The sequence below is a fragment of the Athene noctua genome, chromosome 2 (assembly GCF_965140245.1).
Source record: "Athene noctua chromosome 2, bAthNoc1.hap1.1, whole genome shotgun sequence".
In the NCBI taxonomy this organism is placed as follows: Eukaryota; Metazoa; Chordata; class Aves; order Strigiformes; family Strigidae; genus Athene; species Athene noctua.
The window spans coordinates 154,412,811-154,701,168 of NC_134038.1; the positions used below are offsets into that span (position 1 = coordinate 154,412,811).

The 288,358-nt window shown below is 40.1% G+C and overlaps 1 protein-coding gene across 15 annotated transcripts; it reads left to right on the forward strand.

The window, feature by feature from the left end:
- The first annotated feature begins 76,987 nt into the window (after positions 1-76,987).
- Positions 76,988-220,472, forward strand: ARPP21 (cAMP regulated phosphoprotein 21). Of its 15 annotated transcripts, XM_074900770.1 has the most exons (22): positions 77,626-78,106; positions 112,337-112,505; positions 114,225-114,430; positions 114,804-114,845; positions 115,237-115,278; positions 116,189-116,278; positions 120,369-120,513; positions 121,747-121,825; positions 123,133-123,192; positions 124,087-124,227; positions 140,350-140,458; positions 142,274-142,375; positions 148,857-148,894; positions 150,924-150,983; positions 153,534-153,766; positions 164,844-165,074; positions 169,348-169,517; positions 171,085-171,189; positions 173,614-173,871; positions 181,458-181,584; positions 218,324-218,475; positions 219,656-220,472. In XM_074900770.1, the coding sequence occupies exons 3-22, from the start codon at positions 114,263-114,265 to the stop codon at positions 219,911-219,913; spliced, it is 2,610 nt and encodes an 869-aa protein (XP_074756871.1). In that variant the 5' UTR covers positions 77,626-78,106; positions 112,337-112,505; positions 114,225-114,262; the 3' UTR covers positions 219,914-220,472. The 15 variants fall into 15 exon arrangements, with proteins under 15 accessions (XP_074756866.1, XP_074756871.1, XP_074756865.1 ...); XM_074900765.1 differs by lacking the exons at positions 77,626-78,106; positions 114,804-114,845 and adding an exon at positions 76,988-77,617 and having other exon boundaries at positions 173,572-173,871; XM_074900764.1 differs by lacking the exon at positions 114,804-114,845 and having other exon boundaries at positions 173,572-173,871.
- The last annotated feature ends 67,886 nt before the right edge of the window (positions 220,473-288,358 follow it).

Sequence of the window (288,358 nt, forward strand, 5' to 3'; positions counted from 1 at the left end):
CTGTTGTTCAATCATGTAATTTTCTCCTTTGGCAGATTTTCAAAGTTTTCAAAATATCGATTGTTCTGTAATTTTAGTCCCCACAGCTGTGGCATAGAGTTAATTTCCTTATGAGTGAAGCCCAATCTGCATAATCGAGATCTGAAACAATGGTATGTTTTCTGCTTTTTCTGCTGAATGTCTGCCTAAAGCAATTCTTGTCCTACCATAAACTACTTCCAGGAATATAGAGCATAATGTGCAACAGAGAAGTTTCACGCAAAAAATAATATAGTGAACGATTTAACGTTCCTGCAAACTGATTGAATGCGTAAATGTGTGTACTTCTAGTGCCACTGGATGAATAGTTTCTAGTGTTCCCATTTCCTAGAGCGCTGTTCTTTACACATAGATTTCTCTTCTGATTGAAATCCCATGCACCCTTCATTTCCCACAGATGCCCCAAGGAAGACTCCCACTTTCCCAGAGTTGAGGAAAGAATTATATTTATCCAGGTGCCCATGTAAAGTCTCTCTTAGAATATATCAAAAAAATGACAGGCTAGAGAGCTGTCAGGTGCATGCTGCAGTGAGCCTCTGCGAGGTCTCAAACACCTCAGTTGGTGAAAGCAAAGTAGTAACAAAGCAAGAAAAAATGGTGACAATAAAAGTACTTGGATAATAAATATTCCTGCATACGTGAGTTGCTGTGCAACATCAGTGGGGACCAGCAAGATGAAAAGCGATGAAAAAGCAAGAGCAAGCTTCTGGAGTGCTGGTGATGGCTGGGCAGTGTCTTTTGAAGCAGAGGTCCAGGAATCAAATGGCTTCCTGTGCTCAAGGCAATGGGTTCTGCTGACTTAAAGATTTCATGCCAAGGTTGTCTTTCTGTTGTGAGGGTCTAATCACCTTCAACCAACGAGCTCACCAGCAGTTCAATATAGGTTCCTTTTCAGGGTAAAGAGAGAAGATACTTTGCAGATAGGTTTTGTTCACTATTTGTCAAAATTGAGATCTGTGCCTGTGAGACACATTGAATTTAGGAATATTTTAAGACCTCTTGTCTTAAAAAATAGATGACTGAGCTTCCTCTCATTTATGTCTGCCTAGTGTCACACATCTAATGACATCTGCAAGGATGACTGGGGTTATTTAGCAGTATCCTCAATCACCACTTTGAACAGCTCCCCACAGCCTTTTGTTTTATCTTTAAATACTAGAGGTATTTAATAGAAAAGATACTTGGGTTTCTCTTTCAGGCTGAGATTTGCCTGGCAATATTTAGGATAGAATACATTTGTTGTAACCTGTGTCAGGGAGCAGCTGCTCAGTGATGGCCATGTGCCCATCGTGCCTTTCATTGCTGCCCTGGGATGGATGGCTCAGCCTGTGAGAACCTGGCAGCTAAGGAGCCAAGTGGGTCCTGGTTTTTAAGATAGTCATGAATAGAGAAGTTCATCGCAGATCCCACTTAGCCATGTTTTAAAGGACCTCTATGACTCGTTCAGCCCTTGCTGAATACCATTATCAAGAATTCTAGTTTAGGCAATATATGAATGGTGGTAGATATGTGTATATATGTGCATATATGTCTGTGTATGCATACATATATTCATATATACGCGAAATCCTTGACAGATGTGAGCAGTAGGTGTCATAGATGGTTGTAGCACTTTGAAGAGAGAGCATTACAAGTTGTGATAAACCACGTGGCTGATCTGAATTTCAATTCCACAACAAGCCGCAGCAGTCAAACTGCCTTTTTCAAAGCTGTGGATTAAGAGGAACAAACTGCATCTAATTCACACCGTGCATGGCAAGATAAATCTCCAAAGCAGAAGAGGACCAAAGAGCTCGTTCCTATATGGGAGAATTACTGGTTCTTTCAGGGAAAAAAACAAACAAACAAACAAAACTTGAAAAATATAAGTAATCTCTTGGTTATGAAATACAAGTCAGAGGTAGTTTGCACCCTGGTTACCTGAGCAGAGGATGTTTGAAAACTGAATGTGAGCTCACACTGGTCTTGCAGAGCACCTGTGCTACTCTTCCCGCACACCAACAGCTTCCACTCTGGAAAGGAGAAGGTATTTGTGTTCAGGAGGTGCTGAATTTAACATTAAAATATGCATTTAGAAGCCTGAGCACTTTACAGAATCAAAGTTTTATCTTTCCTACTGTACAGTGGGGGAAATTAAGGAACAAAGAATATGCCCTTTTTAAGGTCACAAGAGTGAGCAGCTTCTTCCTTATCACGATGCTTTACATTCTGGATTATTACTTCTTTGCAAAATACAGTTGGTTCAGAGACATCCTGACACCCTGGCCCAGTTTCTTCTATTTGTTGTTAATTGTTGAATTATTTTACTAAGAAACAGATATGTTTTGTTTGTTCTTTCACAAAGATTGAGACATGCTTATTTAATTTAAGAAACCAAGCAAAACAACCTTCTAACTATTATTACCTTTTTAAATGGACATTAAATCTCAGGATCTCTTTTTAGTTTTCAGTTGTGCATATTTTTCTTAGTCTAACCACTGCAAAATATTCAACTTACTTTTGTCAAAGTTTAGGCTGTTGCTTGATGAAGCTGTGCAGCTCCCTTTTCAAGTTGTTTTAATATATTATTTTAATTGCCCTAAATAATTGAACTGCTTTGCACATGGAAATACTATTTCGTTGTTTTATTTCTGTGCAGAGTTTTTTAAAATTTATATTATAACTGAGATACAGAAGCAACTAGATAAAACAGTGTTAGTTACAGACTGTAAAAGTTGAAGTCTGTCTCTTCTTTCCAAGACTAATGTGGTTGCAGCACTAATTATTAATTTCAGATTGCTGGTGAATTTAAATATTGAGTGTCACTATTTTATCTATGTCTCCTGCTGTTCTCTGCTGTCCCACTTCTTGAGACAGCAAGAGGAATCTGATAGTGCCGCCATCTTCAGGGGCATGATGTGTTTTGCTCAGGGAGATGCCTTAGCTGTTCCTGTGAACAAACATGCAAACAAATGCAGCTAAAGGACTTGGGAATGACTTTGCCACTCAGGAAAACATTGTCTATCCTGCTTACGCTATTTTTTTCAAGGCTGTAACTCTAAATGGTCTTTTAAGGTTCTCTATCTCTTATCATCACTCTGTGATTATATTGACTGTATCTGTCACGTTCACAGGCAACACTAAAGGGCTTAGCATCTCCTGAAAGGCCAGGAAACCTTCTGGAGGCTTTACTTCTGATGGAGAATTGATGTAAAAATGCAATGCTTGGAAAAGAAAGCAAAGCCTGTTTTGTTGTAACAGCAAGGAAGGGATTGCTGTACACCTTCTTTCACTAAGAAATGCCATTTGATGAGTTCACGCCAGGATTCCTGCCTGCTGCGCTAACCCTCTGACACAGGCACGGGAGCTATATGACAGTGTCTGTAACCTCATCTGCAGAAACCTAGGCCCTCACTGAACGTCTATATACCTCCTGGTCTTTATATGTGGTTTCTCAGCATTGGGTATACATGAGAAAAATTTACCAATACATAGGGACGCACTGCATTTATAGTTAAGAATGAATTTTTGAAGCCTGAGGGAATGTGTGTGTAAAACTGGGTATAGAGGACATGAACTCCTGCTTATGTCACTGAGAAGTCTTGGCATGTGGGGAAAGGAGGTGAACTGTGGTGGGACCCATTGGGTCAACCAGAGAAACTGAGCTTAGCTGTGATTCTTAAACTAATACTCATGACTTTTAGATGCTAAACAGACTTGCCACTGCATAGGGCATTGCTGATTTAAAAGAAGAGTATGGCAAAGCTTTAGACCTATCTAGCTAAAGGCTGACCCTGAGCAGCGTTTCTTGGCATCTATGAGCGGCATGCTTTTTGGAAGCGATGTGTTCCAGATGTCACTGCACATCTAGGAAGGAGAGTGCAGCAGGGCTGGATGCCTTCCCTGCCAGCCCTGGAGCAGAGTTTTGTCTTCAGAGTATAACCTCGAAGCGCATAGAGAATCTTAAGCTACAGACATGGGTACAAAAACCTGTTAAATGGGGATTGTACAGTAGGTTGTGGTGTTATGTTCAGATCCCTAAGCATAAGTCCCTAGCTCAGGAGTGTGTTCCCTGTTGAAGAGCCTGCCCTGGTGCTTGCTGGGTCACAGAACCTCCTCTCCAGTGCCTCCTGGCCCTGCCTGCACTGGCCACCCACGGCACCAGGAGGAGGCAGCCTGAGAAGGAGAACCCAAGCACTATGAGCTCTGCCTTCACTCCTTCCTTGCCCCATGAGCCAGGCGCAACACCGCTGGGCAGAGTGCACCAACTCTCTGGAGAACAGCATGGGACATGCAGGTGTGGTCTCCTCACTGTCATCCATGTGGGCCCTCTCCATCCGTTTTTCAACCCCAGACACTCCCTTTCCTCATTAGGTCTCTCGTCTCTGTTTTCACCTAGCTTTTTCTCACCCACAAGGTTTTAGGGGTTGGTTAAGAGGGATAGAGACCCCCGAGGAGCCATGGTAAAAGAGCTGTGCAGATTGCCAGCATAAAGCCTTTGGTTTAATTGAAATCACAGCTAAATCACAAGTTGTGCTTTCTGTGTGAGCATGAATTTTTCTTCTTTCCTCCTTTCTCAGCTCCTACCTGTGATACAGGATGCTTGACTCCTCTGCTTTTCAGCACTGCTGTAGGACCATCAGGACTCTTTATTATCCATAACCTTCCCCCTCCCCACCACACACATGCCAGGGAGACTCAGGCCACTGTTATACCACTGGGGTTGGAGCTGTGTTGTTTCCCTCATCCTTCACTGCCTGGCCAGCTGCAAAGGCATATTAACAGTTCCTGCAGCCTTTGACTGCAGCAGGATGGGCAGAGGTACTGGCGGAGTTTGCTTTCAGCTCTCGGGGCTGAAGTGGTTGACAGATGTTTGGAGGATTTCTTGTCTCTGGACCAGTGCTTCGTCTGTTCTGAGTTATTCAAAACACAAACAGTGGGTTGGCAGGAGTGAAATATGCTCAGAACTGGGACGTCAAAACAGAAATATATTTTTAAAAAGACGTGTCAAAAAAAAAAAAAAAAAAAAAAAGGTGTTCATGTAGTTTATAGAAAGATTATTTAAATAGTTGAGACTTTCTTCTTTTAACCCCTTGGGCTCCCACCTGACATGCTATTCTGCTATATCTATAGCAGTTTTCATGCTTAAATGTTATCAAGGGCATTTTGGGTCCTGGGTCCTTTCTCTGCTGACGGTCGGTTTGGCCACATTTCTGAGGTGTTTAATTTGGGACTATCCTGTCAAGTGTACTGTTGTAAAATTGTAGTGAGATCCCACAAATGCTGTGAGTGATACTGTTGAACAGACTGGTGGAGGGGGCATTTAGCGAGAAACAAAATTTCTCATAAAATCAGAGAGGATCCAGGGAGAGATAGGGAGAAGAGGATCGCAGAAGTAAAAGAAGGCTTGGATTTAGAGAAGAGAGACAGTTCTACATATTTTAAAATCATAATCAGTACAGGAAGAAGAGTTTCCAGGGTCCTGTAGCAGATACAGCTTGCCTGCAGCCTCCTTTGCCTGCCTGTGCCTAGTAAGGTGGGGTGGTAGGAGATACAAAAATGAATCAGCACAAGAACCCTCTGGAAGGGGCTGTGCTCCATTGGCTGAGCTACTTATGGCCAGTTGCACATAGAAGAGTACGTATTCCTCTGTGAGGTCATTAGAAAATAATTCTAATAAAATTCAAGGGAAAACATGGGAAGCAAGTGTTTAAATAAGCAGTGGGAAAAAAGTCCCAAACCAGAGAATAAATGTGAAATTATTTTGATAGTGTTTATGCTGCCTGTTCTTTTTTGAGTGTGATGATCATTTGGGAAAAAAAAAAAAAACAACCAGCCAAACAAACAAAAAACAACCCAAAACCCCAACATTCCCAGAATGGTGAAAATTGTCATGTCCTATCCAAATTGTATTTGGTCAGCATAAGAGCCGTTTCTATTAGAATAACAGTAGCATAGGATAGGATATAATCCCATTATTGCTCTGCACTAATAAATCAGGAGAGTGCTGCTTTCCTGGCTTTCACCAGTTGCAGAAACAATTATTTCTTCAGCTATTGACATTGTTCATGTGTGTATGATTCACAGCATTTTCTGTTCTGGTTATAATCCTTGTCATCAGGACGGAATCATGCAATAATATTACCTGATCTCATGATAGTCTTTGATTTGCAAAGTAATCTGTTGCTATGCTTTGAGAACACTTGGTGACAGTGGATTCTTGCTGTGTTGTCACTTCTTATTGTCATGACAATGTGCTTGGTAGGAACACATTTATTTTTTTTTGAAACTTTCTGTTCTCATTGCATATAGTACTGATGCTCTGGTATTTTCCATTTTTGTTGAGATCTGATGTGAAACTGAAGGCTTCAAATGTACATGCATGGTAGATTTATGAATTCTAGTTTGGAGCTTGCAGCAGTTTTATTACCTTTATAACAGTCTGGACCATGACTGAGTGCCTGCTCCTTTTTCTTTCCAATAGATGGATAGCTGTGTGACCAGGGCCCAAGTTAAAAGCAATGGGACTGCTTTTCATTTTGCATTAGCTAACTTGGCTGACTTCAGCCCAGATGAACTTGACTGATATTAATGTCAAAGAAGAATTGAGCAAAATCTGCCTTCATTCAGTGGATATTTTACATATTTCTTTTACATCTTTTTTTTATGTTAATAGAAGCAAATTTTGTGAATTCTTACCATCCATAGAGCACATAGCCAGGGAAGATACTACTTTTTTTTTCTGAAGTGAAAGTGGTGGTATTTGCTCATGTTAGATTCATACTGAATGTCAGTTTTGATCTGTTTGTGTGCATTTGGGGGTGGACAATACTTAAACATTCATACTTAAAACACTTTGCAAACTATTGTAGCTGAGGGCAGAGCTATGCCTACCCAGGTAGCGTAAGAATTGGTGAGCGGGTGTGTTGAGGGCAAGTACAGAAAAAGATAAAAAAAGCAAACCTGGGTGATCAGTATTTCACATACTTGTATCCAAACAATGATATGGCTTTATTCTTGCTAAGCCCCAGGTTTAAGGTGTAATTGCTTTCTGTCATTGGAGGTATTCTGACTTGGTGTGTTGTAAACCCAGTGGAGAGATGGTCTGTAACTGGCTGTGTTGCCAGTCTGCTGGGTGATTCTAGAAGCATCCTGCTGCCTCTGGCTGTTCCTGCTTCTGTTGAGGCAGATTCAACATGCTGAAGCCTTGATCTGAGTCTGAATATGGAATATGAAACCATAATTCTGGGCATGGACCTTTAACATGAGAAGTTAGAAGACATGTTTACTGGGAGAGGACACTTAGAGCCCAGATACATAACCCCTGCTCTGCCACGGAGCTGGAAACTGGGGGTGATTTTAATTTGTCTTGGTGGCCAGCAGTACCCAGCTGAAATGTCACACTTAAAAAGCATTCTGATTTTTTTGTTCCCTCTTCATTCATCTTTCTTTTAGGAACACTTTATTTTATATTGATTTTGTTATTAGTGGATCTGCTCAGAGGCAGTGCACCTGTTACATATATTGAGAACCTGACTCCTGACTTTAGCAGGAGCAAGTGACAATGTTTTAAATTAAGCTGTCCTCCCTGAAACTATCCTTCTTTCCTTTATCTCCCCACCCAGCCATAAATAACCAGGCAGCAGAAGGCAGGTAGTGTTATAAATTGTCAGGCTACACAATTGCCTCATGTTCTGCATTCTGTTCTCTTTCCCCACTATCATCCATTTTAAACTAAAAGTTCATCCATTTCTGCCTCTGCCATGAAAGGATGTCAAATAAATTGATATTATAGTGTTTAAAAAGTATTAAAGAATACCAGTATATACCAATATATTGATAATGATCAGCAACCAAGAAACCTACTACTAACTGGACAGTGGTGGTTTATTGCTGGCATTTAAAGATCAAGGAGAGTGATTATCACTCATAGTCTTTCATTTAATAAGGTGAGTGCTGTTTTTACTCCCTGTAGTAGCCTATGACCTATTAGCCCTCTGTTTCCCTTATACAGTAGGTATTCTAATAAAGAGCTCGCTATTTACTTCCTAAAAGTCAGTATATCATCTATCCTGGGTCTTCATTGTGGTTCTACTAAACAGTTGCAGGCAGGAATTGTAATGAGATATGGTCCTCTTGCTTTCCTAAACACTCAGCCAGAAAGGCTCAGCACAGTATCTGCCAGGCTGTCGAGGCGGCTGGCAGGAGCAGCATCTTTGGCCGGCCTCATCTTGCTTTTGGGTTCATGCTCCCTCTCCTTTTTTTTTTTTATCATGGCATTTCAGACTGCCTTACTCTATTCCACTCCTCCTTGGCTGGCACTTTGCTATATTTCCAGAGGTGCTATAACAAGTGTAACCTGTTTTACATTGCAGTTACTTTCTTAAACACAGCTTCACTGTCATGTAATGTAGATGGGCTAGGCTTGAGTTGCAGAAATGTGTTCATGCCTGTACCTAGGGCTTGTTCCCTACACTAGGGCTGTGAGGCGAGTGTGACCTCCCAGGGTCACTGCTTCCCACAGCACTCCAGACTGCCACGTACACATAAAAAGGACAATCCCAATTCCTCATACCAGCCCTAAGTTTCATCTTTTATGTATTAAAAAATGTGAAGGTGTGCTTCAGTGCAACTCACAGACTTCTTGAGACAGAACAACATTTACCTCTCTCGAAAAACTTTCCACACTTTTACTGTCCAGACTATGACTGGCATCTTTCATTCATTTCGCAGTAAGTGTAAGAAGACAAAAAGGGGGTCAGAACCTGCTGCCAACTGTTCACTGTTTGCCTTAAACTGCCCCTTTCCCTGATGCTGCAAATGCACAGCTTGTAGGGGAAGGGGACCTAAGGTGGATGGAGGGGTTTGGTTGGTTGGTTGGTTATCTTTTGGGGCTTTTTTGGTGGGCTGTTTTCGGTGTTGTGTTTTGGTGTGTTTTTTTTGGTTTTTTTTGTTTGTTTTTTTTGTTTGTTTGTTTGTTTGTTTTTTTAAATCACTAATAGCTTCTAAAATGTCTAGTCATGCATTAGGAAACAAAAACTGCTTATCTATGATGCCAGTTTCCTCATAGATTTGTCTGAATGTTGCCCATTTTGGATAACCTTAGGCATTATGCAGAACCCCACAGACCGTATCCTGCTATCAGTTTTAGAGCTGAACACTCCTCCAGTTGCCATTGAAATTTAGATGGAGGGGGGTGGTTCACATAAAAAGTGATGACACAATATGGTCCATGATCCTGTTTTAACAAATCAGGCTGACTTGCCAGATGGGTTTCTACTGTTGAAAGCAGACAATGCAACACTTGTTGTGTCTGATTTTTAGAACTCTGGGGATGGAGACTAAAAGTGCTATCATTGAAAGTAATCTGGCATTGGTCAACTTCCCTTCCCTTTTCTCTCTTCTGAAATTCTTTAGAACTGTTTTTTTTGACAGTGAGCATTTTTGCATAAATATTTTGTTATACAAACTTGAGAATGGAAAAAGACATTAAAAAAAGGGGAAAAAAATTAAAAGTGCTAAGCTTTCAAGATATCTTTCATGTCGCACTTTTTATGCAGTGCCAATCTCAAAAAAATTATACAGAGCTTTAGAGAAAGAAAGCTGCAATACGGTGCTGCTGCGTTACAAACTAATAACATCTGAGAGAGAGCATGATCAGTTGGGCAGCATGACACTCTTCATGTTTCTCCTTTTTCTTGTGGTTTCAGTGGTTAAATCATCGCCTTCAGAAGTGACTTTCACAGAAATAGTCACTAATAAAATCAGCTTCAGCAGGAGAATGACAATAAACTTTATTATATTTGTGCTGCCAACTTCCAGGAGAATACAGGACTATCTAAATAGATGCTTTGATTCCATGTAAGGAATCACTGGCCATGAGATATGAATACCAGTATGACAGCAATGATGTATTCCAGGCTGGAGACTAATCAGGAGATTAATATGTATTTGTCCAGGTCAATGTTAGTCTTGCTAGTTAAGCCTACTATGACAGATACAGATGGAGGTAGGGCAACTAGCTGTTATCCCGTATAACAAATCAGTCTATAAATAAACATGTGACAGAATAAGTGCCATGAGTTGGGGAAACTGTTTTTTTGAGAGAGACAAGGATGTCTTATTCTATCCAAAACTGGAGGCAGTCATGCTAAGGAGTGGGAGACGATTGTGATATATCAGAAACAGAGGTTGGAGTTAGTAATAATCTTTCTTTGCTCTGTTTCTTGTTTGCAAGTAGGAAGGTTTCTAAGAGGGGAACTCAGTGGTAAAATGTGAGTTGGCCCTGGTAAGTGATGCTAAGGGTGGATCTGGCAGTAGCATGGGATGAGCCTCACACATAATTTGGGGGTGGAAGGGGAGCTGTGAGTGAAATATAATTATGGCTTGCCTGGCTGGTAATGCTGCCTTGAAGTTGCTCTCCTCCCTGTATTGTGAAGACATTTTCAGTGCAGCTGGAACTGCTGTTGCTAACCAACACACGAATGTGAACACTAAGAATATAAAACCACTGGCATTTTTAAAGAGAAAATGTAAAGGCTCTTCATCTGGAAGATATTTGTACTTGCTAATAGCTTCTGACAGTGATAAGCTTGTGGGTAGTATCATTTCACAAATGAAAAGTTAAAATTCCACAGGATTCCTCCAAACATGAACCCAGGCTGGTTTTAAGGTTCCTGGCACAGAAGAGGTCTAGCCTAGCCCGCCTTGCCATCCAAAGATGGAATTGTTCAATTCTTTGCAGATCTTCCTTTTGTGCTGGTTAGGAATGAGGAGGAAAAAATAAAAATTGGAAGTGGTTATATTTCAGGAAAATACATCTTATAAATAGAGGAATTGCTGTACTAGCCATAATGATGCATCTAGTCAAGCATCCTTAATAAGCTCCTGACGCTCTGCTTCATTTGTGCCAGACGGCAGGCCAACACAGGCATTGGAAATAAAAGTTGCCCTTCAAAGCTAGACCCCTGACAACTGAAATTTCACCTGCGTGTTCTGCCAAATGATCGTGCTCTGTGGGAGCCCACCTCTTCAGAGGAACTGACTTCTTGCTACCCTGCTAGTCTTCAGTGTCACCTCTCCCCTCATGACTTACAGAAACTCATTCTGTGTTACCAAAAGAGGAATGAAGGAGACTGTTGCAGTATATGGGCATCTGAAGAGCAATTGGAGAGATATGTATTCCTTTTTTCGGTGTTGTTTTCAAGTCCACATTCTTTTAAGAAGAGATGGAAAAGTCTTGAGGTTCACCCAATCATCCTTGAAACCATTCAAATATGTTTTTCTGAGAGTCTGAGAATTAACTAGGATTGAACTAGGTTTGTCTTGAAGTATTTTTTAACTCAGAATAGCTTCTTTTTGCACATGTTCCCTTGTGTCAAGCAGAACAACGTATTTGGAAAAGCAACCAGAACACAGATAAATGTACTCATATAAGAATGGTATGATCCTGTTTCCTACTAGGCCTATTTCAGATGTACCTTTTCTTGTTCATCGCTAATCGTTCATGCCTCATTACTTGATCCTTTGGCTTTGCTTGGCAGCTTGTGTTGGTCAAGGGTTGAGGCCAGCAGCTCGTGTTGAGCTCCTGTGCCACACTTGTGCCTCCTACTCCCTCTGCTTATCTCTGCTGCCTCTTCTTCTCCTCAGCTGGTGCAATCCAACACACTTCCTCCTCCTCCTGGCAGGACTGCAGCACTCACTAAATCAAGATCTAAACAGCAATCTGGAATAGCATCACAGCGCCTGTAGTGAGTTAAACCAAGTGGTCTTTCCCCAAACCTCTGCTGCAACAGCCTGCTTGCCTGTTTTCTGGGCGAGCTGCTTTGTGAACGGGCCAGTGCAGAGCTGCCAGGCTGGATGGGAGCCATCCTTGGGGTGCGGGGGGCATGGGAATGGCCACTTAGGCACCTGCAAGGGGGCTAGGGGTGTTTTGGGCTCTGCTCATTAGGACTTTTTAATTCTCCCTCTTGCTTCAGCTAGCCTCTTACATCTCTCAAGGGCATTTTTAGGCAGCAATCTAATGCTGAGCTGCCATCTGATATTTTTTATTATTTATTTCTAATTTTTTCTTTTGGGGAGCAGTCTTTTCTGTTTGGGGTGAAAATAAGCTGTGCTTGAGCATTGCTTCACATCTCTAAAAATAAAAGTTGGCTTTCTTAAGTGCAAAGCACACTCTCTCTCTTTCTGCCTCTCCATCTCCCCCTGTTTCCCTCTTTCTGCTTGCTGCTTTCTGCTGAAGAGACTGGGAGGGGGGCATTCTTGGCAACTAGTGAAGATGGATCCTAAGTGGTGCACAAGCGCACACATAGCAATTTGGCACACAGCAGGGGCTGGGGGCGGGAAGCATTTTGGATTTGTCAGCTCATCGGCACAGCTAGGTTCTTGTCAAACAGCAGAAGTTGCACAAGTCCCTGGTGGCTGAGATGCAATCGGTGAAGCTGTGTTGGCTTGGAAAAGCAAAGATGTGAGGCCACAGGATCATTTCTCCCCCCATACTGCATCACAATTTACAAATCGGGTTGCAATCCAGTGTTATCTCCTTGACACCCATTCTCTTTCTTGTCTTGTGTGCCCCAATTTTATGTCAGTTTAGATATCCATTCTCTGCCTGTGCATCTTCATTTCCCTGCCTTCACATATCAGCAATTCTGTTAATCGTGATAATGTGATATTAATTTCTAGGAAATTTTAGAGACCATATTGTGCAGCACAAGCTCGTGCCTGGAAAACTTTTTGTCAAGCACAGGGATTTCCAAAAAGTGGTACATGTACCATGGGAGTTACGCAAGCTGCTGTGAAGCAGTACCCAATACAGGGCTGAACGAGGAGTTGCTTTGCCAATAATGCTGCTGCCATTGACACAGCGTTGATGACCTGTCAAAAAGTATATAGAAATTCAAAGTGTATTGTGTTCTTGGTCTAGGATTTGAATATACTCTGCATAGCAAGACATGAATTCCCTCTGATGAGATGCCTTACACTTTCCTGAACTCCTTTTCTGACTTAAAATATTTTTTTTCACTGTATTTTTGCATGAGTTGTCTTTTCTATTTGGTCTTGCAAGCAAAAAGTGTTGGAGTTTTTTACCTCTGTGTTATTTGGGAGATGTGCTTTCATGTGCAGGTAAAATATACAGTGTAGTTCTGAATATACTTGTCTTCCTTCCATGACTCTGTCAGTTGTTTCAATTCATGCTATATAAATTTCTTTCTCAGTAGCAGGCCTGTGTAACTGTGTGATTAGGTTCTTGCCTTGACCACTGTTGTAGGAGATGTAGAATCCTAAAGAAGGTAGCATGAGGATGCTGACAGATGCTTGCTTTTGTGTGTTCACAACTACTACCCCTAGTGCAGCACTGCACTCTGATAGAACAAGGGACTTCTCCTCTGTGAGTAGGTGCAGCAAAGTCCTGAGGAGCCATTTTAGAAACCATTAAGCCAATCTGTCACATAAGGCTTGGCCTGGAATTAATTTTTTGCTAACCTGATGATCAATCCAGCCTTCCCCAGAGTGGTAGAGATGGCATAATTACAGACTTCTGTAGGAACAGAGATAGGACATTCTGGAAATCTCGCTTCAGGACTTGAGCAGTTCAGAGGAGCTACTGCTCAACCTTATCTCCCACAACACAGCCCTGTACATCACACACACCATTCTGCACACTGGATGGAGAACTGTGTCTATTGCTATTTTTCAGATTAACTGATATTCTTTAAAAACTGGTACAGAACAAAAAATCAATTACTATTAGTAACCAAAGATGAGAATAGATCTGTGTACAGCAAAACATTCAAATTTTTGTTTGAGTAATTAACAGGTGGCTGACAGAGATCAAAAATAAGCCTCTAGTCTAGTGATTAAGTCATCTGCAAGTTAAAGTTCTGTTGTGGAAAAATGTGAATACTCCCTTGTATATACAGACTGGCTGGAAACTCATGTATTGCTTTTGTTTTATTTATAATAATTTATTCTATTAAAATAGCAACAGTTTGAAATTACAGACATCTCCCTCAGAGTGCTTTGTGGATGTAGCTTGGTGGGTAGGGTCTTTTCTTGGGTTCAGTTCCCTTTAGACAAGGAAGAGAAACTAACTTATTTTTTTCATATACTTGGTTACAGATCTAACCACCAGGTGTTTTGGGGGAAAAAAAAAAAAAAAAAAAAAGGATAGATACATAAACTGACCTTGATTATCTTAATCTTCAGTGTAAACTACAGCCCCAGCTGTTCAGTACTGCTGCGATGAAGTACAACCCACTACACCAAGTTACAGATATTTGGAACAGTTGTAGTGAAAACTGGAGGCACCTCCACAACAAGGCAGAAGCCAAGTATGGCTGTTGAGTGTCCAAGTCTTCTGGATCTGATCGTATCTGGTTTTGTCCTCTTCTATCCTTGGGTATATGTTTCAAAGTATAGGGGTTGGAGGGGGACTAAAAAATGCTTTCTTCTCATTATTGTAATATTGATTCTTGTGACAGTGCATAGCAAACTAGGTTGACAACATCATGGGAGACCATACACTCACCAGAAAATCTGAGATACCATAAAAAAATCCAACATATATGTGAGAACTCAATAGTAGGGTAACATTACGCAGGCATGTTCAGGTTCAACACTAGCCTCATGCCAGAGTCTGAGCAGTGTGTTTCGTGTCGTAAGTGCTTGCGCAATATTGAGTAATGATACCAGCTGTGCTCAGGTTCTTGAATTACAGCTAGATGGTGGCCATAAGGGGACACGCTGTGCCTGCAGGAATGGTTGGCTTGCTGCTAGACTGAAAAGCAGAGGGCTGGAAGCTGAGACTGAAAAAGAAAGAAGTAGTTTCCTGAATCTCTCTGTTGTTTATTAATAACTCCCTTGGAGGTCATGGCTTTGCATGTCAAATTTTTGTTCTGATATGCTCACCTTCGAATGGTGTATGCTGGCATATTGTCCCATATATAATACAAGTTTAAATCAGACAGCTAAATCCCAATACACTCAGAGATTTGATAGTCTCTCACCTGCACTCAAGCTTTGCAGCTAGATTTGGTCTTCACTTGATCTTGAATTATTTGTGATGAGAAGTATAGCTAGGGACACACATTTCCTGAAATGGATGCAACCCACGCCTCAGCCACAAACATCCCTTGCTAAACCCATGTCTGGTGCTTTCCTCCTTTAAGGAAAGCTGTAATTTTCTTCTTTAGTAAGCTTAATGCCATTGACAGAAACCAAACAAAGCAAAGTTATTTGTTTATATAGGTGGCTGCATGTGGTTACTTAACAGATTGTGTCACATCAGGACAAAGCAGGCTTCCCATTTTCCAGTTTGCTATGTATTATAAGAGTTGGAAGAAGAGGATCTGAAGTCACATTCCTCAAGAGAAATGTTACTTTCTCTAGTGGGCTGGCTTACGTAATTTCATCGCCTGGTATCTTTTCTCTGAAAGGCTGTAAAATAGAAAGGGAATTTTGCAACTATACCAATAATGCTATTTGAAAGATTTAAATGTTAATTATTTGTGTTTAAGATTTAGGGTAAAGATAGTTCTGGCTAAATGAAAACTTTTTTAAAAACAGAATGACTGAAAGCGTTAGTCAGGAAATGAGTAGAGAATATTTGCTATTGCAATCTGCGGAAGCCCATCTTGATTTGGTCAGGTAACAACACAGCTAGTAGGGAAGGAGAGAACCTGCCCAGATCTTGGCCTGTTCTATATATTACTAGTGAAAGACAGACTGGGATGTGGAAATTAGTCAAGTTTCTTTTCCCTGGGGTTCACAGAGGTTACTCAGAGGATGCAAGGGGAATGTAGGGATTCAGCTGTGTCACATTTTCTCTCTAATTTAGCTGTCTAGGGAGCCTCCCACATTTTACAGTAGTGGAAACATCCAGTTTCATTTTATCTTTCTCAGACTGCTGCAGCTTTCTTCTTCAGAAGCCAGGGTCCTCTACACTTACTTTTGGTGTTTGTCCCTTTAATTCTCCTACAGTTTCACAAATGCTTCTGCTGTATTTTTAAATTTTAGCTTATAATCACATTTTTTTTAAAAGGCACCATCTGTCCCTGACATGGTTTAAAATAACAATCGAGCCAGCATGAAGCCAGCAGTGAGACTTCTCACACCTTTCACAACACAGTATGAGAGTTTCCCCACCTATATTTCTCCACAAACACTGCCGCTATTGTGTCCTGTTCCCTCCAGGTAGGTCTTGCAGAAAGCAGGGCCTTGCAGCTCTTGCTTTCCATCCCTTTCATCTTGAACATAGTCATTTTACTGAAACAAAATGGATGCATCAAAGAAGTTACAGCCAGGACTGTGGAAGATCTGCTGTAAACTGCTTGGTCGGAGAATTAGGAGTTGGAGCTCACGTCCGTATTTAAGCTGCCCTCTGGTGCTTATCGCTGCTGCAGTGCATGACTTCATCGTATCCCCTGGTGCCTGGAGACACCTGCAATATCCAGAGAACAGAGGAGATAAAAGTGCTGCAAAAATTCCTTAAAGAAGAAAAAAAAGGCCCAGTTCTGTGGGTGTTCTATTTTAAGCAGGACATTATCATGCTATGTTACCGTTGCAGGTTATGCTGGGTGGGAAGATTTTCTTGATTTTGGATTTTATAAGTCACTTATAGCACGAGCTTATTTTACCTTTTTGCTGTATGCAGCAGCACTGTCTGTCACTGTGCTTTCCCAGTAGCCACAAACCAAAGCATGCCACTCAGTAGTGCAATCGTGCAACCGTCACCCTCGGCACAGCTGAGGCTCAGCCTGACGTTTCTGGTCTGGCTGTTGGAAGACCTGAGGTTGTCAGTGCCAAAGTAGCAGAGACAGTAAATACAAATATATCCATTCTTATTGGCAGCCCACATTTTAGAAGGACCAAAACCACTGCTGGAGAGAAAAGCAGGCTAATGTGATGAACAGGAAAGGACTGCAGAGGGCTTTGGGACTTCCATGCAGGTTATCCATCTGGTGGGATATGCATGCTTTTAGTTTTTGTTTTCCTTTTAACCAAAGGCCGAGCTGGACAGTTATTTCCCTACAAGCTGCTCTGTGCCTGGATCATGCTCCCATCCCCACCATGCTTCCCTGGTGCTGGCGACACGGGTGGCTAATATTAGCTGCGCAGCTGATTGTCCCGGTCGGTGCCCTGCGACAGGTGTGGGACGGCCGCCGTGCTGGAATCCCGCCCGGACCGATGCTGGCGCTGGCACTGGCCTTCCCATTATATCAGGAAGGGCTGTGTCCTGTCGCCACGATGCCCCGGCCCCCGCGGCTGGCCCCAGCTGTCTGTGGGACGTGGAGAGGGGCAGTAGGTGCCCAGCAAGGCTGCTGCGGGGAGAAGCAAACCGTGACTACTCCACAGTGGAAAGCTGCTGGATGGGACTACTCCTGCTGTGTGAATGGGGTAAGGAGAAGGTCTCAGCAGAGCCCCGGGCTGGCAGTTTCATGGCACTGCCCTTAGAGTAGGGAAACACACACAAAGAAATACTAAAAATCAAATATAAGCACTGTGAAATTAGCAGATATGGGTTGTATTTGCTCATGTGTTGGCCGTAGTTTCTTTACAGTGCAGCACTTTGAGTTTGCATTCATTTTAATCGGTGTTCTCTAATTTTAGAATGCTCCTGTGCAAAGTTACTTTCAATTCCAGTAGTGATTAGATGGTGATGACGTGTTTTAATAATAAACATGGGAGAGATATAGAAAAAGAAATCAAATGTGCTGACTACACTTGTGGGGAGGGGAAGAAATGCTATTGCTCTGCTCTAAAAGTATCTGATCTGTCTGCTCAGGGGTAGTATCTTAAGGTCTCCCACCTCCTTTCTATTTTGGATTTTTCTTTTTTTTTCTTTTTTTTTTCTAAACTGTATTAGCTTCTTTTGGTAAGAACAACAAAATGTCTAGGTGGTGTTTACTTAGCATAAAGGCTGAAGAGAGGAAGGGGGAGCTGGAAGGCTTGTAATGCTTCACAGGGTCATTTCTAGTATCCTGTTGCCTTTATGTGACCCCTCTCCGTCGACTGTGTGAGGAGAGACAGGGCCATCAGGCAGATCAGAAGAGATCTGTGCCGCAGTGTGACTTCTGCTGAACAACGTGTGTGTGCGCTCATGTGGTGTCTACGTGCTTGCTCTCGGACAGAGAGAGAGGCAGGTTTGCTTAGGGAGTCGAGCAGGCTCTGTCTGCAGTGTGACAGTCTGCTGTGTGCTGGAAGCCAGATGCTGCTGCTCCTTCTAAATTAAAGAAAAAACCCAAAAATTAAAAAGACTTGTCTCTGAAATTCAGTGATTTCTGCTCTGAATTGGCTCACTACCACGGGCAGAAGGTCAGCCCCAGCAGTGCTCCTGGAGAGTTACATTGATGCAAAAGGCACTGAAACCAGTGGGAGGCTTTGGATTGGCACTATCCTCACTATTCCATCTATGGCTAGCAGTGAAACAGTTTTTTTGGAAGCTGTGGTATAAATAAGGACTATCTGGGCCATATAAATACAATATGGAACTGATGAGAAAGGTCCAGCTTCACAAGTGTCAGGTGTCTCCAGGTGCAGTCTAGGCCTAAGTTTCTTCCAGGAGAGGTTTTCAGCTGAGGCCAAAAAAATTTGAACATGATCTTGATAAGAAAGAGAGAAAATGCCCTTTCTCAATGCTGCATGTGGCAATTGCCTGTGGGGTCGTGCCTCAAAGCTCACCGGAGGCTCTTTGCTGCAGGAACCATAATGTCTTGGGGGGTTGCGAGATCCTTCCCAGGCGGGTACCTCTGTCTGAGGACACTGTGCTACAGTAACGCTATTACTGTCCTGCTGCTCATGACCTCTCCTCAGCCAGCACTGTGCTCAGGACTTGACGTGGTTGTTTGGCAATGAGGACGCTATGTAAACTATGATAATCCCATACATCTCGTAATGCCTTGACTCATGCTTCCAGCCAAAGCTTTCTCCAGCTCCCTCTCTGCTTCCTACCACCCACCCACCCACCCCAGTTTCTATTCCTCTTATTTTAATACATGAAGCAGAATTTGCTGCACCTCAAACCAGTGCTTCAGCCATGCCTGAGCAGGAGCTCCCATGCAGGGATGGGGCAGCACTAGCGGTTCGGGTTTTGCTGAAGGGAGATGTGCAAAGGCACAAGGAAAATACAGGGCCATCTCCCTTTGAAAGTCACTTATTTGCGACTTTCAAAGTGCCTCTCTAAGCAGCTCACAGAGAAGTAATTTGCAAATTTGATGCCAGTTTTTAAATACAAGATGAAAGTGGATTTCACTGCCACTGAACTCTGCAGCTAGGAGTCCCTCAGGAGAGGTGCAGCAGTCTGCGTCCCTGGAGAGCCAGATCTGTCGCCTTGCAAAGGATCTTGCATCCAGGTAGGAAAACATAAATGAGCATGTGGATCTTCAGAAGTGCTGGGTATAGGACAGCACATTAATAAAAAGGTTTTTGGTTTTTTTTTTTAACCATTATGAGAAAATGCCCAGGGTTAACAAAAGCTTGAGAAGAATAAAATGTTTCTCCCACTTCGTACACAAATCACTGATCTTGGATAGAAGTTAGAGGGCATATCCAAGCAAGTTTTACAATTGACCTTTCATAACCAAGCAGTTCATGAGGTCATTGCTGTATCTGCACAATTATTATTTTTTTTTTAAATTAAAATTATTTATCAGTTTCATAGGAAACTGACATGGGTTTATGGGCTCCTGTATTACATTATGTAGTACATCATACTCATAACTTATCCTCCCCTCATTCTAGTAATTTCCTGGGCATTTAGCTTGTAATGTCACCACAAAATATTATGAGAAAATCCAGTTACATTTCTAAGCAGTATGGGAATCCCCACGGTTATTGTAAACACATTACCTGTTCAAAATTATTTTAATTTGGTGTTAAGGAAATAAAAGAATGTACTCTAATGACATACACTTCTAGCTAATGAGGAAGACAATCCCTTTTGCTTCTTCAACTATTACAAACATCTGCTTTTTCCTATGCCTAGGAGTACCTATACATGTATGCATTTGAAAGTATGATTTCTATAACATAAAAAAGCATGGGCTAGCTACTCATAAAATCAACCCTGTTAGGATCCCAACACCACTGCTGGTGAAGCTGGTAATAACCAAGCATCCAAGCAAGGTATCCCTCAGTCATATATTGACAATCCTGCACTTCTGTGAATTTGTAAAGGAACACTTCTTTCTGGCATAGAAAATCTGATGATGGCCTGTTCCCTCCTCACTAAGGTCTAGAGACAAAGAGCAAGGGAGAAAGGCTGTTTAGCAGAGAGACTGAGAAGAGAAGACTAGGACAGATTTCCTACCAGATGCTCCCCAGAGCAAAGGCAATTTCCAGACAAGTTTGTTTACAGCTACAGTTGTGTATTGTTTACAAATTCTCACCTCCTAAATAACAAAAGAGGGAGGGAAAATTATTTGAAACACAGAAAAAGAATGCATGAGCAATCCTACTGGAGGCTCTAGAGGTACTTAAATGGCCTGTGTTACCCATCCTTTGGGGAGGTCTGAGGAGGACATACCCAGGTGGAGCTGAGTCTGTTGCTGTCCAGGTGCCTCTTGTTCTTGCCTCACTTGTTATCGACAAACTTTACCGGCAAACTAGGGCAATGTTAACATATTACCACTATAAATTACTACATTTTAGATGTCTTTCACTTGAATCTAGATCTGTCTTAGATCTATCTACTGCTGGACTTCCCTTGTTACTTTTTTGGCAAGTTCAGCCATCTCTCCCTTGCTGCTACGCTGGCAACTGCACCTCTGCTTATACTCCCACCTTGTCCCTGAAGTGATTAAGAAAGGTTAGGTAAAAATCTATGTGTCCCAGTCTTTAGGCTAAAGGTTTCTGTATATGTGCATGGAGGGGAGGGCGGGAAGGCAGCACAATTATTTACAGGGAAGGAAACCTCCATCCATTTCTTCTTAAACAAAGGAGGAGGTGAGATGTTCACAAAACAGGCAGGTTGACATCTCTTATATTAAGTGGGAAGGGTCATGAAGAAGGTGCCCCACTGAACCCTTAGCAACACGTTTGTAGCTCCAGGCAGGTCAAGTGGTAATGGAAGAGAGATGAAATGGAAAACAGGAGCAGCCCAGGCCCCTGGCATCCACACTGGCCGATCCCCATGCAGTGCAAAGGCCCAGTGCGGGAGCAGGGTAGGTGACTACTGGTGATGGATGATATTGAGACCTCAGAGAGAAATGGTATAATAAATGGTTGGTCTGACACGGTAGGAAATGTTTGCGTATAAGTGACAGGTAATAAATAAGATTGTGTTGCTATAGATCCTCCAGGCAGTGCTGGAGAAAAAATATTTTCTGATTTTCTTTCTCTAAAGAAAAAAGGTAGGGAGGCAGGGACTCTTATTTGTAATAGCTAGGCATGAATAAAACTGTGTTTGCTGCATACAGTCAAGGTAATCTAAGGCTGATCCAGATCCAAGTCAAGTACTGCTGCAGCTGTAGGTTCTCAGTTGTCATAGCTAAAGTTACAAAACAACTTCCCTTGCGGCTTGTCTAATGTCACTGTCTGGAGCTGAGGCCCCACCACTGTATCCATGGTTAAAACACTGTCTTTTCTTGCACTTGTTATCAGGGCTGCCACGAATATGGGGACAATCAGTTTGCCCCAGGCACTGACTCATTATATGTGATATATGGTAATACATAGAGGGCCACAGACTCAACTTCTGCCCTGGAGTTTCCAAGTGTTCCTGTTTATAATCTTCTGTAGTATTGTACTTCCCCCCCCCCCCCCCCCAGTTTACTATTAATTTTCCTCTCTTGTTCATTTTTATTTGAATACCAGAAAACAGACCTCTGTTGCTGCTGCTGCAATGGTCAGTTAGGTAAGCTCTCCATGCTAGTTTTTGCTGGATAGATAAATATTACCTGGATGCAGTATTTCCAAATTAATAAAGACTTCTATTAAGAAATCTATTAATTGATTTTGCAATCTGGAATGGATCGTTCAGGAATGGGGTAGTATCTCTTTTTAAAAAAAAAAAAAAAGTAGTGGGAAGAATTCACTGGCTATTTAATGTTTTGAGGTAGCTTCAGAAGTCTTACCCACAACTCCCTGAAATCAGTGAAACACTGTCCCCTCCTTTTTATTTTCTGTATAAACACCTAAGAAATGCATAAGAAATTTCATACGGAAACTTTTTTTTCCTCAGTATGTGTCTGAGGGTTAGTGAGTAGCCAGGGAATGAGAGCCCTAAAATTATCTGCCTAGCCTCAACATTTAAGGTCTTATACAGTGCATTTCAGAATACTTTGTGGGGGGTTTTTTTGGTTGCTTTTCCCCCCCTCAAGAATCCCACTCTATGCAACAACAGCTATCCTGCTGTCCATGTTTAAAGGACAGCTATCCTGCAGGAAAAACAAAATCCCAAAAAGTTCCCTCTTACACAACTGAGCTCTAGTTTCCAAAGATTACACAGCTAAACCTGTGAGGTTTTTGTGAGCTGCTGATAATTAGGATAGATGGTGTTAGTGAATAATAGAAGAGCAATTAATGTCCCCTCCCAGCTGGGGTGCTGGTGTCTACAGTGCACCTACTAGTACTGTCCGAGAGAGTTAGTGTTTATAAAATCAGCCCTGATGTTAAGTGGCATAGTTCATGTGTTTTCATACGTTTGTATTTTTAGAAGCTTTGTCATTTCAGTGTCTTCTTGTGCACCTGGTTGCATATCTCCCATATTCTCATCCCTGATAAGGGTTTCTGGGACTTAAGACTTGGCAGGGTGGGAGGACTATTTTGGAACAGGCATGTAGTGACCTATGATTTGACTTACAATATTAAGCAATAGCCCAACAGTTGCTGTATAGACCTACTGAGTACCAGCATTTGGAAAGTGAGGTCTGCAAAACAAAACAAAGCATTTTTTCCTGAACCTGTCCCGTAACTATGGCAGCTCAATGTGACTAGATAGATTCTTGCTGTTTCCTGTGCTTCTGCAGTACACTAAGCCAAAGCTAACTGGATTTTAGGATTACTTGCTGTTCAGTACAGCATTGGCATCACAGGATTATAATGCAGGACTTTCCAACCACTGGAGTATACAATATTAAATCCTGCAATACAGTTTCTGTAGTATTGCATTGCATCCCTTCCTCATTAATCCATTGTTCACTAAACTCTGTATTTTTAAGGATCAAATAATTGTTCTGGCTAAATATGGCTAAATCTCGTTAGTAAGCAAGACTACCCAGTTTTACATAGGAGAAAAATAGGGGTGGAGGAAATATGTGCATGGGGAGTAGATAATTTTATAAACCACATATTGGTTCCAACACATATTTATCTTAATTATAAGAATCTGTCTGAGAGATAAAGTTTCCCTAGAAGACAGATAACCAATAGCAGTGTTTTTATCTGGTTTGCTACGGTTCTTTTTATTTGCAGATTTTACATGCTTTACAGAGTGGTTGTGAATACAGTTATCCCCACTTCACAGATGAGGGATCCAATTTCTTGAAGATCAGAGAAGAAGTTAGAAGGGAGCACCAGGTCTGCTGCTACCTATGCTATGTCCTCTTTGACTTTCTGAAGAATATTTTTTACAGCCACCCATGACATTGCTCTCCATTGCAGGCTCCAAGCAGCACACGTGTATCTGGGGGTTGAATTTCAGCCCTATTGCTCTCCTTTTGCTGATGGTGCAGTAATGAGCTGAACCAACAACACACTATTCCCAGGGCTGCATGGACATGCCAATGAATAAGTAAAGCTTATTTGTCACGACAAGGTGATACTTTTATACTATGTCAGATCTTATGCTGTTAAACAAGAAAATCTCTACTGATTCTCATTTCACTTAGGAAAAAAAAATATTGAGAAGGAAAAGAAATCAATATTTTCAAATTGGGAATGTATGTTTATCAGGTTTCTGAGAGAGTCTGGAGGCTAAATACAAAGTCTCACATAACAATTAAGTTTGAAGAATTTTGCCTTGAAATGAAAATCCTTTCCCTTTTCACACTTCTAGATACTGGGAGTATAAGAGCAGTGTCAAGCCAGTAAGTTGGAGAAGGGCAGAGAGCTGAGCTGGTTATTACCTCCCCAACTGTTTGTCAAGCCCTCAAAAACACCCTGAATTTGAAGCCCCACTGGTTGTGCAAGAAGACATGTGGAGGGGCAAGAGCAAAAAACAATGTTTTGGGTGGCACTGGTTATTTCTGATGGTGATGTTAGCAGGAGACAAGGCCAAGAGTTTCAGGCCCCATCTTGCTGAGATGCGTGAACAGACGTGAAGAGCATCTTTGGCTTCAGTGTGGCCCAGGCAATCCAATCATAGTCTCAATGTCCTTTGGTAAGCCAGACTGCCAAAAGGTGGGAAGTGTAGATCAGATGATTTTTTAGAGAAAGATGTATCTGAGTAAGCTCATGCTAGAAGTTGTCTGTCAGGAAGCTGCTTGGGCTCCCTCTGTGGAGGTTTGAGCTGTGTTTGGTTGCAGGAGAGAGCAGCTCTTAGTGTGGACCCTCCTTCTCCTTTGCTAGTATGTGGGATAAACAAAGGACCTAAGAAACTGCAGTATTTCAAACATGTGCTGTTAGAGCCTGAACTGAAATCCCAGGATCATATAACATATTTGGTTTATTAATATTTCTATTACTATTTTTACTCTCGTGAAAAAATTTATATCAGGGGGTCCATATGTTTGACAATTTGTAGAAGAGATTGGCATGTCTGTTTTATATGATGGGGAAACAGGGAGGGCTCCTGCTTTCCCAGGCAGGATGGTCACTGAGGCAGCCTGCTTTAAGTCTTGGCCTGACTCCTTGTAAAACCTTCTTCTGCATTGCAAGAAGGCTTCAGTGAACATCACAGCTGAGACAGGGATGGTTTTGGATGGCAGGTTATGGTAAAAAATCTTCCATCCAGAGATTTCACAATCAACACTAGCCAGAGTAGACACCCTCTTGCCTGGCCCCAGAAGAGGGGGGGTAAATCAGTCTTAAATGAGCAATTTTATTGACAAATAACTCAGTCTGTGATGTGTGAAAGATCTAGTGTATTTCACTGAGAGAAAACCGATCTGTGCCATGGTATCCAGATGATTCACCACATAGAAAAAATCAGAAAATGCCTTGTGACAAATGGTCAAATTCAGCACAGAGTTGATCCCGTTGGTGTCCTAAGTGTTGCCCTCCAGATCATTAACTAAGGTCAGAGGCATCTCTGCACTGCTCGGATTCAGAGCCATCAGCTCCACAGTTCATCCCAATTTTTCTGTTTCCTATGCAGAGTGAGGAGGTGGGAGATTACATGTTCATCTAGCTTGGGATCCTGGGAACAGCAGGGATTCTGGGAATGAAATAGGGCTTAAGTACCAAAACCTCCTCTTCCTCCTACACCTCCTTGCCTTCAGGCGTTGAGAAGTTTAAGAGGGGCTTCCTGAATGGTGTGCCATCCCTACCATCCTGCTTTTCAGACATGTCCCTCATGAATTTGTCTAGTCCCCTTTTAGGCTTATTTTATACTTTTTGGCCTCTGCAGCATCCTGTGGCAGTGAGTCACAACTTAATTACACCTTGTGCGAATAGGTTCAATGCTGCACTGGAACTGGCAATTAGTACTTGCAGTGGCGATGCAAAGAGACATTTTCCATGTGAAATATTCTTTTCATCAGTGCTACCCCATGAGGGGAGCTGCCTGTGGAAACTCGCAGGAGATAACGGTTTCGAGGGGGAAAGGAGCCAGTGCCAGCCATCATGTCACCGATGAGCAAGAAGAGATAGTTAGGTACTGTCAGCGTGGTGCCGCACACCTTGTGCTACCTGACATTGGAACAATTATAAAACCCGCGCTGCTCGCTGAACCCCAACCGCTTATTTGGTTCATTGTGGCCATGGAAACACCTGACCTATTTACACCTTCAGCGGAGAGAGGTGGGAAAAGGCAAAAGGGGATTAGAATTTGGATTTTGGAGACTTTTAATTAAGATGATGTATGTGAATGAGTGTGCATGTGTGCTTGTGAGGGAGAGCCAGAGGAACACAGCCCGAGCAGGCCAGGCCTTCCTGCATCAGCACAGCTGCGACATCAGGTACTCCTTGGGCAAACATGATTTACCCACAGCCTGTGTTTTGCATACGTTAAGATAACATTTATCTTCTCGCCCACTATTTCCAAAGGTTTGTCCACCACTTTCTCAGGTCTTATGGGAATTCATTCTCCTGTCACTTTGACAGCAAACTACTTCACACTCTGTCTGCAGTTGTTGTCCCTGAAAAGGCTCTCATACACGGGAATCAGCTTGCTCTATCCAGGAAAGAACAGAGAGGACTCTCATTCTGCACAAGGCTTGCCCGTGCATTTTATAACTCTCATCTGCTCCTTGCCCATCTCTCAGTACATCCAGTAAGATGGGAACAAGCAACATGAAGTCATTTGGTCACATCAAATGGAGCAGGAGATTTCACTTCATTGCAGCTGGGGCTTTTACTTAGGCTGCAGATTCTCATGACAGGATAATGCTGTGTAAGTTAGCAGAGCATGGGCACAGCAGATGTCAGGCTGAGCTTCCAAATTCTGTTCTTCTGAGGGCACATATTAATATAAATAGGCAAACTGGGTTTTAGAATAGCAGTTACCTGAAATGGAGCCCTAGCTAAAAGAAAAGGAGATCTGCTGGAGAGAGCAAGATATTAAAACTCTAGGTGTAAAGGAGACCTCTGCAGATACAGTATAATCATGGTGCATATTAAGAATGAAAGGATCTCCAAGACTTTAAAGATCTGTTGGGAAATCTTGAGGAAGAAAGGACGTTTGCGTTTGATATTACTGAGAGAGAGTCTTTAATATCCCCAAAGCATCTGATTAATAACCATAGCATCAGACCTCAGGAATGCAAATTTGGTAGCTCTTTAAGATGAAAGCTCCCCCTCTGCATGCTTTTTTTAAAAAAAAAAAAAAAAAAAATTATTTTTATTGCATGTTTCAAAACCATTCATGTTCTGGCAGGTAACAGTTTTTTATCTTGAAAGTCAGGTTTGACTGAGGAACAAACTGTGCAAATTCTGTTCTTAAACACCAAAATTAGAGAGAAAATACCATCTGTCTCCTCTCCAGCCTACTCTCCCTGGTCCCAGTAATGCCTTCCAGAGGAAAAACAGTTATGAAGCTACTAACATGACACACAAGCAATGCACCATAATGCAAGGGTTTGTGTGTGCAGCTGGACCATGCTTCTCCCCAGAGGAGGCAGGTGGAGGGCCTGTTCCCAGCTGGATGGGAAGACATTCACACTGCTCTGTGCTTCTGGGCCCCTGCCTGGGCTTGGTGGGACTCCTCTTCCACAGCAAAGGCTTTCAGGTGGCATTCCCGAGAGCTTTCTCCTCACCCTGCTACAGCAATCAAATTGACTGAGCTTTCACAGCAGTTGTGACTCATTTCAGGAAGAAATCCACTTGAGTGCTCATTATCACTTCAGTATCATTTACATTTTTCCCAGTTGAAGTGAATATTTTGTCGTGACAGGGCACAGGCTGTTTCCTTTGCCCTGGGAAGCCCGTGCAGACTTTCTACCTGGTACCTCCTGCCAGAAGCTCTGCATCTGGCTGTCTTTTGTTTCTGACTTCTTTTTTTTTTTAATCCTTCTTGTTCTTAATGGCTGTCTGGGTTTTGAAGACTAGTTACACAACACTATTTTTTCCCTCCTCCAGCATCACTGAGAAAATTTCAAGGCTGCAGAGGAGTGGGAGGAGAGACTGATGTGCTGAGCCACCTTTGTCCATCCACTTGTGACTGGGGTATAATAGGTACAGTTGATTTGAGACTGCCAAGAGTTTGTTGCCAAATGGAATTTTTCATAAACTGATTATTGCAAAGTGCTCTTGGCAGAGTAAAGTTTAACACCTTTCTATCAAGCTCAGCCCAGCACAGCTCATAAGAGCGATACTGTAATAATAATCCCCTTCTGGATCCTTGGCCAGGATTTTGGATTTACCAATAAACTGTTTCCACCCCCAATCCCTCACCCATGAGTAAACCCACTTAAGGTTTTTTCATAGCTATTATTGGTGCAGGCATAGGAAGACTTCTTCTCTGCTGGTGTAAAGCAGCCTACATCCATTGATTTCAATGCTCTGAGTTACTTCAGTACTGTGGGGGTGATCATATGATTCAGATGCAGTTGATAAAGTTGATGGTAATCTAGCCTCAATAACTTAATCTTAGTATTTTCCTCCAAAGAGAGCTATTTAGCCAGGGAAAAGGGCTGTCTGAACTATTCAGTTTATCTGACAATTTCTGCCCTGTGTTTTCTACTTGCAAAATACTAATCCAAAAAATTTTTGGTTTATAAGTCCTTTATTCTGAATTTTGTGTCAGTAGGTTATAAAATAGATATGTAAATTTGTTTCCTCAAGATGCAATGTTGTCCTTGTTGCCTGATGACTATCACGCTACAAGCAGAGAAAGACCACTTCCAAGGAAGCAGGACAGCATTCTACCCACAGGCAAGTACCTTTGCTCATTCAGAGACACGTGCTAAATGGACAGAGTCCCCGGAATATACCTAACTTGCACGAGCATTCAAGAAAGGGAAAACAGAAAATGGATTGAAGTTGAAGAAAAGCTGCTATTTGCAATTAGCTGAAATCACATTTAGAGCTCAAAATATACACACCGAGAGTATTTGACAAGCTACGTACCTTCAGTGTAGCTACTGAGGCTGTGCCCAGTCAGACACTGTGGAGGACCTGGTTCGCAGTGTTGCCTTGGTGTGAACTCCAGCTGGATAGTCCATGGGGTGAGCAGGGATCCCATCGTGCAAACACATCTGCTTGGCAAACCTGGCAGAACAGATGCCAGGGGTAAGCAGTGCTTTAAAAAAAAAAAAAAAAAAAAATCATGATTTTAAATCCCCCACCCATCAGATCACCTTTCTAGCAGGCGCTCCTAGCTTAAAATAAATAGTACCTTAGCAATAGCAACAGGGGGAGAGCGTGTCCTTATTTATTATTCTATTTGCCTTGCCTTTCCTTCACATCTATACCATTAAAACATGGCATGGCTTCACACATGCCACTGACACAGATGCAGTAGAAAGCCCACACTACTCCAAAGGGCAGACATTTATGAAAGTGCCAAGGAGCAGAACAAAGGCACAACGAGCTGCTGGGTCCACCACCAGCAAGCACTTGTGTGGAATAATCCATACAGTCTACTGGGCACACATGGACAATGTGGTCACAATTTAAAACGATGCCATCTGTTTAGGAAATTTGAATGTTTTTGATCTGCCCCTGAGATGAAAAAAGAAGTAGGAATACTGGGGCTTTGATTCTGTTTGGTGGTGCAAACAAGCAAGACGTTTCCAAATGTCTAAGCAGATCGTCTTCTGCTTGGGAGAGGGTGACTCTGCTGGTCCATGGAGCAAGCAGGAGAACTGGTTTCACGTTTATAAGAATTGTGAATTAATTAAGGCAACGTCAATAATTATAACTCAAATGTTTCCACTATAATTTTTTACAAACACTACATAACTTGAAAAATTTTGTGGACCAAAAATCTGCAAAAGCGAGGGGGAAAAAACCCTGTGTGAGGTCAAGTCAAGAATTCTTTTTGTTTCCATTTGGGTCCAGGAAATTTTTTTTGCTGTCCATTATCATCCATTTTGAAATGAAAAGTCATTTTGATTTGAAAAATGAACCTTTGTAATTAAAAGTGAATTTCAGTGAGATGTTTTAAATGATGTTGGATGTTCAATGAAAATTACCTAAGCCCAATGCCAAATCCTCTCAAAAAATGCTTCATCGAGTACTTTCAGCCAGCTCTTCTCAGCACATAGACATTATCTATAGCAGTAGGAGTTCTGGTGTTAAAACAGAAAGTGGATATAATGAAAAACTCGTTTCAGTCAGATAATTCATAAATATTAAGGATAGTCATTTGACACGAGAAATGATATTGAAAATCACTATGTGGTAGGAGAGGAAAAATGGCAGCTGTGAATGTGCTATAGCTAAGTGGCCAAAGGCTTTAGCAATAATAATCCATGTATTCATTGTTTTAACAAAAAACCCTATGTTTTATTTTGTTTTTAGCATTTCAGATGTTGAACATATGCCAGTAATGAAGAGTTAAACAAACAAGAATGCCAGAATAATTAACCACTGATGTTTATCTGTCATTCTAGGGCCAAAAATATCACCAAAGATAGGTGAATGTAGGCTTCCTCTTCTGGGAGATGGAAAACAACAACAACAACAACAAAAAATCAAAAGCAAGCAATATAGTTTACAAAACCATGAAAAAAAGGTTAATTTTATTCTAGAAAAAAGTTTAGGGTTTTTTTCTGATTTTCTCTTTTAAACAACTAATGAGGAGAGGGAAGGATAATCTGCAGTTGCAAAGATTGACAATTTCACCAAAAAAAAGTATTTAAAAGCTCTTTCATTTATTCAAAAAATGTAAACTGCTTCTAAACAGCAGTATATGAAGATGGCCCAGAATAACCAAGCCTTCTGTTGCTTCTCTGCAGAAACACTTGTATCTGCAATGTAGCTTTAGAGAGATGCGTCTGTGCATCCGCCTCTTTGCATCAGGAGTCTGTTTCTTTTGGTGAAAGCCTGTGCGAGGAAGATTATGGCACGTTGTGCTTCTTATCATACCTCCCTCTTAACCCTTGCATGCATATATATAGATAAAATGCATTTTGGATCAGCCTCCAGAAGGAGGGTGGCTTTTAAGGTGCAGATATCAGTATCTGCCCTGCCTGGTACCTACACGCTATGTGGTTCTTGCACTGAAGGAGAAGGTAACGTCAAAGACTAAGATGCTCTTTCTCTTCATCCACCAACCTCCTTACAATGAGTGCTTTGCCAGAGCAGAGGACAAGAGGTTTGTGAAAGGGAGTGCAGCTGAATGGTTTCTATAACCTGATATTCACCCTCAACACTTTCTTCCAGCCTTCTCCCTGTCCCCCCACTGTCACCAGCAGGACCAGGGACACAGTGCCTGTCCGGAATTGCCCAGGCACAGGTCAGGTGAAGCAGGGACCATAACATTTTGGGTTTTCCCACTCTGCCTCCACTAGGTCTGGAAGAGAAGACAGACAGTGACTTGGTTCTTCAGGTTCATTCTGGTCTTTTCACCTTTGTTAACACAGATATCAGAATCTGGGGAAAAATTCTCCACATTTATTTCAGAGAAAAAAAGCTGAAGTGCTTTTATTCTGAACTGAGAACAAAAATTCTCTTGACTTTCTCAAGGCACAGAATTCCAAAAATTCACTTATCGTCTTATTTTACTGGCTTTTCAGTTCTGCATTTATTTTCTGTATTCTTCTCTGGTATGTCAATAGCACACCGTGCTGGTTTTCATCTTTCATTTGGTCTTTTTTGCAATAGCTGAAATACTTATTTTAATTGATTCTTTTTTAAACCTTAAGAGCAGCTGTTACTTCGTGTTGACTAGCACATCTTGACATTGCTTGTAGATCACAGTTTCTTTTTTACATTATAGCTGAAAGTGTTTTCCACTTAGCTTAATCTTTTCTATAGGTATCTATTTAGACAACATACATTTGGATTTATAAAAAAAAAAAAAAGAGGGCTATTTTAATTTGTGTGGCATTATTCTGCTAAACCATATAATCCAGCATCAAACATTTCTTTAGACGCTTGCCTTGCCTAGTTTCATTCAAAGCATTCCTCTGCTTGGAGGCATCAGGCAGACCCCTTGGGCAATTTGTTTCCAGTTGAGAGATATTAATGTTTCTGTGTGATAAAGCGTTGTTTTCCTCAGTTTCATCTTTCTGTGGCATTAAGATTGTAAACGCAACAAGTGTTGATGAACGAGGCACTTGCAGAGCCAAACAGCAAACCCACATCAGTGAAGGCAGTGACGTGATGTAGAGAGTCATCTTTTGATCCATTAATATATACTTCCTGTGTACATATAGGTTGCTGTACAGTGCAGTCTCATTTACTAGCTGGCTATATGACAAATGCAGTGCCTGTGTCACCTCTGATCTATGTCTATGGAAAAAGAGCTTTTAAAACCATGATCTTGTATATACACTGCCCAGTTTGCTGCCAGAGGATGTTGCATATATATGTATGGTATCATTATCTGGTAAACAAATTGTTTTTGCAGTTTGGCCAGCATCATTAGTTAATTAGACCCTGGCTGTTTAGGCACTTGGAACAAGCAATGGGAATTTAAATTCTTCTGATAAAAGGATTTATTTATAATGAGTCTCACCCCATAATGAGTTCCAACCAGGGGAGACTGACCATCAGTGAATGACTCACAGCATTACCATAAAGATCAGAGTCACATATTCAATTTTATAAGACTTTCATACACTCATTGAGAGCATGGATTCTAGAAACAAATCTTTTGGCTCCCGTTTTCCCATCATGTTAAATTTGATACAGTCCTCCTATGCCTGAGAGTAAACAGGCAGGACACAGCAGACTATTTATTTTATTTCATTTTTTTTTTTTTATTGCTCTTCCTCTCTACAGTTTCAGGAGGAAAAGAAGCTGAGTTTTTAATATTGTGAGAATGCTCAGCCCTTTTCAGCTGGGAGATGTCAGAAGCAGCTGCAGACCTAAATGAAAGGAGCTCATCTCTGAAAATTTGCTATGCTGTAATAAATGCAGGGTTCTGCTGGTGAGCTGCTGATGGCCCTTTAATGTCTTTATACTTCAGCAGTACTCAGAGGCACTGTGGTTCCTCCTTCTCCCTCCCCAGCCTGGCAGCTCCCTTCTCCCTCTCCCTGCCCACCCAGGCTCAGGATTTCACCACGTGAAGTCGAGAGTTCACTGTAATATTCAAGGGCTACGCTGAGTTTGAAGAAAAGGGCCGTGACTGATTTTATCATCCAGCCAGCAGCCTCCCTTCAGCTCAGATTGATGTTCTCCTTTAGTGGCACATTTGCTTTAAACATTTGGCCCCCTGAGTCACGATCGTATACTGCTTGTTGTTGGTATGCAACATGGGGGTTGTAATCTATTTATTTTATTTAAGTAGCATATGCTATGCAAGGGAGAATGCGTTTTCCCAGTATCTTTGTGACGTATTTTCCCAATTAGAGGTACACAGTATGTCAGGATGAAACCCAAGAATTACCTTCCAGCCCTCAGGTCTCTGCTCTTTTTGCGCTAATCTGCGAGCGTCGGGATCTGCCAGTCTGGAGGCTGGCAAAGTGTTAAGAGCATGACAGATTCCCAGCAATCACATTTATAGCTGGGGATGTGAGGATAGCGTATGCAGAGATCAGTAAATGGATCTTGGAGTTTGAAGGAGGCTCTGGGAAACCGTCTGGATGTAGTGTAACCTGCAGTTTAGAAACCTTAGAAAGCCTTTTCTCCCTGAAGTTTGAGAGATGTTGAGTCTAGTCATGCCGTACTTCATCATAGGGTACGTGAGGCATAGTATTGTGGGCTGGTAGGTAAGACCCCAAGGAAAGGGGGGAGCATGATTGACGGGCAAACCAAATGCTGTCTGGAGCAGCTCTGGGTAATGTGGAAGAACTGAGGCTACCAGACTATTGTAATGGCCAGGAGAGCCACTTTGAGGCAAATAGGCATATGCAGGCAGATGATAAAACCACGGGTTAGTTTGGATTATTTGGAGATTATCACAGTTGAAAGGCAAGAGTACCCAGTTCACTGCTGAGTAACAATAGGACTAAACTCAGCATAAAACCCAAAATCTCTCTGACAGAGGAGGAAAGAGACCAATTGCTGGGATCCTTCTCAGTCTAACAGAATACAGGGCACTGATGAAAATATGGTTAGAAAAAGAGCTGTATGGGGTTCATGAGACTGTAACGAATGTGGCACTTGGAGCCCTGCGGGAGACACTGAAGCTGGCAGGGCTGCCGTCATGAGCTGTCACTGTATTCACTAAAGCTCAGTGGTTAAAGGCAACAGTCCCAGTTGCAGCAGGATACTGGTCGTTTGGTTTCAGGGACAGCAAAGGATATGGTACCAAAAGCAACTGTAGATTTACAGCAGCCTCCATCAATTGACCTGACTCGAGAGGGCGTGAGTGGGAGCACGCATGGAGGGAAGGAACCCCACATGAAGGCATGCAGGCTACAGTAAAAAAAGAAGTATCAGATGACCTGATAGTGATAAAACTTATTTTCCTAAGGCAAGTAATACTATGATAGCCTCTGACCCTGCAAGTCAGCCCATGCCTGCATGTGAGAGCAAGCACCAACTGCTGAAGACAGAAGTAGCCTCTGGAGTCTGGAACAAAGGTCGTAAGTGGTGGAAAGGCTGCCCAAGTACCCAGGGTCAGCATGTGTAAGGTAGTCCCTACCTCACGGAAAAAGATCTCCTGGCAAAAACCTCATTTTATTTTAAAAGCTCAGAGTCCTTACCTGAGCTTACCCAGCACTCAGCTGGCAGGTGTAGTGCTATAAAGAAAAGAATTGGCAATCATTATTATAATGAATCTTCAGTTTTTCCATAGCTTGGAATATTGCAGTAAAACACCACCAAAAACTGAGTTCTCTGACTGACATGATAAGTATTAACATTGAGAAATCATTTTCTATCTTAAATTTTCCTCACATATTTTATTTCAGGTGCTGTTTTTTATATCAGTTCAATTTTTTTCAGACATAAATAGTCCCTTATCTAAGACTTTATCTGTCCATTTTCTTCTGAAGTTGCTCATTTGTTCTTCTTCTATTGTAGGAAACCTGTTTGTAGCTAGGATATGCCAAGAAAATAAAATGGCCCTTTTGCTCCTTTTTCCCAGCATGCTACCCAGATGTCCCAAAAATCTCATTGCTCTCTTCAAGGCAGAGAGAGATAAATAGAAAGAGACTAAAAGTACCTTTATATGGGGCAGTTTGCCATTTGGCACAAGCCTCAGTCTGAGTCAATGTTTAATTGTGTTTGCTGATCATAGTTCTGGCCTGGATATTTTAAAATAGATGTTATCTATAAAAAAAAAAAAAAAGGGGGGGGGGAGGATAACAGAGGAAAATCCACACTGTAAGATGACTGGATGCTTTTAAAATGTTATTTTTCTTTTTAAAATGAAGAGTCTGTGAAGTTGAAAACATCCACATTATGTTAAATGCAAGTAGAGACTTTGGAGTGCCAGTTTACCAAGTATGTGTAAAATCCAGATGTAATTCATCCCTGATGTTGCAGCTGCAATCAATTCATTCCAAGATCTATAAAGAAATCTTTAATTCGCTGGTTTGACAAAGACCGGCAAACAGCCAGGTTGTATTAGATGTGCCAAGCATTGTAGGCTGTGGTTACTTTTTGCCTAAAGTGCCCTAAGTGACCTCATTGTTGTCAAGTATTTTCTATGGTGTTGTAGTATGTGTGAGCGGCCAGCATAGTTCATTCAGCCTAAAATATCATAGCCATTAGATAATGGTGACAAGTTTGGGGTGGGTTTTTCTTCCCCTTTTTTGGGGGCTCTTTTGTACTCAGCCTGTGGTCTTGCAATGTGAAATTCCCCTGCTAACCATGTTGTGAGAATGGGGTATATGTCTGTAAATTGGAAGCTGATCTATAGAAAAAAGAAATCTTTCTGGGGTCTCTTTCTTTATATAGCTTATGAAAGGAGTAATGCAGCATTACTCAACCTGGATGGAAAGCAGCCTGCAAGTGGAGAACCACAGCGGAGTGCAGAAGAGGCAGGCATGGAGGGTGATGCTCCCACCTCCGTGCTGCCTGCGGAGCAGGCACAACTCTCCCAAAAGTTTGGCAGGTGAAGCATGGTTCCCAGCAGCCTCAAGTTTCTTACTGGAGCAGTTTGTCCACTCCCCCATCAGGGGTCCCGTGCAGGTGTATCACACTTGAACAGAACAAGAATCCAACTCTTTGCGGCTAAACTGTTTCCAGGTGCAGACGGTGAACTCCACATTTGGCTCCTCATGCTCCACCTTCCCCAGAGCAGCCTGCAGAAGCTGTGGCAACCCTGCCAAAGAATTAACAGTTAAGAAAAAACAAAAACAAAACCAAAAACAACCTGTCTGTTTTTTGTAGCTTGTTTTCTTTCATAATTAATGAAGATTGTTAAAAAAAAAAAAAAAAAGAAAATTACCCTGAAAAACCCACCCTGACCACCATTGGGAATTTGGCTGGCGTTTGACATGATTGTGGTCAGGGATGGGGGCAGAACATCAGGCTCCGTGTCATGCCTGTGGGTTTGATAGGACAGCTTTTCCCTGCAAGAGTGATTCCTGGTTTTGTTTTCTTATTTTCAAACTTACTCTCCAAAGGAAGTATGAGAAATAGAATAGATCACATATAAAATACCCAGGTGGTGTGTTGCTGGTTTAGGTCTTTCATCCTTAAATTGACAAGAACGTTGTGAGTTTCATAAAACCTGAAGGACACATCTGTGTTCCTCCGGCGGTGCAATAATAAAATCAGCAAAGGCTTATGCTACTGCGTGGATACATCGCTCACAATAAACATTTGAAAGGCATTACATCTCTGCTGTAAATGAGGCTGTCAAAGAGGGCCACTTTCAACAAATCATACTAAATTATGGCATGTGAAAAGTATTGCAGATTAGCTACTCTTAGTTCATTCAGCATTTAATGGCCAGTCTTGAATGGCAGGCGAGAAGAGGGAGGCTGATGGTATTCAGTGATGTATTAGCTATGTAAATACAGGGGAGATGTCATGAACCCAATTTTGCTGCTGCCTGCCCTGCACCTTTGAAATGTAAGGGAGCTTCAGTGCGTCTCCAAGGAGGTTGGCAGCAAGTGCTGGAGCAGACTCATGGTGGCACATTGTGCTACACACTGTGCTCCCTCTTTGTGGAGACATGTTCAGCATTTTCCTTTCCCCTGATCTCATTGAAGCCATTCGGGCTGAAAATGTCTTTTGCTCTTTGTGTATCTGTGCGACAACCAGAGTATATGCCTCTTCAGTCTCGGCGTTAGCAGCTGACTAGCAGCCACCCACCCCTGCCTGCGCTACCTACCTCTGCCCACCTCTGCCCCTCGCCGCTCTGCCACCAGCTCTCCTTGCAGCCTTGGTCAAATCTGTTCCCTCGCTCTGGTTGCAGTATGTACCGAGTGGCACTCCCAATGCTTCTTTCCATTTGTGTGTGGATCAGACGGCTGAAAACCTCAACAGAAAGGAATTGTTGGTATTTGTAGAGTAATTATTAGTATTTATAGTGCCTCTGGCAAACTCTGCCTTTTTAAAGGAAGTGCCAATAATTAGATATGGTGTTTTAATTAAAGGGAGCAATCTGTAATTAACAAAGGGATGCTGTATTTTATATCTGATTTTTATTATTTTTATTAATCAGCAGTACTTCACAGATGTTATATTTTCATTACTTGTAATGCTCTTTTGCATATTTTTTTCCACTTCAAGGTGGAATAATTGAATGAAATATTTTTATCATGTTTTAAGACACAGTCAACCTGACGGGGAGACTGTTCATGTCATATTGGTGCTTGCGGCAGTGTTGTACTAGTTACTTCGGATGCTCTTGAGAGGAAGTAAATTTCAGTTCTTGGGCTTTAAGGTTCAGTGCTTTGCTGCTTCTGTGATATAAGTTACCTGCTGAACTTAAGGCATGTGTGCTATAAAGAAACTTAGTTGACTATCAGATTTCTTCTCCTCACATAAGTGGTTATTTCTATTAACAGAGTGTTTAGACATCATTGTACAATAATTAATCTAATGAAAATATCTCATGTAATTGACCACAGAAAAAATATTTTTCAGTTGTTCGTTTCATTTAGTTTTGTGGTGAACTCAGATAGTTTGCATGACGGCAATTGTATATCCCAAATGACCAATTTGAATGTGAAATATATTTTATGCTTGTAAATGGTTGTTCTTCATGTGGTTTTATTTTAGTCTGGATAGCTGAAATTGGTATTAAAACCTGGTAAGGACCTAGTGATGATACCTGAGCAGCTTTCAAAGAGCCTGTATTTTTCTATATTTTGCTTTGGAGATGTATGTATTCAATTGCAAGTGTTTAGCTCAGAATGACCATGGGCATTAATTTCCTATAAGCTGTATGTGACCATTCATCTGTTTGTGCATACTTAGAGACAGCAAGAGACACAGTCTTGGGGATTGTATGCTACATAAATAGGTTGCTTTGCTGCAAAAGCTGGCAGAAAAATTCTTGAACAGCTTCACACTGTTGGCATTAGCAGTTAACACTCCTCTTGTATATGACAAGGCATGTGAAAGAGGTGTATGGCCACCCAAGCTCACTGTGAAAAGCAGAGTAAAATGGTTCAGAGCTGTCAGTACTACAAGATTTATATTCATTCCTGGCTGTTATGTCCTGTACGCACTGTGCAACCTCTAAGCTGATAGCCCCCAGATTTTAATTTTCAGGCTAAGTCCCTCGACACTTTTGCAGTCCTCACAGCTTTGGTGGTAGAGCTGTTCCTGCAAAGTGTAGCCTGATGGGGAGGTTGTAGCTGCAGATTTAGTCTGAATGTTAATGGGATGTGGAATTGATGTAGGTGGGAAGAGGGAGGAAGATACTTTCTTTCCAACCAGAGATGCCTCTAGCCTTGTGAAATTGGTGTGATCCCACCAGTCTCCAGCTTAAAAGGCTCCTGCTGGAGCTCGCAGAAACATAGCCTGAGCCGTGGAGTGAGAGGCACACGGACACACACTGTGTATCCATCCAGGCTTCGCAGTGGGGGCCAAAAAGCCTTTAGCTTTTTTCTTCCGTCTCTCTCTCCTCTTCTTTCTTTCCTCCTTCTCACAGCTCTACATCTGAATGTAACTGCTATTGTTTGTTTTCAAATCATTTGGGAAACTTTTAAAACAAAAAAGAGGTTAGAATAGTATTTTGCATCATCCTTAATTTCCTTATTTATCCTTAAAGATATTTTTTGAAAGAGTAGCCAGGATATAGGATGCCCACATTGACTATAAACTGAACCTTCTTATATATCCTAGTCACCTTCCCTCCTACCTCCCCTCCTACCTAGTGATTCAAAATAAGAGAGACCTTTCTTGAGGGGAGTGCTTACCTGTGCTTAATTAGAAATTTAACTATAGCCTTAAATGCTTTCTCAAATAGGAATCAAGTGAATCACAGCCTTGTGAAAATCCCTGGCAGGGAAACATTACTTCTGAGCCTTCCAGATGGTTAACCATGCCCTTGTTTTGAGCTTCGCTGAAGAGTGCATGAAAAGACTCACAGCTAGAAATACTAGGCACTTGCATTTATTTATATATTTTATTTTGGCTATACTCCTGTGCATGCAGGTTCATGATTCTCTTGAAATGAGAGTTAGTGAATGTTGGCATTTACTAAAAAGGAAATGCTTTATTGAGTCAATATGTGTATAAGCTAATGCAGATTTCTAGGGTAGCAGAGAGAATGTCCAGGAGGTCCCTCTTGCTTATTGTTGCTGAAGGGAAGAATAGAAAGGTAGAGGGAAGAGAGCAACAGATAGAAAGAAAAAAAAAAAAAAAGAAAAAAGAAAAAAAAGAAAGAATTAAGAGGCTAATAACAATGAGAGCTTACTGCCCAGGCTATGTCTCTTGCTGTGTTTGAATGATTATTCTTTGTAGACAGCTTTGCATGGCACTATTTTTAGAATCTCTTTAATAATTGAGCTGTAGCAATTGTGCTCAGCAGTTAGAGCAGGCAGGGAAAATAGCATCTCAAAGAAACCATGCACCAGGGTAATAATTTAAATCAAACTCCATTATACTGCACTCCCCTTTCCCCCCTCCCCTCCCCCGGAAAGGTGAAATGCTGTAGAACACTGAACACAGGGGGAAAATGAAAATTGGGCAAGTTTACAGCACATAATAAAATCCATCAAGAGAGTTTATGTTTTAGAGGTGGAGCACAGGAAGAGGAAATCTGGTCAGCTGTTAACAAATTACTGTTACTAGGTGGTTTACAAGGGGAGCGCCTCAACTTCCCACCATCAGCAGTGAATTAGGAGAGAGCAGCCTGCCTCTACCTTGCAACAAGAGAATTGTCACAGAGGAAAAATATTTGTCAAACCACACCGAAACAAGAACAAAGCAGCAGTCCAGCGAAATACAGGAAGCTCCAGTGGTACTGTCACTGTCTGATGCATTTGGATGTTGCCTGGCTGTACAATCAAGTCTAATGCAGTCACTGGCACGGAGCTGAGTGCCTCCTGCTCTGCTCCCACCAACTGCATCAGACAGGCAGGTTTGCCCGTACCAATTGCAACATACTTCCCTAACATCCCTCCTTATAAGCAGCAAACCTGGGACTCTCACAGGAAACACGAAGTGTGGACAGTAAATCCAGGATAAATGAATCACTGTCTAACATCTCTTGAAAATACAGCAGCTACTATGGCAATCTGTAGATTAATACCACACTATTTTGACTTCTAGTGAACCCTATCCATCGTAATACTGTTATTTAACACACTCTATTGTAATAATATTTTTATTAATGATATGTCCAAGCCTGATAACATGGTTAAGTCTTCTTCAAGGACTTCAGGCATTTATTTTGCAGTTCCAAGCTGGTTGTCTTGTCTTATATTAATATGTTTCATTACTACACAGACAGAAAACACTTTGAAACAGAAAGAGAATATGAAGTATTATGATTAGCACTAAGTAGTGACTGGTTTTAAAGATATAAAAATAGGAAAATTTCAGTTATTGTCTTACAATATAATATTACAACACAGTAATAATTAGAATCCATTTCTGAACAAAACCTTGGGAACTTGTAACAAACTCAGAATTTCAAAAATACAAATTTTACAAGCTCCTGTTCTCTAGAACTTTAATATAAAACTTTTTCACTAAAAAAACTGAAATGAAGATAATGAGAATTTCTTATCAACCAAAGAGTCTGAGTGTTGAACTGGTCTGCTCAGGATATCTGAAAACGGTGTAAGCTTGAAAATACACAATGATCCACTGGAAGTGGCAGCAGGACCTTTATAGATGATGACTATAGAGAAGATGTACTTGTCTCATAGGAAGTTTGATTTTCCTATCAGCATGTGGAAGATTCTCCTCAGTGTTCCTTTATTCAAACTTTTTGAAAATACTAGAATTTATGCTTTAATTTCAACTCAGATTCTTCTCTCATCACACCTTCTTCTTCCATTTCTGGGACAGTTTGTATAAAATAATAACATTGACAGTGTGATATGAGAAATACTCTTATGATAAGAAGCTGATGTCAAAGTTATTGGCTTCCCTTCAATTTTCAACAAGTCTTCTGTCAGGGTGAAAAGCCTCTTTTTCAAAAACTTTTCAAAAATTATCTCTAAGTCATAAAGGTCCACTAAAAATATTAGAAATATAATCATACGGCATTAGCCTTCTCTCCTGTTCTGACTTAATTTGGAAAGGAGTTCCATCTTTGAAATTCAAGAAGAGTATTAGAATAAATTTACTTCTATTTGTTGCCTTTGTTAGTTAGGCTTTTATTTCCTTTTTTTTTTTTTTTTTAAATATTGTGCACTTTTTGCCCCACTTGTAGTAAGACATTTTTTAAAGATACTTGCTTGCAGCTAAATTTTAAGCTCCTTGGTTTTGACCAAACTGGAGTTGTTGTATCCTAGTTCATGAATTGTATGTTGACCTGGTTCCCAGAATATTTTGTTTAATTTGGGAGATGTCAAGAAAAACAAAAAGTAAGGAAGGCTATCTCTCAGGATAACTTGTTCCTCAGGAGAAGTGTAAACGACATCTAAATTGTTAGCGCTGAAGTGTCTATTGCCTGTCTGCAGGCAAACTAATTTGAAAAGTAAAAAGAAGAATGTCACATTCATAAAGAATAAAGTAATCCTAGCAGATTTGTGGAAGGGGTTGTGTCAAGAACCGGTAGTTTGGAGACTAGGCTGAGACTGTGATCACTGGATTCAACCAGTATAGGCTTAGCCTTGGGCTAGCACAAAGCGGGAGGAGGCACTGAAGTAAGATCAATGTATACTTTAAGACAAGTTGCATGTTTTCCAGATATCTGTAACTGTCTGGTTGCTTTGACACTACAATGTGACCAAAGGACTCTGTTAAGCCTGTGATCCATACTTTTCTGACATGTCATCATGGGAAAATTAGCCTGAGAAACCGTAAGTCCTGCACCCTGGTGGTTTCTGGAGACTGGATGTGAGCAAGACGACGTGTAGAAAATGTCTAGGACATGTCTGCTGCAGTCTGGAGGATCCATGCAGAGAAAGTGCATGAGAGGTGTGGGCTGTACTTGATGGGTGTCCAAGAGGTCTAGTCCCTGGGCTGAGACCCATGATCAGTGACAGCAGACATGGTGGAACAGCATGGGGGAAAGGTAGCAATGCACGGGGCCAGTACTCTGATCTCCTTCCTGAGAAGAGATTGGGGTTAGACTACAGCATGCCCACCCTTGCAAAATATGGACTAATTTCTAACTTTTTTTAAAATTTAAAAGTACACTATGCTTTCCAACAGCACCTGTACTAACTCAGAAATAGAAAGATTGAGTCTAAAGTGTTCAGTATTACAGCACATTCATTAGTCCCTGAAGAGCAGAATGGCTTTGCTCTGGATTTCTTCTTTTATCCTTCATCTGCTTGCCTCATCCCCAAACTGCCCTCTCTGTCCTCTCTAGTGCTCCCAGCTGGCAAGGAAGAGGTGTGTTTGAGGCTAGCTGAGAGCGTGGCATGCACTGCTTGGCCCCTTGCCCACTACCCAAAAGAACAGACAACAGATGACCCTTACTTGTGTTTTCCTCAGTAAGAGCAGTGGCTTGTGCTCTGCCTACCTGCACTTGGCTATGAAACTGTAGGACCCTAAAAGTTTGAGAGCTCTGTCCCAGTGGCCAGGAGGAATTTGTCAGTTCTGTGGGGACTGGAGGGAAGAAAGGGAATGACACTAGGCAGCGTGCAGGCAACACAATCACATGATCAAATCAGTCTCAAAAGCACAGTGAAAGATAAATCTGGCCTTCACTTTTAAAATAAAACTTTTAAAACTTGTTAATGTCACATATAACAGAGTATTTATAGCACTCTAAATGTTAAGCAGAGGGAAATATCATTGCTAGACAGTGGGCTTTTATATGAATTTTTAAAATGTTCAACTTTTCTTTAGAGACTTATGAGCTGATAAGGAAAAGTTACCAAAGTAGTAACTGAGGGATAGAGAACTATGAATAGGCAGTGAAAAATTAATTGTATTGTTTTCCTTTCAGCCTCGTATTTGATTTTATGCTTACTGAATGTTGGCTTCTATTTATTGTGGAGCTTAAGTGCTTCAGTTATATCTAAATATAAGATATATATTTTTTAAAAAAACAGTACCATGAATTCCTTGGCACAGAAATTTCATTGTTTATGGTTTACAGGTTGGCTGATATGCAAAGAATATGTGTGAGTAACACCTCTCTGCAGAAAGATAGAAATATACATATATCATTATACTTGCAGGCATTCAGCAGAATGGCAATTTTCAACTTCACAGACTTTCCTAAAGCTCAGCTGCATGAGCCAATTGGACCCATGAAATTGAAAATGAGCTCAGATTGGTTTGGAGGGATTAGAGCTACAAAGAGCATCCACAGAATGGTGAACTTGGCCTCTCTGAATTATCCGGATCCAACCTCAGAAATTCTAGTTGGAAACTTCATTTGATGGAATTTGCAGCATGCTGGAGAGAGTCAAGTGGACCTGTGGTCCCAGGGACGGCTTTGTGGCTTAAATGTTGTGAGCTCTTAGCTCAAGCCTGACTCCTCCAAAGCTTGAACAGATCTATTTAGTATTTGAGGGTATTTAGGTGGATTATATGTCAGCTGGAAAGCCCATGAGTCCTCACTGCTCATGTAAGCTTGTAACTCTATTTTTGTTCCTCTTAACCTTCTTTTTCTGAATTATGAGTGATGGGAATTAGTGTTTAATTTATTAATTTTGTTTTCAGTGGAGGGAGAAATTAACATTTAACACTTACTTTCTCCTAACCTTTTTTAAAAAGAAAGAAACAGCTAATAGTCAAACTCCTTCATGATTGATCTTGTTATCATCTCCAGTGTTCTCTGTGTGAATACAAAGACATCTTCCACCATAGATTTGTAAAATAATAGCAGTAATTCCTGCTTTTTGCTACATCCCAGTGTCCCAGCTGTATTAAAATTAAAGTGAGAAAATATCTTCAGTAAGAAATATGGTGGCTGAAATGCCTCTGTCTTGGTGACAGAAATAAAAGCTTCCCGCTGCTGGGAAGGCACCCATTGCCTCTTACAGCATATGACATTCTAATCACTTCAGTGTTCAGCCATTAAGGTGTAATGAACTTCTTAATGTCCATTTGTTTACGGAGACAACTGACAGAGGGATCATTTATCTGGTCTTCAGTGTATTTTTTCAAACATGAAAGCCTACCACTCTTCCTACTGAGATCTTTTCATTGTGCAACTAGCAAAGGATACTGTTCTAGAGAGAAAAAGAGCCTTTACAGATTTTAGGATAACTTGATGCACCAGTTAGTTTTTAAATTGGGGCTGCCAGCAATTGTATCAGAGCAGAACTCTAGTCGCAGCCTCATTGCACCATCTGTGCATTTGATAAAAGACATGTTCATTTCGGGATATGCTGAAAGGGAGATAGGTAAGAAATTAAAGACTCCCATATTCATGAATACTAGACTGCAGTGCAATGGTGTCTTTGTACATAATTTCTACACTCAATCTTGTCATCAGTAGTTTTATTTTTATTACAAAGATTATTACAAATATTAAGAATTATCAATTAAAAATATAATAATCTTTTTCACATCTGAATATCTATCTTTCTGAAGAGGCTGATGCTTCCCCCCCTCCGGAAGCTTGGGAGAACCTCCTGTTTCCATAACAGCATCTTTCTGCCATTGTTTTTAATCAGATTGTCTTTAGCCAATATGCAATCATGATCCTCACTTAAGATTCCTATTACAAAATGACCATTGCTTTCTGTGTTATTCTAGAGAGACTGAAATTATTGCTAGTCTGATTTTTAGTAGTCCCATAGCGAAAAATAAACCTTTGGAAATTGAGATTAATGGAGAGAAAATGACTGTTTCGTCCTATCCAGGTAGACACAGCAGAAGGCATCTGAGTTTTAATTGTATAGGAAATATAAAGTTTATTTACTTGTTACGTTATCAAAATTGCTTGCGACAAGGCAACAGACAATTGTGAGATGCTAAATTTACTGAAGGATCTATTTCAAATTATATTTTAATTTATAAGTAATTAATAAATTCACTTGTAAACATATGGAAATATTGATTATGTTCTGAAAGTGTAAATGCATCAATATTTGGAACCTGAGCAGTGTTCTTCATACACAACAATGGGCATACATGGCTGAGGTGCAAAGTGAGTCCAAACTTATCAAGGGGACATACACATAATCTATACATATAAAAATATATTTGCAGAGTACATACAAATGGATATTCTGGTGCTTTATATGTATTCATTCCTCTGTTCTAAAATGATTCTTTGAAATATGAACGTTTTATAGGAGTAGTAAGTAATTTAAGACTTTGTATTACATTTGGGCAAATATGTACTTCTTGCTAATTTATTTTCATTAGATAGATATATAAATGCACTTACAGCAAACTTACATGGCTTTCAGGAAGCAAAAATTGCCTCATGTTGAAGAAATTTTATGGTACCATTAAGGCTGACCCTAGGTAACTGGTTAGGAAGGTTTTATGCTATCACTGCACCATTCAAGGTAAAGTGCTAACCCGGCATTGTTACAGCTTCTGAAGTTAAATGGAGTTCCAGATAGGTCTTTGCAGTTACTCTACAGCTGTTATTCATTAATATGTAATGGTCAGGTCTTGTATGCTTTACTATCATTACTTCAAACAGAACAAAAATAAGGGGTTTAAGAGCACTATAAATTTCCAGCATTGACATATTATAGTGCTAATATACCGTGAGACAGATTTTCAAAAATATTTGATGTTCAGGATAAATTCTCAAATGAGCTAGATCCCAGATCTGCATTTCAGTCAGACAGCAAAGCTGCAGGGGAAGATCTTGCGCCAGTCGCTGTTTTGGGGAGAAAACCAGTTAATTTGACTGGAGTCAGGATGCCGCCCCACAGTGACCCACCCACTCCCTGGGGAGGAAGGAGGAACGTGTAATCATGTAGCACAAAGGCTGCTGAAGTTTCTGATAAAATTATAAGCAACTGCTCACAACCTTCAAGACTGAAAAGCAAAGCTTGACCATTAAGTATTAAAGATAATAGTAAAGTATTAAGGAGCAATTACTTCCTAATTCAGCAAATTCATGAAGTTTTCAGAATTATTAGACCTAACTGGCTTTTTGAAACAAATATATCTCTAGACAGTGCTTGAGATAGATCTGTATATTGATGCAGATCATGAATATATGGCAAGATGGAAGCAAGGCTTGTAGAAAGACCTCTAGATCCCCACACTAGATTGTTGTCCATACACAATATTCATGCAATAGAAAGGGGGTGTGTGCTTATGTTTGCATTGTCTTTATTTGATGACTAACAGAAAAAAAAAAAAAAAAAGCAGAAATCAACTTTTAGTACCTGCAACACCTTCTCTAGTACAACCCTCATAACACCAGCCTAAAACTGTCACAGCATTTCTTCAGAAACTATATTTCTTGTACCGTGAGGAAGACAACCCCGAAAGTTGATGTGTGGCCACTGTCATCCACTCAGATACTGAGGTAGGTAGAGCAGGTAGCACAGCCAGACACTACCCTTTAAAAAACAACAGCACCTAAATAAAACCCTCAGTTATTAATAATCTGCCTAGCCCTCTGCGGTTCTCTGGAAAGAAATGTTGCAAAGTGTATGCTTAGGGCAAAATTTCATCCAATGCCATCCAGCTGCTTCTAAGAAAAAAGCTAGGCAAAAAAATTGGCTGTTTTTCCCTTACTAAACCCAAGCAAACAGAAGAACCACTCTGACAGACTTTCCTGAAAAGCCCCATTTTCCCAAAGATCTGAATCAGATCTTTGAAAACAGTAGTTGTTCTGGAGATGTGCATTTTTGCTCTTCTCATGAGCATCCCCTCAAATTACAAGTTTTCTAAGTACTGCTCAGACATGTGCAGTAGAGGTTTCTTTTAATTCTAGTAGCTAATTTTCCTCATGTTTTCGCATTTTGTAAACTAAATCCTCTAAAATTAGCTGTCCAAAGCTGCAGCTATACACTGAGTTTAAGCAGACAGTTTTGGCACTGCTGTGGATCTGTTAAGGATATACCAGTGGACTATTGATTATCTGCCCCTCTCAGTCTTTTTGGGTCATAAGATGCTGCACAGAGGTTTTGGCTCACACTGTTAATATCTGAAACTATCTGACATGCACAGAACATATATGCCACATTTCTCATAAGTGTCTTTTACAAGTCATGGCTTTCTCAAGAACATGGTATGTGTGTTTTATCAGCTCTTTAGCATGTGTTGCTGCCTATAACATGTTTAATTATCTGCACAGATTTTCAGTTGGACTTCATTTCCCTAAAATTGTTGATCAGTCAAGTCACTGACAACCAAACAGCTGTGTTTACTTCTGTTGGTACTTTGTTTGACCAATTTGCTTTGATCCCTCTAACTAAGAAAAAGCCATTTTGATTCTGGTTTTGGCTCAGAAAAAAAAATAGTTTGGCGTATACAGACCTCTATCCTAACTAGAGCTCTGTCCTCCAGGAATATTTCAAATGATGAAGAAGGTCGGTCTCAGTCCCCTTCCCACTCAAAAAGGTGTTATGGGAGCTGGGGGTGACTCTCTGGATCACTAGCAGTGACAGAAGGGGAGCCACTGGGGGTGCAGTCTGGGCGAACAGAAATCAGTCTAACGCAGGAAAAGCTGAAAAAGAGATATGGAGAGAAAGGGAAAAGATCAGGAATAACTATATAAATGGCACTGGTCTGTGTACTCTAAGGGGTGTCAGGGTAAAATCACTACTCTTGGGATTTGAGGAAGATTAGGATACTAGGAAGAGGAATGGATCTGTGATAAGTCTTAGGTTTGGAGGCTGTGATTAGTTATGCAGGGAGAATGATCATGGGTCTAGGAGTCCAGATGAATGAGAAGCAAGTCAAGGTTACAATAAGGACCTTTTAACAAAGCATCACACTTGAATTCATACAAATGTCCTATTTTCAAAACCTGAAGGGGTTCTTCAAGGACCTTGTATGCAAGCTTTGCTTTTAGAAACTTCTGTGAAGTTCCCCCCATGCCAGCAAAGTATGTGTTTAATTCCCTTTTAGTGTTGTTTCACCTGAGCAATACTAAACTACTAGATCTCCACTAGGACATGACAGAATTAGTTTTGCCTGTGTCGCTTTAATTAGCCTCTCCCTGCTCTGCACATAAATAATTTACTCTTTGCAAAATAGACCTTAACAGCATGATCAATTTTTTCCCTCTGGACTCATGCTTCTTTCATTGCAAAAAAATAGCTCTGATACAGTGATAAATACATACTGTGCCGCAAAGAGTACTGTTTATCTACAGATCCCCCGCCTCACCTGTTGCAGACATTAGGGATTGTATAGAAGAGCTGAAATGGAGAAAGAAAATTATCATAGTAAAATGCTTTCCTCAAGGCTTTTTTCTTGCTTCTGCCATGTTGTTCTGATGCAATATTTGTTAAGACAAAGGCAGAGAAGCTTTTACAAGTCCCGTTTGAATAGTAACACAAACTGTTGCCTTAAAACAGAAAATGTAGTCCCCTTAACTGAGATTCAGTTACTGACCATGTGAAAGCTACAGCACCGTTTCACTGGTTGCTTCTGTAATGGATCCCATGAGTCTTTTCTACATTACACTGAATGGGAGTCATAGTGCTCATGTGGTCACCTACTCCTTCTCAGCTGAAGACTTAGTAACTTCCATGTAAGCTGCAGTAACTGGGAGTTGAGGGACAGTCTTTCAAATTCCACTGCAGCAGTATCTCACTGAAACCAGTGTTTCAACTGGGAGTGAAAGGTCTTCTTTTTAACAGAAACCCAAGGGTCTCATCTCTATGAGCATTTGAGGACTCACAGCATCAAATTAAATCAGTGGGAGATCTGCTTTGGACATAAAAGATGCCATTGAATGCTAAGTACATTTAAACTATCTAAGAAAGTTGAATGCTTCTTTAGCCTCTGTTTTTAAAATCTGAGCCTCAATTCGTGTGATTCAAAATGGAGTTAGTATCACTTTTTAATCCCACAGACTTCTGAAAACAAAAGTTAGTATTTCTAAAACTGTTTGAATGCTATAGTGGTATGTGCCAAAGAAAAGTCTGTAAGCAAATTGCAAGGAGTAAAGTACAAAGCTGAACCATTGATGAGAAATGAAAGACCGAACAGCTTCTCATAAAGTAAGCACCATCCATTCACTGTGTTGTACAGTACAAGGAATCTGCAAGGCAGGACTGTGGGACCATGTGATTAAAAACTCTCTGCTAATGCATTCTCATAAAGGGAGTAAACTGAAGTTGCACAGGCCATTTGAAGCTGCTCAAGAAAGGAGGTTAGGAGTAGCCTTGATAGTGAAGTAATCAATATAATGTAGTTGAGCATGCTATTTATAATACTCTGCAGTTTATCACATAGCTGTCATCACTGGACATGCAGACTTACATGTAATTGCAGAAAACTTTTCCATAAGATCGTTTCTTTCCTTTTAAGAATGACAGTGATTTGTCTTGTTTATTGGTTTTTGCTAATTGTGACTCTTCATGGGTAGTTTTTAATATGTGCTTCTTCTCAGCATCACTCAAAATAATAAATAGAATTCACTGTTGTATTTGGAAAAGTAAGAAGTAGTACAGATTTACCCTTTATGTTAAGCATGAATACCAGAATCTGCTCCATCTCTGCTGTAGGCTGTTTTGTAATAAACTGTTTTACTTACAAGTAGTCTTGCTGCCCATGATAAAATTGCATAATCATGCTGCATTGTGATCTGTGACTTATACCTCTGACTCTTTCTTTTCCTGACTTTTTCCTTCTCTGAACTGCACTTTTGGCAAACATTCTATACTTGCATTTAGTCACTTGGATGTGCTGAGCAGCTGGTGCTAATGATTAGAAAGTATGAAGTAGTTTATCCAGCGAGTGGGTTTGTTCATGTGATTTTTTGGAGTTCAGTTTGTGGGGTAACACAAAGGAATGCGAAGTACACAAGGGGAAAGAAAATTTTACAACATCAAATACAAGCATAGAAAGGAGCAGATGTGCAAAAGTGGAGATTCTCCCTTGCCTCCTGTGTCAAGTCAGAGTTAAGGAGAGAGTCTTGAATGGTCTTTTACTGGCTAGAGTACAGCAGAAAAGATTAATAAATTTATGAAGTGCTTAAACTTGCCTCCCAGCCTAAACTCAAAATCTTGTTTTTCTCCTTTGAACTATGAAGGCTTCTACTTTTATTAAACAACAGAAAGCATATTGGTACTCATAATGTTGGGTTCTTATAACCAGATATGTCCAGATTATTCATTTTATTGAGTAATCTAAAGTTTTTGGTTTTTCAGGGAAACAGTAAACCAAATACAATATAAAACAGCAAACAAAGTTATTCTGATTTTTTTTTCTGGAGGTTCTGAATCCTCTCTTCCTTTTACACAGCTCTAATTTCTTTTGTGAGAATTGTGTCAGAACTTAATATAAAGGCTAGGAGCATTACAGTTTTGTTTGTCATCTAGGGAGACAAGAAAAGCAGGGATTGATATGCCAGAAGTGATAATGGCCTCTCCCTTTTGGTGGAAGAGCCTTGAGTAATATTGTCCGGCAAGTGAGATATAACATTCTCTTAATTCCTAGTCAGAATCATCCGAGTATTTTCTACCACTGGGTCTAGTGGTAACAGGGTAAAATAAACAAGGCACCAGGAAACAGCAGGCACTATATGGGTATTGTTGGTAAACCAAAACTTCCTTTAGGTGTTTTTTTTCCCCCTAATAATTGTCGTTTTCTCATGGTATAGAAAGTCATCTCTGGTCATATGAAGAATGTTTGAGAAGCCAAGTCAAAGAAAATCAGAGCCAGGGTTTTACAATTAAATTTGTTGTCAACTGCAAACACTTAAGAGAAAAAAGGGTCTCACAAGAAATGTATTTTAAAAAAGTACTTTTTTAAAAAATTAAATGGTTTTCTTTTCAGTTATCAAGTCTTCTGAGAAACTGTTTCTTTGCATAAGACCTTATAGTGTAGAAGGCTTAGGCACATGACATACTCTTTGATGATGTAGTATTGCCCACAGTACAATTGTTCATTAATATGGTTGCACTTTATGTTTTAAGAGTTCATTGTAATCCTAGAATCACAGAATCACAGAATATCTGATGTTGGAAGGGACCCATAAGGATCATCAAGTCCAACTCCCTGCTACTCACACAGCTACCTAAAGCTAAACCATATGACTAAGAGCATCATCCAGATGCTCCTGGAACTCTCTAGTACACATTTACCTTGGGGCTTTGGAAGAATGCATGCAAAAGACTAAAAGTGACCAGTTTACAAGGTACACTGAACCTTCTTAATTTCCTTCTAGGGAATTTTTGTATCTTAATGATATTAAGATTAGTAAAGTAAAAAAAAAAAAAAAAAAAAACAACAAAAAACACCCCCCCCCCCCCCCCCCCAAACTAAAACCACAAACCACAGTTATTTTTCTGTTATAGTTAAATCTCTGAACAATTTAGACAAGACCTACTTTCAGTGAACCTGAATTGTTCAACATCATAACAGGATCCAGCATTTTTCATCAGGGGGTTGTATACTTTCATAGGCAAGCCTAGTTTGAATATGGTCTTTCACCCCTTCTATGAGAGACACCACATGTGATGGAAGCAGTGCTGTTTAACAGTGGGAATTGCATAACGCAAAGGATGTAACAGTATTTGAATTTTCTGTTAAAGATCTTAAAAAACTGGCCCTTAGCAATGAGTCTTTACCACAACCTCGGGATACTCTAGGATATCTCATTTCTCCGACTTTACAGCTGTTGAGGTTGCTACCAACAGCAGATCACAAAATTTGGCTCATTCCCACTCTTTTTGAGTTGACCATCTCTTCTCAGTCAGCCCCATGTTAGACTTCTGTGTGGCAGTACTTAGGGACTCCACTTGAAAATCTAGCCTATACACAACACAACTTTGGTTTCCCTAGTAGTGTGAGACAGAGTGAGCAATTAGGAACTGTCACTTTCCATTGGGCTTCCTTGGAAATCACAGATCATATTTAGGCAGTCAATGGTGTTCTGCAATGCATTGGGCCATTTTAGATCCAGAACTTATGTGAACCACCTTCCACTCTTTATTTTGTCACAATTCAGATAATCTGTAACATTCTTGGACACCCTCTGACACTTGGCAGTGAAATTAATGTGTGACAAGATTTTTCCCCCTCTTCTTTTCTGCTGGAACAGCATTCAGGAAGGCTGTTGTTCTGCCTCAGAACATCTCTAAGGCTTCCTGCCCACTGGTATCAACATTCCTTTCCCTTGGGGCTTACTTTTCTTGGCAAGACTGGTGAGCTACATCAAGTAACCTTTATATCACTATTCAAGGCATATTGTTTGCTGTTTCTGTCTTTTTCTTTGGGGTTTTGAAAACACTATACATAATTCATGTAGCAGGTGCAATTTCTTGTTGTCTATTGTGATACAATATGGTGTGTAGTAGTAATCAGTAAATTAAAAAAAAAAAAACATTGGAAATGAAGAGGCCATGGTGGGAAGTCAAAATACATGGATATTCTTGGTAGGTAAGCTGGAAACGAAATGCTGCAGTTGTATGCTACTACTGCCAGTCACAGTGTTCTCTCTGCTTTATTTTTCCTGTGTATCATGCTTTGAGGGCCACCTTCGTCAATTAGGAGTTTGAATGGAACTGGAAGGATCACGTAATGGAGTTGCAAGCTTAAGATAGCCACAAATGTAGAGACACATGCATAAAAGTAAAAACAAAAAAGAAGAAAAACATATCACAGCTTAAGATGCTTTCAGTTGCTCAGGGAGGCAAACCAGTTTTACAGTATTAATTAACATTTTAGGGCATGCTATACCTAAATAGCAGGAGACTGTGTGTATGTGTGTGTGTGGGAGGCGTTATTTCACCACAGAAAGATAGAAATAAATTAAAAACCGGTCATTTTCTGAAAAGTAAGATTTTACTTATGCGGTACAATGAAAAGGTGAAAAGTATGTTTTTACTATCAAACCAAGAATCTGGATATTTTGGCAAATGGCATTAGAAAAGTGCAGTGCTAAAACAGTTGAGGAAGAACATGAGGTGTATGTGCATCTTGCTCTCTCCTTCTGTTGTTAATTGCCTCTCCGTGTCTCTGGCAATCAAGCTGTCCCTCCTCCATTTCATATGCAACGAAGATGCCAAGAAAAGTTGCCTGGCCCTTTCCCCCTCACTCCACAAATACAAGCGCTGAAGCCCACAGTGGGGCTTCTCCTTCGGCACAGTAAGTTTAGGATTCTCAGTGAAGCCTCCCTCATGCAGATCTTTAGCGCCTTGTTCGTTGCCGGTGTTTTTCGCGCGTTGCTCCCTCACATCTCAAGCACATAGCCATGGATGCCAACCTCAGCCCCTCCACGCTGAGATTCCTCTTTCCAGTGCCTCCCCCGACATGTGGCACCTATCTAATGGCAGGGTTCGCACAGCTACTCCCCTCTTCCTTGTGTCTTGCTTCATAGCTCTCCTCTAGATGCAATGTCTGTTTTCTGGAAAGGTTCTGGATAGATGAAGTATATCTGTGATAGAAAAATACCATGAAATCTTTAAAATACTCGAATACCATTTAATGTACAGTTACCATCTCGCCACATTTGTTTGCATGCATCTTTTCTCTGTGTGTGTGTGTGATTTTGAGCCCTAAACTTGTGTTTCACTATGCCAGGATAGTGATTAACACCGTCAAAAAAAATATTTTCTGGGTGTTCCTAATGGAGGAAGTTGATATTTTAGCATCTGGCCATTGTAATAATCCTACTTAGGCCAATAAAAGGAATTTGGTGTGAATTGAAAAAAAGCTGTGACTAAGAAAACATCAGTAACAATAAGAAATTGAAAGCAGTAGATTGTAAACACCAAGAAGGACATTTGTCTTGCAGGAAAAAAAAAAAAAAAAAAAAGGAAAGAAGCTAACTGTCCAAGGAGACTTAGGTAAATAATAAAACTAACTGTTGGACAGAGTAAGTACTAAATAAAATGCCTGAAGAGAAATGCTGATATCAGCAGCAATTACACCTTTTAATATGTTATTTATAAGATAATGGAGATGATTAGGACAGGTGTCCAATTATATATTCTGTTTATAATTAAGCCTTTATTTGATATAATTTTTAAAGCAGACTATAACAGAAATTGAAGTACACAGCAGCAGTTTTTTGTAGAAGTCTATTCCTTGTGAATCTCTGTGGCCAACTGTGTATTGATGTCTACAGTTATGTTGTTAAAGAAATCATCAATCAGACATTATGATACAATGCTGGATGTACTTCAGCCTTACATTCTGACTACTGCAGGCCAAAACATTGATATGATTTTTTTTCTAAGGTTATGTGCTATAGAAGTTAACTGTCAATTCAATAACTCAGCAGCATCCTTGAATATAGCTTCTTTATATTGTCTTGCTCTCAGGAAGCAAAATGGAAGGAGAAAAACCCAGCTGAGATGCACAGTTCCAGGTAGCTTTTCTGCATTTTTCAGGAAATATCCCAGTGAAGCGTGTTATAAAGTTAAATGATAGAAAATCTCATCACATCACACCCTTGGCTCTGCCATTATTTGTGGCAGATTTGGGTATAAAGTGAATTTTTCAGCTTCTTGTGATCCTGAAAAAAAAAAAACCCAAAACTTTTAATTAACTGAAAAGGTATGTGTACAGCTATCTATTATATATTCCTGTGTCGGATGGATTATGAGAAAATAAAATTTTCAAGTCAGATTGCATGTTTTGAATTCAGAAATCTGAGCACATTTTAATCCTGAAAAGTATAAGAAATTTTTTTGAGCAAAGATTTTTTAAAGACAAAGCAGGTGATTTAAAAGATATGAACAACTGTTAGAATTATCTTTAACATTTCTGATATGTTGGACTTTTTAAGACTGATGAAAGCTAAAGCTCCCGTAAAGCTTTCACAAATGGTGACTTTTTTCTTTGAAAGATAAATAATAAGAGGTGGCTATTTAAAAGTAGGTCCAGAGATACATCCCAACAGCATGACTCATGCTCCTAAAACTCATTCTGTGCCTGATACACCAACATTCGCTACCCTATATAAGCCTGTATTTTGCTTTCTATTGAAATAGAGGAAATAATAGGAAATAAAGACTTTTAAAGAGAAAGATAGGAGACCAGAATTCTGCAGCATGTATGGCAAGGCCTCCAACTGGTAGTGTTAGTAATGATTTACTGTGACTTTAGGAGGACTGCTGCCTGCCTGTTAGCACCACTAAGCACAGTGTGTTTCTTGTCTCAGAGATGACATTGCACAGCCGTGTGTTGGAAGTACCAGCCATCAATAGTAATCCCAGTTCTGTGCTTACTGTGCTCAGGGATCCACGGAACTGGGGCTTCTTTCTGGATGGAAAAGATAACACAGGGAGGCAGCTGCACTGTGGTGCCAAATATTTGCATGATTCCTGGGATTATATGATTAAGTGAGAAAAGGACGGGGAGTTTCTAACTTGTGTTTGGGGGTACGTGTTCACACACATATGAATATATAAGCCTTTAAATGCGCTCCTGTGCCAAAACTCTTGAAAATCAGAAAGTAAACAAAGATGCATTCCTTTATATAAAACATAATGAGGTTGTTTGAAACACTCTCATTTTGGAGCTCTGAACATCTCTTTTTGAGGCTGCAGACTGCAGTCATATCCATAAGCACTCCACTGAGTTGCTATTCATATTACTAACTGCCTTTGGTGAAGAATATGTTTCAGTAAATCATAAAAAGGATAAAATAAATGAGTATAGATTCACACCAGGTTTTTTCCATAAGCCGTTTCACATGTCCCTCCAGCCTTAAATGAAGGTTACCTAATACATACACCATGATTACACACACAAGATTTTAAAGTGTCATTTAGCAATAATTAGTTTTCATGAAACCATTGAAAGCTAGCAGAGTTTTCTCAATAACTCTCTCCAGAGACAATCAACTGCTTCACTAGAGCTCGGTCTTTGCTGTGAGTTCATTTTCCTTTCATCTTTTGCTTCACAGAATGAAACAAAAAATTGAAAACTATAGAAAACTGTAATGTGAAAAAGTTAACAGAGTGAAGAACACTTAGCATACAATCAGATTATGTGAAAGGGTATTGGCTTTATGTTAAGAATGTCACTGATTTCTTATTATCCAAAACAAACTGTTTTAAGAAAAGGCCATTTTGACTATTTCACTTAAAATTGTTTTGTATGAAGGTTAAACTCAAATCTTGCTGCATTATCAACTTTCTTATATTCTGTATTAACTTTAATATTAATATGAATTCAATATACATGAGTATATAGACAAAGAAAACATTTGTTTCCAATATTTGTGTTGAAATTACAATATAAACCACATAATAAAATAGTAGGTCTGCAAAAGGATCTAAACAACTGTCCTGAAAAAGAAAATTGCTTCTCAGTGATCTGTTAGCCTTTATCACAGAAGAGAGAGAAAGGAAGTTGGATGGCTTTGCTTAATTCAGGCTATGATTGTCTACAGCTCAGCTACTGGTGGCTTCACAGTCACTGGGAGACTGTGAAGAGCCTGGGGAGAGCATTCAAGCTGTTGCATGTAGTTTGTGCACACTTTCTCTCACGTTTCTTCCTTGAAATATTTGAGAATCTTTGTTTTGAAGCGGAATGTTGAAATGTTGGCAATCTTTCAAAAAATGTCTCTTGTTTACTAGCCAGCCCTTACAGGATTTTTCCATTAACAGTAGTAAGATGGTCAAATGGACATCAAAATGCAGGCTTATTGGCAATGTGAATGTGTGGCTAAAAGTGTTAATTAGGAATGTGATGAATTAGAAGTCATTAGGAATGTGATTGGGAAGTGTAAAGGTATGTTAACATGTTGTTACATGACTCATAAATACATTTTCACATGGAGTAACCTGTATAGAACAAGTCCCTTTATCTTAGAGAGGATTCTGTGGGGTTAGAAGGTATTTCAGAAAAGAGCGACAACAATGAATAAAGGCATAGGAGACCTCTCCTATGAAGTGAAAAACTTGATTACCTTAGAAATACGAAGACTCAGAGGTGACATAAAAGTACATAAAGCAGTGAATGGTCACAAACAGGTACATGAGGAGCCTCTGTATTGCAATGTTGGTAGAATTTATAAATGGGGATGTTTAACATTAAAAAAGAATTACTTTCCACCATGACATCAAAATTCTATGGGGTATTAGCAAAATTCATACACTTGAATCTTAATCATTTTTATGGATAAAGAAAAATATTTCAAGTTTAACGCTAGGAAAGAGCTTGGGAAGAGTTATTTAATTATTTCTTTTAGTTCACTTCAGAATCAGATGCAGGATTGTGGTCAGTTCAGATCCACTATGGTGATTTCTATGTGTGTGTATGTGTGCGCATCTCAGAAATGCCCCTTCCTTTACAGGAAATAAAAGTGCAGTAAACCCAAACCAATTTCCACACCCCCAACTCTGGCACAGTAGACCCCAAGGGACACCTTATTTTTGTGGGCTTTTACCTAGAGGGACACGAAGTTCCTCAGCTGAAATTAGTCCTGAAGCTAGGATACAGAATGCTATAGGACTGCAGTTATTTGTTGGCTGTAGGAGAGGCTGGACAAGAAGATCAGTATAACTTACTTCACTCATGATATCCTTTAATCCTCCTGCATTGGTAGATCTTGGGAGTGTGACTGATTGCTTCTACATAACACACAGAACTCAGTTTGAATCTTCATAGACCTTCTACAGCACCTCTGTGGCAGAGATGTACCCTTTTACCTTTTTTTTACTTTTTTTTTTTTTTTTTTTTTTTTTTTTGAGGTAGAATGGATCACCTGAAATGACTGTAATAACAAGAAGGCGAAGTCACAGCTAACCAGAGAGGTGATTTTATGGCTTGATGCTCTGTGTGTGCATTGCATCCTGGCATGTGTCATGACCAAACAATGAGTCTGTGGGGCACGAGAACAGCTGAGAGAGTTTTGGAGCTTTTCACCACTCAGGTTCAGTGCAGTGCAGGTTCATGTTCTCTGTCTGAAGCAGGCACGGGCTTCGACGGGGATCCTATACAGGGAACCCATAGCTGGGTTCTGTCCTGGACAGAACTAGTTAATTAATTCCAGGATAAAGCTACACTTTCTTCCAGTCCAGCAGAGAAAACTTTCCTGCTTTTAGTGGTAGAAATGGAGTATATTTCCTTCTGTGTCACAGTCCCTTTGTACTGAACACTAAAGAGACAAAAAAGGAGATGAAAGTTCATAGCAGGCTCTTTGCAGAAATGAACAGATGGGGGAAAACTTTCTGATGGCAACTGATATTAAATAATAACAACAAACACTTTCAGGAAGGCCTGAAATGCACGTGGAAAATGAACCCGTTTGCCTTCTCAGTGAAAACTTATAGTTTGTATTATATCCTGTGAATATTATGACCCTCTTAGAATATGAGAAAGGATAAGGTGAGGCACAAGTAGCTGTTTTTCTGTAGAATTACATGGAAAATTATATGATTTCCCACAAGCTGCAACAACAAAAAAAAGTCTTTTTTTTTTTTTTTTTTTTAATGCATAAATTGCATGGACTGTATTTATATTGTATGCATGACATTCCAGTACATTGTTGTTCTTTGTTCTCAAATTGGTTTGTTTTCTTAGCAAAGCTTGGATTGTTAATCAATCAAGACTGGTCATTCATCTGAAAGTCCTTTCTAACTTCATGACTGATCTTGTCTGTCTTTGATTAAATTCTATTTTAAAACATACTTTCACTTGGAATTCTGTAATATTTCCAGCTGCCGTTTCTCATGTCACCATCTTGCTGAGGTTATTTCAAATGCTTCTACTGGAAAATAATCCTCTCAAGACATATCACATAGCTAAAAAGCAAAGCAAAAGAGTATCTAATTTACCTGAGTGAATAATCCTATTATTACACCTACTGCCAAGTGTCAAAGAATAGTTTAGTAGTACTCCAGACCAACAAATGACTGTATTCCTCTGTTCCTGGGACTCCTATGTGCAGGACATCACTGGGAGAGCTGGAACTTGATGTTTCCAATTCCATCAGAAACTGGGGTTTGTTTGCAAATAGTTCCTCCATTGTAACAATATTATCACCTTCTGTTCCATGTGCCATAAAAGCAGTTGAGTACTGACCTGAAAAATTTAGTTATTGTTCCTCCAAAATAAGCTGCTAAACATTTTACCTCACCGTCCACCTCCATGGACATAGTGTTTTACTGTTAGAAGTGAGCAATTGTTTTGGCCTGTAATCCATTGCTTTTCTTTCTTCTGTTTTTCCTCCGGCTCTCAAAGAGGCCAGCAGTAACATCTGTTAGAGTTAAGATACACTGCAACGACTCTTCTGATACTGAAGCCCTGTAGCATATTGGCTATGCAGAAGCAAGGAGATAGGTTTCTCTGTCTACATGATCTATAACACTATGCTGCTAATTCAAGAAGAGTGAACTATTTTTGGAGGTTACTAAATGACTCAGAAGAAAGAGGCAATTGTATAACAGATGCAAAGCCGAACGTTCAGATTGTCTGGCTGTTAAAAACCAACCAAATTTCACTTTAGCTGGAGGGAGTAGGGTTCTTTAACAGGACCCCAAGTTAACGTGTATTCCTGAAGATAATACCTTTGCTATCAGGAGCAACAGATGCTTTAAAAAACAAACAACCCCTTTCTCCCCCTTCTGATGACAAATATGAATTTTAGTGCAAGAGATTTATGCCAGTGTTTGATGTTGACTGCATTGCACCTAGAGTTTTAAATCCCATTAGAAACTGCTTATCTTATTAAGTGAGGAGTTTAATAGTATGCTTGGATAGTCGGCAGCCAAAACAAGATCAGCAGCGTTTTCATAGAGTAGGAAAAATGATAAAAATTATGATGACTGAGTGTGTACTAGTGTCAGCTCTGTCAGGATCATGGGCTTGAGATTTAAATTTTAATATAATATTTCTCAAACCTTATTGATTGTCGCTACTTAAAATTCACAGGTTCCCCTCATAATGTTTCAGGAACATTGAAAATGTCACTACAAACTCAACACCTGGAAAGTTTTGCATCCGAGTTAAGAAAATAAAAATGACTGCAGTGTTCACTCTTAAAAACTGAAGTAATCTAATAGTCTTAATATTTCAGCAGTTTTCTGTGGCAGTTTATTAGATGCACTGCATGAGGTTAAGATAGGAGTTTTTCATTACATAACAGGAAACAAGCAATTTTTAAAACTTAGCCAATGTTGTATAACACTCCTTTAAAGATGGGTGGTAAAAATTAGGCTCAGGTGAACTCAGTGGCAGGAATTCAGCAAGGCTTTGATGCCAAAATTTTACTTTCTTTTACTGGATTCTGGCTTTAGAGAAAATACCGGTAATGAAGTGACTCTTACTGTATTGTAAGATAGGGTAACCTAATGTGAGCATGCTAAGGTGGAATTACAGTATGGAGTCAGCAGTGGTTACCTTTGCATATTGACACAGAATGAACTAGAAACACTGGCAGACGGAAGAAGGGCAATACCCTATTTTGTCTGAGATGAGGGCTGACAGCAAATTTGCACTGGTTGAGTAGAGAGGTGGAAATTTTCCTGCTGTGTTGGATTTTTCAGGTTAATATGGTGGAGCTCCTTACTGCTTCTGTGCTAGAGGGTAGGTGTTAGAGAAGATAAAGCTTACAGGGGTGTGGGGAAGCAACAGAGCTGTGACAGTTACTAGAGCTGATCTTGGTGTGTGTTTCTTGTATTTGTGATACCTAAGTACAGAGAAAACTCTGCTAGTGAAAGGGAAACAAACTCAGTTCCACCGCATTTTTTTCTACTTGGCTTTCCAACTCTAATGAATGAAAATTCATCTGGAGAAACACTAATTGGGTTTGACACCACAAGCACAGCAGTAATGGAAGCAGGTTTCTCAGCTAGGCAATCTGATGATCTAACAAACTGCCTCAGTGAGATTAACTAGTTTAAGGTCTTGTGACATTATTCATTAGTTTTCTAACCCTAATATTTACAGTACACTTCCCAATTTGATGTTTTATCTCCTTCCCTAGCTATAGGCTCTGTTCTTTTATACCCAAGATAATGCTTCTTGTTAATTCATTGACAATCAACAACAAAAAGAATGGCACTCCCTGGAACTTTACCCTTCTCACAATATCTCTGAGGATGTTTATTTCACATCAGTGTCATTTTAGTGTCAGTAGCAAGGTGACCAGATGAGTTGATCAAGAAGGCATCAGTGAGTATTTATAAATGGATTATCTGGGAAATATGTCGATATTTTTTGTTTTATTTGTCAATATTTTGTTGTTTTTTGCAAGACAACTGGTCAAATATTATTGTAATTTCAGGAATGGTCGAACTGCAGGAGTGTAACAGTTGATTGCCCAGACAAGTATCAAAACTCTGTTATTAGCAAGTTCTTTCTTCATGCCAGCACAGGAATTTGAAAAAGGCAAAAGGGTGAGAATGGCTGCAGTTCCACGCTTTATACATGAGTGTGTCAAGAAAAGAATAACAGAAAACTAATGTATGTGTCTGTAAATAATACTGGACATGTTTAGGCATCATTAGGATTGCAAAGCATCCTCTACATATTGTCAGGCTTCAAAATCATCTACAATTCTCCTTGTGTTTTCTTGTTTCTTTTTGTGATAATTCCTTATCAGTGTGAAAAATTCTTACTATTCAAAGTAAGTATGTTGCTTTCATATCAATCTAAAATAAAACTTATTTGCTATCACAGAATAACTGCATTTCACTGAAAAGGCAAATATTAACTTCAGTTGCAGGGACACAGGAGTTGCAGAGAGAAAATGTGCCATGCAACTCCTTTACTTTGCAAAATTACAATGCGGAAGAAAAAGTGTTTCAGATGAATAAATAAAAATCAATAAACAAAATGCATCTAACAGTATTTGTTTGTCTTGGCAGTTTCACACATTTCTTCTTTTATAGTGAATCATAATATGAGTGTAAATATCAATTCCCATCTTTCAAGAATGAAGAAGTTTCAAGCACTATTTTTTGTCATTCACTGTGCAAATGAACACTGAGTATCATAGGAAAAGCTGTTCACAAATGGAGCATTTCTCAGTTTGGAAATACTTTGTCCTATGCTGTTTTATTTAGGCTATACCTATAAATAGAAATCAGCTGCTAAGAAGTGAGTTAACTGTGCTAAATCTTACTGATTTATTTTGCTACCCAGCTAATCCTGGTAAGGCTAAAATGTGGTTAATAGGCAATGTGTAAGATCTAATAAGATGACATTTGGAATTCCTGCAGTCTTATTAGTCATTAGCCATCACAATATTCTGCCATAAGGCAATGAGTCAGACAATTGATTAGAGAACCTCATCATGATATACCCTCTGGCATGAATATGGAGAGAGGGAAAAGGAGAAAGGGGAGTGCATGGGACAGGGGACAGGAACATGAAGGAGCAGAAGGGCAAAGAGAGTCTGGAAGAGCTTACTTTTGAGGTGAAGGGTAATTGAGGTAATGGAGAAGAGGCAGAAAGCATAAATCATGAAGCTTGAGGATCTACAAGGTATGCTACCCTCACACTTTGTGAGTGGAGTCCAGCATCACTGGAAAATCTAATTTTTCTCGCCCTCTTAGCATGGCATCTTGCTCTAGACATGAGGCAGCTGTCGGCCACCTTCCTTACAGGTGTTCAATAAAAGTCGTGGAGAAGACTGGCATCGAAAGACTGTTTTTAATTCTGCCCATTTTCTCAAATGGATGCATGGATATGTATGGCTTTCCCACCTATCATCATGTTTGCTGAGGAGCATCAGCAAAACACCAAGAGCGCACAGAAGCTGACAAAAGGCCTATAGGGAACACTGAAGAAATACTCACCCTTGAAAAAATTGCTGGGCACTGCAATTAAAAGGAAAGAGCTCTGCTATTTAGGGGGTTGTGATGCTTTTACTGGTGGCTGTGCTATGACTCCCCGCTGCTGTTTTGGAAATAAGCACACCACTTTTGGCTGTGATGCTCAGGTATGCAAGGCTGGGTGCCTGCCTCATCCCTGTGGTCAATCTTTAAAGCTGCCAGCTCCTGGTAGGAGGAAGTCAGGACACAGAAAATACAAGTATTGTACAAATAGAAAGAATGATAGACACAAGAAGAAATCACTTGTACAGCTAAGATTTTACTGCAGCACTTTTTTTTTTTTTTTTTTTCTCCAAGATTAATCTCCCTAGTGTGTGTTTTTCTCCATAGCGGGGTACAAGGACTTAAGGACCTTATCTGCAGTATTTCCACATGTCTGGGTCTACCTTGATTTCTCCTGAATCAAATTCATCTGGGTCCCCAAATGATGCAGAGTTCTATCAAACATTGGTACGCTTTGTAATTTTACTCCTGCAAATTTAGTACCATTTGTCCAATATACTTGCATTATAAACAGTGCAAGGCACTTGTGCCTTTAATAAAGGTCTGCTATTAGTGAGATATTCTCCATGAAGGCACTGTCTTGTATGGGGTTCACTGGCATTCTTGGTCTGCAAGGCCCATCTCTTTTCTTAGGCATTTCAGGAAAGAGGTTCCCAGTTTTGTTTATGTTTATAGGAAAATAATTACACTTATAATACAGGGAAAAGCTGATCTGTTGGGGTTTTTTTGGCTTATTTTCTAAGTATTCTGATTTGTATGAAAATATTCTGCCTGTGATAAACGTTTACTCTAACCACTTTATAAATAAAAATGAATAATTTATTGTTTGTGCTTTTAAAAACTGTGTTAATCAGTACAAAACATTTCAAAAGAATACATACAGATTACATTATTGGCAAACAAAATTGCTGCTGAGATCGGTGTAAAATTCCCATTGTCTTCAATGAGACTGTTTTCAGACTGGGATGTAGGATGTTACATTTTTTACAGACTGCCATTATGTAAACTCATAATGATGAATTCATTATGAGTTTCCTGAGAATTACAATACCCACAAGAAAGACCAGAAGAAACAGGTGTGAAGAATAAACAAAGGCTCCGGGAGATGGGTTGAATTGCTCAAAGTTTTCCACTAAATAAAAGGTAGAATCAGGATCTAGAGCCCTGATATTTGAAGTCAAGACCTGGCTCCTGCTTAATGATGTTGCTTCACATGCAGATTTCTCAGGTGATGCATGGCTCATCTTTCTTGGGCTGTGGAGATCTCATATAGCGTGTAACAACAAAATGAATTGTAAGAACAAGCTTCAGCAGATTACTCCCTACTGCCACTAATTACTTTTCATAGTGGCATCTCACCTTTCTCTCTGCCCTATCCCCAGGCTTATGAAACATTTCCTCTTTCCATCATCTACTTCTATGAGCCATGAAGCTCTCCTGACATTGACAGAAAAGGGAAGAGAGGGAGAAGGCTTCATGCCTCACATACTCATATAAGCAGTGGATCACAGGGCCACATAATAGAGTTACAGACTTGAAACAAGGCTCCTGTTCACCATGTCTATCTCACTTTCAAGCTGTTTAATAAATCTTTTCTTCTTCAAACAGAATCTTGGAGGACATGTGTCTAACTCCTCTTTGGGGGAATGTGGTGATATACATACATTTAATTATCTTAAACAACTAGAATTTCATGATATAAATATTAAAATAAACAAAAATATTGTTGAAAGCTATACAGCATAAGGATAATGCTGTATGTCATGGGTTCTCAATCCTTCCTTCACCATGGACCCCTTTTAAATACCTTTTGTGGCCATGGACTACCAAGACTTAATTCAAGATTTAAAACACTAGACTGCATCAAATATTTATTTCAATTTTTTCATGAAGGGTCTTCAAATTTGGAGAGAAGGGGAAATAAGTTAATCTGTTAATGCACACTCTCCTATTATATCTTTATTGCAATGATGTCATATGAATTTAAAACAATAGCATCAACACTCTTCTTGCTCAGATGGGCCATCTTACGGTTTTTTAACATGTTAATTCCAAATTTGATGCCAAATTTTATATTCAAATTTGATGAAAAGTTTTTACAATTCTCCCCACCTCCCCCCTTGTTTGACTGTGCTCAGTCACCATATATTTTTTTTATGGGTCCAGGGCCACCACTTGGAGGAAGAGACTTCAGCCCTGTTGTGGCCCTAAAGAGGGCTGTTGGGTCAAGAAAATGTCTTGAAGAGAAAAACTGCCTAGTTAAAGTGGGGCCCACCAACCGTACTAGCACAAATATACTAGCACGTTAGGGCAGGTTTGGGGGGAAGGAAGGAAGGAGAGGCGTGAGTATGAGAGGAGCGTTGAAGGGAGGGGGCTGTGGGAAAAGGAGGCGCAGTGCTTGCCGCGGGCCAGACCAGATGTTTCTGGGCTGGACATTCCCCACCCCTGCTTTGAGCTTTCACAGACCCCCTGTGACAACATCACAGCCCCCCAGGGTTCTGCAGACCACAGGCTGAGAACCACTGCCATATGTCATTAAAATACATTTATCTTTTAATTATCATATTAATCAGTTGATCCTGTGGGATGTAATGTTATCACGAGTTTGGTCTGCATTAGGAATAGGCCATGAAATTGTAACTGCAAACCTTCATGCCACTTGCTAAAGTGTGACTAATTTTACCTATTCTGACTTTATTATCAACCTTCTCCAGGTGTTTTAACATCTTTGTATAAAGATTAGCTCGACTGTGTTATTATGTTTGTGTCTTATTCTGTGATGTCTCATTTCTTTTGTGTAAGTGCTATTACTAATAGTCAAGTGCACGAAGAAGTCCAAGGACTACACCATTTTCTTTAAAGTACAATTATGCCTGGGTAACATTGGAAAATGATTAATGTGTCTAAACACAGGAACTATTTTACATGGAAACACTCATCAAGATTAACAGCTACTGTGGTTCATTATTCACTGTATTTTAAAGAAGATTATCTGCAACATAAACCACCAACAAAAAAACCTCGAGGTTAGGGTCACGGTCTAATCTTTCAAGAGTGCATAGGATGTCTCTTATGCTGTTCAAAGGACTTTTTGTGTGTGTGCATTCAATTGACTTTCAACAGGATTGTTCTGAAATGTCTTCATGGACATGTAAATGTGACTGAGGAGCATAATCTGGCCCCTTGTGAAAGCCTGACACTCTCTGCCAAAAATATCAGGAGGCTTTGAACCTAAACTTACATATCCTATAGATATCTTAGTCCAGTGCTCTTGACCCTGGAGTCAGCAACAAAAGATGAACTGCAATAGCCACAGAAAGCAGATGAATCTTGAGAAAAACGGATTTCAGGAGCACTCGTATCTATTTACACAGAGCAGTTATACAATATCTAAGGGCAAATGGTAAATCCCTGAATCACATGTTGATTAAAGCTGGAATAGCACAGAAGTTGCCAGGTTTTTTTAATGCTGAGCCGAGGAACTTTATTAGAATCAGAAAAGCAATGTTATTCTGAGACCTAGTCTTTTTCTGCATCTGTCTCTCTTTCCTCCATCTCTGCTATTTGTTAAATTTCTGCCAAGAGCCCGCCTGACCTCTAAAGCCTGGTTTCTAGCTACAAATTTTAAAAAATTATAGAAGTATTTTATACTTTTTGCTCTATAATGTACTCCTAAATAACTTTTTGTAGGATACACAGCATGCAAGACAACATTAAAGGGAATGGAAGGACTGATTTTCAATTCCTTCGTTTGTTTTTGGTTGTGGGGTTGTTTTTTTTTTTTTTGTTTTGTTTTGTTTTGTTTTGTTTTGTTTTTAACTACAGAACATTCTGTGATGTTAGGGAGCTTTATAATTCAGATAACTGAAATGCTGATGAGTAGCAGCCTTAACTGAAGACAGTAGGATGATCATGTAGTTTACTCTGTGGGCCTTGGATCAGGCCCCGAGAAAATTTTTTTTAAGATGTTTGCTCTGGAGAATCACATAGTTGCCATGCTCATCAAGAGGTGTTCAAAAGCAAACCGAAGTATTGTTACCATCTCCCCGAATTTTCACAGAGCCAAAACTACACTGTATCATCACGTTATACTGAACTTCCAGGGAATTATTTAATATGCCTCTGGGGTTTTCTGTGACACTGGAAACTGTTTAGAAATTTAAAGCATATACTATTAAAAAGAAAACAAACTGTATTTGAAAGAGAACAGTCTTTCTTTACAACAAAGCCAATTTTCTTACCTCTTCCAGCAGCAGATCAGCAGTAGAAGTTAATATAAAGGTAACACATAGGTAAATGGCTTTGGCAAATGAATCTTCATCTTTCTATGTGTCTTGTGCTTGGTTTAAGTGAATATGTCATTCATAGCTGGCTATCCATTGATTCAGTAATGACAGCAAGTGCTTTTGTCCCATTTGGGACTCTATCCCTATTTCAATAATGTATATATTTGCATAGATATTGGCTCCTGCTTTACTAACAGGGGAGAGGCATAAAAGGGAACTTTCCTTGGAATGTCAGGAAATAAATTTTTTATATGAACATGTTCCCCGTAATCTTAAGGTCAAGTTTACCAGCCAGTAAATGGGGTAAGAGTAGCCACACTTTTTAATTAACCCATTTTTTTTTTCCCCGTGGCTGTCAGTAAATCTACATTTGGCTGCGGGAATCCAATTTCTGTTGGCAGCACAGGCATTGAGACATGTACAGCTTGTGCAGACTGCAGCCTGTAACAGTGCTTAAATACTGAGCTCTGAATTTCATTGCTAGGTTGTTCAGTGCCCCCATAATGTCTTTCAAAGTCTTCTAGGCTCTGGTTTATTGTATTACCTTTGTCAGTCTGAAGTGCAGTAATTTATATTTGTCACGACTGCCCTTCATCTGGTGTGGCGCAACCTTGGGGTTTTTTGTCTTGTCTTTTTTATCAGTGGAGGAGTCCGGTATTTTGAATAATTAAAACGACATAAATAGTTGATCTTGGTGATACAGAATACAACACTAAGATGTCTTATGTAAAAGCCATGTATTTTTACTTCTAGTGTCTCATTTGCTTGAACTAGATTAAAAAATTGTTGTCATGAAAAATTAAAGATGATAATAATAGCCATTATTATCCTGTTTACTACATGCTGCTAATATAGAGAGATTTAGATTTCTCCTGAGGAATGGTTTGATGTATATTTGTTTTCAATTAAATTTGCATGTGCCGCTTTAAAGAGAAAGATACTCTATTTATCTCTCTATTTGCTTTCACTGAGGAGGGAATAAAAGTTCCATACTTCTCTCCCTTTGCTGCATCACTGCAGGAGAGCCCTGTATTATGCATCATAAAGAGATTGGGAAGCTGGGTAATTAATCATGAGCTTTTGTGTAATAGAAAGTTTAAAATTCATTAGCTTTATATCAGAGTGAGTGTTATGAGGGAGAACATGTTGTGAATGAGAGGGAGAGCCTTATAATTACAGAAGTGTGTAAATAATAATGAAAGTCATTAGTGCCATTCAGTTTATAAGAATGTCATAATGTAATTGGAGCATTAAAGTGAAATTTGCGATGACAAACATTAACGATACAAAAGAGAGAAAATGTGGTTATCTTTAGTTTGACAGATAATGTCAGCTTTCTTGCAAGGCCCAGATGGTGCACAGGAAAATGTTATGAACAGTTTTATTTTAATATTTTTATGATGTGATATTTGGGAATACAATGTCACAAACACACAAGGAGGTTTGCATTTGTGAACCAATAGTGCCTTGCAGAGTACAGAGTCCAACGCTGAGTGACCGAAGCAAGAGATAGGGAATGTCTTGTCACTGATGCAAGATTGTTGTTGCAATAAAGGTGAGGTGCAATGTAGCATGGTATTACAAGGCTGTTAAGTTTTCTGTCTGTCTCTCTCTCTGGATATGTACTTTGAATCTTTCTTTCCTTTAAAAAATAAAAAAATTTTAAAAAAAAAAAAAAGAAGAAGAGAGGGGGAGGGAGAAAAGGAAGAAAGCGATTTAACAATTATGCAGGAAATTATATGATGCTAAAATTGTACCATGTTCTGTTCTTTCAATGAAGGGACTTTCTACAGTATTGCGCATTGCAAAGGCTGTAATTTTAGGGCGTGAAAAAATGTAGATTCTAAACAAAGGAAAATTTAAATATGTCTAGGGGATAAGGCAAGGCGAAACAAAAAGAAGGCAGCTGGAGAAAATTTGGGAGAACTGCATTATTTTAAGGGCAATGACTGAGAAATAACTATGCTTAAGACTGCAAGACCTGAAAGGTCCAAGACCTCAAAGTGCTGGAAGCTTAAGTATCTGTCTTTGCGTTCTGTCCACGAAGTACAGAGCTGTGGGATTTCATACTGCCCCCATCACTTTGTGTTGAATGGACCTAATTTTTACAGAAGCAGTCATTCATTCTTTACTGTCTCTTTTCTGCAGCCAACACAGAAGTTGATTCCAAAGTGTTCAAGAGAAACACTGCAGATTGCTAAATTGATGCTGATCAAACTCATATTCTGCTAAGAGTCTTAGGAAATGAACAGTGGTCCCAAATGAGTGAAAGTGGGGAGGTGAGGGTGTGCTGGAAAGCAGTATGCTCTGCTCACAGGTAAGGGGCACGTGCTAAGGTTGTAACAGCAGTTAGATGGGGGAATAAAGAGCCCATTGGGCCAGTGCAACGTAGCAATCCCCACGCATTGTCAAATGATTACTTCAGTAGGATTTTAACCCATAGTTCCTTGAAAAACCTCTAAGACCCCCCAGTTGCATGACAAAGGCCACATTTTTGCTAGTTTTATCACTACTGACAGAATTTGAGAGGAGTTTCAAATGACACATAGCAGGCATTATTCTCGGATTACTGTAGGGCTGCTGCTACTGTTGGGATCTTTGGGTAGGGCGGTCCAAAGTAGAGTCACACTGACTATGCTAAATTATGGTTATGTCTATGCCTTTTCTGGACATTTCTACTGAGCATAAACAAAATTAATGTGATGATACATAAGCTGTAAAAAGAGGCTGTCAGATACATTGCCTCCAGTAGTTTGTAAAAGGCTGGCTTTGTAAAGCATGATTTAGTGCAGGTTGGGGTCTTTGGTTTGGTTTGTTTTTTTCCGGTTGCTCCTGTTCTTTGGCACATCCACACACTGTTTTCCCATAAAGCACAATGTGGCCTTAAAGGGGGCAACTACTTCATCTCACGTGGATTGTGAGGGGAACCAATCTACCAGCAAATTATGTTATGCTTTTAACTCCCTCTATTGTGAAGGGTCTCCTTATCTCCTCCTGAGCAGCATTCACGACTGATGCTTGCTGTTTGCTGCTTCTCTGACTGAACAGGTTAATAAATATGGGGGAAGGAGGTAGATGGTCACTATTGTACAGAATAAGAACTAGCCTTTCTTCTTTTTACCTTTAGTGCAATTCCAACCTTTATATCAATTTGTGTATAGATTACAGGTTTTGAGAATTATGTTTGTGATCTGGCAGGTTCATCCATGTTTAGGTAAGAAGTAATTTTTGCAGACTTCTCTTTAATTATTCCTGGTACAACAGCGTTTAAGATGTGACTATCTACAATACTAGTGGCCACATCTTGAAGTCACCATGCTGTTTTCACCCTTTTTAGACTCAGGCAGTATCTCTGTCAACTCGATTGTGAGCTTAGCAAAGATAAAGCCCAGCCTTCTTCTACAAGTAGACTTTGGATTGGGGATCCTAAAAGGGCAATAATTTCTAAGCCTCTTCATAGTGGTGTACTGAACTCTGTCACTTCATGTTTATGGTCCTAAATCAGCAACCCAGCCTTCCAGTTGCATCCAGAGGAGTTCTGAGGTGGGAGCAGCTGCAGAGAAGTCAAGGCCAGTGCCACTCTCTCTGGGAGGTTGCCAGTTGGCTTCCTCTGTATTATAGTTCAAACGCAAGTCAGTATTTAGACCCTGTAGTCGGCAGGAAAGCTTGAAGTCCCGGGGTTAATATATGTCTGTGTTCTGCTCATTGGAGGTCAGAGCTGTGGCTTCTAGGCCAGTTTGAGCCTCAGAGCATACTGCAGGGAGGTAGGGTGAGCAGCAGGAAAGCAATGCATCCAACTTACACACATGCTGTGGCCAGGATCTTTTCTAGAGATTTTGATGGGAGAAGTTTAATATTAGTCTTAAAAAATTTTAAAAGAAAACTGAAAAATGGTATCTGGTGGAAGAGTATCAACGTACTAGTGTAGTATAGAGTTATTTGTGATAAATACCTGCAAGGTAGGTCTGGGCTGGATGTCAGTGGGAGCCTTCTCTTAAACTGTTACATTCAAAATATGCATTTCAGAGAAGACTAGATGTTCTAGAAACAAAAGTTAAGAGGGCGACATGTTCAGGGAAATTTCCAAGGGAGAAGTTGGTAGTTGGTGTGTACTCTGGATTACAGGGGCTGATTAGCACAGCAAGTCTTCTTTTCTTCACCTCCAAATAATTTCCCAACTTTGTTCTCTAGGTTTTCATATGGTATCCAATCTACACAGCGGCACTGCTTATTTAGCAGACATTGCACTGGTTTGCATCTATGTGCCCTGACCGAAATACAGAACAGAGATGTGCTGCTGAGCATTACCAAGACCCAGATTCCTTCACTACATGAAATAAATAGCTGAACTGAAATACCTCACAGTCTGTATGATTGTTCTCTGCCTACTTATAGCTGGGAAGATGGTCGTCTTTAAAATATACTGCTGGTGGTTTTGAATGTTAAACCAAGCCTACAACTCCATAAGCATGCTTTACTGCTATTCTTAATATTGTTCTGGCAGGATTTCTAGAAGGCAAATGGGGATTCCTCTTGAGATTGCTTTTTTTTTTTTCCCCCTCTCTGTCATTTCCTGGATTTACTTGCTCACCCATGAACTTCCCTAGTCCCCTGGCTTCCCTTCTGTGGCGATACAAGGGCAGAGGTAGGTCTAGTGATGGTTTAGCAGTGAGACAGGCACCATGAAAGCCAGTATTACCCACATTTTACCGTCGTACCTGAAAATTGTCACCAAAGCTTGTCTGGTGTCTAGGTGTGCTGGGAGGAAAGCTGTGCTTTTATACCTTCCTTTAGACAAAGGGCTGCAATAAAGACTTTCCTTTGGTAACACCTTGATGGGAAACTGGTTTGTGCTAGTGAAGCTCTTTGTGATTCTTATGGCTCCTATGATGAGGACTGTAACTACTCTCCTGCAGATGCTGTGTTTGTCATATGTCTCCTTAGAGCCACTCATACTTGTGAGCCAAGCAGTTCCTGGGCTCTTAGGTGACCCCAAGCCGCTGGATTATTAAAGCTCATAAATCCTATGGAAAGACTTCGGAATTTCCTCAGCCTGATTTCTTCCCTACAGTACTCTAATATGTGTAGGTAGTGCACGTTCTCCACAATGAATCACAGCTCTCAGGATAACCAACTTGCTCCATTCCCTGCCTGGGACTCTCCCTCCTCCTCTTTTTCTCACCATTTCCTCTCTGGCCCATCCTAACACCACAGCTCACAACGTTCTTGCTGATTCTCTCTTCTTACTGCTCTTTCTCTTAGTCACCACTGTTTGTTTGGTCTCTTTGCCCTAACATGCACGCCACACGTATATATTATAAAAAATACCACAATGCTAAAATCCTACATCAAAGATGGGCTTCCGTCCAGAGCAACTGAGAGCTGCCTGCTGCCTGAATTTCTCAACCTGTCATAGCTCTTTGAATGTTGTCTGCAACATGACTGAGTCATAAGGATACCAGGCTGAGGCGTCTGTGTGGACACCATTTCTTGAGCTGCCAGCCACCCTTTTAGCCCATGAAAGAGTTCACTGTCCCTCCAACACTGTGACCTGAAATTTCCCCAGTCCACCTGCCTATAAACATAAATTAGGGAAAAGGCTACAACAGGAGAGACCATTTGCACCGATGCTAGCTGCCAAAGCTAGGGGTCATATTCCTGCTCATCTTTTGAGAGTCACAGCTGAGCAGGAGCTACAGTTTCTGGTCTTAGAGGGGATCAGACAACTTTTTTTTTTCTGTGGGGTGAGGAACTCCACACTGGAATATCTTTTTCAAGATACACAGATATGGCACATCAAACGCTCTGGGATTTCTAAGAGAAACTAAGAGGGGATTTGAAATGTCAAACACAAAGAAATGATACTTTGCTTTTAGTGGGAAAAAAATACCTTCCTCAGCCCCTCTAGCAACAGATTATATTTTTAAAGGGTTGTTCATTGATCTTCCTCCAAAGAGTGCCTTAGATTTAGGTACCTGATCTTAATCCTAATGAGGTCCACTGCAAAATTCTCACTGACTTCAGTGGGAATAGCATAAAGCTTCATTTTTATATCAAACCTGAGCTACCAGTACAAGCTGTACACAAATTGCTTGGTTCATTTTCCTTTACTTGTGATGATGTTACTGGAATAAATATTTCAGCTATTCCTGAGAAGTGTTTGAAACTAGAGCAATTTGGCTATATTTACATATTGTAAAGTGCCATTTTAAATATAAGCGCAGTATTTTTAAGTCCATCTGCAAATTATGCATGATTAATTTGTTTGCAACATGTAGGACATAAAGATGGAAAAAAGTTTAAAAATAAAAAACCCCAACGAAGACTGATGTCTTTTACAGAAGATTATGACAAAATACATCAACAGTTAGTTTATCATACTGTTACGCCTCAATCTCAATCATTCCATAACTCCAAAGCACAATAGACTTTATATGCTAGCTTTGTTTCAGTGAAAAAAAAAAAAATTACTAGGGGCAGAAGACATGTGCAACCAGTCATACAAGCTTTTATTCATGTATTAAGTAACACTGCATGCCTTCTATTACAGGAAACCCTTGCGACTGCAGAACTGCATGAAGTTCTGCGTTTGGCCGACATCACATACTTCCGATACGATGTCGGTTTTTAAGAGCCCACTAACGTTTTTTTTTTAATTTCTAAGTGAAATTGAGATAACGTAGCAAGTGTGCTCCCAGTGAACAAGTAATACAATCTGTTGTCATTCTGCAAAAATACCTTGAGCTGAAGCGTTTGATGTTGCCTGTTGGAATTTTGTGTACGTATAGTGCATGTATGCTTCACTGCTGTAGGGTGGTCCTACTGCGCAAGGGCATTTTGCAAGACCAGAGTCCTAGAAACTAGAAAGCATGTGCCAGGGGTTAATGAAATGCTTTATTCAAGAAAGTAAGAAAGTATTTGGAAAAGTAGGTCTTGTGTCTTTTTTTTTTTTTTTTTCCCCCCCAATTACCCTCAAAGTCTGGCGAAGCAACAGACAGAAAAAGGTGTCGGAGGTCTAAAGATTTTATCAAATTCTGCCTCTGATTAAACACACAGCTTATGCTGAATTCCATGAGGCTTAAATGGACAGTTATCCCTGTGCATGTCAGCACAGGCAGCAGCAAACCATTGCCATGGTTCCCCACCTCTTAGATTTTATGATTGCAGAATGATTGTGATTTTTCTTTCTGCTAAGAAAAGTCCTAAAGAGGGGATGTAGGATGCACGTTCTGTGAGATTCATATCTGACTCCAAGAAGGTCTGAGGTGAGTTCTCAACAAAGGGAGGCAATGTCACCTCTTTGTACATGCTGTGTTTGATGCTGTTCACCATCCTGACCTGAAATACCAGTTTGCATGATACTGGGGTGGTACTGGTTTTTTTTCCTGAGTATTTCCTTTGGTGTTGCCGTAGCTGACATCTTTTGGCATTTGGGAACTTGCCCCAAGCAGAGCCCGCCACACAGGAGAGTGGAGTGAACTGTCAGGACTACAGCTTGGATGAATTTTTATCTACTTACAGATCTGACGTATAGCTTCGGCGCTTCCCACTCTGAAGATCCTCCAGTATCCCAACGGTGGGAGACACGCTGTGGACACATGGCTGGTTTACATGTTCGTTGTGTCTAGTGACCGCAGTGAGGTTTTTGAAACATTCACTCCCCTCACCCCCTCTCCCCCTTGCAGGTGAGTTGCAGGTGGTCTAGTGAAGGCATGAGTGAGTACTGCTTTAACATCCCGGGGCAGGCTGCATTCTCTCCCCATAGCCGGGTACCCTGCTTGGGAGGGAGGAGGTGATTTGCAGCAGCCAGGTGAGGTCCTCTGCACTTCAGGTGCATGTCCAAAATAGTTTTGATAACCATTTTGGAAAATCAGCTTTGGTTCACAGTGGAGACAGCTGACAGAAACACTTCAGCAGCAAAAAACTGATCCTTCCTTCTCCCCTCGCCAGCTGTAGCACGCTGGTGACATTTACAGCCTTTCTGCCAGTCTTTTTTGTTTTCAGGTGCGACTTGTAGCACACAGTGTGGGGATATGTTAAATAATGAAATTAAAAGTAGATGGAGCCACACGCGACTGTCCTAGGAGTAAGGCCCATCAGGAGGTGCATTAGCAGAACAGGTTTTGGCGTGCCTGGCTGAATGCCTCTGATCACTCGAGGCGTGCACCACGAGCCTGCTAATGCACACCCTGTTGTGGTTCATTGCCCGCTGTATTCTTCCAGTCTGATGCCAGTCAGCGGTCCCTGGTAAAAGCAGGTGTTTGCTTCTGAGGGGAAAGAGGGATTCCAGGGGTGCTGGCATAATACCTGCTAAAGCACATTCCCCCCCCCCCCCCCCCCCCCAAGCCTTCTGTTTATTTGTCTGTGTTTGACTGGCACACGAGTTAATTGTGGCGTCTTTTGTAACAAGGACTTTCTGAAAGCGCGTAATGAAAGGAGTGCATTTTTAACTGTATGTTTGAAAGAAGAATTGTCTGTCTGTGGGAGTTGGGTTACTCGTATTGCTGTAGACAGAAATGATCGCTATATTTCATAGGACCTTGCTGCTTTGTCCTTATTGACTGTTTATTTTTCATCTATAGGATTACTAATTGCAGCTAGTACCAGACGCTTCTGTCTCCTTTCAGGTTATTGTAGTGGAGGGCATTGTACCAGATGCATGGTTATTCACAGAGCATGCATTTCCAGCAGCTGAATTGCTGGATCTGCTCTAAATGATCTATGGCAATTACATTTGGCGTTGTACAGCTATAATTTTACTGCATATTAATAGCCACCTAGCAAAGAGCTAAATGCCCTTTTCTCGGCTGGGTGCAGAATGAATGCCTGGATGTATTCAATCGGGTTAAACGAGGCTCGGTTTTGAAACGCAAAGCAGGGGTTTTATGGATTGGAAATGTGCGTCCTGGCGATATGTCTGTTTCCCTCTGCCTTGATGGGGAGCAGCGAGGCTCCTGGAGAAGGACCGTCAAGCCAGATCCTTAGACAGAGACACGCTGGGAAAGGGGGAGGGGAGGGCGAAGGGGATCATGCGCCCCATTTTAAGTAGCTCATCCGCTACCTCCCAAAATCTGCTGCAGTCTTTCCCCCCCCCTCCCTTTCAGCAGCTCGGCTGATCAGTGCGGATGCTGTCAGGTTTCACCAGTAAAAATAATAACTGAAACCAGCCTCCCCAGGCCTTCACTAAAGCTGTCCTCCGGAGTCAAGGGCCCGTTTTCTTCCGTCTTTTTTTTTTTTTTTTTTTTTTTTGGGGGGGGGGGGAAGGGTTGGGGGCGACGGGGTGTGGGTGGGAGCAAATAACAAGGAGCCGGAGGAGATTAACGAGCTTTCTCTCCTCATTAGCCCTGCTCGGGCGCTTTGTCTCTGCTCCTGGCTGGGGATGGGCTGGCGGGGAGGGGGGAGCAGCGTGGCCGGAGGGGCCGGCGCGGGACGCCACCCGGACGGACGGACGCGGACGGACAGACGGGCACCCCCACGCCACACACAGACCCCCACGGAGCCGGGCCGGGCCGCGCCGTCAGCGGGCGGCGCGTCGGCGTGGGGTGGGGTGGGGTGGGGCAAGGCGGGAGGGGGCGGGTGGGGGCGTCGGTGGCGCGATGGCGGCGGCGGCTGCTCCGTGAGGCGGCTCCTGTGTGCGAGGCGGCCGTTGGCGCGGCCCCGGCAGCGCGGAGCCGGGGCGGCGGCGCTGAGCGCTGGGCGCGGAGCCGGCGCGGAGCTGCCTGCGGCCCGGGGCGCGCCACGCCGCGTGGGCGGGGAGAGAGAGAGAGAGAGAGAGAGAAAGGGAGCGGGCGAGGCTGCGAGCGCGGCAGTGCGGGCCGGCAGCGCGGCGCAGAGAGCACGGGCGGAGACAGGGAGCGGAGCGAGCGAGCGAGCGGCTGCGGCCAGGCACCGAGGGAGAGGCACCCCGGGCGAGGACAGGCAGCGCCGCAGGCAGGGCAGGCGACGGCAGACCCCCCCACCCTATCCCCCCACCCAGACACCCCCCGGCGGAGCCGGGCGACGCGAGCGGAGCGCGGAGAGAGGCGCGGCGAGGCGGCCCCGGGCGGGAGGCGGCCGCGGCCACCGCGCCCGGCCAGCACCGCGCCGCGGCGGATCTCCTCCCGCGGCGGAGGCGGAGGCGGAGGAAGAGACCATGTCTTTCAGGAAGACAGGCACTGTACTGTAACAGCAGCATACCTGCAGCCAAATAAACAAACCAGCCAACCAAAAATACCACCAAACAAACAAACAAATAACCCGAGCCACCAAGACGCTGGGGGGCAGATCCCGTTTACAGGCAAGGTAAAAAGAAAAAAAAAAAAAAAAGGAAAAAAAACCAAATCAAACCCCAAAACAGCCAAAGCAGCATCTGTAGACATTTGTGTGGCGTGATGTTCTTTGTTGTTGCGATTTTTTTTTTTTTTTTTCCTTCCAGCATGTGTCTTCTGTCATTTCGTTGGAGTCATTCGCCCCCCACCCCTCCCTTCCCCCCTCCCCGTGATCTTTTAATTTTTGAGGTCAGGGCGGCTTGAGCATGTGAAGCGGAGGGAGAGGGAAATAGGAGCTGTGCATGGAGCCGGGGCTTGCGGTTATTACGTGCGATGTGCAATTATTTATAGCAGCTGCAGGATTCCGACTCTAAGATGTGGTATTTACCAGAGGGGGAGGGAGGGGAGGGAAAAAGGAAAAAGGGATATCATTCGTAGTCTAGTGGGGCAGGATGACATCGGTGCTGAAGCCGGAGCCTCGCACGGGATCTCGGAGCGGCGGGGTGGAGGCGGTGACGGCCAGGTACGGCGCGGAGGGCTGTGCCGCGGTCCGAGCGGCCGCCAGCCCCCGCGGAGGGCGGCGGCGCCTTCGCAAAGTTTCCGCCGGCGGTGGCCGGGGGCGCTTCGGCGGGAGCGGCCGGGGCCGGGGCCTCCGCCGGGTCGGAACGCGGCGGTGGGGCGGCCGGAGCTGGGTCTGCGGGTACCGGCGGTGCCCTCGCCTCGGAGCCGTGTCCGGAGAGCGGGCTGAGGCTGGGGAGGGGAGCTGCGGGAGGAGGGCGACCTCCTCCCAGCGGTCGTTTTGGCTAAAATGTATCCAACTGTAACAAAAGAAAAAAAAAAAAAAAAGAAAAAAACAACCCAAAACCCAAACCAACTTTTACTCGCTGATTTGTGAGCAGCATCGAGGGATGCGCTTTAAAACTGCCGTGCTTTGCTGGAGGGAAAGCCTGGGCTGGCGTGACCGGCATTGTTCTGAAGGGTGGCGGCTGGAGGGTAACTGCTCTACTTGGTGCTTCCTCAGCATCTTTTTCTTTTGCATGCAGTGAAGGAGGATCACAGCCCAGGAGTTGCAGTCGTATCGTTAGGTATCCTAGCGGTCTGATTTCATAAAAAAACCGGTTAATGTTACTCCGCTGAGCGTAATTCTGCCTACTTGTGTGTGCGTTTCAACGATATCGCTTGTAGATCTAACCAAGACGTGCTCATCCAGTGCAGCCATTGCGCAGTCTTGTTTAATTGTTGGGGTTTTTTGGTGGGTTTTGTTTGTTTGTTTGTTTATTTTGGGTGTTTTTTTGCATTCATTTACCGTTTCAGCCAGCGGGGGGAACACACTCATATTTCGGGTGCATTTTTCCGTGCTAGGTGTGTCTCTGCGCCTCCGCTCTCCCTCCCGTCTTTGCGCTTCCAGGTGTGTGCGGTTTTGCTTAAACTCACCTCGCTGCCGTGTGACATTGCTGTAAATGTGCCGAGAGGGGAAACAAAGGCATTAAAGAGCAGCACAAGTGTTTGTTGATCACCTGTTTGACTTCTCTACCATTGCGCTGAGCTAGATGCATGCCCGGTGTGCGTTCTTCTAAATGGCATCTGTAAATTTTAGGCAAGTACAAAGCGATTGAAGCTGAGGGTGATGGGGAGGGGAAAAAAAAAAAAAAAAAAAAAACACAACAAAAAAAAAGCCCTGTAAACTGACCTGCAACTTTTCAGTCGCATAATTTAACTGCACGCTGATTTTTGTTTTAGCAGTCTTCGTCACGGATCGAGGCAAGTTTGTGTGCACAATTAGGCTTGCAAATTGCTAATCTCGCACTGACTTTGCCTCTCAGTTCCCAGCTGGGCATGGTTACCTTGAGAGCTGTGGTATCAGCACTGTCAGAGCATGCTCCGGTGGGGAGATCGGGTGTGTTCTATTTTTAATACTATTTAATGAAGATGCTTCTCACTCTGCAATATACGAAGCATAATGGAAGAGCAGAGCGGTGATTGGTTATGGATACTGGAAAAGGAAAAATGCAAAGGTAAAAACGGAAATCCCTCAAATATTTCTATTACATTAATGAAAGAAAATGCAGCTGTGCAGAAAGGTGATCGATTAGCTGGTTTTAAGTCGAACTGTTTTGTTGTGTCTAAGAGTGTTTTTTTAAAAAAAAAAAATCTTTAAAAAAGTTGTGTGAAACAAACTGTAGATAGGAAATGATTTTGTGCTGTTGATAAATCTGATTGTATGTGGGTATGGTTAAGTTGAAGAAGAATTTTAATTTTTTTTTAATGTTGAAATGTCTTCTAGTGGAGTAGCGCTAAGGACTATCTTAAAATTTTTTATTTTTTTTTTTGGTGCTAACCAGTTTTAATGATGATCTACTTATGTTCTTATTGGTAGCCTCCTGAAGCAGGAGTTTTGAGGTTTTATTCCTTGCAGTTAAAAGTTAATTCAGTTGATATTAAAAATCATTGTTGCCTGTAATGCTCGCAGAATGCAAGCAGCTGTAAACCTCCTGCGATATATGTGTAAAGGAAAATACCTATAGATAACTACAGTGTATGCTATCATGCAAGATGCATGTAGATACGTCTGAAAAACTGCTTTGTTTAGTTCCATGTATCTGCAGTCAGAAATTAGCTATCTGCAACAATCCATGTGCTCAGAATCATATAGACAAACTTGCCTTGATTAAAGATGTCTTCTAGAAAACAACTGTATTTTCTCTCTATTGCCTACAGTTTTATAGGATGGTGGTCTAAGAAATGGCTGAGTACCCCTCCTGCAAAACCTTTTTTCGGGCAGTCACTTCTTTCTGCTATATGTTAGTCCTTTGGACTGCCCCAGGGCTAAGTGTGCAAGTGAGGGTTGCTCAGACAAGTGTTGCACTGCATCGCACCCATGAAGGAAAAATTACATAATGATGTTAGAGGAAACATAATGAGATTTTTAACGCAGGTGCAATGATAGATCTCAGAGAGAGAACAACAGTCACTTTGAAACTTTATCCTCTTGGAGTAAAACTGTGGGCAAAATCATGTTGTCCTGATGGTGCTGCTTTTCCTGTGGGCTTTACTGGGGATATTTGCATGATTACAGTAAACTTGACTTGGCCTGATAAATCGATGTTATTAAGAAGAATTTCTTGGAGTACATAAAAGAAACCTAAGGAGTTTTGAAGTCCACTGTGCTCTTGGCTTCCTCCCAGGTTATGATTTTAACAACTAACTTTAAACTTAAAATGAAGTGGGGGGGGGGTGGGGGGGGGGGTGGTGGTGAAGTGCACTAATTCTAGGATGGCTTACTTACAGTCCATCTCTTCTGTAGGCATCGCTCTCACTACGATCGATGGGAGCTTTAAATTTGGAAGTGCGTCCAGGGTTTGGTTCAATGGTTTTATCAGTGCTCAAGACAGACACAGGGACAAATCTTCAGCAGCTGTAAATTGATGTAGTTCCATTGGTTTTAAGAGCAGTATAGATTTACACCAGCTGATGGTACACCCTTCTGCTTGTAACATACAGGATCTGTAATTTACATTGAGTGGTATTATCAATTTTGATGGTATTAGTTTCAGAGTAGGAAAATGATTTTGGCAGATTGGCAAATCCTTGTTTGTAGAGGCTACTCAGAAATGAGTGGCTTGATCCAGTGAGTGCTCCCAGCTCAATTTATTTGTTCAGTTGTAAAGAGAATTTGTAACTTACATGATTATTTAAAGGAAATGCTATTTGTGTTAAGTAATCTATTTTCAAAAATATCATTAAAGGTTGGCTAGCTGAGAAGTAATGTAACTACTGTGCAATAAACTTGCAAAATCCGCTTGTCCCCTGCTCATTCATTTATTAGACTTGAAGCTCTGTATTAATGTTCTCAGCAGGCAGTAAGTCAAGCAAATGGGTCACTTTTTCTTCTAGAAGATTGAAACATTCATCAAACAAGTAATACATGGCAAAGACTCTGTACGTTCCAGTGGAGAGCACTTGATCCTGAAGACTTAAAAGTGTATGAACATCTTTGTATCTGTATGGTAACGTGCATTTCTAGGGCGCATTCTGTTTTGGTGACAAACTGCAATCCAGGTAAGTAGAATTTTCCCCATTTTAAGACTGGGTAAATTGAATTGCAGATAAATTATGCAAACCATGTGAGGTCACACATCTAGTTTTCGACAGTCATCAGATGAGACCTATTCCAGTCTTAGCCTTATGCAGTTCACCCCTGGATGATAAGGCTCCCTGACTAATTGCTGGGTTTTGTTTTGTTTTCTAATCTTTCCACTTCATATATAAAATGGTGGCTTTCAGAACGTGTAGATGTAAATAAATTATTTATAACAATTACAAATATTTCATTTTTACATAATTTAATGATAAGCCCTTCTAGGAAGGAAGTGTCTTCAGAACAAGTGCAAGGAATGACTCATGTCTGGTCTTTTTTTTTCCTAAAAAAAAGTTAATATTAAACATGCCTATAAATTCAGCTAGACATACTGGTTACTGTTCATGGACAGGATGTGTTTTTCTTGGGTTCTTGTTTAAGAGATTCAAACCCAAATCAGAGTAACAGCCACTAGGGTTTGCATGAGTATGCCAGTGTGCGCACACACACACACAGTTTATTAGAAAAATAAAAAAAAACCCAACATTATAAAACTGCAGTACTTTGTTTTATTTAAGACTAATTTTTTGATAAATAGCATCTGTGATGGGTTCTTGGCAAGTAAGTCCTCATTTGTCGGTGAAGGTCCAAACTGCTTAGTTATAGGACTTAAGAGTTAAACTGCTCATCGTTTTCCTGGATGTTTGAAGTAACTCCAGTTTTAGACTCCACATTATCTCATGTGGTGGTTTGACAGTAGGTAAACTTGATGATGCATTGCCAATGACCCTATGAAAGAGGGCTCCCTATATAGAGGTCTCATGTTTTTCCTTAGCTTATTTTCATTTTTATAAAGTACAGAATCTATATCAATGTGTGGCATATGCAATCCAAAGTTATGAGTTGCATTAATTCCAGGGGAAGAATATGGAACTCTGTGTCACCTTTAGGGAAAAAGCCCCGAGCAAACACTTTCATAATGTCCTACTGCAGTTGCCTTCTTTCACCTGTTAATAATGTTGCCAATATTTACTACTCCTTCCTTTTTCACTGCTGGGGTTTCCAGGCTTTCAGGTAATCCATCATCAGTACGCTTCTTTATGGTTCCTTGGAAAAAGGAGTTGCGGGAAAGGTCTCCTTTCATTCAAATGTATTGTTTTTTTAATTCCATGGTGAGATCTTTGTTAGATCATTCCAGTTTCCTAAATAAGTAATAAGCTGGTATATGAAAAGGTTACATCACTTTTTTTTTTCCCCCTCTCATGCCTAAATTCCCTATTACTGAGAGGAAGAAGCAGACTGAATATGGAGAGGAATACAGAGAAACAAGAAATAAACAAAATAACGTATTTTACAGGAGTGAGTTCATAAGAGCTATTTAGATGAAGTAATTGCTACTGTGATAAACATGGTGAAAAATACTAAATATGAGATGGCCCACAGGTTTTTCTGTTAATGTTGAAGAAGCTATGAAGTGTGAGAGAGTGATAATGTCATACAGCATGACTTAGCTGAAATGCAGAAGGCGTAGTTAGGCAGTGACAGCTGGGAATTTGAAATTTATGATTTGGATATCCAATGACTTTCTGAAGCAGGGAGTTTAGAGTATTTTTCTAGTCACTGGCAATGTATGGAGGCAGTAACTATGTAAGACTGTTCTCAGGGTAGACATGTTCACATAGCATATGTTGAAGTATGTAAGGTGAGAAGTGCATTTTATAAGTGAAAGAAAATGTTGTTCACGGACAAACTGGAACACTTTTATGCTTCTTTCTCCAAATCAGATGCCTGCTCTTGATCTTTTCAGGCCAAGAGTCACAGTTAGCAAGAAGAATACCATGAGAAAGCAAAAAGTCCTATGAAAAGTATGCTTGTAATTTAATGCTTTCTAGTATACGTCTCATTTAGTCTTAGGCAATACTGTGACTTATTTATGAGCTGTTTATACAGTGCCTGTGTTAAAATTATAGAAGCTTAGTAACATCTTCCAACTGATAAAATGGTCTTTTTCCTAAATTGGATGCCTTCAAGCTTTTGTGTCAAAGGAAATCTTGAATGGTCAGCAAGATGGTGTTAAAAAGTAAACAGCAATTAAACAAACCCAAACAAAACTCTCCTCACCCTTTTCCCCCACTGGTAAACACTCTGGTTTTTATTTGTCAAAGTTTTTGTCTTCTGTTTGCAATCTATACGAAAACATAAAAATCAAATATATATATGAATCGACTCCTTTCAGGCTTATGTTTCATCCCAATTTTTATGGCCACACAGCAGTGATTTTTACTGGAATCATAAAATCATCAGAGCCAGTTTTATGTTCTAGGAATTGAATTCTGTCATCAAAAGTATGCCTGAACACATAATTTTGTCATTAATTAATCCTGTTGCAGTATTTGTATTTTTATTGCTTCAGGAGTTGAAGTCTCCCTGTGCCTTCGATGCAGACAACATTTTGTTAAATTTCATGATATCTTTAAATATGAGAGTCAGGTTGTGGTGCTTTTCTTCACAGTGAATACATGCATCTTGGGTTTGGTGACTTGCAGAGCTTCTCATGGTGTAATGCTTTATTTACTGTGAAGAAAGCTATCACAATTTGTTCCCAAGTAAATAAGGAGAGCAAGATTTTTCATCTGAATTAAGCTAGTGCAGATAAATTGCCATGATTAGAAGCATGCTATAAATAAAATTAATTTTTTTTTTTAAGAGTTAAATGCTCCATGCTAATTAATGTTGAATTCAATGGGAAGTTTTACTGGGGAGCACACTTTGGTGCTGATGCTCTCATGTGAAATAAGTACTTAATGATGCACTTCTGGAGGGTATGCCCACTTTGTGCCTATTGGGTGTTTGTGCCGTTGAACTTAATTTGAAATGATTTTCCTTTGGTTGCACAAAAGGAAATAGTACATTGCAGTGGTTCAAACTAAACTTCGAGGTTTTTCCATTTTCAAGTGACTGTTCCGTTTCTAAATACATTGCCATTGGCATAACATTTAGAATAGTTTGAATGAGCTTGCTTAATGTATTATAAAGTATTTGTCACGGAGTCAGAAATGTTTATGGTGTCATAAAAGCTTTAGGAGAAACACATCAAATAAATCGGTCCACTCTAAAGGCTCACTAATGTAAGCCCGGGAAATGTCCGATAGCTTTATAATTTGTGTACTTTATAAGCCATGAAATCTGAAGTGAGGAGGTCCGACTGTTATGCTTTTGGTTTTTGTTCCGTTAAGAAAAATTCACAGCTTTCTTCTACCAACCAAAAAAAAGGAAGATTGTGAACATAGATCTAAAAGGAAAGCATAATGACTAACTTACAGCATCTTAAACTGCTCTATTTCGTAACACATACTACAGTGAGGAAAAAGATAATGAAACCGTGTTTGATTCGGGTATGATTTTTGGGGAAGCTGTAATTCATAGAAAACAAGTCTAACGAAATTGGAAAATGCATTGTATTTACCAGCTTTGTGTATCTCAATATGCTTTTCCACTACAGTATAGCAATCTGTTCTGCATCTGAGCAGCAAAATGGAGTGGTCTCTAGTGACAAGAATTGTGGCAAGCGGTATAAGAATACTGTTAGATACTGAAGACAATGAGTTATTACTGATGGATAATGTAACTTTTGTTTAATTTGTGTACTGATGAAAATGATTGAACTTGAAAGAAGTCCTTGAATGACCTGCTTCTTGAAGTAACAATCTCAAATTCAAGGACTGAGATAAGGGGGTGGTGGGGTAAGGGGAGTAATGGAGGATTAGTGGCAGTAGTACTGCTTGTAATGTGAAATCAGATTATGGGGCATCAGAAGTAGGAGGGCAGCAAAGGGAAGAAGGACTTTCAGGAGATATTCCCTGAAGATTAAGTAAATAGGGTTTTAGATCACGCAGAGAAAATATATAGGTGTGTAGTCTCTTTTCGGTATAATTTCTTTTCTGATTTTAAATAAATAAATCCTTATGAACACGATGTGATCCCTGTCGTTGCATGGAGGATCAGGACAAAGTGACTACTCCTCTGCAATTGCATTTGATCTCCTCAAATCTGAGGTTACAGGAATTGTAAATGACCTACGTCTTCTGAATTTTGCTGTTGCGGAATTGCTCCTCTCTGCCACCTACCTGGCAGAAGAGACGGAAAGAAACAATATTGTTGCCAGGGTCTGAGGGCAGCTACACAGCAGCACATGCTAGCATGAGACCTGTTAGCCTGGCTTAATGTCAGTGCACGAAGCCAGTGGGTGAGTCTTGGGGAGGCATGCAAGGTTGTGGGCTCTCTAGTATGTAGCCAGTTCTTCTGTGAGAATAAATTGGTTTCTGTCCTTAGCTCTTGTCTCGGCATGCCGGTAACCTCATAAATTAGGTATTTACTGAAATAGCATAACGTGTCCCGTGACTACATAAATTTACACCTTTCTGTAAGGGCTTTATATTAATGGAGAAGGATCGGTAGAAAAGAGCAGATTGAGACACAAATCTTGATGCAGCACTTCGCCTGTGGTTATGCTACCGGTAACCATCTAGCCCTGTCTGTGGGGCTGTGGTTTCTGCAGGCACCCTGTCCGCTCATCCTTTCGTCGTGATCATTTCCGCAATGCGGGAGGAAGATGCGGCAAGCACCTACCTCTTTCAAATCCCACATATTTCTTTGATGTGTTTCTTACTCCTCAGGGTTTTTTTTCAGGAAGGGGAACAGAGAACATAATTTGTACTCACAAAGGCTAATTATAATTTTTCCTCTACAGATCACTTCTTAGAGAGCTGTATGTTCAAAGAACTGCTGCTAACTCTTTTCCACATTACAGTTATGTTTAGTGTCCAGGCAATGAAAGTCAAAATGTAGCTTCTTTTGGCACCTATTTCTGTTTGTGTTTATTTAATAACATACACTGGCATCATGTCTTTATTATGTTGTCAGGTACTTCAAAGCCATCTGTAACATAACTGCATCAGTATAAGAGAGTGTCAGAAAACAAGGCAGTAAAATATCGGCACTTCTTAACAAAACATTTTATTTATTAAACAGCACAATTTCAACATGTGGAAAAATGAAATCAGTTCTGATTACTTCAGTAGTTTGAGAACGACTGCAGTAATACCCGAGTCTTTGACTTCTTTAAAAAATAACAGCAGACTGAGCAATTCAGTTGTGTATTATGAGAGAATTCTATGGCATGGGAATGTGTTTGCTAGATTTGCACTGACTCCAGCATAACGAAAGAGGTGCATAAGTGACCCAAGTACTTCTAATGCACAGGTGAACGTTCCCCAGCATTGCGTCATTTATTACCTATGCTTGGTAGTTGGAATGAGGCTGGCAGATGATGGTGTAACATACCAGTGCTGCTCAGAACCTCAGCTGTGCATGTACAAGCAATTTCAATATCTAGTCACTGACGGACAGATGATTTTAGTAAAAGGAATTCAGAGACTCCATTTCTGACCTCTGATGGTTTATTTTGGGGCCAGTAACTTGAGGCGCTGTTGTGATTAAGCACTGTAAAATTGGAAAATAGAGATAATTTTAAGGATCCTTACAACCTCAGCAGAGAAAATAAAAATTACAGAGGAGAGCTAATGTATTCTTCTGGCAAAAGCAGAGTGTGTGAAGGAAAGCACACTGAAGTTAGAAGACTTATTGCATCCTGAGGTGTAACACACAAACAAGGGATCTTCCTTAAAACCAGTCCCTAGCCCAGATTTAAAGGTTGCTGAAAGTGCAGGGAGTTAAATATTAGAGGAATTCACTGCAGTTCCAGTGTAAACTCTTTTCTTGATTTGTTTTTGATGTACATATTTCAAGCAGTGCCTAGCATTTACGTCTCTGCCCTTTTGCTGGCTGTTTCCACACATGCATCAATTGTCTCTGTTCTGCTCCTTACATCATCTGACCATTCTTCGTAACAGGCCTTCGCTTTTGTAAGTTGTGCCCCTTGTGTGAACTTCCTGTTGTTAAACTGCCCCTTCTGATTTTTCTTGGTTTTTCATCATTTGCTCACATTTCCCAGCTTTTTTTTTTTTTCTCTATGTCAGTTGCGTGGCCCTGTTTGAAACGGCTGAAAACTTTGATTTATTCATCCTATAGTGCTGCACTCTTAAAAATTCTGTAGGTATTTGGACAGTCGGTTTATAATAAAACATGTTACATAAAGCGTACTATCATTATGCAAAATATGCCAGTTCCCAGATCTCTTAGACTTTGTTTTGGTATCTCTTAAGGAGGTAGTACCAAACCAGCTCCTATTACATCTGTGGTGAAATCTAGAAGACCTTGTGCTTTTGAACTTCATGTATGCAGCTAATATCAGTGTACCTGGGTCCCTTTGGGGCCTCCATTCAAATGCAGTAGCTCCACAGAATTGTATGGTTTTTTTGATGTTCCTGGAAAACGTTGTGTCCTGAACTCTTGTCTATTTATGTGGGTTATTTTTTTTCTTGGGTTAGTAATATTCTCAATAAATTTCACATTTGTCAGTTGCTTAGAAGATAAAATGTAATGGAAATGACACACAATTAAATACCTTTGACGGTGTGGTGTTGTCAAAGACTTTTTACATGTTGGCACTCTGACCTTTCAGATGGATTGCTGTCTGGTGTGAGCAGGAGATACTAACGGCTAGTGAGGCACCTAATGCATCACACTGGATGCAGTTTACTGCATTACTGAGTTGTACAATGAAAAGAGGGAAAGATAGATGGAGTTCTTATACGGACAATTATTTCATATTACATGTCTGTACACTTGTTGAATAGGCTTGGAAACTGCACCAAAACCTGAAGGTTACATATTCTTATAACTTTGATTATAATGATTGTGTAGCCACAGATCCTGGTCAAAAGTGGAGGAGACCGATTGTAAAGCTAGTTACTAAGATATTTAGCTGTCTACATTTAAGGACCTAACTAAATACACAATCCATTTTTGTGAAATGCCTATACAGAAGCTCCTTGTAAAGACAGGGAAGTAAAGGAACTGTTGGCTGAAATGTCTTACTGAAGTGGAAGACTGATGTGTTTGAAGGAACATGGTTTGCTGCCATCATCTGAAAGTTAATTTTTTTTTTTTTCCTGGAAATCTAATCTTTTTCTACATTTTATTTCTCTGGGTTTTTGTTTTTTTTTTTTTTGGTTGCTGAGATATTGCAGAAGTGCCTGTATTCAGCTACCAGTTACAAATTAAATTCAGTTATTTGTTTTTCAGTAATCTGATTGCCATTAGTGCCTAGTTCACTAATTGCCTGCTGTACTATGTCAGTTTATTATGAAAGTTATATTCTGAGTATTCCAAAACCTAATAAAGAAATGATGGTGGCAGTCTGAACAGATGATGTATAGTAGTTATGAACTGATTTATGTTTTGTTTTTCTTATGGGTTAATCTGCAGACTCGTGGACAGTCAGCTCATTTGTGTCTCGATCATCATTGAATTGAAGAAATCTCTCACCAGTTAAAGACAAAAATCTGTGTTGTGTGGACTCATTCCATGTTTTAGAGGGATGTCGTACTAACAAGTTGTTTATTCCACAAATAAAATAATGGTGCCAATACTCTTCTCAATGCACTCGGTGATAATTGAATTATTGAGTTCAGTTGTTGGCTAAGGAGACGATTTGTGATTTTTAAAAGCCTGTGTATACGTGTCTGTAGCTGCACAGACTTGGAACACAGTGAGACAGGCTAAGTGAAAAAAAACAAGCCCAGGTGTAAGTTGACTGAAGGAAAGCTCTTGCTTTTATTAACTTAATTCTCTAGTTTTAATCCTTGCAAATAAAGGCATGAAGATGTTAGTTCATATAACCCTGTTCCTGCAACTTGAAGAAATATGCAACTGGAGTCTGTTTCTGTAACAGGGAAGCTGGTATGGCTAGGAGATCCTTCCAAAACGTGCATCCACATAGTTTGTGGTCTCTTAAGTTTAAGATACAACATCAGTATTTCTGAGTAAAACTAAGTTGGGACGTTTCCCAAATGACTGTATTACTGATCTGCCTTTTCAGTGCAGTGGATAGGAGAACAACTAGGTTGCATTTGGAAGATAGGCAAACACTTGTTTTCAGCTTTCTGCTAAATTCAGACATTAGAATGGGTGAACTCATATTATGTGGTAAGGGAAGCTGCTATAGAAGTAATGTTGCTTTGTGTTCTTCAGCCCACCAGAATGACTCTAGATGCAAAATGAAGTCTTGACAAACCCCACTCTTGTGCTCACAAGTGTCAGCTAAATGAAAACAAGTTTTCAACGATAAAGTTTTTTTTTTTTCTGTCATTCCAGTAAAAACTAGGTGTGGGAAAAGCAAACAAGTTAGAAAACCCCCAAGTTTAAGATGAGGAGAATGACACTGGGCTAATACTATTACTATGAATAAGAGTAGCTGGCTCTGTAGGAGCGCTTCCTTCACTGTCGCCCAGCTGGGAAGTGTGTGTATGGGGGAAAAAGTCCAGCAGTGGCAATGAGCCAGTGGAGACCTGTTCCTCTCTGCTCCGCACAGGCTACAGGCGATGAGTGTGATAGCCATAAGATGCCTGTTTACTTCAAGAAATGAAAGGACACCCTTTTATAAATTGGCTGACTAGTCTGCCGAGAGAGGATGCGTTCGCTGACTCACTAGCAGAAAAACAGGGCTGCTGCATTTCAAAGTATTTTCTGATACAGATAGTGAAATACTATTACTTTTTTTTTTTTTCAGGAAGGGGACAGATTTTAAGTACTTCCAAATGCCCGTCTGAGGTTATTTGATAATTTGGGGGTTTTATTTTCCAGTGAAGACTTCTACAAATATTTATGTCTTAAAAAGGGGCCTTTCTGACAAATTCAAACGCTACCGATACATAAGTTGGTGAGCTGTGTGCTATACCAATATCCTCACAAAAAACCAACTTTCCCAGCAAATGCATTCTCCAAAAAGCAAAGACAGATAAATGGGCATGTTGTGGGTGAGTAACATAAAACACTTCCAAGAGGGGGAATGGTCTATCATAAGACAGTAACTCAGGGAAAGGTATTAAAGAAATAGGAATCCCTGTTGTTCAATTTTTTTTTTTTTTTTCTTCCTAACATTCTCTAGCACTGAATTTCCCTTCCTCACACTTAGCTTTAAGAAGCATGGTTGTCACTCGGGAAGGAGAATAGGCAGCCAGCCATCTTCCATCTGTGTGAAACTTTTTTAACAAAGATTCATTTGGGGGGTGAATAGAAGAAGAAAACAAAACAAAAGGAATTGGTTTTAAACAAAAAATGCACTTTCGGCATCATTTGCACTCCCCAATGAAAAGTAAGCTGTTCAACCACTAACTGTGGTGATCCAAAGAATGCAATATGTTGGCAGTTGTGCTGTGTGGTAGACAGTGAGGATAAAACCCATGGTATAAATGAATATTCTCAGCAAGGCTTTGAAAAGTGCTGGGAGCAAATTCGAACTCGGGTAATGAAAGCAGACTTGAAGTGAAATTGAGCTGATTGTCCTTACTGATTGCCTTGTTCTGTTTGCATTGATACTCTATAACATACCATAATGGGTGTACAGCTGATGTACTCAGGCCTCAAGATACCGCAGAGGAATACTCCTCCTGTGTAAGTGAAGTATGAAAAGACAGTTTGAGAAGTGTAGACACTGCTAATTGGGCTACTAGAAGAAATATGAAGAACAGCAGTCCACTTTCAATACTGCATTTGTCATAAATAACTAAAATGCCATCACTTTAGTATTGAGATGCTGACATGACTGCCTGCTTTTCCCCGTGTTTATTGTCAGTGTTATTATGCAGGCTTGCACACTGCTTAATTCTTAGTTAATTTCTCTTAGGAAATGAATCTGAGCCATTATTATAAATTACTTGTAAGTGCTATTTCAATCTAATTAGATTTATAACAGAATGGATCCTGTAGACAGAATTTTGCATAAGCATTTCTCTTGCTCTTTCACTTTCCTACCTACTATCCTGTAGCAGTAGTTTCTATAACAATTTGATACAGACGCTACAATGAATTGTAATGTGCTTCAGAAGGTCATACAAAAGAGGCCTGGAAGGTTTTTCCTGATTATTATTACTATTGTTAAAAATGCTGAACTTCTAGGTTTCTTGTTACGTGCCCTGTACAGACAAAACATTTTTAAATATGCTTATGGTTTTGTTAGCGGCTCATTTTCATACACGTGTTCACTACCTGCCACAGAAGTGTCTGGGTTTAAAGGGGGCACTGGAGAATAGAAGATGCTGGAGAAAACTAGCCATGTACCTGGGAAAGGGGGTGCTAGTTACCCTTCTAGCTCTTGTTTTGACCAACTTCATTACTAATTTAAGCTCTGTGTCCCTCAGTGTCCCTATCTGGAAGGAAATACTTTTGTACTTACATTCCCTGAATGTGTTGTTTTCTTCTTAACTGGAGATGATGGCGTCTTACAGTGTTTTTTATAATAAAGAGGCACTATAGGAGTAATTGCCTCTGTTGTGCTAATATTGGCAGATACAATCCAGTTATGGTACCTTTACAAGTTAGCTGTCACAGTTATTTGTGTGCACTCCTTCAATCCACAGCGAATATGAAGACACTCACTTTCCTGTTGCTGCTGTTAGTCTCTGCTGTCAGCATTGGATATTACTGCCTTTATTTAGTGGTTCTGTTCCAGACAAATCATGTGATAGCATGTTTCTGGTAGTTTTAGCAGATGATAACGTTGAAGAATTTGAACAGGTACAAGATAAACATAAGTTGGAAAATAAAGTCACCATATGTTATCAAAAAGAAAAAAGTCACAACCATTTTAAAATTTAGTACCTGAGGCAAAGATTGAAAGAATTGATATGTTTCTTTCAGCTGATTTATTTTATATTCTAGTCTAGAAATATGTGCTTATGTACATCACACATTCAGGGTTAGACCTTGCCAGGATAGTTTTTCAAACGATTTTTTTTTTAAACCTGATATGTACAAATAAAAAGAATGCATCCACAAATGTCAGATTTAAGTGTTGCAAAAAGCTTTTACTTAAGTAGGTAGATTTTTATTTTGCAGGTCAAAGTTTAATAGACAAAACATTTTGAGAGAGAGGCTTTTGAAAATGTTACAAAGTAGACATGACCTGTTTTGTTACAGGCATGTGAATTCTCCTCTTGTGCCTTTTTCTTCACTTTGTGCAGAGTGTTAACAAAAGGTCATCCCCCTTTAACGAACTACAATTATTTATAATTCTTTATGCTAAGCTCCATTCAGTGTTTCAAATATTCAAAAATAGCTGCAATTCTAAAATAATTATTTTGAATGAACCCTTTATTTATGTGTTTTGTTGCTAGAATGCTAATATCTTTCTAAACAGCTTTTTAAGTGTATCATGCAAATGTATGGTATTGTAATGATTGTGTAGGTATACACAAGAATTTAATCACATCCTACATCTCTGTTTGGACTTTAACTTTTATCTTGAGACTCTTACTTTGTGTTAGAATGTTATTTCTCACTTGACAGGGTTTCTCTGGAGACTGGCTTAAAGAAGTGACTTCAGACACTGGTTTGCTGGGCTCTGTATGCGTGAGAGGTCCTGGCTTTTACCTTTAAAGCTTCCACTTGCTTCTGTGGCACAGTTTCACTCTTGGATGTGGACATCACTGAAGTTTGTGTATTGAGATAACCAGTTCTCCGTGTCACTGGATTGTACGCGTAGGTGCTGCTTAAATCAGAGGCTTTTGTATAAAAACATAGTTTTCATAGTTTTGATTTCTTCTTATTAAAGCACCCACTAGTTCTCATATAACTGCTCCATGCGATTAGTTTTAGGCTTCACTCTACTCTTTCTCAGTGCTGCTGTAGGTTCATTCTGAGGACTAGTTTGACTGCTGTGCAGCAGGTACCCTCCATTGTGCCAGAGTTTGCATCCCGTTTCCGTACTTATCCAAGGAGGTACCAGACATGAATGAGCGGCTGGGACAAGTGTGTTAATTGCTTTTTCAATTTTTTGTTCAACATAAAAGAAGTTTAATTTAAAACAGGAGTTGTCCTTTTCCAGCTGCCCTGAAGCACTGTGCATTTCCTCGTCTCCAAGTTTTTCTTTTACTACTGGAAATTTTACCGTTTTCTGCTTGCTGCAGCTAGCTCCAGCGAGTCCTTTTCTGTTTTGTTTTTTTTTAGTAACACACTGCTTTTGTGCCCTTGAGTTCTTTTCAATTTTCTGATATTTCTGATATCATGATTACCCATTTCCCACGCCTCTGTAAGCCAGAGAACACCCCTACACCTATTCTGTCTTCCCTGTCTATGCAAGAAGAGCTTCCCTGTTGTACAGACTTCTTTGTTCACTTCTTTAATAGTTTCTTATGTTGTCGAAAATGTGTAATGCTTTTTAAATTTTACAAAAACCAGATGGCTAGAGGCATAAAGTCCAAAGCCAGATTTGGTAATAAAATAAGCCCGTGGCAGCAGTGAAACACTAATGTATTTAGCATTAATTTGCTCTTTGAAAGGTAAGATTGCCTTATAAAACCTTTTCTATCAGCCAGTAGAGCCGAAAGACAGTGTTTATGGTGAAGTGTAGATTGAGTTACAGACTGCTGTTTGTTTTCTGATTGTCTGATGAGAATGTATATCCATTGTCTAAGAAATTAAAAATACAGTTGCATTCAGTAAATTTATACATGGAGAGTGTTAGAAGCGTAAGCAGTCTTCCATGTGTGTCACTATTTATTCTGCATGCATGTTTCTTTAGGACTTAATGGTGCAAAAACCTTAGGTCTGATCTGCTAAAACAGTTGTAAATGTTTCAGTGTTAAATTACATGTATGTGTTGGTGGTTACAGCACATCACTACCCATTTGTCCCCAGTAGAATACTACTCTGCTGACATGAGCTTCCACAGAACCATGTGAGAATAGATACGACTGCAGTCATTGTTCAGTGACTTGTTTTGCCTTATTTTACTCGTGTTCAGATTTCTTGCGTATATACAATGCTCAACTGTATCTCACTGCAACGAAATTTTTGCATTCACTGTGGTCATAAGCAGTAAAATAAGTAAACTAATGACATTTCTGATTCTTAAAAAGCACATGTACACACCAGTTATGTACATGTGTAATATGGTGTTTGCAAAAAAAAAAAAAAAGAAACAAAGTCAGTATTGTAATATCACTTTTAATTTTATAAAGAAGGGACCTAGTCAGGTTCTTTTTGTTTCTTCATTTTCTAAAGATACTCAGTCAAAGGCTCGGAAGTAATGCAAAAATATTTGGTGATCTCACTGAGCTGGGACAGTGAGAAGTGTCCACAAACATACATTTCAGAAGAGAAAGAGGTCTGTAAGTTTTATGGTACATCCTTGAGATCAGACCTCTCCAAGACACAGTCCATAGATGAAAAGCAAATTGATTCCCTTCATTTCCTACAGAATCTCCTAAAGGACCAAGAAAACAAAAATGTGGTAGTTGTAAGGCTTTTTACCATCCCCAGTTCACATCTGGAACTGATAACATATAATATAGGAGCAAACCCAGACACGAAGAAAGCTCCAACCTGAGATACTCTCCTGGGAGGTAATTTTGAGTTTGGAACATACTCAGAGAAGTGCTTGGCAGAGGAACTAAAGACCACTGAAAGAAGTTTTATGTTGTGTCTCTTGAAACAGAAATAAATTTAATGTACTTAAATTATCCCTTCAGACCTCAGGCTCTATATTACTATGTAATTATTTTCTTTTCTTTTTTGTTTTCTCTTCCTTCCCCCCTCCCCCCCGCCAATTGCCAGAGAATGAAAAATCATTCTTATTTGATACTGGTTCACATACTGGGATTAATAGAAGTATTTGACATATTAAGTCAACAAACCTTTTTCATAAGAGATTACAAAAACTGAAGAAGTGGATGTAAAAGAAAATTGTGCAGACATTTTTAATTTCAGAGAATTTGAAGAAGTTGTTTAATTGCTTTGTCATATTTTGATTTGTTTTGTAAGGTCACTCATGCCAACTTTAATGTTTGGATTTAAATGAGAAGAGCTTTGATTTCAGTAGAGAAAAACAGAGTATTTTCAGTATAGAAGAAGGTAAAACTGATCTGGAGGCCCCTAATAGGACGTATAATACATGGGTGGAATTACAGCCAGCAGCCACACAGAACTGTGATGTGGGAGGATTGGAACAGTAGCTTTGCCAGTCACAACTTCAGCTGAAATACTGCTAATTCTGCTGGAGCAAGGAATCAGTGCAGTCTGATATTTGAATCAATTGTTACAAGATACTAAATGTTTGCATATTGAGAAAATTACTTCCACTGAAATTGAAACAGGTTTCTCCTATTGCATTTGAATCTTTGGTAACCCCTAAAAAAGTAGCTATCCAGAAGTTAAACACTTGAGAGGTCTTTCTTATAGTATAGGGGATAATAGTAAGGCATCTGATAATGAAGGGAAGGGAAAGAATATCCTCTAGAGGAGGTCTTCTAGTAGTGTGTGCAAGCCATCTTACAATGTGCTATGAATGATGCTTGGACAGCCAAGTGTTTTGTCCTCCTCCAGGGAGTAGCCTATTAGCTGTTACAATGCCAGTGGTGGTACCCACCAAAAAGATGAGAACTGTCTTTCTTAATTATCCCTGCTCTGTCTGAGACTCCATGCTTCAGAAATTTTGTATTGAGAAGCCCTTTGAGGAGGAGAAAAGTCTTACAAATTGTTTTAGAAGACTGATTCTGGCTTTCCTAATTGAATATCTGTGAGAGTTATATTTTGCAGTTGTGCCTAGAGTTTACAGCCAAGATCAAAGGCTTATTAAACTCTTCCCTTTTTAGTCCCACACACTGAAAAAAGGGTCCTTTACGTTGAACAGGCATAAGTAGGAGGCAGATGGAAAAACAGAGGCAGAGATCCATATTCATACAGCCAAACAGAGCAGAGGAGGCAGATGCATTTGTAGCATCAGTGGGTTTTTTTCATTAAGGAAAATCACATTTTCCCAAACAGTGAGTGAGAAAGCATTTCCCAATGAATGTCTTCAGACTGATACCTTTATTATTATATTGATGAACCTAAGCTTAGTTAATTGATTTATGGAAAGTTACAGGAGTAAGAATACCTTTGAAACTCTTGTTTTACTTTGTGTTTTCTTTCCTGGTTTGTTTTTTTAAATACTGCCCGGTATTCTTGTCAATATTCTTAGTTCTGTGTATCATAAGATGACAAGAATATTTTTAAGCAGCCATGTAAATTGCGAACTAAGGTGTCTCTCTTATGCGTGTGCAAGGTACTGGAATATTAGATACTTTGTTCCTTATGCAGTTCTAAGTATGAAAATGACTAAACACCAGAGCCTCCAGAACAATAATATTCTTATCATGCTCTGATTATAGAAAGATGTAAGATTTTGGGGTCAAAGACAAGAGAGCTAAGAATTGGGCCAGTCCTGATAAGTGTGAAAACTTCTCATTGTGGCACTCTTGTCTCACCAGCTTCAAGCAGCATGGATCAGAATTGCACATAGTAGACAGAATGTTTGCAAGTGCTGGGCTTCTCCTTCACTGTTGGTTTTAAAACCTTAATTGCCTTCGGCCATGGCTATCCTTTCTTTAATTTTATTAAATTGGTGACAAGCCCCTCACAGTGAAAGAAGCTTGGTTCTGTAAATGTTTGTGGATATGTAGGTAAATATTTTGGGACATGTTGGTTTTCTAGAGTTAGAAGGTTTTTTGGTCAAAGTAAAGCAAGTATGTTTGAGAGAGATGTTGGTTTTGGTAGACTAGTATGACTAGAAAAGGTTTCATTCAGTTGGTGCTCCGAGTCCTGCCTTCTTGTTTCATTCTGAGTTGTCAAGCAACCAGTATGCATGCTGGAGGCTGGTTAGTCTGTCTTGATGTTTTTCTACTCTGTCAGTGCCTTGGTATTTTGATTTCATAAAAACGAAATGTTACCTAAAACAAAGGTTTCCAAGCAAGGAGAAAGACCCTCTGTTGAACCTGACAACTGAAATTTGGGCAGTTCTATCAGATAATACCTTTTAAGAGAGACCATTAATCTTTCAAATTTTAACCTTTGGTGTGTAACAAAAAATGCAACATTAGGCATAAAGTAACATGCCAGCAGTTAGATCTGGCAGCCTTTTCACCTGTCTTTGGCCACAGTCAAATACAAATATGAAGAGCCTTTTATTCTTAGATCTCCAGTTGGATTAAAGGCAGGCTAAAACTTGTCTGAATTTAAGATGGTAATGATGCAGATAAGGGTTGGAAAGAGTCAGATGAAGGGAAAAAAAATAAATTAAAAGGAGCAGTAAACTCCCTCTCTATTACTTGTTCTTCAAAGACACTTCTTAAATTAGGTCTTTCTTAGCCTTTTGTGGATTTGAAATTTAAAGTTCCAGCAGGCAATAGTGTGTTTGGATATTTTTGTAGGAGAAAACAGACAAAGGAAAACTCTTCCAGTGGCTAGAATTTTCTGCTCTTTAATCATTGCTGTGTGTGTAAATGGGTGGGAAACTTGGTGTTGGGGGGGAAACTGCAAAACTTATATATAAACACAAAGGTCTTCAAGCAAGAGATGGTGGGGTCTTAGGGAGGTTTGTGTGTGGTTTTTGGTGTTGTAGTTGGGGGTTTTATTGATGTTGGTTTTTTTTAGGGTGACCTCCAAAGTTAGAAATGATAACAACTAGTATTCTGATTTGTTGTAGAAGTACTTAAAGGGTCCCACTGATTTAACTATTGTGCAGTCTCACAGGTTTTGTCTATACTGAGAAGGTGAAAAGGGGATAGGAAAGTAATAAACATGTAAACTGAATAAACAGCATGTAGCAGCAAATGTTGTAAGAGTTACATGATACTGTGTTTTCAGATGGCTTATGAAGATAGGTTAGACCATAAACCTCATCTCTCTCCTGGGGATAAGGTAAGAGGAAACATTGCTTCCCTTTAGATTGTATTTGTCTGTCCTCAGAACTCATTGTCACTGAGTATTTTTGGTATCAGATTATTGTAGACCAAAGAATTTCCCAGAGAAGATCTTACTATGACCTGTTAGTGGACAATGTAAGGTCTTTTAAGTTGACTGAGAAACATAGGTCTTGTCTTGGCTGGCTGCATCGTTACTGGGAACACGATAAAGGGGATCTAGCTCTGTCAGTGTTACTGCACTTTGGACTTGCTCTAGCAAAGTAATATATACAAGGGATAATGGATTTGCCTGCGTAGCATATTAGTGCAAGTACTGGTTTTCCTAATACTTGACGCCCTTGCTCTTTTTAAATACCAAATTTACCATGGACTTAAATAGTTAGGACATGTAGAAATTGTATCCCTCCTCCTTTTTCTTGCCCTATTTCCCTGTATCTTTTCCTCTTCCTCGCTCATTTTTGAAACAAACAAGGAGATTAAGTACCAAAACTCCATTAGTACAACATTGAAGTTGAGAAAGAAATTGTCAGGTTGGCTGCTTATGGTTCCCACAACAAGCATAACTAGGCTAAATTGCACATATGTATTAAGACATAAAACAGAATATAGCAATACGGGATATTCCTTATAACACATTATGCATGCTGTGGGAGCCATCACTTTGAAAATCTTGACTTCTGCGTTTTTAAAATCTCATTTGAAATGTAACATTAATGTATTTTTTCCTTTTGCATGTAAATTTTTTTTCTGTGCCCACTGGTGATAAAAATCAGGTCATGAATGCCATGTTGGTATTCCTGTGAACTCTGCATAGCAACCAGTCCTTCATTTAACATTTTTGCAATGAAAACTGATACAAGAAGAAATGAATAACAGCACGCAGTGAAATGAAAAGTGTAAAACAGTGAGATCCCATTATGGCCACATTACATCTGAGTAAGTTCCAAATGATCTCTGATAAATGTTTTTAGAAAAACAGATTGAAATATTACTTTCCTGGCTTACAGACACACATAAACGGATACTTAAATTACATTTCTGTTCTCTGACTGGTAAGTGTTGTACCATTTTGCAATCTAGCCAGCCTTTAGTTCTTGTACTGCTGTACAATTAACAGTTCCCATGCCAAGGCTACACCATGTAGATGTCAAGGGGTTACTAAAACACTGAGCTGGGCAGAATTAAACTCACAGTGATTGCTGAAGCTAACATCACCAAGCTGCTGTGGCAGCATAGCAAGCCTGGCTCTGTTCACTAGTCCGGTGGTGGGATTCCTGGGCTGTCATCATCTCCTTTAGCCTGTTTCGAGTCTCATCCTTCCTTTATCCTGTTCCTGTTTGGTTCTGGTGTTTGAATGTTTTGCCTGTCAGCAAAAGGAAGACTTTCACATGTAACTTACAGGGCCAGGAAGATTGACCTGAAACTGGTCATGCAAGGGTTTGATTACTTCTGCTCAGTTGAATAAAATGACTCTGTTTTCAGTGTCAGCATTGCTGTCGTGCTTCAGGCTTTCTACCATCATCCTCTTCTTATGACTCCTATTGAAATCAGAGGAGTTTTTATGGAGCAGCAGGATAGTTTGTAATCAACAGCAGAATATTGCATTTACAATGATTTTGTTTAATTTGCTATAATTGGAGTTGAAGTGCAGAAATCCTCTTTAGTTGTATCTTATTATGGTAAGCTGGAATTTTCATAAGGGTCTGTGATATTTTGGTTTCCAACTTTCCTTGGAGGTTAATGAATGCTTAAGAGCCTTTATTGTCCTACATTTTGAGCAACTGCAGTTTAACATTGATTAAGAGAATGCTGACAGGACTTAGAGTTTTAATAGAGGTTTGGTTTTGTCCCTAAACATACATACCACATTCTTGTCTTGTTTTGGCTGGTGGACTTGTTTCCTATATTATGGTAGCTCCAAGCGGCTCCTGTCAAAATGTGGATGATGCTAGATAAACACAGATTAAAAAGTATTTCCCTCATCAAATAGGATTCAATCCATTTCATTTCGTAATTCTAGTTAAAATGACAAATTATACTTCAAAAGCATGGTGTTATCTGAAATATTTGAAAAGCAGCTACAGCTTTTCATGGCTTCACATGTGTTATCTTTGGAGCTGCTGATAGTCTTATATTGGTGTTGGAAGATGTACTGTGAGACAGTAGCTCTGACAGCCACAACTTCGACTCCTTACTTTATAGGTCAAGATGAGGTTGAATTAATAAACCCAAGTATTTTTATGGTCATATACTAGCAGGGAGTCCTAACTTATACGTTCATTTTCCATTAGCTGGCTGTCTAACTCAACAGCTCTCTTCAGGAGAACCAAGATTCAGAAGAGGGATAGAAAGAAGAGAGAAATATTACTGTTCTCTGGGGGGTTATCTATTTAGTTGTTCTCTGATACAAGTATCCCTTCGATGTAACACCTAAGCATGATGTGGGTTCACATCTCCGTGCATGCAGGAGTTCCTGAGGATCAGGGATTTTCTGGCACAATTCTCAACTTGAAACAAACCTAGTTTTGCTGGTGGTGTTGAGTTGAGCCTTTAATATATTGGACTGCATGGTGCAGTTATATGAGTTGCTGGTGAGCCTGTTCCTGGTCCTTCCTAAATTTTGGAAATTTCCTAAGAGTAAGTTTCTTAGATATTTAGAGGACAACCTATACTGTGCCCACAAGTTTTCTGATTCATGACAGCTATAGACCTACTTAAAAGTAAATTACAGTACTGAACTTAACTGCTAGTTACTTTATGTTTTGAGGTATTACAACAGTTTTATTAACTTTCTTTTCTGTTGCACTTTTAGGGGAAGAAAATGAAACATGTCAGGTTACTCTGTATATATATATGTTGTGCATGAATATAAAAGCCAATGCTCATCTGTAAGAGCTGTGAAAAATCGCCTATGCAACATAGAAGCCTAGGCGATAGTTAATCTTGTTCAGCAAAAAGAAATCCAGCTGACATTTCAAGGAGAAAGAAGATAGAGAATGTTGCTCAGAGATACAGCTATTTCAATTGCAGTATTTTGGAAAATAAGTAAACTTTCTAAGGTAGCTGAAACTAATTTCAAATTTATTTTTTTAAGTCCTCCCTTAAGTTTGTTTTAAGATATCACCATAACTTTTATACTGTCAGGTGATTACCCATTTAGTCACAAAGAGAATTTTCTTATGGTAAGAAAAGTTTTGATATTTTAGACTGGTTTGTTTGGTGGTGTGGCTTTTTTTTTTTTTTTTTTTTTTTTTTTTTTTTTTTTTTTTCCTTAATGTAATAGGGTGAAAGATTTCAATCAGTCATATATATTTGTTTGGAAGTCATGGATTGTTGAAGTGATCCAGTGATTCTCCAGCGGAGTTGCTAGTGTGCGATTATTTACACTGGCTCCTGCTGGTGTCTGCTAAAACTTGGAATATCTGTAAGCTTGTGTATATAACAAGTCCCTGAGTGTTTTAGCTACATTTTGAAATTGAGTGTATTTACTAGGGATTTTGTGAGTGTTTTTTTGGTTGGTTTTGTGGTTGTTGGGTTTTTTAATTAATGCTTATAAACCAAATTTCATAATTGTTTTGTGTGATTTCTGGATATTGTAGCACTTATTGTCTGTGATATAGTTCCTTTAGCTTTATTCTTCTGTATGAAACTGTGATTCTCCCCTTTCCCTCTTCTCAGTGTTTCAAATTGTGCAGTAGATACAGGTTTTTAATCAGTATTCGATAAGAAGATATGCTTCGCTATAGAGAGTGTCATAAATTAAGCAAAACATACAGTAAGCTAGTTTTTCTGAAAAATACAATAAAGTAAGTTCTCAGGCAGATAATTTAAAATCTCACAAGAAAAGACAAGGGCATAAATTCTTGCCGTTGCACTTTGACATGTTAAAATAGAACATGCACAGGGTAAGGTCTTTCTTCTTAGGAAGGGTGATTTGCAAGAAGGATTGCAGTTCCTCAGAACTGGACATAGACTGACAGGAGTGGTTATTGACTTGCCCTTTTTCGTAGTTGTGTCATGTTTCATCAGCCTTTGAAAATCTTGAAGGTATCAAAATAAATCCTGAGGTTCAACTACCATAGCATTACATATTAAGTAGTATTGACCAAACAGACTTTGTATTTTAAGAAAAATAATGGTTTGAGTTCCTGGAAGGGGAAGGTCATCCTAGACTCAAAATATGATTAAATAGGTGAAAAATAGTTCATTCACGGGTGGACTTTTAAAAATGTTTAGAGGGGAAAAAAAGTCACCAGATTACGTGGTTGAATATCACTAAAATATAACCAGCCAGTATGAAACTTTAGTTAAAGAATTTAGGACAACTGAAGTTCCAAAGTACTCATTAAGTTCTGAAATCTTAGAGGTACCTTCCTGAATGTTTATGAAAGCCATTTGTTTTTCCAAAGACTATTAAATGTACGTCCAATTTACCAGTCTTATTTAAGGTCCAGGCTGGGACCCAAGCCTGGAAATACATCTTTACATTAAAGAGTCTGTAGCATAAGCTGTCTCTGATATATATCGACTTGTCATAGTCAGTAAAGTCCCAGCACCTCAATTTTTCTTCAAATTTCATAAAATATATTCTCCTCTACCATTTCAGTGTTGTGCTTTATAATCATATTTTTGTTTACTCTCTGATACTGAGCACGCCAATAAAAAAAGTGATGATATGGCCATTTTGCAATGGAAAATGAATATATTACAGCTACAGAACTTCAGTCCCTTACTTCTCTCCTGTAATTTAAATCTCAGTATTTTTAGATGATTGATGTAGTTAGTGTTCCTAGTGCCAAATAAGACAGATTGTTTCACGGCAGGTAAACACAATTTTGGATATTACAGAAGTTTTCTTAAAATCATATTTGAACTTGTGGAGACTTCAATACGTATAATAAGATTTAAAGTATTCAAAAAAACCTGCACTGCTTTTCTGATTGTTTTTTGAATTTCCTTTTTGATTCAATATATATATTTTTTCTAGTTTAAATTTAATAGGACATATTCCTTTGAGACATGGGCTTGAATATTTGATTTCTGCTGTGTATTCATTGCTCTCTTCTACTAGTTCATGTGCCATGAAGCTTTCTGGCTAGGCATATGTGGAGTGGCCAATTACATTTTTAACGAAACTGGTTAGCTCTCTTTCATACGTATATCATCATTTCTTCCCTGAAAAACACAAACAGATATTAAAATGCTTTTTCTGCCTTTTCTTTTTTTCACAGTATCACATGGAGCCTGGAATTACCCACTGGAAAAGGCAAACATAATGCAGAAACCACAGGGTTTCTGGAAAGATATTTTCAGAACCCAAAGATGAAAATCTATGAACTGGCACTGCCAGTTCTGCAAACCTGGGCCTTTTCTCTCTTGACTATTGTTACTGCTTTTGAAGAGGATTTCTTCCTCTTGATGGCCATTAGCATGACTGTATAAAACACCTGATTGGTATTTTATAGTTAGATTTTGTTTGTTTTTTTCTTCAGGAATTGATTGCAATGTATAGTATACTGATGCTGCTAATGAGGAAATGTGATATATATATTAGTACATATCTTCAGATGGGCTTTAACATGGGGGGAGATCTCTATTTTCGGAGTTGGCAAGGGAACTGACAAAAGACATAAATGTTGATTTAGTTATTTCTACAAGTGAGCATAAACTGAGGATGTTTGGCACTTTAGTGCTTAAAGCATTACATAGAAATGTGTTAAAAAATGTGTCAAAGTTAAAAACAGGGGGCATCTCCAAATTTGATTAAAAAATGCCAAAATCTTGTCTATAACTCTTGCAAGATTTTAGACGGAATCGTGGTATCTAGCAAAATAAACTTACTTGATGAGATTTTGTCCACATAAACTGTTCTCACTGGACACTGCTCTCCTAAGTCTACTAATATCCAAAAGAAGCCATCAGCCAAGCATTTGTATTCCAAGAGAAACATAATCAGGAAGAAATTTTAAGAGTGTTCCTATGTTGATAAAGATACAATTAATAAAATAATGTATTAAAAATCATAGACTAATCTTTTATTGGGAACTCTCAAAGGGTCTAAACTTTGTTGCCTTTGACAGAGGAGACTTGAATTATAATTATACAAATTGGTAGAATATGAGCTTGAAAAAAACTTATTCTGCATTAAAACAAGCTTGATACACAATTGCCTTCAAATACGGAGTGTATAATTGCACAGCTTCTAAGCAGCAAAGTTAAATGGGAGGGAGTATCTCATTGTGTACAATGGGTTTTTGTTGTGGATTTTTTTTAATCCTTATATAGATTCAAAGATTTTATTTGGGGGGGGGGAGGGGAGAATAATAATTTTTCTTTAGCTGCAGGCTGGTTTTGTTTCAGAAAATGGTGTTAGGACAAACAGGAATAGCTACTATGTTTAATTCCAGTAATCAGAGGAGACTTTTGGAGGGAAATAATGTAAATTCTTTTCCTTTCAGTTCTTATGTGAAAGCTTTTTGCTGTTTTGCAGTCAGTGTTTGTCTGCTAAGGCAATTCTAGTTGTTAAACTCAGGTCTGTTTCATCAGCATAATGCTGCTTTGCTGTTAGCAATTATTTTCTTTCAGGGTTTGCCAATTAAGCTAGTGCTAGTGAAAGTGCACCTAATTTGTCAAGAAATGGCAGGATGAAATATAGGGGCCATTACATAAATTGGGAAAGAAAAAAATCAGGAAGAGCCTATGTGATTCTCAGTGATACAGTCTTAGTCTATTCCTGTGGCATTTTTGTTCTGTTTATGCCTCCATCCACTGGTGATGTTGGAAGAAGTGTAAAGCAATTGTTGGTAAGTTGTAGGCCATCCGTGTCCTGAGTATGATATATTTTAAAATTTTGCTTTGGGAGAAGCTGCCCAGAAAGTTGTGTGCAAAGACTATGTTAGTAGTGTACAATTGTTTTCTTTGTTTTGTTCAGGGTGGTGGTTTTGTTGTTGTGTTGGGTTTTTTTTTCCCTCCTTGGACTCAACTGCTTTGTGTTTGGCACAATTGGTTATTAGTGAATGAGGCATGATGGCTTAGCTGGCCGCTTGTTTATTACCTGCAGTCTGCTTAGGCTGAAGTCTTCAAAGGCATGTATGCTCAAAATGCAGCTGCGTGGTGCTTGGGTTTTCTAGTAAAGTCTTTAAGCTTTGGGAGGAATTCAGTAAAGAATTAAGTTAAGTTGGTCTTACAGTTCCTGTGTGTAAAGCAAAATGGACTTACTCCATAGTTACCTGAGAGAATAGAAATGTCAAAGGGAAGGCACTGAACGAAAAAAGAGTAGGGATAGCTTGATTTAGAGAAATGTAAAAGTTCTTGAAACATTTTTACATTTTTTTTATTAAACTAAAATATATGCGTCTATTTTTTTCAAGTTAAAATTAATGTAAGCTATACATTCTTTCAGATATTGTTTTGTATAACAGCATATCATGGCATACCACAAATGGCTCTAATTTTCTCACCTAGACTGTGCTGGATATCTGTAGACCCACCACTTCAGTCTGTGACAGCTCCCAGGCTCTGAATGTAGCTCTGATTGCCCTCAGCACTGCTGAGACCCCTCTGTGGGGAACCCAGGCTCATATATGCCGTGGTGTTGATCAGTGTTTCATACTGAAATGATAGTATTCCTTCTGGGATACCCTTATGATATTCTCTCTCTTTAAACTGGTTTTAGTGTTTGTGAAAACAGAGCTCCTCTAGTGCATTCACCACTGTGCATCAATCGATGGAGGGAAATGTCTGTCTCCACAGAGTACAGTCCTGGTGGAGGAAGAACGTGAGAGAGATGTAAGGAAATATTGAAGCAGACTGTCAATTGATAAAAATTAGACTAGATGTAGCTAGTAATGGAAATGGTGTATACCTCGTGAAATGGAGATTTCAAGGAACTGGCTTCTTTAAACCTAACAGCAAATAATGAGGCGATACACAGTTATTTCCCACAGGAAGAATGAACTATTGGCACAAGAAGAAAAATGTACAAAGTATTTGATGTATATAGTGGGGTAATGGAGAAGCTGTCCTGGCAAGGCAGTAGGGTTCTTGAACATCCTTACAGTAAGATTACTAGAGCATCCTCCCTAGACCTCCTCTAATCTTAAAATAAAGCTATCGGTCTCTAAAGAGGACTTTGTGATACAATTATATTTGATAGCTGAGAAATAGACCTGATTATTTGGGAAGATGAGTTTCGGTCTCCCTTTCCCTTTGAATTGTGTATTTGCCTATGTTGGTTATTGTTTTCATTACAGGATTTGAGGAAAATAACTTTTGTGTATTGCAAGGAGACTTGTGTGCATTGAAAGGATGTCTGGGAACTGCTGTGTCTCCACGTTTGGAGTCGCAGGAGTTGTGCTCTTTTCCATCACCTAACAGTGAGACCAGTTATTTTAATGACTTTGATTTTAGGAAAGTTTGTCAGGTGTATGCCTGAGAATAAGATACAATTTGTCATATGTGTTTGAAATGCATGAGGCAGTATTGAACACTGGACTAAAGCAAGAATCTCATTCCGAGGGTGTTGATTTGTGCATCTGATTAGCTTGTTAAAAGTTTGGGTGTTACTCAGTTCCTAGTAAACTTGTGTGATTGACATTTATTAGCCAGATCACTCAGAGCCTCATATCTTTTCATGCTGATCCTGGAAGACTTCAAATGGTCATCGTGACAGATAAAAGAGCATTTTTTTGAGCATTTTCTGGAGTATTAAAACATAACAAGCTCTCCCTATAGTCCATCTATATTTATTTTCCTGAGTAAAGCTTCTAGCTTTGCAGAAATTCAGCAAGCTAGAGGGAACATCATCGTCATTACTCGGCTGAAGATGATGACATTGACATGAGGCCTTCTGACAGGGGATTACAGTGGAAAGTATTGGTGGCATCTGTTAGGAACATAGGATTCCTTTGAAAAAAGAAATGGGGTGTAAACCACAAAAACCTGCTTTGTTTCTGTTCTTTTTGGATAGACTGTTCTCATCCCTGCTGTAATTTGTAAATACTGGATTTCACATGCAGGCTGGGAGGAAAGCCGGTGCTATTCCAAGATAGTCTTCAGCTGGGATGCTGCTCCTCATATAATCTAGTTGCCTCTTTTAAGAGACAACTGCTAAAATCTGACCCAGTATATTTCAATCCACACTGTTTACATCAAATTTAACCACTGTTGCCACTGATGGTTGTTTACTGGCCTGCTTAAGGTGGGTCAGTGGCCTCTGCGCTGTTGCTTGTACACAGATGCTCATGTTTCTGTAACTCCTGGAAAAAAAAAAATGCATCTGCTGGCAGTCTTTGTTAAAGTGCCAGCAGTAAATGAACCTAAATAACCTTTTACCCGCAAAGGTCTGTGGCACGTAGGAGCAGAAAATGTAGGCAATCACTATATCTGTTTTTGTAGTGATGATGGAGAGGGGACAAAGTGAAGACAAGAGAAGGTGGAAAATAAAACAAGGCTTCAAACTTTTATTTTAAAAATATTTTTTGCCCTTGTTTTTTAAGGTTTAATCTTCAGTCTTTTAACAGCTAGTGAACTTGTAGGAGTCCATGTATTTCACAGCCTTCACATTTATTTTATTTTTAAATTACTTTTTCATACTGAAGCATTTTGGTGTGAGCTGGCATGGCTTATTACCCTGCTATGCAAATACGCAGCAGCAAACTTGGCTTCCAAATGCATGCATTTATTCTGTGGGAAATGTGGGAAAACAGTGAGAAGGAGCACACAGTATTGCCTGTCTAATGATGTAGGTCCTGAAGATTAGGACTGAAAACTGAGCAATAGTGTATTCGAAGTAAAACTCTAGAAGATATTTTATTTGCCTTTTTTGGGTTTGGTGGTGGGGTTGTTCTGTTTTGGGTTTGGATTTTTTGAACAACAAGTTTTATATCCTGAAGATTTTATTTGAAGCCACCACAGAGTTGAAGCTTTTGTTTTCAGTGAGATTTTCATAGATTTGCTTGATGGTAGGAACTGGAATATTTAAGAAAATGTCAAATAACAGGAAGTTTGTTTTAAGCCACGAGAGTTCAGCAATGTCAATGGCTGTGTGTACTGATAATCTTAAGATAATGCCATAGTCCATTTCCAGTGTTTTCCAGGAATTTGAGTGATTAATAATGAGTAAAAGCTATCTTTACACTTATGGATGAGGTATATATCACATAGTGGAAATCATGATTGACATCTCTGTTTCCAGCTCACGCGCTTGTCCCTGTGAGCCATTCATGTGAGTGGAGAATCGCTGTGGGACAAGGTTCCTGACATGTAGGTACTGCCAACATCAGCCAGTTTTCAGTTACAGGAGCTGTTTGGGCTCAAATGATTTTACCTTGACACTTAACCGCTTTAGTTGAAGAAAAAAACCTTGGGTTTCACTCTGGCATGGTTCAGTCCTGCCTCCTGCTGCTGCTGCCTGCTCTTGGTTAAGAGTATGCTGTTTGGCCTTAAAGCCTGCTCATCATCTCTTCTGAGAGAGGATGTGTTGTTACTTACTGGGACCATAATGGTCTCAGAATTCCTGCTTCAGTATGCGATACCTTTTGAGACCATCAAAACATTTCCCAGTCCATAATACAGAAAGTGCTTACTCTCCTGTGGTACTCTTAAGGTTCTGTCAGATGTCTCCGTATAATTTCAGTTGATGGTCAGCTATCGTTGAGGAGGTCTTTCTAATGTCTTTGCTCATTTTTTGATAGCTCTTCTGGGTTTTTAAACTCTTGCGTTAAATTAAGTGTATTCCTTCCCGCAGAGTTTTCTTGGAATCTGCATGGTTTGTGTTCTGCAAATATATGTGACCATACGTGCCTTCTTCCATCCCTTTCTCTCTGACCTTTGGCAGTAGCGGCTCAAGCTTGGTAGTACTCTCAGCTCCTAAAGTGAAAATCCTGTTAATAAAAAAATTTAAGGAAAAAACTCCAGTATTTCCATCCTGTGTATGCTCATCAAAACAGATTATATTTCCATTAAAGTGCTTCTGCAAATGGTTTGGTGGGCCCTTGTATTTTCTGTTGCACTGCAGTGTCCAATACTCAAGTTTTACTCAAGCTTTAAGGAATTAGAGGCTGAAATTTTGCTGCAAGCTCCTGTAGTCCGCTTCTAAGATTCCAACACCCCTATGAAATTTTGCTTGCTTGCAAATAAAGAAGGGTGTTTTTTTTTCCTAGTAACAAGCTTTGTGGTTTCTACCTGAGGATCAAAGCCACAAGTGCATTTCTTCAGCTTTTTACGTCACTTCGCTACTGCAGGTTTTGACAGTCAAATCATCTCTGATATTTCTGTTGATGTGCAAGAAAGAGAATAATCCAGTATGTTTTTCCATAACAGCACTGTCACTGCAGGACTGACAATAGTAAAAACTGCATTCATTATTGAATAACCAGAAATCCTGGAAACGCGCAAGAAACTGAGATGTATTTTCAATCAAAATGTCTTTCTCTTAATGGCTATTTTCTGACTGATTCCTTGTTGCTATTTATACTCTTCATGAAGTATTTTATAGAAACCTGAGTCCTTCAAAAAACTACCCAAACAATCAGAAGTATATTTTACGTATTGTAGTATGTAAATGATTAGTCATCACTTGTAAATTGCCTAATGGAGGAGGAGGAGGAAATTTATATTGAGGGAAGCTGAAGAGCTAGATTGTGACTACTGTATGTCTCAGTTCTTTCTGCCCTTTTATTTCCCCAGAAGATCATTATGAGAGATTTTTTTTTAAAAAAATCATTACAGGTTTGAAAAATGATAGCTGCACACTGTAAGCTCATTTTCCACTTGCTTATGTTTTCTCGGGTAAATTTATGGGTTTTTTTTTGTTTTAATGTAAGATTCTATGGTTGTCTCATACATTGCCAACAAAAATGATGTTGGCATCAGATCTTAAATGTAATAACACGGGGAACTCAGTTTAGGAAGAAATATGTCTTTGGTGAAGCATGATAAGTTTACGTTGAGTATCTGTGGCACAAGACCAGAGACGCTGTTTATTGGAGTCTTGGCAGATCTGTTCACTTGTTGTATATGATACCCTTTGTTTGCTTGGTTTGTTGTCTGGTTTTTGTTTTGCTCTGTTTTTCTTATGAATAGTTAATTCACAACACATGGTAACACTGAAGAATCCTGAAATATTTTTTTTTTGTGTCCTGATTTTGGTACAGATATCTAGTGCTCAGTTAATTTGGGAGGGTTTTGACTGCAGCACTCTATCACCTGGCTGTCTGTTTTTGAGGTGAAACTGTAATGCAGCACTGTATTTTCTTAGTTTTTTTGGTTTGTGGTTGATTCTATTTTTGTTTCTTTCTCTCTTTTTTGGAAGTATGAGGGAAAGGGTTAATGGAAGATGGTTATGAGGAAAGGTTTTTCAGTCAGTGGTTTATTCACTCTTTTCTCTCTGAGTATTGGCTTAATGAAATACATTTGCATGTGCTTGTGTGCTTAGGCATAATTTTCCATATTGTTTCTCCGCTTCCATTATGATCCTATAAATATGTTTGTCAATGAGACAAAATTTCTGGAAGTCTTCTGCAAGAAATACCAAAAAGTGAGTGGGGAAAATTTACTTTTCGTTAGTTTGTATAGACATACTTCTATTAGTATAAATTATTAGGTGGTTTGAGGAAAAGAATTATTTTTGTGTATATCAATTTGCAGAAGGGCAGTGGTAGTTTATAGAAACTACCTGCTGGTCTCCTCTGTGTGCCTGAGTTCCCAGAGAGAGAAGGACTTGATTTTTGTGAAAGGCTAAATTCCATTTCTGGCACATGAAATTCAGCTCTTTTAATGTGATGAGTTCCAGTGTGCTACCACATACTGTACAGCAATTGCAACCATGCACGATTTAAAATGTGCCTCAGAAACAAGGAGTCTAATATTAGAGCGAGATGATTTTCAGTTTTGTTTCCCCACCCCCACCCCCAACATTTCCTCCTATTTGCTGTTTTTGTGTATTTGCGCTAATCACTTCAACTGTGATTCATATGCAAGCTTTGAGAAGAGGTGCCTGTTGTATCAAGACAGCACACGGCCATGGCTTGTAAATCAATTCAACTCATCCCAAAATGCTCTTTTTCTGTCAGATCAGCTATTCAGCAGTCAAACGCAATCCTGATGAATGGCATAAATTGCACTGCTGAGGCAACTCTTTCTTTGGGTTTATTTTCTGAACTGTAACCTGGAGATCTCCTTTTTCTTCCTCACACAATGCCTCAAAAGAAAGTTTTTCTGGTGGATGTTGTTTGGGGAATAGGATTTCTTCCTTCTCCTTCTCCCATTCTTGATCGTTTCAACTTTTATTCAGCTTATTAAATGAACATCTCGATTCACTACCCTGGCAAAGCAGGTCACTTTCTAAAAGCACCCACCTAGCTTCTTTTTCAGTACTGTTTGACTATTGAGATTTTAATTGGAGCAGAAGCTATAGTTATAAAGCAGACAAGTCCTTTTTCCTCATACCCTCATTGATTTCTGTTGAAGCAAACAGATGAGCTTATATATAAATATGTATATATGGTTTTTTTTAATGAAAAGTGCTGGAATTCACTAAAAAAGGTTAAAATTGAAGTGAGTAATCTTCAGTGCATAATGCAATTGTTAATTTTAGCTCCTTGCGTAGGAGCTGTTATGACTTGAACAGCCGGCTCTAGCCTTCATTAGAGAAGAAGCAGGCAGTTTTGAGACAGGTGGAGCTGGATCACGCTGTGAAAGTGATTTGCCTGAAGCTGGTCATTAGTGTTAGAAATCTGGTCCTATCTATTGCATCCTTACCTTGTACCATGATCATTACCGTTATTATTTACTTTTCGTCTTTTTCCAGGTTGATTATGATCCGTCAAACTCTCTGAAGGACCAGCATGGAGATTGGCACTCTGAACTGTTAATGGGGACATGGGACTCACGTTGTCATTGATCATTTGTGTGGACTTAACCAGCGAAGAGCAACAGAAGACACTAGAAAGACAGTGGGAATTATAGCAGTTTTTCAGGTAAATGGCTTCTTTGGTGCACCTGGTAAACTGTGAGTGTAATTGTTTTTTGCAAACACTGTGTAAGCATTTAGATGAGCTGCGGGGTAATATGCCCATGAAGGACTTGTGCATGCGTGTGCATTTCTTAAGGAAAATGCTTAGCAAATTAAAGGTCATTTAACAGACCAGTTTCAGGTCTTGCCATTCGTTGTGAATTTTTAGTAAAGCGGTTCAAGTTTCAGTTGTAACTGCAGAGTAGCCGATACCATGGGACTTCCTGGAGAGGGCAGAGGGTGGAAGGAGAACAACTCAAAGCTTGACTTGACTTACTGTGAGCTAATTTGCGAGCTTCATATTCCAGTCGGTTTATTTATGAACCATGTAGCTTCGTTTCTTGTGAAATCTACGGTCCTCAAATGGGAAAATTATGTAGGAAAGGTTTTGTTATTTGCTTACAGTGTCAAAACAAAAGCAAATATTAGAAGTAGTTTTTAAAACTCTATATGTCTTATTTTTTCTTTTTAAACCTATCTTAAAAGTAATGAAGGTAAGTGATATCAGATCTGTTGAATGTTAATTACAACTTATAAAAAGAAATATGGCAAAGTGTGGTTTTGCATAATAGCCACTGTTTCATTGTTGAGAAGTGTCAAGGTATTTCCAAAGACCCTTTCTGAAATAACTCCCTTTCTCAACTGCAGTTGTTTTTCCTGAAGATACTTCTTAAGCCAAATGGATAGGGGAAAAAAAAAAGTTAAATTATTCATGAGTCTCATTTGACAATTGATCCGTGGGGGAGGCTTCAGGAGGGAGCTGGGAGGAGAGAGAAAGAAAGAGAAAATAATAATAGGCTTTAACTTTGAAAAGCCTTTAAAGCTTCTGTACAACAAGCCATTGTGAGCTGAGAGTAAATGCAGTTCAGTTAAGATACCTTCATTAGAAATACCTTCCAAGGGCTTCCTGTAGGATTTTCGTAGTGCTGGGGAGTGACATGGGGTTTGGGAAGAGGCTTAGGATTTTAATAACGGACCTGTCAGTTTGATGCTTGAAAACACTGACCCTGAGAGCTTTATTACCAAATTTAGATTTCATATTTATATTGAATGTTTACCTCTCCAAATATATATATATATTTATTTTTTTTTAAACTGGTAGTGAGCACTGTGGGCTTCTGCTATGTACAAAACAATAGCTGACTGCTAAAAACAGTGTTGTTGCTCCTGCTTGTTTTTTATTTCTGTTTGTGTTGTTTGTTTGGCTATTCTTTTTTTATTAAAAAAACCCAACAAAACAAAACCCCCCACAACAGCCTAGGGGAGGGGAGCACTGAGGTGACAGACCTGGAAGTCTGAATGGGTCCTTCCTGCTTAGTGCCACTGAGATATGTAGTGGAGAGTCCCTCGTGGTCCTTGTCTGCATCTTGGCAGTCCTGGGGCTGGGCTGGGCGCAACAGAGCTGGGGCGTCACAGCACCTTCAATCTGCTTCCCACCAAGACTGTTTAGGTCGGACCTCTGCTTGTTTAACCTGCCACAATTCTGCTGTAATTCAACGTTGTCAACGCAGTAGATCTCTTCAGGTGGAACATATGTAGCTTTCCTCTTCTGAACTGCATATTTTGTTTTGTTTACCAAAGGAAATGAAATTACTTGGGAATTATAAATAAATAAATAAATAAATGAATTCACCCCCAGTGTTTTTTTTGTGTGTGTTTGTGTTGTGATATCTTGACCTTTCAGATCACCAAATCTTGTTATTTTAATTTCTGTCTGGAAGAATGTCTGAGCAAGGTAAATTGAACCAGGAGACAGCAGAGGAGGCTGTGAAAGAGCAGGAGACCACCATCTCTGAAGTAAACCCGGACAACTGTATCCTTAAGAAATCTGAAAGCTCGGAAGTAGAGGAGAAGGAGGAGAAGCTGAGCGATGCCAAGACAGAGCTGCAGGTAAGACCGGAATAGTGAATGAATGCATTAAATATCAGTGTGGTACCACTGCTTTTCCATTTCAATGATCTTTCATTGCCTACGCTTCCCCTATTATTTCTCTTGCAATTTTGAGACTACTTCTTTTAAAATTTATTTTAGGTCCTTTTATCCCCTTATAAAATAAATCATGTTATTTATTATACCTCTCAAGCTCTTTAGGCTGCTGTTCATGTTACTAATTTTTCTGAGAAGTTAATTTCTAGACATCTGTGTTTAAAGCTTGGTGAAATATTTGACTGTTTTCCCTCTTTGGGGATTTAGAAAACTACCCTGATGTCATGAATTTACAGGTAATACTAATTAACTACTTAATGTGTGGTTTGGTTTGTAGGTGTTACTGCCAATAAAAAGTTGTTATGCAAAGCCTAAGAAAGTAATTTGATAAGAAGACTTTATCGGATGAGGGGGTTTTAATCCTTTGTGCTCATTCAAATATAAAAATAAAGAGGGGGACTACAAATTAAGAGGAATTTGGAGAGGGGGATCATTTACTTAAGTATGCTTTTTCTTCCACTTTATTATGCAAAATTACAGAACACTGTGCAGTGTGTTTTTGGCATTTATATTTGTTCTTAGAATGAACAGAGTGAGCAGAAATGATTCTTGGTTTTCCCAGCTTTCCAACCTGGGTTTGGGGAAGTTGTTTTTTCAGTCAGCAACTGATTAAAATATTTAGGAGTGATTTAGTCTATTTATTGGCAATGCTCTTGTCATGCACATTTTCCACTGAATTAATAACTGCTTTTCTTTTTTGCTATACCCAGAAACGAGGTGCAAATCAGAACCAGCAGAAAAAGAGATCCAAGGTAAGGGTCCATCTCAGTTTGGAATTGCATGCCATGGTACGATAAAGAATTTCAATCAAATGTCTGTCTGCAATTGAAATTATGAACCTCCATCGCTTGTGTGGTGGTTGCTATTTTTTTTGTTTGTTTTTTTGTTTTTCTTCTCCTTACCCCATAATTTTGTTGCACAAAGGCAGAGGACTTCCTCTAGATAAAATGTGTCAGGCTCCCCTTTATTTATCCATCTTACTTTTATGCTGCTGGGCTCGCTGTGAGCTTATGTTAGACAGCATGTATGCTTTGGTGCACCACCGAGGAAGGAAAAAGCTCATTCCTTTTGCTTTAGTAATTAATGTTTTTGTTTGAATTTTATTTTAATGGAGTAATCTTGACATAAAGAAGCAGAGACTGCCTGTCTCCCTAAGAGGGGAGAAAAAAAGGAGCTTCTAGGAACAAAAAACCCCAAACCCTAAAAACTTTTTAATCTTCCAGTTGCAGATCCATGAAACTTGCACAATTTATTGCCTGTGTTCCTTGGATATAATAGTACTGGAATAATTTGGGGGGGGGGGGACAGGGACGGACGGACGGACGGATGACCAAACAAACAAACCCCAAAACCAAATAACAGAAGGAACTGTTGTGTTAATGTTGAATAACCTTTAGCATTGGATTATCTGTTCTTTGCTGTTACAATTTTTGGTGCAAGTCCGTGAACTGTAGCAGAAGTGATTAAAGGCAAAAAGAAACCTGCCACCTCCTCTGTGTGGCAAATGGCTTACTGCTTAAAATCTTTTCCTATCTGCATTGAAGGCAGATACATTTGCTCCTGGGTGGGTAGTAGTTATTTGGGAACAGCTGATGTGTGCAGCTTATGTGACTTGGGTCAGTAGTAGTGTTCTCTGTTTTGTTTTCTCTCTCTCTTATTCAGTCAGGAGCTAAAGGAAAACTTGTCCGGAGTCTTGCTGTGTGTGAAGAGTCATCCCCTCGCCCGGGAGCAGAAAATCTTCATGATAATCAGGTACACTTGCAATCGTTGCTGTTAGCTGCATGGTTGACCTCCATGTTCAGTTGCATGATTATGTTATTTAATTGGGCATTTAACAATGTTTGTCTTGGGGGAAAAATTACATCTGAAAATGAACACATTTTTATGAAGTTATCTGGTTTAGCGTGAACTTTATTTTGAAATATTAGTTTTATACTATATCACAGGGTGTTGTTTGCTTTTTTTTCCAGACCCCCTGAAAATTTCAGCAAATGGAAAAGAATTCAAAAGTATTCAGATTTTAAAATTAAAAAAAAATAGTAACAATCAAAAAGAATATTAATATGTTATTTTCTCTAAGGCTATCTCTTTCAAGGCTGCACCAGATACAGTTATGAATATGCTCTGGTTTCTGGTTCCTCTGAGACTCCAGTTCATATCAGTGTCCCCCTTCACATAAAATTCACAGGTCCTTCGGTCTCTAAAATACCTTGGTAGAGCCAAGGATGCCTCCTACTGAGTGGCGTTCATTTTCTAAACTTGGTGTAGATTTTCCAGTATCAAAAAGCATGTATTTGAATTTATCTGTACTGGTAGTGTTGTATTCCCAGCAGCAGGTAGAGTTCTGTCCCCTGCACCTCTCACCTCGGACAATAACGCTGGTGGCAGTCTTTGTAGACTAACTTCAAAAAAATACCCCAAAAACCAAAAGTAAAAACCTGAAATATCCTTCTTTGCTTGCCTGGTAAGAGCAAGGCTTAAAAAAATCCAAACCCAAACCATCATGAACACTGCCTATAATTTATGAGATGTTTATGTACAAATGAGATCAGCCACTGAGAGAGCTTGAGCAAGTGACTTTTTGTGAGCTTAGCACAGAAACAAAAAAACACATTTAAGTGTACTTTCTCACTGTTTCCTCTATTGACTTGAAATGAAACAAATCCAGCTCTCCTCTTAGCTCATAAGTATGGAGAGGCTTTTCTATTTTTTTAATGTTTTTTGAAAGACCAAAAACCAGGTTGTTTAGCAGGGGGACATCTACATGTTCTACTGCTCTACAATGATGCTTATGCATTATATGGGCAGGTTATTTTATCAGTTGTTCTGTTGTAGGTATATGCTTTCAGCTTAACTTGCGTTATTCAAGATGCGTGGCTTTTGTTCTGCTTTCATTTGTATTTTTTATTGTTTAATGGAGAATGATAAGGAGAATAATAAAAAGAGATTGTATTAAGCACCGCATGGTAGTTTATAATGTACTGCACAGGACCTGTATTATATGTCAGAGAGACTTACAGGTTTTGAAGCAAAATCCCTGTCTGGATTGCACCCCGATGCCAGGCAGAGGAGGGGTTCCTGTTGCACACAGCCTCTGGTCTTACCTGACTCTGACCAGCTGCAGCAAAGATTTCTTTGACCATATCGAAACATTTAGAGGAGATACAATGCCTCCCCAGACCCCAACATCCATTTCCTAAAGATACAATTGGCTTGCCATAATTAATTAGATAGGAATTGCACTTTCGCTCTTGCTGACCTTTTACTAATGAATGTGGCTCAGCTTTGCTGTGGAAAGCTGGGCAGGCTCCTCCTTGGACTGGCTGAAGGATGCGGGAAGTTTTGTGCCAACCGAATTGCTTTGCTTTCACTTTAGAGGAGAAAAAGCTTATTTTCGGTTTGGAATTTTTTTTTTTTAAAAATATTATTTTATCTTAATGGTTTACAAAGCACAGGGAATTACCAGAGAATGTATGGTACATTGCCAGAACTGCTGAGTATGATTGTACTGCAGACTTGATGTTTGTATTTATATTTGAATACTTGCCTTCATTTTCCTGTATAGGGAAAAAACTTGTTTACCTGTATTACTTGATCTTGAACGCTTACCTGATGGTTCACTATGTCCTTACTTAAAAGGAATGTTGCCTTTAATGTTATACTATTGACCAAGAAGTGTATTATTGCAATTTAAACATTTATTTTGTTGTTCACTATACTTACCTTGTATCAATGTATTTATTAACATTGTATTTTATTATTGAGAAAAATCAATAAAAATCTAAGAAAATATACAGTAGCTTCCTTTCACGACTCTACAGCACTTTTGTGTGTTTCTTCTAGTACAGCTATATATTATGTTCCATGTAAGACAGTATCTAATGTATGTTCATATGTGTGCTTATGTGTAGAGTCTGTCGTTTTTCTTTCCATAAGTGCATTTTAACAACCACTGTGAAGGTTAGGATTAATATCCTGGGAACAGCATGGCCAGTTACATTTTTCTCCTGTTTTGAAAACCTAGCAGCACAGTCACTCTGCTCCGGGCAGTGCAGGGAATCAATTATCCTTTGGGGTCTTTTGGCAGTGGTTGATCTGGAGCTTGTTGTTTGAATGAGAAATCAAACTACCATTTGAAGTGAAAGACAGCAAGCATAACATTAGTCCTCTGAGTGTAGCTGAGCAGGTTAGCAAACATTTTTCTGTGTATCCTTACCTCAAATGACAAGGAGTTCCCACTCTTTCTGTCTGTACATTAAGTTTTTGGCTAATGCTGTCAGCCGAAACTAACGGAAGTAGGGGTTAAGGATGGTAGGTCAGGTTAAATCTTGGCTCTAGGGCTTTGTTTCTCTTTTACAGTGCTTTTCATCTCAAGTCTTTTGTGCCACATTCGAACTTCACAAAAAGTCAATAATGATTAAGCGGAGAAATTACCAATTTCTGTCTTACTGTGGCATGTTTATGCTGATATCTTGTTCTGTTAGGATCTTGTCTTACATGTGTTGTGGTGGCTGATTTGTAGTTCTTTAAAAAAAATTCAGAAACCTAAAATTTGTAATAATCAAAGAAAGAATCTTTTTAATTCCTAATGATCTGGTTGCTTAAAAAACCCCACCGCTTACTTCAAAATTTGTATTGATCTTTTGGTATGCTAGTATTCTTTGAAAATTTGTGAAGGAAGGGAATTTACTAGCATTCCAGAAACTCTTGATTTTCTCCAGTATTGATGAATTTGGTTTTCATTAATATGATGACAAAAAATTATCAGGCATACAGGACTCTCTTCTATTAAAAAACCCTACATTACCAGGGAGTTTTGTGACAGCTTAATTCAAATGTGCATTTTTACACTACTTAAGCATATGGTATTATTTTGGCCATTTTTTTTCTCCAAAAGAATATGAACACAGGAGTAGGCTTCCTTCAGTTTTGTTCAACCAGATTGATATTTATTGAAATATATAAATTATACCATGGTAACTTCAAAAGAAAACAATTAAAACAAAGCCAATATAAAGTAATGTTGTAAGAGGAATATAACAGGTTCTTTAAAGAAAATCAGAAAACGCAAGCCAGCTTGAATTCTCAGGTTTAATTAACTTTTTAAAGCTGAAGCATGCTTTCAAAGGGACTCATAGTCTCAGAGATACTGAATTTTTGAGTATAAAAGTTGTGATGCCTTGGAGAAGTTCACTAACCACAACTTGTTTGAAAATTGCAGTGCACATTTCACCCCTTTTGCTAAAGGCGTGTATGCATATGTTTTTAAATATAAAATAAGGAAGTTCTCTTGTATACAACTGAGTTTATAATTTCCTGGCACTCTCCTACTACAAGAGCCTGAAAGCTCAGTCTAGCTGATACTGCTACTACATGTGAAAAACAGTTCACATGAACCTGCAGGTGTTCTAGTAAGAGGGAAAAAAGTTCTATTTTAGACATCTATCCATTGATCATCACTTAACATGTGTAGTATTAATTAAATCATAGAATTATTAAAGCCCATATAAAATGTATTTCATGGTTCTAATAATTCTTAAGTGAGAATTGCTGAAGTGTAAAATAATATAGTGCCTTTAATATACATAGACTAAAAGTTTAGCGTGTTCAAATATTAGGGAAGGAATACACTTACCAATAGAATTTGGCCTTTAAGATGACATTATTATCCTGGAAAAAAAAATCATTTTTCAAATAGGAAAGAAATGTATCTGGCTTCAGTTTTTCTAGCTACACATAGTTAATTGCAAATCTCTGCAGGTTGGAAGCCATGGGACGATTACTGAATCTGGCCCTAAATTTATCTTTTTTTTTTTTTTTTTTTTTTTTTTCTTCCCAACAGGAATCAATCCAACTACAGCTTTCAAGTTTTCCTAGCTTGCAAGAAGAAGATAAATCTAGTAAAGATGACTCCGAGAAAGAAAAAGAGAAGGATAAAAATAAAGATAAAAACAGTGAAAAAAACAAGATCAGAATGTTATCAAAAGGTGAACTTAAAAATATTTAAATTGCTGTAATTACTGTTATTAAAAGAATTGTATGATTTTATAACCATGCATCTCTATATTTGTGTATAAATACACAGTAAAATTGTTTTCATACACAGGGAAAATTCAGAACCTGAAAGGTGTATGTATGAGAGTGTGTTTTTCATACAAACATCAGGTTTTGAAAGTGAAGAAACCTTCCAAAACGAGGTTTGATATTAGAGACTATTAATTTTCTTTAATATTAAATATTCTGAATACTTATCCATGTTGGTATAAAGACATATATATGATTATATAAGATAAGACTCTAATACACTTTTTTTCCCTGTTAATGATAATATATTGGCATGTCACTTGTGCAGTGTAGGCAGTAGAGAGTAATCCTCTTCATTATTGCTCCTCTCTCATGGAGAATTTCTCTTAAATGCTGTAAGGAAATCCATTCATGACCTTTAACCTGCATTGCAATCTACTATTGTGACCTACTAAGGCTTCTTCAGCAAAGACCTTGTATCTAAATTTGATTTTTTTTAAAAAACCTTCTTATTAATCCATGGTATAAAGTTACAGTATAATCTCTCAAAAATAATCATTGCCTACCTGGTTGTGGATCCGCAGCTGGTGTGAATTGTCAGTTGGCTTCAATGGAGCTCTCACAGTTCACGCCAGCTTGAGGATCTGTGTGTACTTTTGAGTCAGGCGATACAGCAATGCTGAAAAATTAATTCTGACTACTGTCACGCATCCCTATTACCTGCCCACTCTCAGGCGTCACTGGATTTCAGTCTGTTAATGCAAATAGAATTCCCACTGGCACGATGCTTCATTTGCTGTGTATGCCGCATTTATTAAGTGATGCAAAGAGACACTGATGAATAACACTTCTTATTTTAATTTTAAAAAATTTATTTAGTAGTTTAAAGGAAGAACTTGGCAGGGTCTTGAGTGGCACTGAAGGTATCTCATGATCTTCAAATAACCAGCAGTTTCTGTCGGTGTTTAGTTTTGGTGCTGTGTTCTCAGTAAAATGGTTCAGAGGATCAGCAAATGTCCACCTGATGCTTCCAAACATAGATCTTTCTTGGCTGAACTCCAAATGAGCATTTTATTTCAAAGCATTTGCTTTCAGATTGTTGCTGGAAATGGATTTTGATGTATGACATAGCTTAATTGTAACTGTTGAAATGAAATAAATGAGGGGGGGTGTGTGTCTTTGTTTTTATTTTTCAGATTGCAGTCAAGAGTATACAGACTCAACAGGCATAGATTTGCATGAGTTTCTCATTAACACATTAAAGAATAACCCCAGGTAGGTATTTTCTGCATTAGAACTAGCACTCCTGAAATTACAGCTGTCGGTCTTAGAGTTCCCATAACTGTACACTGTTTTTTGTTAGTTCTGGATGTGGTTATGAGGGAAAATGTATAGGAAGTAGGCTGTTAACAGAACGAAAAGCTAGAAAAAATCATCAACTTCTACTCCCCTGTCCAGTCACCCATTGCTTAATTTCACTTTCGGTGACATCTGGTCTTCGTTCTTACCTTCTTGAATATAGCTCTACATGATGTTAGCAGTAATATATTATAACCATTGCAGTTGGAGAATTGCATATGAATATAAAGTAGCTTTCTTTTAGCAATGCTGTACACAATTAAAACCCTGTGCACAGTGCCAAATTCAGCTCTCAGTATTTCCATAGTTTTCACCTGGAGCAAGAAGCTTGTCTCACTGTTAAATTTACCTCTAAATAAATAAGGAAGGATCTGTAACATTTTTATACATTGTGATTTTCAATGTTCATTTTGACTGAATCTGTTAAATAGTTACCATATAATTCTGCAATTATAGGAGAACTAGGAATAATTGGGTACCTAGCAGCTTGCATGACCTTTTGTATAGATGATGAAAGGTCAGATTGGTTTATCTGCATAAAATAAGAAATTTCAAAAGAAGGAGTGATGCACTCTGTCAAGCCTAGAAAAAAATACATGTGGGGAAATTTTTGAATGTTTTTGGTAAGTGAGGGGGGAAAGAGGAACATCTGAAACCTTCCAGTTGAAAACTGAGCATTTGACTGAGAAATGCTGCAGCATTGCCTCCTGGGAGCCATAGTTCAAAGGTGTTGTTCTCCATTGTGCTCTCTAACTGGATTGTATGTGCCCAGTCTTCTCGCCTGCAGATCAATGCCTCGTGGAAGATATGTCTCGGAAAAAATGTGGAAAATTTCTGTGGATAGCAGCTCTTCTCATGAAAGAGCTATGTTAGCTGGAAATCTCATTTTCCATCAAAAAAAGGGTGGAAAAAGGACCAAAACTATCCATAGCAGTCAGAGTCTTTCTATGCAGTGCATTGATCACAGCCTGGTGTGGCTGGAAGAACTCTCAGACCGTAGCTGAGCTCAAGGAAGAGCTAAATCTGTCATGTATGTCAGTGAAGGTGGAGCAAAGCAGGCTGCAGTCTTCTCCAGATGTGCCAGAGCAAAGCACATTTCATTTTTAATCAAGACAGCTGACAATGCTAGCAAAATTGCCTTACAAACATAGATACATTCATTTTTTCATCTAAAACGTCTGTTGGTAGTTCATGCTACAAATCCTTGCATTTCTTTTTGACAGGGACAGAATGATACTCTTGAAAATGGAACAGGAAATTATTGATTTTATTAGTGACAACAAGTAAGTCGAGTTCCACACTTGGTTATGAATTCATGTGTGCATGTAGCAATGCGAGCTGTGCGAGGGATGCACTCATGGACCACACTGCTCCTCAGCACTGTTACTGGCATGCTGCAAGATCAGGCTTTTATTTCCTGACACATGGTGGTACTGCGTAAAATACGGTAGATGTAAAATAAAACCTTTTGCTTTTTATTGCATTATAATTGCACTGGCTCTGCTCTTTTAGGTCCAAAAATCTAATTAAAGCTTTCAGTGCAGAGGATGATCAAATATGCTACCTCATGGGTTTCCCTGTGTGCTATGTTGTTCTAATGCGTTGGAAAATAAAACTGAACTTGCATGGAGGGATTTTTGCTACCATGTGCTCTTTATAATAAAATGTTTATGCAGCTTTAAAAAATAGAGAGTCGGAATAGCACCAGAGGAAGAATTATGCTGACAGTAAATAAGCATTTTGTCAATAAGAGAGAGAAAAGGAATGTTTGCCAAACTAGATCTTTCCAGCATCACCCTGCATCTGACCTTTGGGAGAAAGACAGAAAGCTGTTGCTAGTGTCTCAGCAAATCTGTGGGATTGTTTGTGCAGGGAGTGTGAGTGTGTGTGAGGGGTCGGGGGACGAGTTCTTCCCAATATATAGAATACTCGGTAGATACCATGAAAACGTGAACTTTGTTTGTCCCAGTGTAGCATATGGAAACTGTATATTACAAAGTCTAAAAATAATTCTTTTCTTTGCCTTCTTGTAGCAAACACTTATATGTAAATGCACAAAGGAGAAGTTTTCAGTTAGATTTCTGTCCACTGAATTATTGAATGTATTGCTATTTTCATTTAATTATAGCTCAGAGGGGAATGTCATTATCAGTGTGATTTGTTTTCTTTTTTTCCAGTAATCACTATAAAAAGTTCCCTCAGATGTCGTCATATCAGAGGATGTTAGTGCACAGAGTGGCAGCTTACTTTGGAATGGACCACAATGTGGATCAGACTGGAAAATCTGTAATTATCAACAAGACCAGCAATACAAGAATGTAAGTAGCAACACTGTTGTGTTTTCCCTTGTTCCCATTCATAAGAGCTGGTTTGTACCATGACTGTGTGGCGTGGTGGTTTTGGGGTTTTTTTTGGTATCAAGAGTGGTTGCTGTTTATAGTTTTTTAGTGCGGGAGGGGAGGACAGGGCTCACGTTGTAAGGTAATTTAAGGATATAAAGATGCATAAGGAGAAATCAACTCAATTTGTCTCTTGCAAGAAACTTAACACGGGATCTAGGAATGTTACTTTCCCTGTCTCCTTAGTGCCACCACTTTGCTACAGAAATAAGCTCATTGCTTTACTTGTCACCTGATACCGTACAGTTATTATTCCTAAGGAACACAAACATATTTGGAAGATTGCCTCTTCCCTTCTTCTGGCTCTCCCTGTTTGAAGAGTCATTTTTTGCTCCACCTGCTCACTTAGGATTTGGTTCCCCTCCACCATCTGCCACCATACATTCCATTTTCTTCCTCTTCTTCCCTCCTGGTTCCTCTTTATTTTCTCTTCAGATCTCATTGTTTGACCACAGAGTTTTTATGGGATGTAAATTCCTTCTGATGGTTCAAATGCATTGCAAAATTCCTGGCAGGTTAAACTTATGCTGACATGCTTTATGCTCTCTTCCGTGAACCTGTATAAAGCTAGAAAAAAGCTTGATAGGAAGTTCTCTGGCTAATTTAGCAAAGATACAGTCGTGTGTCCTTGTCTAAATCAGCATTACTTATTCTGCCGAGTGACACGTGTGTATTAACCACCATGGAACTGTAGCCTTCCTCTCCCTCTTTAACTAAAACTACATAATGAAGAGGAAGTAATTACAATTGGGTAATGGAGTTTTGGTATCTGGTATTGGTACAGGAAAGCCCCATCTGAAAATTGTGTACTTCCTGTATTCAATTAGTAGAAGAAATAAAAACATTTATTTCATTTACATATCCAGTAGCTAGGTGATTTTCTTAGATGCAGTTGCAGAGAGTACTTTTTCTTTTTCTTTTTTTTTTAATGTTATTAGCTTCTCCTGTAGAAGGCTAGAGGGACCACCTAATTTTGCAAGATCAAAACCTGAGCCAAACACTTTGGTATTTGTTATTTCACTGAGCCCTAAAATCTTCCATGTGTGTGAAGTAAATCTAACATTATGGACAACTTATTTTAGATTCTTTTCATGGGCTATTCCTGAGATACTTGGACATCTGTAAAACAGGACTTAGACATTAATGTTTTTAAAGTTTTGAATAAAGCATGTACTAACAGTCTGATTTTTCAGAAGACAAGAAAATTATACTAACTCAATAAAACTAACACTTGGGCTGTTAAGACTTAGCCTTAGGGTCTGGTAATACCTGCCCCTGTGCAAGGGCTATGTTTGGGTGTGAATAAGAAAAATCTGGGTATGCAGCAAACTGGTGTTCATTTTTGAGCTGTAAATGAAGAAAAAAAAAAAAAGTTTATCTTAAATAAAACACAATCGTATCTGAATGCTTTTTAGTCATTCCTCTCTCTTTACAGTTCTCCCTTTTCATTTCACATCTGTGTCACCTCTGTAGTGCACTAACTGCTACGGATCTTTCCTCACAGCATTGCCTTCTCCTGGTTGACCTGATAACGTGATAATATCACATTAATATCTGATAATGCCTTGCTCGGTTGTGTGGCTATGCATCACAGAGATGGGTAGCGCTGGAAGCACTGTGGCAAATGCTTGTTCAGTGCTTCTGGAGAGGACACTGAAGTCTTCTTTGACAGTCAAAACTTTGTCAGAGTGTTCTGATGAAGCTGTGGCTTCCTGTGTGGTGGGAATGAGCAAGCAAGGCTGTTTACCATGCGTGAACTGTCATCCTTGTGAGCAAGCTCAGCGGGCAGGACATTGCAGGGGTATAACGGATTGAATGACCCTTTCAGCTGTGGTCTTGCAAGCTGGAGGTGAGGCATGGAGACAGATAAATTGGTTCTGACACCATTCCTGTACAGATCTTCCAGAAATAAACACAGGGCTCTGCCCCTCTGACTGTGAGTACAGCTGTTTTGTAAGCACCACACGAACAGCAGGTTTTTTCCCTTCTGCAGTGATTTGGTGGTAGGTAACTGGATTATATGAAGTTCATATTACATCATGGTGCTTCCAGTGTGTTATTTACATTATTTTGATACTGTTGTAAAATAAAGCTTTGTAGAAGTAGCTCTTTCTTTTCATAACTGGAGGAGATGGCATGGTTTTTTTAAATGTCCCTGGCTCTGACAGAAAATAGCTTGTTATTATCCAGCTTGAATAAGGGCTGATGAGATTTTTATTATCTGCAGCAAATATTGTGTAAGTTCCACATCTGAAAGCGTCCAGTGTGATTTCATGTGTTCTGCATTTTAGTACTCTCGGAGGAGACAATTTTGTGTGGTTCAGAATCAACACCAAATGCTGGGATTGTGTTGACTCTATTAATTACTATTTGGACAGTATCCAGAATACCGGAGAATCTGGAGAGCAGCTGAAATGCTGTTCAACGTGGTTATGTGGTGCTGTAAGCCTGAGCCTTGATAGTTTTATGCGAATTTATGGAGAGGCCCCATAGACAGATATTTTGAAGATTTGCATTTTGACAATAAATTATCTCTTTACGGCATATGGTTTCCAAAGTACTTTTAACTGCATACTGTGAAGTGGGAAGAATATTCTTGCATACTCAAGAATTCATAAATTCTGCCCCAGCTGTGACTTCTCTGTGCCTGTGTGCCTGTTTGGGAAGAGCATATGACTCGGTAGAGTCACTGTGTGGGCTTCAGTAAGCACCTTGTGGTTTATTTCTCTGGCTGAGTGAGGGTTCATGTCACATCTCTGGTCACGCCTGCAGGTGATGAGTTGTTTCCCGGCAGTGAGGAGCATTTATTCTGTTCAGCAGGGACCTACCATGTTCGCTGCCCGCAGGTGCTTGGAGGCACAAGTGCCAGAAGAGTTAATGACTTTGAGATGAACAGGCTGGTTGGGAAAATCTGGTAACACCACCACATTAGAGGTGCTGTGGTACAGAGTAGGGTCTGTCAAAAGGGGGACTAGGTTACGAATGGAGTGGATGGAGGTTTTAAATTTCTTTTATCAATTGGCCATCTTAGGGCAGTGTATATCCACTTCTATGTACCTGTGCCTATAAAGTACCTACTTTTTTTTTTTCGGGGGGGGGGGGGGGGGTGTTGGAATTTGAAATAGTGCTTCTTGAAGGGGTTGCAGCTGGAAGGAGGGCTGTGGTTTGTCTGGTCACCCGTGCTGCTTTATAGAGAGGGAAAAACGTGCCATTTTTTATATGTATTTTTTAATTGGAATGTGAACAATTCATACCGGTTTTGAAGGGTTTTTTATGAAAAAAAAAAATTAAACCAGGCTTGACCTCATCTACCCAAATGTTTGTCAACCTTCATAATGTTGTGTCTGTACTCTATCTTTTGTTACAGAATAATGGATTTTAAAAACAAGTTATCTTTCCATATGATTTTTGAAATTACGACTAGATTAAAAAAGGAGAACAGCTTTGGAAAATAAAAATCACTTTTCATGGTCTCATATCTTACAAAGTCCTGCTTAACTAAGTTGTCCAACTTTTGAAATCTTATTTTCAGCAGTATACATGAGAGAACTTGATGAGAAAACAAGGGAGGATTTTGTTGTTGTTTTGTTTTATAGTCAAAGAGCTCAAATACTACCTATAATGCAAAGTCTGCTTTGTTCAATACAAAAGTGCTCTTGTGTCACCATTGTAATGTATATTTGTCTGTCATCTGTGTCTGCCTGTCATCTATCTAAAGATATACAGAAATGTACGGGGAACTTAAGACAGTGAAATATGATATAAACACAATTTGGAATCGGGGCAATATGTTAGGGCATCCCAGATTGGAGCCAAAAAACCATGTATGTGCCACCTTTTATTCTGTATATTCCCCATAATTCCTCTCAAACAATTGGAATTGCCTCAGAGCTTTTTGCGGAACTGTTCATATTATTATACATATCAGTTCAATCAGATTCATTCATTTGATTATCTGTAGATAGGTGGAGAAATGTAGGGGAAGTATGCTTGGTAAATGAAAAGGGTTTTTATCTGGTTGAGATCATCAGCCATGTGACAAGTATGTCTGTACCACAGCCTACACATGCATTCATGTACATTTTTATATAAGCGTGAGTGGCAGCGCTTATCAGCATTGAGAAGGTGGAGTGCTTGTGATATATAATGGTTGTATTTAGACATTTTCATACATTCTGTGGGTGTAACATACCTATTACCAACTTTATACCAATACTCTCATCTTCAGTTATGACTAATTTTTTTTTTTTTTTCAAGAGCACCATGGGTTATGATCATTGTAATAATTTGGTTTTCTTCCTATTCTGTTAATATGTAAATGTTAATATAATATTGGCCCAGTTGAAAGGCTTCTTTGTGCCTTTGAGATACATCAAAAACTTTGGGCAATACTATGATGTTGTGTGTACTACAGGGGTTACTTAGGGGTTCCTAGGGTTGAACTGTATCAGCACAAGAAAACATAAGGTACAGTATGTACTTTGAATAACCTACAAGACCATCGTAGTTGTGACATACAATCTGTGTTATTCTGTCTTCCCCAGTGTAAGGGTGGTTTGAATTGCAAGCAAAGAAAAGTTCTCTTTAGGTTTCTATTGTGTATACACTGAATGGTCTTGCTGTAGATAACATATATGCCAGCAGAGTCATGCTGTGCCAATTTCACCATCTTAAGAAGCTGAACTTTGGTACAGGAACCTACAGACGTGTCAGGAAAATGGCATTCACTGAACATTGGCAATTTCATTGAGGAATAGTTTCTAGAAATTTTTTTTTACCCTAGGCTGAAGTGCCAAGACTTCTTCCTTGAGATGCCAAATGTTACAGCCTTTGGATCATGCAGAAAAGTATGCCTTTCTCTTTGACTGAATAAGGTATTCAGTGTAAATTACTTTAATTTCTTTAAGCAGTTGCTTGCTGATGGAAAAGATGGGACATTTTCCACTCACAATTTGTAATGGATCTTTAGTTAGATATATGGTAGTAGTTACAACTGTCTACCTGAACACCTGTATCTTTTTTGTAAAATCTCAGTCAAAACAATTAAATGTTTGCCAGAGCATTTGAAGCCCAGTTTTGATTTATTTTTTTTTTTTCCCCCCCTGTTGTAACACAGAATAGTTATCTGGCAAATGGTTTGCTGTATGGTATTGCATCTGCATTTAAGCACCTTATACTATCCTTGATTATCATATATGTACACAGACTAATGATCTCATAAGAGCAGAATCACTTTTATGAGCCACGTGATGCAGGAAAGCATATGTGTACACCGTTATTTCTGGTTTGGGTTTGGTTTTTTTTTGGTTTTTGTTTTTTTAGTTGGAATCTTGCATTACTTTTCTTCAAGGGACTGTGGAGTCAGCTGCATTCCCTGTTTCCTACTGTAGTTACCTCTTTCCCATCTTCACTGCAGAATAGTTGCTCCTTGACTGATGAGAAATAAGCAGAAACTGTGAATATCAATACTTTCCCTCTGGTTTACAGTTGCTGTTGCCCAATCGGCATACCAGTGTCATATGTTAAAAATGTGTAGAGGAATATAAGGGTTCATAGTAGATGTATGGACCTAAAAAGGAAAAACTGCGTAACTCCGAAATAGCACTGTAATTGTCTGAGACATTTTGTTCGAGTTTAAGATGAACCAATGCATTATGCAGTTAAGAATTTAGTGAGAACATCAGTAAAACAAATAATGTAGAATAATAACTCGTATCTTATGTAGCTACATGGTAACATATGTAGCATTTGAGTAACACATGTTGGTTTTCATGGATTTTATTTCTTGATTTTTTTCCATACAAAAATAATCTGTTTATTTCAGTCTGGGATTAAATTAAGAATGTGATTAGAAAAAACTTTTTTCAGTGCAATACTAATTGTGTTTAGGATGCAGGAGCCCAGTGTCCCAGTAGTCCTTGCTGTGATGCTTAGGTTTTAGCCCTCAGGTCCTTTCTGGCCTTTCCTGCTGCAGCCCAGAGTTGGGCAGAGCATCCTCCTTGCATGCTGAGCAGGGGAAGGCTTTCACATCCAAGGTGGAGTGGGGAGCTTCCCAAGAAACACTTCAGGAAAGCATTAAGGGGAATTAGACATTTTGTGCTGAGGTTCAGGAAATGTCTGCCTCCAGCAATGACCTGAGCCTCCTCATGCACTGCAGTGCCTCAGCTTTTTATTGCGAGAGAAGGACCTGATGTGGAGGAACTGCCTTTCTTTTATCCAGTCACATGGTAATTGGAGAAGTAATTCAGGGCATAAATATATTAACAACTGCTAGGGATTTTAGCAATCTCTTACTATTATACTACAGTCATTTGTTTCAGATGTGAAGTTGTCACTGTTCTGCTAAATAAGTTATTTGAGGTTGTGCACATTCATCATTTCACTGCTTGATGCTCATTTGGAAGAGATTGAGTTATTTTTTCCTCCCTGTCATTTTGTTTTGCTTTTGAAAATGTTTCTTTATTTTAATGGTACTTGAATTAGAACAGCCTTTTTTTTTTTTTTTTTTTTTTTTTTTTCTGAGCAAGCATTCTCTCCTTTTAGCCACATGCCTGTTTTACATGAAAAATGGAAAAGGAAAAAAAAAAATACTTGGTACATTTGAAATGGAGCTGAATTTGACCCTTGAATACTGGCTTCATTCTTACTTCAATCAGTGTGAGCTATATACTGGACCTGCTTACTCTGAATGAGATGTTAGGGTTAATGAACCAGTTCTAATAGCTCCAATATTAAATTTTCATCTAATGTAATTTATCAAAACTAAATTGTTTATAATTAAAGTGGACATGTACTTTACAGCTGTTCTATACTGCAATGAAATATTAATTAAACATTAATCAGAAGAGATCTATGGTATTTATCTTTTTTTTTTTTTTTTTTTTTTTTTTTTTAAATCCTTACTATCTCACCACCTAACAGTATAAGTTTTGACAAACCTAGAAGGTTATTGTCACCTGCTCTGTGTGGGGAGATGGGAGGTTACCCAGGAAGAGAGTGTTATGGAATAGCAAGTAGGTAATTCAGTTGAGGGAAGCTCTTCCTTGCATGAGTAATTAATCTATGTCTTTATGTGCTCGTCCAAGCTGTTGCAGGAAAGTGGTCATTAATCAAGTTGCTGTTTGGTCATTTATATTTTCAAATCACTGGAGGGAGATCTGAAAATCTGAAATGGCCTCTGTGCTTTCCTCAGAGGTAACTGTATGTCAGTAGTAGGTGAAATAATGTCTTTAAATCTGGACATTTCAGAAATGAGGTGCTGATATACGAGCAAGTGAATTTTAGAGGTGGTCCAAATTGATTTTAATAATTGCCCTTTACACTTCTGTTGCCTGCCTCGTGCTTTATGTAAAAAATATGGCATGATCACTAGAAATAAAAAAAGTATTGTGAGTTTTGAGAAACCTTTGTCTTTATAAGCAAAGTCAGTTGTTTCTGCTCACTGTTTCCAAGGTAGTCTTGTGAGGCTGTCTCTGACAGTTCATTAAAAACAGGTGCTCTTCTCCAGGCCAGTGATTGTTCAGGGGATGGCTTCTGATCCACAACTCTTCCTGCTGGAGACAGGGAAAATGTTCATGGCCTGAAGTAGAAGGAAGCACAAGAATCTATTACGGTATTAATTTGTATGTATGGGGCATTTCAAGAGGACTAATAATTTATTCATTAACCTGTTGGTTTTTGGGGAGCCATCTTGCCTTCATTGGTAGTCTTCAAATCTTGAATTTGTTTCCTTTTTCTCTCTCTTTTCCTTGTTAATTTTTGAACTTCTAAAACAGAAAAATGTAATTTAAAATAGATCACAGCAGTTATGCAACAGTGTAATTTTCAGCCACTTACATAGTATGCCACAGCCTTAAAATCAATTATTAATGAATTCTGTAATAAAGTATGCTACCACTTATAAGCCTCTACTAGTTGAAAATAAATTGGCGCTGTGCGAGATATTCAGTCTCAATAGACATCCTCAATATCAAAAACTAAATCCAGTCCAGGAGAGTTGGAGCAGGAGTAGAAGGTCCCTCAGGTACAGAAATAATCTTAGTTTGATCACAGGAGGACAGCAGACTATTTTGAAGCTCCTAAAATGGTCCTTGTCTGAGAGAGGATCCTTCATCCTGGTCTAGCAGAAGAGATGGTATTTCAGTGTGGCCTTAGCCTGCCAGCTTCTCCCCTGAGTTCAGAGCTAGATTCCCATATTCTGGCCCCAAAATAATGGGCCAAATATCAGGCAGATTCTCAGGGAGTCAACACATTGTGGTTTGCATCCATAGATTAAAACAGGATGACTTTCCGGTGTTAAGCTGGAAGGCTTGTGAGGGTCGTGAGTTGTATGATGATACCTCAACATTAGATCAGGTTCTTTAAAAACTGTATGCTTGGAAAGCCTTCAGGATCTGGCCTTCTCGGTCCACACACAGAATAACTTAGCATGGAAGAGATTCAGTGTACATCGACTCTATTATTCAGGCAGCCATGATTTTCATAATGGGAAATGCCACTGGTGCCAGCCCCGCTGAAATCATGCCACTGGGGTGCTAGGACTTAGAACCTTGAAGTGTGGGCAAGAGTGACAGAATAAACTTCACACTCGCTGAACAGAAACTGCAGGAATGTTGCTTCCATGTAACATTACTGGCTCTTCCTTTCAGTCCTGCCAGACTTATCTGCAACCCCAGTTAGAGGGGGAGAATGCCTGTCAAAATAACTTGTGACTTTTCACATCCTTGTTTAGTTATAAATACAGAATATGTTTAGAGTCTGAAAAAAATGTTAAAGAATATAGTCTTTAACCAGAAAGAATTTAGCATTTGGTATTTCAGGTTTTTTTTTTTCCCCCTGTGCTACAGAGAAGGCAGCACCTTGAAGGAACTGTCTTGTACAGAGTTTAATATTTTTTTTTAATGGCTTTTAATGTGCTTTTATCATCATAACAGAAGTTCTTAGTGACTCATACTGTAAAAGCAGCAATCTGTTAATGAGGCATTTACCTTCAAATGCTTGAAATGCCATCCTGAGTGGTTTTAAGTATTAAGTTGTGATAATATAACTGCACTGTACTTTAACAATTATCTGTATTTAAATTCCCACTCTGACTTTTTGAAACTGTGTTTTAATCATCCATCAGCCTCTAAATACTTGAAACCTATTTGAATACTGTAATTCTGGCCCCTCATTCTTGAAAAATGTCTTTCTGAGATAATTTAAAGAAATAATTTAACCTGTAGGGCTGGAATTCTGCCTTTCATCATTAAGTTGGGGCCTTTTGACAATGATATTTTCTTCTAAGTTCTGTAAATTCTCAGTCTCCCAAAATCCCACTCTTCCATGATCAAAACAGTCATTTGTACTGCAGATAATAGTTTTGGCCTGCAAGATAAAGAAACAGTAATACTTATGTAGTTTTACTGTGGCAGTAATGCAGAGCCCTAGGAGAGCCTCCGGCATAAAATCAAAAAAAGCACAGTAGGCAGATGTAGTAGATACTCCCAAACTAGCAAAGCAAGAAAAACCACCATGCTGTGTCACAGCGTGCCCTCAAAATAGAGGCCAATGTGATGTTGGACTGTGCAGTCAGTTTAATTGAAGACAAGTGCAAAGAACAAGAAAACACCATTAAACCATCAGAACACCTGTGTAACAGTGCCCTAAATCTTCACAACTTCCCCGAATCCTGTCAGCAGCATCGCTTCTCCCCCACTCTCACCATCCCATTGCTCTCCTGATGGCATCCATTTGTAAGAACATTTTGTCAGTTATTCATTCTGTTTGCCAGATGATGATCCTGTGGGTACCCAGGGGTAGTGTTTTGCCCATTCCTAGCCCCATTACCCTCCCTATCTTCCACTTTGTGTCGCCGTTCATTCAAGAGAGGAATATTAACATGCTGTCACCCCTTATGTGCATTAAATGAACATTGCATTGCAAGTGCAAAGTTCACTTTTTTTAGACTCTTGCACACTGTGGTGATCTCCACTTTTGAACTCTTTCCTATAATGCATTCCTTCAGACAGATGCTTTGCTGTTACCTGTGAGGCTTTTGCAGATGACGTGTGCTACAGCACTTGCTAGATTTTTTAACTACATCAGGCGCTGTACTGGCAAACCCATCTTTTCCACACATGGTGAGGTCGTTGCTTCTTTTGGAAGGCATCTTGCAACAGCCTGTGCACTGTGGTGCTGTCAGAAACATATGCCTCATAATAAAGATTTATGTGCTGTGTATAAGTCAGCCCTAACAATACCAGACTGTTTTTGTGCTCTGCTAATAGTGACTAAGTCTTCAGAACCATAATGTTCAGAGCTTATGTTTCTCTCTCTCTCGGTTTTCCCTTTTGGTGTGGTATTTGTGTTTCCTGTTTCTTAGTCAGTTATTTCAGAGTTAATTAACTTATTTTGAATGAGTGTAGATTTTTTTTTTCTTCCCAGTATTTGATTTCTTATCTCCCGTGCAAATAGAAGTCTAGGAAACTGCATTAGTTTCCTTCTAAACATGGCAGACTCAAGGAAATGCCCTGTCACTTCCTTAGTCTGTATATCCTGATAGCTTTTACCACTCTGCAATATGTTTTTAAAATCTGTAATTTGATTAAATAGTGAATAACTGGTTAAAATACTTAGGGTTTGGGGTTTTTTTCATTACTGCTTACAGTGGTTGACTCAGAATCAAAAGCATAAAATGAGCACGTAGTGGGGGATTGTCCTTAAAGAGTCCCCGTGAAAAATACGCCTCAGGGGCAAACTCTGTTTTCTGTCATACAGAGATAAATTGAGAGGAACTCTACTGAAGTGAATGGCAATAGCTCACATTAAAATCACCATGATGATAGTAGAATGTGGATGTTGCTTTCAAATTATTTTTTTTTCCTTTCTGACACACAGAAATGTTTTGCGGCTTGTTCCAGCTTTACCATTTCAAAAATACAGGGCTCGTTGTAAGGAGTGAGTCCAGAAAAGCATCTCTGAGGCCTTACTTAAGTAAGGACTGCGGATGGCTTTTAAGTAATTATAAAATAAGAAAGGTAGTGATAGTGGCCGAGTTGCAAAAGAAAAAGCACACACACAAAAAAAAAAAATCTAAAAGAGGTAGTGATGGGGTTTTGTTCTGCTATAGATTTGTTACTATATATCTGATTTGGTGTTTCACAGAATGACAGCATGGCTGAGGTTGGAAGGGACCTCTGGGGGTCAGCTTGTCCAACCCACCCCTGCTCAAGCAGGGACCATCCCAAGGATGGAGACTACCACTTCTCTGGACAACCTGTGCCAGTGCTTAGTCACGTTCACAGTGAAAGTATTCCAACCACAGATAGAAGAAACTTGACCCATATCTTGAAGTGACTGTTATAATGATCTCCCAACACAAAAAGGAGGCTGAAGGAGTTAAGTGATCATTGGCTGCATGAGAAGGAACACAGCTGCTAGAAATGGGAAAGTGGTATTGCGCTGAGATTTCGCCTGAATAATCTCCCGAAGTCTAGACCAGATTTTGCAGTGAAGTATGCAGAAGTGCTCCTGAACCAGGGAAAAACACTGGATAGGAGGCTTAATGATTCCTGTTATAGACTGTGTCTGGTAAATGGGTAAACTGATCGTCAAAATGTTATTTCATAATCCATCCTCTCCCTCTTTTCACTGTGACAGAAAATGGATTAAGAAAAGGTTTTCAAAGGGTCTGAGTGATCAGAGCAGACTTTAGAGAAGTCCATAAATGCTCAGAGAGTTTTAGGAAGCTTTTCATGGTCAAAGATTTGGGTGCTTCAGGACATCTACTGAAGTTGGTTCCCTGTAAGCATCCTGCTGCCATCTACCTGAAATAGCATGGTGCTACCTTGCTAGGCAGGATGGAGAAGAGCGGCTGTCTTGGCTGCTGAAAAGGCCTAAGATTTCTGGCAGATCTGAGGTGAGAAGGGGGCTGCACAGCTGCTTGAGGACGTGTGAAAAAGAGCACTAACACTCTGAGATCCAATGTCTCTTAAACATTCTTAGCGCCTGATCAAAAGCTTTACAGGGAAGGGGAAAATGTGCTGTGTGTTTTGTTCTGGAACATGTTTCCAGAAAGATGACTGAGCTACCTGACAACATTTAGGAAATATTAAATGAGTTTATATGCCATTGTGTTTTTGAGAAGTTTCATTTTTAGGGCATAGATGTTTTGCTTCCACCCATACTGTCAAGCAATAAAAATTTGGAAGATCAAAAGGTTATATTAAATAAAAACAAAACAAAAAACTACCCCAAACTGTATCTCTAGCCTGTGTGTTTTCCCCCTTGCTGTGTGTTGTTTTCTGAGCCTTTAAGGTATTGGGTCATACTTTTCAGTTTTCTTAGTACAGTTCTCAAATTGCAAAACTTCTATTGACTTAAAAGAGAATTGGTATTTCCTCTGTAAGCTTGTTTTGAGCAGTGGGATTTGAGGTTCTTAGGTGATCTACTGTTTCCAGACATGGGGGCTAAATGAAATACTGAATGTCACACAGGTGGGCAGAGCTCTCTGTATGCATACATTTGTCTGTTTTCTTGTGCATTGTTGTTAGCACGTAAATGGGTGTACTGTGTGGGCAGGTTTAACCCGCCCATACAGGATACGTATTTTAGGTTGTTTTGCTTTTTTTTTTTTTTTCAGAAGATCCATAAATAGAGTACTCAAGTTAATGATAAGGTCTTCAGAAGTATTCAGTGTCTCTGTAAAAAGGCTGTTCAAATCCCATTTTTACCACTTAAAATTAAACTGAGGTGTGGTTAGGATTTGAAGGTATAAATTAAGTAACCAATGTGGTAGTAGTAAGTTCCTGATTTTGCATGGGTAATTGTAAACCATGCTTTGACTTGAGTAAAATCTTGATTTATGCCAGTACTGAAAATAAGCTTGATAAATTCACTTCCTTAAATGCATGACCACAATTTGGTATATTGTGCAGACTCTACTACTGACAGTATCAGGGATAAAAAAAGCTTAGGAGATAAGTAAATGTTAATGTTATTAATTTAAGACTCAGGAGATTAATTCACTCTATCTGCTGTATTACTGTAATTATATACTGTATTAGTGTATTGACAGTATACTGCATCTTACTAAAAATTACATACGATTTTCTTCCATTTTCATACAGTTGATTCACCTGCAAATTCATAAACTAATGTAACAGATTTCCTATAATAACCACAATGACTCTGCTTCCTTTTAGTAAATGCATTATATGGTTACAGGGAACTTTAAAGCTGTGAATGTGGAACTTGCCCTGACTTCCATCCGAGGACCAGACCCAAATCTTTGCAGAGTCAACCTCTTCTCTATCCAAATGATTAGAGCATTTGGTTCCACTTACTAGTTTTCAATGTTGTTTGCCATCTGTATGCTACTAATAATAGATTTTTGCAATAGATGTTAGACTAGAAAATGCAGTAAATGGTATTGAAGAAAAAACCACAAACATATGTAAATATTGTTGAACTCTGATACTTCCTTTAAAATAGTTTGCGTTTCTTTCAACTACATGTTCTTTTCTGATTTTTAATATTTGAGGGAGGTCTGCAGGTTGGCATACCTGAGGCTATTTGTTGCTGCGGTATCCTGTTATTCACTTGAGAGTCTTCCCTCTGCTTTGCATCCTTATTAACTGAGCTGGTCATGCTGTTTGCAACCTCACCGGCAATGGTGACCCAGAGTTGCAATGATGACTGGGAGGGAAGGACCTTCTCACAGCACTGGTAGTACCGTGGCACTCCATAATGCTTTGCACATTTGCAGAGTCTCTATGCTCAAGCAAATTTCTTTTCACAACTGGAGATTAATCACCCACTGGGCTTGTGGATTCATTTTATTAACAGGCACATACTGGATCATTAGTTTAGGCTTGTGGCTTGATCTCACGCTTCTCCTATTCTCTTCTGACAAGTGGAAACGTTTTATAAATCGTAAAGTGAAAATGGGATTAAAAAATGAGAATGATGCTACAAAATATGAAAACCATGTTGTTGTTTAAATAAGCTAGGAGTTGGAGGAGACATTTTCCCAAATTGCTTTTTCAGGCTTTTTTTCTCTCTGATTTTTGATTACTTTTTTTCTCTGCATTTTAAAATCCCAGTTATATCATTATGCTTGGTACATAGTTTATTAGATGATCAGCAGGTAGTTTACAACTATATAGTTTACACTAATAGTACAACTGCAGAAATTTTGTTTGTGCTTTAGGATGTAAGACCAGAAAAATAACATTCCTCAGCTGGTTCTGTCAAAGCAGAATATTTGAGGGGAATGAATCCTCATTTCTGGCTGTGCAGGCACAGTGCTCATTAATGGGAGCAAAGGCAGAACAACACACCCAGCAATCCATTAACGGGGCTTTGTATCCTTTCTGTTTATAAGGAGACATCACTAATGACCCATTAGGGTAGAAAACTATGCAGAGAGCCATGCTCCTCTGGGCTTTCCCAAAAGGAGGCTAGTAGGGCATCCGGATAGCCTGCTGACTTTCATGCATTGGGCCCTTTATCTGTTAGTGCTAGCATCTATGGATGATGGACAAAGGTTTCTTGAATGCTCAGAATCTGTGGAAATCAGGCCAGTATGTTTTGGCACTTTGTCACAAAATTGCAGATTGTGAGCAGAAGCAGGAGTCCTTCAAGTTAATACAGAATTAGGGGCAGGAGATCTGCTGTCTCTTAATATTGTCTTTCTAACAGTTCATGACAAATGTTTCCTGCACATTGACAGTGAATTGTAATGAACTGTAATTATGGCATGAGTATGTGCAGTATTTTGATTTGAAATCCATTGCTAATTATTTAGGTGTGAATCGGAATGCTCTAGCAACAAAATGGTGGCTGATTTACACATCTGGATTAATTTTCCATTCTGAAATAAGATGAAGCTGAGGTTTTTATTTTAAAGTTTGTGTAGGACTTCTATCTCCATAGTCGTTGACTTCTGTAAATTCTACCCTTTGATTTCTTCAGAATTGGTCCGTTAATATCAGTGGAAGCTTTGTGTCTTGTTTATGTAGGCCTCTAGACATGAGCATCTCCTACCAGTACTGCTGTTAGCAGCTCCTTCAGCACAAGAGTGTAAAGTTTGTATCAGGTTTTCTCACAGCATGACACAGCATATTACTGCTTTTAAAAAAATGCTTGTGCGTTAGCAGCCCCTCAGTTGGTTGATAACAACGTATGAATCCCAGCTCAGTTCTTGAGGTCATTGGTTGCCCTATTGACATCCATGAAGCATAAAGCATAATGGGCTTGGGTCTGGGAGTGGTACAGTCTGCAGTGTAATTTATTGACAAGGAGCTGGCAGTGACCAGCTTGGTGACATGAGATGCCTCTTAAAATTTGCTTTTTGCATAAGGTGAGGTGACATGAGATGCTGCTTTCTGCACAAGGTGAAAACATGGAACAGCATCCTACCAGTTGACGAACCTGAAGATGTTGAGCTTTTAACCAGTAGGGTTTGACTTTTAAAAATAAATAAATAAATGTTTGGATGGGTTTAAATGGGTGAACTAATTAATACTCTGTGATTGTTCTGGAGTATTCCCCACTTCACTTAATGGTGATGAGTTACTATTTTGTTTAAGCAAAACACCATCAGTCCCTCCCGTTTACTGGTTTTGTTTATTAGGAGTGAGGAAACTCTTGTTTTTCAGATTTCTATCAGTTTTTCCTTACTTTTAAAGGTAGATAAGCTTCACTAAGTGGCAGTGTTGCCAGAGGTCACAGCCACTGAAGGAAGCAAATTAACATACAGTATGTTAATTTGTTTTCCCTGTCCTTCAGTCACAGTGAGGAGAGTCTAAATATTTCAGTGACTGAGACTTTGGATTCCCGCTCCTTGCTGCACAACAACAACAAAAGCTATTTATAGCAATAACAGCTAGCAGCGATACAGCAGCCTCAGACAACTATAGGCAGCGTCTCACCATGACCAGAAATGTTAACTGCTTTTGCACTGAATGCCTCTGTGAAAACAAAGAGCACTGAGAAATAAAGATCAAAGCAAAACCAAAAGAAAGATTTTTTTATTGCTATGTTTTACTTTGCTGGCAGACCAGAGCAAAGGTTTTCTGAACATTTAAAAGATGAAAAAGGTGAAGAATCCCAGAAGCGATTTATCTTGAAGCGAGATAACTCTAGTATTGATAAAGAAGACAATCAGGTTGGTTCTCGGTTCGAGAGTTGCTGAAATTTGTTCTGTTTTTGAAGGTGGGCTGACTGATGTTATTGTTGTTCTTTTGTTGTTGCTCTCTTCCTCCTCCCCTGCCCTCCTGCCCCCCTCCCTGCCTCCTTTGGCGTACGTACCACCACCGTGGGTAGCATCGAGCCCTGGCGTGGCCGCTTCAGCCGTGGCAGTGTGTGGGTTTGCATGGGTGGTTTGCTTGGCGCAGGACTTGCTGCATGCCCACGGGAGGGGGAATGCCAGCGGCTCCGGGCTGCGTGGAAGGCTGTGTCAGTCGCATTTCTCAATGTCTCGCCTAACTATGGCAGTTGTTCCGCTCCCTACAGCCTCTTCCTTCCATTGTACCCATTCAGAGATGAATTTCAGTATGAACCGATGATAAACTGATGTAGCCCAGAAAGGAGAGAGGAAATAAAAATACGTAAAAAAAAAAAAAAAAAATTGCCCCAAACAAACATGTGATGGTGAGGCCAGGTTGATTTTTTTTTTTTTTTTTTTAAACCATCCTAAATGAAGTTTTGACCAAAAATAAATCAGTTTCATCTTTTAGTTCCCTCCCTCCTCCTGTGCCCTCACCGCCTTTTACTGTCTGTGTAACTTACTTGCTTGTATGCATGTACTGTGGCAGACGTTTCCCCCTCTGTGTTGCCTGTGCCATAACACTACCTTACCTTAGGTGAGCCCTATGAGTAGGGGAGCTCCAGGGAAATGTGTGTGTTTGTGCTGCCTTTAAAAGCAGGTGTTGTGCTGTTTCAATCCAGTGCAAACTGTGTATGTGGAATATACTAACAAAAAATAAATCAAAAGGGTTCTGATGTGAATTGCTTTTATGAGAACATTCTAACAGGTAAGAAGACAGTGTATGCTTTCTTTGCTTAGGTTATATTTGTGGAGGGACTTGCCAGTGCGTCTCTCATTGCTACTCTCCTTCGTGTTTTCAGTAAAGGACTGATTTTTCCTTTCTTTTTCTCCCTTTTTTTCCTTGACTTTCATTTTTACATAGCAGCCTTGCCAGTTATGCTGCATCTGAGTTGTCTTCGAAAACAAACCCCAAGCATTTTCAGGGTGTGGGGAACGTGGGGATCAACCAAAGGAAGGCAGCATGACCAGTCTCACCAGATGCTGGGGTGCAAGGGGAGAAGGAGTGGTACTTGAAACCCACATGCCAATGAAGCATTTCTTGCAGGGGTCCTCCTCTCCTCTCTTCCACAGCACATCCATTTCCTGCACTGCAGTTTACTGAGAGGCGCAAAGGGCCCGTCTTTTCCCAGCGAAACTGAAGTCAAGGGTTCCTTATGGTGTGGAAATGGTTAAAACTATCGTACTGAATTTGGGACTTTTCCTCCTCGTACACTTAGTCTTTGGTGGGTTTCTTCTAGGGTTTGCAGTTTAGCTCTTGCAGACTAGTTTCCCTTCTCTTCCACTATTTTGTAGGTAGCACAGCACTGCTTGCCCCCCTCCTTCTCACAGCTGGTAGGAGAGTCCAGAAATCTTAGTAGTCTAGAGCAATGGCACTTAGGCTTGGGGTGAGAACACCCAATTTTAGGATGGTGGGTCCACAAAAGCTGTGCAGAAAGCCTTGTGTTGGCCACTTATTCTACAAACCCACGTGTAGTATCTAACTGGAAACCCTCAGGTGCCCAGCCTCGTAGGGCACTTCATGAAGGAACGACAGCTATCGTTTTCATGCTTCATTTGTTTAAGTGAACATTTATTATTCTCAGCTGACAGTTACTTAACGGCAGTTTTTAACAGCTCAACTTATATAACCCTCCTGGTTTTCTTTCTGCTCAGCAAAACAGAATTCTTCCATTTAGAGATGACAGACGAAGTAAATCAATTGAAGAGAGAGAAGAGGAGTATCAGAGAGTGAGGGAGAGAATATTTGCACAAGATGTGAGTAGTTGTTTTAATTGCCTCTTTAGTGCCATACCTTTGCCGGTAGTCAGACAGTCTTGCCCCCCTCCAACACAAACACCACAACTGGACTTGCCCTGTGGAGCTGGAGGCGACAGGGAAGGGCGATTGGCGCAGAGAGTCTGAGAAGATCTTGAGAGGTGTAGAGGTTGGCTGCTGGAGAAGGAGGTGATGAGAGCTGCAGGGAGAAGGATAGAGGAGATATCAGGCCCAGCATGTTGTCTGGGGAGTGCTTAATCCTGTTCCTTTGAATGTTCATGTTCGTGCGGTTCAGGTTTCCTTCTTTTTTTCTACTCTTTTGCCAACCAAAGAGCAGTGATTTAAATGGACACTCTCAATAATTTCAATTATCTATGTTATTTCATATTTGTTTCAAGCTGAATCAAATTTTGTAACTGCCTTTCTGCAGAACTTCCTCATGGTTTTATTTCTTTGGACCAGTGATGCAACACTAAGTAAGAACAAAGAAAAGCCAGAGGTAAAACATGGAGTTGCACGGGTTTTTTTGAAATGACCAATTAAGGAATTGTGTTTCTGCCATCAGAAGGAGTTGGTCACCTTTTGATGATTTTGTTCTGAAAGGAATAAAATGAAATAGGCATTATAATTGCTGCCTTTACCAAAGAATCAGAACTTGCACAACAAGCTACGTTACTAGAGGAAAACATTTTAATAGGGAGTATCTGTGAGCAATACCTCATGTTCCTGAAAAAGGAGGAAAATCATAATTTGCTATAATACTGTAATGATGGGATCCTAAAAGAAAAAAGAAGTCAAAATTATATTTCTTTATCTCACATCTCAGTTGGAGCTCTGCTGCTTAGAGGACTATGGGAATAAACCCTCTTAAAACTGTTACTGAAAATCATATTTGGCAGTGTCCTTTTAAATTAAAACTGTTCATATGTTGCAGGGCTAGTAGTATTATTTTAGTTATCCTTTTATTTTGTTTTGGAGTTGCAAACATCCAAGTTACTTTTCTTTAGCAGAATACATTGTATAGTCTTAAGGTGTGTGTTGTCTCACTTGTGATAAGTTATTTTGCTTTTTAATAAATAGCTTGCCACATCTAAACATTTTTAGCCGCGCTTTTTCTTTCTTAACTGAGACAATTCTAGTAAAAGTAGAGGCCCTTTGGTTTACATTTTGGTTTCAGCTTATGGGTCCGATGTAAATACTGTCACAGTATATATGGTAGAGTTACTGAGTCATTTGAGGGTTGCAAAAGCCTCTTTGCAACCTGTTTCCTATATGAAAGTTGCTGTTTCTGGCTTATTACAAAGGAGCTTGTGCAAAACAAAAAAAATCCTTAGGTTTTGAAGCAGACTTCAAATGAGGCAAAATGTTGTTTAAAAACACTGTAAGGAAAGTTATTGCCAAAATAATGCAGTTTCTGTCATAAACAACAGCTAGAAATGCCAGGCTGGGGAATGGAAGTGGCCGGAAAAGTGTGCTGAACCTTGCTCCACGATGCGCTGTTGTTTTTATCTTTAGATGCATGAGTTTTAAAGATAGGCAAGCAGTGAGCATTTTAATTGCCCACAGCGGGAGGTTGTTGTGGTCCATTGGGTTAGTGTCTCCGAGTGGCAAGACCAAATTAACAGTATGGTTTGTGGCAGACATTTTAAATGGATTGGGAGTGAGTATTTTTAAAGATTAGGTATGTTAGAAATCTCTCCCTCTCTCTCTCATATCCACTCATTTGTTCTCTCTCTCGCTGCTATTGCAGGTGTTAGTGAGCATCATAGTGCAGTGAATTTCAGCAAGATGTACTGATAATATTAACAGGAATATATGTCTTAGCTGAGCTTTTTTGAGTGGAGCACTCCTCACAGATATGAGGTGTTTTTAGGATGATGTCAGTGGTTGTGGTGGTGGACAATGTAATTTATTTTTTTTAATTTTAGAAAGAGAGTGATGGCTTCCTATTATAGGTAGCCACATACTGCATGTAAGACTTTATAGTTTTAAAGCCCTCTGCAATCATTAATTAATCGAGTTCTCCCCAGGTTTCTTCGAGGTAGGTACCTAAACCTTGTCATCCTGCAAATTGTAGATGCAGAGAGACAGGGAAGGATTAATCATGTGGGATTTTTATTATCTCTATACTGTTTACAGTGCTATAGTCAAGCCTTTATCAGTGCCATGCTTATAAAACTTAGCAAATGAATTATAGATACTTCACTTCTAATCAAGAGTGTGCATGAAGAGAGCTTGCATGAGAGGTCTCCAAAGGGCAGCCATGAAGGTCACGAGTACTGCTTTAACTTGTTGCACCTAGCACCCCCTCTCTAAACATGTTTGAGTTACCCAAATCTCTGTGGATAACATATCAGCCCAAGAGTCAGAACTCTGACAAAAAATTTAGGAGGGAAAGGCAGTCTGGTTACAGGGGCAAAACATTCAGTGCATGTTTCAGGTGCTGTGAAAAGTATCTTACCCTGGACCTCACATACGAGCCAACAGACAGCTTTTTTGTCCTTCCTTTGATTTTGCAGCACTCTAGTGTGCCAGATATCTTCATTTCCAAGTGGGAAGGTTTTAGCAAAATAAATATGTTCATGAATAATGCCATAATTATGATAGTCCTTATGATGATTACTCCGATATTAGTCAGTTTAAATTATACTTTCTGGCAACTTTTCCATCTGCTGTGTTGGCTATCATAAATTTTGACAAGGGGAGCTGGAGGTTTTAATGACTCCTGTCATGTGTAGAGTCATAGTAAGTGGCAGGAATTGAGAAGAATGTTAATGTGATATCTCGATAAAAGGACTGGTGAAGAAATAAACAGTTAATAAATGTGATCGTTCCAACTCACTGAAATAAGAACTACAAAGTGCACCTCAAACTTTTCAGGCTGCTAACAGTAAAACAGCACTGCATGATCTCTGTTATGCTCAAAGCTGTTTTCAAGGTTAGTTTTTATTTGCAAAGCCTACAACTTTCCTTTTTTAAACGTTTTCATTGAAAACTTAGTTTTACAACAATTTGTAAACTTTACAGCCAAGTGCGCTGGAGCAGAGTAGTTGGAGTATCTGGGTCTTGCAAAGGAGAAGATTCTTGTCTGAACTTCTTTAGTTGCTTTTAGCAGGTTGAAAAATAATTGTCCAAGAAAGACAAAGAGCAATTTAAAAGAATTTTTAAAAAGTAGATGTTGTTCTTTTCCTGTGCATTAATTCAAATTGTAGATTTAACTGAGAATCCCAAATGTGTGTATAAATGCTACACTACGTTTGGCTTTTAAGCGTGCAGAAAATTGATTCTAAAGACTAGCAATCAAATTACATGGGGGAAATTTCATTCTTCAAGGTTAATGTAATGTATAACCTCATGAGCCAGAATCACGTAAGGACCATCCATTGTTCATAAATGTATTCTCTAGTAATCATTGTGTATTCACTGAAAAATGTTAGATGTTTTAATACTTACACAAATGCTAGAATTGCCCATGTTACACATGGAACTTATTAAAGAAAATACACCATGCTGCTTATTTTTTGTCGTTAATTGTAATGGCTATTTTTGACTAAGGAGTGTATTCTGAAGAGCCAGATCCTTTAGATAAAATAAATCATGATTCCTCTATTTAAGAAAACACTGAGGATCTTTATTACTCTTTGATTAAAGATAGTCACGAAATAAATATATGAAAAGGCAGCTTCAGCCTGTCCTATCCTTCTAGCAGGAAAATATTAGGAAGAGGAGGGTTTAAAATTAATAAAACCAAAACAAAGACATGCCTTGTGTTAGCTACCATAAACCCATAGGTACTAAAACTCCTGCACTGCTGTACAGAGCTTTTGTTTGTGGCTGCAGATTAAGCAATAAGCATTAGTTGGAAGCCTGAGATCTATCATGTCTTGTTAACTGACGTGAAAATGATTACCTGATGGTATCCACTGCAGGATATTGCTACATGTTAATAGTTATCTATGTTGGCTAATGTAATTGAACACAAGAGCAACAACCCCAGCATACCTAGTGCACCGGCAGAGCTGATGCACATTTTCCAGTTGAGACTTTAAAAGGTTCTGCAAAATTGGAAGAGTGAAATACTCATTTCATCAATGACAGTTAGTCAAACAGAGCACCCTAATGGAAATCTTGCATGCAGAGGTCTACAAGGAGGCAAATTTATATAATCTTACATAACTTTTTTTCTTTTTGTAGATTTTTTTTGGTCAGTGTCTGAGTATACAAGATCCAAGTGTTTTAAGAATGTTTTTGACAGCAGCTATGCTGTGTTCTTAAGCTTTCCTGGTACTTTAAACTGAGCATTATTGATGCTATAGATCAGGAAAGCAAGTCCTGACCTTGTAGTAGCTAAATTGCTATCCAGAGCTGCTTAGCCGTCTGATTTTTAACAGTAAGAATAACATAATAAAAAAGTGCCTGTCTTCTCTGCCTCTCAGCCTCACACCTGTACTGAAAAACAGTTTCCAGGGATTGTGTGGCCCTGTGCCAGCGTCATCAGCCAGGAAGTCAAATGGACTTATTACAGACTCTGTCTTTAAGCCTATAATGCAGTTGATAGTGGTTCCCATAAAGACACTGAAAAGGGAGCAGACCTCTACTTGCCTGATAAAATATAAATCCCAGATATTTATTATTCTTTATGCCCCAGTGTTTTTAAAAACTTGGAAAAATAAAATCTAGAAAACATTCCGGACAGGTACCATGTCCCTTTTGTTTTTGTAAATTTGTGGGGATGCAGGCCAGTACTCTGGTCTAAGCAAAGGTTTTTACTCTCTTGTTCTGGAAGAGCAGCTATAATGCTGCTTTGGAAATGTGATTGCAGTGAAGTCAACGCTCAGATGCCTGTCATGAACCTCAAAGTGAAGACACAGCCCCACAGTTGAGGTTGTACAAGCCCACGGGGTGATTTCACTATGCTCGTAGGTAGGTAGACTTTGCTGAAGTCTGCGCAGCCACATTTGTTATTGAAACCTTGTGAGTAAAGTACACAAAATGAGAGAAGAGGCAGTTCTATGAAGGATCCCAGTGGTTTTAGGTGGAACAGTTTGTGTCTCCTCTCAACCTGGGGTGAAACCCTAGGTCTGCTGTAGCTGGTGGGCGTTTGGTCCCTGGCAATGGAGAACTTACTCCTGATGATATCCTGCTAAGAAGAGGCACACTTGTCAGTGATGCAGCCCAGAGCCTTGCATGTTTAGTAGGAGTGAAGGGTGAGAGCTTGCCAGGGAAGCCCACGGAGCTGTCAGACGTTCCCTGATGCAGAAGCTGGGTGGGTGAATTATAGCTTTAACGAGAAACCACATTGCCTTCTCAGGGCTAAATTCCATCCTTGTGTAAACTGATGGGATGGCACTGGCTGAGGTGCCAAGGGAAAACTTTGCCCATACATCTGCTGGAGCACTGGGAACGAGCAGGAGTTGCTTCTGGTATCGGCCAGTGCTCTTTGAGTAGGTCCTTAACTTATCCTTTTCAAAACAGAAACATCCCAAATCTGTGCATATCTCATACCATTAAAATCTGGCACAGCTAATGATGGCATTGCATTATTCTTTTAGCTGAATCCCATAGTTACAGAAGTAATGGGCATGATCTCTGGTGCCCTCCTCCCTTTGCCTGCCTTTTGTTTAAATTCAGTGCAAGTACTGACTATCCTTTCTTCTGTACCTCATGGAGATATAATCCAGTGACAGCTACGAGGCACTTCGTGTAGTGAACATGAAATAGGAGGGAAATGAAAAAAATCAAAGAGGGAGAATTATTCATGGGAAATTGAGCACAGCTTCATTTCTCTGCATAAAAAATTAAGTAATGCCAAAAGAATTATACACTTGCCCATAGGATTTATTTCTTCTGAGCCCTTCACCTTTCTCGGGATCTGAGCCCTCCAGCAGAGAACATTTTTGCAATAAACTATTATTGTTGTTAATATTATTATTAAGATGATTATCATAATTTTATATCTCAGTGCGGGTATGAGTGTTTTCTCTCCAGCTGTAAAATGTGAAATCACACAGTATTTCTAAGTACTGCAGTATCTTCTCTCCCTTTGAAGAACTTTGTCAATTCTGCATGCTTTCCTCCTGTTTGTCCTTCCTACTCGCAGCTCTGTGCTATTCTACAATCTTATTCTGAGGTGGTAGGACAGACCAGTGGAACTTTATATTATGTAGGAAAAACGTTCTTCCCCTTTGAATTGCCAGTATTTTGCACATACCACCTTCTTCTGATCTCAGGACTGAGAAGTTTCAGTTTGTTTTCAAACTGAGACCCCTCGTTGGCAATGTGTTGTAATGCATGGAACTTATTTTACTGGCCTGACCTTATTCTTGACCTTTTTTCCCTCTTGTCTTCTGCAAATGCAAATGATGCATGAATTGAAATCCCCTTAAGCCTGAACAGGGGAGATAATTCTAAAATCAAGGAAGGAAATGGAACAGCAGAGCATATCTAGAACGTCTGATACAATTCCTTTTTTATTTTTCAGTCAGTTTGCTCCCAGGAAAACCTTTTTGTGGAAAACAGGTAAAAAATAGCTTTTTTTTTTTTTTTTTTGTGTTAAACTTAGCTGTTTCTCTTATTATTTTGTCTATCTGTAGTTGTTTATCCTAATGTGAAGACTGTTGAGCAAATTTGTAATCCGTATTATCTGCAGTGTTTCTGTGCTTTAAGAGGGGCTAAAGGAGGTTGCCTTGCGGTGTTGTATCTGAGCAGATAAGGCGTTACTGCTGCTTTCTCAGGACTTTGCATTTCGTTAAAAAGCAGATTGTGGGAGGGAGGGGGAGCTCACCTAAGGTTTCATTTCAGATGACCAATTTGTCTCTGGAGTGCCTTTAGAATTTAACTTATTGATTTTTAAAAAGCACTCTAGCAGGGACTGGATGATGGTATTTATGAAACACCACTATTGTGTTTCTGTTGTTTTACCTGCTCTCTCGTGGGGCTGAGCGGCAGCACTGGCTTTACTTGTTGCTTGTGAAGACTCACAAGTCCCCCAAACCAGACCTGCTTTACTGCTGCATTGTAGTAATGAAAAGGTGATACCTGAGCCAGCTGTTACTTTACATTGATGTGTAATAGATCTTATGGATGTTCTTTGTATTATAATAAATCCACTTAAAGCAAAGGGAAGAAGAAACTGTGTTTAAGATCTACAAAATAAGAAGTGGTAGCTCCATAGCAGCCATAAATTATGTACCCTTATGGCAGATAAGGATTTTAAACAAAACATTGGGAATTTCATTGTGAGTGTTTGAGCAGTGCTAGCCCAAGTCTGTCCTGTGCAGGTTTTAAAACTGTTTATCATCCCTTTGGAGAAGGGGAGGTTATCTTTCACAGTATTTCTATCTCTGTCCATACTTCTATCTGTCACATGCATTTATGGGTAAGGCTCTTCCCGTAGAAAATGATCCCACAGCAATGATACAAACCAGCTTTTCCGATGGACAGTCCTCTAAATGAAATGAGGGAATGCCCTCAGGAGGTAATGGCTACTGTCATCGAACCATCTCATGTTTGGAGAGCCAAGGATATTTCCTCAGCTGCTTCTTCTGTATCATGACTATGGAGACATGTTTTATCAAAATAAATCAAAAATTAAATAGAGGAACCCCAAAAGCAAAAGGCAGGTTCTCCCAAAAAACTACTTTTCCCTCTCTGGAGGGATGGGATAGTAAATGTGACATAGTTGTTCCCTCAGGCACTGCGCTGTTGAGGGTAGGGTGGGGACCTTTATGGTATAAACCACAAACGTCATAGCCAGGTCTCCATTGATTTATGCACTTAATCCCACATCTGTGTGCAAGAGAATGTGGCCAGTTCTGGTGTTTGTACGTGGTTCGCTTTGCTCGAACCCATGAGCTGGCTGACCAGCTTTCCTGGTATGAGAATGCATACCCAAGTGGAGACCAGGAAAAGGACAGGTTGGAAATTGGGCTTCTATTGCTGCCTGCACTGTTGTTGTCAGGAGGGGGACTTTCAGCTGCGTTCCTCAGAACACTGCTTTTTCCTTGCTGCATGCCTTACAGCCTTCGATCAGGTGAAGCACTTAAACTCATGCTTGGCTCCGTGCACATGAGCAGTCTTGCTGATTTGCTGTGTTGAAAGTTAGGTATATGTTTAAGTGCTTTGCCTTTTCTTTTTCATCAGAGAACCTGAGAATTTCTCTGAGCTGCAGAGATTTCCAAGCAACTTATCAAGTGCTTAAAATTATATATGCAGCATTTTGCTGGCTTGCATTTTTATGTTCTTATCGGGTGATACTTTTATGAATTTTCTTTTGGATGTAGATATATGGTTCCTTGGCTTCTGAGAATTACCTTGCTCGGTAACAGGAAATGTTAAATGGACCTCAGCCTCCCAGGCTGATATTTCTTATGTTCGGTTGACTGTGCACAATTATGGGAGAGGGAGGGAGGGCAATTTTAGCTTTGTTTTTTTAAACTATGAATTTAGCAAAGTTGCAAAATGTTGCTACAAATTAAATATAGCTTTGCAGATCAGATAAATTTGAATTACCATGTCTGTTACCATAATCTTTCTTTTCATTTTTCAGTAGGCTGTTGGAAGACAGTAGTATATGCAATGATACCCATAAGAAAAGACAGCTGTTTAGGTTTGTATGACGTTATTTAATATTCATTTCCCAGTATCTCTCACTTGTGATTCTATCTGTGTCTTCACCAAGGGAGACCTCGGTGGGTGTGTGTATGTCATTTTTCTGGTTGGAAAGGAGCATGGAGAACAGAGTTCTTGCCCTGCTCATCCCACACTCTCTGAATGAGTAGGTCACAGTGGGACCCTTTCCTTCAGTTTTACAGATCATAGGCTCAGGAACAATATGAGATTTTCAGCTGCTCAGAATGCCACAATTTGGGGGTGACTGTGACTGACGGAAGTTCATTTTGCTCTAATATATACGACAGGCACGTTTTGCAGACTGGTGCCCAGACTGACCTTTTTTCCTTTTGTTGGTTTATTAAAAGCTGAAGTAAAAGTACAATGGGGTGTAACTGATTGAAGTTCACTTATCTAAAGCAGCAATGTTTTGAAACTTTTTCTCTGTGAACTTTTTCTTCTAAACTCCAATTCCTTCTGCCCAGTAAACATTCAGATGTATCCTGTATCTCAGATCATGCCCCAAGCCACAGGGAATCAGTAGAAATCAGTCCATATTTCATGGAGAACTTTTATCAGCTGACACACTGGATCAGTTGAAGACCCAACCTGGTGGCGACAGTGGTCCTCTGAGAGGCTTAGAAAGACTCTCTTCCCACATCGTGAGCTCCCATGGGTTCAGTTCAAATCAACCAGGGTTGATCATTACAAGCTTCTTTTAAAGTTAGTAAGCTGCCACAACTCTTAAGCAGAGTGGGCAGAAGTAATGGATGCTTTCAGAAGCAGTAAGGTACGTGGATAACTAGGCAGAAGTAGGATGATCATTAGCTGTCTGTAAGGATTGGGGTTTGTATATGTAGCAGCAATAGTTTGTGACACTTCAAACCTATATCATCTGTATTATAGAATTTTTCCCTATGAGGAGAAAAGGATGCAGGATTCGATGTGTGGTTGCTGACTCTGCATGTCAGCACAACAGCCATGGAGATGGTGAGTCTGCACCAGATAAGGAGCAGGGCTGAAGCATCTGGAGCTGTGTCCCGTGGCCACAGAGAGCAGGCAGAAAAACTTTTCTCCATGCTTTGGGTTAGCCTTGATCATCTGAGAGTCTTGGATTGGGCATGCAGGAGTAAGGAGGCATTTTACACACAGACACTCTTAATATCTGTTTGGGGAATAAAAAGGAATTTTTTGTAACTCAAACCTACAGATAATGGATACAAAAGCACTGTATTTCTTTCCTTCTTTTCCACTAGAATATGAGAATTTTAATTTCTAAGCACAAGAATGCATGAGTCTATAAATAATATACTTTGGTGGTTTTTTTTTTTTTCCAATTAAATCTTGAGGACAACTGCTTTCAAAAATATTTTTCCTTTTTTTATGTTGTTTCTTCTGTGCTGTTTCTCTTTATGCTTTCCTGCTGTCTGGGTCTAGCAAAGGTCAACAGGCTAATACTGCTGATCACATCTGTGAGAGGCTCTGATCACAGGCAAGGAAGGCACCAGCCTGATCCCGTCTTTGAGATGCTGCTCCTTCACGTCCTGAGTGACACAGCTTGGCAGGTTCTTCCAATAAAAAGCAGGAGCCATGTTCAAAAGGAGAAAGGGGACCAAAAAAAAAAAAAAAAAGATAGATACAGTCCCATCCTTTTGATTTGTAGAAACAGCTTTGAGACTGCAAGGTATTATATTGTAAAATAAGACAGAGGGGTGAAAGATGTCTTCTAAAAGCTTTCCAAAAAACACTGTTATTAGCATCAGTTGGGATAACAGTTGTGATGCACTAAGCTGTGGTAGACATGCTGGTTTGTCGTTTTAGCTGCACATTATAAGCAGTTTACCTTAAATAAGCCAAATTTTCCTCCAAATTCTGCTCACACTTTACTGTGGTGTTAAAGTATAGCAGATGTTCTGCAGCTGTTCAAGGACAGTCTCAACCTAGAGATTTTTTGCAATTACTGTATGCGGAGGGGAGGGAAAAGCACCCAACTGGGGGGTCTCTAAGTGGAGCATTAGCACTGAAGAGTTTGGGGTCACACTGGGAGGACACGTGTTTAGGGAAAGATTCTGGATAACTTTACAGAGCAGATGATGAGTGGTGACAAGGTGCAGTAGAAATAAGGAGGATGGATATGAAGACAAGGTAGAGGGCAAGTGAAGTTAGTGAGTAAAGCGTTACAGGTGATGGACAGCAAAGGGAGAAGTAGCAAAGGATTGGCTGAGGGAAGAGACTGATATAAAAAGGCAACAACGATGCTACATAAGTGCTGCATAATATTGGTACATCAACTTTGTCCGGTGAAGTGCTCTTAGGATATATGCGAAAGGGGAGCAGTGGTAAGTGCTGTGAATGTAAAAGGGTATAGCAGTGTTTACTTGCTGCAGGCAGATGAGTATGGAGGTCAAATCCCCTGTTTCAGGCATGCTTTCATAAATGCAAAGTATTTAATTTTCCTTTATTAGGCTTGCTGCAGGGTACCCAAAGATAGACCCTGCCCTGACATGATTTTGTTTGTGTTTAAATCTTTGTTTCCTGATATCCATAGGGGTAACAGAGACAGCATGGGGAAGGCATCTGGCAGTCGACAGAGCAGTACAGAGAATGAATTGAAATGGACAGACCACCAGAGGCCGTGGAGCAGCACAGACTCGGACAGCTCAAATCGAAATTTGAAGCCAGCCATAACTAAGACAGCCAGTTTTGGTGGGATAACTGTCTTGACAAGAGGAGATAGCTCGTCAAGTAACAGAAGTACCGGCAAACTGTCTAAAACAGGTAGCTAGTACTGTATTGGGTTCACAGTACTTCTTGATGTGTGGTGATAAATGGCTGTACTGGTACATGCCTGAGCATGGTATATCAGAGAACAGTTTGGGTTGGAAGGGACCTTCAGGGATTATCTAGTCCAACCCTATGGTTCACTAGATGGTGAAGTACATGAACAGCTGTATTTCCTGTGCACAGCAGATTCGTATGTCCATCTGTGTACGCTAGTGTCTGGGTACCTGGTATTGAGTTTTTTGGAATCAAGAAGAAAGCGTGATGCTTGAGATAACAAATCATAGGTGAGGTGGGCTCTTCCTGGAGCAGAGTGTGTGCACGACCTATTTGGGCACTGTCTGCAGTGTACCCTGAAAAGGTGGTACTCCTTTCAGACAAAACACAGATTTTATATTTTTATTAAAATTACTCTTATTGAATGGTGAAGAATTAAATGTCATACATCTGATGAGAAATCCAAGAACATTTTGTGTCGTTGCTAAATGCAGACATGAACCTGGTGGGAATTCTGCATTTATTTGCATTAACTTCATGGGTACATTAACATATGAGTGAGTCACAGGGCCTGGATCTCAGTAATTTCAAACCGTGCCATTAAGCTACTTTATTATATTTTTGTGTAAAAGTGCATGATAAATAATAAGCCCATCAGATGATTCCATCACTTTGGTTCATTTGATAAATATAGTACAGGACAAGTGGTAATCAATACTTAGCACTTAGTGCTTTTTCAGCTTGAGAGTGTTTTGTGGATGGTACTTAATTTAAACTCAGTTTATCAAACCTGCATTGGTCAGATTTCACTCCTATTCCTAAAATTGTACAGTAGCCTTTGCTGTGATTCAGGGTGCTGGGGAATGGAATTTTCAGAATAAATCGAGAAAACATTTGACTCTCTAACTACATTCTAGACCTCTGGATCTTGAAGAATCACAGAATCATTTAAGTTGGAAAAGACCTTTAAAGATCATTGAGTCCAACGGTTAACCTGACACTGCCGATTCCACCCACGTCCCTAAACATCTTTTAAACATCTTTTAAATATATCCAGGGATGGTGACTCTACCACTTCCCTGGACAGCCTGCTCCAGTGCTTGACAACCCTTTTGGTGAAGAAACTTTGCCTACTATCCAAACTATACCTTCCCTGGTGCAGCTTGAGACTGATGCCCATCTTGCTACAAGCTTTCAGGTAGTTGAAGAAAGGCGTAAGGTCTCCCCTCAGCTGCCTTCTTTCCGGGTTAAAAAACTCTCCTGGTTCCCTCAGCTGTTCCTTGCAGGACTTGTTCTCTATACCCTTCACCAGCTTCATTGCTCTTCTGGACATGATCCAGCACCTCAGTATCTTTCTTGTAGTGACGGGCTCAAAACTGAACACAGTATTCAAGGGGTGGTGCCACCAGTGCTGATTACAGGGGGACAATCACTGCCCTAGTCCTGCTGGCCACACTATTTCCAATACAAGACAGGACACTATTGGCCTACTTGGCCACCTAGGCACATTGGGTCATATTCAGCTGGCTGTCAACCAACACTCACAGAGCCTTTTCTGCTGGTCAGTTTTCCAGTCACTCTGCCCCAAGCATGGAGCATTGTGACCCAGGTGCAGGACCTGGCACTTGTCGTTGTTGAACCTCATACAATTGGCCTCGGCCGATCTCTCCAGCCTGTCCAAGTCTCTCTGCAGAGCCTCCCTACCCTCGAGCCAATCATCACTCCCACCCAACTTGGTGTCAGCTGCAAACTGACTGAGGGTGCACTCGATCCCCTCATCTAGATCACTGATACAGATATTAAACCAAACTGGCTCCAATACGGAGCCCTGGGCAACACCGCTTGTGACCAGCACCAACAGGATTTAACTCCATTCACCACAACTCTTTGGGCCCAGCCATCCATCTCCATCCAGTTTTTTATGCAGTGAAGTGTACACCTGTCCAAGCCATGAGCAGCCAATTTCTCCAGGAGAATGCTGTGAAAAATGGTGTCAAAGGCTTTACTAAAGTCCAGGTAAACAACATCCACATCCACTAAGCGGGTCACCTTGTCATAGAAGGCGATCAGGTTAGTCAAGCAGGACCTGCCTTTCATAAACCCACGCTGACTGGGCCTGGTTGCCTGGTTGTCCTGTACATGCTGCATGATGGCACTGAAGATGATCTGCTCCATGACCTTCCCTGACACCAAGATCAGACTGACAGGCCTGTAGCTCTGCAGATCTGCCTTTTGACCTTTCTTGTAGATGGGCATCACATCAGCTAACCTCCAACCAACTGGGACCTAATGATAAATGATTGTAAGTGGCTTTGTGAGCACTTCCACCAGCTCCTTCAGTACCCTTGGATGGATCCCATCCGAGCCCATAGACTTCTGTGTGTTTTAAGTGGTGTAGCAGGTTGCTAACCTTTGGATTACGGGGTCTTCATTCTGCTCCCTGTCCCTGTCTTTCTTCTCAGGGGGCTGGTACCCAGAGACCGACTGGTCTTACTATTAAGACTGAGGCAAAGAAGGCATTAAGCACCGCAGCCTTTTCTTCATCCTTTGTCACTGTTTCCTCCTGCATCCCACAAAGGATGGAGATTCTTCTTGGACCTCCTTTTGTTGCTAATGCATTTTTAGAAACGTTTTTTTTGTTGTCTTTTATGTCAGTAGCTGGATTAAGTTCTAGTTGGGCTTTGGCGCTTCTAATTTTCTCTCTGGATAACCTCATGACATCTCTGTAGACCTCCTGAAATGCCTGCCCCTTCTTCCAAAGTTTATTAACTCTCTTTTTTTTTCCTGAGTTCCAGATAAAGCTCTCTGTTCAGCCAGGCTGGCCGCCTTTGTTGTTGGCTCATCTTTTGGCACATGGAAACAGCCTGCTCCTGCGCCTTTAAGATTTCCTTCTTGAAAAATGTCCTGGACTCTTTTGCCCCTCAGGACTGCCTCCCAAGGGACTCTGTCAACCAGACTCCTTAACAGGCCAAAGTCTGCCCTCTGGAAACGCAAGGTGGCAATTCTGCTAACCTTCCTCCTTCTCCAAGAATCAAAAACTCCCATTTTGTGATTACGGTGCCCAAGATGACCTGCAGCTATCACATCACCCACAAGTCATTCTCTGTTCACGAACAACAGGTCCAGAGGGTGCCTTCCCTAGTTGGCTGCCTCACCAGCTGTGTCAGGAAGTTATCGTCCACACACTACAGGTACCTCCTACACTGTTTCCTCTCTGCAGACACCTGCTAAATTGAAATCCCCCACGAGAATAAGGGCTAGTGATTGAGAGGCTTCTCCCAGCTGCTTACAGAACATTTCATCTGCCTCTTCATCCTGGGTGGGTGTTCCATATGGTCCCACCATGATATCTGCATTCTTGGCCTTCCCCCTGATTCTTATCCATAAACCCTCAACCCTATTGTTACCATTATCAAGCTCTAGACAGCTAAACCACTCCCTAACATACAGGGCTACCCCACCCCATCTCCTTCCTTGCTCATCCCTTCTGAAGAGTTTATAGCCATCTGTTGCAGCACTTCCGTTGTGTGAGTCATTCCACCATGTTTCTGTGATACTACATCATAGTTTTCTAGTTGCACAATGGTTTCCACCTCCTGTTTGCTGCCCATGCTATGTGTATTGGTGTAGATACACTTCAGTTGGGCTATTGATCCCACCACCATTTTTGGAGGAGAAGCCCTAATTCCTGAGTGACCATTCTCAGCCAGTTCCATGGTTTCTAACACATCTATAATCCCTGTGTCTGCTGCTGCGTGGATCTCCATCCCCTACATCCTTTGAGATGGCAGACCGAAGGACCTCCTTAGCACACCGTCCCTCAAACATGGGTGTGCTGCCCCCAGGCTTATCTCTAGTGAGCCTCGTTTTATCCCTTTCCCCCTTCAAATCTGGTTAAAGCTCTTTCAGTGAGCCCAGCTAACTCACATGCAAAGATCCTTTTCCCCCTTTGAGACAGGTGTACCCAATGTGTTGCCAGCAGGCATGGTGTCATGTAGACTGACCCATGATGAAAAAAATCAAAATTCTGCTGATAACACTAGGCTTGGAGCCAGGTATTGATCTGCTGGCTCTTCCTATTTCTTCCCACATCATTCCCTGCAAATGGAAGGGTAGAGAACACTATTTGTGCTCCTGATCCCTTCACCAGTCATCCCAAGGCCCTGAAGTGTCTCTTGATTGCCATCAGACTTCTTGTGGCAACTTTCATCTCTGCCTGCCTGAAAAATCAATAATGGATAGTAATCTGAGGGCTGTACTAGGGTAGGAAGTTTTGTCTTCACATCTTTAACCCAGGCTCTAAGGAAGCATCAGACTCCCCTAAGAAGTGGGTCAAGTCTGTATAGTGGGCCTTCTGTTCCCTTCAGAAGGGAGTCTCCTGTGACAATGACCTGTCTTTTCTTCTTTATGGGAGGAGTTTTGGTACAGGACATAGGCCAACTTGACCTCACCAAGACCGTCCAAGCTAGAGGAACCATCGTCCTCATCACTACTTGGTTCCACTTGAAGATCCTTGTACCCATTACACAAGGGCAGCCGGGAAGGTGGGGCAGTCACAGAGGAGGCGCCTGGTGCACTGGACAGGAACTTGTTGCCGTTTCCCCCTGTCCCTTAAGCTGCTGTGTTCAGGCAGACGAAGAGAGGACTGGGAATTCTCATATCACGTGCCCTGTCTGCCTGTCGGGCCTGTCCCGTTGCTCCTGGCCCTGCCCAGGTCTTGTCAGCCGCTGTCATGCAGGCTCCTGGTGGCTCTCTCTGCTCCCCTGAGGTTCCTTTTTTTCCCCCAGCTCTGCACATTCGTTACATTTCACAGCTGTTAAGGAACCTGACTGGTTGGAAAGCTCCTCTTTCAAACACTGCAGGTCATAAATCTGCTGGAAGCTTTTGGAAATTTCTCCCTCTTCTTCTTAATGCTTCTGTTTTGTGTTTTGAGACCCTAGACAAATACTGGGTTTATTATCTTCAGATTCTCAGAATATCTCAAGTTGGAAGGGACCCACTAGGATCCCTTGCTAAGATAATTTTCTCCTTCAGTTTTACTCTATCCTTCTGTATGTGAAATCCTATGGAATTAAGACATGAATGACTTTGAAAACTGGTGGAGTATAGTTGTTTACCTCTGGCTTGTTCCTGAGCATGAGCATATACAACATAGCAAAACCAGTGTGTATGTAGTTTAGAAACTACACCCTCCTGTGTTTTTTGTTTGTGTAAAGGCTGAATAGGCTATACAGTGGGGCCTGAAGTATTTACCTCCAGATTTCTTTGCCTCCCATGAATCTATCCATTGCATCAGAACTCAATTTGATATACATGAATTGGGGAGGAGGCACAGGTTCCTGGTATACTTTTTTCATGTCGTTTATTTTCAGTAGAGTGAAGGTAAATATGTTTCTCTGCAGCATTGTATTGCAGAAGTGCAGAGCATTTAAAATGGTGTTAGGGAAATCCAGTTTGGAGGATTGAGACACCTAAGTGCAAAATAGTAATACTTTCAAGTAGCCATTTTAGTGTTAAAAACAGGCATATTAAAGGGTGCTCTCAGAAAATGTGTTAAAGGAGCATGCCAATACTTGTAAATGCATCTGCACTCCATATGCACCAAAGCCAAAATTGCTTTCAAATGAAAGCCCTTATAATACATTTTTAAAACATCATTGATATTAAAATTCCATGTTCTTTGCAGAGCAATTACATATTATAAGTGCTTTGACCTTTTTTAAGCAAAGTGTTTAAATGTAAAAGCTAGTTGAGGCACAGAACGAGTAAAAAAGAAACAAAATAAAAGAAAGGGGTGGGGAAAAAGAGCAAAGCTGTATGTCAAAACAAACTTACACCTTCAAAGCCAGGACACAAAGTCAAACTGTCAGTCAGCCTGAGGAAAGTCATAGGAAATAATATCATAATCACTATTTCTATCCTTCTCTCTAAAATGTTACTGAATGGCATTAAAGCAGAAAAGAATGACTGTTCAAAAAATAATGGAAAAATATATCTTGATAAAGTGTTCTTCCTTCACCAAAAAATGCTGAGTGCATTCATACAGCTGTCAAAGCCCCCACGTGCTTTTTGCATATGTTTTCTAAGGTATATTAGGTGCCAAGCAACACTTCATTGTGTATGTTTTGCATTAGATCTTCATTACTCTGTACTCCAGTCATAGGCAGTGCTGGGTGGTCCGTAGCTCAATATGCATTTAAATCTTGATCGTGGTTTTATTTGGGGGACTTCGTTTATTTTCTATTGTCTTTACTACAGTGATTGAAATGGGATTGCAGAGGTATAGCTACAAAATTTTAGGCACACTGTCCTGGCAGTGTGGCAGAGCCTGGCAGGCACCAATTCTACTCTTTCTCCTCTGCAGAAAGTACTGGTCTGTTCTCTGAAGTGCTTTATGATTTACAGAAATAATTTTTTTAAATTTTTGTCTTACAGGATATATGAAGTCAGTCTGAAGTCATTAGTTGGTCAAAACGTTCTTCATTGGCTGAATGATGGAAAATGTTTATGACCATTTTAAATGTGAAAAATATTCTACATATATGACAGTCATCCAGAAGCATTGTCAAACATGCTTCTTGAGCATGGGAATATTAAAACTTTCAGGATTTTCACACATGGCTCACAGCTGCCTTTGAGAGTATATACAGTGATACAATATTATCATTGTAGCCTTTCTGGATCACTCTTAATATTGTCACCAAAATGAAATGTTCTGCTCTTAACCTTAACTTCTGATAAATCAGTAGTTAATGGTACACAGCAGACAAACAGAAACTGAAGTACAGAAAGGTGTTAGCCTCCCCTTAGGCAAAGACAGATCATAGAACATGCTGTTCTCTGCAGTAGAGTCCAAGTAGTGTCAGTCTTAGACTTTTAATTGCATTCAGCTGCATGGGAATTAGAGTTTGGCAAAGGAATTATGTTACTTCATTCTTTCAAACTTCACAAGAGGGGCTCTTTGAAACCCATTACATGATTATCTTACTGGTTCTGATGATTGCTTTCATGCACCTGTTGATTGGTTAGAAAGTCCTGTTCCATTGAAAAGCACAGATTGTATATTGTAAATAAAATTTTCTTCTCTGTTATTCTGTTAGTAGATGGATTAAGCTATAATTCAATATTGATTGGGGAGTTAATAATTTAACAAATTGCAATCAGATTGCACTCCTACAACTTAAGACATCATACAAAACGTGAGTTAGTTTTAAACTTCCAGTAATATAGTGGACTTGCCAGGTTTGAATAAACATATACAGTGGTAAGTGAAATAATGCCCCTGTAGGCATCAAAGATGTACCTGTTCATTCTCTAACAAATCCATGAAGAGAAAATCTAGCTCATCAACTACCATGCTATTTTTGTTGAGACATTACAACACGTTTCGTTATACATTATTAGGAGGGAAGTCGTGTTTCAAAGAAATGTTCTCTGTGTATCTACATATCTATTTAAATAATTGCTGGAAGACTTTAAAGATGTAACTGTTGCATCTTTGGCTTCTCTTAATGCATTTTCCATTCAGTGGAATGCACATTTATTGGAGTGTGCTTCTTTTTTCATCATTTACAAAAAGCTGTCTGCATTGGGGTATCAGCTGTGTTGATACAGATCTGTAGGCATCATTAACTTCCTTGGTGGGGCTCTAAGTAATTGGAGCCACAGTGTAATCTCTCCTGTGAGGTGTTCATGTCTTTCCCCAACAGGAGTAGCGGATTATACTGCAGGCATTTCAATACATAAACTTTTTTATATTTATAAAGAATCCTGAAAATTATAATTTTGTCTCCAAGTTTTGGAAATGAATTTCTTTTAATTGGGCATTAGCCTGATGGATCATGTGAGTCCAAGAGAAAGTGTAGGTATGTTGATGTATGGGCCTTAAGTCATAGGCCAACTGCTTCCAGTCATACTGTTCCTGCCAGCCAACTGTGCTGAAAAATTAATCTTATTTTTAGAAGTGTAGCTTGCAGAGAAATAATTGTGTTCACATGAGCAGATACGATTATAATAAAAAACCTACATACATTCTAGTATACAGAAATGCAAGTGACTTACAAAAGTAGCAAACAAATATTCCTAAGCCAAGAATCAGAGGTGATCAGTGCTCTACTGTTCCTGAAAAACTGACCACCTGGAGCAAGAAGCAGGTAGATCTTGAAAGTCCAGTTGATAAGAAAGGAATAATTTACCTTGGGCTCAGAAAGTTGGATGAGCAGTGTTCAAAGTAATCAGCTACTGAATGCTGACCCAAAGAAAACAGAGCCAGATGTGTTGCATCACTCACTAGTGCTTAGAATATTGGAAAATTAATGGTACCTCCATGCTCTCCCTCTGCAAACCCTCTAAGCTATTAAGCATTTGTGATGATTTTTCTGTCTCTCTTTTACTCTTTGAACTGCTGTATCACTCAGAATACTTTAAAAATATATTAATGGAAAGTGATGAAAATATGAAGGTTATTATTATGTCAGCTGTGAAGCAGCAAGAAAATTATAGAAGAATCTAGAAGTAACCATCATTACATACTGAAAAAAAGAGGTTAGATTGTGTAATGGGGGCAAAAATCTCATTTAGTCAAAGTTCCTTTCAGAAGTCTTTATCAACACATCTCTTAATATGAATCTGAATAAAGTCAGATAGTTCTTTTTTTTTTTTTTTTTTTTTCATTTGCTACAGTACTGAATTCATTATGTGGTGGTTTTTTATTCCAGATTTAGACACTGTGAAAGCAGCTAATCAGAGCTACAAAGACAAATTTAATTGGTGTTAATTTCCAAACGTTAGTGTTGGAATTTACTTGGCTTAATATATCTAAACTTAAAATGATAGTAAATACGTTGTAGTGATGGACAAAAAATAAAATAGATTACTCTTATACAGGATAAATGGGGACAAAATTGGTTAAGTAGTAATTTATGGGATTTAAAAAAAAAAAAAAATCAGAAATTTACTTACATGGTTTTGTGCTTTGTGTTCTTTCAAAATCAGCAACTTGATGTACTGACATAGGAGAGTAAATCTCAAATCTTTGAAATGGCTGCCTTAAAAGCTGTCACCTTGGCCAATGCGTGGTGATAGCTCCAGAGGTTTTTCCACTGCTTCTGCCTACCATTTGATGAGTGCATATGACTTCATTGAAGTCCTTTGGCTTTTAACAATCAGAAGCTGGTAAAGATCAATCTGTGATTCTGCCATAAAAACAGCTCAAAGGGGGAAAAGAGAAAAACAATTGAATGTCAGAGCTGCAGTCTTCTTTTACACTAACGGCATTTTTTCAGGATAGCACAAAAAAGAGAGAAGTCTGAACTTCTTGTTCAGGCTTGATTAAGGCTTGATACTCCTTACATGCTTAGAAATAATGGGAGGTTTATGAAAACTCATCACCACTCCTGCATCTCCAGGTTGCTTTCTAACCCATTGAATTCAATAGGTGATGGAAAGCGCAGAAAGTAAATCAAGAGCTCAAATAAGCAACATGAAGAGCATGTAGAAGGGCCAGGGAAATGCAGGATATGACCCAGTAACTGCTGTAGAAGGACAATTAAACTCCGATGGTTGCATTTACATTGTCGAAGTAGATGCCAAATACTGCTTGTGACTTGATGAGGATGACCTGCAGGAATATCTCTTCAACTTGTAGAAATACTGAAATCTGAAATGATCTAATAAATAAAGCTATCCGTGCAGGAATAACTTTCTAAATTTCCAAACTCAGTCTACAAGGAGGGGAAAAAATGTAGCAACTAATACAACTTTGAAGTGTATTTATAGAAATTAAACATTTCTCATGAAATCTCTATTACTTTCTTGATTAGATACTGGAGAAGTGGATTTAGGGTCCTGCTAATGGCAAATAGTGCACAGCTGATAAAGAGGACTGTCTCTGTAATAGCTACCATATGAATGGCAGTTTGAAGAAGATGGATAAGTGTGTTTTACGCAGCAATCCACAGTAATCTGCAGAAAGACCCCCTGTTAAGTAACAGGATGCTGGTGTGATTTCTTCAGAAGAAACCTGTTTTGCTCTAATTATTAGGAAATAAATTATTTCCAATATGGATTTGACTGAAAATTAATCGGAGGCTGTAAGCGGTCTACTACAGGGTTTTCCTGTAGTATCCCAAATATAAAGGGATGCAATTTGCCCTCTTAAGAAAGAAATTTTCTAAACCATAAGTCTGAGTTCTCTCTTTTCCTTTAGCCTATACCTGCAGAAAGGCACTAAAGAGTTTAGTAATTAATGTAAGATGCGTAGACAGTGCACAGAAGTAAAATAAAGTGAGTTGCAATTAAAAGATACTTTACTTTTGGGAGGAAGCATCCATATGGACATTTGCTGTCCTACCTCCTGTGTATTTGCCTTAACATGCTGCTTTAAGGAAGATGTTAATCTGAGCCTTACAATTTCAGAGATTACTGTCATTTTTATGTGAAGCAAATTGAAATCTATTCAAGTAAAATCTCTGAAGTTTAGAAATTATATTTGGTTTTTAAAATAATGCTTGTCCCTGTCCTTCTGGGCACTGATGTGTTTTAGGACATTTGATTTATCTTGATTGATCAATTTTAATAGACTAGGTGTTGAAAAACCAAAGTGACAAAAATCTTAGGTAGCATCTTAGGTAGCTTTAAGTTAATACACATATGGTATAGCTACCTTGTTACTTGACTGACAACTCAGTTGCTGGTTGTTTTTTTTCTTACAGAAAATGTTTGATGCTTTTTTTGTGTGTTTTTTTCTTTTTCATTTACAAACGCTGTGTTTAGTTTTTATATCTTATGAACCAATACTTTGACATTATAAATACGTGCTGAGCGTTTTCTGTTCTGTTTGATAAATCTCCTTACTGAACAGTTGGAAGCAGATGCTACAGGAGGAAAGCAGTCTTCTGAATTGTAGAAATACCACTGGATACCGAGCTCAGTAGGGAGTGAAAACCCCACTCCTACCAGCTGGACATGAACTAGTGCTTGCCTTTTCTGTCTGTGAAGTCTGTCCTTGCATACGTGCTGTGTCTGATGGGAACTGGGGTCCCTTGTAACCCTACCCCCTGTGGTTGTGTCTCTCCATTAGGCTCAGAGTCTTCCAGCAGCGCTGGCTCCTCAGGATCACTGTCACGACTACATCAGCCTCTCCAAAGTGCATCTCTTGTCCCCGGGGTGACAGCCAGCAATTCAGGCAGCGTGTCCTACCCTGAGAATGGGATGAGTGGCCAGGTGGCCCCCAGCAACACCAGCTATATCATTCTTCCACTTGAAGCTGCAGGGATACCGCCTGGCAGTATCCTTCTCAACCCTCACACAGGTCAGTACGATGCTCTCCTGCCTGGTACTACCCTTCAGTGTTTCTGATGTCATCTGGGGAATTGCCAGATTTCTTGTTTCTAGAGATATTTTCCTTGAGGCACTTTATGAGGAAACACGTAGCAAACACACACAGAAATTATATTTGGCAGGTTGTTTTTTCCAATCTGCAGGCAAAGCTGTGTTGACTTTCTGAGGCTGTTGTGACATAGCTGGTGGAGAGTGATACAAAACATAGTCATGTGGTCCCAGACAGGATATTCATCTTGTAAAATCCTGGCACTCCTTGGCTGTGAATCCTCTGAGATCCCATTAGCTTCCGTAAGGACAGATACTCTTCCATATCAAGCATGCTGAGATACGGTGCGACCGAAATACAATGTCAAAGTCTTAGACATTGTGCTTAACAGCGGAATTTCAAAAGGCTTAAAGACTGCATTTGAATTAGCACTTCAGCGTTAATTTTGTTATGTGAGTGATATGATTAGGAATTGTATTTAAATCAGAAGAGGAAGTTGTAATCTCTTCAATTCCTGATAGTTAGCAGCGCACAAATGGGGCACATGCAGTCACGCAAGCACTGTGGACACGACAGAAACCACTCAGTTTGAACCTGAGTGCTTGCTGAAAGTTTAAGGCAATTTTGTTACCTCCTTGGTCCAGCTGAAGTCCAGATCATGGTACACTATTACTCCCCACAGTATTGTACTGACAGCATAAAAAAGGCTCAGGGAGGTTGAGAGTGTGATGCTTCTTCAGTGATTTGGACTATTTAAGTGACCATGACTACCTGTGCTGTTAACCTTAGCTGAGTTATGCTGGGTTTAAAATAAAAAAGCCTACAGTGAAATGTATTTTCCATTATAGTGGGAGCTGAGAGTTGAACTCCAAGTTATTTTTTCATAGTCCTTAATAGAGAAGTCAGGAGCTTTTTACTGGGGGAATTTTGTTTATAACCAGTTTTTTATCTATATTACACCCCTGTGTTCTAGTATTTTGGTGCAAATGCATAAAGCTTATTTGTAAGTCCACTACTAAAACAATTTTTTCTGGTGTCATGATTCAGGCAAGAAAAACTGAAAGTTGCAGCATTTAAGAAAAAACACAGCCTTGATGAACTATTAAACTAAGCTTTCCACAGATATTCAGAGATAGTAGTATCTGGGGCTGATCAGATCAGTATCAGGATATATAATCAGAGAGTTCTTGTTTGTTTAGATTCAAATGTGATAAGCTCTTTCCAGAGAGGTGACTTAGTATCTTGCACAAACTTGTACTTTTCTAAAAACTTTATTATTTATGTGTACTTTTTTCAAGCTATTACATTATTGACATGAGAGCCTAATACTGTCGGCATAAATGGGGATTTTGGACATTTCTTAAAAGCTCAATTAGGGGAGAGGACATCATGGGAGGTGGGCATATGACAAAACCCGTCCTTATTAATTTACAATTTTCTTTTGTTCTGGCAGTTGGCGGTTCTGTCTCTAACACTGGAACTTCTTGGTTAATACAGGAGGTGGCATTTTGTGGCTATGCTGTGCTCATTCCTGGCCACGGCAAGTGTGGTGGCAGGAACTCATCACACTTGCAAGTCAGAAGAGGTGTTTAAGAGGAACATGTGCTACATCTGTTTTGTCAATTTAGCAATTTGCAGCAGCTAGCTCATATTTTATCCTGGTACCTAGGGAGTCTTTTTCAGCTATAGGTGTAATGCCTTTCAATAGTGTCACCAGACCAGAGCACCTCATCTTCCTTTCTAGCATGCCTCATTGTCTGCAGAGGCATCATCGAGAGCTCCGTGTGTGTTAGTATGTTTAATATTCAGGAAGCAAGTTGTTTTGTGTATATAGCATTTTGTGTTTATTTCAAACCCCATATTTTGTTTTTGTAATTCCCTTGTAAACACATACATAATAAAGAGAACAGAGGGAGCAGATTCTTTTAAAGACTGAAATTCTTGCCTCACATATATAGCTTCACACCGGTACCTGTGATGGAAGTCAGGCTATACTGCAGCATCTACTGTGTTTTTAACATGCAGCAAAATACATGCTGCAGATTTGCCACTCTTTGGGCTCAGAATCTTTGCATCTTATTAGGTAACATTACAAAGGAAGCTCCGTAGGGAGGAGACTTAGATTGCTGGATGCTGTGATTGACTATCAAAGTGATGGATGCTGTCAGAAACATAGATGAAGCGAAGACAGTTTAAAGAAAAGGAAAAAGGATCTTTGTTTCCTGTAATGAATAGATTTTCTTTCCCTATGTAACACCATTCTTTAGCTCTTTCTTCTCCTCTTGCAGAGTGGCTACTTTCAATCTTTTTCTCTTTTGATCATAACACTGTGTCCTTTAATGATCTTTGCTTCCTTTCACACTACATAGTCACTGGCTGTGCAAGCCTCTAATGGCATCTACAGATGCTGTCAGTATCTCCCTGCTCTGATTATACCTCTCAGCTCCTTCTCAGGTGTTGGCAATCCACACTTTCTTTTCCATATCTGCAACTTCCTTTGTTTCCTCTTCTCTGTTTTACCCTTCTACTTCCCCAGATAGAGAAGCTTCTTACTTGCTTTGGAAAAGGACTGTTTATGTGCCTATGCTGTTTTATTCTCTGTTTCACCTGCTTCACCAGCCTGTTTTACCCTTTAAAGGATTCCTCTTGACATGTTCTCTGACTTAACCCCTTTGACAATTTGAGAGCATTTACTTTTCATTCTTACTCCTTTAAATGACATCGCAATCTTTGCCCTTCTATCAGGGCCACAGTTTATAACTTACGAATGTCTTCCCTGTTACCATCTGATCTCTCCTTTTCATTTCTTATTTCAAGATTTCTTCATGAAAGGTCTTTTTTTTTTCATCTTTAAAAGCATTGCTGGACCTGTTCTCGTTCAGTTCCATCATCCTTCACTAAGCCATGGGAAACACTCCTTATGGCTTCCCTTGAGCTTCTGGTGCAGGCTTTGGGAGCCTATTACCCCACTCACTCAGTCTGACTTCTGCAGTCTCCTAAGGTACTTGTGGAGCCTGAGACTCCCAACTCTAGGGAGTCCATGCCACTGTCGTCCAGTGTGTTCACAGCAAGAAGCAGGAAATCAGCTAGTGGACGGAACTGTCCTGTGTTTCTCTTCCACTCACCCTAATCGTGACCTTTCTCACTGCAAATGTGACATGCCCGGTATAATATGGTGACTTCATCCAGAAAGTCTTGATGGTTTAGAGAGAGAAGGCAAGGTTTCTTTAGTTCCTCATACATTTCAAACCATGATTAATAAGATGGAAGAACTGAAAGGCTGAGGAGTAGATAGAACAGGTAGAGATTCTTGGGGTATATCGATCAGAATTTTATTATTTCACTCTTGATCTCACAGTCACCGAACTCCTCCAGATCTCCCTTTTTACCTCAGATATTCACACTTTAGCTACCAGCTTTAAATGTTATCACTTCATTGCTAGAATTCCTTTTTTTCTCATGGAAACATCTGTAATTCCTTTGGTTTATGAATTTATGATGGAAGTAAAAAATACAACAGAGGTCATGGAAAACATTTTCCCTGCAAAGAAATATCTTTTTTACATTTTTTTAAAAAAACATCACTTTTGCAAGGTTGCTATCCCCAGCTGAAATATCTAAAGCAAAGAGTTCAACAACTTAATAGAAATTTGGACAGATTTTGTCCTGTATATAAGAGGTTTTCAAAGACTTTTTAAGTGTTTCTTCCTTGATAATTTCTAGTGCTGCCTCCTCTAATTACACAGGGCACAGCTCTCAAAAGTACAATACTGTGTTATTAGAATGTGTAAATAAATCAGTAACAAGGGTGGGTTTGGTTTTTTCCTTTCCCCACAAACTTCAGCATGTCAGGAGTAGTTGTGTACATTTAGCTGCTATTGTGTGGCAATAAAATGTACATGAATATTATCTATCTCCAGTGTTTGCTCCAGAGTTCAATTTTAGTATTCATTGATTCATTGTTGAATGACTTCAAGAAACCATAGCATCTGAATCATCTTATAGCCATGGTAACCTTCCACCCATTCCTTGAAAAGTCATACTGCCAAAACAAATATGTGCTGCCTGCCTTGCCTGAAAAAAAGACAAAAAAGATGGCTGATACTGTAATGAGGCATTGAGAATGATGAGCACTTTACTATTGCAGCAGGTCAGCTAAAGTGCAATCAGTTAAAGTAAGGTTGTATGATTTCATACAGAAAACAGTAAGTACATTCTTAAAAGTGTTTGTCAAAGGCAGGGTGTTTTGTTTCAGGTCAACCGTTTGTAAATCCTGATGGGACACCGGCAATATACAATCCTCCCAGTGGCCAGCAGACGATGAGGAGCCAGATGGTGGGACAGTCTCAGCAGCAGCCTTCATCCCAGCAGCCTCAGCAGGTTCAACAGGCACAGCAGCAAATGGCAAGTCACCTTGTCACACAGGTAGGTATGGTGACCATTGGAAAAAGGGAAGAAGCTCTCAGGGATGCAAAGGACAACCTAAATGGTAGGAGGGAAGGATGCAGCTAGATGAAATAGCAGAATATTCTTTTCTTTCAAAACAAATGGGGCCCATGATCTGTATTTTCAACATGGATGAAACAGATGGAGAGGGAAGATACCTTTTTCAATTCCATCTAAAGGATGGTTTCATTTTGAAAAGCACCGTTACATCAGCTGGTGTATGTCTACATAAATTGATTTTGCAAAAATCACCCATAAATGAAAGCTGAAACAATCATTCTCTAACTTGTGCAGTGTGCAGTTCTCTCCAAAGAGCTGGGGACCTTTCCCTGTCCCTTTCAACAGCAACGGGGTTGAATCAAAGAGTCAGGTACAACACAGGGCTCTGGGCTCTACAAACTCTTATATCAGGCCTGGTCCATGTGTAGCTCGCTCTCTGAGCACCCCTACCCCAGATCATGAATCTTCTGCCTGCACCCCATTTTGTGGCCATGACCCTGCTCTGACCTAGAAGCTCCAGAGCTACAGCAGGAGAGCGGAAGAGCAGCGTAGTTTGGGCACAGTGCCACGGTATGTTGGCTCTCTGGCCCCTGGGCTGGCCGTGGCACATGGATGATCATGGGCAGCAGGGTTTGGGTCTGGTTCAAACTTAATTTTGTGGATTGTGTGCCTGCTTTCCCAGAGCAGAGCAGGCAGAGGGAACTACCCAAGCAAGAATCTTACATCCTGCTTACTCGCAGAGTAGCCAAAACGTACTGTGCTTCTTGTGTGGCTTTATAATTTGGCACACTTTCATCCCAGGTTACCCTGAAATATAATGTTTAAATTCAGCAAAGTTGCTTTGATTTTACTAGGTTTGGACTTACGTGTTTGGGGTACTTATTTCTTGATTTGGTCTTAGCAGTTTCAGAAGATGGAGGCAGTACTAAACCCCTGTAAACTCAAGTTAAATGAGAGATTGAAATGAAAGGAATAGTAAAGCTATTCCAAGGTAATGGTGCTGTAGAATATTGTTCTTTCGCTTAGATAAACATCTGCGCCAAGCTGATGGCCTGTCTGCTAATTCACAGCCTGTTCTTTGTCAATTTTTTTAGCTATTGTGTTCTGCCAAAGCAGCTTTACAATCATTATTCCTTTGCCTATGACACTTGGAGTTAAATAGTCATTATCAGCAAAATTCATATATACACTTATACTGTGCTGCTCTTTCATTTTATCTCTGTAAATTAAATGTAGAATCATAATTTGGCTTTGCCTCACATCAGTAATAAGAAGGTGTAGCTGTGACTTTATTTAATCTAACATCCATCAAATATATGAAAAAAGGCAGAAAAATCTGTAATAAAGAATTGTTTGATATAATGCTAAAATGAAGACTAAAATTGCAGTACCTGACCTCTTGTACTTGGGCTGGCGATGAGTCACCTGCATTTCCAGAGCTCTGTTTGAGACCTTTGTTCTCAGTAACAGAGGTGGTGGTGGTTGTTATTGTTATCTCTCTCTAAGTAGGTTGTATTTATTGTCTTGCACTGTGTTTATTTTGCAGCCTGTTCAGGCAATGCAGCCATCTTCTCAGTCAGTCCAATATCCAGCAGTTTCTTATCCTCCCCAGCATCTCCTGCCAGTCTCTCCAACGCAGCAGTTTTCTGTGGTACTAAAGATATTTTTTTTTCCTTTAAGTTGAAGTTGGGTGTGTGAGCATGAGTATGCCTGAGAGCCTCTGGGGAGCATTGTGAGGAGTGTCCCACATGAGAGCCCCATTTGCCTTAACACTTTTGGTACTGACAAGCATTTTGTAAGGGTGTTCCCACTGATTCTGGTTATCTAACCTGGAGGATGATGTTAGGAGCAGGGCTCTCTACCTGATTAGCAGAGCTACCAGAAAAATTTTTTGTTGTGCCTGTGATAGGAGCTTGTGTCTCCCCACCTTGTGTTAAGGGAGCTTAAACTGCTTAACTTGAGCATTTGAGATTTGGGTTATCCCCCTTTCATGTCATCAAAGACTGGAGAAGAGACCTTTAGAAATCATTATTTTATATTATTTTATCAGTATACTAAATCCACTGCCTGATTTCACCCCCTGATGATACCAGAGCACTTGGAAAACAAAGTAGTGGTGAACCAGCTGCAGAAGGTGTGGTACGCTATGCATCATGGCAAAGCACCAGTGGACATGTATAATAAAAATAACTAAGAGTGCTCTTCTGGAGTCTGAATCTGGCTTGGTGCTTACAGGACTAAGATTATATTGTTGTAAAATGAAGCTGACATTTTAAGAGGCACTACAAGATTTTTTTCTGTTATTTTTCTCTTTTGCTTTGGTAATCTTGTTTACGACTGATTTTTTTTTCCTTAGGTAGAGATGTCATGTAGTTATAGTAAGAGATGGAAATAAAGCTGAATGAATCCTTGCAGCTAAAATAAAGTTGTTAATGCCTAGTAGATGAGAAGTACCATTTAAAGGACAATAAAAAATGTTCCACATTGAACAGAAGTTGCATATCTCAGTGCTAATTCTCTTGAAAAAAGCGTCTTGCAGGCATCTCAGGTTGTTCTAGTGACAGTCATAGGAAGGCTGTTATTTTTTGTGGCTAATTTAATAGTGAAACGTCACCTGAATTAATGTCTTCAATGCATATTACATTATACACACAATGTATAAATTATATGGTTTTGAAGCTCTTGGTCTGTATTGTACAAATCCAGACTTTCCAGACTCTGTGAAGTTTCTCATAGAATCTGTTTGCAGCTATTCACCATCTGGGTAACGAAGATCCTAGCTTTTTAAAGAAACAACTTCAGACAACTTATGTGCCTGAATATGGATGTAGGATGATGGTAAAGTTAATAGCATTACTTCCCTACACCACCTGAAGGTCTGCCAGGAGTGTTTAAAATGTTGGCTGATGGTATCTGCTCTCAGAGTGGGAGGGTGAGTCTCTGTGCAGTCTCTGGCAGTGCTTTCCGCAAACAAACTTTTTTTTTTTTTCTATTTTGAAGTTTCCTGCCAATAAATACATTGTACAGGATGGTTTTGGAGGATGAATGCCACAGGGATGCAAACAAAATCAAAGAAGCTTCTTTTAAAAAATAGCATGAATGTTCTAAGTGAAAAGCATTTTTATAGTGCTCATTCCCTGTCCTTGAGGGGGGTGTAAGGAAGGGACTCTAATCTGCATATTAGCACACAGTGAAGTTTTAGGCTGGATGTATTGCCATATAGAGTATGTTTTAATGTTGAGTATTTTAAAGTCTTGTGATATGGGCACAAATGAAGATGCATAGAACCACATTTGTAGATCTTCAACCTTCACAGAATAAGCTTGAGAGAGTTGATTATTATGGATCTTTTTGCAAGACTGAACAGATACTGTCTAGAATCCTTGTATCATTACCAGCATGTAATGAGACTTAGGTCCATTGACTTTATTTGGTACGTTCATCCTACCATAGATTTTTTTTTTTTTTTCCCCTCCAGTCAAATAAAGTACTTGTTTCTTTCCAACACTGAATAAAAAACCCTTGAAATAGCAACTGAAGGCTTAGCTTTTTTTTTTACCTTCTCTGTGTTTACAACCCTGGATTTTCAAAACAGTCCAAAAAGGAAAAGGTCTGCACCTGAATCCTACTGAATTCCTCATGGGATCATTTTGAAATACAGGTGAAATTACTAGCATATGTTTGGCTGAGGAATTCTGTGTTTGGGGGAAGAGGTATTCATAACATTATTTTCATGCCCTTTATATTTAAAATGTATTCTTTTGAACACTGTAAAGCCTACTTGTCATTTTTGGAATAAAAAGGGTGGTCAGGGTAAGAGCCAAAATAATTGGCTTCTGTGCCAAGTGATGCCATTCACATTGCAGTCTGAAAGTCTTTGTCAAAGCATTGGTAGTGATTTTCATTTTAATTGCCTCCATTTTTGTAGATATCCATGCAAAATTTGGCACCATTATTTGAACTGAGTGATTCCCGTCCCCCTCGTGCTCTATTTGAACCTATTTTGTTTTGCTGATTTACATGTCTACTGCAGACATCATGTCCACATCGTTTTCTACTGCCTTTTGCCCTGCAGCGAGATGACATGACAACACAGTTTAACCAGATGAGCTTAAGTCGTCAATCATCAGGAGACAACCCCGAATCGCCTTCTGGACCTGTGTACCCCTCGCCTATCTTGCAGCAGCCTGCCCAGCAGACGGGTTACATCATGGCTTCCCCAAGTCAGCAGCTTCCCCCAGGAGGCTTCACGGGTTCAGGTCCACCAGTGTCCCAGCAAGTGCTGCAGCCGCCACCCCAGGGCTTTGTTCAACAACCACCGCCACCTGCTCAGGTAGGCAAAACCTTTGCTGCCGCTTTGGCATGGCGCTCATTATAACATCAGAAAGAGAACATATAAGAAATTATCCAGAGTCTAGATTCCCCCCCCCCCCCCGCGGTAAAGGCTTAGCAGATTTTTAGGCAGCAGGAAACTTGCAGAGCTTCTATAGTTTCCTGGGTTTCAGCAATTCCTTCCCTATCCTCAAACCATTTTCTGAACATATGTTCATACTCCAAGGCACATCTGCACATGAATATGAAGGAGGAGGGTGAGTAAATATCTGTAGTCTTTTTTCCCTGTATATATACCAAAAGAGCAACATTGCACATCAGCCCAGGTAGTCGTTAATCATATTTAATTGACTTGAACATGTGAGATGTCACAGATCAGTAATTTTAACTGTCTTCCTGAAGACTGATTATGTTTTACTGTTCACTACCAAACATCTCTACTTGTCTCCTGGGTACCTTTACAGAATATTGAAAGTGATTACTGTCAAGAAGTAAAATGCACAAATGACTTTCTGGCCCATTTTCAAGGCATACACTTTAAAAAGCCAAATTTCTTTATCCAATTATAGATAACTTCATTTAAACTCAACTTTAAAATGGTATTAATAGTATTTCTCCTGTTTTCATTTTATCCTTTGGAAGAAAATATATAGAAAATAAAGTAAAAGTACTTCATTTCTTTTAATGTAAAAGTAGTGTAAACTATACTGGTTTTTTTGTTTGCCACTTCTTACTGAAAATCACCAGTGGTGTTTGTTAATGGGATCCTGTATTGCCACAGCAATGAAGAATTTATACTGTTAAAATGTTTTGAGTGGGCTAGAGATCTAGTTAATTAGATCACTAATTAACAATAAAAGAAATCTGAAGACTAGTGGATGCTCATATCCCTGACTCTGGCATCTGTAGTTTCTGTTGCTAGAAATTATGCAGCCACTTCTGAGAGAAGCGAAGGTTTGCAAAAAAAAATTTTTAAGGAGCTAAAGTTCAGTGTAATGTGCTTTTTTTTTTTTTTTAAACTGAATATATTGCAAGAAAAAGATTTCACTGTTTGCCAAATATAGCATCTAAAAAAAAAACCCAAACAAACAAAAAAAAACAAACCCAAAACACTTGAGAGGAAAAAACAACCTGAAGAGCAGATTCCCCCCCTGAATCCATCTCCCCATCTAGACTGTGTCTCCTAAGTGAGTAAGTAGCGGCTGTCCAGGCTTCTCTCCTCAGGTACAACCCCGCGGTGCCCTCAGTGTTTTCGAGCACCGTTTAATCAAACCTCATGACACTTCTAGTGAACCAGACAAATGCAAACACCACCATTTTCCAAGCTGTTCCCACAGCAGGCCGGGAGCGAAGGGGGCTGCCGCATGGTGCTGCCAGCCGTGGCGGGGTGCACCCTGTGCTGCCGCCTCTCCCACCTCGGGGGAGACCAGGTTTGCAGCCCGCCCTGGGGTCTCTGCTAGACCCCTCCTCGGTTGACTTTGCAGAGGCTGTTTCTGCGGGTTTGGCCGCAGCTCCTGCCTCGTGTGGCTGAGCCTTCGTCACCTGGGGCGGGAGCATTGGATTTCACCCTTGCCTGGGCAGCGGGGTGCAGGGTTTTCTCTCAGGCTGGCGTAGTGTTACTTTTTGAAGCTGTTTTCCCTCATTAATACTGGCTCTGGTGCTACTGGAGAGGCAGATGAACTTCTTCAGGGGAGAAGTGATAAGGAGGTGCCTTTTCACATATAGTCTGCTGTAGGACCAGTACCGCACTGATGTGTCTAATGGCCGCTGTGTCTCTGTACCGCAGATACGGTACGTATGGGTGTTTTCTCCTACCTAGGAACAAAGTGGGAAGTTACCAAGGGCAGGAAAATATACCTTTTGGGTTTGCAGCAACTTTGATTATTTCACTGGGGAATACTTTGTCCTCGGGGTATGGAAAGGTAAGAAATTCAGTGCTGTCAACTTCCTCTGCATCCGCTGCACCGTGTGCATCGTTCATCTCTAGTTTGTCACTATTCCAAAAAATACTTGTCAGATACCTGTGTGAAAGAGGGTGCAGCGGGGGTCAGTTCCTGCTGCCCGTGTCCCTATACTGTGAAAGCACAGTGGCCTTGGTCTGCTGGGAGGGAGAGAGGGCAGCAGCTTTCTGCGTCTGCATGCACAGATGGGAACTTCTGATCAACGTTTCCAGTTTTAATTAATTCTCTTCAGGCCTAGAACATGGCACAGTGGTTTGGAGGCTACTTGTAGCCTGTGTATGGCAAATAGAGGATACCTCTTGTAAAAAGATGAGCAAAGCCTTGGGAAATAGTAGTTGCTGTGCTCTAATATCTCAGCTTTCTGTGCCGGACAGCAAAGACCCAAACTCCTTGTCCTGCCCGTGTCAAAACTTCACTGTGGCAGTGGGTATTGGCAATCTGAATCACCTGTTACTCTTTTGGGCTTAGATGCAATAGCAAGGCTGCTCTCAGATGCCAAATCAGGTGGTCTGAGGCAGGCTTAAAAAAAGAGCAATGAAGATGGCAATGCATGAAAAATGTTATGTGATGCATAAATCAATGCAATGCAATCAATGTAAAAGCACTTTTATATCTTAAATATTGCTGTTGAATTTATACCAGTAAAAAAGAGGTTTGATTCTAATGGCTAATTACTTCCTGAAAATGTGTTGCTCATAATGTTCAAATAGGTTGTCTGTGGTGCACAGTATGCTGTTGGAAAATAACAGTGAAAACTTGTCTGGATGTCCTGTGAGTATGATCATTTCCTTTTGCATCTGAAAGGAGGAGAAATAAATGCTCTCCAAGCCTACAAACCCAATAGTACTGCATTTCAATTATTAGCTTTTGCGTTAAAGTTCAATTAAGTGTGGCTTTACAGCTGCTCTCCAAGCTTCTCTCTCCCAGGCTGTATCAAAGCAGAAACACTCTGAGTTTGAAATGACAGGCCTAAGAAGTGGTGAGAGGACCCCTTGAGTTTCGTTTGCTGCTTCTTTCATCACAGCTATTTCCCAACTTGACAAGGAAGTAATGATTTAATAACCTGAAAATAATGATCTATTGTTGTTCAACCAATTGGAAAAAAGAAAAAAAAAATTAAACCCCAACCGTTAGTGTGGGTTTGCTGAAAAGGACTTCAAGCATCAAATGACTGTTTGCTTTCTGTATCATAAATAGCAAACATACATCTTTACTTTCTCTATTTTCTTCTGTTTTCAATTTTCTTCTCTTTCCAATGGTTCTTCTATAGCACTTAGGGGCCCAGGCACTTCAACAAGGGTCCTCATTTGGTTTTTGCAGCACTTTCTCAATGGTGCTTGTCATTGCTCTGCCTCTGCAATTGAAGAAATGGGAAAACTGCAAGTACTGTGACAGGGGGAAAGGATATGCTCCCTTAAAAGTTATTTTCACCTCTGACTCATTCTTTTCGGGAGGTATACTGACAAAATAATGTTCAAAAATGAGATGGCGTGAATTCTTGGAGAGGCTTGGAGAAGTAATATACACGTTGAGGGATTTTTCACCTGAATTAGTTGTGTCATCATTAATTTTAGCTGTCTCTTTGGAGAAACCCCCTCCTTAGAGATTCCATAGCTATCCTAAGAAAGAATCTTTATTCATAGCATGTCTCCTCTAGGAAACTTGTAATGAAGAAGGTTGGGTAATCACTGCAAGTGAGTGGGTCTTTCTTTGATGATCTCAGAAAACGATATTCAGCAACAACCTACAGTTGTTGTAGACAAGCTTTTTTTTTTTTCTTTTTTTTTTTTTTTTTTTCCTGTTACTGCAATTGTTGGGGGGGGGGGCAGAAGAAGAGAAAAATCCTTGATGAGTGACTGATCCCAGTCAGTTAGATATTGGGAAAGAGATGGTAGCTCCATGTGTCTATCCATCACTGCACTTTCTGTTGTCTTCACTCCCATTTATGCAACTGTAGCTGTCATTAGCAATAGTGGCAGCATCACTAATGAAGGTGTTAGTCCAAACCTAACTGTATATCAGCAATGTCAAGAGAAGGTAGAATACCTGCTGATAGCAGAATCGAGCTGTAAATTAGTAGGGACAGAGTTTAGGAAAGTTAAATCAGCCTGAAAGATGTGTGGAATCCTTTTCCTACCATGAGAAAATAACATACCTGTGAATGTAATGCTGTTAGATAGCAGTCCAAGGGACACCTGGCTGTTAATGGGTTTTGAACTCTGTGTAAACAGAACAAAGCAGAAAGCCAATGCTATACTGAGTCTCTGCCCATCATCTATAGACAAATCACAGTAGAAGGAGGAAAAAGTAATGCCTGTTCATGCCATTTCATGAGTGTCTCTGAAGTGATGTGTCCAGTCCTGTTACAGTTTAAGTTAAATAAAGAAAATGCTATATATAACAGAAAAAACAGAATGTGTTGGAATGGTCAGCCTACAAACAAGGAAGGTATTCACCTTCAAAATAAGAATATCCAAGGGGGTAAGGATCGTCTGTCAACTATTTCCATGGTAATTACAGAGGGGGGATTTTGTTCACTGTCAAGGATTAAGATCAAGAAACTTTTTTTTTTTTTTTTTTTAAGGATAACCATATAACTGTGTTGGCGTGCTTGTTAGTGCAGTGGAAACATCCAGGTTCTGTAAATGAAATATGTTATACAAACAAAAGGTCCCAGATGGGAAAGCAATTCAAGTACAATTTGGTATGTCAGTAGGCTGCTACAGAAATGTAATGTTTTTTGTTGAAGAGCACATAAGCAAAGGTGTTAGTAACACTGATGCTGTGAGAAACTAAAAAATTCAAGAGGGTCAGAGTAGACGATGTAAGTGATACTTGTTATCTCTGATCCATCTAATTCCACTGTTCACTAAAGTAATATCAGAAAGGACAATAACATGTTTCAACTACTGACACAGAGATGTACTCAAGAAAATGAGTAATCATCCAAACCCCTCAACCATGAAAGACTTATTTTATCCATGTCTATATTTTACACCAAGGCCGTCTTTTAATGTCTGATCTCTTAAAAAACAAAACAACCACACCAAAAACTAAACCTCTTCTAAGTCATGTGTGCATGATTACGAGCAAATTCATCCATTAATCTTTAAAAGTGAAATGATTTTTTTTTTACCCAATATTCCTACTGTTAACATTTTTCAGATTGATAGATTGCACTGTGATAATCTTCTAAGTGGGATATATTACAAATATATTTCAATGAATTGAGAAAAAAAGAGGAAGAAAAACCTTTGACTAACTCTGAGGTAGTACTTGTGTGCCAAAAATAAATATGTTTCCAAATTATTCTGAATGCTTCAGTGTACATGTATGGTTTTATGCTAGGCATGTTCAACTATAAACTTCACTTCAAAACTGATATTCTTTAGGCTATGTTTTCAAGTTAATACCTACAGAATCTTTCCACAAGAGAGAATTCACATTGTTCTTATGTGCTCATGTATTTTCAAATATCTAGGGGCTTGTCTGCACAAGGAAAATGAGGAAGTTGAGGGTAAATCAAATAAATTTAAATCCTTTAAGTGAGATTAAGCTGCTGCCATGAGAAGTGAGAGTATTTCCACAGGGGTTTAATATTCTTTAATTTGTACAATACAGTAATAGAAAATAAAGAATATTTGAGAAGATGTCTGTTCTGTTCCCCTGCTCCTAGGCAGGATCAACTACTTGCATTGACTTTACTTAGACTGAGTCTTCTTGCTTCTTTCAAGTCTCCTATTGTAGAGTCTTGCTGAGAGCCATCAAGTTACCACAAGATGAGTTTATCACACTAAACTTGCCTGATCCATGATTTACACTGCCACGATGTTTAAAGAATGATTTTGTACCTTAAATGTTTGGGTCAACTTTCCTATACCTGGTGGCTTTTTCTTTAAACAAATTGGGCATGGCTTTGTCCATTTTACAAAGACATTTTGCTTTTGTTACTTTTGTCTCTAACAAAACAAATGACTCTAGGGAAGGCTGTACCCATTAGGTGTCACTTGGTATTGTCTGGAGGGAGGACAGCTTACAATGTTTTCCAGTTGAAATATTATTGTTTTTCTGGTATTTGTTTGAATCTGGCTGATATTACTGGGGGGTGAGGGAAGAGATTTCCATTGATTGAGAGAAAATTAATTACCTTGAAGAATGAATGGATATTCAGCCTCTTGATTGACAGGTGATATTGACTGATGGTCAGTCTGGGGGATTTCACTTCACCAATGACACCAAGACCAGCTTTGTTGATCCTGATACTTTTCCCACTACAGTTACCCATTCAGTAGTCTTCCACTTGCCCAATTAGCCATCCATTTCTTGCCTAGTCTTTTGTATCAATGCCTGTTCTTTCTCATCCAACATTGTCTCTAGGAAAAATTCTGATCTTTCTTATGATGTCTTAGCAGTATACAAAAGGATACAGTTACCTTTACTCTGCTAATACTTTATGGGTAATCAAGTTGAACAAACTGTTCCAGGGACATTTCTTCCATGCAAATAAAACAGGCATAAATAGTTGTTATTTTTGTATGAAAAAAACCAAAAGCATTTGGTATGACTCTGTGCATATGTATAAGTAGGATAAACACTACACACAAGGAGAAAAACAAATTGTATGATTTATAAAGAAATGCTGACAGATGTGGCAGAAGTCACAAGAGAAACAATGTTCTCTCAAGCCTCTGTCCCTCTGCAGTTTGTTGATATTGTACGCTGCCAAAGTCTGCCAGGTAACTACAGGATTCACTGCAGCTGAAAATAAAAAATACTGAGTGCTTTGAACTTGCCAAGGATCAGTTGAAAACCATTTATCTCAAATGTCTCAGTAACTGTGGTATAGCATGTAGAGGAAAAATCTTTAGCTCCAGTCACCCTCAAACGTCCATGTTCACCTAAGTGATAAAGTGATGTAGTACACATTGCTCTATAAGGACAATAATAATAATAAAAAAAGCCCACCAGCAGAGCTTGCTGATATCCTCAGCTCCTGCAAGAAAACTATGACTGTTTTTTGAGCTGTTGTATTTGCAACAAGTGTGAGAGTGTCTTTACAGGGAAATGTTCTTGTAAGGAAGGATGTAGCTGCAAAAAAAAAAGCATGAATTTAATAATCGTTTCATATGAGCGTTAAGGGCACACATTCCCATCTTTCCCTCTATCTTGCTTCTACATATTTTTTACTCCAGGCCATTCTTTGCTTCAAATTGACCATTTTCTCCAGAGTTGACTTAATGGTTCACATGCTGTCTATATCTATTATGTTGATATGGAAGGTGTTGTTTGCATCCATTTTTCTGCAGCATTTGATATTTTAATGTGATTTCTTTGGTATATGCATGTAGCTTTTTATGCATTCTGTGTGGTTTTGTCTCTTTCAATTAAAATTATTTTTCTTCTGTTTCTTAAAGTATTTGAGATGAAATTTGGTCACTGATAGCCCTTTTCCTAGCAAAGCAGAAAGCAAGCAGCAGTTCTTGAAGAGACACAATGAACACCTCTCTTGATTACTGTTACTACTAATATGCTTGACTTCAACTCTTGCTCCCTTTCCAATTTTGTTTTATTTTGTAAATCTTTGAGCTTGGAGTTTGCAGTTAGCTGCTGTTCTCTTTCTTTGCAGATGCCTGTGTATTATTACCCATCTGGTCAGTACCCTACCTCAACAACTCAGCAGTACAGACCCATTGCCTCAGTTCAGTACAATGCACAGCGGAGTCAACAGATCCCACAGACTGCACAGCAAGCAGGTATTTACATCTGTCACTAGTTCCTTCAGCTGTTCACAGTACCTTTGCTGGTGAAACCTATGGGTTGTGTTTTAATTTTGAATTTGAACAGCAGAGAAGAAAGCTGGTCGCTGATCTATTTTTTAAAGTACAGTGAAAATTCACAAATTGAGAAATGCTTGGCTTGGAGATACTGAGGAATAGAAGAGTGGAGGTTGCGTTCTCCATCACTGCTGTCCTGCATGCAGGGCAATGTCCTTAGTATCCGTGCTCCATGTGACGGGCACAGAGAGCCAGGAGGGAACCGCTGCAAGCAGTCACATTGCATGTTTAAGCCAACCATTGTTCTTTGTCCCTCATCATGAAAAGCCCCCAAACATTTGTAAGAGTCTACACAGTGGACATGTTTGCAGTGATACAGAAGGGGCCAGCCATGCTACAGCACTTTCTGCTCTCCCTGAGCCTGAGGAGCAGCAAGGTGGTTCATGTGGTTGACGCCCATGGGGACCAGCTCCCTGCAGCGATGTGCGGCTGGAAGGGGGGCCGTTACACTGTAAGAGAGTGAGTAGCAGGTCTCACAGTGAACCGGTCTCTTTTCCTGCTGTGTCATGCCACTCCTGATAACACCAGAGTAAGAGGGATGTAGGCAGATTTGGGCTGGTGCATGTTGGGGGAGGGCTGGGGTTGTGCTTGTGAAAGGGTCCTTGCATTTCAAAGAAATAAACAGTTCTTCTGGTTTTGGAGATTTATTTTTTTTTTAAGTTGTTTATTGTCTTTTTCTTTAGTGCGCACCTTCCCTTGTAGGGTGTCTCAAACAGTAACTGCAAGGTCTATGGGAGGGTGTTGTTTCCCAGTAGGGCCTGCAATTACCGATGTGCCAGGTAGGACAAAGCATTCATCATTCTGTCTGGGCTTGGCAGAAACCCTTCTGAATGCCAAAGCAGGTTCCCTGCAAAGGCATTGATACAGAAGTCTTTTAAGATGAAAGTCAAGAGCCCAGACATGAGACACAAACAAGACTTATGGGTTCATCCAGCCCATCAACCTGTCTCTGTAATGTGACTGCTGGCAATTTTGTTCACACTCTCTCAGGCGCTCAGGGAAACAAAGATGCAACAAACACAGCTATAACTAAGCAGTTGATTACTTTTTTTTTTTTTTTTTTTTTTTTAAGCTATTCTGTGTTCTAATAAAATTGGTGGTGTTTTGGTCGGTGTCCTCAGTGACTGACTGTATCTGCTTTCATACCTTTGTATTTATACATTCCTGAGAGGGTGAAATATTGCACAAAGGTCATCTGTCTCTTCTAGCTTTTCCTTCCATGACAGTCTGGTACCAAATTTATTATCTCTATATATTGGGTATCCGAACCAAAGTGCAAATCAACTTAGATGACATTATCTGGGTCTACTGTGTTGTCATAAAACCATGTTTATCAGTTTAATGCTACACCCATAGCATAGTGAAGATTATGGTAAATGAAGTGCACAAGAGGTGGTCTGAAGCACTTGAGTGATGTATTAGAGAAGATCCAGCTATTTGATCTTGAGGAAATCCTAGTTTTTAGAACATATAGCTACATTGTAGCACAGGAGCTGTTATGTTTGAGTACAGACAATGCAGAGATACAAATGCTAATTTTGTTTCTGTGTTTACTGCATCGTTTTCCTTACATGTTTGGAAAACATGAGTCAAGGAGTTTGTGTAAAATCTCTAGCGCGTCAGTATTTTCCTGCAATTCGCTCTTTCAGCTGCCTGCTCAGTTGGAAACATTATTCTTATGTCTTGTTTAAAAATGAAAACATTGTGACTACAATTTAGACTCCCTGCTGTGGCGATGATTTTAAGCATTTAGCTATTCTCAGATCTTGAGACTTGGCTGAGAACAGATTCCTCAAGCTGGTTCATCTCTTTGGGCTCAATACATCCTTCCCATAGTCATCATCTGAGTGTGTGATAGGTATGCCAGGAAGCAGCTTGCAGTTTCCTACACGTCTGTTCTTAGAGATGGTATAAGGATCATTCAAATTTATTTTCCACTACATCCCTTGGTATTTGGATCATACCTCTCTTTCCAAAATGTCAGATAATTTACGCTAAAATAAAAAATAAAGTACAGGAAAGTATATTACTTATGCTACAGATTTATTGCAGGAGATTCACTGTTAAGCACTGAGACCTCAAAAAACCAAATGATTCAATGATGGTTTCAGGTGGTTTCATGCCCTGTGTCACTGTATCTGCTTTTCTTACCATCAGCCTCCCCACACACATACATTTTGCTCCTCATGTGTCCTGTGGCCCCAGCCCACCTACAAAATCCACATCTCTTTTGGCTCCTCTTCGATGCCCAGTAGCTGCTTGCTGGGCAGGAGACAGTGTTTTGCCACTGTGGCAGATTGACTGGTGGCCCCTAAACAGGGCAAATAACTGCTAGCTCATACTGCTGCCTTTTGACAGTAGGGCAAGTGAGCTAGGATGTTACTCTCCTCTTTTGAGCCACTGATTTTTATGGAAGTTTAGAAATGTCATGTCTTTGCAGCTTTCATCTCTCCAGCAAATGTGCTAGAAATTAGATGATGAACTCGGAACATTACTCTGAGTGGTGTTTGAGGAAAACCAGCAGAGTAATCACACTCATTTTTCCTTCAAAAACCAGTTTTAAAAAACAAAACACAGAAATACCAAAAAACCTTTTAAATCTTGCTAGAAACTTGTAGATGACTGGGAAATAGCAATCAACAAGCAAGCATTTCAGACTGCAGTTTTGCTTCCCATGCAGACTTAGCTTCAGATCAGCGCGTGAGAAGGTTTTGAAGGAGCCAGGGATAACGAGGGGCAGAAAGATGAAGATGTGAAGGACAATAGCACTGGTGAAACTGCGTGTAGGTCAGGAATATTGTGAATGGGAAAGGGGAACAGATGGGAAGGAGGCAGATGAAAAGATGATTTCTGAAATTGTTTCCCCAAAGACCTTGCTGCTGCTTTGGAGAGAGGATGGCTGTGGTGCAGGCAGGCCCGTGGGAGCCCGGGCTGTCTGCCTGTACCTGCTGGCTGGCTCATATGGCAGTGTGAACAGAGAAATAACCTCAGCCTGGCAGCTCAGAAAATGTTTTATTAAAATAAAAAAGTTTGCCTGCTTGGAGGCACTTATGGCAGCTTTCAAAGCAGCAGCAAGGAGTTCAAATCTTACTTTCCCCACTTAGGGCTGCAGAGGTCAAAGTTTGATCTAATGCCAGCAATTTGTTTTCATTTTTCTTAGAAGAGGTCTCTTCAGGAGCAGAGCGATATTGATGACTTTTACAGCAAACAGCTAAAGTAAAATGTCAGCACGGCATCTGTGGTGGCTAAGGGAGCCTGTACTCTCTTGTGGCTCTGGGAGGAGAACAATATTAAGTTAAAATGGCTCCAGGGCAGGAAAAAAGATGAGCTCACCTAAAATTAGATTAGAGCTCTGGCAGCAATAAATCATTTGGAGAGAAGGATGAGAACTTTTTTGTGTGTTTATTTACCTTCTTTATTATTTTTCTTCCTTAAGTGCTGGCTTGTACAAGAACATAAGTGACCCATTTCTGGCAGAAACCTGGTACAAAGAGAGACATCCATGAAGATTTTATAAAAACCTCTGCCATTTGAATTATGTTTGTTTCTGTTCAAGCCAAAGTGTGGTATCTGACAGCATGGTATCATGGTCTGTAAACAGAAATACTTTTATTTCACTGAGATACATGCCATTGTTGCTCATCTTCATTCTGCTTCTGCACCATTTTTGTGTCCAGTCTTGCACAATGCAGTTTTTCAAAGTGTTGCTGTCGAGTGGGGCCAGGGTCAAGCCAGTGTCTGTCACACCGTGGCATGTATACAACATCATAGGTGGATTCTTAGGGTGTGTTCAGGCAGCTGTTCGCAAAACCAGCATGCTCATTTTTCAGACTATTTGGGTATGTTGATATTGCTCATTTCTGTACTCTATAACAGATGATATTTAACATAACTGTGAAATGCCCAGTTCTGTACCACACAGAGGAAAATGTTATTTCTGTATTCTTATCTAGCAGTACTCTATAAATTGCACGTCTAGCATCATCAGTATTTCATTCTTTAGTAATTATCTCTATATTGATAGTTTCAAAAGCTTTTAATCCTAGTTACTGTGTTTGAATAGAAAAATAGAGATCTATCAATGCTAAATCGGTAATGATTTGTATTTAATCATGATAGAAGAAATCGGTAGTGTGTTATTTTGTATTTGTGCCTCTATTTTATTTCATTATAGCAAGTGCTGTGCACTTCAAGGATTTTTCATCTTTAAAATGCTTCATAAACATGAGCTGGATAAGTACATGAGTATTACTTTGGGATATGCAACTGTTCTTATTGCCATTCACAAATGAACAAGCTGCAGCAAATTACATGGTAGTTTCCTAGTCTGGTTCATTGTTGTGTGTCTGTGTTACGTGTTCCAGATAATTTCAGAGTGCAACAGAAATTTTATCGATAAAATAATATTTTGATTCTTGTCAGGGCCTCATTCTAAAAGGCAGTTAGTTTTGTAAGGTATGAATCTGTGGTGTGTGTTTCACATCAGTAATGAAGATCATCTTTTGGGGAAATTCAGGCTAAGAACTATAGTGTTTGCTTTAAAAATCCTCCAGCCAAAAGTTTACACTGTAATATTTCCAGAGAAAATAAGATAGTATTTGGCATAATTGAATGGTCTGTAATTTTTGCAATTAATGTAATGATTTTAGGATTTCTCATACATTTGAGAATCAACAAATGTTGCTGTTGTTTCAGTGCCCAGATAACATGAGAAGGCTCAAACTGAATAGGAAACCTCTGTTTTTTCCTAAAAGCGGTGTAGTTGGTCGTGTACAGTAGGCAAAGGAAGTCGTTATATGAGGAAAGTACATATCTGAACACTGCCTGGATGTAGAATCCTTTCTTAATAAGCATACGTGGATCTTCTGTAAACAGCAAATGTTTGTCTTGAAGGAAAGGTAATATTTCTGATGGAGTACTGTATTACTAGCCTTTACAGCTTCCAGTAAGGAGAAGGAGGTAATTGTCTCTTTAATGCATCTCTGAAACAAATTTTAAGTGAAGGCAAAATGTACCTTAACAGAGTCCATAAATTTGTTTAGGTAGAAATCAGAGTCAAATTGACAATGAAATACTGAATTTTTGCTTAATTTAATCATTTAGGTGTCAGTGTAATTGAAGAGTGTTATCTTCAAGTCTCTTTCATCCTCTTTGTCTTCTGAAAGCATTTGTCACTATAAACTGATACTGAGAGGAGAAAAAAATTGGGGAAGGAAAATGTGCAGCACTAAAAAAAATTGGTTTGTTATCATGGTCATTAGAGAACCTTATAGAGAAAGATTGCTGCTTTCTACCTTCATTAGCAAACTGACAGGAGCTCATGGTCCATGATAGATTTGTTTGCATAATTCTGTCTATAATTTCTGTGCGTATATAAACATAAACAACTTCAATTTTTAAGTATCTAATTATCTGAAGAAACTATTTCTCCAGTGGCAATTGCTTACTGCACTACTGAAACAGATTTGTACTGAAGGTGTCCATCTGTGTTTAATACTGTATTTTTTCAGCAGATACTGCTTCTCCTGAAAAGCATTGCAAGGGGTGTGTGTCTCATTTTTACAGGGTCTTGACAGGAATGGGAGGGACAGAGCCCTACTGGTTTAGATACTTAAGTGTAGTGCTGCATTCATTAATGTTGATGTAAGTCTTTGAAATTCAAAAGTATTTTATGAAATAGTAGGGACCGGTCAAGGAGTTTGCAATTGCAGTAGGAGGATTCAGTTCAAAATTGTGATCTTGAAGTGATCCACACCGATATTATTAGTTTCTGTCCAATTACTTTATGTTTAAGTTGTCCAGAAACTTAAAGCTTTACATATAAACACTTCTATTTGGACAGTATTGTCTGAGACCGTGAGAGAATCTGCAAGGCAGAGCTCAGCACTCCTGCTGCCAGCTGCCTTCGAGACTTCTGGTGGCTGTGCCATGGAAGTGCCTAGAGCAAACCTAGGGGACTGCTTATGCTTTTTTTTTTTTTTTTTCCTAAGTCGCCCCTGGAGAAGGAGGAACCCTCTTTTTTTCTTTCTTTTTTTTTTTTTTTTTTTTTATCTAATTTTATGATCTGGTTCCAGCTTGAGGCACTCCCATGGTATGAGAAACTCGGATCCCTTGGTCTGAGAGGGTTTTAACCCCTGTTGTGCACTGCAGAGATAGTGCTCGCTGGCATCTCTGATCTTCAGGATTGTTTTCCATCTTTCTTGCAGTGCTTTCTTTAAAGGTATGAAGGAACAGAGAATTAAGCACATGAAAAAGAAGGGCATAAAGCAAGAAACTCACTTCTGATTATATATGTTATGGGGTTTTTTGCAAGTTTGAAGTCTTGCTTTTATAGTATTTCACTATTATATATGGTGAGTGATTAAGATTAGGTCCAAGACCCATCCACCTCCTCAGTGTTTCCTATTAACTACCCACAGGGTTTTTCCGACCTCAAATTTTGCACCCTGGATTTCATTCCTCTACTGCTGAAGAAGGATTCTGTGACTGAATATTGCATTCAAGACTTTTCAGAAGCTTGCTAAGGAGCCAGGACTGGGACTTAAAAGTTTAAATTTCTAGTCTTAGAAACTAAATCCTGTTGTCTTCTGACATTAAGCAATAGTGCTGCACCAGCGTTCAGCTTTATAGAATATCTGTAATTTAAATTAATAGCAGAATTAATACTCTCACACTCCCTGCAGCATACTTGATTCTGAAAATTAAAAGGCAAAGTCACTTTTGTCAAAAAGCTTTGTTCTTCGTCAAATGACTTGTTTAATTATTCAACATTCACACCAAGAGAGAGCAAATATTGAGGGAAGAGAACACCGGCAGGCCCAACAGCTGTAAGTCTTAAGACAGGCATTTATTTGTCGGGTTGTTTTCAAGGCTTCTCAAGTTTTGAGAACTGACACTAATTAAAATCTAAGCCATTTCTGACAGTGTTCCTAGGGTTTCACACTAAAATACAGATTTTTTTAATTACTTTTTTTTAGAGAATTAGTATGTGTTAATCTCATGTCAGCTAATGTACAGGAGCAAGCAGAGAGAGAAAAGATTTTGAACAGCATTGTGGAGTGGATAGGACTTCAAAATAGCCTCTGTAAAAATTGCAGAGGCCACGCTAAGATGTAGGGAACACTCTAAAGTGTTCAACAATGTCTACAAAGGATCTTTGTATTTCTGTCTTTTCTTTGCCAAAAAGAATCATACATCATCTCTATTGCTAATTCTGTGTTGGATCAATGCACAGTGCTCCGACTACTTGTGATGGAATTTTCCAACACTGAATAATTGAGAGGTTTATATTGTAGTCCTTGAGAGCAAAGACAGATTTCATCTTTTCATTTTTCAGTATTTTTTTTTTATTTTTTCTTTTCCAGTACCATCCTGCCATTGCTAGAACTAGTGGAGCCCCACCATTGACAGAAATGCTAGAAGGCCTCTCTGGAGGGGCAGAGGCCATTTCCAGCTCCACTTCAGGCATGCTGCTCACAGCAGGTCTATAGGCTGTGAGGCTCAGTTTTATGTAATTTTCGTGCAGATGAGAGCATTCAATGGGATGGAAAAGTACAGGAGGGCTTTAGGGTCTAAACTAGTCATTGAAGAAATATTCCAAATGTATACCAGAGATCGGCACTGCAGAGGATGGGGCAGGTGGGAAGACTGTTTTGCCTTACAGTTGCTATTGATTGAGGATTTAAGAATCAAGCACACTTTGCAGTTGTAAAACTTAATAGAACATATTTAGATTGAACTTAATAGAACTTACTTAGATCGGGACGTGGCAGAAGAAATGCATGTGAGTATGAGCTGTCTGGAAGAAGGGCTGCAGCATGTGTTCAGTGTTAGGTCAGAACTCAAGAACAATGTCCCAGTAACTGAAGCGGCGTTCTGCTGACCAACCCTGATATGTAAAACAGTCCCAGTGTCTTTACCTGAATTTTATTCAACCTTTGTTACAGTCAGTTATTGTTTGTCTAAACCGTCTGCAAAAGCAGCATCCCTCCATAATTGCAAGGATGTTTTCATTTTGACTCACCCACGTTAGATGTATAGAATGTGTGCAAGTGAGGAATTGTCTTAATTTCTCTTTTGTTTGTTTGCAAGTGAAATAAGACTGGTAGTGTGGTGTGTGAAGGAGGCAGCCCTTGAGTCTTCCCAAAGAAAGGAGCTGGTTTCCTTAGCAACAGGCAAGGATACGTGATACCTCTCCAAATAGTTCTTCACCTCTTCCCCAGGTCCTGCTCTCTGTTGCAGCTCGCTCATTATGCACCAGAGCAGATAGCATTCCTGCAGCATGAGCTAATTGTAATGCGTGATGGCTGGTAGCTGTCATTGGTATTGGACAGAAAATAAAAAAAATTGAATTTGCTGTCTGAGTGTCTGGTTCTAACAACAGCTTGATTATTTCTGTTATTACTAGTGATACATAGTCCCTGCTGAGGTTTCACTTCCAGTGGGTACCGCTGGCATTTATCATTATGAATGATAAGGATAAATTCAGGTTTTCTTGCTGCAGACTCTTGGTCAGTGTTCCTTTGTGGCTGATAGGATGTAGATTAAGAGGGGAAAAGAAGTAATTCTTTACTCAGCCTTTGCTGCCGGTCTAAAGACCTAGCTGTAAATGTGAGTCATTTTACATTAATTCACTCCAGAACTGACAAATAGAGGCTGGTTAATACTATTCAGAGCTTCTGTTTATGAGCTGGTGGCAAGACATGGCTATATCCTCATCAGGAATATTATTTTCAGGATGGAGAGACAAAGAAGCACGCTACTCAATATGTTGAACTGAAAATCCTTTTTACACAATGCTTTTTTAGAAGTTTGAATCCCTAACTCAACCATACCTGAATAATGGGAAGTTAGACAAGCTTTTACCCCAGTTTATCTGGAACAAGCTGAGATAAGAATTACTTTTACACAGATTTTCCTCCTGTATTTTACATATTTAATTTTTATTTTCAGTGCAGTTCCCAGGATCCTAATGTCTTTGTAACAAATACAGTCTTTTGACTACTATCATACAAGCACTTAAGAACAAGGAAAGGAAAAGAGACCATCTGTGCACAAATTATTTTTGTACCGTAATCATACCAGGGAGCTACAGCTAGCCTTGAGAGCCCTCTGTACAGTGTATATAAATGCACAGAGATTTTCTTTTTACCTCTTGGGACTCAACATAGAGCTTGCATCTAGGGCTAAAAGAATATTAAGGTAGGCACTGTGGTGGCTATCCAATTCAGGGCTCTTGTCCATCTCTAAAAAGTTCTTTAGACAGCTTAGGTAAATCAGAAAAAAAGAAAGAAAAAGCTTTTATTGTTGCAGCTGTTCATTCATTCACTACCTGTAAACCACTGGGCACCCAAAGTTCCCGCTGAGTGCTTGAAACAGTAAATAGGTTTTGGGATCGTACACGTAGGAACCCTAAGTGTGCTTTCCTAAATATCACTGCTTCAGGTAATTAATGTTTTTGCGAGTGTTTGAATTTCTCATTATCTTCAGTCTTGTCGTTCCTTATATTCGTTTCTACAATAAAAACCAACAACCATCACAAGAAGTGAGTAATGGACTTTGTCTGTAAATAACAGCAGTCTTTTGCATGTTGTGAATCATTTCTTTCTGAAACACCTTAGCCCTGTGGCATTACTGAAGAGGAGAAAACAAAAAACAAACAACAAAAAAACCACCCCAGCCATTTCTGAGAAAGCAAATATTTAGGCTATATATACGTATTCTTGCTCTTTTTGTCAGTCTGTGTTATCAAAACAATTTATTGTATGCTTCAGCACTGTCCTCAAGGTTTCCAAGTAGCATGCTGGTAAAAGAGAACATCTTCAATAGCATCTGCTCAACAATGCTGCATTTCCAGTTTGCTCTTTGTTGAGAACTACCTTTCATCAGGTCTGCAGGAGTGCAGAAGGCTGGATTTTTACAGGTCCTACAAAGGAACCTCCACAAATTAATTTTTTAAGGTTGCCAAGTACCACTTTATAGAATAAGCAAACGAGGGGAAATGTATTAAATTATAAGAAGCAATGTGCTACTTCAAAATGATTGCTGCGTTAATAGTTTGTATCAAATGGCAATTTTAATTCTGTCTCTATTGGAGAAATAGAAAGCAGTTAATCTTTTGTAGCACATTGTGAAAAATAAGGGCTTAAACAGGATCTCAGTGAGGCTGTTCCTTCACTTAACCTTGAGCTGGGCAATAAATAATTATAAATGCAGCTACATCGCAAGGCAAAAGTAATTTGGTGAAATAGATTATCATCTAATGCAGGAATTAGAAATCTGAATTAGGTTTCCTGATGTTCTTTGTTCCAGAAAAGTATGAATTTGCCTGTGATTTGTGTGTAAAAGAGTGGAGCCGGTTTTACAAAGCACCTTTTATACCCAAGCTACCACCATATGATTTGTATTGCAGTGCTGGCATAGGCAAATGCTCTTACATGCTCTCAGCTATAACTCACGTAGAGGTTCTGATGATAGGACTTGTTTTATGGAGGGAGAATGTGATGTCCAAGGTGCATGGGAGTATTAACATCTTCTGAATAATTTCCTGCTCATCAGTGCTACCTTCCATGAAATTTTCAGTGGTACCACATCCTATAAGGTTTCTGCTCCGTTGTGGTAAGCTGCTGAGAAGACTGAAGATAGGGATCAGAGCTGCTTTACCTTAAGCCTCTCTATTCTACCCATGCAGCTTCAGGGGCTGCCTTTCCCCCCAGTGTCAGACTGCTGTTCCTTACAGCTCCCATGCATGCCGTGCAGATCTCAAAGCAGTGTTGCTAACCTCACTTCACCTCGGAGCTTTTCAGCGAACTCGGTGGAAGCTGGTCAGTGAAAGGATCAATGAAGTACATATACTGTGGGTCATCAGTTCACATCATGGAGCAGTGTACAGGATGCTCTGATAAGGAGAGGCAAAGGATGTGAAAAAATAAACACAGGAGTGAGAAGAGCTGTATTTTTCTACTCCAGAACTGTGCCACAGCATACTGGACCACTGGAGCAATAGGCAGGAACCATTCAAGCCCCTGACTAGCTCCATAAAAATGGGAAGCCATGAGTTTGTTATGTCAGGGTTATGTTAAGGAAGAAAACATTCATAAGTGAAATAAAACAAATATGATTTTGCTTTTCGTTGGATCGCTCATATCTATCTCCCAGAAATATGGCCTTGCAATAGAAGAAGCAAGAAACTTGTTCCTAGGAAATATAGCTAGCAATAGCAGTGGGTTTATAGGGCACTGTTGAGGCTGTGCACTGGTACCACTAATTTCATGGAGATACCATATGTCTGCAGTGAACCATATTTATGCTTCCATGGTGGAAACTTCACAGTGATACTCATCTGCTTTTATCTGTTTTGTCTGTGTGTTGATAGCGATCTATGGAAGGTTTACAAACTAAACTGAAGAGATTTCTCAGTTCTATAAAATGTAAAAAATAAATGTAATGTGCAGTTGCGCACACAGTCCTCATCTTTTCTATGCAAATTTGAGACTAACCAAATGTCTGCAAAGGCTGACATGGTATGCTTCAATTAGACAGAAATTAAGGAAGAGAGTAGCTTGTACCTTTTTTTCCCCCCTTTTTTTCCCTTCCCCTTTGACGTATTTACATGTTACATTAGAAGGAAGAAAGTGGAAGTGCAGAGCTGTTCATTTTTAAGAGTTGTGGTCAGGTGAGCAGTGTGTGGTAGAACTGAGTCTTTTTAGTTATCAGACTAATTTGAAGTCTGCAGGAGGGCACAGATAGTTCAGTTTCTGTCTACTCATTCTACTCGGTCCTGATTAATATGTTACATGAGTTTACAGTGGTGTTTGAAATGCATTAGGCAGCTCATTTCTGCTATTATATGGCCCATTGTATAAATACAGAGTGATATGATTTATTGGAGAAACAGGTGTGGGCACATGGAAATACAATTTGCCTTAGAGAGTTATTTCTAATTGACTAGTAAAATGCTCTTTCCGAGTAGGCCATAATTAATCAGCAAGAACTCTTTTCCTGAGTTTCCTCCTGTAAATGAACAGACTCAGCACATCCATCAAGTATTAGAGAAACTGAGAAAATGAGAGGGGAAAAGCTTGAGTCTCCAGTGAGCAAAGTGGTTGTATTTCTGTGAAGCAATCCCAGCAGGGAGCTTTGCTGAGCAACCGCAATGTTGTCTTTGAAAAGAAATCCTGAATTTCTCATGTCTTGTAGGTTTCTTAAAGTTTTAATACGCTTGCAGTGGTTACTGCATGCCAAGAAGGCAGCTGAGGTGGGTCAAGAAGAACAATGGCGCAAAAAATAAGCTGGTAAACCAAAACCTTTCTCTGATACCCCTTAAGTGGTTTCACACATTTTTCTTTCATCTTCTTTTCATTACGCTGTGGTGTGCAAGTACATTGGTAGTTACCGTAATAGCTCTAATCATGCTGAGCTCACTAAGCGCAAAAGTGAACGTCAAAAACTTGTATTGAATATCCATTTTACAGCAGCATTGTTACAGTGTTTTCAAAATATTTAGGTCTGGAGATGTTTAATCTGGAGATGAAACAAGTGATAACCCAGTTTTTGTAATATATTGTACTAATATGAAAATCTCAGTAAGTTTTGATAATTGGAAATGTGATCTAACTTGATTTTTGTTTGTACTGTGTTGGTGACGGACCTGTCACACTGAGAGGTATGACTTCACCTCCACACATGGAACAGGGATGGATACTGTTGGGTCTCCTGTGCAGGTGCTTGATTTCAGACTCTGCTTTAGTAGATTCAAGAATATCTCATTTATCTTCTCGCTTAGCAATTTGGGAATGAGATTTATTTTTTAATATCTGAAAGTGAAAGGACTCACAGCTATCCATTGTTTAGTGCAAGATCCATAGAGCTTACTGGATAGAGGAGGATATTTGCAGGGGAGGCACAGCTTCCTGGATGTGGAAAAGGGTGGAATGTTTGGGTGTCCGTTACAGTAATCAGCCCTCAGAAAATCGCCTGCTTAATTTACAAGAGTTGACCTCTTTTAAAAAAATCTTAAGAACTAGCCTGTTGGAGTGAAACCCAGCAGTCCAGCAGTTAGGTGGGGTCATGTGTGTAATTTCATAGTTGGGTTGTGCTGTAAACGAGCATAAGCCGTATTGTTTCAAATTGTTGTTAGATTTCTTAGGTGAAGGTCATGTGTCATGTCTTTCCAGTGGTTTTGAAACTAGAGATAATTTTATATTTATTTTCCATGAATGACCATGAGTTGTTGCTTAAGAAACTGCCTTAGTCTTGCTGCACAGTGAAGATACTAAAAGCACTCTTCAGGATTCAGTATATCAGCTGAAATTTTACCTTTGCTCAAAAAGTGGCTATCCAAGCATTTTCTGTTGCTTTCTAGCATCTAAAGAAGGACAGAACTAAGAAGAAGATACTGAATCTGTCATTTTTAAAACCTTGTTTCTCTAAACACCTGCAATTTCTACAACTCACTGTATCTATCACACTAGAAACACAGCCCGTGGGCTGCTGGTGTCCTTGGGAAAAATTGTGCTGGTCCCAAGAGCTGCCCTTTGTTGCATGAGTGTTGAGGACTTCGTAGTACCAGCAACTCAATCTTGTTTAAAAAGTACTTAAGGTTTTATTTTTTTCTTGGAAACAATTTTGTGAGGTTAAGAGCAGTCACTGTATAATAGAGGGAAAAGTGAAATAGGCAAGGCTTATTGAAATAGTTCTCCCAATTTGTCTGCTTTCATGTGAAAACCAGCTACCTCCTTTGACTCATCCTTCTTTCCCCTGCAGTAGAGCTGTGGGCCACTGAAGTGCATACTTACATCCGTTCCTGTTCAGGTAATCATCTCAGGGGTATGAGCCCCATCTTGCTCAGTAGGACTTGTTCACACGTTTAAAATGCTTTCCTGCATAAGGAATTTTTTCCTGTATCTGAGGCAAGAGCGTGAGCAAAACTGAGAAATAGTGCTTCTTAAGGGACAGTGGCTTCTGTTCTGATCCCAACTGACAAGCAGTTGATTTCTTAACATCTTCAATACCCATGCTTTTGGATGACCCCAAGACCAGATAGGTTTCTGTGAAGATTTTATTTACCAATTATTTTTCAGTATGCTTTGTGTCAATCTATTTCTTTCCAAAGATGAACATCCTTTATATGATTTTAACAAAAGTCCCACATGTGTGACTTCCAAGTATGAACAGAATGTGTGTAGGCAGGTATGTCCTTCCTCATATGATTAAACAAGGAGGAAAGAAAACTTATGGCTTCAAGTGCCAACTCTCCCCAGAGCAGGAGGTTAACATTTGACAAGATGACTGCCCTTTTGAGGTGTCTCAGCAAAAGCAGATGCAGATTTCGTGGAGACCTGATCTTTTAAAATTCACTTTGCCTACTCAGCGCATTTCTCATGAGATTTTTCCCACAGCTCACAAAGGAGAAAATTGCTATCAATGTATACCAATTCATCTGTGTGCTTGAATGTCTAGACCTGTGTAAGGGCTGAGGTAAAGTCTTTGTAAGCTGTCATGCTCAAAACCATTTTGGTCTTTCTGTGTTTCACAACACAGGAAATAGGAAGATTAGAAATTCTTCTGGGGGGCACGTCAGGGCAATTTTCTTGCAGTGTATATGGTTATTAGGTAATTAAATACTGCATCTCATTCATATACACCTTAGCACTGGAATTAAGGTTGTAGGGGCTTCTCCACTGCCTTTTCCTGATTTCTGAATATTTAACCATCCCACCCCAGTGCTCTCTGAGGTTGTACAGACACGAATGCATTGAACTGTGTTCCTGTTTTAAAAAGCTAGAAGTGTGACCCCCTTAAGGCAATGCAGCTGTAGCCAAGCAATGGCAGATTTCTCACAGTTTTCAGTGCTTGACTTTCATTTTAGGGACTGCTTGTCTCTGTACAGATACCTGTGTGTGGTTTGCTCCAGATTTATTTCTCAAGCTTTTTCGTAGAGTTCATACATCCCTAGCTTTAGGAGTAACTGCAGCTCCTTGCTGAAGGGTCCTTCAGTAGTGAAACTGCTGTGATCACACTGTGGAAGAGCAGGGCAGGCGTGAAGGGGGTCTTGGGGAGTACATGACTTATTTTTACTTCAGACCTTAACTTTCTACTGGCATGAGCTGACATTTGGGTCAGGTGCACCTGCACAGACCATTCTGCACCATCAGATTTCTTATTTGTGTTCAGGACTTGGGAGAGAACAGTGCTGCATGACTAAAAAGCATGTAGGTTTTCCATCCTGGCTACTTTGGTCTGAAAAGCAGATTAGTATCTACTGAGTTAGAATTGTATTTGTATTTTGGCTGTACATTGAAATAGAGTCTTAACAAAGAGATAGCAGTTGTCCTTGCTTGACCAATAATATTGATCCCAAGAAGATGGAGAAGCTTTTGTCTTCTTGTTACAGAAGATTGTCATATTGACACAACAGAAACTGAAAAATGAAACATAATGTAGGGGGGAATTTTCCTTTCATTTGAAGTGCAATGCTGCAGAAAGATGCTTTACAGTTACTAGTCTGTGAAAGTGGGTGGTAAAATACTCTCAGCTTTTATATGGTATTTACCTTTTATTGCAGCTTTCCCAGAACCACTGTTCCAGGCATGGGAATCCTGCTACTATTTTTGTAGGAGACTGAAAGAACCTGACATGTATGGAGCATTTCCACTTTGTGTTAACTTGTTTGTATTTCTGTAGTTGCCAGAGCCCTTGAGTGAAGCCATGGCTAGGTATTATTGAACATCTAGTAAAAAGGAATGGGGATGAGGGAGACTACATGCCTCAGAAAGTTTCTGAGCAGTATGGAGAAAACGGGGAAAGGGAGACAGCAAGGAGATGTAAAGAGCAGAGATCATCTTCTCTCCTTTCCTTTCGACGGTCCTCTCTGTTTAGTCCTTTTCTTGCAAAGAGAATCATGAAATCATAAGTCCATCACACTCACTGTTACAAGATTTGGAGTTTTGTTCTGTAACGAGATCTCAGAGGCCCAGGAGACCATCCTTGTTTTCCCTTTGGAAGACAAATGAACTGTCACTGCAGCAGCTAGGCTGGCTGCTGTGGCTGGAGAGGCTGTGCAGCATGGAAAACCCAGGATGCTGTCAGAGGAGATGAGGCAGAGCAATAGTTTTCCAGTAAATTGGGCTCTTCGGATAAAGTAACATTTGTGCCCACATGGAGAAGTTAGCCTTCCAGGGAAAATATCCCAAAAGACATTTCAAAGACTGCAACATAGAAACAGGTGTTTGGGAAGGAGGGAGATCTGGAACCTATTTAAGAGTGAAATTTTCCAGGGAACAGGTGATAAAGTGAATGTTTTCTGGGTTACAGGGTGTGAGATGAATAGAAATAAGCGTTTTCTGGTCACTTTTACTGCCCTTATCACTGGAATGCTCTGAGGGTTATTTCATCGCTTCAAGATGACAAACGTAGGCAGGTGATGGGGCAGGGAAGGGTATTCTTATTTCTTCTGTTATTGAACTCAGGTCAATGTATTACTACTAGCTCCTACCCAATTTGCAGCAGAGAATCCCTCCCCTGCTCAGAGGTAAACTTTGGGACAATATTTCTGGTCTTTTGGTAAGGGAGAACTTGAGGGATACTGCAAACACATTTCTTTACTTGTTGCAAATGTAAATCTGAAGGGTATAGATGAGAAAAAGAAAGCAGAGGAGTGACTTCCTTGTTACATCTTTGATATTCAAGTTGTTGAATGCTCCCATTCTTTTCCCTTGCTTGAAGCAATCTATTTCTGCCTTGTATTTCTATTAAGTGCTGTACAAAAGTCATAATTACAGTGTACTGAATGAATTCTTTTACACTGCATTAAGCTTAAAATAATGTTGAATCCATATTTCCATTAGCTAGCAATGAAAAAACTATTAAGAATAACACTTAACACACAATCAATTCAATTCCTGCAAATGTTTCTAAAGAAGAATAGTGCTGCAGAGCCATAAATAAACGCACTGCACTGTCGTGTAATATCTGTACTACCCAGAATATCAATTCAAGGAAAAAATGTTCTTTCTTCTAATCATTAGATTAGAGCTACAAAAATAGATAAAGGGGCAGGTTCAAAAAGGTGCTGAGCTCTTCATTCCCATATACTTCAGGGAAATTAGGAAAACAGCTACTAAGTTTTGCCACTTTTACATCTTCTTCAAATCTGTGTCTGTAAAGAAAATGTTTAGCTAGTTTACTTTTAAAATATCCTTCTGTATACAGATGTTTTGGACCATTTCAGTTACAGTGTCACTGAGACATTTTTCATAGGGAGACTGTAAATACAGAAACATAATTCTCAGGCGTTTATTGGCATAGACTCAAGAAATGTCAAACTTCCTCTAAAAAGTTGTACAAACTCATTCTATAAGTATGTAATATGTCAGAGGTCCTCAGGTTATATGGTAACGGATATTCTAGAAATAGATAGATATTCATTCTTCCCAAGGGATATTCATCTTCCCAAGGGAGTGTTTTGAATTAAATAGAAGCTTAAAATCCCCGCCAGAAGCAAACTCTTTGTTAAATGTGCTTTATCTTACGGAGATGACCCGATTACAGTGTAATTGCTGATAAACCTCTTTTGATCCACAACAAGATGTAACTGCTTTGGCCAAGTCCTTAATTTTTCTTGTTGCTCTTAATTTAGGGGCTGTAAAGATGCAAAGATACACTTCCTAGTGTGTCAAAAGAGGAGGACTGGAATAATTGGAGGCAAATACAATTTGTTACACTTTCCCTGGTAATATGAGGAGAAGAGTCTGTTGTGTGGCTCTTCATGGCACTGTCCAGAGATATGTTCTCTTCAGAAAACACCCTCCAAATTCCAGGTTGACTGTAGAATTTAGCCCAAGCTATCTTAAAATGAAATAATTTCTCAAGGCTTTTACCATAGCAAAACCTTGCTGCAGGAGGAGACTTTGGCATTCCTGTTTCTTCTGTGTTCCTTTCCCAGGGCTACTCTGAGCCATGGGAAGAGCTTGGCTTTTACTCTGGGTTTGAACTGGTGTGACCAGTGAACAAGTGTGCCCAGTAACTTGCTTCCTTCACAGAAGTGGTGACGCAGGTGCCAGCATGGCCGTGGTGGTCACAATATGGCCAGGTCCCCATCCCATTCTGGCTATTAGCACAGCTAAACCACAGCAACAGTTGGGTCACTTTACCAGTCCTTCCAAAGCCAGTAGGTCTGCAGCCTGTGGTTTCCTTCAGTGCCAACAACCTGGAAGTAAGAGGCAGTTATTTTCCAGCTTCTGCCTAAAAGGTAGCGTCTAAACTGTGACCTTCTGTACCAAACTGTTTCAGAGCCAATTTGTAAATGCTTTGTATGTCAACTTTAGCTGGGAAGTCCCAGCCACTCTCACCATCATAATGTTATCTTCCAAAAAGCCAACAAAAATACAGTTTTGATGTGTTCCTTTAGGTGCTCAGATGCCGTTGCATGTGAGGTATTATCATGAAAACCACATTATCACAATAATTCAGGGCCTTCGGGCATCTGATGTTGCCAATTGCCTTCACTTCTTGCTGGTATGTAATTTATCACTGGCTTGGCCTACCCTGCTAAAATATGCCCTTTGTGGGCAGAGGCGAAGCTAATATACTTTCAAAGTGTATTTGAATTGCTTCAATAAATCACAGCTGTCACTGTGAGCAGTTTTATCACTTGCCAGAACAATATGTTATCTTCATGCTTTATAGTCTCGATACTATTCTGGACTTTTATTTGTGTAAATTGCAATGCACCATAACTTATTTTATCAAACAAATTTGACCAGCCCTGATTTTTTTTTTTTTTTTTTTAATGGAAACTTTGCCCTGCTCTGTAAAGAACTCAGCATTTTCATGGAATGTGTTTTATAGTAGTAGCAGGGGTTTTTTTATTATTGATTCGCTCTAAGAACACTTGCAGTTTGTTAATTTTCATTGTTTTAAGCAGTTCATGCAGCTGGGGTAGCTTTGGTTTGTATCTCATTTCCTGTCCCTCTCTGCTGTTTAGCAGGAAGAGCAGCTACACAGCGATCCAGGACCGTGGAGTCACTGCAGCAAGCATGACAGCAGGGAGATGCAGGAGCCTCCCAGGCACATAGAGTTTATCTGCGATCTGTGCAGCATATCCACCAAACTAATCAATTGTTTGGATTTAAAACAAAAAAAACCTCCTCAAATCTGGAAAACAGTTGCAGACAAGCCTTCCTACTTGAGACCTGCAGGATAGCACAACAAGGAAGTCACAAATAGTTAATTGTGCCTAAGGCATAATTAATTCCTTTATCTGGGAGCCCTTCCCCTGAATCATAGAAAACAACCAGAAGCATGAGCAACATGAGGTCTCAGAGCTGTGATGTGATGCCCTGGCTCAGTCATGGGCTAGGGCGATGAGAAATTGCTTCTCAGCAGCCAGACCCACTCTCCTGTGCAAGGACCAACTGTGCTCGTGGTATCTGCCTGCCCTGTCCCTGTCCCAGGTGAGTTGGGTGGGACTGCTGGCATCCACCAGCTCAGCCTCCGCGCCAGGCAGGTTCCTGGTCACATCACTGTAAGCTCTGGACGGACACAGGCTCATCCATCATATTTTTCTTCTCCCGCCACAGTGGTAGATCTGTTTATGAGCACAACCTGTAGCTACTTCAGGCCCTTGAAGCTACTCCGTGCCACAAGAGCCTCTCCTCAGCTCTCCTTTCTCAGGCATGCTCTAACATTAAATGTACTGTTTCCAGGACAGCCAGTAAAATGTCTCCTTTTTATGGCCATGCCTGAAATACCAGTGAATATTTATGAATCGATTTGCCATGGCTTCTCCTATGATGGGAAAACAAGTGCTTTTCTTTTAATCGACACAAAAGATCATTCCAGAACATGAGAACAAGGTCTATGAAGTAGTCAGTTTTTATAATTAGAAAATTACTTATTTGCAGCAGATATATTTGCTAAAAAGGTGAAGATTGTATTAATTTTATTTTTTTTTTAGCTTGAAGAAGAGATGCTAATTGTTTAAAACTGAACAATGTCTCAACTGTAAGGAAAATTTATAGCTGTAGATGGAGTTCCTTGTCATGTAGTCTGAAGGTGTGACTTACATTTGTCCTTTTTCAGTTACAGAAGCTAGTGTTTATTCTCAAGGTTTGCATTTGGAATGAGTAGTAGTTGCTAAAGAACATTCTGCAGATGTGTTTGCAGATCCTGTGATTTTCTCTTTTCAAAAATTTTAGCTAAACAGACACTTTTGGCAGATTGGTTAGGCACATCAGCTACCACTGCAGAAATGCATGTTGTAAATTTTACATGGAGAGACATTTCTGGCAGCTGCTTTGCAGTTTGACTTTGAACAGCCCCAGAAGTCGTATATGAAATCAGTTACCCCATCCAAACCATGTACGCAAGAAACAAGTATTTTAGCCTAAGGTTGACTCGGACGATGATGCTGCATAGTAAATTCAGTGTTTGAATGTATAGGAACGTATATGCATATATACCCCTGCTCACATAGGATCAGGGGAGCTAAGGATGGAGGATACTTGTCTTTCTGTGAAAAACAACTGAGAAACCTGCTCTTCCCACAGAATACATCTCTCCCACCTCAGCTGAGCTTGGAGAGTTGGCAGTTGCCTTTTAGCAAGCATTGCAAAGCCTTTGCTAACCCTTCCAGGTTGATTTCAAAATGCCCATTCATATTGGTTTGCTGGCAAATCTCTGAATTAGAGATGTGTAGTTAAGACTTGTGCTTTGACAAATTACTCTTACTATGCCCTCTTCCTCACCTACCTGCCAGTATTGGCAGACTTTGGGCTCTGGGAGTTCAGCCCTACCCTTGCAGGTGCTGATAGAAAAAAAAAAAAAAAAAAAAAGAAAAAATCTTTTTTGGATAAAAGTAGGCTTCTTCACTCAGCTGAAAATTTTGCAAAACTCTGTATGTAACTCTGAGCAAATTCAGCACTCGGAGGTCTCTTCATATATGATATTGGAGATTGGTTGTTTTTCCATTAACTTTATCAATTGAGTATATAGCACTTAGCACTGCTGGATTTCAAAATGTCTTATGAAGAAATCACCCCTCAAAACCTTAAATTACAGATGAGAAAACTAATACGCAGAAAGGAGGAGTAATGCACTCAGGGTGCACTATGTCCCAGGCAAGCAAAAACCTATCTATTTATGATGTATTCAAGGAAGAAGTTCTGCTGCTGGTTCTCAAATCTGCCTTGACCACACACCCAGGCTGATCTTCAGTATTTATGCTGAGTTAAAGACTCCATATGTTTATGGTCTTTATTGTGCATTTTCCATAGCTCTGAATGCTTAGCTAGCATTGCTCACAAGTTCAGACTTTGCAAATACCTTTGGCCATGAAGACTGTAAACACAGCTTTGCTGGGTTTGCAGACTATTAAAAGCGTGCTGTGTGGCAGCAAATGCACCATGGCAGCTCTGCCCCAGTGATTTCTGAGAGCAGACATAGCCCTGGAGAGACCCGCAAGAGGCAAAGTGCAAATATTCAGGAGACTTTCCTACATTTAATTTTGTGCTGTGCTTTGGTATTTTGCTAATGAAAGTAAATTTTGCATCATTTACAGCTGCACAGTTGCAGATACCTTCAGGGGAGGTAAGGGGATCAGGACTGATCCTGTGGGCTTTGCAGTGCAGGTCTGCAGACAACAATTTTGCTTCTCAGGCTGTTGCACTAGTTGGGTAAACCAAAATATCCTTGTGCAGTGATAACACTGGACCAGCATTTCCAACTGACTAATATGCTCTGCAGTGAAAGCTGGGGATGAGCAAGGGCAAAGAGGTTTCTTTCTATGTAGCTGACTTATACCATGGTCTGGCTGAACATTTTGACATCTGTTGACCATAGGCTTGATTCCAGGCTTCCTCATGCCCACAGAAAAACTGCTGCTAGCGCAAGCAAGGCAGGGACTGGCGAAGTGACATCTGTCTGTGTCCCAAGCACCACTGTCAGCCTATTGGCCAACTCAGCAGAAAGGCTTAGGAATCAATGAAGAAACTAAGCTGTCTCTTCTGAAGCCACCTCCATGCTCCCTCTTCCTTTTTTCTTTCTCCTTCTCTCTTTGGACCAGGAGTTCTTGGCAGAGTTTTGCAGAAAAGCTTGCCACTTGCTGCTGACAGTTTTGTATCTGTTCATTCCTTTTGTGAATACACAAGGAACTTGTCTCTTCAGGTGTTAATACTCTTGTTTTCAAAATTGACACTTAAGCCCTTTTCAGAAAAGGGAAAAGTGAAAGTTTACATCCACCATGCTCTTTTTTTTTTTTTTTTATTTTTTTATTAAAGAAATGTGGTTTGTATTATTCTGCCCACCTGATGCAAGAACTTAAAATACATTTGCCTGTGATATGGAGAGAGGCATGCTTTGCAGATTTAGCTGCCTGATTTATCAAAAGAGTTTATAAAACTGTATGAATTGGTTGTTTTGCAGATTCCTTTGCCAATTAAAACAAACAAAAAAAAATTTCTCAAATTCCTTTGAAATGAGATGGAGGGTATGTGTGTGTGTCCCTGCTAAGGCAACCTAAAAGATGAAACAAAGCTTTAAATTACCTATGGACAATAAAACTGTTTCATTTCATTTAAGTTATTTTTTAAATGTAAATCAAACAAAAATTTTTAAGTTGTAGAAGTTGGTGGTGTTCTGTTTGGAATATTGGAATGGAATGCTTTTACTCACTCCCTCCTTTGTGAGATGAATAATTTGGCTACAAGTAAAGCTAACCAGGCACTGGAGTGACTACCTCTGTAGATTTTGCTGTTCATCTCCTTCCAAGGAAGAGGTTTAGCTGGAAGATACAACTCAGTTTTCATGCAGCAATCTGATGTATTGGGTTTGTACTTATGGCAGAATTGCAATTGGTGTTTGCATTTCTGCAGTGATACAGAATGAAGTGGATGCCTGGAACAGAGACTGATACAGAGTACATGTAGGTACTTTACATGTCTTTTGCCTTCTACTTGAAGGGGTAATGGCAATGGAGAATCTTAATAATAATGATTGTTTAGTAGCAGAAAAGGCCTAACACAATTTCCTTAACAGGTCTTTTTAATTAGGAAAGACAAGAGAAGTAAATTAGGGTCTACTAGTAAAGCAGAAGGGCTCAGTTGCAAGATAAATATGACTGGGAACACTCTGTGCCTGTGCCTCAGAAGTGAAGTAGGTTAGACTCATCCCTGGTTGCCATTTGGTTTATTATTTCCCAGTATGGTATGTTCATATACGTGCATTGGACCATGTGTGAATGCAGGCCCACTCCCACCTTGCCCCACTGTCCAGCTTGTGGATTGAACAGTGGCTGTGCAAAAGGAGAGTTGAGAAATTCTTTGATTTCCTGTATTGTAGAACTGAATTTTATTGGAATGGAACCTCTTTTTCCTTAGGGTGATTGCTACCTGCCTGGTCAAGTTTCTCAGAAGCGTTTTAAAGCATGCGAAGAATAAATGTGTCACTGTGTCTCCCGTTGGAGATCCCTGCCTTCAAGGGGCTGAGTTCCCTGGCCTCAGTCCAGAAATGTACTCAAGCCTGTAAATCATTGCTCTGAAATCAGGAAATTGGTTCATATGCTTCAAAGTTAAGCAAATGCTTAAGGGCTCCGCTTTATAGGGGCAGGAATAATCACTGTGTTGCAGGCAAGTGCTCCTAACAGGGTGTAAAGCCAGTTAAAGTTGATTGCTAACCCCAATAGTCTTTGCATTACGTTCTGCATGGGTGCACTTGGAAAAGATGAAATTTTTGCCATTGGACCCATATGGGCAGACATATGCTCCATCAAAGTCCTGTTGGCTTCACTATCATCCTTGCATCTGTTTGCATCTAGCTGGGGGATGTAGCCCATAACTTGCTGTGCCCGTATGGTATGGGTAAATAAACAAGTGCAAGTCCTTTCGCTCAGTGATTTTATACATTGACCTATAGGTGTACACAGAAGCAGTGGGGAGGAAGAGTGCGGAGGCTGTGCGTTTGTTGCAGATGGTATTTACAGTTGGTATCGCGTTTACGAAAACTCTCCTTGAGGCTGAGCTACAAAACAATGCCCAGCTTGCGAGGGTGAAAAGCATAGATAGTGAGAATTTGTGCTGCTACTAGTAATTTACCCCATTCTGCCCTCAGTAAAATGCAACACCGTACGGTGAACCTGGCATCACCAGTACACAGGACGTGGGCAGGAGCCTGTACCTGTAGCTGCGTGGAAGCAGAAGCAGTGAGAGCTCATGGACTGTCTCTGTGACTGCTGGTGAGCAGCAGCCTGCCTGAGTCCCCCCTGCTCGGGATGGGGCTCTAAGTACTCGTGTTCTCTGGGGCAGTGCAGTTCTGTTGTTTTTCTCTGGGCAAGTTATTTCTCCTGGGTGCTTATTTTTCTGCCTCCATCTGTCTTGTCTGTTCAGGAATGCACCATCTTCAGTGCAGGGACTGCAACTATTCCTTGAAGTTTGTATGGTAGCTGGCATGGCAGAGGTTCACCCTGGGCTTGTGCTTGTAGATACTTCAGCAATACCAAGAACTAAATTATAGATCAATACATGGGGGATCAACAGTTTGTTTGCTGAGATGTGCTGTTATTTATCTGGGGACAATCCAGAAAATCAAACTAGTGTGATTAGAGATGAACCTGCTGAAATTCAGTGAGTCTGGGTGTTCATAGCTTGCATGGAAAATCTGATCCTGCTGATTTTTTATTTGTTCTTTTTTTGGCTCTCGATTTTGCTTGGGTGGCTAGCTGTCCCATTGCACACAGTTCTTACAGATTTGCTAATAAAACCAATGGATATCGCAAATTATTGTTATACTACAGGCAGGAACTGTTTTATATAACAGAACATAAACATAGACACAGGTACCTATAGGGAGTATTACACAGGGTGCTGTTCATCTAATGAGCTACATCGACTTCACCATCCGTGTTTCCAGCCTCCTCTGTGCACAAAGGCTTAACCCACCTCTTGCTTTTCTTTGCATTCAGCCCAGAGGAGTTGTGCACAGTCAATTCATGTAGCCTAGCTGATGATCAGTAATTTGGACATTTATTGTTATCTTCCTGTATCTTGAGTCCTGTCACACATGTCTGCAGGCTGGAAATAACGGCTGTAAGTCTGCTATCCTTGGAAAGGCCAGGCTCGTTTATACTCAGTGGGGAAAAGGATCATATTGCCACCTGACTCAGGTGAAGAAATCATGCAGTCACAAAGAAAAGTCTCTCTAGTGGACTATCTTGAGTTGATGTTACTTGACTGCTTTTATTATTTATACCAGCTCTCCTGGGCAGCCCTGTGCTGGACCAGTGCATCACCCAATCTGGAGCTGTCACATGCCGTGCATCCCACTGTTATAGTGGGTGATTAGGTTAGAGCTCAGCGGTTGCAACAAATGGACTACTTTTTTAGATCTCCATTTTATCTGATACTCGTTTCCACTGATACAGATGCACACGTATGTGTACGTGTATGCATACCAAGAGTGAAGTTAGTGCCAATTTTTTTTTTTTAATAAGGGTTTGAATTTATACCAAGTGTAAGTTTCTACCAGCTACAGTATTGATATTCCTGCCCTGAACTACAGGAAGTTACCATTTCATGTGAAAAATATTCCCATGTGAAAATGAATACATTTGTAACAAAGGTTACATTTTGAAATTCTGCATAGCACGGTTTTCTGGGTAGAGAGATGAGAAAAGAACAATTTGTTTCTGCAGTCTTCAGTGAAAGCTATTGTTTTGAGTTTTTTTCTGAAAAAAATAGTAATAAAATAGTTAATCGTATGCTTCATTTCTTCACAGTCCACTGTAAATCTTACATCTAAAGAAAATTCATTTTTTCTGCAAGAATGTATGGACGCTGTCTCTGAATTCAGCAGAATCCTGCATATAATATTATGTAGTCATTCTAAATTAAAACTCTCTATAATGTTTTGCTGGCAAGGGCATTTCTCTAGATGCCACTTTTCAATGTGATGCAAGACGTGCATCACGTCATACACCAAAGGAGTCTTACTATTAACACTAATGAGTTTTTACATCAGTGTTTTAGTTGTATATTAGGTATACAAAAATCTCATAAAGAGGAATTGCAGCAGACTACAGCAGTGTAACAGTCTATGGCCAGAGTAGGGTCTGTGACTCGATTTGCATCTGTTTTGGTCTTTAAACAGTAAACCTCTCTTATGAGCAATCCACAAATTCTCCAGAATGATCTACTGGCCTGCCCATGGGTCTGCATTAACTCTTGTTAATGTCAGTGGGATTGGTGGGCAGGAGCTGAGAGCAGAAGGATTATACTTGGTTTTTCCCTAACACTATTCAGCACCTCCCTGATGTCACAAAAACTGCGCACAAGCTTACAATATGTGCTTTCAGTGGCTCAGCTCTGTGGGGATGAGAAGGCTTCATCCTTCTGAGAATAATGATTTCCAGGTCCTGCAGTACCCTTCCTGCAGGCACCTCAGCTGGCTTTGGCCATCTGCAGCACCCCAGTGGAAACCCTTGCTCATTGTGCTGGCCAAAGGGAAACGCCTTCCAAAGCTCGTCTCCCAAAGCTGTCGAGCCTGTTCACGTGACTCCATGGATTAACTTAAGTTCAAAAGCATAAAATACTTCCCTCCTCTCTCTCTAGATCACCTGTGTCATTTGCTGGCTGAGTGATTTTTTTTTTCTTTTGGTCTCCAATAAAATGCAGAAGCCTCAGATTACCAAAACAGCTGCACATGCTTTGTCTGGGTTAATGCATTTAAGTCAGGCTCCAGGGTCTGGGTAAGTGCCAAGATCCTGGATCAGCTGCTTTACCAGAATTATGCTGCTGTAACGGAGCCCTACATTATTGTGTTGCAATTATTTTGGCTTGCAGCTGGCTGTTCCCTCTATATTTTTACTGAAGTGAGATAAAAGGATTTTGTCTTAAAAATAGCATTTTCTTTTCTGAATCTTAGAGAAGCTTTCAGCTACATACCATATCTGTAAAAGGTGCCCCTCCATTTATCTTCAAGGAGAAGAGCAAATGATTTTTGTAATAGTATCTGAAGAACAGGAACAGTGCTAAACAGTCTCAAAACATAAAAGTATATTGAAAAGGGAATAAAATAAGTGATTAAAGTGTCATGTAATAACATGGGTTTAGGTTCTCAGTAAGAACAGGTTTATTTTCAGCATGAAGCCACTTAACCAGTAGCAAGTTGTTCTAAAAAGCTGTCCCTATAATTTAGAAATCCTTTGTGTAGACAAGTAAAAGAGTAGATCCAGGTTTTAAACTAAAAAAAAAAACATTTCCCCAGCCTTGAATCTCCTATATTTGTATCCATTAAAGCTCTTTTTGATGCCTATTTATATACTTTTCTCATCAAATAACAGTGCTCTCAGATTCTCTAGTTGATAGCAAAAAGTAAACTGAATACAATCATTTATCTTTGAACTGTTCAACTGTGCCCTTCTTCATGTTCTTGTTAATAATGCCAGGTCTCCCAGGAGCGTACTCACACAGTTTTATAACATAAGCTTTTTGTTTGACCTTACCTGCTGTTCCCCTGGAACATAGCGGGGGAAAAAAAGCCAAAATGCCAGCCTGCCTTAATTAAAATTTTAGTCTCAGAAGATGTTACAGTATGTGATTTCATTAGATATATAATGAAAGTATTTAATCATACCTCTTATTTGTCTGGGCCTTTTTACTTGGTAGTGAGGTCACCAAGTTTTCATACAACTCTTTTAAGGTGTGGAAAAGTAACTGAGGGGTGGGTATGCATCTTTAAGTGATTCATAAATTCATTGTATCCATGATTTTGCATGTTTGCCCTAAAGGTAGTTGCTTGGATGATGAAGTAGAAGGCTCTAAATAACAGTTCGGTGCTCTTTGTGAAAAGCTTTTCCCCCACGGTACAGCGAGCATGCATATAAATGGTTTTTAAAAGATAATGTTATTTCCTGTCTCCAGCAGTTGGAACTTAGCATCATAGAAAAAAGGGTAACAGAAAATGTAATGGACATTTCTTTGACATGAAGCTCTAAATCTCATGTGTGATATGCAGTGTTACTTAGATCATTTCTCATTGGCATAATCTAAACCACAATAACAAGGAGACTTTCTAGCACCCAGATGAGGCCACTGGTTTTATAGTTACTATCATTAAGGAAAAGTCTGTGCCCAAAGCACTGTGCCTTAGATTTTGTAAAGATGTACCTTATTCGTGTTTATGTAGGACAAGCAGAGTTAAAAAATAGATTTGTGAGGCCCTGATCCTGCACCTCTTTTGAACTGGGAGAGTTTGCATCGCTAGGGGAGTTGTGTTATTCTGATTTTTCCCCTATTTTGTTAGCAGCAGAGAAGTGCCCCCAGTTGTCTGTGTTGTCTCAAGAAGTACATGAAACCATCCGTGCTTTGGATGCCCTGTGCTTTGGATTTCTTCCAGCCACCAGGGTTGCAAAACAAGTAAAACTAGGATTTCACATAGCTTTTTGAGGAAGAATAAATGAAGAGGACAAGGAGGGGCAGTTCAGCTAGATAAGACAGATACTGCTTTAGCAGTTGGACAGAACTAGCCAGATGGGGGGTTTCAGAGCTGTTATCCACAAAAATTTTCTTGTGTATCAGAGTATTTTCATCAGCAGTTTTCACCAAATCCAACGAATAGGTTGCTCTGAAATAATGCAAAATTGCAGCAAATTTCCAAATTTGATTTCTTCTTCTTCTGAAGCTGGATGATTTTTTTGCACTATTGATTTTGTGGGATTTGTAGCTTTGTAAACCAGAGAGAGAAAGAGAGGTGGGGAAGAAGGACAATCTGTCTTCAAACCACTGTTTTTCTTCTTTCTCTTGTGATAATAAATCCTACTGGTTCATATCTTGCATATACATCTTGCTGAGTTTCTTAATGCAGCTGGATACATCTCTGTGGGTCTGCCAACAAATGTGGCTGTTGATCTGTTACCAGGTTTGGGAAGCATGAATGTGCTCTTAGCAAAACTACAGCCAATTTAGGGACCAGGGAGCTATGATTCTGGCAGCAATTATGTGTCGAGACTCTGAGTTCAAAATCCTGCAGTTTTATAACCCTAACTCTGCAGACAATTATTCGAGTCACTGTCTCTGTAATCATTTTAGGAATATACTTACCATGTTATGTGTTTTCACTGAGTGTAGCTGGACTGTCATTAGCTAAAAATTGTTTTGGTCTCACATATCTTGAAAGAATCAATGTAATTAGTTTTAACTTTGGAAAACAAAACTAGCATAATACCCTGTGCTTTCCCCTGCAGGCTGTACTGCTGGAGTGGCATGTGCTTTTACCTGAAATGAAAGAAGCCAAACTAAGTCGCTTTTGTGAAAAGGCTTCTCTTGGTTTTGAGAGTCTGAGCCTGCAGAGTGCCATGGGGAAGGGAGTCTGTGTGCTGCTGTGGTTTTTGGCAATGTGTTTTATGTCTGTTATGTCACCTCATACCTCCAAGTTATCTGTTGCTCCTTAAGACTCCTTTATTTCACATGAAAGTATACTTGTTTTTTCCTTTGTATGTGTGTGAAAACAAAATAATTGCATGGTCATGTTTTGAGGGGAAAGGGATGCATTTTAAGCATTAAGCTATTGCATATTTGCCCTTCTAGCTCACATGGTATCCAGCTCACACCCATAAATTATCTGTGATGTCTTTGAGTGGGACCCAAAGCCCAAATATCTTACTAGGTCAAGACAATTTTATGTGTGTTGCAGAGAGAAAGCGGACGCAGTAGGAGTGAATTTATCAACTGCAGCAGATTTGGTTTGCAGCATGCCTTGGATTTTAGATCCAAGCTTAAACTACAAAATTGTTTACAAAGTGTTTTGGATTTCAGCTGCACAAGATGCAGTTTAAATCTTCAGACTCACACAGAAAATGACACACCGGCAGGGACACATTAATTAGTGTGTTTTCTCTGGGAGTCTTCCAAACAGTGGACACTTTGGAGTGAGGCTAAAATCAAAATCAGCTTAAATTTATAGCTTAATTTTATGTTGTCAGTTAGACTTTTAGTCCGTCATCTGCAGTGAAACCATCCAGGTAATTATCAACTGCATAATGAGAAAAAACCCCCGATTTCCTCAGTAGCCACCTAAATCTAATGCGTAACACCTGGATGTGAGAAGCCAGTCTGAGTTCAACGCCTTGGAGGAGCGCTCCTCTAGAGCAAGCAGTATATGGGGAGATTTTGTAGCTGGTAATTATGGTGTTTGTGTAAGAAGTGAAACATCTGGTTGCAATCCAGTACTTGAGTATCTTACACCAAGGTAAGGAGCATTGGCAGGAGAGACTGTTGGACCCCTGTAGCAGGGAGGGCTTTGTTCTGGCTGCTAGAAACCCCTTGCCTCAAATTCCTGCTCTTAGTTGTGCTGGGAAGGGGCTTCAGTATACACCTCCCACAGCTTGGCCAGCCGTCCAAAATGCAAGGTTCCCCTACCAGGCTTCTTTTCCTCATATTTTACAGATAACATTTGGGGTCTGTTTGAGAATCAAAAGGTTCTTTGTGTCAAGACACAGTGTTTGATCTTGTTAAACTGCTTGCTTTTTTCTTCCTTCCAGTTTTGTGAGTACTTTGGGATGGATCAGCTCAGAGCTTTTGGCAAATAAGTGAGTTGCCAAAAACTTTACCAAACTTACCAAAGTGTGCATGACTGAATTGTAGTTTTATAATTATATTCTTTCTTCTCTAGTTAGTAACTTATAACGAGTGTTGTACATTTCTATGATTATAGAGTAAAAGCTACATCTAGCCACTTTAATACTTTACCCGTAGCTTATTTTAAAAAAGGAAAATGTAGCCTAGTAAAATTGTGGGAATAGATACCAATCACATTCTTCAGCCTATAAAACCTACTGAGTGCTGCTCCAGCCAGGGCAAAGTAAACTGAAATAGGCCAGAAATAGCCCTTAGAGTATACACCATACACAGGTGAACTCTCTGCTTGTGGAGTGAACTGGGTGGCATTGCCAGTATGTGATCAAAGGGAGGAGAGCCTGGGAAGAGCATCCTGTCTCACATGCAACAGATTAGTCCTTTTCCTTGGAAAATAGGAAGAGTCTTAAGAGCTAACTGGCTAACATTTTCATAAGTATTTCAAGTCTGTAACATATAATTTAATGCTCTGAATAATACTGGTAACAGAGCATGCTCTGATGATAACTTTATCCCCAGAACTTCTTATTAAACTGATAAATATCTTCTAGCAAGCTGTCCATCCTCATTGTAGAGGTTTCAGATGATAGCACATGTGTTCTCTGGGCAAATTTCTCCCTTGTTAATTATAGGGTCTGTTGAAACTTTTATTTCTAATCTGGACAGTTCTATGTTTACCTTCCAACCATGTAATTTTATTGTACCATTGTCTATTTTGTTCAAGAGGTCTCTACCAGCAGATATGTCTTCATCTTTTGAACAAATTGAGCAAAGTGACCTCATTAGGTCTTCCAGGAAGAGGTACATTTTCTGATCTCGGATCATTTTTGTAGCTCTCTTTTCAGCCCTTGTCAGTTTTGGGGAGTCTTCTGCAAATATAAGCCCCTGCAGTGAGTGCAGAACTTGGGACTGGGTGCAGAATCTGCTGTTACAGTTTCAGTACATCACAGGGTATTCCCTTGATGCTCATTCCCCTTGGCTTTTCCATGGGAGCTGAGATTGAATCTCCTCAGTGCTCCTGGTGGCAGTCGCAGCAGAGGCTGAGCTGGTCTATACTGGGCAGCTGTAGAGCACCAGTAAGGCACAGCAGCAGTTGCAGAGCAGGCAGGAGCATGACCAGATCTGTGTAACATTGCACCCAGCCCAGTTAGCCCTGCTGAAGTTTCCCTTTTGAATATTTTTTTTGGGCTTTGCTTGCTGAAGCCACTGCAGCCTGTTGCCAAGGTACCTGCTTTTTGGGTTTGCTGGTGGCAATGTCTTGGCTTCTCCCAGCGCTACACTGAGTGAAGTGGGAAGGGAGCAGATGAGCTCTCAAATCACTTCACATCAAAAACGCTGTGAATTTATGCGTTTGCATTGGATGGGATTAGATGCAAGGACTCGGTTCAAGTGGTAAGACTACAATAAATGTACAGTAAGATTTGCAGTTCAGGAACTCGTGCCAGACTGCCTCACTCATTGCCTGAAGTGCTGATTACTCTTTACCCAGTGTGCTGATACAGATATTACAAAGCTATTTTGATAATATATGCTTCAAATCTAAAATGAGCAATGAAACACTTCCTCCAAACATGATGTGCCATTGATGAAGGATGTATGCTAAGGCCAGCAGAGCACCAAACATGCTTTAATTACAGCTCCAGGTGACATTACTGGCAGAGCTGCAAGACCACTGCATTTTGTCTTGTGAGCTCTGTAGCCTCATTAAGAAATTAAAACATCTGTGGGTCTTTCATGCAGTCTTTCTCCCCCTGGGATGTTTAAGTTAGCTGACTGTCAGCATGGTGATGCAGCCTGTAAAGGTTCAGAGAATTACCTTGATGGTATGATGGTCTTTTCCATTTTGACTGCAATCCAAGGTTCATTTTTCCTCTGAGGCTTTCATTGAAATTCTGTGCACGATTTGTTCCTCTGGTTGTTTAACAATGTCTCTCATGTTTGCCCTGATTTAAAAAATCCTCCTTTGTAGCAGAGATAACATAGAGCAGGATGATATAATTGCAGTAAAGAGGCCCTGGAGCTTGCAGTAATAGGATGGTTCATCTGATGTGTACTGCCATTAGAAAATAACCCACGTATGTATGTTCTCAGGGGACAGTAAAGAGGCTTTTAAGGATTACACTTTATGTAGTATGAAAGCTAATGAGCAAGAGAGCAAGTATCAAGAAAACTATTGCTGCAGAAAGCATGGTGCCGCTTCTTGTTTTCACTTATTTCCTGACACCTCCAAAACACCCATCTTTGCCCAGCAATGCATGGCTTTTCGAGCACTGCAGTTGCTTCCCAAGACTTTTGTGAACACTATTATTTTAGTTTCATTGAAAAGTGAATAGCATGTCAAAAGCATGGCAGAGCTGAGGGTTGAATCTGCTGTGTGTGTACAATATAGATAATTGGTGGGGGATATTCTGTGCCCTCAAAAAAATCTAATTTCATGAACATTGCTGAAAGATTTGTATATTGAGACTATCAATTGTGCAGAGTCTCAGTTCTCCCATCTCCATATGAAGACATCAACACACAGTAAACACTGAAGGATCCATTTGAAATGTTATGGGTCATGTAGAGTCAGAGCTGCAGAATTTGGGCTGCAGGGATAAGAAATTCAGAGCAGCTGGTTTCTGATATTAACAACTTCTTGTTCAAATGGACTGTCACGTAGAGCGCCAATTCCTTCCCCTTCCAATTGTGCTGAAACAGAAGCCATCTAGCAGAATGGACTTGGGTTTTGTTTTTTCACAGCATTTTCCTCTTGCTTGCAGTGCTTGTTGTAGATAAAGAAAAGAATTCACCTTTTAATACTCTGTACCCCCTCTGCACTGTTGGGGTATATTTTTGTACCTTGACGGGTTTTTATGTTCAATGGAATGGTTGAATGTGGATCATATATGAAGATATATGAAAGAATGATTCTTTCTTCATATATTTAACATAGTAAAGGGTCAGACTTTGTTATTAGGTAAATAGATGTGGCTTCACTTGAGTTGCAGAGCCTTGAAGAGGATGCTGGATTTTGACCAAATGCTGTACTGTGTTTCTGCAGCAAGATCAGACACCCATAAACTTCACTGTATTCCAAAGGGTACTGATCATAAAATAGAAATCCATTAATATAAAGTAAGGAAGAGATGACAGCTGACATCTTCACAAGGATACAAGCAGGCTGGTAACCTTCTTAAAAATGCCAGTTTCCACCTTCAAGTCAAGGGAGCAAATGGTCAAGAGACCACGGTACCTCCTGGGCCAAAGAAGTGACTTAATTTCCCTTAACAGGAAAGAAGGTTCAGGAGACAATGCAATCAGATTCTTACGCTAATAAGTCTTTGCTCCTATCTGATTGCACTGGAAGTGCGTTAGAGTGTATGTGAGGTATTTTTCTGCTTTTATTGAGGACCCTCTTGTATCGTCAGAGAGTTGTAAAGGGCTCGCAGAGGGAATAGGAAAGAGGTCTTCTATAACTCTCAGGGGCGTCAGCAGGACTCTGCATGTTGGGACAGAGGTGAGGCGTTCACGTGCTCTATGGGCAGGAGAAATTAGCCCTTAAAGAGTAATAAGGTTGTTGCCACAATATTCCATAGCCTAGTGACTTCAGCTCTTAACCTATCCCCTTTTTGTATTCCTGCACCTAAAACATGGAGTGGTTGTGCCATATACTAAGCAGTGTTTGCTAATAGAGAGGAGATTTTCAGGGTAGAGGTACATGTTATAATACCTCCATGAGATGATGCCTACATGTTCAGCATAAGGGTAGATACTTAGTCATTTCTATAACTTTTTATTTCAGTCTGATAGTCATGTCTGTATTGGGCAATAAATCTGTTGTATTTGGAGAATATGGAAGACAGAGCTGAGGTGAAGAGACAGCTGTATGTTCAAACATACAGGAGAGTATCAGCAGTAGTCTAACTAAAGTAATGGTAATTACTTTATATTTACTATATTATATAAATTAAATAAATAATTATATTTACTAAAGATAACAAAGGACTTATCTCCACTTGACCTCAGTGGTATCTGTCCATCTCTGCAGAGCACCAGTCCACCACCCTGTGCCAGTGCATCATGATCCAACTCTGTGAGCTCAGGTCCAATGTTTGATTGTACTCCCTAACTTATTGTCACTTGATCCCAGATCCACCATCAATCTATTGTTCATTACAGCATCTGGGATTTACTCTGACAACCACAAGTGACATGAGATGAATTATCTGTTGCTGCTTCTGCTGTCATTTGACTCCTCTCTGCTTGAACTTGCAAATACCAGAATAGTAGTGCTAAATTTTTTATTTCTGTCCTTTCTCCTCCTCCCCCCCCTAATTGGTATACAGGAGCAGAAGAGGACTTGCAATTTTATTATTGCTGTATAAGCCTTTTGTAAACTCAGTTACAGTACTTCTGATGTTGGTAATTTTTGTGACTAAAAAATATGCTGACACTGTGTTTGTACATAGGAAAAGAGAAAATTTGAATGTATAATAATCTGATGCATTTGGGAGATGTTTGATGCTATATCCCAGCCAAGTTAATCACTCATGGAATTAATTTTTTTTTTTTTTTAATTTTGCTCAGTTGACTAGAGGCATTAATCTCATATCTGTGGAAAGGCATCTTTAATGCAAAATAATCGATCAGAGATACCCAACATATCTCTGGCATCTGAAAAGATTTTAAAGGAAAGCTATCAATTGACAATAGACCAGCAGAAACAGAGACATTTGTTACTTTATTTTTCTTACATAATGAAGAAATACCCAGGTGATGATTTCCAATTCGTGAAGTATATTGAACCGTGTACTGTATTCATGAATATAAATTGAGCAGACGTGACACACATTCTTCATGTAAAAATAACAGTCGCTCCTTCTGATAATTCTTCTTTGCCTGAAATATGCTTATTCTGACACTCTCTCTACAGAGTTAATAGCGCAGTGCATAACTGCATGTTAAAAAATATGAGTGCTAAAGGACACAGAATGTCTTAAGGAGAAATTATTCATAGATTTATAATGACTGTGGCTGGCTGCATTTTTCAAGGACAGGATCTTTCTGCATCTTCCTTTTCCACTTTTTCTGCAAAATCCTTCATCTCTAGATAGTAGCATCACCCAGCCAGCCCACTTCCATCCAGCAAGCCTCGTTCTCGGGCTGGATCATGTTGCTGCCAAGCAGCACACCACTTGCACTTCACTTCCCATCCATGCTTCTGCCTCCTTAGCAGTTTTGCCCTCCAGATCGTCCAGACTTTGCCCACTTCTCAATTAGCCCTAAAGGAGCTGTCCCAGCAGAAACCCTGCAATGTTGCAGTGACTTTGAACACAGAGCCCATCGCAGGTTGAAACAGAAGCATCCGCTTCTCATCCCTGTGCAGTCACTTGTGTGTCAGCAGTGTTCCCACTGAGCAACAGGGAGGACCAGACACTCTCTTATTTGTGATTTTCCTCCTTTGCCAAATGCAAAACTAGTACGGTGCAATATGACCCTTAATATGCTCTAATCATATAAAAAGCCTTGCAAGTAGAAGCCAGTGTGTATACATGTTGTTCTTGATTAAATAAAGCCTTCTCTGTTTATATCGTGCTAGAGAGCTGCATTACAAGAAAGGTAAGAGGGTAAGATAAAAAACATGACCTGAAAGAAAAATACCGGATTAGACTGTGAAGGCCAAATACTGGTGTCCTGGAAGCCAGTGGGAGTTTTGCCTCTGAGGAAGTAGCCAGAAACCAGTAGCACCCTGTGTCTGTTTGGGGCTTCACAATCCTGCGGTGCAGTCATGCATCCCTCAAGGTGGTCTCTGCTGTAGGGTTGAAGAGCAAGAAGAAAGTGTGCTACCCACTCATGTTAGCCTGCCACAGCTGTCAACTCACAGCATTTGTTTATTCCACTTCAATTTTCACTTCCGTAATGCTTCTCTAGAAATAGAGCAACTTTCTGATGAACGTGGGGAGAAATGATGGGATCATTTGTGCTTCCTTAGAACAGCTTTAATTTTGCCCCTACAAGCAACAGGATATTTGAAGACATCTTTCTTCCTCCAGGTTACCAGCCTGTCCTGCCGAACCAGCAGCAGGGGTTCCAGGGTCTCATGGGAATGCAGCAGCCGCCCCAAAGCCAGAACCTGATGAATAATCAACAGGGAAATCAGGTGCAAGGCATGATGGTGCAGTATCCAGCCATGTCGTCTTATCAGGTACTTGGGAGCTGTAAAGAAAGTTGAAGAATACTTAACTAAGTTTTCATATCACAGAATGGTCTTTATTATTTCATTAGGACAGTGTGTGGCAAGAGGCCTCCTGATAAATATGCTTCTAAGTCAAATTAGTTTCTTTGCTTCCTGTTTACATATTCTTAGTACTCCCAATTTTCATTCTGAATTGGGAATACTTCAAATGAACTATTTATTACAGCTTGCAGTGCAGGTAAAATGTCACAAAGGGTGAAGGAATTATACTCCTTCAGTGAGGAAAATTAATTTTAAAAATAAAATAACTTTTTTTTTTTTTTTTTTGCCAGCGCAGTATTGTTTCCTTTAATGAAGTTGAGATCTTTGCCTGTTCCAGTTAAAAATTACTCATGTGCAGATTCCTGCCAAGGATCTCACCATGTCTTTTATAACAAGCTGTAGCCAGATAGATTTTTGTTTATTGGGTTTTGGCGACAGGGAAGGCAGAGGCTTAATTTTTACCAAGTGTGTAAGTTACCCAGGCTTATTTCCCCAACTTTATACCTGGTTTCTGTGAGATATGCCACGAGCCTGTGAGAGGTGGCCTGTGCTTACGTTTCCTGCTGGTCCCTCTGGAAAGTTAAGAAACGAAACGACATCTACTTCATTTTAATAGATTGCACTGATTGAGCAGCCATTCACCTTTTCCCTTGGCTTTTCTGAAAACACTACAGCAACCCAGAAGGAAATGGGGGAATTGCTTGTGGGTAAAGTTGTTGCCTTACATCTTCAGAATTACTATATTGAAAATGTGTTTTAAAGGTTAATGATGAAGTTAAAGATTTAGACCTTTAAGATGGCCTAGATATACCAGGATTGAGTCTTCTGTTTGCACTGAACCCAGAAATTCAAATTCAGCTTCCTCCTGACAGAGACACTTACTAGACCTGGGAGCAAAGAGGTTTCTCTTTAACCCTTCTCTAACAAAGAAAATCCTCAGGGATGAGAAGAGTTCTGAGCAGCAGAAAACGACACATGTTGGCAGAACATGTTGCATGCTCTAATTCAGCTAATTCTACTCTCTGTTGGCAGAACATGTTGCATACTCTAATTCAGCTAAAAGGAAGATACATTAGGGAAGGGACCTACTTTAATTTGTTTAGTAATTACTATCTTTTTTCCTCTGCCTTTCCATATTCCTACCTAGGTGCCAATGACCCAGGGTTCTCAAGGATTGCCGCAACAATCATATCAACAACCAATCATGCTACCTAATCAATCAGGTCAAGGAACACTTACAGCCACTGGAATGCCTGTCTACTGTAATGTCATACCTCCTGCCCCACAGAACAACCTACGGTTGATTGCCCCACACTGCCCCTCCAATAACGTTCCAGTTATTTCTGCCAGCTGCAGGACAAACTGTGCGAGCATTAATAATGCAGGGTGGCAGGTCAAGTACTGACACTGTGGCTTAGTGTGGATATATGAGGATAGCGGTGCATTATTTGACAAATAACTCATGGCCTTCAAATGAAGAGGAACACAACAGGATAATCAGTTGAGGACATAAGTACTGACTATGCTCAAGTGATTTGCTGCTGGAAAAATCTGTAAAAAAAATAAAATAAAATAAATTTTGAAAAAAAAATGTTTGCTGGTTAATGGTGCATATTTTTGTCATGTCTGCTAGGTATGCCTTTATAGCTTAGCTAGTGACATGAATTCATTGAGGTAAGATTTTTTCCTACCACTGAACACCACTGTGTAGATTGTAATATCCCTGATTCGGATTAGTTTTGTACTTTGTGTTGAGTTTGTGAAGCTAAAAGTATTTAAAAATATAATAAAATCACATTGTACCAAAGCTGTAATGGAAATGAAAAAAATTAAAACAAAAAAAGAATTACTGAATGGAAGGAATAATTTATATACACTATAGAGTTTTTTATGGATATATACTGTATTGTAGTGCTTAATCACAATAAAGCTATTTGACCTCATGGAGAAAGGTCATGTTTCTACCACCTGCTTGGTCTCCTCTCTGTTTCTGAGTGAGTGAACTCTCCTTTGTTTCTGCATTGTTTTGTTTCAGGGGAAGCTAAGTGGGGAATGATGCTTAATGGGCTTATGGGAGTTTGGTGGAAAGGCAAGGTACCTGTGTCTTAGCATGCAGTACCGTAACAGCTAAGACCACTTAGAAATAGTAGCACAGACACCCAGAAAGTGTTCCATGAATGGTGTACCAGATCATCTTAAACTAGGTCTGTGCTTTTTCAATCCCTAGGGCCAGTAATGTCACAAACACAATTCGCCAGAGTTACAAGCCTCTATCTACTAACTTATACCTGTTTGAGAGGCCAACCAACAGTTGAATATAAGACACAGATGTCCCATGATATCCCATCCACTGGCTGGAAGATCAAATGCTACTGATGTAGCATCAACAGTAATTATTCTGCTTTGTAGAGACAACTCTACCCAATTATTGCTACTCCAGCTATAAAACTATTTTGCAACAAAAAGATGACTACCCATGAATCTTGTCTATCATGCTCAAGTAGTGGGAATGAACAATATATATGAGGTTTTGGCTCTTAAAACATGCAGCACAGTGGTTTGCCAGAAATTTTTAGAACCTTTTTTTTTTTAATTCCTGTGGTGTTTCTCATTATTATGTCCATGTTCACTCAAATTCCCAGCTTGTCCTGATAAATTATTCTTCATTCATAAATGCTGCATGAAGTTCCTCATTCTGCTTCAGTGATGACAACATTTAAGTAGCAAATGTGTTTACCAGACAAAAACCTGTGTTGTTTTTCACTTAAACTGCATTTTTGATCAGTTTTGAACACCTTTAAAATGGGTAGGATCTGGGTCCGCCAAAATTATGCATATGCATCATGAAAAAGCACGAGATCCTTCTGTGTGTAAAATTTGTGTGTCATAGTATGATTTAGGTACTCAGTAGCCTACAATACCCTTGACCATTGTTAATCTGAATGTGAAACAGCTTTCATTTTCTCTTTAAGAGGAGTAGCATTTCCTTTGCACACTTCAGGTGTGGAAGCAGGAACTGGAAGGGCTACAACCTATATTTAAAACAAATATTTTCCTTTTCTATACAATTGATATCTTTCAGGGTTCAGTCTTTTTTTACACATGTGTCTTACAGTGTGGAATTTCTACTGAGTCCAGTCCTACGGGATCATAAGAAAGTCAAACACTGAATTTTATGTAGTGTAATCACGATTCATTTGCTGAAAGACAGTCAAGAACATGAGCAAGTAAGTAAACACAATTCACTCCTCAATTAGAGGTGAAATGCCTTGGGAGAGCATACTGATTGATTTTTTTTTCTTTTTTTAAATCAAGATACTGCATTTGAATTTTGCCTGTGACCCTGAGCTCTCATTTCAGATGCCTTGCGTTGTATGGCTTATTTCCTTTTAATGTTTTATATACAATGAGGGTTTTTTTTCTGGCATTACTATAATTACACATAATTGGGCTTGCTGCTGCTGAATGACTGATGGCTGAATGAATGGCTGTCCTTCTCTGTCAGGGCTCCAGAGTCCAGCAGGAAGGACCCACAGGTGACCTTGTGCAGGACAGGTTATGTCTAGCTAGGCTGAACAAGAGGGGAGGGAGAGTGAATCTCTGCACATGCAGTGTCTGGGGAGAAGAGACCCTTTGGTAATCACTGTATTTAAGTCTTGTTTTTTCTCTTCTCTGAAGCACTGCTGTTACCTTATTGATCTTTCTTCTTGTCGGTGAACTATGAATGAATTGCCTGGTTAAAAAAAAAAAAATCTGCTCTCAGTGTCATAGATAGATGACCAGCTTGGGCTGTAGATGCTTTCAGTAGTGATGGAGAAGGCAGTTAAAAAGCAAAGCCTAGGGATCTTGCTTCTGTAAAGGGAGAATTTCCTTATGTCCTTACACCACTCTTGGTCATGTCCCCTTACCAAACAACATATCCCATGGCTGACCATGGCCGTGAGTTCCCATGATTTACCCGTACCTGCCTGTTCAATGACCAGCTTGTGTAAACACGTACATAGCTGTGGGAGCAGGGATCCCACTGATTGACTTCTCTCAGCCTTGTGTCAGCAGCATCTACCTGCACATTAATGCATCTTCCTGCTAAAATGAGACTTTGACTTTTTATGTAAAATTGAGCAGTTTCAAGAGGAGGTCACAGCCACCCACCCCAAAATGGCCTACATCCTCTGGTTGTCTCACTCTCCAAAGAGTTTGAAGCTCCTTAGGCATATGAGGAACCTGAATTCGATCTCCCTCAGCTATGGAGAATGCCCTAATTATTAAGGCATCATATACATGGGGGAGACATCTCACGTGGTGGTACACATACTTGCTTTATGCTGGAAGAATTTATATTTGAATACAATTAAGTAATTCTGTTTCTATATCAAGTGAAGCATAAAAAATATTCTCTAATTTTATTTTTTTAATCGTACAGTATTTTAAAGCTTTTCTGCTAAACTTTATGTTTATTAAAAATATTCTGAGTTGGATTGCTTAGCAGCCTTCTGCTGTTAAACCAGAGTTGTTTCAGCATTGTCAGGAGGTAAGGAAGAGAATAAAAGAAGTTACCTGCAAATACAACAAAAATGGGTAAGTGAAGCTCCATGCTTTTTTCTGTCCTTTGAAATATTTTGTAGGCACCCTCCCTAAGAGGAATGCTATTTGACTCACCTGGCCAAACTTAGTTCAAGCAACTCAGCAGCTGGTCACCCTGAATTCAGAGTCCATCTCGTAGTAGTGAAATAATTTACAGGACATGCTTCTCTCCTGTGGGCTGTCACAGTGGGCTTGTTTTTCTCTAGTCTTCCCTTGAAATTCAGCAGGCTCAGCCAGCTGCTCTGTGGCAGCCCTGTTGTGGTGCTAGGGACTGTTCACTGCCTTTTCCCTTTACTTGTTGCATACTTGCTTTGGTAGTTGTATATTGCTTTCTCCTTTTTTTTATATTCTGAAGCTGATGAAGTTCTCCCAGGGCCCCACACATATTTAATTTGCCACTGTTTTTTTAATTTATAATGCACTGAGAAACCATATCCTGGATTAAGCTGACTACCTCAAATGACACTGATCAGACTTTCGGATGGATCGAACTCATTTGGGCTGTAATTTGCAGATGCTGTACATCCTAATGGAAGCCAGATGCAACTTGCTATTGTTTTGCCCTTTGTGCTGCCCAAGAAGTCAATTATTTCCTTCTAAAACTCTACTCCTTATGTTTCTGTTTAACTGTGTGTGAACAGCTTCCTGCACTGAAGGAGGACTGCATAAATTATCCCATCAGCAAGCGCAGGAAAAGCGCAGGGAGGCTGTAGCATGCCCAGAGCATCTCATTCTCTGCCCTGTCAGCTGGTCTGTAGCATGGTGACCTGCCCTGGCATCGCCACTGAGTGCTTCAGTGGGATTGTTTGACTGGCTGTCCCAAAAGCGATGCACTGGTCAGTGCCCCTTCAGCCCTGCCCTTCACAAGGCTGTTGAGCTGTGGCATGTGTTGCCCCTTCGGGCTAACGGCAGAGAAACCAGTTTCCTCCCTTAACACTCAGCTAAGGCGCTCTGGTAAAGGGCGATGCCCACTCAGGGCTGGGAGCTTTGGCTTGATCTCTCCAAGAGCTCCTCTCTTGACTGGCAAGGAACAGGGAGACTAGTTTCCTTAGCCTTCAGGAATATGCCACTCATGCTTAGCCTGGAGACTATGCTTTAGAAATACTGGCAGCTTCAACACCTCAACACCTGCTTAACTCCTGTTATCTAAAACCATGTTTGTGGCATAGGGCATCACCATCTAGTTTTGGGCAGTGGCCAGTTTAGGGCAAACGCTGACCTGACCCCTGACTCGTGATTTGACAGCAATCCTACAAGCCTCAAGCACTACTCAAAGCTGTGTGGCAGGCAACAGAAATGCCTTGAGTATTTTGGAGGAAAAGCCTCACTGCATTCCCATCATCTGCACCTACCATAATACGGGTGATGCAGCAGTTTTGGGAATGACTGCTTCCAAAACAGGGCAAAAGATTCCCATTTCTAATTGAATTTCTGCCCCTGGTTTCCTGATTTGTTGTAAGAATTGACTCTCTTCCCTGCTGGTTCCTTTCATTCTTCAGAAAAGTGGATATAATGAGCCTTTGAGGCAGTGGATTGATGGTTAAATAATTAATGCCACACAGTGATTCTGCGGATCGTTGGCCCAGCATTCAGTGAGTGGCATGAACTATTGCTATACTGCTATACATTTTGCAGAGTTCAGCTTTGGCTTGAATGCTGCTAAAAAAATTGCTTTCCAGTGCATGTCAGAGTGGGAAATCAAACCCCACTCTTCTGGCTCTCTTTACAATATCCCACCAACTGTGGAAGGGGATGACTCCATTACCTCCCCTGATATAAGGACAAGGGGACATAGGACAAAGAAACAGTTGCTTACTAAACCAGTATTCTCCAAACAAAGAAAACAGGAAAAGAGCTCTTTTTTCCCCATAGAGTATATGGACAACCTGTGGCTTTCATTGCTTCAGGATGTTAGGTGTGGTTTCAGGAATGGGTGGATAAAGTCAGAGAAGAAAGTTGTACTGAAGGCTGTTAAATACAGCCAGGAGTCTCTAGTTCATGGAGGCAGAGGACAGCCTAAAGAAATGTCACAGTATCATTGCTGCATTCTTAAAACTTTCTCCAGATGCTATTAGAGATGAGTGTTGGACTGGGGATGAGCCTCTGACCTGACCAAATATGGCAGTTCTGTAAAGCAATAGTTGTTATCCAGTACTTAATAAGGAAATAAACAAACAAAAATTGGTACCATCTGACAAAGTTCATCCTGTAGCAAAACCCGTAAGGATCAGAAGGAGGCAGTGAGGCTAACCTTGGTTAATTTTCTTCAGTCTGCTTAATGCCAAATGCCCGTGACTGAATGAGTGACTACGACTGGTCTTACACAGCTGCTTGTTCTGCTATTCAGAGTAAGATGTAATACCAAGTTGAGGATGAAATAAATCTTCCAAGGGGAAGTGCCTCATCATCTTTTCATCATCTTTAATTTCTTCTTTGTGGCATATAATTGTTCCTTATTGTTAGAAAGGTTAGTTTTGCACAAGCAATGATTTTGTAATAAGAGTTTTTTGATTTAGTTGATAACAATGGAAATATTTTTTTTTTCAGGTGGCATTTTTTATATAATCCATTATTTCACGTCAGAAGCCCTGGCTTTTCTGAGCATCAGGTGTACTTGCTGCTAAGAGTGTTTTTTATTGTGTTTTGTCATTGACCTATCAGAGGTTAATTGATGTAGGAATTACAGGAATAAACTACAAGAGGGGACCTGAGATTAGCTTTCAGGCTGAAGAATAACAGGTATTCTGGGTAAACTTATGGATGGCTTGTTGAAAAACAGTATTGAATTCTTTCCTGGTCTTCATGTGGAGAGATCAGCTTAATGAAGCACTACATCGCAGTTCATCCTTGTGCTTTTAAGGAATAATTTTGGAGGCTGCAGGTTTAGGAAAATAAGTCAAAAAACCCTTTGCCTTTTATGTTGCAGGTGTGGTTTTACAAAAGGCAGTTTTAAAAAGGAAATGTAAGTAGAAGATAATGTTATAATAAAGATATGTGTGCTCCCCAGTACAGAAATTATCTCCATTGAACTCTGCTAAATATACCCCTACAGGAATGCTTTAAAAAGGTCCCCTCTAGGAGAGCTGTGTATTTTGAGATAAAAAAGCAGACTTCATCGTTCCCAAGGCTACGTGGTTTTTTTTAACCCTAAGTGTGAATCATATGGGTGTGAATCAAGGCACTTGTCATATCCAGGTTTTGCTTGCTAATCTATACTAGATCATCACCATGGTCATGAAAAAAATTGCTTTTATCTGCATGGAAAACAGATGTATATGAAAACCTTTGGTAATATTTTTTACAGTTAGTGGCCACTGGGCTACTAAGTGTGATAGGAAAGCCAAGTAAATTGATAGTAGAAAAGACTGGATATTTTCTATTTAGCTCCCACTAACTTTGATCTCACCAAGATCAAATCTTTTGCCTGGTGGAGCTTGTTGGGGAAAAGGGCTTCTGTGCATATTTGTGTATGTGAATAAAAAACTTTGTGATGGAGAAAAAAGGATTTCAATTAAAAACCAAGATTTCATAAAATTTCTGTTGAGCCATGCTCCTGTTTCCAAGATACTATCGCTGATTCATTGATACAATTTAGTCATGGGACATGATGGCAGGAGGTGGGTGGTCACAGTACAATCCTCTGATGTGCAAAATTTCATGCAGTTACTTGCACAACAAATGATCTTGTCTAAGAACCAAGGAGGGAAAAATTGACATTGAGATCAAACATTAAATGGTAAATCTGGACAAATTCTGCCTTTGAGATAAAAAGTTCTCAAATATATTAGAGAATATTTCCACAGGTAAACACAAAGAAACTACTTGCAGTGCCTTCAGACTGTGCCACCCATTGTAAAGGCCAGGAGACCAGCCCTTAAAGCAAAGTGGTGGATATTTGTAAACTTCTTATAAATAACAGTTTAGAGTAATTCACACATACACTCTCAGTTAATCACATTATGAGGAAGTAAAATGGAGGGCAGCCAGCATTCAGAATCTCCCTGACCCTAATTTTAAGTGAGGTTCGAGTCCTGATTACACTTAAGCTTGAGGTGAGGTTTCTCCCATGCAAAGCAAGCAGGAGTGCATTTGCATGAAGCTCACATGTGACACTTAAACCAAGCTCCTGCGTGCATTAATGGCTGCTCTTTCATTTTGTTTCATCCATACAGGTGAAACACTGAGACATACAGCATGCTGTAATTCAGAACTGCTTCAGGTATCCACAGTCTTGCTTCCTACTGGGTGCATAAGCATGTTGGGCAATATATTCCCATGACTATGGGCTATGCACAGCTTGATACTTCTTTTATTGGAATGGATATGAGAAACCCTAATGTCATAGGGCTCACTGCCATCTTCCACTAGGCTGAAACTGTCAGGGAAGTGTTTCAGAAACTGCAAAGGGGTCCAAATTATATGGAAGAGGTTCGGGTAAATCTGGACACTTGGATAAATCTGGATCCTTACTGCTGTCCTGGGGATAGCTCTCTATCTGGGGAAAAGATTTGTTTTAAATATTTCTTGAAGAGATTTTTGTCTTCCCAGTCCACTGAGACTTGAAGATTATATGTAGCTGGCATGTGGTGGAAGGAGTTACTGCTGATGTGTGAATAAAGATGTTGCAGACATCAGAGCTGTCACACAGCAGTAGAATGAGCTCTGGACATGAAGCATTCATACAGCATAGGAAAAATTTTGATCTGAGAGATGTTCTATTATTTATTCATGTGTTTCTATGCTCCCCTGGACTGGGGCTATATTTTTTAGAAAGCTGCCTTGCTCTACAGAAGATGTTCTGTGGTACAGCACTAGAAGAACTGCCCCTCTTTGCTTAAGAAATAATTGGGTTTTGGATCTTTTTTTTCGAGTAGGAAGGCTAATTGTCTGAACAGATGTATGTATCTGTTCAGCAAAAATGTCTGTTAGGGAGAGTAACTAATGTTGTCCAAGTACAAGTGTGTAAAGGGAAGCTGCAATTTTTTCAAACCACTCACTCAACACAGGACCCTTCTGGTATAACTAATTTATGACCACCCTTCTCATCAATAAAGCATGTTTTTTTAAAAAAAACAGAGAGTGAGGTTTGACTACAAAGGTACCAGTGGCTCATTTAAAACATTTTTGTGCAAAGAAATATGCCTTTTTAGTGAGAACTGAAAATTTCTTCTGAATTCAAAGCAGGAGAAATACCTGAGAGCAAGCTGCAGTGGCAAGGCCTTTTTGCTCATTTCTACTGTGATGAGCTCTGTGCAAGATACGTATGAGTGGCTAAAAGAAATTTTACAGCATTTTTTTCCCCCCTTTCCCTTCCTCCTTGTGCTGCTCAGTTTTGTTCCAGGTAGGGAAGCTGGGATTTAAAGGGTTCTGAAAGGTCATACACAGAAAACAAATGGCTTGCAGATTCAGAGAGGTGTGATGGCAGCTAGTTTTTGGGAACACATGAGTTGGTTCAGAGCAGATAAAATGCTGCTGTATTCTTCAGCCATGTGTGCTGAGCCCCTAGAGATGAGCATCACAGTCTCTGAAGCTGATGGCTAAAGTGAGAAGCCTGCACTCCTGTTTGCTTGTGAAGGCATGCCAGCACCAGCGTGAGAGACGTGTGTGACCTGATGCCAACGTGGCTTGCAAATGAAATCAGGCCCTGGCTGCCTGCTCTCTGTGCCTATTACGGACAGTATTGTAGTGCTCTTTGTACAGCGGAAGCATGAAAAAGCCAGCTGTGGCTGTACACAAGGTGCCAGGGAGGGCATGTCTAATATCAGCAATATGTATAAAATCAGCAGAAAAGGGATGCCCAACACTCTGGCACCCCTGAGATCCAGAAGGGAGATGAAACAGATGCTGATAACCACACTATGGGACTGGTTCTGTGAGAGAGGACCAATATTTTGAGCTCACACAGAAACACAGGCAGAAAACGCACCATTAGAGATTCTCAACCTGTGCTACCAACAAAGAATAGTTCCTTATGCTGCTGCTGCTTTCGTTAGAAGAAGAGCTATTATCCTCATTTTTTTCATGATGAAGATATATCCTTTACTGAGATCTGTGCGGATGTGATATTCTAGGGTAGAATGAATTGCTCTGTGCAAGTCTCCATTCCTCTCTCTGTTGACAGTAGGGGAGCCAAGATAATTAGTGCAGCTTGATATCTAACTTCTAGGCAGCAAGAAGCGGGATAAATGATACCCAGGGCACAGAAATCATTCCAGGTAGACCAGTGACAACTACTGGATTGCCAACATCCTGTGCTGTCATTAAAACACCCCCCCCACCACCCAATATTTTACCAAAGTGGAACAGAGTCTTTTTAAAATGAATCAGTGCAGTGTGTCTCATGGGCAGTAGTTGAAGAAAAGGCCTGAAGGTCTGGGATGCTCTCTCACAGAATGACTTATTTCTTCGGAATTAGTAAAAACTTGAGCTGTGGGAAGACCAAGGACAAGTTATGGCGTGTGATCTTTGCCACTGACAGGTAACAGAGCAAGGCCCTTCAGTTCAGTGCACTCTGTCTGGGAGTCCCCAAAAACCAGGGGTCACAACTGTTCTGTTTTACAGCCTATTCCCCACTGTATTTCTTCTCAACAGTCATTTATGCATGTCTGGCTTCTCAGCTGGTCCGTTTCAGAGTGAAATGGTGGCTGGCAGCTTGTAAGAGAATCTGGGTCCCACACCAGCCTACACAGGAGTTAAGACCCTGACAGCAGAGACCCACGTTATTGGTGGCTTTCAGATAGCAATGAATGTCATCCATGGGCCCAACTGCCTCAACAGATGCACATTCCTGTCAGTCAGCTTTGATTCACATCCACACTTAGCTTGCAAATAGTGCCCAATGCCGTTGGTCCTAGACATGCAGCTATGTGACCTTCTGGTCACTTGTGTGGATCAAGCCATCCTGGCATCTGTGAAGCTCAGAGTCATGATAAAGCAGACGTTCCACTCAGTAATCTGCTGTGACACTTAATCCTGCATTTGTTTCTTGCTTACTTACAGCAGCCGAAGGGGGCATTAAGAGCTCCCCCATGCCTGTGGCACTGGAATCCGGAGCGGTGTTGCCTCCTGATAACTGCTTGGCAAAGCCCAGTGCTGAAGTAAACTGATATGACCGGTATAAATATTGCACACACTCAGCTTTTCGCAGAAGCAGAGCCCTCTAGGGAATGGACAGAACAACTTTGCCAGCATTATTTTTCCAATCTCAGTCATAGTAGACATATTCTCCCCAAAGATGTGTGCTCTCTGGCAAACGAGAGCACTGTCCTGATGGATCCAGCTCAGCTGGGGGCTGGTGGCAAGGCAGGCCTGAGAGGCTCCTGCAAAGTCACGGTCATGCCTCTCTTCGCTTTTAAACATAAGCTCTCTCCACTGTTCAGAGAGCACTAACTTTAGCTCCTCTCAGAAATATTAGAGTGCAATCTAGGGTGGTGAGAGCGGCAATGGGACACACTTGTGTTTAATGCACTGGATGCTACTATATAAGGTAGCAGCATTTTTTTGACCCTTGTCATTCCCATCATGATTCTATAGAAAGAGGTAGGACATGTATGGAAGTTGTTTTACACTGACACTAAGTCCTTTTGAAAAACCCAGCTAAATAAGATTGTGAAGTGTTCCAGTTTTGTTATATCTCTGCTATCAGTGCACATAAGATAGTGGCAAACACCAAAACCAACAAGGACAAGTGTAAATAATTAGCTAATTTAGTGGGGTACTTGAATGCTTTCCCCCCCCCCCCCCCCTCCTTTTCACATGTGTTTTCTCAGCTGTGCATTTTTCTTAAAATGACATTGACCATTGAACACAAATGAGAAGGGAAGAATTATTTTTCAAGCACTGTCACCATCTCTGAATTTCTCCTTGAATTTTGTAAACTTTAAATCTACAATTTCCTAAACTTTTAATTTTTTTTTTTTTTTACTTTAAAACAGCCTTCATATAGCTATAAAATGCTCTTGGAAATGGAATGTGGTAAGTCAATACACTGGAAAATATATTTTCTGCTAATGTATATTATCTTACATGCTGTTAGCACTTAGGCTAGCTAATATGCTTTTTGGCTAAAGTACACAAGATACCAAATGTGACTTTAATTGTCATGTCTCTTTCAAAGAACATTCTGGTGGAATGTGTGCAGTAGAACTGTCCATTAAAAAACGCAGATGGGCAGGAAAACTGCCATATCAGGCACTAGATTTACAAAGTCCCTGTTTTACACAATGTAATAGTAGCGTGAGCTAGAGCCATGAACTTGCATTAAGACATCACTGTTTTGCACATCTATGGCCACCGCCGTGCACAGGTTCAGCTTCAAGTGTGTGCTGGGATCTAGAAATAGCAGTAGTGGCACGGACATACACGAAAATGAGAATCAATTTGGATGTTGATAATGTGGAGCTTCATGACTGAAATATGCTTTTTCCTGCTAATTCCTGTTCGCTTTTACTAAAAGTCTTAGAATTTCCACCCTCTTTCGGGGAACTGCTGATCATATAAAAAAACCCTCTCCAATAGCACCAAACACTTGATAATAATTTTCCCCAGATGTTTCATTGTATACTCCCTGTGTAAGGAGGCTAGCCTCATCATTTCTTAGCAGATGGAGCCACTTGGGTGAAGGGGTTTGACCAAGATCATGCAGCAAGTTAGCAGGCAATGAAAAAAACAGAAAGCAAAATGAGTGCAAGAGTGCAAGAGAAATACAAAGTTCCTCCATGTGGCTGATGCTAAAACTAGGAGACATCAGCATGGTAATGCTCGAGGCTGTAATGAATTCCTCATTCCCAGTGTCACAAAGGAGGGTGCAGGATGAATCCCAGAGGTAGGTTTCATGCCTTGCTCATTCAGAGCAACTTAACTTCAAAGGCAAGGAGCAAAACCTGTGTGGTTCCACCCCTGGCTTCTCTTACTGTACTTTCTTGCTGAGTTAATTTTTTCTCAAGAGGTGAATAACAGGGATGTTGATATATTTGCAACAGGAGAAATACAACTCAGCCAGTTTACAGAACCTGACTTTTCAAGATGACAGGGGTTTTTTTAAAGACACAGAGAGAGAGATGAATATATATATACTAGTTCTTTTGGCTATCACTGAAATAAAGTTGTCTAAAGTTTGGAGTGTAGTGTGGCATGAGAGATCTGAGAAAGCTCAAAAAAAGATGGACAGATGTGATTTTATTTTTTTTTTAAACTATGACAGCTCTAGTGAAACAAATCAAATACAGCTTTAAAACTTCCCTGCTTGAACTTCTCCTCTTCCCTTTCCCTCTCCCTGGGGTTTCTGTTTTAGAGCTCTTGAACTGATTTGTTGAGACAGATCAAAGTATAAAGTATTTCTCAGCTGGTCTTATTTCTCTCACTGGATTGTAGTGGCAGGAGACAGGCAGCTCATTACAACTGGGAGAGCGCTGCTGTGAAACCAACTTCATTACAGCGGGTAAGAAAAATAAGATTCTGCTGGAGCCATAGTTCAGTCTCACCATCACAGAAGTAAATTATTTTAGAATGAATAAATAATGTCACACTGCTTCTCATTAGGGTATGAGGCTGAGTATTAACATGATGTTAAATACATCTGAACTGTACTGTTTCTGTCTGGTGCTGTGAAGCCTTTGAAGTGCATCTTGGGTTTGTCCAATTTCAAGCATGTTTCCCCTGTGCTCGTTCTTTTTCTTTCCTCTTCAACAGTGCTTCAGTGAACAGAGAGGATGGGGAGGGGGTTATGCACCTCAACAGCTTGTGAGCCTTCTGCAGGTGCTGACTGTATTTTGTAAGCCACCAGAAAATATTGGGTTGGGGTACATTTTCAGGGTGCAAGAACATGGTTATCTGAACCCAGCTGTGGGCCCTTATGTTCTTCTAAGAGTGCATCATGCATAAAGCAGGAAACTCAGAACCTGTTGGCTGTGAGCTCCAGTTTCAGAGTAGCTCAGAGCAGGCAGGTTAGGAGGTTGCTTCTTGCTGCAGACCATGTGTGTGAGCAGTCATTTCACAAGCTCCTGTCAGACAAGGGGCAGGACAAGCTTTCTGCCTTTGCCCTCTGTCCTTGTCCTTCCTCAAGCACAAGCCCTTAGTAGTCCCAAAACCAGAAGAAAACCCATGTTGTTTTATCCAGGGTCAATTGCTCACAGATATGCAGACTTTATGGGTAAGGCAGCAGGAATGATGGCTCCATTCAGGAGAAGAGCTGGCTTGTGAAATTATCCACTGAAAGAATTTTAATCTCAAAAAAGTGGAAAGAGGTGAAGAAAGAGAATGGAACTAAGGACACAGTTCAGAGGCAGGGATAGGAACAGATTTCACATCTCCTGACTCTCATGAAATCATGCCCAATTCTGAAATACATTTGAGATACATATGGCTTTACAGGTAAATTGAGACACAGAATGTAGGAAGCAGAATGCAAGTGTCTTTAATTGAAAAGAGGCTCTCCTCCTGAGGGTTATGCTGCTGCATCAGGATGCATCATGATACGTGTTGTGGGCTCTTTTCCTCTTTCTCCTTCATGTAAAACAGAAGAGAGCCAGAAAATGCTATATCCCTGTAGGGAAATGTAACTATATTACATGTCAGCTGGTGATAATTTTTTGAGTGGCAGAACTGGGCATTTTGGATAGGAACAGTTAAAGCACAGGAGATATCCTGGGCAATGACGCAGGAGGTACTAGTGCTGGTAGACGAGCTAATCTGGCCTAGGTGGGAATGTGGCTCCAATTAAAGCCAGTGCAGCTGTCTTGTCTACCCAAAAGCTAAACTTTGCTTAGGGTTCAGTGCAAGCTCCTTCACAGAGTAAGTCAAGATGTGGGGTGGAAGCAAGGTACAATCTGGAGTTTGTCTGCTAAGGGAAAAGTCTGAGTGTGGACAAGAGAAGGTAAAGGGGTAAGACAGATTTCCGAAGCTGGGCTTGCTGCTCCTTAGAATCACAGAATCATTCAGGTTGTAAAAGACCCTTGGGATCATCAAGTCCACCCATCAGCCCTACTCTACAAAGTTTTCCCCTACACCATAGCCCCCAACATCTCATCTAAATGACCCTTAAACACCTCCAGGCATGGTGACTCCAGCCCCTCCCTGGGCAGCCTATTCCCCTGTCTGAGCACTCTTTCTGGGAAAAGTTTTTTCCTAATGTCCAGTCTAAACCTCCCCTGTTGGAGTTTAAAACCATTCTCTATTGTTCTGTCACTAATCACCTGTGAGAAGAGACCAGCACCAGGCTCTCTACAGTGTCCTTTCAGGTAGCTGTAGAGAGTGATGAGGTCTGCCCTCAGCCTTCTCCTCCTCAAACTGAGCAGTCCCAGCTCCTTCAATCGCTCCTCAAAGGATTTATTCTCCAGGCCCTTCACCAGTTGCCCTACTCTGTACTCGCTCCAGCACCTTAATATCTCTCTCGTATTGAGGTGCCCAAAACTGGACACAGTAGTCCAGGTGTGGCCTCACCAGTGCAGAGGACTATCACCTCCCTTTTTCTGCTGGTCATAGTATTTTTAATACAAGCCAGGATGCCGTTGGCTTTCTTGGCCACCTGGGCACACTGCCAACTCATGTTCAGTTGCTTGTCAATTAAAACCCCCAGATCTTTCTCCTCCACACAGCTCTGCAGCCACTCCTCCCCAAGCCTGTAGCCATCCAGGGGGTTGTTGTGTCCCAAGTGCAGGACCCGGCACTTGGCCTTGTTGAAGCTCATCCCATTAATGTTAGCCCACCAAACCAATCTATCCAGGTCTCTCTGCAGAGTCTCCCTGTCCTCATGCAGACCGACACTCCTGCTTAACTTGGTGTCATCTGCGAATTTACTGATAATATACTCTATATCCTTAACAAGATCATCAATAAAGATGTTGAACAGAAATGGTCCCAACACCGAGCCCTGAGGAACACCTCTTGTGACCGGCCACCAGCTGGATTTAACCCCATTGACCACCACTCTCTGGGACCATCCATCTAGTCAGTGCTTGACCGAGCAGACCGTTCTCTCATCCAGGCCATGAACAGCCAGTTTTTCTATGAGAATCCTATGGGGAACTGTCGAATGCTTTTCAAAAATCCAGGTAGATAATATCCACAGCTTTTCCCTCGTCCAATGTTCAGGTCATTTTTTCATAGAAGGAGATCAGGTTTGTCAGGCAGGACCTGCCTTTCATAAACCCATGCTGTCTAGACCTGATCCCCTGGTTGTCCATTATATAACTTGTAATGGCACTCAAACTGACCTGCTCCATGACCTTCCCTGGCACCAAGGTCAGACTGACAGGTCTATAGCTTCTTGGATCCTCCTTTCTGCCTCTCTTGTAGATGGTTGTCACATTTGCCACCCTCCAGTCCAATGGGACCTCCCCAGTTAGCCATGATTTCAGGTAAATCATGGAAAGTGGCTTGGCGAGAACATCTGCCAACTCTTTCAGCACCCTTGGCTGTAACCCATCTAGTCCCACAGACTTGTGTGCATCCAAGTGGTGCAGCAGGTCTCTGATGACCTTCTCTACAACTGTGCTGACCTCAATCTGCTTCCCTTCCCTGTCTCCAGCTCACGAGGCTGGGTGTCCAGGAAACAGCCACTTCCACTGCTAAAGACTGATGCAAAGTAGGTGTTGAGCACCTCAGCTTTTTCCTCATACTTAGTTACCATGTTTCCCTCTGCATCCAATAAAGGAGGGAGTTTTTCCCTAATCCTCCTTTTGCTGTTAACAAATTTATAGAAACATTTTTTGTTATCCTTAACAGCTGTAGCCAAGTTGAGCTCTAGCTGCACTTTGGCTCTCTTAATGTCCTCCCTGCATAACTTCACTACAGCTTAATAGTCTTCATGAGAGACCTGCCCCCCCTCTTCCAAAGGCAATAGATTCTCCTTTTGATCTTGAGATCCAGCCAAAGGTGTTGAGCCAGGCTGGTCTCCTTCCCCGCCTGCTTGTTTTCAGCACGTGGGAACAACCTGCTCCTGTGCCTTTAAGACTTCGCTCTTGAAGTATGTCCAGCCTTCCTGGACTCCCATTTCCTTCAGGGCAGCCTCCCAAGGGATTTTGTTAATCAGTCTTTTGAACAGGTCAAAGTTTGCCCCACCGAAGTCTGAAATGGCAGTTTTACTAACCCCTCTCTTTGTTTCTCCAAGGATCAAAAACTCATTCATCTCATGATCACTGCACCCTAGACGGCCTCCAGCCTTTACTTCCCCCACAAGCTCTTCCCTGTTCACAAGGAACAGGTCCAGGTATGGCTGCTGCGGAATGGAAGGAAAAGGGCTGGTGGAGCCAAGTGCATCACTCAATAACTTTTTCTCTGTATGCCTCAGTGTTCATCTCAGCACTAGCAGTCTGGTTTCCTAGACTTGTGGTGTAGAAAAAGCAGACAGTCACTTACAGTATGGAAAATGAGACATGGCTTTCTGATTTACCTATGCCATCCTGTATGCTGAGATTTTAATAAGTGTACCATAAAATTGAGAAATGTTTGGCTGGGTTCTTGCAAGACAGAGCAAAATAAGGCTGTGTCTTGTGAGCCCAAATGTACTGCACTCCTAGGTCCTCTGGCAAGGAGGGACCAACAAAGATGTGACATGAATGCACAGTCTTGAAGAACAGCTGAAAAACATCAGGTTCTCTCCCCACCCCTGTCTCAGCAGGCCTACTGTGAAATTAAATTTCCCCAACAACGCAAAGTTTGAAGAACATAAAACACATGAAGTCTCCTGGGGAGGCTGTATTTGAAAATTATGTCCTCAGTTTGCTGTAGTTTAAGAACATGAGAGTGGGCTCATTGGGATTTCGCGTATGCTAATGTCACTCTTTGATAGCTCATTCATCTCACCTTTCCATGATCGTCCCACATGGACACATACATCAAGGGTCTCTGTGGGGCCTGTGACCAAAGTCGATGTCCTTGTGGGTACATTTTAAGCATGTGAAATAGGTAAGCAGAAATAATATCATCATGAAGGTCAGTGCATTTTTCTGTAAATGCAAACCTAAGCATGAAAACAGGAAATACAGCCTGAAAGGGACCTTCTGTGTCAAGGAATCCTGTCCAAAGCACTGTGTCACCCTGTTGCTTTCAACCATGGATGATTATAAAACCATATAGACATTTTGTCCCACTGCCACTGTGTGCATGATTTGGAGCCATGCCCATCCAGCACTTTGAGACGTCCTGATAGCCAAACATCTGGCAAGATTTTCTGAGGTGACTGTAACATAGAGAGATTTGAGCTGGTATTAAACACAGATCGTGGGGCTTCTGTAGCGCCAGGCGTTGATCCAAATATCTGATTTCCTGACTAGTTTCACAGCTGATCTTCAGGTACCTCAAGGACACTGAGCTTGGCAGTTTGAGGCTTGAAAGGCTATGTCAGGAGCATGTACCCATTTCATGCATTTTTGTTTGTCCGCAACCACTTTTCCAAGCTGAGGACTGACATGTAATGCAGCACTCTGTTTTTTTCCTGAGTAATTCCTGCTCCACAAGCACTTCTGCAAGGGGCTGACGAAGGGAACAAAGATATAACTAATAGCAAATGTGTCAGTGTCCTTACACACTGCCACTCCATTCTTACAGGAATGCTCCGAAATCTGAAAGAGGTGGACACATATTTTATTCTATTGTCATGCTTTTGCTCATGAACTAAAACTTTCATCAGACATACCTCATAGATGAATTCTAAGAAGTGCAGACAAATTCACATGAATATCCTTAAGAGTTTTGCTATTATTTCAAGGGGTCTTGGGCTTGATACTCTCTGATTAAGTCTTGGCTTTGTTAGGCAGTAGCTGTGCATTACTTGCAGCCATTGGTGGTGGTGATGGGCCAGCTGTGTATAATTGATCTTCCTCATAGCCTCTGGAAGGAAGAAAAAGGGTGGGCTGAGCAGACTGCTGAGAGTCAGTTCTGCTAAGTGTTAATTCTAGTTGCTACTGTATCTTGTTATTCTGGTATTTGAGAAGCTGTGATTGTTTTGGATTGGTTTCCATGTTGGTACAACAGAGAAGCTTTTTCTCTGTAGTGAACAGGGGTACTGAACTAATCAGTTGGTTAATATTGTGAAAGGCTTTGCAGTGCATAATGTGTATGCTGGGGAGATCAAACTGCAGTGGTGCAAAGTTCCTGTGTATTTCAAAGCTCTTCCCTGCATCTCCCCAAAGTTGGGCCCCTGCCTTTTCCTCGTACTTCCCCAGTCTTCCTTTTACAGCTCTTATGAGATCTCAATACAAAATATTGCTCTAATCCTGCTGCTCTGTAGCCTGGCTCTCAGGTCAACCCCATTTTCTTAGTCAAGCTATTACCAACTGAAGTTCTTGCCTCATACAGACCCTACCTGCTTGCTCCCATTTATTTTGACTCAGTCCAGCTGCTGAGCAGAGCAACCAGATGTGAAGGGTTGCTAATATCTGCATAGATGGTAAATACACTATAACTGTGATGGACTGGTGGGCTTAGCCACACAGAAATGTCTGTGTAGGTATTCCTGTAGGATGGGTGCTAAATAGGACCCATGACTACATCAGCAATATACATGTTTAACATGAGCATGCACATTGCCATTTATAGAAATGTTCTCACCATGGTGACCAGTAAAAAACCTGGTATAATCTCTTTTGTGAGCAGTATTTACTGCTTACTAGCAGTGCTCTGAAGTTCCTTCTTTCTTGCTGACTCCCCATCAAACTGCATGGGATTTTTGTTTGTTTACTTCTCTCACTTTTTTTTTTTTTTTGTTTGTTTGTTGTTTTTAACCTTCTGAATGCTGGGTATCCTAAGCTTTTCACTACAGGGAATGGCCAAAGTAGAAGCAGAGTTTTGACTTTTAAGCACATATAGTTTTGACTATTCCTGTGATTTTTGCTTCCTGCTAGCAGAGGAGATTAGCAAAGGATATAGAAAGAGCTTTAAAGCTGGCTTTTTTTAAAAAAAAAAAAAAAATGTAGATATGACTATGTTCTGATAAAGCTGCATTATTTTTTGTTCTTCATTAGGATGTGTCAGACTGAATTGAAGACAAAAGGGCCTCAGAAATGTTACTGCCTAGTAGCAGAACCACACTTCAGGTTATCAGACTCAGGCGGTATTTTCCAAACTTGGTTTTTTTTTGCATTTAGAAAGGTGCATTATCCTGTTCCCATAACATACAAGCACTAGTGGGTGCCCAATTATCCCATTAAAAAAGTCCCATGGTTTAGGACGACTAGAGCTAATTGACATATGTTGGGGACTACTGGAAGGTGGTAGTATTACAGCTTGCTTGTTTTCTAGAAAGGAAGAAGTGGGCATGAGATTTCTGAAGAGTTGCATTGCTTCCCTTAGCATGGGAAAGAAGCAATACTTTTCATGAAATGTAGGAAAGTATTGCTGTGGTGCTTTCATTCTGTTGCTAGAGGTGGCTAGGAAGGTGTCGCCCTGAGGAGTGCTGAGGTAACTACAGACGTGCTGGCACTTACCATGCTTTGTGAGGGCTACAGTGGTTGTATGCAAGTAGCACAACCTGCACATGACAGTCTTCAAACTTGCCAGTGTTCTCCTATCAGATAGAAAGCAACTCCATAAGGCTTATTTGACCTTGACAATGTTGTCCATGACCAAAACACTTAGCTTCTACTGGAAAGTAGGACCTTCTTCATCAGCTCCATATTCTATCACTGACAAAGACCTTACAGTAATTATGGTCTTTGGCATACCACATACCATCCTGTCACTTATGCCCTGCCAGCTCATGTGCCCTCGCTGTTGGAGTATCTCAGCTTTTTCTGATAGATAAAAACTTCTGTTCTGAAGCAGTGCAAAGCTAATTTCAGAGATGATAATTCACCGAGAAACAGCAGAGATAGTGTTGCTTGAGACAACTGGCCACTTCCTGCGTATGTTAGTTTACAGAATTGAGACTGCAAATATATATTGACCTATTACTTACACATGTACTGTTGTGTGGACTTGTACATTCTGCCACCATATATTTATAGGTTAAGCAAGTCCTGCATGTTTCACTGTATCTTACAGGCAACCTGAACTATCAAGAACGAATAAATAAGAGGTATTCTGTCAACGTTTCAGTTAATATTGTCTTTCCTTTCTAATGTTGCAGCTAGTAATTTCTTTACACAGTGGAAAATTCTGTAGCTCCAGTGGGAGGTTGACAGTATTCAGTATGCAGTTTCCTGCCTAGGAATAATTTTTGGAGGCTCTTTACTTGTTTATTTCTGTTTTAGTCCAGAAAGGTTTTTTTGCATCATATGAAGTGAAACTGTGGGATTCTTTGCCACATGCTGCTGTTGATGACCACAATTTATAGACTAACTTCTGGAAGAAAAATTTGCTAATATTTAGACAAAGGCATTGGCTCTAGTTTGAAAAATCCCCTGAGCCTTAGATCCTAAGAAGATGGAGAAGGGTTATGGGGAAGGACAGGATATGTCTTCCCAGTCTTATACTCTTCCTAAAGTGTTTCCTGTTGGGCTCGGTCAGAGACAGAACCAAGTGCTGGATTGACTTTGCTATGATTTTATATAGCCTGTTTTCTCCTTTGGTCTCTGCAGGTACCAGGTTATTGTTTAAGAGGCAGGAAGATCTTTGCTCTAGGTAAGATAACGTGATATGAATCTTGATACATAACCCTTTTTGCAAATGCATAATTTTAAGACTTTATTAATGTCATCTTCTGTGCCTGTAGGGCACCTAGTGAAAAAAAATATGAAACCCCATTTCTGACTAGGCCCTTTCAAAGATGATTATTTACAAGTTCATGAAGCTGAAAATGATTCTCCCAATAATACAGAATATCTTGTTTAGATAAAATAGCCATATGGATGGTTAATAGCTTCACACATCCAGACTGATTAAGGTGTCAGTTGATAAAACAGGACTTGATCTATTTCAGATCTCATTGTATTTTTGCCCTGGGAAGCAAGCAAAAGTAATTTAGTTTAAATCATATTGCTTTTCTTCAACTTCACTCCTAGCTCTTATGTTCTACCCAAATCAATAAGAGGGAGAGTCTCTAAACAAGAGCCTGTTAAAACAGTGACCTTACACTTCAGAGCAATTCAGGTGGGTTTAATAAGTCAAAGAATTGTTTCTCTGAGGTGTTTTGCCCCTGTGCAGACAAAGGCAGATGCAGTTAGCATTGAGTTCAAAGACTTTTCTCATGGATACCATTAGCAATCTGAGAAGTCACCTTTATACAAATTTGTCCTGGATGAAACTAATACCCAGGAACTTTGTCATTTTTCAGACTTATTTTAAAGCACTCAGAAAGTGGTTTATGTCAGGCTATCTAAAGTAATATTGAACTTCTGCTGTGCGAGGGGCTGAAGCATATCCAGTCAAAGATTTCCCAACAGACTGTTCTCTCATTCAAAAGTACCAATTCATCAGAGGTTGGACTAAGTTCTAGTTTGAAAAAACCTGAAAGCGATAAAACCACCAAAACAAACACCCCACCCCCTCCAAACCAAACAGAGCCCTGTGAAAACAGGGGAATAAAGAAAACACTGAATTTTGTCTTCAGATATATTTGGCCTAGAATTTTCAAATTGTGGGTTATCATAGAGGAAGCTGAAATCGCAATGTTGTACTTTGTTATTTTGAACTGAATAGTTTGGTCTGGAATTTTTATGAGGGGGTGGTTCTTTTTTGTATCATTCCTCATCTTACAGCTTTTTTGGTTTTACTAGTTATGTTGGACTTTTTTCTTTTTATAATTTAAATCATAGGGGGGTTGTGGAACAGAGACAATATGAAGAACCTGGAGTTCCTTGTGTAAAGTAGAACTGTGTTTCTGCTAGGGTAAGAGGGATGGCTATCTAGAACATCTAAAAGACGATGTCACCAAAATGAAGGGCTTTCAGCTGGCTCTTCTGAAGGCGGAAGTTTCCCTTGTGCAAGAGAAGCAGTGAAGGTGAAGCAGGGACAGACATAGCTCCTGTGAGAGGGAATAAAGTGTTGAGAAGGGGGACTGTGTAGCTGTCCCCCAACCTCCTTTCTTAATCAGGAAATCTGCATCTGGTTGATGCAATTCAAGAACAAACTCTTCCTGTTGTGGTGATTTTTTGTAAAACAAGACTCACCTTTGGTGTTTTTCCTTCACAAGGCTACCTGGGGTCCTCGTGGTTGTTCTACCTTTGCATGCCAGGTGAAAACTGGGGGTCCTTGTCATACATTTGTCCCATGAGAATTATTGTTTTCTTTAAATCGTCCACGTTATGACCTTAAGTATTCTATACAGTAGTCACAAAGCAGAAAATTATAATCTATTTCTTATCCAACTGTCTGCCTTACAGAAAATGAGTGTGTCTGTAATTGGGCATGAAGTATTTTAAATTGGGCCATCAAACAGACTGCATCTGTTGTTCTTATTATTATTCATTACACATCACAGCCACTGATGTTCTGTTTTCATTAATTTTTCTATTAACTTTTCCCCATCAATGTGATTAAAGATTCATTAATCTGAAGCAGAGTAAAACAACCTGCCACCACCCCCTAAACCTGAGATCAGACCAAAACCATCCTGCATATAACATTAGACAAAAACTGATTCAGCCTTATAAAAATGAGATATCTCTAAAAACAGATATGTTAGCAAAGGATTAGCTGTTCAAATGGTCAAGTCAAACAAGACATAATCAGGGCTAACTTTACACCTCCTCCTCATTTCACGTCTCCCATCTGCAATTCCACAACCCTTTAGATGGGAGCTTAACTTAGTACCAATTATCTTGTACCAATTATCTATGTATTTAATTTGGCCATGTAATTGGCAGACATTTCCGACCGGGCTAATTTTTTATATGCTATGTATTTAATGTAGCTGAAAGATTTTTTTATTTTCTCTTGTTATGGTCTTTTAAGAAATATACGTGACCTCTCCTGCCTCCTATCTTTTTCTGGCTGTTGTAAGCAATGCTGCCTTCAAGTTTGAAAAGCTCTTTGTCTAGCAGCCTGTAAAGAATAGGAAAATGATGGAAATAGAAGTTAGAATGCCTCTAGACATGGTGTGTTCATGTGGAGTTAACAAATGTAAATTTTAGGAACCCACTGGTGACTGTAGTTTCATCACTATTATTTTGTAAAATAAGAAACATGGACATGACTGTTTCCTCAATATAAGCCCTTTTTTTTTCCCATTAACTGCTACTGACTATCCTAATGTTAAGCCACTCTGACAGAAAGGAATACAACATAATCAGATATGGTAATAGACTCATGTTTAAACCCGCCTGGCCTCAAATCTTCCACATTTTCTGTCAAGCTAGTTTCAGTTTAGTACTTTTAGGGGATTAGTGAAAGGATTCAAATGTGCTAATGTGCTTTGACTGAGGGCCTTCTGGTGCTAGCTGGGGTCCTCCCGTGCTTCAAGAACTGTCTGCCTGTCCCTGCTCGGTTACATGCTCACTTTCCTTGGCAGCAAAGCTAACAAAGATAGTGCTGATGCTAACCTTCCCAGTGTGAATTAGTTTTCTTCATAATAACCAGTATTTAGGGTTTGATTTACAAAGCACTTCAGCTTACCCTAGAAAACCAATGTTATGTCATCTGGTCTTGTGTACCTTACCTAATGGAGATGGATTAAACTGTGTGCATTGAAAATTGGATCACAATCCAATTTCCCAGCTTTCCTTCACAGCTGGGAATAACTAAAGAAACTGCTCTCCATAGTGGAAATTGAGCAGACATGCTAAAGACACTTGTCTTAAAGGCTGCTGGCAATGCTCTACCTGTTCTATGAGCCTTTCCAAAATGTGAATGTGTTAATTAAATTACTTATATCACCCTTTACAGAACATGGGGTGTGTACGTGGCTTGTCTTTCTGTCTGAGACCCATGAGAGTGCAATACTTCTTACCATTCACTTCTGGAAATCATGTCAGAAATAAGGCCATACACATAATGCATCAACCATAGATGACAATGTGATGGAGAGAATAAAGTTTGTGTTTGGGTCATAGCTGCATAAGAAAGCCAAAGAGAAGAAACTGTCTCAAAGTTGTACTGAATCAATGAATTCATCCATCTACGTGTTGTGTAGCATCTGTGCCCTACTGAGCTTTTCTCCATCGAAATACTTTGTATGTGTGTAGTGGTAGCTGATATGCTTTCAGGAAAAAAAAAAAATAAAAATAGCTAGTCAGATCTTATTGCAGATAAGCTTCTCTTAGGGATTCCTGACTTTGCAGAGTCCATTTCTGAACAGGGACTTTCAAATGGTTGTCAATACAACAGAGCTGCTTAAAGGACTCTAGTCATAACCTGCTGCTACCAATAATGACCTGGATAATACCATCCTCCCACAGTAATTTCTAGACCTCTCAGTGCACAGATTAATGCTACGCTAAGTGGTCAGCAACTTATCAGTGAATGAGCCATAGGGTGCCCTTGATGCCTCAAACGTCTGTGAATGGTGACTTCAGTCTCTGTATGGTCTGCCTTCCCTTCCTAGGAACAGGGACCTCCATGTCCTGTGGTTGGTACCAGCCCATTTGAAACGGCATTTGAATGCATCGATATTGTAGTTCTGGGGAAGAGTAAATTTAATTTACTATAAGGCAAAATTGACAGAATTTAGGTCTACAGTCAAAAACAAGTGAGACAAAAGCAGGCTTTATAGCAACATATTCTGCAAGTTATCTTTAGTTTCACGCACCTGAAGAGCTCTGTGGCTGGGATCCATGTCTCTTGCAAAACTTCAGATATTGTTTTAGATATTGTTTTCATCAACCAGGTTTGGGGAAAAGTCTCTGCTGTTTTCTCCTTGGAGAGGCCTTCAGCTTTCAGAGTTTGTAATTCATAAAGACAATATTTAATTAAGGCATCAGGAGGAGGTAAGTGAAAGAACTTCTTGTTTCTTGCACTTTTTGTCCCCAGGTGTGCTTACTGTCCCTGCTTAATTTTGAAAGAAGAAAAATGTTGTTGTACTACTCTGGACGTGGCTGTATAGGGCCATCTTCTGGTCAGGCAATAAATAAAACTCTTTATTGATTGTTAATGCAGCCTTATGACTGACTGGGCAGTAACTTGGCAGTAAACACCGTTTTATACAGATAAATAAATGAGACCAGTGCATGTTCCATGTTCCTCTCTCTTAACAGAGGTTGCACATGATGGTGAACCAACAGCTCTGAGGTGACAAGTTCTTCATGGGAAAATTCTTTTGTGGATGATTTTTAGAGATGCAGCAGCTCTGACATTTCAGAGGCAGACCTGTCTGCATATCAAATTAGCCAGGCCTTAGAAAAAAACCTCAGCAATAGTGAAAACTTTTGAGTCTTGTATATTTGAAAGGCTGTTAGAACCAATAGTTTTAAACCAATGTTTCTAAGATCATATTCTCTTCACTTTGTTGTATATTTTAAAAATGCTCCCCTTCTCTTAAGATCCTATTCATATATACTTTAAGTGAGGTCCTGGGTTGTGTTTTTATACATGCATTTTTCATTCCAATTTTTAAGAAAAGCATGAGACATGTACTAGGAGTACTCAACTGAAATTTATTCAGTCTACTTGAGATGGTTAAGCACAGCAGACTTGGAAGAAAGATAAATAGTTTTATCTGAATTTATATTGTACTGCTAAGGTGAAGGAGAATTGTCTGGAAACTTCTTAATTTCATCATAGAGTACTGGAGGAAAGACTATGTGGACTATCTTTGGCAAAGTGAAAGTGCTAGAGAAGTTTGGGGGTTTTTTTGGTATGTATAGTCAAGATTTTAGTTGATCTGATGCCTGTGGATACATTTGGCACACAAACAGAACACTTTAAAGTAATGTGTTATTGAAGTGGAGAGAACAACAGTTTAAGACAGAATTGAAGAGATGAGATGTAAACAAAAATTTTTACAACTCTGAGAAAGCATCTAATACTTAGATGATGAAAAGTGAAATCACAAATTTTAGGAGGAAGTATTGCAGTCAATAGAGATATTGGTTCCCCTGGAGACAAATCAGCAGGAGTTGCCCTTCAGAGGCAACATCTTGATCTTTAAGGAAAATGCACTATCTGAAAATCACATGTCCAACTGAAACACTTTATACAAAACTATTTGCCAGAAATTATGTGCTGCCTAAACCTTGGCCAGACCATTTAAGTTTCATTCTGCTCATATTCTAACAATGTGATTGCTATGTGGTACAAGATGGCTGCACTGGAATTTAGAACACAGCCATGAAGTGCAGAAGATCATCTCATGGAGCAAAGAGGCAAGGAGGGCAGCCCAGTCCATTGCAAGAGGGGTGCGGTGTATGGTGAAGCCTGAAAGTTCATGCTGACTAAAAATGATCTTGTCCTCAAATTAAAGGGTTTTGAAGTCAGTAGCCAATTGTTGGTATGAACAACTTTGCTTGGATTAATTGCTTTTCTATGCAGAACTGCAAATGAAAAATTGCTGATACCTGACTAATTGCAGCGTTTTAACAGATAGTGAAAGATGACCTGGAAAATCTTCGTCTTTTATGTCCATAAACTTGTTTTCACTCCCCCGTGATTACCCACCCCTGTCTTAGGGTTTTAGCAATCCAATACCCAAACAATTGTGTAACTTGTAAGTGCAGCATGAATTTTCTATTTTACAGCTTATAAGAAGGAGAGCAAAAGGACTCATGAATTCACAAAGATTATTTTTGTAATTTCATCAATTGAAAGCAAATTGATGAAACAGTTTATCCAACTCATTAAGTGAACTGAACCCTGAAGGTTATTGTAGAGTTTCTGAAAGTGCCAGAGCAGTGAAGGGGGAAGAGCAATATCAGAGAGACTATGGCATGTGCAACAACTTATTGCCTCTGTGCAGAGAGGGCTGTGGGGTGGGATTCAGTGGAATGACTTCTTTGTTTTTCCAGCACTTTCTGAATAACAGAATAGCTTGTGCTCCAAAATATACCCCTGGCAGTAGTAAGCAGGTTCTCTTACCTATTCTCCAGAGAGCCATAGATCTTCAACCTGAGGAGTGATACTCATTACAGAGAAAAACATCATTCAGTGAACATGGAAGAAAAAAGCACACCACATGTGAAATAATAGCTGTTAACTCCATGTGGTTGACAGGTCAACAGCAGCATACAATGAGCCTTTCTCTTCACAGCTGTATCAGTTTTACAGTGGTGCAATTTTTCTGCATAAACTTAACTGATATATCTGAATAAGAGTAGCAAGATAGTTGCACTAACAGCATGTGCCCCATGATGGATATTTCATGACATGCCCAACAAAAAACATTCTATGAGGTAGACATTCCATTCAACTTGAAGTTGTCTGACTCGTCTGACACAAGAAAACAATGATCATCTGCTATTCACCTTGGAAGCTTGTTGGCAGAGGAAAGGTATGCTACCCGCTTGTTCCTGTAACACTGCTATCGCTGAAAGCACTTCTGGATCTTCCATATTGCAGAAAGAAAGATCTAGAGAAAGTGTTAACTGTTTAGATGCAGCACCTGCTTAAAAGGCTGCTGCATTGATTCAGTTTGCAGAGCATAGGGGGTGGTGTGGGAGCAGTGAGGAGCAGGAAGGATCCAGCGTCTCCAGCTGTTTGAAGAATTCCTGCCATCAAGCATATACCTGAGGTCTGAAGACAGGCTTTGTAAAGTGTACTTCATGATGATCTCTGTTTCACTTAGGCTGATGTTCAGTGCTGACAACAAGCTGTTCTGTAGTAGCTCTTGTTATTTTCCCAGACAGCACCCTTAGGACTATATAAATGGCAGCAACAGGAAAAAAATATTGAGAACATCATTATTCTCTGAGTGAGTTTCTGCTGTTGTTACAGAACTTGGAGAGTCAGGAGCACTGAGACTCATAAAAGTGTCTTTCATTATTAGTTCTTATGATTTCATCTTTTTTTTGCTATGTTGGAAATGAGCTGAGATCCTGAATGAAACATGCATTTAAGATGATGGTATTTCCTGGAGCTTATGTAACATATGCTACAATATGATGAACTGGTATAATATGTTTATCTTGAGTGTTCATAAGATAGAAGTACTCACTTATTCCACACTTACATAAAGAAAATTTAAAGTATTTTACAACCAAATCTAATTCCTAGACAAAATCTTAAAAGACTCCAAGTAACAAAATATGTTGAAGAAAGGTTTTTTGTTTTCCTTAAAACCACTGAAAAAACATGGCATACTGTTTGGGGTTCTTTTCCTCAGACAGATTTAGAAATATGCTAACATTCTCTTCCATGCAAAATCCAAATGTAAAAAGTACTGAGTAATGCATCTACCTGCTTATGTTTCCAAATGTCACAGCTATAGTTTAAGCTAGCTTGTGATGATGTACTTATTGGCCAATATTACTGATAACATCAGCATAATTGGCTTGAATTTTATTTTCTGCTTGCAGAGGATTTAGGTAAGGCTTATAATGCTGAGCAAGCCACCAAATCTGTTCCTGAAGACAGAAAGCTGTTTTTTTTAATTTAACTGCATGAAGATGGAGCAAATTCTAAGAAAAAGCTGTGCTGTGTGATGTGGGACTGGCCCTGCTCATGGGCACCTCACACTGTCCATAATACCTCAAGATACCAGATGACATCTGGGCTCTGACTAAACATTCAATGAGTACAGCATGAGCTACAACTGGGCTGCAACTTTCTGTCACTCCTGGTCACCAGGAAGTATGAGGTAATTTATTGTTGTCTAACTTACAAAGGAGGAGTATATAGTTGAGCTGTATTACCTTGCTTCTCCTGTGGGCTAATAGCGATAAGGTAGCTTATCAGATATTGATAAGAAACAGGTTTTTCACTTCTTGAGAATTATTCAGGCCCTTTTCAAGGAAAACATGGAAAATGTGTATTGAGATTTTCCTTTCCTCCTCACAGGTGTTAGAGAACTTGTTATCTGATTGTGCATTTACAGGTTCATTGATGTCATATTTGGGGATGTAGTTAAATGTACCAACTCTTCCTGAGGCAAAAGAACAGACTTATTGGGTCTGATAGATGCTCTTAGGCTCTTCCTCCACAAGGAGTTCTGAGCAGGTAAATCTTTTGATGCATGTTATTTCCATGTCAGATGAGGCTTTACATGTGCTGCTGTCCCTCTCATGGGGCCTTGCACCCAGAAAGGGGCACAGATCTAGAGCAATGGGTATGCTATTGTAGTCTACATGAACTGCCAGATCATTTTTGTCATGTGGGCAAGTGACTGGACTGACAGTGTGAAGACACTTGATTATAAACCAGCCTGTTACTTCATTAGTCTCAATCTCTTCTTGCATGTTAAACTTCTTCAGAAAAAGTGTTAGCCTGTCTGCATGCTTATTTCCAGCTCCAATCTTGCCAGTTATTTGGGCTTTGTCATTAAACCTGTCTGTAACTGGAAAACATCCTGAAGGCAAATCTCTTCAGGGTCTGCTTCTGTAATGAAAAACAGTCCAGAGATTCTCGCCCTTGTACCAAAAAGGATGGATCTGAAAGCAAAACTGGCATAAGCACATCCCTAACAGGTAATTGATTGTCTAGGTCACAGGAATAGTCTGCTGTACTTCTGAGATGCATATGACTGTCTACAAAGAATTGATCAGGTTTGTGAGAGCCAGCCTGGAGAGCTTTTGTAGCGTGTTAGAGACATATATATAAAGGTAGTTCCAACTCCCCATCAGAGGAAAAAATTGCTGGACAAAAGTTAAATCTGAAGAAATATTATTGCTGCATTTTGGGGTTGTACAAGAAGTTACTTCTCCATAAATTTGGTATAAACATATAAAGCTTAGTTGCTGTCTGTCACCATAGCTTGTTAAATTTGCTCTGTTTTCCTTTAGGATGACTGCGTAAAGAGCACTGATTGAGCAAGACCTTCTCAAGCTGTGGGCTTACTTGTGGTCTATATATCTCAGGCTCATGCAGCCCTTGCAATATTTCCTTGGAAACAAGCTCTGAATGATCAACAGTGAGTTATTGCAGAAGGGGTTCAGAATCAAGTCAGCAGAACCTTAGTTCCATGCTCTGAGTGTAATAGATGTTGCAATGAGTCCCAGGTTTCAGTGAGACAGCCAGAAGAATGAGAGCTATTGATATGTAATACTGGTGAACACGTTAATCATGATGACAGGAAAAGTGGCCAACTGATTGCAAATCTCATCGCAAGGTATGGCAACTGCCATTTCTGTAGGCGTATAGAAAGTATCCTGAAGTGATGTGACTTGTTCACCTGCTGTTAAGCACTTGATGTTTAAATGGACATATAAGAGAGGGGACTGGTTTTGGGGGGTTTTTTATTTTCCTTGGTCAAAAACATCATCTTGTTGCTTACTGCAAAGGTAATGGGTAGATAAGGTATTGTAGAGACTGTGTAGGAGTTGCCTTTTGTGATGAGGTGTCAGGTGAGGTTAAGGCAAAATTTCTTCAGGAATTCATTAGATAGTCTTTAGAAAGATGATGCTTCTTGATGTAATTCTTCTAGCTGAGAAAGATCAGTTGATAGGGGAGTGATACAGCGGATATACTTGGTTGTATATGTTTGAAAGGAGAAACTACACAACTGAAATTTGTCAGAAAAGGGAAACTAGAACTACAGCATTAAATAAATGAGTGAGACAGACTCTGACACTTGCTACAGGTTTGTTCCCAGAGGAAGTCTCAAGGGTGCTAAGAAAATCACTGTTAAGCCCTGGAGGTGCAAAGCAATGTTTCTTCACAGACAAGTACAAACCTGAAAACAGCAAATATTTTGGGGAAATAGTGCTGTAGGGCCTCAGACAGTTGTTCTACTTGGCTTAGCATAGCAAGGTGTCTACTGTGGGAAGATCCCTTCAAATGCCTACGCTCTTCTTGACTTAATGCCATTAAACTGTAGTTTAAGAATTAGATCATGCCAGTAATGAAGAGGGAGGGTGAGATGCTGCGAGGTGGTGCCAGTTGTGCTTCGAGCTCAGAGTGGAGAAGCACCGTGGTAGCATTTCCACCTGGAAACCCCAGGGAGGATGTGATGTGCTAGACCAGAGGAAGTGTAGCTGAAGCAGCTCCCTTCCTTGCAGGAGATTTGATATGACTGGCAGTGCTTGGTGAGCATGGTTGATGTCTGCAGCCCACCACAGAAAAGCCACTCACATGATGGTACTCTCTGATGACAGAGATGGCTTTGCGCAATCTTCCACTGCAATCTTTGAGTGCCCAGTTCCTGCTTGACCTCATGGAGACATGTGGCTCAGTGTTTGCTCATGAACTTTAGGTGCTGTGCTGCAATCTTGGTGAGTGGGAATCAAAATCTGCTGGGGCGCCAAATATTTTTTTTTGAAGCATGACAAGCCTCTTTTTGTAGCTTATAAAAAGTACAGTGAATCATTCATAAACTGAAAGCTCCAATTTTCCATTTGAAGAGAAACTAAATGAGAGTTGGATTCTGTGAAAGTTTTTCTTCTTTTGGATTTTTGAGATTTTTTTTTTCTTTTTTTTTTTCAAGCTACAAAGAAGTGTGTGGACAGGGTAGATTGACCGTGTCTGTTTCCTTATTTTTCTCATTAGGTAGATACAAGATCAGAGATCTGATCAATAATTCTTTGCCTTATTATCAACTTTTTTGTTTTGCATTGACTGATTACAACACTGGGATTTCCCACTCCACTCCCCTCCAGAAAAAATTAGCAGTGTACTGCAAGCTCAGGAAAGCTGAGTTCTGTCCCTCAATACCTGCAAGCTCAGGAAAGCTGAGTTCTTTCTCTCAATACTGACTGCAAGCCCAAGCTGTTCTTGTAACTCACTACTATGAAGAAAGCATAGAGTTGTCTTGAATACTTCATTGTTCTGCTGTGAAATGAAAGATAGTTAACTATTTTCTGTTTAAAGCGGCAACATCTTTCATACAATTTTTGTTTTCTTTTCAAAGACTGGGTCTCATCTATCTTCACCCTGATACATCAACATAGTAACTGCAGCTTCAGCACTAACATAGGGCAAAAAGGGCTGCCTCTTTCTTGGCTGTAATTGTCCGCAGAATGTGACTTCCAATTATACACCTGTTGAAACTCTTTCGTGTTCTTTGTCTTGTTCCCAAATCTTTGTCTTGATGGGTAGTGGGAGCGATTGTCTTGCTTTGTTGCTGGTGAGCAAATGAGGGTAAGAATACAATCATTACTAAACAAGGCCCAACACTTTCCCTTCCAGGCCTTCTGATGTGTTTCTTTCCTCCCCATGTTAGGATTCCTACACCTGACCACATTAATTGTTTTGTTTATTTAACCTGGTGACTGATTTATTGACATTACCTTCAAATAAGCACCAGGAGAATCAATGTAGTGTTCTTCAGCAGGAACAGTATTTAATATGCCAGTTTTTATTAAGCAAGAGTGATTTTGTAGTTAAATACTTGATTAAAGCATTGTTAAACCATGTAGGACTGAGGCCAGTGTGTTTTCACAGAAAGCACTCTAGTGCCTAAATGCATGGATTTTAAAGACTAATGGGAATGTAAAAACTTAGGAACAGCATCATGCTGCCAAAGAGGAAGAAAAGAACAATTGAGCTTGGGAGGTACAGAGGGCTTCCTGCAAGCAAGTATCCTCAGTCACCTATAAAGTAAAACTCATGCTGTGCATGGACTGGGTGCTGGCTCTGTGCACAGGCTAGAATATAATGAACGCTGTGAAATTCCTACCAAGAGCAGTGCCCAAGGAGGCATATAAAAGATGTTGGAGTGAGCAATGACAGCACTCTTAGAAATAAAATAAATAAAGTTTTAATGGAACAACATCCAACCAAACTAATGAAGTCAGTGATATAGTTTAGCTAAATTAGGCACCAGCTCTGAATCAACATTTGGAGGCATCTTTCAGTCTCCATGTATGATCGTGGGAATCTAGGGAGATTAGGCAGCTAGAATAGTGTTGGGGTTTGGTTTTGTTTTGTGCTGTTTTTCCCCTTCCCCACATTGAGAAGAGTTATGAGAAATTGGGATTACTCCATCACAGTAAAAATTCTGAAGGATATTGCCACTTGGAGCACATTTAGAAAAAATATAATAATATCTGGACACAACTATGGAATCAAGTTAACATTTCTTTTCTAGCAGGCTCCATGCTTGCTGGATTTCTGCATCTCTGTGGAAGCACACTATGGTTCACATGTGAGTTTATGCATTCTCATTGTGGTTTAACCCGAGGCAGCAATTAAGCACCACATAGCTGCTTTCTCACTCCCTCTGTCTCCGCCCCCCCCCCCCCCCCCCCCCCAGCAATATGGGGGGGATGAGAATTGGAAGACTAAATGTGAGAAAAAACTTGGGTTAGGGTAAGAACTTTTTAATAATTGAAGTAAAATAATAATTAAAAGAAAAATAACAAAGAGAAATATAACCCAAAAAAGAGAAGTGATACAAATGAAAACAATTGCTCACTGCCAACTGAACGATGCCCAGACAGTTCCAGAGCAGCAGCTCTTCCACCAACCTTCCCCCTAGTTTCATTGCTGAGCATGATGTCACATGCTATGGAATATCTCTTCGGCCAGTTTGGGTCAGCTGTCCCAGCTGTGTCCCTTCCCAACTTTTTGTGCACCCCAGCCTACTTACTGGTAGGGTCGTGGGAGCAGTAGAAAAGGCCTTGACTCTGCATAAGCACTTCTCAGCAATACCTAAAACATCCCTGAATTATTAACACTGTTTTCAGCACAAATCCAAAACTTAGCCTCATACGAATATGAAGTACTACTACTACTACTACATACTACTACTATTCATAGCTACTATGAAGAAAACTAACTCTACTCCAGCCAAAACCAGCACAATTCTTCATGTGCCTCCTTATGTTGCATCTGTTATGGGATAAATGCCATCAAAAGGCAGATCTACAGTCACTAAATTCTCAGGAGCCTTAGATGGTTGGGCCCAGAAGACCCAAATAGTCTGACTCTTCAAGCCACAGGATCATACTCTGTGTCAGAGTAAATCTCTCTTCTGATTTCCATAGCAATGGTGGTGTATTATATTTTTGAAATACTGAAGAAAAGCCTAAAAGACCCAAATTTGTACCATCACTTTCAAGTTCATAGGTGGTCAAGATGCAGGAAGTCTTTCATCACCTTTTTTCTCCTACTCTGTTTGAATATAGCCGAAGAGAGCCAGGGTTCAGCATTTCACCTTTCACTAAAAGTAGGAATGATGATCACCTTTCTGAGAGCTCATTGACTGAGAAACCAGGCTCCTATTTCTGGGATGCATGGTAGGATCCAGCGTCTCTGTGTACAGTAATCAATGCTGAACTGGCATTCTTTGCAGCATCACTTCTGGGAATCCCATGGCTGCTGCAACAACTACTCCAGCTATTGAGCCAGTCTCTTAGGTAATCAGCCTTTCCCTTATATCATGTGCTGGGTATCTTTTTAATTAGAAAAAAATGCTGTTTCTTACAAGCAAAAGGCTTCTGTCATTAGCACTGTGTGTCTTTCTGGGCATTTGGTCCCAGATTAATTTAGAAGCTGAAGCAGGAGCAGTCTCATGGGCGAACTGAGGTTTTTCCCCTGCCATCATGAGAGATCAGTACTGCTCTAAAATACTTTCAGGAAGGTCCCACTTTGAAATGGCCTTTAATGCCAGTGATTTCTAATGGGATGCTGAAATATGACAGCAGGAATGTGTGCGATGAGTTCCGAAAGTCTAATGACAGTCTAACATTTATCTTTTGTGTTGTTAATCTCTTCTGCTGCCAGGAGATTAGTTTTCAATATGCTCAAATAAAAGCTCATTCACCCTTTCAGGTCCCAACACTATACAATTGGAACCTAGGTTCTACTTGCTTTTTTCCCTCTCTGGGTACCTTAAGATGAGCCTCAGTATGGTTTTTTTGCTTTCTGTGCTGTTTTTCTGCCACGTCTGTCCCCTGCTATCTCCTTCACAAGGCATATTACTATGTATCCACCTCAGCTTGCCATCTCCCATTTTCCAGCTGGTTTTGATGTTTCCTGTTTACACCTGCCCCTATTTCTGTATGGTCCTACATTTCTATGGCAAAATCTACCCCACTCCCCAGATCTTGTCCCATGCTGACCACCAGCAGACACAGATAAGGAGCATTTTGCCCAGGACCTACTGCAGCTCCAAATAATTCTACCAGCGTATCTGAGAAACATGGCCTTTTGTTCTCTGCTCATCTAACCATGTTTCTGCCTTCCTGCCTCTCAGGGAATTCAAGTGGAAAGAGGTTAAACTGAAGCTACAGTGGAATTATAGCCTGTCTTGCATAAGATTGGCTCTACAAACCTATGCTATGCCATGATTAAAATGACAGTACTACTTGGCTGAGGAGACTAACAACAATGTGGTTTGCATGTAGCTTGGACTCTTTGACATGTTCTCCATTTAGATTTTCCTGCAATATTGTCTTCAGATGTTTAGTTTCATTTGTGTCACTTGGCACAGATTAATGTGACTGCAGATCTTAATAATTTTATTACCTACTACTGTGTATTGATGCTAATGAATTATGTTATTTCTGCGCCATTATGTGTATCATCCGACAGTACAGTGAAACACAATGTATTGGTACTTGAAAGATGACCTGCCATTTCTTATGACTTGAACTGTATTTTATTTCCATGGGTTTAGATCTTAAACTTTCCTTGATTTATATGGCTCATCTGATGGTACATTTTTAAGTCCCTGAGTGACTGCCTAGGAACTCTTTCCTTCAGAAGACTTACAGATTAAGAAACATTTAAGACACTGTCCAGACCACCCCAATGTATTTCCATCAACTCAGTGATGAAGGAATGCACTCATTCTCAGAAATGGCATTTGGAATCATCCACTAGATATATTTGGAGACGTATACTTGAGCTGGTGTGCAAGGTTATGTGTCTTAGGCTCCATGAAGCTAATTGAATTATCCAATTGAAAGATCTTGGGCCATCCTCTAGATATTTTAAAAAGCAAGAATTGACCAAGTTCTTTCACCTCAAGTGTGACCTTCTTTTTCAATTTAGATGTCCTGTACTTTTTCTTGACCTTTATTGTGGAATATGCTAATAGCTTCTTGCTTGTTCAGTTAACTGGAACTTAAGTTAAATATCAGTTATCTGGCACCTTTTGTCATGTGTGACCCCTCTTATACTGTGAACTACATTATGTTCATTGTCTGTATATATAACAAAAGGCCTTTATTCTGCATTTACAGGTATGAAGAACTGGAATTAATCCATGGGCATATAAAATCACTTAACATCTGCAGTCATACTGGTCTGTAACAAAAAAGAATCTGTTATTTTTAGGGGAGGAGGAGGGGCGAGAATAGTAAATGAATTACACTGCTGCTGTAATAACTGTCTTGATTGGTTTTGTTGTTGCTTAGTGTCCTTCAGAACTATATCATTTGAGTAATATTGCTAGTAAGAAACCAATGTGCTCAGACAATTACCAAAATAGGGCAGTCCCATAAGATTTGTTGTGCTGGTAGTCATAAGTGGAATTAAACACTATCTGTAAAGGCAATAAAACACTGCCATGAGGAGCCTGGCTAATTATGTTTCCCTGCAATTTCAGCTGATAATACCAACCTCAGTAGGTATTACACTTCAGAATGAGTAAGGTGATTTGGGCAAGGGAGATGAAGTCAACAGAATTTTCTAGGTTATAAGGTCATGTAAGTCTTTTATTAATTTTAGGTAAGGTGTGCTGTCACATGTAGTATCGGCTGACGTAGAATGGGGCTCCTTAGGTGAACATAAATGATATTGTTCAACTTGACAAAATTTTCATTTTAAAAAGGTGAACCAGGTAAAACACTAGTTTAACTGTCAAGCTTCCATCAATGCATCCCTACCTGTAATCCTAGACTGTGTAAGTTTGATTTTTAGGAGAGGTGATCTTTTATTCTAGATGCTAGCAGTATAACTTGAAGTGGTAGGTTTCTCTCCACAACCAAAGCAAATAAGGTAGTGTTAGGTACTGGGGCAGGTATCTGGGAGACATGTTGTAAACCACCTCTTAGCTGCCTGTTCCTTCCTAGCTGAGGCCTGCAAGGGGTTTTATCTCAGAACTTGGGATTTGCAGCATCAAACTTCCCTGAAAATTTACAACTTACCAAGTGTCCTAATTCCTGACACTTTCAAACTCACCTGAACTTGCAGGACTAGTGTAGCCACATGATATTTGTACCAGACTCCTTATCTCTGAGGCAGTATCAGGCAGCCTCACCTAAATTCCTGTAGATCCTGAGAACACCGAGAGGTTTTTTGTTTGTTTGTTTGGTTGGTTGGTTTTTTTTTAAAGCTAATGAACATCTGAGTACAGAGCTGGAAACAAAGTTACAAAGGAAAATTTTTTTAAAAAGGTGAACATGGAAATTCTTAATATTCTATGACATCTTAATATTCCATGACAATAGTTAACAGTAGTTATTTTCAGATGTGTCAGCATCCTAACTTTCTCACTTGGTATCTTAAAGAAATAATTATCCTGTGAAGCAAGACTTCTCTTAGTTCTTTCAGCCACCATCTGTCTGACACTTCCCACAAGTCAACCCTAAACTAACAGAATATCTAGCACCCCCGGCTAATCAGTGCAGCAAACTTCTGAACTCCATTTTTTTTTTTTTTTAAGACAGCTCACTTTCTCTTCCCTTTGTTTACTTTTTTGCTTCATGGTGCTTTTATCTAACAAAGTATAGTTTTATTGACTTTATAAACTGATTATGATTACTTTTCTTTTTCTCATTTTCCCAGGAGTAGAATTTTCTTGTTTCCTTGTCCTGGTGCCAGTTGGTTTGTTTCTGGATATGTTACAGGATTTTTTAAAATGATTGTATGAGTTAAATGGTTGGGGAAGATTTTCAACAGGATTGTAATGACCTCAGGAAATGAGCTGATGCATCTGGAATACACACTACAGGCGTAGATGTTTGTCTTTGAACGTCACTCCCTTTGTGATATATCTTCCCATCGCCTAGATATGCTTAACCTAGTCTTCAGTGAGAATTGCTCTCCTTTCCAAGAAACCCTTGAAAGGCTGAAGGTTGTGCCAAGTGAAATAAATGGTTTTAAGTTACTTGTTCTAGTGCAACAGAAACCTGGTGCTTTATGCCCAAGCTGTACGTAAGTGCAATGATTAAAACATTTGTTGTCACCTCACAAGGTATAGTGCTCCAAGCATTTATCATATCTGCTTATCCTTCTAGATGCACCTCTACTGGTTTTCAGGAGAGAAAGTTACACTGGCTTCATACTGCAGCATGATTCTTTAAAACTTACATTGCATTCCTGTGTAGCCTGCTGTGAAATGGAGGAGGTGGAAGACGAAGGAGGTATAAATTTATTATCCCCTTGGCCTTTTGTGTACTTCTGTAATCTATGATGATCACATTATATTACAGCAAACTAAAACAGTCTTACTACTGAAATACCATCATGTTAAAATGGGGATTATATTCACAGCTGTGAGCTCATAGGGTATTTTAAAATTCTCTGAAAGCATCAAGCAGACTATACACTAGAACAGATTTAGTGAACTTCTAATTTTGTACTGGAAATGTTTATTACATAGTTTAATCCTAAATGCAAGATTAAGGAAATCTGCAGTGAATTACTTAGTGTCAGGACTACATAAATCAATAGAATACTGCAGCACTTAAATAACTGCACTTAGTTGTGCTCTTGTTTTGTTCTCCTAGCCAGACTTGGCTTTGGTTTCTCAGGAAATGTATCCAAATGTGCGTGAAGAACACTGAATTTCCTTTCTCCAGGGACATCAGATGTTCATTCTCATTCCTATCCCTTTTCAGCGGTTCAAAGTTATGTGCCCCCTTGATTTTTTTCTTTTTCTGTCCTGTCTTCTAAGCACAATAGCAAAGAAGTAAAGGTTGAATTCAAATAAGAAATACCTTGCTCCTCCATTTCCAGTGTCTGAAATTTCAGTATGATTCCTTTGAATGCACTCTTATTTGTACGTGTCTGTCAGGGAAAAGTTTTTTTTCACAAGGTGGTATCTCTGCTCTTTTTTGAGCATTGTCTATTCAGGTTCGGTTTCAGCAGGACACGGGAACAGACACGATTTTAAATCTCCAAATACAAGGAATGAGAAAGCAAGGAGGGTGGATTAATTACATACACAAGGGAAACACTATTAAGAGAACTTCCAGGATGTATATCAGAAATAGCTTCCTGTTGGAAAGAGATGTGGATATAAGACAGAGAAGTGGTTAAAAAAAGTACCATGATAATGGGATGTCTAAATACAAACACATTATCAAAATCTGTTTTTAAAAGCCTTGCCTGGGATAATGCTGCACTGATCTGGCCAGATGGATTGTCGAGGTAGCTAGAAAGTTAGACTTTTTTAGCCTTTATTTAAAAGGTTTTGTACTACTAAATCAACAGAAGAACCTGCCGTGATGTCTTCCAGATGAATAAGGGTGTCTGACTCTGGAAGATACAGGTGAAGGAGAGAGAGCAAAATTCAGGGTGCAATATAATGTTGGCAATTGCAAAGTCCAAGCCAAGTTCCCTGCCAACTCATCTCTGCTGTTACTACTGTTTGTGGGGTCATGCTGTGAATCACGTGAGGAAACTGGAATGTTCCTGGAGAGGGAAGAAAGAAAAACTGCATCTTGCCTGCATCGCTTTGGCTGTTCAGTTGCTACAGCAGTGATAGACACAACTGCAGGGAAAAAAAAAAAAAAAAAAAAAAAAAAAAAGACAATGTCAAGGTAGAAAAAGCAGTAGGGAAAGATGGAAATTTTGAAAGTTGGGTCTATCACCAAAGGTAGCCAAAGAAGTGGAAAAATGGGAGGAGAGGGAAGAGAAAATAGGCATTTAGATGGGGTGAGATGGATGAGTGGATGGATATTTAAGATGACAAAGATAAAAAGATAGCTGGAAAGAATTCTTTTAAAAAGGAATGTGAGGAGAACACAATGAGTGGATGTGAAGGAAGTGAATGGGTAAAAGAATGTTTATGGACCTAGAAGAATGCTGACCAGAGCTGAAATGCAAAATCCAATTACAAAAGGAATTCTGGAAATGACTGAAGTTATACATCGTATACATGTGTGTATTTTCACTGGCACGTTTGTTACATGTACCAGTTATTAACATGAAAGTCCTTTTTACTCTAATTGGTGCTTCTGTTACCAAAGGCTGGATTTGAGGAGGAGATTTTGAATCCCTCTTTCCCTTCTGATCAGCTCTTTGAGACTCTCTTTGTTCTGCACCAAGTCTCAGCATTAAATCCCACTCTTAGTCTTAAATCGTCCAATTTTGCTGTGGTCATCTATGAAGCTCTGACTTGTGGCCTTAAGTTTTTCATGTGCAGCTATTTTATGAAAGACATTCTCCCTATATATCAAATCTATCTACACTTCTAGGAAATTCTGCAAAGTCTAATGTTTGTGACCACTTACTTGTGGAAAATGTACTGTCTAGAACTTCCCTCTCCATGTATTTGACATCTAGTCCTCCCTGGTAAATTTAATTCTTAAAAATGTCCATGGATGAAGTATCATAACTGTCCAGGCAAAGGGGGGATTATCTTGAAGCAGCCTTAATACACTGGCTATGTTGGCTTGAGTGCCGTAACCAAGAAATTGAATCAGTATGTGACCTTTTGCTCACTGTGAAAATCTCATTGCAAATTCAGTAGCAGAAATGCCTAACAAGTTGTTTATGTGAGCATATTTCAACAACTTGTTAAAGAACTTTGAATACTAGTATCTTGAAATTGGAAGTGTGCATGTCACCCAGACAAAAAAAGAAAAGGTTACTGAATTAAATGTTCTGTTAATTTGTAATTGAATTAAATGTTCTGTTAATTTGTCACTTAAGAAATGTCAGCTGTGGCTTCAGCACTAACATTGCAGCTGCCACCAGAAGCAGGTCTTGTATCCTTTAATGGTCTAGCTCATGGAGGTTTCCTTATGCTGTAGAGTTCACAGGATTACAGATCTAGAAAGATGATGATGCTTCCTGAAGCAATGGCTGGTTCCTCCTATATGTCCAAAAATAATACAGGAAAAGTGTGGGACTAACTTAGAAATCTAGCTATAACATTCTAATTACAAGAAAAGGGTAGAGGGAGGTTAACTCTGCAAGGTCATATGGTGAAACAATACATACTGAACTTGGCCATGTTGACTTCTCTGTATGCCTTCCTACTCTCCAAGGTCACACACAATCAACTTGCACCCTAAGCAAGTCTGCTAACTCTCCCAACAGCTGCACAGACTGAACACACATTCCACGTATTGTGGATTTAGGGGGAATGGTTCTTTGATTCATAGAGAATGACACTGGAAAGGGCCTCAAAGAGGTCTTTTCTTCTAACATCTCATTTGAGACTAAAGAAGGACGATGCATTGTTTTTTAAATGGGTGACCTCAGTGTCGAGTAAAGCATGACATCCTTTTTCCAGCTGTACCTGTTTCTGTGTATAGAGGATTTCCTTATTTTTCCTCTTTTTTTTCCTTGTAGGCATCCTCTTCCTTCAACATCTTCCTGTTGGTACAATTTAATTTCTGTGTACACATACATATTTACAGTAATTGCCACTTCCAGTGTGTTCTCTAGCTTTCACATAATTTTGAGATGATGCCTGTGTTTCAAGAGTACCATGAAATTTGAGTGCCTCAGGTACTGAGAGCTTTGGTAATTTGGGGGGGTTTGGTGGGTTTTTTTTAGAAATGGTCATTTAGAATCAGTCATTCTATGTGGCTTTGATAGACACTGAGGATGAAAGTAAAGATGCTGCCAAAGTACTGGCATCACAGGTTTAATGGCCACCTGTGAAAACCTACACACTTACAAAATCTGCCTCTTGATTAAAAACTTCTCAGACCAGGCCACAAGTCATTTGCATGACCTTCATCTTCAGGCACCCATTGCAGTCTCTGGACATGTCTTGTGTCAAGAGCCTCTGGCATCCACAGTATATTCAAGCTTGTGTTGTTGTGAGAGACGAGAAACCAGGCCTGCGAGAAACTAAGAAAAACAGCCTGAGAAAGCAAAAGTTGAGGCTGATTGAAGAAATGCCTCAAACACTCGCAAGACAAAACTCTGAGTCACAGGGTGCATTCTGTGGAGGTCGAACCTGATAATGCTGCCCCATGCAGCTGGAGGAGGGAGCCCTTGGAGACAGGACAGCCCTCCTCTGGGGCACCTGGGCAGATTTCAAGGGCCATGTGTCTGGTGAATGAACTTTGCTTCATTATCCACTAAATGCATATTAAAGATAACACCCCTCAATATGCTAACGAGGGCTAACATGATCATGCTAATTACATCATCCTATGAAACACCTTACCCCTCCCTGTACATGGGATATGTAGGTATGTGGGTCGACCTGGGGGACGGACCCAAGGAGAGTGTGCATAAATCAAGGAAGGGGAAGAAAGGGCGGGGAGCCTGGCCCTGGAGAGAGCAGTGAAGCAAAGAAGATGGATATCAGCAAAAAAGAAAGCCACCTCCTGGAACCTTCGCTGGCGGGATCCAAGCAGCAACCCAGACTGATGATCTGTATTTCACTGTTCCCTCTATCTTCCTCTTTTCCTTTTTCCATTAAGAAATTCAAGGCATATTGTATTGGTCGCCACAACTTGCTATATACTTAGCCAATTATTGTGTGTTTAATTAGTACATTGTGGGTAGCTCATAAATGCTTGGACTTGGAGACGTTGTCTGCTCCAATTGGGGATTTGTGAATCTGAGTCACTTGTCTCCCTCATCTGAGTGGGACGTGACAGTTGCCCAGGTGACAAGTCATCAGCAAGCTTCAGGCCTGGAGCACCTCCTCCAGACTCACAAGGCTGTTTCTCTTACTTTTGTCCCTTCACTCTGCCAAGCAGTGTTTTGCTCTTTTTAAAACACAGGTTCCCAGAGGCACCACTATCATGGTGTGTAGTGCAATTCTCACCCCTCCTCATGGGGCTACTTGGTGCTAGGTGTGATTCCACCCACCTCCCCTGAGCTATACACCAATCTGTGGAGATAAGGACTGGCAGTAAATCGGAATGTTAAGGTGCCCCTTTAAGGAGCTTGGGTCCTGCCTTCCCCATTGCTTGGAAAGGGTTATAACAGCCCACGATCTCCTAATGGCCTGGCACATCTGTGCCTGGGATGTGGTCAAATGGGAACAATAACGGAGTTGCACATTCATCGAGTTCTTGTGTAACTGCTGGAAGACACTAGAACTTTGTTGTTTGAGCTGGGTGTGAGCAAAAAGTATCTGACAAAGGTCATTTATCTCAGACCCTATAAATTGCGACCCTTTGAGCTCTCCTGGATTGCAGTGGGTCTGTGACAAGCATCTCCCCTGAGCTGGGATACCTCTCAGGTATCAAAAACCTTAAGGTGTTGTCTGCTGCCAGAGCTGACGGAAGGCCAGGGCAAAGTCAACCTGCTTGAGTCTCGATTATCGCTCGTTGAGGAATGCAAAGGCACTGTGAGTATTTGCTCTAAACTCAAGAGGAGGGAAATTTTACCTTGAGCTAGCTTCTCTTTCACCTGTTCTTTCTCTGATTACTGGGGTGTGTGGGTATATACTTCATTCTACTGGATCCAAATACTTTTGTCTCTGTGTTTGTATGTTTTGTGTTTGTGTATGTGCATGTACATATGTATAGATTTAAGATACCATGAAGTAATTTGAGTGAATCTTGTCATCTTAGAATCTGTAGATAAGATGCTATTTTTATAACATTTTCTAAATTACTTTGTAATGATTAGGTGCTGTTAGTTATTTAGATTTCCTGTTAAATCACTAACATGTTAATACTTTCATCTGCCACAAATGGCTGAGGGGCTCAGCTGTGCCCTGTGGTGGGGCCACTGGAGCCTACTGGAACCAGCCATGTCCAGCATGGGGCAGCCTGATCTATCCTCCCAGAGGCCCCTGCTGCCACCAACATCCAATACAGGACTCAGAAAATGTCCTGTACTGATCTCCTCCTGTAACAATTTCTTTGTGCTTATACACTGGCCTGTGTCAGCTACAACCTATAAACCACCATGAGAAACTAAAGAACATAATCAGCAAGATGGATGTTCCCAGCCCAGGTAAGAAGCTTCCTATTGTCTCTTCTTTGTCCTCTTTTTCTCGCTTTGCCTTGTTTATCTATCTTGTTTCCATGTTCTGGCAGTGCTACTGAATGGCAGTGACATAACTGGCCAGATAAAAGGAGTACCTGCACCATCCTTTTTTGAGAAGATGGTTTCTAAGTGTCTTGCCTCAGGATTTTCTTTGCCTTTCTCACTTCAGAAATCATTGTTGTGATAGTGGCTGTAGGTTATTTGTAATTTGTGTTTGATAGCATTGAATAATATTTTTAAACTTAACAAAAGTTGCTCAAAGCATGTAGGAAGAGTTCCTGTGTCATGTATCATAGAAAATCTACATAAATATAGGTTCTCGCATGCTCAGTATTAAGGCAACTTAGTTTTTGTAAAATGGTTTTTCCAAGCACATAATTAATTCCATAGTTAACATTAAACTGAAAGGATTTAAAATATAGATGAAAAGAAGCCAGCCTAATGCGCTTTAAATCAAATGGAGCCAAAAGGTCATTTGTCCTAGTGACACATCTGTGTTTAACAGCAAGGCCTGTCTGGGCTGTTTAGCTATCTGCTCAACCCCGACAGCTGAGGAAAAGATGGGGCTGAACAGCCTTAATTAGAGTGACTACATTGCTGGATATTGTGCTATGACATGGCTGTGATTGGGGCTTGTCAGAGAAACGGCTCCACAAAACTGTTGCTCTTTATCTGGGTTGTACAATCAACTTGACAGGTGAACTGAGTGTCATTAATATTTTTTGTCATCGTGGTTATGATAGAGAGTTGTAGAGTAAATTTTATGCTTGGCCTGATAAGTTTTCATGACAGTTTTGCAAGGTTAATTTAGGCTTGTAGCTGCAATGAATGAAGCAGCACTGGAAATGAGCCCTCTCTCTCTGAAGCTTCTCTTCTGTTGGGTTGTGTGGTTATCTCTTCCAGCAGGTTGTTGTTGCCTCTGATGCAACACAACTTTGACAGCTGAATCCTTGACCACAGAATGCCTCCCCAAAACAGCTGTGTTTTTCCTAGCAAAGGCATGGTAAAATGGTCATTTTCTTTTTTACAAAACAGAAGTGTAAAATAGCTGCAACAGCATTTGCTTCTTCAAAAGACCGAATCCCGGTTTCTTAAAGAGACATAGTAAATACTCTGACAATATAAAGTATTACATTTTTATAATCTAGATGTAGTTGTCATGTTGCAGCAGATGCCCATAGAGTTCTGCTTGACTCCATTCGTGAGATGAAACACATTATTTGAATCTCAGAAAATCCTTTCCTCCTGCCTCAGGAGTTTAAAATCCAAGAATTGTCTTAGATTAACCTAATTGGAATTAAATACCTTAAATACCCTCACAATTATATTGTATCAAGAAGGTGTACACAGGCAGTAGGGCAAAGCAGGATTAGCCGTGGTCTGCTCCATGTTTATAAAATGATGATAGCCAGCTTCCAGTCAGCGAAAGAGGGCTTGATTTCCTTGGCTTTGCTGTAACCATGTTGTTGTGGTAACCTCGCTGCTGGGACTGAAGGTGGGAATGCAGAGAGGCTCTACAATGAAGGGGATTGTCCATCACATATGAGGTCAACTCAGATTCAGGGCTGTCATGTACTGGGGTAAATATGGGAGTTTTAACAAGTGCTGTGTACAGCACTGAGAACAGTGGAATTCATGGGCTGGACTTCACCAAAAACATGGCCAGCAAGTATCACCTAGCACATTTTCCTGTACATAGCTGCAGGAATAAATCACCAGAGGCAGATGGTGTGCTACAGCCCTTGTCCAAGCAGCAGAATTTGGTTAAATGGATTATTTGGGCACAGCTGCATTATGCTGTCATTCATTGACATCTTTCTCAGGTGTACACAGTGGCAGATGTAGCTGAATTTTGCTCTATGCAGCAATATATACATTGAAAGGGTTAGTGGGCAGATGCTTACCTGGTATAAATTGATGTGGTTTCATTAACTTCAGTGAGACCATGCTGATTTAGAGCCGCAGAGGAGCTGGCTCTGTGAAGCAGTCAAATTTATAAATGACTGCATAATCTACTAGAAAGTCAAGTCAGGCCAACCTCTGTGCTATGACATTTCCTCTGAAACTCACTTTAATAAGGTAATATTTTCTTCCAGTTCCATAAATGCAAATCAGCTGAACTGCACTTCACATACTTTCTCGTTTAATTAGAAACTCTTAGTTCAACTATACTGCAACTGCAGGTGAAAGTGAATTATTCTAACAATTTTTCATTTTAATTATCTTGATTAGCTTTTCCTTCTTTGCAATTTTATTATATCTCATTTCAGAAATGTCCTTTAATTTAAGACAATAAATAAACTTTTATTTAGCAAGCTGGGGAAACTAGAGGATATGATGCAAAGAAGATTCAACTCATTAAGCATTAATGTTACTAATATTCTCGCACTAATTATTCATTAAGCTGATTGTCTTAGCAGAAAAGTAGGCTTGGTTTCTCTTGTGGATCATCACATTTTATTTGCATATGCCACAAAAAAGAAATAGCAAAGCTTACCAAAGTTAATGCTAAAATACTGCAGAGGACATAATGCACTTAATGAATTCCTCAGCACTAGATATATTTAAGGGTTCCTATTTGCTTTTTAGCTGGAAAACTCCAGGTATGTCCTTTCACACACTTTTAGAGGAAATTATATCTATTCCTTCATAGTTTCTTTGTTTCTGACAAAAAAGGCATCTACAAAAGGAGGAAAAAGTCACCAAAAGATACATGCAATCTCCCCTTCCAGGCTCCTGAAAACCCTGTCATAAATAGAATTTCTAATATTAAAAAAAAACAAAACAAAACACAAAACAATAAACAACAAAAGCTGGAGGATGTCACTGTGTCTACTAAGGATTTTGTTGCTATGCATTTTACAGGTCTGCTAGTGTGTGTCTTTTTTCCCAGTAAATCCATATATTTTAAATTTTCAAAGACAGCTGCAGGAATGGGGCACAGGAAAGACTGAACCTGATGTCAGCCTGTTTGTGTAATCCAGGAGGAAAGTTTCCAGGAGAAACGTTAATAAGAAATTACTTGATCATGGAGCCTATAAAGTCTCCAGTTACTAAAATTCCTGACAGAGGATGCACATGGAATTCAGATCTCTACATCTAAACCTGCACTCTTATGCAACCACCTTTTAGCTGCTATAGTGCCTGGAGATGCCTGGATTTCACAGATACGTTCCCTGTTTGGCTTTGAAGCTCTCCACTGGACTGCAGACCAGAATTGTCTCTCTCTTGGCAAGAGAAGGTACCTAGGTGTCTTGGTCTGATTAATCCTCAGCATCTCATCTCCCCTGTATCTGTGCCCCAGGGATATCATTGAGGAGAGCCGTAAGAATGACTAATGAAAGTACCCTTACATTAGGTTCCATGTTAAATTCAGGGGGTTTCAAGTTAGTATAATGTGAAACTATGTTGTGCACCTGCGTGGGGAGTGCAGGACTGAAGTTCACTTTGACCTCATTTCCTAGGACAGTGGTGTAACTATAAGGCTATCTTGAGAGGTTTCTACTGGTGGGTAGCACTCTTTACACAGTTCCTGAAACTGCCCCACTCTGCAAGAAACAAAAAATTGAGAGGCCAGGGAGTGAGAAAAGAAAATGGAATACAGGTGTCCATACATACGAGTGTTGGGCACATTTTTGAAAAAGAATATTGTGATGTGACTGTGAACTTCCTCTGTTCTATGATCTGAGGATGGATTTAAACTTGAGTTTTCAGATTCCCATGCAAGTGCTCTGTCAATGAATTGATTTAAAAGGCAGTCACCACACTCTTGCATACATTCTGAAAGAAGGCTGAGTCCTCCATAGCTCTTACACAGAGAAGATACTGACTTTTACCTTTGCAGGGATGATTCTGTCCTGGTGTGTGTGAGGTGATGGATCCTCATAACAGAGAGGTGACTAATTCATAGCTATCAGACGTGCAGATGTGACTCTGTCCTAGATATTTCCTCCTCACTAGCTTTCTACTGCATACCAACAGTTTGTGCTGTTTTGGGACAAGAGTCTACCCCTACCTAGTGTGTAGGGAGGCTAACGCATCTTACTCCCAGTTATGGATTTCACTCTGGGAAGGATCAGGTTTTGCAACCTTTTTGTGGTTTGACCCACAACAGATTAAATAAGGAAGAGCTTTCTGAAAGATAGGTCAAAGACTGATATCGGAAGTTAGTCAATTATCGGTAGCAAATAGCAGCACAACGGTTACTGTGAGAACATGTAACTGCTGGAACAATTTCTGATGCTGCAGTGGGATGTCTGTGATAGAAGGTCCTTAATTTAAGCCTTGGGAGTCCTCCTAGATGATCTATCTATCTGAAATGATATGCTGTGGGTGACAAGTTCTTGGCCTCTGGTAAAACCTCATATCAGAACTGCTATGGATGTGTTTATTGGTTTCTGCACAATTTTATGCTGTCAGGCTTTTGAAATTGAGGTTCCTAGCCCTCAATAGACAAAGGGCAAATCAGAATTGTACTCGCATGCAGTGTTGTGTAAGGTCCCATTTATGTGGTGCTGCTGATTGCGTCAGGGAAACAGCTGAAATCAAATAACAAAGACTACAATCTACTCTTTGAATCTGTTTTCCAGTCTTGTTCTGTAGCACTGAACTCTTTTAGGACTTCAGACTTTTTCTCTGAATTACAATTCAAGGTCTGGATTATCTGGCAAAAGTTTCAAAACTCTAATCTAGCCATAGGTGTGCATAAGAGACTCTTGTCCCAATCTAGGGAAAGAACGAGATGGTCAAAATACAGAAGGAGAACCTGGCCCAGTCTACCTTGGAGGAATGTCTCTAGAAGAGTTGTTTTTGAAGACCAGGAGAGAGTCTAGAAAACAGTCTTGATAAGAAAAAGGGTGTTTGGTTCAGTTTAAGACTGGAAAAGAGATGCACTAACATTCAGAGAATAAGAGTTTCTGTTCAGTAGCTGACGTCTGAGTCGCTTTTAGCTTTTGACCCAGCATGACTTTGTCCACAATACCGAAGATCCCATACATGTCCAAACCCCACATTTTGAAAAAATGCTTTTCATTAGTTTTCTATTTTTATAAAACAATGTAAAGTGAAAATTTGATAATTAATGAAATGTACATTCTGACACACAATTTTTCAACAGTAAAAATTAAATTTCCTTTCCATACCAAATCTTTCAACCCTTCTGAGCATCCCATACTCAGAAAATCCTACCACGGATTGATGAAATGAACCCAGTTTGAGAAAGAAGTATGCCAGTCTTTTACATGCTCTCTCAGCTTCTGCTACTTGCCACTGCTGGGAACTATCTCAGGCTACTAGTTAGACTTTTCGTTGGTCTCTCACAGACTATTTGTTTTCCCGGATGTTATTGGAAGTAACACACACAAGGTCACTCTGTTTCAAATGCCTGGCCTGAGCGGTTGATACAAAAGGTACGTGGGACCAGGCTGGCACCTAGTCTCTGTTCTTTGAACAATAATTTATTGAGTAAAACAAGTTTTCACATTGACAGTGTGTTTGTGCTAGTAGCTTATCAATATTTGCTTCAGCCCAGAGCTCATAAGGAAGTTTGAGTTGAGCTGTTAAGAATCCGTGAGGACAGGCAGTCTTCTATTGTTTTTCCACAAAACTTCACACTCTCAAACAGAAGAGTCTTGAGACCACAAAGTATAAACACAGCTGAAGAGGAGATAAGATCTTAAGGGGATAACAATATAAGAAATGGTGAAAATGAGATAAACTAATGTACACTAGTGTGAGCAGAAAATAATCTCTACTGCAATTCATTTTTCTCCTGTCTTAGAATAAGACAGCTTGCAGAAATTAAATCCTCTAAGGAGGAGCTGACTTCCAGTATCATTGAAAGTGGTACGAAAGTTTTTAACAGGTTCTTGTAGTGGATAGCTCTGACCCCATTAGGAGCTCTGGGCGTGGCTGGCCCTGCCCTCTGAGGAGGTGGCCAAAGGCATCCATTGTAGAGATGGGTTAAATAAAGTTCTGAGCAGGAGACACGTTTCCCTGGGGAGAGGGAAATCTGTCTTGGATGAAGGAGGGTTTTCTCCTTGGTCCTTAGGTCTTTGGGAGAGCACTGATGCCTCACCTGTGTTAGGCTACTGGCTGCTTGAATCACATGGCCTGTGCCACATGTTGCTTTTGTCTTTGAATTCAAATAATGCATGTAAGAGAGCTTTTAAAAACCAAAATTATTTTGGTTTCTGTGCAAGGATGGAGAGAACAGATAAAAGTCCTATTTAGAAATATTAATTACTGGCTTGTGTATTCAACTTCTGTGCTTGTCTTTGCCTCTTAGTCATCTCCCTTTAGACATTGCTACTGATCTTGTTTCTTCGTCACTGCAGTGAGAAGGGGGCTGGAAGGAACATGTCTGGACTATCTTTGCTACACATGCCTGCCTGTGGAAGAGGATTGGCAGCCCCATCTTCTCTTCGATGCTTTTCACTCCCATCTGATCAGTTCTTGTTTGGAACTAATTGCCCACTGAGGTGAGAGCAGGGCTCAGGAGAAGCACGTATCTCACACAAATTCATCCACTGAGAGGGAGCTCTCTTCTCATTTTCATATTTGTCTTGGTTTCACATAATGAATTATTTCTGGAGCCATGAAGCTGCTGTTTCAGCTAGTAATGAACATGAAGGATCCCACTACACTAGGAGTCTTAACAGTAATTTATTTATTGGTAAATTTCACTGAAATACCTGCTATATTAATTTCTCAGAAATGTCTTCAGTGTAGTTTTGATTGCCTTGTATTATTTGTGGTTTTCTAAGACTTCTTTTAAAGGTTGTGTTAAACCTAGGCTGTGGGTTTCTTTGAGAAAAAACAAGGAATATGTATGTGTCATGGGTATGTTTAGCTCTACCTGTGCAGGGAAACTCTCTTCTGTGGTCGCTGTGGGCTTAGTTCTGTGTTGGGACATCTTAGTTTTGCATCAGCTTTTTAGTGACCGGAAAGAAAACTTTAGCTCCAGATGTACTGTTGCTTTCAGGAAGACCATATCTGACAGGTTGGATCCCTCCAGCTATAAATATTAACAGCTGCCAAATGTCAGGTTTAGAGTTGTGCTGTGGAGCTGGCCAAGGCAGCAATTACTTGTATTTTAGCTAGTGCTGCACATTGACTGTGGATACATTAGCTTTAGTGGAAATTACTTAGAGGCTCAGTAGCTTAAAAGCAGAAATCACTTACATTCATATTGGATATTATTACAGATTCAGGAGAGTTGGCCATAAAAACACTTAGCTTCCTGTAACAAAAGGACTCCTAGCCAAGCAAGTAAAATGTTAATGAGACAGCAAGCACTCATTTTCATGTCTGTAGATTTTCCCTCCAAGGTTTTGCTGCTTCATACTGAGGTTCATTAGGGTGGAAATGGTTGACTTTAAAAAAGAAACACCAGCTAAATTGCTAGGGTGTAGAATTTCCTTTCAGATCATAATTATAGGTGATCAACGGAGTGTGTAATTAGTAAGTTGGGTGAAGGATATTTCCAGAACAATCAGCAGCAATTTCCTCCCTGCTGTTCCTTTCTCTGCTCTGAGGACCTTTTGTCTGCTTTGGTAGGTGTCGCTTTTTTAAAACCCGGAAAACACAAATATTAAAGCTTATGTCAGATAAGAGTGACACAATAAATTATAATAAAATTAAAAAGCCCCTGCAACAGGATAGTCTGTCTTCACTGTAATAGGTCTTACTGATTTTTTTTCACTGTGTTTCCAGCACTCGAGTGCAGATAGTTGTCCAGAGTAAAATAGACAGGCTCTTTTCTGGCCATCCTTGACAAAGTGTGAGACTCTTGCTGGACCCTGGATTTGCAGTTGCACAGCAAAAATGTGAGAAGCTGTCTTTGTCTTCAAATACCATAGGAATGCCCAGACTGTTTCTTGGTCCTATAAATAATTCATGGAATATTTCAGTGAATCTGTCCACAATGGCTAAAAATAGCTGGGTAAACTCAGTGTTTTGACCTTAAGAAGCAAAATCTGTCTCAAATTTAAAATAAATAAATGAAAAGCCATGGAAATATCCTGTGGAAGCAAAGATATCAGTCTGTAAAGATACATTTGGTTTTGTATCCTGGAATGTAATATGGCTCATCTCTTCCCACTTAAAACGAAACTTTCATCTCTCCTCTTCACACAGTTGTTCGGTTAGAAGAATGAACATTTCTCAATAATTAGCATGGGTCAAGGCTTTTGGACATCTCTGCCCATCCCCGCAGTTAGCAGGCATACTGGCAGGGCATGGCTCTGCTGTGTCCCTGACCAACAGCTGTCTTCTCCTCCATTGTTGATCCTCAGCAGACAAGAGCTGCAGAATGATGGATGTGAAAAGGTCCAGGTGACATCCAGTGCAAAGACTTCAGTGGCAACCTGAACAGTTACTGCATATGATGACATGGAGCACAAGGTCCTTAGTGCTGCTATCTGGGGTCAGGACTGTGGATGTGTCCAGCCTGTCCCCCTGCTCCTGAGAGCAACCACTGTGCATTGTACGTGGGGCAACTCCAGTGTTCCTTCTGCTGTCAGAGATGTCCTGCCACTGGTACACTGAGGGTTTTTCCTCATTCACTTCCACCAGTTGTATTTTAGAAGCCATGGATGGGCCCATTCCTCATGGATTTATTTTGTCTCCCAGCCTGTTTTGGCACTCTCCATAAGTATGTAACAAGGTCACAAATTAATTTGATATTGTGGTAATAATAGTAGCACTTCCTTTAGTTAAGCTTTTAGTTCTTCTCTGGTGACTTCACTAGGTAGTACTCTTTCATGGTATTTGATATTGCTTTTGTAGCATGTAATATATTCCCTTGAGGCAAAGAGCTAGGCCTGTATTTGGATGTTGTGTTCAGTCAGTCTACCTTCTGATCAGAATATATCCCAAGCTGCTATATAGTTGCCAGACTCCCACAAGCTCTCTCAAACCCTGCAATTTGTGGAAATTAAATACTGTGATTCTAACTAATGTGGCTTGTGTAGTGCACAGAAGCAGACAGTCAACTTAAAAAACTGTCCTGAACTTGCAGTAGGAGGGCCAGACACTGGTCTCCAGAACTAAATGGTGCAACACCTTCAAATAATGGTTTTAAACTCTGTTTATAAGGGAAAATCTCAACCTTAATTATCAGATTATTAATGTCCTCTTGGAAATAGTATTTTGCTGCTCTAATCAATGCTAAATGGTAACTCATGGCAGAAAGTGAGGTTGAACATGAAGACTAGATTTTACGTTTTTGCATTGATACAATCGTCAAATTAAGCTTTAGCACCATCTGATAGAGGGAGTGGAAAAAATCCCATATCTGATTCTGCACGTGTGTCAGACTACTTGCACAGGCCCTTGTCTGGATTACAGGAAAACAGCTGGTACTCTCCTGCTCCTCTCTGTTTCCCTCTCACCACATACTGAGTACACAGTGCTCAGATCAGCCACTGGTTATGAACAGCCGTAAGGATGGGTTTCTTCTGATGTCCTGAAATAACAAGAAAGGAAGTGGTTTGGGCATGGCTAACATACTCTGCAACTGGACTGTCCAGCTGCAAATGTGAACGTTCTGTACTAGAAGAGCACCCTTTGGCAGAGACAGTCAGAATTTTTCTCTTCAAACACTTGTCCAAAACAATAAAATTCCACAGAAAAGGCATCATCTTTCCTCCCAAAATAATTTCTTGGGCTTTCATTGAAAACCTAGTTTCAACAAAATGTGGAAGTTTAGACTTGGCTGGGGGGATAATCATGCTTTCTGTGTAGATACTTAGTTTTGACTTTGAATGTTTTCAGCACACTTTTAGTCTTCTGCAGAAAACATGAATAAATGATAATTTCCATTGGCATGGTAACTCTTTGGCAGGGGGAGAATAGATGTACTTGGGTCACTAAACTTTGTACTTTGACACAAGGTTTTTTAGCATAAGGCAAACAGACAAGTAGAGCTGCGTGTTCACCCTATGGGGCTTCCAAGAGAGAGATTTGAATATGTTTTTAAATAAATGGCACCTTCATTATTTATTCATAACTAGCATGCTAACTGAAAAAAATGAAAACAGCTACACCAGTTATTTCAGCAAAGCCTTGGCTGGTTTCTGATACAATTCCTGCCAGTAGAAAAATAGGACCTAATAATTTTGACCACTTCAAAGCTTTAACCAAATGATTTGTTTACTTAGTGACTGGTATTGTTTATAGATATGGGTGTTTTGTTTTCATGCATTTTTTAAAATTTATGTTAGTTGTTAAAACTGCAAATCTGAGACATGGCTGACTCAGCAGCATAAATTATGTATGTAGTGGCTACCGATCTCCTTATGCAACATGGGATCATGAGCGGTGTTTTCCTGTTCTGAGCTCATCATGAGCCTCAGTCCCTCTGCCACTTTGAATTAGAATTTCTTCTTTTCCAAAGAGTATGTGTTTTACCTGTTTCCCTTGAGCTAGAACTTGAGTACCTGACAGTGACAGGGCTTGACTGCATTTGTGGAGCTCTCAGGGAAAAAGTTAATTTTATTGAAACTGAGGCCCGGACTGTGTCACGTAACATTTTCCTGGACGTCAGAGCTGGGGGACTAACATGAGCTAACGTGGAAGATTTCTGAAGAGATCTGCCATTCAGATTCTGTCTCTTTGGGTCAGAATTTGCAATGTGAAGACTTGGGTCACACAAATTCTCTGAAATACAACTTATGCTTTGAGCAGGAAATGTTTGATTACTCTGTCAGGTGCTCTTGGACAGAGTCCCTGTGGATGTAGAGTTATGACATTAATGCCAGGGACTCTGGAGACACAGGTTTTGTTTCTGGTGTTGTCCTTTGCATTGTGGCCTTGAACATAAAGCACATAATCTCCAAAGCCCTGAAGTCTTTTACGTAATGAAGGTAACAACTCCCCTCTCAAACAGGGTCTGTCCACTTACCCCCATTTTTGTGCACTGAACTTTTAGGTTGACTTTGGTTTACCTTTACATGGCAGATGAAGGTGTCACTCTCCTTCTGCATTCATAGGGTTGTGCTTTCCTGCTGCCTGGCCCTAGATGCATCTTACAGATGCAGTAGGCAGTGACTAGTGCCAGAGTGCCTCAACTCAGAGGGGCTACAGGAGATCTACTGCCTGGTTTTATTGCCCTTCCTCTGGTTTTTTGCATCAACACCAGACACAACTTCTAGCACACGATCTGATGCTGCTTTCGTGTCCAGAGCCGGACATTAAATACTTGAGAGACGTTCTTCAGGGTGGTCTATGTGTCAGAAACTATGGCATGAACAGCCAAGTCCTATCTGCTCCTTCCTTCCTGAGCCCTAAAGACATTCAGGATGCAGTGTTCTTCCACCGATTCTGTCCTGATTAAATGTGTAGTCCAGTGTTTGAGTTCCCCATAGGAGGCCCAGCTAGATTCAAGGTAAAGGTGATTATAGCTAGAACAATGTTGGTTTATCGTAGTCCACAGATGACAATCTGCCCGGTGCTCTGAGTAGTTGTCTTACCTTAGGCCCAGGTGCATGCAGAGCCCTCTTATTGGGCTCAGAGCCTAGAGGGAAGGGAGAAGAAAGAGCCTCTGTGTCCCACAGCAGAAGATTGCTACTTCATCAGAGCTCAAAGTCTGCTTAGAGGGCTGGTGTATTTTTTTTAAATGGCTCCTCTGTGAATGCGTGCCTGCTGTAAAAGTAGTTCTGCATTTGAATCTGAAAAAATCTTCATTTAACAAAGAAGAAGTGGTGTCTATTGAACTGCCTGAAGCTACCATTACTCCTATTGCTCTTTTGCTTCTGGTGAAGTAATACACATAAAATGTGTTGCTCCCTAGAAATAAAATTGCTGCCTCTTGCTGAGGGGAGAGCTGAGAACCTCCGGAGCGTCACACTGCGCTCGCAAAGGGCCAGGGCTGAGGACAGAATGGAGGATTGACGCCCTCTATTGTTGGGAAGGAAAAAAAAAAAATCTGCAGCACAGCTAATAGTGTGCCTTCTCTGTCCTTTCTCTGATTCCCTTCCCTCCCCCCCCACCCCCCAATTTTAATTTTTACCTTTTCATGCAGTGGCTGGCTACAGTCTCACAAGAAACAGATGGTCGGTTTCGTGTGGCCACCTGAGGGTCTCTGTCGCCAAGCAAATTCTTGTCACAAATGGTCAGCAGGGCAAGGCTGCTCGTCTCTGTTGTCCTCGCCAAAGCATGAAGCAGAAAATCAGCCATGCAAATCTTTGTGCATTTTATTTCCAGCATGAGTGTGTGCTGACAGAGTTCCAGATGGCTGAGGCACACGTCCTCTGGCTTGCCAGTACCTAAAGGGCAGCATTGCCACCTGCTCTGTGAAACACAGGTTGGCCCATAAGTCTGGTTTGCCGAGACTACCCTTTATGCAATGTATAGTATGATAAGGACCTTGTACGTTCATCTCTTAGGAAACATTTTGTACTAGTTATTTACTGGTTTCATTGTAGCTGGCGACAGTTAATTTAGTTTTCTTTTCTCCTTCAGCAGCTTATTTGCAGAAAGCTCTTTTGCAGCTTCAAGTCATGAAGCCTCACCTGCTCCTGCTTTTATTCTGAACACAAAGCCTTGCACTTCATCAGCATTAACTGATCCTGATGCATCACAGACAATGAAATGATGGCTGTTGGGGCTATTAGGAGAAGCCTCCCTGGGCTGCTAGATGCAGAATTTATAGAGTCTGTCTTTAACCTTTTGCAAAATGGAGAAATGTCTCATTATCTAAAATGATAGCCTTGTACACTGGAGAGTTTAGCTATTTGAACTGCTTAACCAACTCTATTTCTAAGATTATTATTTTTTTATCTATTTAAAAACTTGAAGCTGCAAGAATTGTTATTCCTGTAGGTGAGAACATTTTCACCACACTTACAGGAGAGGACTATGCCCCTGTGTATTCTGGTCTGTCATTCAAAGTGATCTGCTCTCTTGATGTATTTGCATACACCTTCTCTTAATAGCAGGTCTTTCAAAATCTCACCTGCAGAAGAATAACCTTTAGATATTGTAGGTTTCACCTGGTGAAATGGAATGATCTGTCTTCTAAACAGGAAGAGGCGTAGATAATCAACACAGGTATTATATGAACTTGTTACAGGATTGCTCTAAGGAGCATGCTGTCACTTTGAGGGAGTTTTGTGGACTGTCAGCTCAGTGCTGTATATTCTCTGAGGCAGAAGTAGTATTGGAGATCAGGTCTGCATGCTGCTTAACCAGCCTTTGGGCAGAGGAGGAGAGTGCCAATAATTGCAATAGAGGATTAAACCAAAGCCACAGAGTGATTTACCAAAAATCTTACAGGGCTCATGTGAGCTAGCATCATGCTATTGTACCTTGTCAGTGTCTCGGACAAAAGTTCATCATTCCTTTAGGAACAGCAAAATACACTGCAGTACATCAATGTGGGAGAGGTGGTGTGAGTCCCTGGGACCACAACCCAAGTCCAGCACACTCTGGAGATGCTAGAGAAAAGCTAGTTTGACCTCTAGTGCAGTGATATCAGAGTGAGGTGCTCAGCTTGACATCTACCTATTCTGCCTTGGAGTAGTCTGTACCACACAGGACACAGACGCCCTTTATCCCAGTTAGCAATGCAGATCTCTGCTGCTCTGGGAAATGCTAATAAACAGTGCAACTGCAGCCCCTTTCTTTCCCACCTCCCAGATTTATCCCTGACTGGCCTTTGTATGGCCTTGCTGTTCTCGACGAGGGACCTCAAAACTGTGTGAAAAACCAACGCCTCAACAGAAAGGTGTCCAGACAGACCCATACTGCTGTTGTAAACAGGCTTAATTTCATATATTCTTTTGTTTTACGTGCTGCAATGATTTTTTTCGAGGGAATTCTCATACAGCTGTTTGTTTTATTATGGTACTTATTCTTAGAGGAAGCTGTCGGGAGCTGCAAAAACATTTTCTTTCTCCTTTAATCCACTATAAAACCAGCCCTTGAAACTGATTTGTTTGCACACATCTTGGGCAGTGATATTTGGATTGAGACAGTCTCTCATTGCAAAGCCATCCTGCTATCCCTGTAACATCTGAAATGGCACAGGAGAAGGTAGGTAACAGATATCAAGGTCCTCCTTCACAGGCTTATAAGAATAGGTAAGTACTCATAAATTGCTGTTGTGCTGCTTTGATTTCCTTGCCGAGGAACTCTTAGCTGAGAAGACTGATACTTAAAGTGGAAAGAAAGTGAGGAGCGATGTTGCTTTCTGCAGCAGAATACAATCAACCCATACTGCACTCATATGAGTGGGTGCTAAAAACTTCTGGGTTTTCATACACATTCAGAGGGCACTACTTTACAAATACTCCCTACAAATCCATCAGCCTCATGATGTCTGCTGGGCATTTAAAAGTAGATGATAGTGTTCTTCACCTTCCCAGTCTATGAAATAAATAACATAACTATTTTCAGTGTCAAAGTCTGTGTGACATATCAGAATGACAAACCTCCCAGCTCTGCAGAGCCGAATTTTTATCATGCTAACTCCTCTGATGTGAAATAATAGCCCAGTAACCACACTGCACTCCAGTTGTTGTAACAAGCAGGTACAGAACAGGCTCATGTTGCATCCAGTACATACATGAGCGTACACTACATACAGAGCTTTAGTGTGAGTGCTGTAAGGGTACAAGGAGGATTTCAGCCCGCGTTACTCCCAGGAGCAGTTGGGAAGTCTGGTTCTTGTCCAGCAAGCAGATACACTTCCTCAAGAGAGGGTATGATCTCTCAGTAGGGTGGTACTTAGTTTCCAGCACACAAATGCAAGTAGTGCACCACTTGCTCCTCTTGAAAGATTTAAGATCCTCAGTGTAAGTTATCTTGCCTTTGCCAGCAGGCTGATGGAGTAGTATAGAATGACTGGTGTGCCTCCATCTCCATTGCAATTTATGGGCAAATAAATTAAGCCTTTAGGATCCTTTTTCTTTCTGCCAACCTCTGTATTACTCAAACTTCTCCCATTCATAAGTCAGACACCTTATATTTGAATGCTATGTGACAGATGTTATTCTGGTATATGTTAAGTGCTGATATAAAGGCATCCAGGAAGGCTGTAAAAGGCAAACAGTAAAGGTAGTAGGTACATAAGTAGCAAAGGGAACTACTCAATTGCTATGAAACCTTTGACTGTGATCCTGCAAGTCAAGTATCTGCTGGGGTTTGTGCTCCTGTGTGGGTAGGTGTGAACTGGAAGAAGGCTGAGGCTTTGTTCCTCACCCTGAGAGAAAGTTGTATTTACTCTTATATTTATTCAATAACCAGACAAAAAAGTGGTGAGGTATGGACACAAAATAGCTATTTCTTACCAGTAGACTTTAAAGAAATCCTATTTGTATAAATTTACTTCTGTCAAAGTTTGAAAAATAAGTCTTGGTTGTTATTGAGTGCTCTGAAGTATAGATGTTTTATGGGCACCAGAGGAGTGCAGAGGTCATACTGAATGGGAATGGGAGTCACGTTTCCATGCAAGCCTCTACAATACAAAGCATGAGGAACCTGGTGGCTTCACAGCAGTGGGGAAGCTGGAGTTTTTTCTTCCTTTGCACTTGCAGCGCAGCCTTACAGACCAGCAAACTGCCCCGATCTGGCGGAAGGGTGCAGCTTTAAAATTTCTTGGTGAGTCTGAACCCTTTTATTGCTCAGTTACCTGAATCATTCCTTTATTGCTCAGTTGATGTGCCATTCTGTATTATACACCTGAATCCCTTTGTTCCTCTAGCACAACATCACTTTCCTATCAGTGTCTTGAATTCTGCATGTTGTTTAGCACTCACCTTCCCAGTCATGGAAGTAGACTGTCCATTAGCCTTGCCTACAAATGCTTACTTTATCTTCCCCATCAGAGCTGTTCATAGAAGCTCCTTTCTGCCATCCTGAATGGGCAGAAAGATACTTTCTCCACTGCTGCCCTGTTAGGACAAGTCCTCTCATAGAGGTGAGTTGGTAGAAGAATGTAATGATGCTGTCCTGCATGGCTTCTATATTCGTCTTGTCACAAACTTAATATAATGCAGGCTGCTGGACGGACAACAGAGCTGTCCCTACTTACTACTTTTAAAGGATGTGTCCTGCAATATGAATAAATCAGCTGATTGTACCGTGGTTTTGCTCCTTGGTAGTCTCACAGGTGGTTTCAGTCTTCCAAGTAACGATTCACAAAAAGTTGTGTAGTGTCTCTCCGCAGAAGGTACATCTTTGCAAAGACCAATCTCTCACACAGTATTTTTCAGTTTGTGTTAGGGCATGTAGCGCAGCAGAAGATGGAATGAAAATACCTTTCTGTTGGGAAGGGTAAGAGTATTGCACCATAGTTTCCTAACTTTTTTTTTTTTTTTGTCTGGGCAGCAAAGGAAAAGTTTGTAATAAAATTCATGGCAAAACTCCTATTGACTTCATCTAAGTATTCAGTGGGATAACTGTCACTGGAGAGACTGGAAAAGCACCCAAGATTGGCTACATTATGGAGTAAAAGCTTTAAAGCACTCTCTAAAATGGTGAACAAAGCCGTGCAGCATGGGGCATAGGACAGAGATTTATGTTTCAACTATATAAGGTTTTTTTAGGGGGAGCTGAGAACATCCCTCATCATCATTTCGGATGATGGTTTGACACATAGGAACACTTTTCTCTTAGCACCTACTGGATTTTTTTTCTAATGCTCTTCCCAGCAAGATAAAAGGGGTATTTAAATGTGTACATAAGAGGAGTTAATTTTGTAGTCATAAGCTTGAATTTTATTTTCTCTTTGCAGAAACTCTAAACCATCAGCTGTAGAGAAGGTTTCTTTATTATTTTTTTTTTTAAATGAGGATTTGGAGAACTTCTGTGTGCAGAACAGGAGATGGAGCTATTTCCTAGCATGAAATGTATTTTGCAGTTCAGCACTAGTAATAGTTGCATGTTGTCCTTGATCCAGTTTGTGTTATCATGATTGTAGTCCCCCTCTAATCCCTCTCTACACCTGGAAATAGCCACTTTTTAGAAGCTCAGTAGTTGTCAGGCCATCAGGATGACATTTTATTCACAATCTGGGTTTGTGATTAATGGAATCAGAAATCCTTTGCTTATGTTGCTGGGGTAAACAGCACTTGGAGATGACAGCTGCTTGTTTTGAGGTGAAAGAAACATTATTTGTAAGGCTCACAGTTGTGTGTCCATTTCAACCACCAGGCAAAACATGAATTACTCTTGCAATCCTTGTCTGTTTTGTTTCTAGTCTCCTCTTCCATGAGGTCATGTATTTATTCTCAGGTATCTAAATTAAATGTAACTATTTGGTTTCCTAGGGAAATTAGTTTTTTGGAGTCGTGTTCCATGTGTATGTGCACGTGTGTCTGTCAGATATTGCAATTAACTTCCGAACCACTGGTCAATTCTAGTGGCATTTGGCGGAGGGGCAGAGGTCTTAAAAACAATTACATTCCTGCAAATGGCACAGAAATTGACAGCTGGGTGATGGAGAATAACCCTGTTAACTCCTTTGTAGAAGGGACACCATCAGGATTCATCTGTTACCGCACATGAGAAAATCCACTTAAAAATACACATTTCTTGGAATACTGACTTCATTGGTTTTGCTGCTCCTGGAATGCTTTTTGTTTGTTTACTTTCACTCAAGGGGTGTTAAAAAAATAAAAAATTAAGTAAATATATTTTATGCTAAGAGTTGTAAGTCTGTTCTGGAAGAAAAACCTAAAACAGTCAATAGTTAGCTTGGGGTTGATTTGTTTGTTTGTTTGCTTGGAAGATGTGCCAAAGAAAGAAATCATGCTCTCTGCTTCCTGCTTCTGGCAGGAAATAGAAACAGAACAGGATAAAAAGAAAATGTCATTTCGGCTACCTAGAAGAAGGAATGCCTAAGAAGTAAGAGCATCTGTTAACATGTAGCTTTCCTATCCCATCTCTGTAATTCCTGGGAACAGATGCACAAACCCTGAGATGATTTTGTATGTTATCTGTCTCCCTTCTTCCAAAGCACCTGCAGGCTACCTGATCTATGAACGAAAGAACCTCAATGTCTAGCACAGGTTTATTTTCCTTTCCTCAGTGTCATTGTGCTGTACTGCGGAATACTCGTTCTTCTTTTCAGACATGGAGGTGTCTCTTGGCATCACTACTGTTGCAACCTCTATCCCAAGTCATGCTGCAAATAGTGTGATACTGATGCCTGCCCTATGCATGCTTTTCTTCAGTAATGCAAAGACCTGTAGGTTTGTGGAATTTGAGATATGGCCAAAGGATGTGCTCCAAGTAGGTAGATTTCTCCGTCTGCTAGGAAAGATCAACCTTGTTAGGCAAGGAAGAGTCCTGCCAGTCCTCCCTGGAGAGCTGAGCTAGTAGATAAGAAAGGAGGTATTTGTGTACTTCACACATGGGTGTCTGGTAAAATAAAAAGCAGAAAATGCCCAAGAAGTTCAATGTAATTAATCTTTTTTCATTGTGAAATATATTGTTTCATTGCTCTTTTTCGCTCTTTCCATGTGGTCAGCTCACCTATGAGGTTAAGAAATGTTATGTTTCTTTGGATGCATCTTTCCTCTTTGCCTATTAACACAGAGCCATGTCCCAGCCCTTGATACTTCACACAGGCTGCCTGATCCACCACTGTGTCTGTTCAGCACCGTTCTCAGATCTCTTTTCTGACATTAACTGATTCTGACTACAATACTCGAAACATTTGACAAACGCAACAAGAGTAGTTCACATCTCATCCAGTGTAATGTGAAACAGTCTTTTCATATCCAATAAACTTCAGTGTCATTAAATTAAAGGCCAGTCTACAAATATTACTAGGTGCTTGCTTATTCAATTTGTGACAGGGACAAATGGGATGTTTTTGTATGGAGTTTGGCATTATGCAGGTTTTTTTCTAAAATACTGGCATAATATAACTAGACCAATGTTTGTTTATCCTGAATCCAAATAACTACCTTTTCAAATGCCTGGTTCATATCCATTCAAAATGAATTTAACCAAAAAAATGCACCGTGTGCATAAAGTACAGCTAGAGGGGAAAGGAAAAATATTGCTATGCTTGAAGAAATTTTGCTTTGGGTTGTAGTCCAAATTGCCATCAGATTTTGGGAGATCCTTTCACTAATTTCCTCTCACTTATAATGTAAATTTATATAGCAAATTTTCTTGTGGAGGGACTGTGTCTAAATTGTTTTACAAAAGAGCTGGCCTCACTTGCTGTCCTGTTTGTAAGCTGTAAGTGCTACCATGTTTCAGGTGAATTATGGAGTTGTGTTTGCTTACAGGAATTCACTGTTCAAACAGGGAGCGTGCAGGTTGGTGACCCACACTCACATGTTACTGCAACGCAAGACAGTGTGGCTGGGCCTGAATTATCTCGTTCCTTCCACACTCACCTTTGGTGCAAATGTGGGGACAATACCCTACCCCTGTCACCATCACCTGGGGGTCTCAACCCAACTCTGCCCTGATCAGACTGCTCCCGCTGCTCCCTGGTGCTGAGCTTGCGCTGAGCCCCAGCCAGCCTCCAGGGCTCCTCCCAGCTGATGAGTGCAGTGCAGGCTTAGTGGCCAAGATCATTACTAGCTCCAGATTTGTGGCACTTTTAAGGCTGTATTTTCTCACAGATCAGCTAAATGGAGCGCATGAAATATACGCAGCTATGGATCTTGTGTTTGCCATGGGTTTGGGAGGTTGTTGTTTTGTTGAGGTTTTTATGCTTGAGTTAATGAGGCATTAACTTGGGAAGCAGTCCTCAAAATGTGAGTCATTTAAAAAAACAAAAACAATAACGAAAAAGCACCCAAAATCTATTTGAGTAGGAGAGCATGCACAGTTTCAGCATTATTCATTACAGTTAGTTCAGTTAACTGTGAAGAATTTTTGAAGAGATGATGAATACATGTTTCCTTGCAAATTCAGTGGATATTACATAAGAAGAGCAAATAACAAAGAGAATACAAGACACGTTTTTCTCCCAGATAATTATTTTCAGTCCTTGCTTCCACCAGCAAAGATACCGACAAATGTACTTATTTTTTTGAAATATTCACCAGGTATTTTGGCATACTCTGACACATGAAATCCTCACAAGTGATGTGATATATAGTAAGAGACAGAGAATGTACTTTCAGTATATTTTGAGGTCACCTGTTCCCATTTCCAGATTGTAGGGGAAAAGAATATCTTAGCTAGCTAGAATAACTAAGACCTTGCTGATCCATGTTACAAAGAGTATGTATGTATGACACAGGGATTGATGATATACAGAGGTCTACTTGTGCTAAGGAAATAATAGGCTGTGCCTAAAATAAGAGAGATCATAGCTCACAGGCTGCCCATCTTCCCTGAGGTAAACTTTCTCCTTGAATCTTGGTGATGTCTGGCTAAAGCAGCTTGATGTTTTATTAGAGTTATGGTCCTACTGTGGACACAAGAGTATGAATGAGATGATGCATATTCCCTTGCCTCATGCTCTCAGCCTAGTTTGCATCAAAATCTTGGTTCTGGTGTGGGTTTTTTGATTCTTTAAAACAGAATAAGTCATCTTCCAGTGTGATGGTAAATCTGCCACCATGCCAAACATGGAGCCTTTAATCAGTGACATAACCACAGCCCAAAATGAAAATCACTTTCAGTCATTTCTGAAATCAAACTGATATTTTAAGTCTTGAACTTAAATGGAACCAAAATATTAAAACTTCACAACTGTGCTGTAACTGAAGTCAAAATGCATGAGATTGCCTCCCTGACTGAAATGTTCAATTGCCCTGGCTGCTGGGGAACTGCACGGTCTTTCAAGCTTCAATGTACCTAACTCTAGCATACAGCAAATTTAATTTTCTTATCTTCTCATCAACAAGGTCAGTAAGTCCCCTACCATTAAACATTTTCACCGTGTGAAAGCCCTGGCACAGAGTGATCAAATTACTCCTCAGTTTTCACTTTGATAAACTTCTTAATCAACAAAGTAGCACTTCTACAGTCTTCTTTTGCTCTGCTTCACATTTCTACAATCTTCTCCAGTGTGGACATCAAACCAAAATAATCCAGTCCTGTGTACAGAAGCCAACCCACTTCTTATTTTGATAGTATGCAATAGAGTAAGATATCAGAATATGGTATTAGATTTCAGTCTGTATATTTGAGTCATGCTATTTGGGATAAATGTTCTGTTTAAAAACAAGCTTGTTGGAGCAAGTCCAGAGGAGGACCATGAAGATGATCAGCATATTAGAGCACCGCCATTATGAGGACAGATTGAGAGAGTTGGGGTTGTTCAGCCTAGAGAAGGGAAGGCTCCCGGGAAACCTTACAGCAGCCTTCCAGTGCTTAAACAGGGTCTATGGGAAAGATGGGGAGGGACTCTACAGGAAATAGAGTGACAGGATGGGAGATAATGGTTTTAAACTGGAAGAAGGTAGATTTAGATTAGATATAAGGAAGAAATTCTTCCCTGTGAGGGTGGTGAGACACTGGCACAGGTTTCCCAGAGAAGCTGTGGCTGCCCCCTCCCTGGCAGGGTTCAAGGCCAGGTTGGACGGGGCTTTGGGCAACCTGGGCTAGTGGAAGGTGACCCTGCCCATGGCAGGGGGGCTGGGACTAGGTGGTCCTTAAGGTCCCTTCCAACCAAAACCATTCTGTGACTCTATGAAAATTAAATTCACTGGATGAACGCGTTCCTGAAAAACAGATCAGTGCAAAGATACAGCAAAAAAAGAGGAACACTAAGAGCGTTAAATGCAAATTTTGGTTTTAATAACAAATTTGATAGCTATAAGAAGTTCAAGTATGTTCCCTAGTGGCTCCTTAGAATGGCAGTGGTGCTATATGGCGTTTATTATTGCCTCTGTACTCAAATAATCAATAATGGGCAATATTATTTTATTTAGGATCTACAGATTCTCATTCTTAAAATAAATGTTGTGCTACTTAATCCTTGTTTTGAAAACATTTACTGTGAGTTGATGTTTCTTTCCTCAAAGAAATGTCAACAGAGGCTTTTGCTGCATGATTCAAACAAATTCATAGTTTATTACAGCATTTTTTGCTATTTCATTGTATTTGCTATACACCCTAGTAGAGTAGTATGTAATTTTGCTGTGCAGTGTATAAGATTGAGCTAATGGGTATTTTCATGTCTTCTGATACAACATTTCAGATTATTTTTTCCTGATGTGTCACAATGAGAGAAGAGGCTACTGTTTATTTACAATTAGTAAGTCTGTGTTCAAATATGGCATACATCTTCCAAGTCTCTGTCACTCGAATCAAACTACTTCCTCAGGAGATTTCTGTACTTCCGCCTACTCACAAACTAAATTAGGATTTGCTTCCTCTTGCTATTAATTAAACTTCCTCTTCTCAGATGAACTGTCCTGTATGCTTATCGTCATGTCTGGGTTTCTAACCCCCAAATTTTTCATAACATCTGCTTTATAATTACCGTCTCATTTGGTAGTAAAATATCTGTTAGTATAGGTGGCACTATTCCCTGGCTGATAGTTATCTTTTCCCACTATCTGTCACAGCCACAAATATTTCATTAGTTAGTGGTTTCCTCACTCCCCCCCCTCAGTTATATAGGAACTGTCAGTCACATAGCAAATGAATGCTGCAGGAAATCCACACTGCCTTCTCATATAATTCAGCACTATAATATCCTCATCTAGATCTAGTAGTGTTAAAACCAAACACTATCTAGTGTTCTCAAGCCTGTGTTTTATTCTTGTGAGTAGCCTAAGAGGGCTTTTCACTGTAGGATGATTTACTGCCTGGTGTTATGTTTTCATCTGAGTGGCTTTCACAAGGAGAGGCTTTGTGGCTCTGTGACTTAAAGCAAGTTGAAAGTCCATAAAAAAGGCTCTGGTAGGATGCAGAAAAGGCTATATGCCTCCTTTGTCTTAGCATATGTTGAAAAATCAGAAGGAGAGGTATTGCAGACCTCGAGGGCTATTCAGTGTCTAATCTGGAGGTAGCTGAGTCAGGAGGGAGTCTTTTGAGGTTTTCTGTTGAGCGAAAGATGAATCCACCCAATATTTGAAACATTTCTTCAGATTCTGAGTCAATACGCCTCCAGAAAGCAAATGGCCTGTCTAGATTTTTTCTGTTATGCATCAGCATGTCAAAGCCAGTTAACAGCAATCAGCTCTGAATTTAAAGGTCTTCCCTTTCAGCATGGATGTGGTGTGTAACAGTTCTTCCCTTCCTTAGTCAGGGTTGTCATTTAACTATTGCAGCACACCATCCTTGCATGGATGTCCTTTAGGGAGGTGAGCTTGCTTCCAAATAAACAATCCCTTTCCTCTGACACTACAGAAAATCAGTTTAGCTAAAGTGAAGCATGAGAAGATGCATTCCTGAGTTGTGAGTGCATTTGAAATTATTTGTCTTCATTAGTGCAATACCCTGTAATTACCTTTTCCCCAACACCAGTGTTTGACTAACAATATTTCAAATTTCAGTCTCCCTTGCAGCCTCCTGAAAACCCTTAGAGTTGATTTTCTGATGTCTAATAAGCATGTGTGTGGCAGGGGGATATGTACGGGTCTTTCCCACTGTGGACGCACCAGTAGGATCTCTGACATCCAGAGGACCACCTATTTTCATTAAACCAGTAGGAGTTTATCTCTGAGACTTCTACAGAGTGATCATACCACAGAACAAGTTAAAACTGCCAGGCTAAACCATATTTTTCATGTGTTTGTTTTTTAATATTTGCTCTCTTGATCTTGAAAAATGCTGGTAATGAAATCAGACAGACTGACATGTTCTGAGGAGAGCTACATGGATGTGCAGGAGAGGAAGAAGCTGCACTGCCCAATGAAAACTCCTTGGGCTTCACATTCACCTTAGTGATCTTCCCTTTTTCTCACTCAAGTGAGAGTTTTAGGAATTAGTAACTGCAGTAAGTACCTGGGACATGAAGTGCTGTGCTATTAGCCTGTTAAGTAACAATGTGCATTGTGTGGTGGGTGAGGGTAGAGACTTCAGCTTTGGTCTCTGCTCAATTCTCCCATAAAGTGCCAGACATATAGTTGACTTTGTGCTCTTCTTACTATACCTGCAGACACAACAAAGGGAAACACTGTAGGATTTTTTCCTGCAGAAGAGTAAGTTTGCAGCATTTTCAGGTTGTAAATTCTTAGATTTCCTTATTTTCCTGGATTGAGCTATTGCTAATAAAGACCCAGCCTATCCCTAGTTATATGTGAAGAAACAAATCCTAACTGCTTTGGTAATGAACACAACTGAATCATGTTATGTCTTAAAGAACTTGCACTGTCACCAGACATTTCTCTGTCACAATTATTCTAGCTGGAATTAT

What these genes read in the sequence shown, in the direction of transcription:
- ARPP21 (XM_074900765.1), top strand. Translation starts at nt 114,263, where the DNA reads ATGTCTGAGCAAGGTAAATTGAACCAGGAGACAGCAGAGGAGGCTGTG. An exon ending in AAGAAAAGACAGCTGTTTAG is followed by an intron (nt 150,984 to 153,533) that starts GTTTGTATGACG and finishes TGATATCCATAG; the next exon opens with GGGTAACAGAGACAGCATGG. An exon ending in CAAACTGTCTAAAACAGGTA is followed by an intron (nt 153,767 to 164,843) that starts GCTAGTACTGTA and finishes TCTCTCCATTAG; the next exon opens with GCTCAGAGTCTTCCAGCAGC.